The 288,358-nt window shown below is 39.4% G+C and overlaps 1 protein-coding gene across 2 annotated transcripts; it reads left to right on the forward strand.

The window, feature by feature from the left end:
- The first annotated feature begins 5,081 nt into the window (after positions 1-5,081).
- Positions 5,082-201,036, forward strand: RNGTT (RNA guanylyltransferase and 5'-phosphatase). Of its 2 annotated transcripts, XM_032989939.2 has the most exons (16): positions 5,082-5,295; positions 12,710-12,819; positions 19,591-19,694; positions 19,819-19,907; positions 23,956-24,031; positions 27,663-27,912; positions 34,496-34,605; positions 35,432-35,533; positions 54,522-54,657; positions 61,080-61,151; positions 77,464-77,628; positions 98,701-98,769; positions 132,467-132,567; positions 162,343-162,409; positions 195,192-195,315; positions 198,180-201,036. In XM_032989939.2, the coding sequence occupies exons 1-16, from the start codon at positions 5,232-5,234 to the stop codon at positions 198,341-198,343; spliced, it is 1,803 nt and encodes a 600-aa protein (XP_032845830.2). In that variant the 5' UTR covers positions 5,082-5,231; the 3' UTR covers positions 198,344-201,036. The 2 variants fall into 2 exon arrangements, with proteins under 2 accessions (XP_032845830.2, XP_032845827.2); XM_032989936.2 differs by lacking the exon at positions 77,464-77,628.
- The last annotated feature ends 87,322 nt before the right edge of the window (positions 201,037-288,358 follow it).

The following is a 288,358-nucleotide window of genomic DNA, read 5'->3' on the forward strand; positions in this document are numbered from 1 at the left end:
TATCTCACATGGTTATGATTTAATAACAATTTAAGATTTATACATAGCGTGAGGCAGATCACAGGTTAAATTTTAGCAGCACTTAGTGGTTGATTGATTTAAAGATTAACAAAGTGATTCAGTAAAATTTGGTTAAAATAGTGACCTGAGTAAAGATCCAAGAATTACAAGATTCACACTAACTACAGGGTATTCTAAATCAAAATATATATATATGTTTATATATAAAGTCTCAAAACATACACATAGGGACAGCGTGGAAATACTTGCATATCTAGTGAAATGTATAGACATCCACAACCATAAAAGCAATTGTGCATATTTAAGCACCTGGATAAGTGAAGAGGTGGGTGGAAGAGGCTAGCCTATAGTTCAAATTTCCCTCTTCTCGAGTCTGGAACAAGTACTCACAATGTATCAGTATTTCTCAATGGGCGATAATTGAAGGTTGAGAAGTCTGACTTCATCCTGGCCTTCCAGCAGCTTTGTGGGCAGACAATCTTCAAATCTTGAGGATTCTGAGCCTCAGAGGCGTCCCAGCTCAGGGGCGATGCTCGTCACAGCCCGCTGCAATCCAGGAGAGCTCACAGGGTCTCGCTTTGCACTGCTATTTATCGAGTACAAGATAACAGATTTTCATCAGGTAATTTTCCATTTCAGCCCAACTCAGATGACAGAATATTCCGGTATTTTCTACCAGTTGTGCAGGCCCAGAACTTGCTAGATCTTGGGGTTTTGATATCACCCCCTTTGGGCCACAACCAAGTACAGATGTACTAGGCTGTCAGGAAGAATTGATGGTTCTTACTGTTCTTTAAACAGTAAGAGAGGAGTGCAGAGACCAGGTGGGCTAAGAGAATGCCTTAATGCTCCGGTCCCCTGCCTTTGTCATTGTTCTCAAACGGTAGGAGAGGAGGGGGGCAGGAAGCAGGTGGGCTCGGGGGGGCACCTAACGCTCTGGTCTACTGCCTTTCCTGGGCCATTTGAGTTGGCATGTGGTCTCTTCCCAAGCAAGAGGGGAGGTAGGAGGCAGAAGCTTTAAGGGAGTGCCTTTATGCTCTGGATCCTAATTTCCCAATTCATCTTGGGTTGGCATGTGACCCAAGGGGAGGGAAAATTGCACTAACCTCTGAGCAGCCCAAGAGAGGAGGGGTTGCACCACCACAGTATTATAGAACTTAAACAGAAGCAACCATAATATTAACTTTCACTTCTATCTAAAACTATGTTTTCATTGTCCTGATTTTTAGGGTTTAAGAAAATGTATTTACTAGATAGATTCATCTGTTTCACAGAACATCCTGAGGGATGTTTTATTTTCTTATTACAGTCATTATTACTTTATTAACACATGGAAAATAAAGTTATACTGAAACAGAACAGTAACAGGGTTGCTGACCTACATCAATATAAAAGAAGGTGACACCATGTGTTCTTCTTTTGGGCAAAATACCTGATTTATCCACTTTGTGTAGAACAAGTAACTTCAATTATCTAGATACTTACAATATTAACATATGACATTAAAAGTGTAAGACATCAGCAATAATTTGGGTCAATGTGCAGTTTGCAGTTAGGAAAAAGAGTTAATGTGTGTGAGGGTTTGGTGTGTGGGTTTTTTTTATGGTTTTAAGTCAAGGGAGAACACAAGTTCAGCTCTCCATTACCTGAAACAATGTGGCCGAGCCGAAACCAAAGAAGTCAACTTAGCGATGGCACAGAGGATGAACCACATCCTGGGGAAATGACTTCTCAATCGTAGCGCCTGCTCTGCCAGGAAAAGGATTTAAGTTGGTGAGCAGAAACCTGAGTAAGGATACAGGCATCTGAATGCCTCTAGATGAAAGAAAATCAACATACAGAATAGGGGGAATGTTGTATCACAGGCTATCAGAACAGTCGAAGCTGCTTTCTCAAAGCAATCCTGGAAACAACCACTATGGCCACCTACAAGTTTCTTGTTCAAGCACAGCTATGTCGGCTTTTGGACATCACAGGAAGACTCGAGGAAACTGGTGCTCTCTGCTGGTACTTCAGGAAAAAGTCATTTTAACTATTAACATAATGAAGTCAAGCAGGAAAGTACGTCCATTCACAAAGCCTGTTTGATGTCACACGCAAACATCATCCTGTGCCTGTGTAAATTGTTTCAAGGTGTTTAATATGGCCAAGCTCAGTGTAAACTATATACGCACAACACGTAACTGCTGTTAAAACTGTTGTTAAAATCTGTAAATAAACAAGTTCTCTAGACCAGAAGGACACACCTCACCAAGGCAGCACTAGAGCAAGTTATGAGTAAACAGAGTCACTTGAAATCTGTCTGGTATCTGTGGCAGTCAATGCAGCAACATGTTCTCAAACACAGGAGTACTCTATTACTCTGCTGGGCATTACTGGTCTTTTGGGTGATTGGGTTTTCCCAATGTAAAATTCCCTAAGGAATACACTGAACAGTGATGACAGCAACAGGGATTATTTCCTGCTTCTGTATTCCCTGTACTATGCTCCACCTCTCAATGTCCTATTTATTCCATATTTGCTCTTAAAATATAGATGAGAACCACCATTCCCATGTCACCATCAACTGACGAACAGACCGCCATTCATCTTGCTCAACAGCAGCTGTAACACTGTTTTGTTGGGGAAAAAAAAGGCATAACCTGCTTCCTCCTTTCTCATTCAACAACTGGCTTCAAACTGTCATCATTTTTGGTACCTGTCGTGGAGCAAGAGGATATGTGGCAAACAGACCTAAGTGTCACAACTCAGGAAAAGCCCTCCAGTGTGGTGAAGGCGCCGTGCTGAATGTGCTACTCACGTTATGCTGGATTGCCAGAGGGACTTCCTCAGCTCCCCTCAGCCAACCCCAGAACCACCAAAAGGCTAAACTATGGATGAGCTCATTTTGGCTGTATGCTTCATTTTCACTCCCTATCTTATATTTAAAATTTCAAGTATTCGCCTTGTGCATTCCTAAATAAAAAGAGATGCACATATTCTCCCAGTTTAACTATCTTCACACGGTATTTTAGCTTTGTAGCTGTTAAATTTATTTTAAAAGCATATCAGAATCTGAAAGCTAGATGACAAGAACTGAGATTATTCATGATATATTTTTGTACTATTCTTCACATCTGCAAATGGTTTCGTTCCTAATTTTGCCACACTGCTGATGCTACTGTACGTTGCTTCTAATGTACTGAAATCAGAAACTGAATATCTTGCAGTCATTCTTTGCTTCTTGCTCTTTCTGAACAGGCCTTGCACTCCAGTTTCACTTTCTTTTCTGGCTGGTTTTCAGCACCACCTGGTGTCTGACTGTTGCTTGTTTCTTCTGTAAAGGAAAAATCAGCACCTTATTTCAAACATCAGAGTGATGTTTTAATGCAAGTGTATTTAACAGATAGGGAGTCTTTTGCTGTAGCAAGTGCGCTGGTTTTCACTGGGATAGAGTTAATTTTCTTCACAGTAGCTACTATGGGGCTATATTTTGGATTTGTGCTGGAAGCAGTGCTGATGATGCAGTGGTGATTTCATTGTTGCTGAGCAGTGCTTGCACAGGGCCAAGGCCTTTTCTGCCTCTCAGCCCACCTTACCAGCAAGTGGGCTGGGGTTGCACCTGAAGTTGGGAGGGGGCACAGCCAGGGCAGCTGACAGACTGACCAAAGGGATATTCCATACCGTGTACCGGCATGCTCAGCATATAAAGCTGGGGCAAGGAAGGGGGGACATTCAGAGTGATGGCATTTCCCTTCCCCAGTCACCGTTACAAATGACGGTGCCTGGCTGTCCTGGGGATGGCTGCGCCCCTGCCTGCCCATGGGGAGTGGTGAATGAATTACTGTTATCACCTTTGTCTTAACTCATGGGTTTTCTCACTTTTAGCTCTCCAATTCTCTTCCCCATCCCAGTGAGGGAGCGAGTGAGCAGCTGTCTGAGACTTAGTTGCTGGCTGGGGGTTACACCACAACAGTCCTTTTTGGTGACCCAGTGTGGGGCTTGAAGGGTGCGAAATAATGAGATTTGATTGGAAGGTGTTAGATTAAATTTATAGCTGTTATTGCTGTTTAGCTATTAATTGGCAGGCTCCTGTGCTTGCCATGGGGCTTGCTTGCCTTACGGTATATTAGCCTAGCGCTTGTTACTGGCTGCTTTTTGTTTTTGCTGCTTGCTGTAGTGCTGTACTGCTGATCATCTTCCTCAGCTGTGCCTGGGAACATTTTGCTAACAGCAATGGTGATGCATCTGGGCTGGCAGATGGCTGGGGCATCGCTGCTGTTTCTGTGCTGCTGCACTGGTCAGGATGGATCTCCAGCGTGAACTCGAGTCAAAGGGACTGTGACCTGCGGATGAGTCCACGTGGGAGCAGGACACCTTGAAGCGTCTGTGGATAAATCCACACCAGAGCAGGTACGTCTCGAAGTGGCTGTGGTTACGTCTGTGCTGCAGCAGGTACACCTCTGAAGGGACTGTGGGACCTTAAATATCCCTTTCACGCAGGCAAACACTGCCTGGCTATAATTCTTCAACTGAAGCCACCTAATGGTGCTTTAAGCCCATGGAGAATTTTCACTGGGATTCCGTATAGAAACACAGTTTTTGCTACGTGAAGCTATATGCAAGCCTAGTCTTTTTGGCCATGGTTCTACAAAAAGAAAGCCCAGTAGAGGGGCATCTCTGCTACACTGGCAAACTTCCTACGTACAGAGCAGGATAGCTGCGCTCCCAGCTGGCGCAGGCATCCACCCGCTCCCACGTCCACCCGCGGCTAACAGGGAACATCCCGGGAAAACTAGAAGGAGGCCAAGCGCGACCCTCCGAGCCTCCAGCTCTCCGCAGCCCGGGACGCTTCCCAAGCCTGATGCAGCCTGCTACATCGGCACCCTTGGATTGCTTCCCAGTGCCCGCCCCGTCCCCCCCGAAACCCACCTAAACCCTTCCACGGGCGCCGCAGCCTTTGCCACCGGGTCCCGGCAGCTCCGGCTCCTTCCAGCCGAGCTCCCCCCCCCCCCCCCCCCCCGGCGCGGCGCGCGGCGGCCCCCCCGGCCCGGAAGCGGAAGCGGGCGCGGTGCGCTGTGGGCCAGCGGCGGCCGAGGCGGAGCTGGGTCTGAATGAAGGCGCCGCGGGCCGGGCGCCGCTGAGCGCCCCGGGGCCGCCCCGCTCCCCCTCCTCCTTCCCTCCCTTCCCCTCTCCCCCGCGGGCGGGCAGCGGCCGACCCGGGCCCCGCCATGTCCTACAACAAGATCCCGCCGCGCTGGCTCCACTGCCCCAGGAGGGGGCAGCCCGTGGCAGGTGAGCGCCCGGCCCGGCCCGGCCCGGCCCGGCCCGGTCCTGCCCTGCCCCGGGGCGGCTGTGTGGCGGCAGCGGCGACGGGACGGCTCCCTCCTCTCCGCTGCGCTCCCCTGCCCCCCCCCCCCCCCCCCCCCCCCCACGCTTCCCGCTCCTCCTCAGCGCCGTGGGGCGGGCGGAGGCCTCCGTGGGGTGGCCGCGGCCCTTCGCCCTCCGGCCCGGCCGGGGCTCTTTGTCCCGGGGGCGCCAGGCGGCCGCTCCCCCCGCGCCGGTGCTTGTCCCGGAGCTGACTTCCCGCAGGGCGGTTGTTTTCCCTAAAGCCCAGCCCGCAGCAGGGCTTCGTATTCAGCGCGGGAGCTCGCCCTCCCTTCGGCTAGTGCAGCCCCCAAAACCCATTTCCCCCCCCCCCCCCCCCCCCGCTGCCCATGGGAGCCTTCATGCTGGGTTCTCACTTCGCACTGGTTAAGTTTAGGACTCAAAACTTTTCCCGTCCATCATGTCTGATGAGAGAGACAGCAGGCGGGTGTGCAGAAGCTGCCGTACGGGAGCTTACCTCAGCCCTGACAAGTCCCCTGTGCAGCCTCTTCCTTGTCTGTTTGGTTTTTTGCTTTTTTTTTTCCTGAAGGCTCTGATGTTTATCAGTGTTGATCTGCTGCTGGGCCGACTGACAGTGACCTGTCAGTTACTGATGTGTTTCTAAGCCGTTTAGCTGGAGGATGAGTTTAAACACTGTACTCCAAAGTTCCATGTGCATTTCAGGTTTTGTCAGTGATTGCTGTCATCTCGGTAGTTCTTACCCATAACACGCTGGCTGTCGTGATTGTTGCTAGGTTTCTAGTCTTGCTGGCATCTAGTGGCAGTGAATTAGGTATAGTGTGAACACACATTTTTGAATGGTGAGTTGGCTACCATACTGACTTCAGAGGAATGTTCCCCATGCTGCCTGGTATGAGATAGAGTAAATAAGTATTGCTCTTCACAGTTTTCTCAAATTCTTCTTTCGTTTATAAGGTAAGCAATTCCCACCCCCAGGTTTTTTTCCATAGTATTTTCTAGTTTTTACTCCTTTCATCGTCCTATCTGTGATAATTTAAAGGTATTTTTTAAAAGCACAGCACTTACTACTCAGTGTGGTATTCTAAATGGCATTGTGCCATGATTTGCTTAATAGTTACAACTCGTGTTTTCTATCCCATGTTTCCACATTGTCTTACATTTTTTTGATGGTGGTTGGTTGTGGAACTGAAGACACTGATGACTGTTTACAGGTTTATTTAGAAGCTGGTGAGACATCTCGGTAGGCTTAATCTTCCCATCAATATGCACTATTTGGCATTTATCAGTATTTCAGTTGTTCATTTTGTGGGTTACTGGTTTCCTTCAAGTTCCTTATACTTCTCCAAACTTGACTCAGTTAACTAACAGCGTTGTTGTACTGCTCATCTCCGTTATCTCCTTTTTCCCGATCACTGGTAAATGCATTGCTTTTTATCTAATAAGAGATTTGATAACCTAAGTTTTTAGCTTTTGACCACAACTAAAATAGAGTAATGACCCTTTATTCTTTGTTTTTCTTCTCAGCAAGTTCTTGTTCTCTAGAAGTTGTCGCTGTTGTTTGTTTGTCTGTCTTTTAAGCCATGGCTTTCTCAAAAATAGCAACATAGAGTAAGCAAGAATGCAGGTCATCAGCATGTCATCTGCTGTGCCATCACTGCTTGTGTGTTTGTTTATTCAGTAACTGCAAGGTAATTGTTTTCCATTCCGAGCGATCATGCACAAGAAGTTACTGCAAAATAAGAAAAAAAAAACCAAACCAAAAACGGGAAAGTGCTTGGTACAGGTTCATTTCTTTGGCTGCTTTATCATAATATATTCTTATATTAGCTGACCCAATTTTTAGGTTTTTAGTGTGTACAACTTACCAAAAGCCATAGTACACCATCAGTTGTCTCTCCTTTTCTGTTATTTTACATTCAACGACATCTAGCAGTTTTATTGAGAGATAAGTTTTAAGTTTATTGATGTTGGAACTGTCTCCCAGGTGGGTTCTATTTTAGTTTTAATTAGCATTTCTATCAAATTTCTAAGCATCTTTGCATGGCTTTATTCCCATCTGATAGTGTAACAGTAATAATGTTGCTGAGGAAGGTTTGTCTGTCTTCTCTGGACTCATTCATCAAGTTTGGTCATGACCCTCTTGTCTTATGGTTGTGGCATCAAGTATTTCTAGGTGACCTTAAATACAAGTACTAATGAGGCCTGGAACTCTTCTCTTGGTGAGATTGGGTTCTTTCAGGTTAACAGGACCCTTAATTCTGAACAAGGTGAATTGATTTACATCTCCCATTATTTTCCAGTTTACTTCTTTATGTATTGATGCTTTTTGCCACTTTCTGGCTTTATGGTGCATCAGTTCTTCAGAACGGCACATTTTCGTGCTTATTATATTGTGGTAGCACTTCAGTTACGTACTTCTTGAAAAGAGCTTTCTGTGACCACATAGATCTGAAGTGATGGGGTTGCTTCAGCCTTACTGCCTTGGCATAGCCATCTCTGCAGGTACCTGCTTTTTATAACCATTGAAACCCCAGTCCGTTTTGGTTTTGCCATGGAAAGTGCAAGCAAGATACTGAAGAGAAGATATGCGAAGTGCCTCAGCAGTGTCTTTCAGTTTCCTGTTGATTCGTGTTAGTTAATCCTGTTCTAGACATACGTGCATCATGCAGAATGGTGAGATATCATTAAAAACATCCATACTGCATGTTGCTCTAGAGATAGCACCTTAAATAGAAGAGTAATGCCTCTGGTTCAGGAAGTTGACGGGCTATAGCTTGTTGTAGTTGGGGAGAATAATCTGATGATGGATTGTCATTGTCAACATTTCACACTCTTTCTAGGCATCTGTCATTGATCTGTTGATGATGAGTTACTCGGTGAAATGGATGCTTTGACCCAGCATAGTTGTTCTTGAAACAGAAGACTTACTTTTTAGGGTGGTGGTGTTTCTTTTTTTCAATAGCAGATTTTACTATTCAATTTTATTTAAATTTTCATTTCTTAACCTTGGTCACTTTACACAGTCTAGCCTTCCTAATCAGTGTTCAATCCAAATATGTCATGGTCATACATAATTAGTGGCTACTGTCATGTTTTGAGTTGATAACTTCATATCACAGAAAAAGAAGCTAAAATAAGGGTAGCTTTTTCACTGGTATGCTCTAGAATTCACATTTTAAGATAAAAAATGTGCCAGAATTAGAGCATATATATGAAGGAAATGCAGTGTCTTACATTGTTCAGGTATCTCAAATTTATTGACTTCTTGTCTGTGCTGTGACATACCGAGCTCTTATTTTTTGAATTTTTGCCTATTTTTCAACCTAAAGAAATACCAGCTGTTATACAGGTAACTAATTTGGAAAATGGTTCTTATTATCCACCTTCCAAAACTGCTTGTTGAATTTGAACTTAATTGTGGAAGTAAGTAATCATCAAGTGTCAAGGTTCCAGTAAAATTTTGAAGTTAATTTGAAAATTCAGTTGAGTTACAGTTATTATAGTAATTTAGATTAGATACACTAATTACTTGTGATACTTTGATATCCATGTAAAATACCACCTTGTTGCTGTCAGATCACCTAGTTCAACAGAAAGAATTGATTATTTATCTTCAAATGCTTATGCATAGAGGCTTAAGTTGAGCTGTAATCAGTTTTTACTACATAATTTCTTTAGCATAAGATGTAGGGCAAAACTGTAGCAGAGATTGTAGCTACTGTCTCATTCATACTGTCCATATTACTCAGAAAGGTTAGAAATCTTTCTTAGAATTAAACCTTAGATTTTCTGTAGCTTAATGACACTCACCTAAGAGGGGCTTACATGCACACAGGGAAGGAGGATTTTCAAGCTTCTGTACAAAGGTCAATTAGCAAATTTGCCAGGTAGGGAAATTTGGTTTTCTGTTATGAGAGGAACACAATAGGAGGTTGTATTCAAGATATTTAATAAATGTGTAGGAGTCACAATTTAGAAAAAAACCCAGGAATGTAAACTAGGAAGATAATGCTTACTGCATAGTTATAACATAAAATTATATTGCAGAGAAATGTAATTTATTAAAAAAACCCAAAACCAAACCAAAAACCCCCAAAGAAAAAAAACACTAAAACCCAGAGCCATTGTTTTCATAATCTAATTACAAAATTTCCCTAAATTGGAACCAAATTACTGCTCTCATCTGACCTTGGCGGGCAGCTTGTTTGCTGCCATATAATCTCTGTTTCTCAGTAATACCACCAAACTGGAATTTGTAGAAGTTGGGCACCTAAATACTGTCAAAGATCTGGGTTTGATCTTTGGAAGTGACAGTAAATGTGCTCTATTAAAATACTCATCCCTTCCACAGCTGTGTAAAGGTGTTCAAATGCTGCAGGGAATACTGACTAGACTACTTTCCCATTCATCACCAGGAAGACAATGTATTATGGTTGCTCAGAAGGAAATCAGAGTGAAAATCAGACACTAAATCAAGGTCTGCTACTGAGAAGAGAATGAACATGTTAATTCTCTGTTCTGGAAGATGAAGAACAGGAGAATCTTCAGTGTTATTCTACAGTCTCTGAGCAGATGCTACAGGAAACAGTTTTAACCTCCAGGCACTGTTTTCCAACTCTATCCTCTTTTCCCAGCATCTCCTAAAGGATGATAGTTTTCTTTTGTATCCATTGACTCTAGTGCAGCTCCTTTTCTTAATTGAATGTCTTGGCTAAGAAAAGGTTAGTTGCAATCCTCGTGTTCTATAATGGGTGAGTAGATGTATTAGGATGGGAGTGGCAAGTGGCAAAGTTAAAAAACTTTCAAGCATGCCTGGTGTTTTGCAAAATTTATGGTGATGGTAGATTTTGGAATTAAGATAATCTAAAATTAGGATTTGCATAATCAGTCTGTACTGAAGAAGATTACAAGTTAATGTGAAAGAGTTAACAGTGAGTGAGAGAGGCTGAATGATGGTGTTGAAGGCGACAAGGAACACAAAGAAGCAAGAAATTTAAAGTAGATAGGAGAGGTAACCAACCCAACAGCCATGACTAGGGATGAGGGTGTGTAACTGTTGGAATGAAAAGGCGAAGGGAAGTGAAGTTCATAGTTTTTCTAACAGTCAAATAAGTGGAAGTGACTATAATTTTTTTCCTGTTTATTGTGTATGTTGACTATATGAGTGAATAACTTTCCTTCTAGCTGTTAAGTTTCCAGTGGTCTGAGAAGTGTAACAGGGAGGGTGTTTCTCATTTTGCTGATTAACAGCAAACCTGAGCTAACAAGTTGCATAAAGCTTGTCTGTTTCTATAACTGTCTGTCTTCTGTGGTTTATAATGTCTCTCTCCTAGAAGTTAAATGCTTATTTGAGACTACATAAGATGTTTTGATAGAATTTAAGGCTACAGAAAACTCTGTGAACTCTAATTTACTGTACAAACCTCTCAGCAGCATTCATTTAGTAAAAATGGTATGCATTTTTCTATTTTTACAAAGATTAGTGAGCTTCTCTCTCAAAACTCGATTTCTAGCTGAATACAACAGGCATGTTGGTGTCTTTTTATTCCATGTGGTTTTGTTTTGCTGAAAGCAAGAGGATTTTGTTTGTTTTATTATGAAGAAATGTTTTGTCTTGATGAAAGAGCAGTATTTTCATAAGTAATTTAGAAGAATTTTTTAGGATTAGTACTGGGTGTGCTGATTCACTTGAGGATCTGAAAGTGACCATTTAAATACTGAGTTCAGACTAGTGGATGGTGTTTGTTACTCTATATTACGTGGCTGAACAGATGCATCCAGATGGTTTAAGGGATAGTATAGAAAGATGTTATATTATTCTTTAGTTCAAAATATCATGTGAATATTTGTGTTTCTAAATAAGAAAAGCTTTTTAAAAGTTACTAAAGTTTTTTTTAAAAAAGTAATAATATATAGAATGAACTCTTATTTTTTTGTTTTTCCCCTTAAGGAAATAAGGAGGTCAACTGCTATTAGAAGCATTTTAGAAATACTGTTTGACAACATCAGGATCTAGAAGCAACTTTTTTTCCTGGAAGATTTACGTCTGGTGCTCCAATTTGGAGTTCTTCCTGCATTAAAAAAACAATCATGCCGCTTTTCCGTGCCATACGATTATATGGTTGCATTTCATTTGGTTTAAGAAGGGCTGTCTTTTCAACAGCATGGAAACAGTTTTATTAAAAAAAAACAATTGAAAAAGGGAGGAAAGTGCTAGGGCAGTATTTTTTTTTTCTGTGTTTTCTTGGGGTTGAGTTTATTTCAGTCTTAGGATATAATTCATTAAAATATTTTCATATCTATTTAGAAATGCAGAAGTTCTCCCAGCTTTACTCTCTGCCTATATCATTAACCTTGGTGTGGCTGGGCAGCTATGCCAGGTCTCGTTAGTACTAGGAATTTGCATTCATTTCCTGCAACTCACTGCAGTGCAGGGTCCCAGGTGTGCATGGGAGGAGGTGTGCTGCTTCCCAGGCAGACCTGGTGGCAGTGACCTGGGCTCCAAGTTCTTGTCTGTTTGGAAGTGCAGGAAGAGCTGTTGGGTCAGTAAGTGTTGCTCAGATACCTGCTCCTGCTGCACTTGGAGGGAAAGGCATGCCTGTAGCTTGCTGGGGTTTAGAAAGAAAGAGCTAGAGATCTCTAATGAGACGATCTCAGATATTCAGTGGTGGATGTGAGGGATGAAAAATAAATATTAAAAAAAAAAATGTGGGTTTCTAGGGAGTGATGGATGTAGTCTAGTAAGTACTAATTCTGGTCAAGGTTTTGTTGTGGCTTTGAAACTTCCTGATGTCTGAACCACATGTAGGTGGTGTGGTTTGGAGGGAAGGTTGAACGCTGCTGCAGAGCTCTTGCAGCAACCTTAAGGAGGAGCACGTTGGAAAGATCTATGGTGCATAGATGTTCTGGACAAGATGCATATTTTTTTTTCAGTAATCTTTACTGTGTTTTAGGTTTGCAGGTAATCAAAGGATGTTTACATGTTTGGGCAACAGACCGTTATTTTAAATGCTATTTTCATGTGTTTAGCTGTAGCAAGTTTATATTTTCTCTAGTCTGTTATGCGTTGTAGCTCCGCAGCTTAAATCACACTAAAAGCTAGCTAAAAATGTTAAATTACTTTGTTTTAGATGAGCTGACCTGTATTTCCTTTAAGCTTCTAAATGAGTTTGTGAATTCTGAGCACTCGTAACTAAAAAATATTGTAATTCAGCTGTTTTTGATACTTTCCCTGTGATTATTTTTCACTGGAGGTAAACCTCTAAATCTGCTCAGCATGTTGCTTTGAAATCCCTAAGTTGCAAGTGTACATATACGTGAGTATACATAAAATACTGCAAAATTTTATTATCTTTCATAGGGAAGTTTTTACCATTGAAGACAATGTTAGGACCAAGATACGATGAACAGGTTGCTGAAGAAAATCGTTTTCACCCGAGTATGTTATCCAACTACTTAAAGAGTCTGAAGGTAAAGTTAAATTTTCTAGTAATTGAAACATTACTTTCATGTTTAATGTTTATTCAAATGTTGCTTTTCAGATTTAAGAACAACATGGTTGCTGGCTTTCTTTGGGACATCTGTACAGAAAATTTTTTTTTTTGTTTATGTTTTCAGGTTTTCTCTGCAACTCCTAAATTTCTAAAACTACTTTCTTGTAGGCAAGAATTGTGCAAAACCCTCCAGCTGATTCACTGTATTAGCAGCAAGAATCTCATTCTTTTCTGTTACTGCTGTTGCACCTTGGAGAGATGTCACTGTCAAAATTCAGATAGTCTGAGTTTGCATTTTTACAAATGACTCTTGCGTAAGGATATGTTAAGTTGCATTTTTGCTTATAAAAATGAAAGCATTTAAAAGTAAAAAGGAGAATTTTATGCAACCTTTTTGTAGTTTCAGTGCATAGTTTTCTTCTTTTGATGCATAGAATGCTTCATGGTATCTAACCAGTCATACCCAAGTATGGAAGAAAACAGTTTATGGATTTTGTCCAGTAACTTCTCAGTGAAAAAAAAAAAAAAAGCATAAATGGAAAAAAAATTTAGGAGCATGGACTGGTACCCAGGAAGGAGGGTGGATGCCTTTACCATTGGGTTACAGTGTTATGCTTCTGGTTTAATCTTTCATTCACTGTTTCACCCATTTCTGTCTGTCTGCTTCAACTTGCATGTTGTTCTGCACTGTAGCACAACTTTGACAATAAAGATGGGGAACAGGATAAGTGTTGTGCCCAGTCCAGGGTATCTGGAGATGAAGGAAATGAGATTTTGAACCTCCCAGGCAAAAAGATGTCTACAATCCAATTCTTTTAATCTATTAAATAAACTGTTATATAGAAGGTTAACACTGTGGGTTTTTTTTTTTTGACCGTGTTATATAAAACTAATCATGTTAGTGACATTTTTTTCTGTGTTTTTTTTTCCCCCTGTTGATCTAAAGTTAAATTAATTCTGAACTTGTTTAACAATACCAGAGCTCAAACATCATAAGAATCAGGTGACTAAAATATGGGAATTGTAATTTTATGAATCTTTTTTAAGCTTAGGTATGAAGTAGATGGCTACTCAGTGGAGCAGTGATACCAGTGGGATAATGTGATAAGAAAGTACTATCAGTGAAGCACATGTGCCTGTTCTCAGGTGCTTGAACTGGCAGGATTTTTCTTGTTTGAATTCTTGGATCTATTAACCTAAATTCTACTTGAGTACCTCTTTCATGCATTGCGTTGTTTTTGACTCTGACCAGCTTTAATGGGCATACCTAGAAATTTTCCAAAAGCGATCTTATTCATGGTGTGAAGTATTTTAAAATTCTGCATATATTTTGAAGTTGTAGGGAACTTCGGAGACTTACTCAGAATTTCTGACTATTTCCTTGTTAGTGATTTGTCACCAAAAAATAAATTATGGTGGGCCTTCATAGTGTTTCTATTAGGCACATCAATCAGTTCTATTGCAATACTACAAATGTGTAATGTCTTGAGTAATATCAGATGTTTAGAGCCTGATAGTACAATTACTAGCATGAGGATCCCCACTTACATTTTGGTAACTTTCGTTAGCCAACAGAACATGGAATTTCTCTCAAACTCTGTTTCATATCTATTATACTGTCTTGAATCCTATTATTGTTGCTAACTATTTGCTATTTGAAAGCAGATGGTTTTGTATTTGCTGAGATGTGCAGTGGGTTACTGGAGTGTTGTATTTGTGCAACAGCAGTTTACCAACAACCTGGCAATGAGATAAATGTGCAATTGAGGAGACCTTGAAAAGTGGATTTTCCTAAGGCAAAAGTAGCTCACTGTGCACGGTTCTCATAATTTTACTGCAGTGTGTTTTACTAATACTTTGCAGAATGAATCCCTTCTGAAACCTGGCTATTACTTAAGTCCATATAATTTATTTCCCAAAATAGAGACTTCAGCAGAAACTTTTACATCTGGGTTTTGGTAATACTGAGATATTACTGCTACAACCAATTTTTGAAGGTACCAGTTCAGTATTTAAGAGAACATCTGCCTGGGAGGAACATTCTCTAACAAGTTTCCCGTGCCATTCCTTTTTCTCATTAAGCTGGTTGCTCAAAATCTGAATGTTAGAAACTGATTTTGTAACAAATGGCAAAACTGTTTTTCTTCTGATTGCCAGTATTGACATAGTATCTTAACGGTCTCATAAAATTTGCAGGAGCGGTTGGTGACAGTGTGAATAATTGTTAAAAAAATTTATTTCTTGAGTAGTTAGTCTAGTACTGCTTATGCTTTATAAAAAGTAGCTTTATTTCTGTTAGAAAGAGCTAGGACATTAGTTAACCCAAAAGAATGTTTGGGCAATTGGTATGCTCAAGTTACAATATTCCCATTAGTAAAACTAGTTATCAGTTTTCAGCCATGTTATTGTTTTCATAGATAAATTCAATCACTGATTTTAATTTTTTCCTCAAATCAGAAATGCAATGAAAAAATCTCGAGGCTGGAGAGAATTCAGGGTATTGTAGTGTGCTCCCTCCCTCCTGGGGAGGATGTTTTTGGGTTCCAACATCTAATGAGAAACTTCTGGGGTCATACAAGGGGAACCTAGCTAAGCCCAGCACCAGAAGAGCACATGCATGAAGCATTAATAGCTGGAGATAGCTGGAATGTGAGGAAGTGAGAAGGAAGGTTTTTATAACCGTAGGAGGACGTGGAGAGCCTGGCCAAAACAAATGTGAGCAGAATGGAAGCAGTATGAAGATCTTGGTATTATTGTATGTAGGAGATAAGAATTTCAAACTATTGATGAGCTTTTTTTTCCTTCTATCCAGTCATCTTTTACAATTAGAAGCAAGAAAAATAACTAGTTTCAATTGTGTTTCAATGGGGTGTATAAGATTGTAGTGTTGTAACACTTCTAGTAAGAAATAAATGTATGTTTTAGTGAGGAGTTGCTCAACAATTTAAAAATGTTCTTTCTTCTAAAACGGTGTCATTCAGTGGATGTGGTGGACTGAAAGATGTGATTCATGCAAACACTGGCCAGAAAAACAATATTTTCTGGTGGGTGACTATCTATTTTAGCTTAGATAGTCTTTAAAAAATCAGCTCTTACTAAGAACTTTCTAGGTGCAAACTGATGGGAGCATGAGTGATGACTCTGACTGGTGTGATGTCAGGGTTGCAGAGCAGAGCACCTGCGTTGTTAATGTACGTGTGCTAGAATCTCTTCTGTAGATGAGAATTGTGGTCGGTCAGGACAAGCATAGTATAGCCCTGATTCAGTGACGGAAATATTTTGATTCCTGTGGTACCAGTGTTTTTTTTTTTCATGGCTTTCTGGAACATCATAATTGTATACTTTGATATGTTACATAGTCCCCCTGCTTTTTTTTTAATTTCTTTATCCTTTTCTTTTGCCTTGCACTCTCTAAATTGTAGTGTGTTATGTGCAGCTAATGCCATGAACTGAGAGCGCAAATGTTCATGCTTTCTGTAAAGCAAGAAAATTGCTCTCAGGACTTATATGCTCTACGTGCCATATATGCTTTTATAGCTTTGGCTAAATTGTATTGGATGCCTCTTTGGTTTGCTGTTTTGTGAAATGTGTGAGGAACAGTGTCACTTCATGAGAACTTCATTTGTATATGATTGAAATGATTCATAATAATTGCAAAGGAGTAGCAGGCCAGAAGTCCTGAAGTCTGTAGTTCAGAATTTCCTCTCTAGCAGAAGCTTTGCTATATTTCATTCTCCTATTCAAATTAAATAAAATATCCTAAAAGCTTGGTAGCACTTTGTGTCTGAAGTATGTTGTAGTGTTCTCCTGGCTTCTACACGTCAGTCAGGAAACTGAAATTTGTACATACGTTCAGAAGAGTAATTTCTAAAAATTGAGGGAAGAAGCACATAGGTATTCTTTGAGCTTAAAAGCTTTAACATGATTAATTTTTGTGCTTTCAAACATCTTCTCTGATAATTATTCATTGTAGCAGGAGATTGGGAAAGTTAGGGGGCTTTTGGTGGGAACGTTTGAAGCTGCTGGTATTTGGGAACAGTGGGGACGGGGACTGGCTTTGAGTTTTCAACACTAAGATGGAATTGTAGCTCTCCAACTTTTGGATGGGAGGATGTGAAACTATGTTCTGCAAATCACTTGTATTTTTTCTTTTATCTCTCCTTTTAGAATTGGATATATTAAACAGTTTTACTTTTTAATCTGTCGTCATGCTTTTGTTAAAGGTTGTTTTCCTCACAGTTCTTTTTCCCTCTTTCCAGACAGTGAGATGATGCAGCATTTTTTTCAAGGGTAATCCACATTTTGGAATGTCTTCTTTCTTACTAGACTGGAACTGAATGCAAAAACCTTTACTTTAAAATGATGTTTTCATTAAATCTTAATATTTGAAAATATTTTTTTTTCTCCTTAGCTGAGGACATCTTGGAAGCGTTACGTATAACCCCGTACTGTACATAAAAGTTGTCAAGCTGAGCTGTGTAGAAGCCGGGGCGGGGGGTGGTTAGGCAGCCGTTGATGTGGCTTCACAGTCTAGAGTGCTCTGGTGAAAAGGCATCTGATTCTCCTATCAGTCTCCTGCCAACACTAACCCCACTATTGATAAGATGCTGAACACAAAGGGAGATTTGAATGCTTTTTTGGGGGGTGTGGCACGCTAGTGGAAGATACTCTGTGGATTCCCTCCATGGAGCCATTGCTTGTATAGAATGGTAGAAAAGTATGTAAATAGTTTTCATAGAACTAGCTCATTTTAGATGTACTTTTCTATCCTAGCACGTTGTCATGTACAATCACCTAGAAGTACTGATTTGGGAACATGTCATTCTCCTCTGAACTGCTGTTTTGAACTGGTTTATGTTAATGTTGTAGTGTTAGGGACCTGGAAGTTTCGTGTGGTCTTACTTGTGAATTAAGTAGTCTTTGAGATGTTTGCTAAAAGCTGTTGAGAATGGAGGGTGAGGAAAGTAATAATTCAATTAATTGCATTTTGTATACTTCCTACAAAATAAATCACTGGCTAGTATGCTGTCAGTCTGCATGCTTAGCAGCTCAGTTGATATTTGCAGCTTTGGGTGATACAACATTGTTTTCAGGTGAACCTTTACTGAAGCAGCTTATATTTCTGCAAAACAGTAATAAATAAAGCATTCTGAATACAATATACAAAGTTGAAGTAAACAAGAAATTCACAACTGATTTGGTTATTACAGTACAAATACTTAATGCTGCTGACGTAACATTATGATACCTTTTAATATCTGATAAGTAAAAGTATTATGAAAGTATATCATCAGAACTTTAAATACCATGGATAACTGCCTCTGTCAATAATTGGAAATTTATCTTTGAGGTCTACTGAACAATATATCCATGTGATACAGCTGTTTCTGAACTGTATTCCAGTTATAATTGGAATTTATCTTTTCTGAATTGTCTGGAAGCAGTGTTTTAATTTGTAATTCTTCCAACTGCACTGCTCAATTATTGCCAGTCTGTTGACCTCGAGGTAAATAAAACCTGGTCAAAATCCTGTTTATGAGTATGTGCTGGAGTTTTAAATATGTTGAAGATGCAGTGTTTTTATATGTTTTTGCTTGCATAACATGACTCAGTGTTAATGTATTTTAAGTGCACTATTGATGTAAGTTTAAAAAAGACAAAGCTGTGGACCAAAGATTCTGCTAAACTACCACTCTTACAATGCCTTTGAAAAAGTCATCTGGTTTCATGGTGAGGATCCTACTTGAAAGCATGACATTCGGCATTTTGACCAAAAGCAATTACTTGCACTTATAAGGCAGGAAACCATGAATACTTTCAGTATACAGGTGTATGAGTAAGCTGCTTTTGCACAGTAACACTGCGGGGGTTTATGGTTGGTGGAAATTTTGTTTGGACTGAGGAACAGTAGGATGCACTTTGCTAATGTTTCACGGGTGTTGGATGCCACCCAGTGGAATTTCTGATTTCCATCTTGCTTTTAAAAAGAGTAACTTCCACAAGCATACTTGGAAAGACCTATTTTACAGCTATAAAAACCAAACAGTAAAAAAGTAAATTCATGCAAAAGGGGACACATTAGGGTAGGGTGGGCAAGGCAGCCTGAATTCAGGTATGTCCTAACATGTGAGTGGTTGATACTGCCACCTTAATTACAGACAGCATCTTTGAAGATTTCAAGTTGTTTCACAGTTTAGCTTCGAATAAAATGTGTCTGAGAACTTAAGGAATTTTTTTTTTTTAATTGAAAATACAGTCATTTGTTTTGCACTCTAGTTTGATGGATGGGTAAATTGAGTTATCTTTCTTTTCTGAGAGTATACTTATGTGTAAGTCTCAGTTGTTAATTTTTCTTACAGTACTTCCACTGTGCCAGTGTTGAATATTGTTCTACTTAAAGCATAAGAGCACCTGATTTCACCGTATTTGTCTTTTAACATGTTAAAATAATTCTTTATCAGATACTTCCCTGCTGTTAGCAGATCTTTCTTATTTAGAAATGTTTGTGGGAACAAACTGAAGTTTTTGAATTGGTGGCTAGTGCTAATTCAGACACCAGCTTTCATAAAGAAACTCAGATGACTGATGGTGGTAAAATACAGATTTTATGAACAAATGCAATGTTTAAGATTTTTTTAAACTTGCAACTGTAACCTGCTATCGCCTTTAATTTGGATGTAATTAGCCACTTAGTATTTATGCACTGATATTTGAATCACACATGAGTTTACCTTATTTTTTTTTTTAGGTTAAAATGGGTTTACTGGTAGACCTGACCAACACCACTAGATTCTATGATAGGAATGATATAGAGAAAGAGGGGATTAAATATATAAAGCTCCAGTGTAAAGGGTAAGTTGTCTGCATTTTTTTAATACTTAACTTTTAATTTGAAAGTTAACATTGAAGTAATTAATCTTTTTTTTTTTTTTTAACCCCAGCTGTCCCCTGATCTGTGTGTTACTGTGTTTTTCAGGCATGGTGAGTGCCCTACACCTGAGAATACAGAAACATTTATCCGTGTATGTGAACACTTCAGTGATAAGAATCCCTCAGAGCTTATAGGTATGTTTTCTTATATCCATTATATCCATCTTATATCCATCATTAGTTTTTAATGTTAATTTATTTCATATTTACTTATAACTATGGTGTCTCATTTTTGAAAGTCTACGCAAAGGAATTTCCTCAGTACAGTGTTTATGCATATATAGACTTGATTGCTTTTACTCCAGAAACTAGTATGTTTCTGCATCCATCAGTTTGATTACAGCTACGGACTTAATGTGAAAAAATATACAAGCTTAAGAACTGTTCACAAATACATGATAATTGCATTGTGGTTTTGTAACTTCTGGTGATACAAATGCAGGTTATGCATTGCCTGTGTATTGTTTTGGCATTTGATGGTCAGGCTTAGTTGAAGTCATATTTGATAACTGAATGATCAGAGATTCTTTAGCAAATCTCACAAAGCACCTGATTAATTGCTGGTAAGTGGTAGTAGATATTAGGCTGAGTTTTTCTTCTCTGGTGTATTGTCCCACAGTGAATATTTGAATGCTCTTAAGGAGATTTTTTTTTTTTTTTTTTTTTTTTACCCAGAGCAAAATAAGTTCTCAGTGTGATTTAGGAATGCATGAAACAGCTGTTTGCATAGGTGTCATCGGTAAGAGCTTGGTAAATTAAGCTGGAAGGTTCATACAGTTTAGGATTCATGCAGAATCATAGAACTGTACAATAGTTGAGGTTGTTGGAAGGGATCTGTGGAAATCAGCCAGTCAGTTGCCCTTCCTTAGAGCAGGGACAGTTGAAACAGCTTGCTCTGGACTGTGCCCATTTGGGTTTTGACCATTTCAAGCTCGGAGACTCCACAAGATCTTCTGTCAACCTCTTCTAGTGTTTGCTCACCCTTACAGTATACAGGGTTTTTTCCTTACAATTAAACATAATTTATTGTATTTCAATTTGTACCCATTGCTTCTTGTCCTATAACAGGATACCCCCGAGAATCTTACTTTTTTTTTTTGGTGCTTGAGAGATTTAATTTGGGCATACACTTTTTCACATAATTTTCTTTTAGATACTTTCTTATTTCTTTATTTCACATAGAATGCAATTTTAATTTGAGACCTATGTTTTCTTCTCTAAACTGTAAGTATGTGATATGAAAAATGAGGTACTACTAAATGAGAGTGAGTAGGGTCAGTCATCAACAATATTTCAGAACTTGCACTGGAGCTTGAAATATTGTTGATAACTGATCCCATTCTCATTTAACAGTTCCTCGTTTTTCACTCTCCTTTTCAAGTTCCTCCACTTGGTCCTCCAACAATATTTCAGAACTTGAAATATCGTTGTGGTCAGCAATTTATATGGAGCATGATAGCATGGTGATACCCTATATAAATAGCAGACACATTTAACTCATATTTCAACTTCTAAAATGCCATTTTTAGTGTTGAGGCACTAACTTTTTGACTTCTATGTATTTTGGAATGTTCTTCCATTATTTAGATTGTTTCACCTCTAGTAAATTAGAGTCAAGAAGAACATAATGTGTTGACTAAGCTTTTAAATAACTTGTGGTTTAGGCTTTCACAGTAAAAAAAAGTTGGAATTTTCCATTTTCCTTCCATGAATCACTGAAAAGTTGTTTCTGCTTCTGGACACTCGTTTCCTCTGACAGTGTCAGGGGGACTGGTGTGGAGGATATTTTTATCAAAAGCGAAAGCAGTCTGCAGCAGTGATAGTACTGCACCCTGTGTGATCTTTCTCTTCCAAGCTGTTGGTCTCATTGCCAAGATGCTTCTTATCTTTGCCGTGTATAAAATTATTGACTTAACCTTCTTGGTAGCAGTAACAGCTACAGGACTTACTGATAGCAATTGTGTGCAATTTCATTTCCAATGTCAAGATTAGACATGAGAAGAGACTGAAATGTGAATGATAAGGAAACAAAGTTTTCTATTCAGCTAGAACAATATAGGATGGAAACTTTATTTCTGCAACTTGGACTGGAATGTGCCTACCATATGTAAGGAAACAAAATGCAAAAATTTTGCTTAAGCAGAAGGCAAAGGAGAAATAATTGCTGGGAACAAATTCTACAAGGAGGCTAAAATTCGCTTCTCTTGATGCAAGTTACACAGTTTTTAGTATTAAATGGTTAGAATGGATGAATCCAGGTAATTCATAGTAGTTTTTGCCTTGCTTTATTAAGAAGGGAAGCTTGGTGAGGTGACACAAAACCTGACTCTGATACAGTTGATATATATTTCTGTTTACTTAGATAAAGTTTCTGGGTTTTATCCGTCTATCTTTGTAGGTGTTTTTTGGATCTCCAGTAAAAGAAAATAAATATTTGCAGTGTATGGGAGTGTATAGGGGGAAAAAGGTAGATATTCACATTTTGTCTGAATAAGCATCAGATAAATTGTTGCTAAACTTACTTTACTAACTATGGTAGAGAAATAAGGCAATCAATAAAAGCTTAAGTGACTTGCTTCATGGTGTTGGGCCCTGCACTTGAGTCACAACAACCCCACACAATGCTACAGGCTTGGGGAGGAGTGGCTGGAAAGCTGCCCGGCAGGAAAGGACTTGGGGGTGTTGGTTGACAGGCAGCCGTGTGCCCAGGTGGCCAAGAAGGCCAACAGCATCCTGGCCTGTATCAGAACTGGTGTGACCAGCAGGACCAGGGAAGTGATCGTCCCCCTGTACTCAGCGCTGGTGAGGCTGCACCTCGAACACTGTGTTCTGTTCTGGGCCTCTCACTACAGGAAAGACACTGAGGTGCTGAAGTGTGTCCAAAGAAGAGCAACAAAGCTGGTGAAGGGTCTAGAGCACAGGTCTTATGGGGAGCAGCTGAGGGACCTGGGGTTGTTTAGCCTGGAGAACAGGAGGCTGAGGGGAGACCTTACCGCTCTTTACAGCTACCTGCAAGGGGGCTGCAGCGAGGTGGGTGTTGGTCTGTTCTCCCAAGTAGCGAGTGATAGGATGAGAGGAAATGGCCTCAGGTTGACCCAGGAGAGGTTTAGGCTGCATATTAAGAAACATTTCTTCACTGAAAGTGTTGTCAAGCATCGGAACAGGCTGCCCAGGGAAATGGTTGAATCACCATCCCTGGAGGTATTTCAAAGACATGCAGATGTGGCATTTAGGGACATGATTTAGTGGTGGACTTGGCAGTGTTAGGTTAACAGTTGTACTTGATCTTAAAGATCTTTTCCAGCCTAAACAATTCTATGATTCTATGGTCACAACTGAAAACTATGTCAATATTAAGAATAAGTACATTTGTTAGTGGAAACTTTAATACTTTGATATTTATAATTTAAAATGTAGTATGAGGAAGAGGTACTTCATGACATTTTCAGCGGCACAAATTTTCCAACTGGTTTGTTATCACTAGATGGTGCTGTTGCTTTGTGAGGGGAAAAAAAAAGTTGCAGTGGGTTTGATTCTTCCCCTCCTTTCACTGGGGTATGAATTCAGTAAAATAGATGCTGAAGACTTAATTATTTTTTTCATACATTGAAAATATAAGTAATTAAAATGTTTATACTGTTGTATAGTTATCTTTTTTTTTTTTTTTTTTTTCCCAAATTATTATCCAGTCTTAACATGGTAATAGTACATTTGAAATAGATTTGTGGTCTATTGACACGGCTTTCAAGTTTGAGTTGAGGTAATCTGGATATGATTTTTATTCTTGATGGTGTGAAGTGAATGTAAGGCTTGTTGAATCCGCTAAAGGCACAGTTATTGAATTTGATTGTATTTGTCTTCTGATAGCATCTGAGCAGTCATAAAAAAATACTTTTAATCTTATCTGTATCAGCCATATTTTAGTTGCATTAAGTTAGTGCTCTTGAGTTGGGATAAACTGAAGTATCCCATACTCTTGTTGATAATAATTTGCAGAAGTAATGTAATATTGCTTTTTAGGCTTATGTGCCTTATGTGGTCTGGGTTGCCTTGATGGGAAGGGAGAGATAACTCCTTAATGTTACTGATAAAGGTAGAAGGATCCAGAAACACACTTGTGAAACTAAAGCATGTTTGTTAAAACTACTTGCAAATTATTGTACCCTTTTCTTGTCTTGTCTAGGTGTCCATTGCACACATGGTTTCAACAGAACTGGATTTCTAATCTGTGCCTTTTTGGTCGAGAAGTTGGACTGGAGGTAACTTTGAATGTTAATCTCTAGGGATTTGTTGAGAGTGACCAAAGACATCTTCAGTATGTTTTACTCATTGTCCTGACAGTTATCCTAATGTATTCACTATTTGTTATTTTAAAACTACCTACTAATCTTGAGCAGCCAACCTATATTAACATTACTCATATCATCCCTTGGTAGCTTAGCCTGTTTCAGTCAAGCTTTCCAGGTCTGGTAGATCAAAAGTTAGCTGTACTTGCTATGAGGGCTTTTAGGAGTGTATATTTTGCATTGTATCTCTTCCCCGTGACGTGTCCCACATTTTGACTAAAACTGTGGAGTTCAGAGATGCCTGAAAGATAAGATTATTTCTCTTACTTCTTCATCTTTTTCATGTAGGTTTGCATGTAGGGTGTTTTGTTTTGTGTTTGTTTTTTTTTTGTTTGTTTGTTTTGAGTTCTGATGAGAAAAATTTAGCTAGAACAACAGCTATTATGTCACAACAGAGTGACATAATTGTTTTGAAGGGTCAGGGGGAGACAGAGTCCTTGTTTCCAGCTTGTTTGAATAAAGTCTGCAGCATGCTTCTGTATGGACTCACCTGTTTTTTTTTTTTGTGATTTAAAAATGCTGCTGCCTTCATAAAGAGTAGTGATTTTTTTTCAGATAGTATTAGTATAAAAAAAAAAAAATGCCTGTACCATGCTGGTGGTCATGACTTTTGCATGTTTGGGTAGTATTCACGAAACGCTATTTCCTTGCTGGAATGGTCCCGTGAAAGGCATGTTTCTTAACAAGCCCCTTAAGCATTCTGATGATATTTCTTATATGATCCTTTAAGTGAAGAAAATTCTACTTCTGTTGCAGCTTTTCCTTATGACTGGACATACAGTTACTTGGTGCTTAGCACATATGTGCAAGCTGTTTGCAAGGAACTAGGTCATTGTTGTCTGTTAGTAAACCTGGAATAAAGACATTGGAGTAATGGAGACACCATTAGTAGTGGGTGGCTGAATCTTGGCAGAGTCTTAGCTGATTATAGGAAGTAGATACAGATACAAACATCTTCATAGTATGACTCTAGTTGTTCATATGCACTGGCATTTTTTACATGCTTTTAATCTAACAATTTAAAAGCAGTATGTAATAATTAGACTCAGAATTGGTTCTTTGTTCTGAAGAGGAAATGCTCTTCCATCTATTTGAATCTCCTGCTTTTATACAGCCTCTCTTTATTTTCAAACCTCTCTTGGAAAAGCCTTAAAACTTGATGTGGCAAGTGTACCTGCCACGATAAAGACTGAAACCTGTTGACTGGTGAAAGGAAAGAGCTGAAGCTAGAAGCTGCAGTCTGAAGGCTGAGCCCAGCCCTGCTGTGACTAACAGACCTTAGTTGAGGGATAGGAAAGTCAGAGCCCTTCGGTCGACAGGAAAGCCCTCAGCAAATGAAACGCATCGGGCGAGAGAAGTTTCTAGACCACTGACCATAGCATCTGACCACAGATCAGATTCGACTAGGGTATGAATGGAGCCCTGCCAGAGGGTGAATTGAGTCAGTCCTATTCTGAGCAGTGGGTCTGCAGTTGGGGTACTGTCCCCTCAGGTTGGGACACCGTCCAAGGTAACTCCTCCTCAAGGTTGGGAGTCTTCATCTTATAGGTGAGTGGTATGCACATTTTGGGTCATCGTTTTACAGCTTAGGCGTTCTTAAGTCAGCTGTGTAGTATAAGTTCCATTTGACAGACACCCATACTTGTAGTTTACTAATGTTTGTCAGAGTGCTAAACAATTGTTACAGTAAATCTCATTTCGAGTACCTGCCTTGTCTATTTGGAGAGACTTTGTGACATTTAACAGCCATGTCTTATTTTCTGTGCTTAATTCAGGTAGTTAATTGTATCAGGCTTGTTCACCTCTGTCAGATTATTTTTTCTTTTAACAGAACATCCAGATACTATCTGGTAGGGAAAAATGTCCACAGCAAGAGCATGAATTTTGGCAAGATGATGGTTAATGCTAAGATAAATCCAATTTGCTGTATTATTCTTTAAAATAAGGCACTGTTATTTGCTGATGAGGAAATAAGATTTTCTTGATGGGAAAAATTCCATCCTTATTCATTCCTTAAGCATATGATATAGGAGTGCTGCCTGATATATTGTGAACACTGAGATGTGTTTTATAGTTAAAGAAAGGCCATCCAGACTGAAAGCTCTCCAGCTAGTGATCAGAAAGCTTACTTGATTCTCTTTTTCACAACTAATTTTTTCAAAAGACTGCTACATTTCTAGAACTTGCAAAATATGTTTTCTTTTAGCTAGGTTTCTGTGCATGAAATCTGTGTGCTACCTCTTTTGGCTTTCGTTTCCATCTATTCCAGAATAGTATGGAATTCTTCTAATATCATCAGAAATAAATTCGAGCGTCTTTCAGGCCCCAGTCCCTTTTGGTTTGTTTTGTCCTTTCAGTGGCATTGATTACAGAAGATGTGAAACAATTTAAGAAAGATACCAAAATGAAAAATGTCTTGTGTGGAAGAAATTAGGAGTCTTAGAAAACAGGGTGGGGAAGAAGGCTCCTAAATAACTCAGATTCTTAAACTGTGATTTCTGAGATTTGATGACCGACCATCTGATAGTCTCACTCAGTAAAATGGTTTGTTTTCTTTTCTTTTCTTACCAGAGATCAGGAGAGAGAACCAAATTTACTGGTTCTTAGGAAATGTTTATGTCTGTTCTGGGAAATTTGCCTCATAAAGTTCTCAGGCTCTTTCCCATACTGTACAGATCAAACAAGATTTCTCCTCTATTTAGCAAGATTTCTAATTGTTGATCCATGAAGCAGTACTGCTCCACACAGCCATGATGAATTGAAGACAGAATTATGTCCAGTGTTTTCAATTAAATGTTTTCATAGGACCTATGAAAATAGCAACAATAAAACCCTTGTGCTGTGCTCGCTGTTGTGTATTTTGGAATGCTTTCCTGTGGCTAGTAAAGGTGCATGATTATTAGTTCTGGTTTCTAATTTTTTTTTTGTGATCCAGTCTCCAGTTTATTAAAGCACTTAATATTAAGTGCTAGGTGCATAGTAAAAGGCTTATGAATTACAGTTTTTAATGAGAAACTTCTGGAAAGAGAAGTAATTTCAAAAGATTAGGATGCTTTTTCCCAGTGCGATGGCAAAACCTCTAATGAAAGGAAAGCTAATTCTTAGGGGGAAGAATGTAGCCATATTTAAATTTCAGCACCTTAATTTTTCTTCATTAAGTTTGTTCATCTTTTTCTTTGATCTTTTTTGTCTTCATTTAGTCCTTAAGTACTTACCTATGTGTCACTCATTCCTTTGCTGTAGCAATAATAAAAGTTTACTTAAGTGGCCAGCAGACCACTATTAGCTACAATAAGGAGATGAAGCAGTGCAAGGTGCAGTTACTTCTGAAAACATACGCAGTGCCTACATAATTATGCAGAAGCTTGTGCAAGAGGGAATGTTATCAGGCTGATCTAAGCATGATGTTTCAAATATAATGAATGTTTTTGGAATTACCAGTTTGGAATTCAATTCTGAGTCCCAATAAACCTTACCTTTGGTAAGGCATAACTAAGACATGTAAATTAAGCATCTGGAGTAATTTTCAATTTTTATTTGACAGTATCGAGGCTGCTGTGGCTACTTTTGCTCAGGCTAGACCACCAGGTATTTATAAAGGTGACTATTTGAAGGAATTATTTCGTCGTTATGGAGATGAAGATGATGCACCATCACCACCTGAGCTACCAGAATGGTGCTTTGAAGATGATGAAGAGGAGGACGATGATAATGGTAAAACAGGAGGCCAAGAATCAGAACCTGGATCATCAAGCTCTTCCTTTGGCAAGAGGAGAAAAGAACGCCTAAAACTGGTATTTTTTTATTAAGACCTTATTATTCTAATTGCTAAACTTAATTTAATAATCATCATAGTCATCAGTTACTACATAATACATGCTGTACAAATGTCAGTGCTCTTTCAAATGCGGACTGGTAGTATTGTCTCTAACCAGGAAAAACTGGCAGATTCATTGCAGGCTTTCTTATGTTTCCTATATGAACCTTGAAGCTTAACATTCAACACTTCAACTATTCCAGTTGTAAAAATGACTTAACATTTTTCTAATATAACAGATTTTTTTAAAAAAGTTTGAGCGGAAATAGTAAAACTCTTTTTAATTACTCTGTCTTTAGAGGTGAAACATTATGGAGGGGGTGTGTAAGCAGTTTTAACTTTTTTTTTTGTATCTGCGTGGATGAAATTCAGAATTTTTTAAATTCAGTGCTCATTTTGGTAAATATTCTTACTTTTGGAAATTTTGGAGAATTGAGAATTGGATTAGCAAAAAGCAATAAAAGCTTAAAACCACCAGGGCAGCTTTGAAATAGTTTTGTTCAAAGCTCTTCTAACTGTATAATAAGACATATGGCTGATCATATATTGTGATTATTTTGACATACATCTGCATAATTCTGATGAAATAAGTTACTGTAGTTGCCATAGTATGGAACTAACACTCAAGTTACAAAGAATACACTTGTATCATCTGAAGACTAATGACTCAGTTTTCTCCAAATTACTGGCTTTTTTTTTTTATTTGCAGATAGGGGAGAGTGCTGAGTACAAAAATAGATTCAGTTCTTTTTGCATAATACTGAATTATTTTGCTTGTGTGCTGAGGTGTGTTTGTTTGCAAACACTTGGAAATCTTCATATGAAATATGCTGCAAAAATGCGTTTTGTTGTTATTGCAGCTGCTGAATGTGGTTTACATACGGAGTATGGAAGAAATTAGCCTGAAAGGAATACAAAATCTAGTCCAAAGAAGCAAGATGAACATTGAAAACTTTCAAGTAGTCCATCAGCTCGAGTAAAGAATTGTCCACGCTGTAAAAATCCATAGGAAAAAATATATTCAGGGATATGGCCACTACTTTAATTAGCCTTGCAGTAAAACATTGATATCTAAAAAAAATTATTTTGGGCTGGAACCTCAAAACTGTTTTTTGACTTGCCTTTTGATGCATTAGGAAATGAGGTGTGATGATGAGGTCCAGTGACAGCCTCTTTTCAGCAAGTATAAAACTAAACTGCTCTGTTTAACAGGAATCTTTATACTGGCTTCCCAAGCTTTTTCTTATCTGCCACCTTAGTTTTTTTGAAAGCTGGAAGCTAAATTATACGAATAAGCATATTAATAACTAAAAATTAATGATGAGTTAGAGAATTTATGAAAGAATCACCTAGTTAATATGCATATTCGTATAATTCAGTTTTGCAGCTCTGGAGGAACATTCTTTGGCATGAAGAGGAGGAACGGGGAGAATGCTTTACCATGGTTCTTGGCTGGCAGATTGGACTGCTTCTTAACTCAGTAGAGATGGATACAATCTATTTGTGATTCCTTGTAAATATGCGATCTACAGGGGGAATGATTATCAGGTAAATACCTCTTGCTCAGATTCTCTTATTTTACTGTCTAAAGGGCTGTTTTCAGCATTACGTTAATTTCCTGCAGCAGATGTTTTCAGCCTTCTCATTTGACTCTTTCTCTAAACACCTAGGGGTAGACAGTGTCAAACTAGAGGTGACTGGTGGTGGTGTGAAATGTTTTCATATTGACCCATATCTTTTTTGGGGACAGAAGATTTTAGGGGTAGAGGAGGAGATGACTCCCAGGCATCTCACTGGGATAATGATTAGTCAGAAGCAGCTGCCCAGCTAACCCGTGAAGTTAGCATGCTGTCCATTTCAGAAATTCCACCTTGGATGTGAGAAACTTTACTGCAACATCTTTCACTAAAACTTCCGTATTTTTGTGTCAAAAAGTCTTGTCAGCTTTCCTTTTCTACACTACAGAAACTGCGGGAACTGTTAGAGCGTAATGGCATTACAGCTTCCTTTGTCATCAGCCAAATGTAGTTGACAGGTAACAGCAAATCTGTTTACTGTAGTCTCAGATGCTACACAGGAAATCCAAACATGTTTTGACTTTGTCAGTGCATGCCATAAGGATTGTAGCATTGAAGCAACATTATTAACTGATGCTTAGAATCTCACTTCAGGAAAAAAATACCTGATTTTGCAAATAGGACGGAAAGTTATAATTCTGATCCAGAACCTTTGAACTTTTCATGGGTCAACGGGATCTTTTACTGTTTATTAAGGAATGCCATCTATTCTAGTCCCATGTAAGCTATGTATTTCACAGGCATTACAGGGTGTAATACGTAGTGCTTGTAAAATGGATGGTCAAATCTGAAACAGTCTGGAAGAGATGGTAGCTGTTAATGATTTTCTTCATGACTTTTGAGTGTAGGTGTCTTGTGGTCATCTGTGAGACGGGGAGACCATTAAACCTAATGGTTGACATAGTTAAAGGAGATAATTTTTATTAACTGTCAAAGTACATTGATTCTAAATATTAGTGACTATTTTTTTATGCCTAACCTACTTCTTTTTGCCAAAGTTTAACTCATGTAATTTTTGTTCTGCCTATGGATGTCTTGATGGGTATGGGGAAAATACTTTTTTTTTAATCAGCATTTTATGTACTTGAATATGCATGTCATTTCCCTTTAGCCTTCTCTTTCTCCACATTAAATACCAATTTGTTCACTTTTTCCCTATAGTCCATATTTTTTCACACTTCTGACCATTCTTGTAATTTTTTGTGTTTTGTCATGTTGACTCATTTTTCTGAGGCTATGGTGCATATAATTGAACACAAGCCTCTAGTTGAGTCCATCCTAGTGCTTAATAGGGAAGAATTAATTTCACATGTCTTAAGGCTAATGCTTCTGTTTATATATCTCAATAGAATTGACTTTTGCAAGAGAGAATAATATTAATTCAGCTTTTGGTCTTTTGCTGACTCTGTATCTTTTTCTCTAATTATCTCCCAGTGTGTGTTTGTATAACTTCATATTCCTTATTAAGTGTAGAACTTTGTTTATACTGAATTGCACAGTGGTTTTTTTAGTCCATTCTTAATTTTAAGGATAACAATGAATTCTTAAGCCACCATCACAGTCTGTATCCCTGTTACTAAAATTACAGGTGTCACAAAAATAAGAATATGCTAATAGGAAAGGTAGGTAAAATAAATTAATTCTCTTATACCTGAATCAGACCCCACAGATCCTTGTCAATATATTCTTCCACTTTGTTAGTGAAACACTACTCCTCTGAACCTGGTTTTGAAAGAGGTTGCTCTTCTGTTTTATAGAAGTTACATCTACCCTATGTGTTCTGAATTCCAGTATGAGAACAAGACAAGCCATAACAAAAGCCAGCATCAAAATATGTGATATTTCCTGCTTCCCCCAATCCTGTGAAGCCTGTTTCATCACCAAAACCAAATGATCAGTTGAACACTGTTGTTACTGAGCGACATTCATTATGATTTTGTAGTTTTCTTTTTTGTTTGTACATGCCTAGAGGCAGTTCTTGCGATTTGGTCCTGTATTGCTAGGTATTAAATCTAAACTGATGACTGTAACTCCCTGGCTCTCCCTTTCTTTTAGGAGATGGGGACTCTCTTCCTGATATGTTTTGGAATGTTTCTTGTCCTCTGGAAGGCAGTCTCTGAGCATATTGGCACTCGATCAAGTCTGAGTAGCTGAAAATGGCTGTCACGCTGTCTTGGTGATAGCCACTAGGGCCAGGGAGGTGTGTGTTGGGGACTTTTCCACTCACCCACTCCTCCAGATGGTGTTTAGGATCTGAACCAACACAAGGTGATACATATTGCCACTTCTCCTTCAGCTGAAGTGATGGGTGAAGGGATATGGTGGCAAGTGGGGAGAGCCTGGTTAGTGCAGATGGTATGAAGGTTGTGCACAGTGTAGGTACTAAGTGCATGTAGTTACCTTGGATCCATTAGGGCTTCTAACTCTTGACTTAGGAGCAGCACTGAGGACCTGAGGTGCTTCTGCTGATGTGAGTGCTCTGGCATCTCTGCACCCTCTCCAGTGTCCTGTTTCCACAGGAGGTAGTTAGCCCAACAATGGTGCAGAAAGTGCATGGATTTGGCTCAGTTTTCTTATCAGAGAAAATGTGCTCCTGAAACCTGGGGCACCGACTTAGCCAAGCCCAGGTGACTCACCTTGGTTTTGTAGTGCTGTGCCTTAGCTAGTGAGTATACTCGATGCAGATAATCTGCCAGAGACACTTTCAAATGGCAGGCACCAATTTCATGTTTATGACTTTTTCTTGTCTGGAAAATCTTTCCTGTTCCTTGCCTTTTGCTTTAATCTTAGCAGTTGTACTGCTGTTGCACTCTGCCATTATTCTGAGAAGTAAGTCACAACCATCTTTATTTCGTGGTGCTTTTAACCACTTACTCAGAATTCAGACAAGAGGCTGGCCAGGCATGTGTACCTGTCTGCCTCCCTCACCCGGTCACCTTTGTGCTGTTGCACCTGCTGGTGCCCACATAAGTAATATGGGATAAGTGACCTGCAGGAAGTCTGTGTAGCTTAAGGTAATTAAGGTTATGAACTGGTGTATTTCTTTAGGATGTACTGTTCTCAGAATATGATTTGGTGATGCAGCTGAGCCAATCTTAACTAAATGCAGGCCATACTGAAAACTGTGGTCCTGCTTTGCCTGCACTCCTTGTGTTCCTTCTGCTTCCCTTGTGCTGGCACTAGTGCTGACTCATCCTATGGTGAGTTTAGGATACTAATTTGGCAGAAAATTACTAATTTATGATGTTATTTTTGCCAGTTTAGTTACTAGACTTGCTCAAGAGTAGAACAGATGAATGCTGTGTTGTGTGAAAAGAGAAGAGCAAGACTCCTTTCATCAGTAATATGCAGCTAGATTTAAGCCAAGTTTCAAGCATTTTAGAGGACAGGTGTGAAATACTTGTATGTTCATTTTCAGGATTCATAGCTCAACAGGTAAAACTTCATGCTTTGATCTTCTTAGCTTGCATTGAGAATTCATTTGAGATGTTGAAGTAGGTCTGGTCAATTTGGGATCTTGATAGATATCTTTAATTATGTAGCTTTGTAGGCCTGATGGCTTTAATGTGTTCTGTTTTACAGAATTTCTTTTTTTGCCACTCAGTGTCAAACTCTTCATAGAATATAAAAGATATTTTAGAATTTTATTTTCAGTTTTCTTTTATTGATCCGTACTTAGTCTTTTTTTTTTATGGCATTCAGGATAGCATCGCTAATTTAGTAACCTGGTTTAGATTGAGAAGTATATACAATTATATTTTTACTCAAATGTTCTGTTACAGATCAGCTGTTTATGTTTTCTCTTTTGTTAAAAAGTTTGTCCTTGATCAGCCGAGAACCCTTTAAGTTTGCTGCTGCATAAGTACCTTGATTTTTTCAGTTGTTTTCCCTACAGTGTAAGTTTTAAGTTTTGAGACGTACAATGTGGTAGATCACCCAGGTGGAGGTGAAATCCCTGTAATTGAAATTCTTGTGCTGGAATTACCATCTAGGTCTGATAAAATTAACATATTTAATTAAAAGCATGCATCTCAAAGATTTGGAGGGAGTAAAGTAGGACTTAATGTCTTCATCTCCTGAGATTTTTGTTTAAAAAAGCCTACCAAATACCTTGTGTCTAAAGATGTTTCCCTGTGACTTCAGTTCACTAATTACCAAGCTGCTTACGTTTTTCTCATGTTAGATCTCTACTGTTAGTGAGCAGCTCTTGCTTTCCATGAAGCAAGGAAAGCACAGAATTGTTGGTCTAGAAATACTATTTATATATTAAAAAAATTTATTTACCATTTCATAGGTCAATTTTGTCATTAGTTTCCAGTTTACTTATTTTGAGGCCATACTTTTTGACACACTTAAAAGTGGTCCCGGAAAGAGTTTTGTGACCTTTAAGGTACAGTGATTTGCTCCAGGTTTACAGTACTGTTTAGGTTCAGATTATCATGCACAAATAGATGTCTCACACTACCTTATTATTATATAATATTTTACATATTAAGAATTATTAATTTGAATCCCACAACTTTCATGTATGTCCTATTTGCTATTAAATACTTGATACTAGTGTACTTTATTAAAAAAAACAAAAACAAAAACAAAAACAAACCAAACCAACTATTTTAGCTATAAATGAAAAATAATGAGTCAGACTGATGCTGTAGCTTGATTTGGGAACTTTCTTGAGAATACTAGCTGAACAGTGCCTATCGTTTATCATTTACTTCCTTTAAAATTTTTTTTTGGTAATTATTATTTTATTTTTCACCCCATAAATAACTCATTTCAGTTCATAATATGACACCAGTGAGTTTACTGGCAAAGCTCAGCTGATGTATCTTGGTATTTAGAGGTAAATTTTTAAGGAATATTTAAGGTAGTATTGCTTGTGAGGGCCAACTTGTAAAACCAGACTTAATCTTGCATTGACATGTTCTAATCTGTTTTTATGAAGGCTTAAATACTAATTTTTTATTTTTTTTAATTTAGGGTGCAATTTTCTTGGAAGGAATAACAGTTAAGTGTGTGACCCAGGTGACAACACAACCAAAGTTAGGAGGAATACAGCAAAAATGTCAGCAGTTCTGTGGATGGGAAGGGTATGAGAACATTTAGCACTTGTTTATTTATACTGTCTAGAAATAAGTGTTACGTTTCTAGTTTTTCAGAAGGAAACAGCTCATTGTAAAAATGGAAAAAAGGTGACTGTTTCTGGATAGATTGTTTAAAAAAGAAAGCGAGCCTCAAAAACACTCAACAGTGAAACAGATGAGGGCCTTGCATTGATTGTACTGTGAAATGGAATGATTCACGGTTGATACTAAGAAACAAGAATCTAGAACTGCTTTTCCATTGGGATAACAAAATGTTTTCAGATTAATTGTTGCTGTGCAAGTTCTAGATGTAGTATAGTCCAGGTATTTGAGTGAAATTCAGTGCTTGCTCAAGCAGTAGACTTATTTGTCCAACTGCTGTTACATTTCAGGATTGAGGTATAGTATTTGTTTTTATAGCCAGCTTGGATTTGTGTCCAATGTTAACGAGAACATTGATTTTAACATACCAAGTTCTGAACTCCTTTCCAAAGCTGATGGTCCAGGGAGTTGCTTACAGTGCTTCCTAACTTGCTGATGCTTATAGTTCTTCTAGTGCTTGTAATTTTGAACTCAAATATCTCTTCCTCTAAAGTGAAAACTTTGAAGTTCCATATAATTTAGTATTTTGTCATAAACTAATACCCTTGTTCTTACCAGGTAGGCATTTGATTCCTCTTGTAAAATACCTTATTGTGAAGATGTTCTAATTCAAAATTAACCTTGCAGCAAATCTGGCACAAGGTGTGACTTCAGTGTAATGTAAAAAATGCATTATCCTGTGTGACTGTTTATTGCGGAACATTAATAAATAGGGTTCTTTTTGTTTTAGGTCTGGATTCCCTGGAGCACAGCCCGTTTCCATGGACAAGCAAAATATTAAATTTTTGGAGCAGAAGCCATACAAAGTTAGCTGGAAAGCAGACGGTACCCGGTAAGTTCATTTTAAATGAAAAAGAAACATCCAGTAAATTGGGTAGATGGTTTGTATTTTCTCATGAAAGTGAATTCACTTGTACAAAGGACAAAACACATTCTAACAACAAAACTAACTCCAGAGATTAATTTTTTTGTTGTTGTGGTACCCCACGTTTGCTGAAGTATGTGGCCAAGTTTCTTTTTAGCAGCTGTTCTGCAGATGGACTGTTTAGTGTATGTACTTTGATTCTTATCCATAACCCTTGCATGTCTGTCAGCCAAGACTTGCCACCAAGGTCTTGAATAGTCTTAAATAACAGTAAGAGCCTGTTAAGCTAAAGAGTTAGTCTGTAAATGCTAAATTAAAACTTATTCTTGATCCTTCAGAAGCTGGCTAGTTTTAGAAATTTCATGGGGTGTTTTTATATGTACTGTGATCCTTTGTGCAAACCTGTAGTTCTGGTTAGCCAAAGAGTCAATGGTTTCATCTTCCCATACCACTTCTCTTCTGTTCATTGTAGGGGTGACTTTTTTTATAACACACTACAGCCTGATTGGGTTCATGTGCTGCACATCTTCAGTGTTGTTATTTCTGGTTTGAAATGCATCCTTGTATTTAATTTCTCCAGTATTCTCATGTTAACTTTTCAAAATAAGAGAAATGCCATACATCACCAAATACAGAATGGCAAAATACTTTTTTCTCCGATTGTAACTGGCTATAGGTCAGTTTCAACTGCATGAAATTCAGTTGCCGAAACATGTGCATCTGGTATCATTGGGTATCTTTCATTGCTTTGTCTCGTATGAAAGTCATGTCACACAGGGTCTCTTGCTTCTACACCCAGCATCTTGGATGAGGTATAAAAAGTATTTGCTATTCACGTGTGAAATAAAACCCCAAATGTTAGGTGCCCTGTTCCCTTGTACTCTTGCAAAGAGGTATTGTGGCTTTTCATACAAACAAATCTTTCTTGCGTAAAATCCCAAACCTCCAAAATCATACTTATTTTTACGGGACTGATTATTTTTAATAGGTTGGAACATTTGTGAAATTACGACCATTTTCATGAGGTTTTGAAATCATCATCCATGGGGATTGATACTGAAGAAAAATATAAGGTTAGAGTATTTCTGGTTTCAAAACTAAAATCAGGAATCCCAGATATTAGTGGAGATAGTTTTAACCTATACTACCCATAACATTCAGATCACAGTCTTCCTTTTTATTGTGGGTGGTATCTTGAGGTAATTAATAATGTAATTTCTTACATAATAGTCAACAGTGTCTCAGTAACAGGAAGAATTTAAAATGTGTGACACATCTCATTCCTTTCAATAGTTTGATTTTTATTTCCAAAAGATGTTCTTTATATACAGTAGTATTTAAGCAACTAATCTGTGCTAAGTGGAATGGCTTTAGTTTTTATTCACTTAGAGCAAATGATTAGATTTTAAACCTACTTTGATTTGATCAGAAAAAGTGCAATTACAGTGAATGTACGTGCGGTAAGAGGAGGCCTGTTATGCTTACTTGTGCATGGTGCTTTAGACTAGCAAAAGAGTTCAGTGTTCACACGTATACAAGTTAGAAGCCATCAGTTGTGTGGATGAAATGTATGCTTTCAAAAACAGAAGGTAAGAATTTTTCTTTTCAGACTGGTGAATTTAAAATACTGCTTTTGTGTACAGATATGGCAAAAGAAGTTTTCTTTTAGCAGTGCAATGGAAAGCATTCTTGCTTCAGTGTACTGAGACAACCAAGTAAAGTTTTGATACTAAATAAATTTTAGTATATATTAAAGAAAGTTTATGGAAATGTTTTTGTATCATTTAAGCCTATTGCTTCAAGAAATAGTAATAGCAGAAAAAAATTCTGTTTTTAAAATAATTTCTTTACAGGAGGTCAGTTGATATTAAATGAAGAAATGGCTTCATCGGCAGTGTCTCTAGTGTGCATTGCCACTGAAGAGTAATCTGTTCAAAACTGTGGGTCATTAGCTGATACAGATTGGTATGTCTTAGAACAAATACTGAGATGCTGTAAAATTACAATTGGTGCTATTCCATAGGGTTGTAAGCTATTTTTCCACATTTCTTTTTTTGTTTGTATTTTCAATGTGAAGAGTCTTTTTTCATGATATCCTGCGTTATTCATTTGGAAAATTGGAGTCTTATGGAATATTCTTATTTTCTTACTCAAATGTGCAGGATGCATACATTCTGAATACTAGAATAATTATATAGAAAATAGTATTGCACCTGGAAGGCTGCCTTTTGTGAAAGAAATTAAAAGCGCACATGTAATTTCTTGTAGGACTTTTTGGTATGTTGGACATTCTATCCTGTGTTTTTAGAGTTCCAGAATGGTGACGAAACCAAATGGATGAAGAATAAAACTGAGGGAACTAAATAGTTTTTAAATTTTCTCAAAACATAATGACTTGTAGTTGATTATGGAGATACACAGACTGATAGGTATATTCAGAGAAGAAGATGGTGCTACAAAGATCCTACGTTATGAAATTCAGCTGAAGGAATGTTGTGAGAGAGAGATTAAAGATGAAAACTTGAGCTATTGTTTGGACATTTAGACACTGTGCATGATAGCTACCCTAATCAACAATGAAAAATGACTATGGCAGTTTTTACATGGGACATGATTATAATTCTTTTGTTGTTTTCCAATGATCCAGACTCCATATGCAATTAAACAGATTTCATTAATTATTCTGAATGCTTGTGTTGACAGGCGTGACCTTCCTGAATTTAACATTAAGACATCAGTTAGTGGAGATCCATTTATGGATCCCCTGCTCACTTCATCTGGAGGTGAAACCCTGTCATCAAATACCTCTGAAGCTATTTTGTTAAGTCTTTAGATGCAGCAGTTTAGGGCTTGCCTATTACAATGTTATTTGGCTTGTGTATGTTTGGGGTTCTTTGTTTTGTTCTGTTTGCTTCAAAAAGTACTGCTGTTTCATCGGCCTGATTGGATTTAGCGAAAAGCAGATGCTTAACTAATAACTTTTGTATTACACCTTCTCACTTAAAACACTCTCATCTCAGTTAATAGCAATATTTGCTCAACTTGGCCAAATTACTTAAATTTCACCATTGTCAAATACCTGCATTTTATCCCTGAATCAGTAGTTTTCTCCAGGGGTTTCATGGCTGAAGCCTTTATTTGTAGATTGTCTTAACTGACATGTAGTGTCAGTAGTTTCATTGAGGACTTTTACTTTTCTCCAAAGGCATTTGCTATTCCTATATTCGAACTGGAGCTAAACTTTCACCCTTCTGGTTTAAGAGCTGTGTTGTTGTTTTGTTTTGTTTGTTTGTTTTTGAGTGGTAGAACAGTGTATGTTTTCTTGCTCTCTTTGTATCATTACATTTTTTTTTACTCATAATTTTTTTTTTTTAAAAAAAAAAAAGGAAAGTCCCGAAATGAAAGAGCATTACTTACAGTCTTGTGTTGACTAAATAATGTGAAATTGATTAGTTAAATTATTTGACAGTGATCCTATAAAATACTTTGGGGAAAATTACTGGAGTAGTGCCTCATACACTTTTGTAAATGTGTGGGTTCTGAGTCTGGTGTAGGTCAAACTCATCCTCCTCCATTCTCTTGGAGCCCTGAGCTCAAAATCTTTTGACTTACCCTTGCTTAGTCTGTCCTGATTCACAGCATTTGTGCCTACATGGTCTTGCTTGTTCTGTGCCTGGTTTCCAGAGCCCTTGTTCCATGAGCATCAGCAAGGCACACCTCCTCTGGAGCATATTCACTCCAAAGGGAAATGCACTATGAACAGCTACTTCTCCCCTCCTGTTTATAAATCTTTATGTGTAAAGATGTGTACGTGCGTCTCAGGTTTAGACAAATGAACTTTAAAAGAGCTTTGAAGCTCACTTAACATTGGCTCTCTTTGAAAGATATTTCCTTTGTATCATCTGTTTCTGTGTGTGTAAATATTATATGCAACTCACTCTGTTTTGGGGAAAAAATCATATTGCTTTAAATCATTATTATTTAAAAAACCCACTTAAGTCTGCAGCTATTCTGACTGGTTTGGTGTGAATTTTACCCTGTGTATTTATTGGAACAGTCGTCAAACCTCTGGTGTCTTAAAAATAATTTTAATGCTAATCTATTCATAAGGCACAGAAATCCAAAGGGCAAATTTCCCGCCTCTAAAGTCATGCCCTTTGGCTTTGTTGAGATGAAATATATGTTGTATGTTAACAGTAGCTACAAGGTATGTACAGCTTTACAAATGTATCCAATTTTGTGGTGCTGTGTTTCCGAAATAGTAGTTGCTATCTGAGTAAGATAATTGTAAGAGTAGGTTCAAGGCATTCTGTATTATCAACTTTGTACTGTAAAGTGATTAACCCAGGTGGTTAGCGGCTTGCTCTATCCCTTGATATGTATCTCATTAATACTGTTTGTAGCAGATGTTTGTTCTAATGAGTGGAGCTGAATGTTCAGACAGGAGTAGGGTTGATAAAGTAATGACACACCAGTTTTGAAAAAAAGACTGTTACCACTAAGAATAATAAAAAGCTTTAAAATGTCTGTGGAATAATTCAAATTAATACAATCAAACAGGACTAGGTTTTATAATGGTAAAATGTGATCTGAAGTAAATGCAAGCTATTAAGGGGCGTAAATTATTTTCCTACATTTGTATGAGTACCTTTTTATTTTTCACATCTGTACATATGCAGTTTTAGTAAAAAATAATAAATATGATCATATTACTGTGGCTGTTCAATTATGATAAGGCAGCTTTTTAAAAAAGTGTGGAACAGGTAGTTCTTGCCAAAGGCTATTTTATTTGAAAAGTAGTCATGCAGATTTGATGGCTTGCAGATACCTAAATGCGAGCCAGTAGATGCAGAATGTAAATCAGCTCTTTGAGAATTACTGCTAATTGTCTAAAAGGTGTTTGTAACAAAACAGTTAGGAACATCTCTGAAGTTAGTTTTTTCATTATTAGCAAATTACATTTTAGAAAAAAGGCTCATTGCCTAAATCATTCTGATTTTCTTGGTGTCATAATACAAATTAAAAATAGTAAAGCTACGCTTGACTACATGGTAAAGCTGGTGGCCAAATTTTTGGACTGTGTTTATTAACCAAATAATTTTGATTTAGCCAAAGCGTGTAAATTAGTGTATTATCAAACTTGTGATAGCTTCCTATGTTTCTTTAGTTTAGCTTTCTGTACATTTCTAGTTTTGTTAAGAAATTTAGAATTATTGACAGTTGCAGCTTCTTCAGAAACGTATTTGTGACCGTTACTTGAAGGATGTCTACTGGGCATGTTTTAAGGCAACTTTTCATGTATGTTGCTAAAATGTAATGAAGATGAGGTAAAAGTTTCTCCCTGAATTTGCATGGCTAAATACTTTTTTTTCCTTCCCTATTCTTTGATCCTTTACATGATGAGATGAACTGTACATGCATAACTGAGGAATTGCAGATTCCTAATATGAAAAAATTATCCAAAAGTCATTTGTGATAGGAGTAACTTGTGAAAAGGTGATGATTCTAAAGAACAGTTCTAAAAAAAAAAAAAAAATGGAAAAAAACCTGAGAAACAGTTTTTTTTTGTTTTAGAAATTACAAGGTAAAAGAAACTCGCTCAAAATTAGGTGGCAAGGAAGAAAAATGGTAGCCTGTCTGCAAAGGATTAAAGAAGAGATAGTTGAATAGGTTCACGAAAACACTATTATCCCTGAGAGACAGGAGGTTAGAGAGAAAGTTGGGATAATAATGAGAACAAAGGAGGACAGAGAGGATTGGTCAATAGTACTAATCCAATTAAAAAAACACATCTATGCACTTGAGAACTCATTATTAAGAACAAGAGACTGGCTTATCATGAAAGAAGATCTAGAGAATGGAAAGATTGTCTCCTGGGAGCAAAGACAGTAATGTGGAGTTGAACTTGAAGGAGACTCTGCTGGGAATGAGAAAGAAGCCACAGATTAATTTTCAGATTGTTACAAATGACATGTCCAGATTCTCATGGATGTGGAATTCTATTCCCAGTAGTGGGAAATGCCTGAAGTGGAGGTTTACACAACTGATAGTGTATTCTTTCCTAATTTAGAGGGGGACAAAAATGTAGGATAGTGAGATTTGATGGATGGCTTTGGAAATGGTGCTAATGGGAAAGTTTAGGGCTGTTAATCACTGGAAAGCATCTGTGAGTAAAGACCTTTTTCAAGGTATGAATAACCACATTCTGGGCACCTTCCTGTCTGACCCTAGAAGGCTAGTGAATAAGTGAATTATTATATATTGTGTTTTGAGTGTCTTGTCATTTAGTCATGTTTAGGGTTATACATGATTATGGTCTTGGGGTCAGGAAGGAACATTTGCCTCCTAATAATAGGATGGGCTGAAGAACCCACACGAAAATCACGTGGGTGCTTTTAAACCACACTTTCCTTTTCTTTACCTTTCTCTTCTCCCCACTTAAGAATCTATTAAGAAATAGATTTAAATCAGTTTTGCACGACTGGTTGGTAATGGTGTGTATTCCTTCCTCTGTGTTTAGGACACATTTCTGTGGTCTGAAATTTTGAAGGACAGAAATATTCAGGGAGTTGGACATGTACCAAATAGACTTTTCAGGACCAAATTTTTTTTTTTTTTTAAATAGGAGTGACAGGTTTTGTGACCAACAACTGGGCTTAACTCAAGTGGTTTGATTCCAAGTTAAATGAGCTTTATTCAAATGGTGTGCTTATGTAACTACCAGCAATGGGCAAAGCCTCAAAGGTTGGGTACTAATTATACATAGTTCATGTGTATAGGACAGCTGCTTTTCAGACATCTGTTACTATTTTTTATTGAATATCTCAAAGTAGTAGTTTTAAGGGTTTCTCTCTTATTCCCATGAAACGGTCAAAATGGGATGGTATTTAAAGAGAAGGCTTGAAAAAAAAAAAGCTTAAAAGGATAAAGTGACTGTTGTTATTCCACTATTCTGTGTGGAACTTATTTCACTGACTTTATTTTGAATAATACATTTATTTGTAGATAGAATACATTTTGGCTGGGATCGAAGTTGTGAAAGTTATTGAAACAGTTGTAATAAAGCTTTTTTTTTTTCCCCTCCCTCCAGTCAAGATTAAAAGCTATAAATATTTTTTATAGACTACAGTACTACTCAGTTGTTAGGAATCTGCAGTTTAGCTCTTAAGTTTGTAATGATAACATAATGTTAAGTTTCAGCAAAAGTATATAAAGATCACATACATGATTCTGGATTATAGTGTATAAACTGCCTTTCTAATGTTTGCTGAAAAGAGCGACTCATAGCTGTTAAGCCCTCTAAACAGCATTCCTCCTTCTGAAAAAGCAGATGCTTAATTCATCGTTTTCTGTGTTTAGGTAGGAGGGGAAGGGAAGATGGGATGGGGAGGCAGGAATGATGTGTTTGAGCCTAGAACGTTGGGGCTTCAGTAGCCCAGATGTAAGTCTTTGTTCACTCTACATCTTAGTAATTATCCCTTCTGGTTCTGTTAGGCAATAAATTTAGGAATACAAGACTGATATCAACCTGTTTCCCACAGCATTAGAACCTATGAATAGTTTATCCTTACTTGAGTTTTTATATGAGAGTGCAAAAATAAAACTTTGGTAAGTTGAGGTAAGATTAAGGGCACTTTCAGCATGTTTATGTCAAAGTAAAGACATTCTAGCTCAGGGTGAAGAAGCTCTAGCATAAGGTGACCTCATCATCTCCACCTGTTGACATGTTGTCAAAGGACGTGTCATCCTTTTTGCCTTTTTCACCTATTGTATGAGGAATGAGAGTATGCCTAGGCTTTGGCTAGCAGGCTGACTTTGACAGCAGAAAAGGAGTTGTCAGATTTTGGTAGCCAGGCTCACGGGCATCACCAGAAAACTCATTGGTTCTGTTTTAACTATATCATTTATGAACCCTGGGAGGCCTCTCTTGATTGAGAGCCTGTAGGTCAAACCAGGCAGCGCAGAGTGTCATAACGTGTTAGATTAATATCTGGAACTATGGGGTATAAATACTGTTACTCCCAAGAAATGCCCAGAAAGCAGTATTATTTAAATTAGTGATGTATATTATAGACCAGATCTGTTGGGCTGGGTTGAAATTGTTTTTTATTTTAATGCTGTATTTGAAGTGGATGGTTTGGGGTGTTTTTGTGGGGTGGTGGGTGGTGATGATAGTGTATTTATGTATTTATTTTTTTATTGCTAAGGCACGTTCATATCACTTTGCTGCTTCTCCCATCTCCCAAAGTCTTTTTTTTTTTAAATTGACTCAGTGTGGAAGAATGAATGAATAAAGAGGTGTGACAGAATGTGTCATCCCCAGTCTGGATCCAAATTCGACTCGAATGGCCAAAGAAGGCATTGTTACTGAAGGCTGTGGTTTCTCATTTATATGTGCCTTCAACAGTGTCAAGACTGAAAAGTGGTGGAAAGCAACTGTTGTTTTTGTGTTCCTTTTCTTAACTGGTTAAGGAGCACTGCTGATAGGATACCATACAGAAGGTATATTTTGTGAACTAGTAGGCTTGATGCTTCACAGTTCTGAAGCCTTCTGACAGCTCACAAAGTTTTATTGTCACAATTCTGAGCTCTCTGAAAAGTACCACTTAACTGATTATTCATATATAATTATTTGAATATTTGGACAGATTGTCATCTAAGCAAGCTCTTTTGTTTATTTATAAATAGTTAATGCATTAAAATGCTTATTATGTAGTTTGTCCTATGAATACTAATCTGAGAATATTCAAATATAGTCCTAAAATGTTCTGATTAGATCAAGATAAATGGTGTGCCAGCATGTGTACCTGATGTTCAAGTGGCAAGTATCAGTGATTACTGCTTTATTTATTTATTTTCCCTTCTCCCAGACCACTTTTAATAGTGGAACCGCATGTCCTGTGCTTCTGGTTCTCTTGGGGGGATTACAGACACATCCATGAAGTGTAATGACCTAAGCGTATTCAGGGAAGAACGACATTCAGTTTGTAAAGTTTAACTACACAAATACCTAGGGCAGCCCATGCCTTGGAGCTGATCTAATCTGTGAGCACAAATAGCAGTTGTGCTCTTCTGTGGCTTGTGCCTGTGATGAAGACAGAATTGACCTAGCAGACGTTCTGGCATAAATCAGTCCAAAGTTAAGGGAACCTCCTTTTTCAAAGCTGTGATGCTCTTTTCTTGACTGCTGTGTTATGGGCCTCCGTTGAGCGATGTTGTTAGGGTTCTCTTGCTTGGGGAAAGAAGGAATGTAACTACTTGTCATCTCACACTAAATTACTTTGTTTTTCTTTCTTATACCATTGTGTAACTGCTGCTTTGCCTTTTTTTTTTTTTTTTTTTGAGCCCGTTGCTTCAGGCATGAGTTCCCCTCTAAATCTCCAAAATATTTTCAGACTAAAATTTGTGGATGAGGGATGGAGTCAAACAAGTTCAAGCAAGCTTGAAGAGCTCAGTATCTGCAATAGATAATAACAATAATAACAGTAATAAATTATAAGAGAATTCAGTAGTTAAATTAAGCTTCAGATATAATTTGTTCCATTAATCTTATAGCTTTTAAAAAATAGTAACCAGACTGTTATACAGTACAGTTGTTTTCCTATATTCTTCTTCCCTCTAATGTGGAAGTGTACTTTAATATGTATTTGACCACTTAGCGTCATTAAAATTTGGGTGAAACAAAGAAAATCTAGTATTTAAAATCAATCTGTTAGTATACAGATTCTGTTACTGGGTCATATCTTTTCTAGCTAGTTAATAATTCTTCCTTTGTTTTACACCAGAATTGTCATAATGCACTATAAGAACTCTTCAGTATGTAGTAGTTGTAGATTAATTTGTCCTTTGTTGTAGGTCAAATAATAATAACAAGACAACTTCAAATTTAACCCATAAGTTTTAATATCCTTTTAGAAATAAAGAAACAGAACCCTCACAGCACTCTGACTTAATTAAAACCCTGGATGGCAGTCAAGAAAAACACTGTAACTGGATAGTCTTTTTTTAACCTTGCTAAATTCTTGGTTTTACCAGCTCTGTTGTGGAGTTTCACAGTCTGATCATATTTAGATAGAAAATGTAGTTTTACATTGGTTTTGAATTTGCCATCTGTTAAATTAATTAAAGGCATCTTTATCCTTGATTTATTAAACAGGAAAAACTATGGTTTGAACTCAGTCTAAACTATGATACTTTGTTAGGAGACATGATACCAGTTGCCACACTTAGGCATTTTTCCATGCTCCACAGTATTACTGTTATCTCCTTTATTCAGAAACTGACTTCCCTATTAATGCTGGTGCACAGTATTCCAGGTTAGGGGCTACCAGTAAGTTCTATAACGATGCAACATTATTTCTTTATTATACACCATCTTATTAGTTATGTGTGACCTAATGATTTGTTTGCTGGTTTTTTTTTTTGACTGCAGATGCATTTCTGTGCTCTCACTGACCTCTAAAAAGTAGCTGCTATATTAGCTTTCTCAGCTGACAGAGTTAATTTAGAACCTTGTTAGGTGGGGAAGTATAGTCTCTCTTCCTGCTTGTGTCTTGGTACCTTTTTGGATATCGAAACTTGCATTGTTTGTTACTGTAGTTTGGGGCATTCTGAAGATTTCTGTAGTAAATGTTGTCACCTGCAGATACACTGATTCACTTGGATTATTTTTCAGGGTCATAATAGTCCTAATAAAAATTTTCTCAGGACCTTGGGTTGTCAAGGGGAGCAAATGAAAAGGGAAACTTGCATTCAAAGTTTAAAGGAGAGTCGTGGCAGGCAAGAACAAGAAAAAGAATTAGATGTCGAGTGAGATAACAGTGGAGGAGACTGATGAGTAGTAAAGATTAGGAAGACCTGTATAAGCTATGAGATACCTGTTAACCTACAGTGGTAACTTGCACAGTCTGTATATGTGGCGAATACCACCTTAATGAATTTTGTGGAAATGAAGTTCGGTGGTCTCAAATAAGCAGGATCAGTTGATGAATACCTGGAGACTAGATATGTAGATGTGGCAATTAGGGACGTGATTTAGTGGTGGACTTGACAGTGCTAGGTTAACAGCTGGAATCAATGATCTTAAAGGTCTCTTCCAACCTAAATGATTCTGTCATTCTGTGAATATCAAAATTAAACATAGCCCTTTCATTGTGATATGAGTTGATCAATAAGACAAAAAAACTATTTTTTTTTTCTGTTCTAGCTTCAGGTCAGGGCAGCAGTAGCTTGAACAAGTGATTCAGAACATGAAGCTGGATATTGGGAACCTTTAATTTCTCATTAAATTAGACATTGGTGTAGCAGATATGCTAGGATAACTTTCTTGACTGTAACATGAGTATTGGAAAGCATCAATCATTTAGGAAAGATGCAAAATAAAGTTTGAGGGATCATATTTTCATAATAGCTGAAGGATAAAAAGTATTATGGAGTTCAGGGTTTTAAAAAATCACTCTAGGATTATGAAGGTAAACTTCTGGGATACTGCTGAATCTGCTGCAGATACTCAACCTGATCAGAGCTGTCACTGTGAGCACACTTTAATGCAGGTTGAGTGTCTAGAGCTCCCTTGATGTTATAAGAATTTAACCAACACAGTTACTGAAGCCTAGGGAACTGTTCATTTCACCCTAAAATAGATACCTTACAATTATGGAACTTAATCAGAAGCTGAATTCTACCCTCTTTCAAGGGTGGAGAATTGGTGGAGGATTTTGATCAGTGATAAATCCAGGTGCTTCTGAACTTAATAAGGGATACATGGGCTACATTTACTTACTGAACAGCAGCCTAGTAGCACAATATTTTAGTATTGAGGGGAAAAATTAATCTTGATTGTAGAACATAAGTTTGTGTCATTGAAAAGGCTTTGCTTTAAACTTAGAACATTATGATTTTATGATTGTAATGAGAGTTAAAAGTAGATCAATAATGCAGGTTCTCTTTCTAAAATGACAAGTTTGGATAAATTAAGGGAAATAGCTAATGGAACCAGAAGGACTGAGGAACAGTCTTCAGTATAGATGAGGAATGGCATTTGCTCTAAGTTCAGCCATTTTGGTAGGAGTTTGTATGCTATGTAAAGGGAAAATACTTTTTTTTTTTCACACAGGAATAGTGGTAGGTCTCATGCTTCTGGACGTTGGCAAAATTTTGGTTTATTATAGGGACTGAGGCTGATGAAGATTGCTAGAATTATAAGATAGGTAAAGAATGGAATGAAGGAAAATGGCAGTGGATCACTTTGGAAGAAAATATATATAAAGCCACAAGTGAAGATATTGAATATTAATTTTATATTATCATTAAGAATTTTGAAACAGAAACCAAGTATGTTCTGACAAACAAATGAGGGAGACAAGCCACTGAATTCACTGAGGAGCAGAATAATAAAACTGGAAGGATATTTAGTTGTAGAAAATGCAAGGTCATGAATAAGAAATATTGGAGCTGGAGGCTGTTAATTGGAAATGACTGTCAGTCAGAATCTAAGGTTGTTTTTTTTTTTTTTTTTTAAAGTACTGGGGAGACTGATGGCAGAATTTAACCTAGAAGTATGCAAGAGAAATATAAAGTGTTAGTGTATTCAGAGTGGACTAACTTCCAAGGGACTGTGTGTGTCGTTTTTAAAAATTTTATTTAGAATTTGAATTGTGGAGTCAAATACATAATTCTACAGCTGCTTATGTGTAGCAGTGTTTCTTTCTGCCTGATACACTATGTACTTGTGTAAATGAAAACTCATGTACAAGTTTGAAAGTGGTATTTGTGACAGAGCTGTCACTGTGCTGATTAAAAAGGCATTGTTTTCCTTTTGTTTACACACTGGTAATAATGAGTCTTCACATAACTTCCTGTGCTAGTGTCCCTGTATCCAGGCTTTGTCATCCTTCAGGAGACAAGCAGGCAACCATTTGAAGCAGCAATCATTGCCAGCAGCAATTAATATATGAGAAGAAAGCAAGCTGAGCCTCCCCCACTTACTGGGACTTTTGGGTGAATTGCTCCATCTGCCACAGGGCAACTTCAAACTTGTCTAATTTAAACTGTTACTCTAGATCCAGCACAGTCTGGATTCAGGCCAGGACATGGAACTGCAGCGGCTTAGTGACACAGATAGATGATCTCCTACTGTCAGTGGATAGAGGGCAGTCATTAATACTCATTCTCCTGGCCTTTTCTACAGCATTTGATGCGTCTGGCCAGCGGTCGGTGCTGCCTTGCCAGGAGGGAATAGCAGGGTCCAAAGTGAAGCGTTCAAGTGGCTTGGCCTCGTCCTAGGTGATGGATCCACGGAGTGGCAACCTGCTCATGATTTTGAAATGTTGCCAACCATAAAAGGAAATTAAGAAATTGAAAATGATATCCGCAACAAGATTTCGTTGTTGCCTCTGCGTCAGCGAACATATTAGTGATGCTAATTGCTATTCTGAGTTGGGTAATGCTTATTTGTGTGGGAGGGCAGAGCTTTCACAAGACTGAATTCTAGTCTGTGTAATGAACTCTCCTGGGAGTGGAGAGCTGCCATGGATTTTGCACTTAGAGTTGATGATGGAATTTCTTACATTTTGCGTTCTTTAATGTGATAATACAGACACAAGCATATTTAAAAAGGGAAAAAAAAAAGTGATGATGATGATACTGTGTTAAATAATCTTTACTGATACAGACTGTCTGAAGAAATACTGTGCGGCAAATAAAGCTCCTACAGGAGCTGAATTTTTAAGCTTCCTTTGAAAAATATTTCTAATCTATTTGCTACTTGTAGATTTTTTTCAGAAAGTTAAATTTGTGTTGAGCTCGAACTTGGAAGATGAGGTCTCAAAGTTTATGGAAGCTGTGCTAGATTTTTAAATTATACTTAAGGTTTTAAAACTCCTACAAAATACAAAATTGACATACGTAACCTTATTGCTGGGATAGCTACTGGGATTTTGGCTGAGGGAAATAAGTTAAACATAGGTAAGGCACATCATAAAATTGAAGTCAGTGGCAAAACTTCTGTGAACTTCCACGAGATCAATTTCACCAGAAATGTAATTTGGCAAGCACTATGCTGAATTTGAGGCGCTGCGTTGGGGATTATTTTCAAAGCTGGTTTTGTGAATCCTAATAAGCTGGGAAAGAGGATAGAGGTTGTATGCTCTGGTGAGTGCAGTGTTGGATTTGGAGCTTGGGAGACACAGTTCTGTTCTTGTTTCTGACTGAATGACTGTAGGTTGAAGGAGACCAAGTAATTTACCTTATTTTGCCTTAAATAATATTTAACTAAAATGTACTTTCAAATGTATTGATGAAAAACACTAAACATCCACCTCTGTTCTTAACTTGGCATTTTCAGTGTAGCTCCAGTCAGCTTTAAAATTGTGTTAAAAACCAACCACCCAAAAGAAATCAACAAATCCCCACCACTACCAAACAGTCTAAACTGAAAATGGAGGTTTAATAAAATCATTCTTCTAGCCTCTATTTTGGGCCCAACAAATATGGACTGCATGAACAGGATATATGTGGAGGCAAATGAGATTTTGAAACAGTTGCCTTTATTTGGGTATGCTAAAAATAATTCATTTCTGAAGAGAAAAAATTTCAAGATGATATTTGGTGGTTGACATTCTTTAAAGTTTAAAGATTAAAGTTATTAATACTCTAGTAGGTGATTTGGAGATCTTCTTGTCTAATGCCAAGAGCTGTAACTCTTTGCTAATGAAATTTTCACCCTATTTCCTGAATTACTGTGTTAATACTGATGTCCAGTTAGAATTAATAACGGACGTTGCCTCGGGACCAGAAGTGAATGAAAAGTAGCTTCTAATGAAACTTTAGATTTTAACATTTCTATGACTAGGTATTTTATCTGCTTGTGAGACTAATCTGTATGGACACCATGACCCTTTTTCCTTTAACTCGCTTGTTAGAACTTTCGTTGCAATGGAAACTGGCTGTCATGTAGTGGTTGGATTGGCAGTTTGGAGAGATGACGTTTGTTCAGACACAATTCTCAGCTTTCATGTAGAGTTAGCAAAGGTGAATGAGCAGTTCTGTTACTGCTTATTGCTGCACCACTCTTGCTCTTTTATTCACTTGTTTTAAATTCAGATTGAGCCATCTGATACAGGACCATGTCATCTTGTGTACTGGCACAGAATCTAATACAATGGGGCTTGGTTACTAATTAGAGCTTTTGGGTGCTCACACAATAGAGATAATTAGTAATAAATGTACAGCTGTAATAGCAAGTTATGTTCACAGTATGCAATACAATGCATGACAGTTAAGCTCCTGTGTGCTGTTTTACGTCCTGTTGAATGCATTTGAGAAATCATCCTTATGGTGTTGCCGAGAGGCACCCTCTCTCTTCTGGTGTAAGTGCTTACGCTAAGACCTTAATTAACTTCTTAAAATATAACTGGTCAGGGCACATCCAAATAATATTCAGAAGTGTACTGATCAGCAGTCTACAAAACTCTTCAAGCTTTCTTGGAGAAATCATCTGGAGAAAACTTGAAGCCTGATGTTAAGCATGTGAACTTCTGCTTTGTGAGTTAAGCAAGGAAACAAACAAATAAAAAAATCCAACCATCCAGCCAAAACCCCTCATTAATTAATAAATTCAGTTTCACCAAAACCTGGGCATGGTTGCATATCTCTTTTGCTTCTTGCACATTTTATCAGCTGCTCATAGAACACTTCTGATTGTCAGACCATCCTTGACCAGATTTATTCTGTGTTTATGTTGGTAATAATTAGAATTTTGACAAATTCTGTTGTCTGGACCACATTCAGAGGTTTTTTCAATAGTTTATTGAATTGACCCTTTCAAAACAGACACATCTGGGTCAGTCTGATATCTTTCTCATGCAGAGAACTTGTTCAGCTTCTAAGTTAGGCAAATATATTATCATGAGACCCATAACAAATGGGTCTATGTGAAGGTAATTTATTGTCCTGAGACCAAATTTTTTTTTTTTTTTTTTGTCTTCAAAGTAACCACATACTGTTTCTCAGTAGCTCTCTGAAGAAAGATGTTACTGTGATTCCTGGTGATCTTTGATTGGAAGTCTTTTTCATGCAGTCATAAAACTTACCGTTGTACCTGTCATTTAGAATTTATGGTATAAACAGGTAACAGTAACAAATTTTAAAGAGAGAACAACAGAAATCATGGGAGAAAAGATGTGATGTTAGTGCTGTGGTTTGAAAGAGAAGGTATCTTACCACTAGTGGTTGGTGGGCTATCCGGCTACCAACTCTTAAATAAATTTCCATAGATTTTGTTCTGAGTGAAAGACTTAGAGTAAACTGTGGTGTGTTAGGCTCAGTTTTGATGTTTGAGTAATAGATTTTGATGAAGTCTTCTGTGTGTTGTCTGAACCTGTAGCTGAAAACAAAGCAAAAAAACCTGTTTGCATTGTTTTGTTTTGTTGTTTTGGTTTTTTTTTTTTTTTTTTTTTTTTTTGTTATGGGTCTCATGATAATTAATGTTGCCTGTAGATTATTATTGCTTCTGAAGTACTGGCTCCAAGTTATCTAGTTGAATGTATACTGAATTATTTTTTTCATAAAGCATCTCATGTGCAGCTTTCAGCTCTCCTAACGTTGCACTGATTTAATCTAATCTTCTGCCTTCCCTCTCACCTTTTTTTTTTTTTTTTTTTTTTGCAATGGATACGTAACTTCTTGAAGTACTCTTCTTGTGTGTGGAGAAACACCGGTTGAGCTGATCTATAGTGAATTATGGTTGTAGTCATAATGCTGAATGAAAGAAAGCATTTATTTAAGATGCACGGGTGGTACTGTGTTCTTGTAGTCAGATCTACTGATTTCTAGAGGCGAGATCTGACAACAGAACAGCTGCCTGTGTAGACCATTTGCCTGCAGGGTTTCTGGGGGATGCTTGCTTCTTTGCTTTGACAGCAGAGATCCTGTGGGCATTACTTGTAAGAGCAATGGAGAATTTTAGAAAATACTACTGATAGCTTGTTATTTCTTCATAAGCAGGACTTATAGAGGAGAAATGGATGAATTATGAAAAGTACTGTTCCTCCCCCCCCCCATATATCCAAAGACTTTTACAAGTGTAAAAAGTTCTTTGGTGATTGAGTCTTCAAAATATGCGTGCTTTCTTTCAAAATATTCTGGTGTGGATGGCGAAACTCCTATAATCTTTTAATCAAGTGTCTTCTTGTTCTGGGCTGTCAAAGAAACTGTACTGCAATCCAGATAGGTTAGTTGCTTTGGGAGGATTTGCGTCTCTGCCATATTTATATCAGAGGTTATTCAAGGACATTAAATGTTGTGATCTTTTGGAACCACTGAACTATCTTGACAATTAGTAGTACTCCTATTTTCTCTTTTTGTGTTTCTGTCATTTTGACTTTTCTCAGTAGAACTTCTGTAATAACACTTGCTCTTTTTGCACATCTGGGTGCAAAGTGAAATGAAAGGATCAGTGAAAGAAAGCTCAGTTTAGGGTCACGCTCTCAGTTTTGGTGTAGACCACCAATACAGTTACGACATGATCAGGTGTAAGTTCAATTACAGCAGCTCAGGTGGTATTTAGTAAAACTGACATAACTCAAGTTTGACCGAGACACCAAGTTTGGACTTACTTTTGAGTCTTTGTGTCAGCTTTGTCTCTTGTACACTCATTTCTTTCACTGCTGTTAAGCCATGGTGTTTCCTGTCTGATCATTTGATCACATATTGATAATTACATTGTTTGTTTCACTGATCTTACGAAGTGGAATCACATCTTGTTTGTTCCAAAAAGGCACTTTTCTGGTCTGGTTTTTTTTTTTGCTTTGCCAACCTTCTGATCCCCACAACAGTTTCTATCTTTCTTTACCATATCAGATTCAAGGTGCTAGTCTTCACTTTCAGCTGCTCATGGCATATGCTCAGCACCTTTATTAGCTCTCATTCATTGGCAAGCTGTTGAGTTGTTGCATCTGGGCTTTGACACTAGTTTCTGCTGAAATTTTTTCAGTCTATTTTCTCCAGTCAGAAGGTGTACTCTCCTAGGCTGCTGCACAGGTTTGAGAAGACCTTTGTCTGTGCAGCTGCCTTGTTATGCTGCAAAGAACAAAGAAAACTTTACAAAGGTAACCAGGTGTGTTACAGCTATCCTGCTGTTTAGCGTCTCTTGTGGTTTTTGTCCTTTTCACTATTTTTTTCTTTCTCCTTGTTCACTTTTTTTTCTTGTATGTAGAATGTTACCTGTATAGAGCAGTGTTCTGTGGGATTAGCACAGAGGTCTAATTTAACGATTTAGGCTCCCAAGTACTGCCATAATGTAAAGAAATTTTGTAGAAAATTTGAATGCCTGCAACTGAATGAAGCTCACAAGTTGCTGGTGATAGTGTAGTAAGCTTTGGGGTTTTCTTTGTGTGTAATGCAAGAGGAATGTACCTTGGCTAAATTTGTCAGTGTTTTAATGAAAAGTGTCTCAGTAGTTAGCTGGGACTTTGCAGTACTGCAGTGTTAGATAACCAGTGATAGGAAATAGGTTTCTTTTGAATGAAACTCTGCAGATTTATATAAGGTAAAGTTCTGGTCCACTTAATAAAGGAAAAACTGGAGTTAAACCATCTTTTAGCTGAATCTAACTGCATTAGCCTCATGTATTTCTTACTGCAGTAAAAGCTCAGTTATTTTGAATAGATTTTCAGACGTCATTTTATCTGGACACAGCAACATTCTTTTTTATATAAATATATATATATTTTGAACTTTTTGAAATATTTTCTTTGTGATAATTGCATTGAACTAAATTATCTTCTTTCCTGAAGCTATAGGTTTAAACTTTTAACTGTAAAAAATTCCTTCTAAATGCTTTTTTATAATATCTGTTATGATTGCCTTTTTTTTTTTTAGCACTTAATATAAATCAAAATAGTAGAGATTTAGAGGATATACCTTTAAGTATTATATCTTAACATTACCTTTGCAGGTACATGATGCTGATTGATGGGAAGAATGAAGTTTATATGATTGATAGAGACAATTCAATTTTTCATGTATCTAATCTGGAATTTCCATTCCGTAAAGATCTCCGCACACATCTAACAAACACTCTTCTGGATGGGGTAAGGAGCATACTGTATAATTATTGTAACAATTTCAGTGCCGTTTGCTTTCATTCAGAAACAGGGCTAAGTTTTTAGGCCTGCATCAGTGAATCATGGGATTTCAGGAGTAATAACTTCAGTCACTGGCTGAATGTGGGAATCGTGCTTCCTAAATCATTTCCTATCTACAGAATAGCAGTGATGACTGCTCTGGGGGGAGCTGTTTGCTTTTGAAATAAATCAAGGTATTGAGATGATGCTCTCTGAATATGAGAAAAGGCTTGAAGAGTATCTAAAGAAATCATTGCAGAACGTGATCTCTTGTTATAGCTTCATATTTTTATAAAGTAAACATGGTCAATTTGATCCAGTTAATGTCAATATTTCTGAAATTTGATGAAATTTTCATCATCTGTCAATAGATTTGTGAATTGATGATTTTGCTTCTGTCACCTTTACTTTCCGCTGTTCTGAATTACTGATTTAGAAACAGCTTAGTTGTATTTAAGACTAAAACATTACTAAGTTGTGATGCTAATTTAAATTATGTAAACTTGCTAATGAACTTTTAAAGCTAGTTGTAAAACAAAATGTAAACCATCTGTATTTGTTGTTTGAAGGCTGGCCTGGAATATTCTTGGTAAACTTTTCAGAACAGTAGCCACAAGAAGAGATTATTCCTTTCTTGACCTTCCTGTTTTGCATGAGCAGAAGAACTTCATTAGCTCTTCAGTCAGTGTAGATGAATGCAGTTTCCTGTCCTGTTTCAGTAGCACTGGGGGCTCTCTACATTGCTGTAACTCTTGTTTGGTGACGTACTGAATATCTGAGATCATCTTCCATATTGGTCTTCTGAAGCCTAATGCACCTTTCTGATACAGGAGACCATATTGTCGTCGCTAGCTTCCTTTCCTTTCTCAGGCCTTTGTTGTCAGTATCCTTCTTGAAATGTCACTTCTGTGAATGATCTGTCTTGCTGAGCACACATTTACATGAGTAGCATGTATAAATTGAATCGGTGAGGAAAAGTATTGCAAGGAACAATGTACAGTCTTAGGGACACAGAAGCAGATAATGGCATATTTTTTTTATCACCTTTCCCTCACTGAAAAATTGAGAGCATAATGCAACAAATGCCATGCTGTCAGCTCAGAAGTGGTTGCACAAGCTGTCATGTTTGGTAGGAGCCTCTTCAGCCAGGCAGCTTCCTAATGACATACATAATAATATTCTTAATGGCATACATTAAGTTCCATACTGTTGAGATAAAAAGCGCGGTACTATTTCCCCCCCTGTTCTTTCTAAGGCTCTTGAGAAAGTAATGGCTTGACAATGTCTATATGGTGCAGGCCCAGGTGTTCTTCAGGGAAACTGCTTTTTTTTTTTTTTTTTTTTACCTTTCAAAACAGATGATTTGGTAAGGGTGGCTAATATGTACATGGCGGAAGACAGGGGTGCACCTATATTGAGATATGTGCATAAATGGGACTGTGGGGTGTGGGAGAGGAGTTCTGATCCGGTGTGTTGTGTTTTCCCAGATTTATAATTTAAGTTAAGAATAAATTAAGTTCTCTCAGTTGCCCAGTACATGAACTAGAACTTCACTTAATTTGTTGTTCTGTAAAAGTTTGACTATTATAGGGCATTTCAGTATTTCACTTCATTGGCATAAAATTAGTCTTACTATGATTTTTTTCCCCAGAGTTTTTTCATGAAGTGTAAAGCAAAATGATATTAAATGAACAAGTTTTTGATTGAATGATATACCTTGAGATAAATCTAAAACCTTTAAATGGATAAATACTTTTCATAGTACAGATTTTTAAATTTATTTAAGTATGGTCAGTTAAAAAGCTGTTGATGGAATATTTTTCAATTGAAATTCCTTTCAGTGGGTTTGAGAATAAAATTTGCCTGTTATTTGACGCATCACAACATCTTAACTTTGTAATTGAGTATTTCTTTAATGTTGGTGCCACATGATAATTTCCATGACTGTTTCTGTATTCTGAATATGTGCAGATTTTTTTTTTTATTTCTTCTTTGAGAAATTTGGCTTTTTTGTGTTAACATATTTTGCTAATTAATGCTGAAGTACTGTTGAAGTCAATTCTTTACAGGTTGAAGTCTTTCATACTTACTGCCCTTGAAGTAGCTTCCTCTCTTTTTGAGAATGAAAATACAGAATCAGGTGGCCCAGCTGGCATTGTTTTACAGTGATCCTAAAAAGTATGAGAAAGAAGGAAAGACAAAACAGAGTTATCAGTGCCATGCAGCAAAACAACTACTGGTGTTAAGAATACAAAAGATTAGATAATTTCCCCTAACTTTATTTAGAATGACAGTGTTTATAAAACTTTCATAAGGGCAATTTCCATGAATTCAGTGCTCTGTTAACTTGCTTGAAGGCTTCTGGTGTAAGCCTTTCAGGCGGTTGTCTTTGAGAATTTCAAATGCGTTTATAGTTCACTTCAGGCTGCAATTACTTGCAGACAGTTCTTCCTATGATGAGTTACATTTTGGGTGATGAGAGATCTCCTGCAATACTCCATGCTCTTCTCCAGCTCTTCAGTTGTGATTGTTCTCCTGGCATGGAAGAAAGTTTTCTGCAAAGCTCATTAAAGATGATTTGAGTATTACCTACGGGTGACTAGTATAATATGAAGCATTCCTTTAGGAGCCAATTGTTTTGTGTCCATACTGAGAGAACACATAGATTTTTTTGTTCAAGTGTTTTGGCTGTCATGCAAGAAAACTAATTAGTGATTTTTAGGAACTTCCTTGGCATTCTGCTTAGCTTTGGAACAGTTGAGTAGAAAATGCAGAGGCATTCTAAGGCTTGAAATACTCTTTATAATTTTAATACTATTTTGCATATATTTTATTTATATATAAAATATTATTCACACTTGAAGACTGAGGAGGGCCAAGGACTCCAAAAGTGGAGAGCGAGATTGAGATTGATTGATTTATGTTTTTGTATCAGTACAGATCTCATTTATTTGTAAACTCTCTCAGAAATGGCATAACTTAAAACTTTTTGAGTTTGCAAAGGCTGGTACTTTGTGCAAAATAGATTTATTTTTTTTAAGAGAAACAAACAACTCTTTTAATTCCTGAAATACAGCAGTGACTAGAATTCTATAAAGGGTAAACAGACAAAGGAAAGGCAAGGCACTGGAAGAAACGGTACAGTGATAAACAGGTGTGTCACTGGATCTGATTCCATACTCTGTGTCAAGAAAAGATATATTCTGCAGGTGGCTGGTAGAATGAGATCCTTTGCCTTGTGATTAAATTTTAGATAATTTTAAGTGCAAGTTTCTTGCTAGACATGTGATTCAAGGGGAAAAAAAAATTTTTCATGACCTGTCAGTCCAGCGTTGTTCTTTTGGTACTTGCCCAGCTAAAAGCTCTTAGCACGTTTGCTGTTTCTAATATGCTGTAAGGCTGCACTGCAGCACCAGAAGATTAAGAAAAGGAGGTGAACATCAGCACAGTTTTGCCAGATTACATCAACGAAACTGGCCATTGGATCTTGTTCTGCCAGCCCTCAGGTTAAGATAATATCTAAACTAGCAGCTAATGGACAAGTGGTAAAGATCATACTTAGTAGCAGTAGTAATTTTAAAACACACAATAGCGGCTGTAAATTTACATGGGGTGTATAAAAGGAAATGCATGGATGCAGGTGCATCTTATGGGTACTTCTGTGTTCTATTTATCATGTTATGTGAGTGGTTTGGGGTTTAAGTTTTTACTAACCTAAAAATTGGCCTAAATATAGCCTTAGAGTATCAGGTTATTACTCAGAGCAGAAAGAGTGAGTTTGAATGTGATCAGTTCTCAAATGCTATATTTTTCCCAGCAGTCTCTGAACTTGCTTTTGGGCTCTGTTCCCTTAAGTATTATAAAATTCTCATAATTTCATGGAAGATTCTGAAATCGGACTGTTAAAAAATGATGTGTTAGTGTATTTCTAATCTGAATTGTTCTTATGATCACTTTACAGCTTTTCCCTTATGACAGTTGTATTGGCGTAACTAGTGGAGCGGTGAATGTTGTTATGATGGAAATGAGCAGTGCAGAAATTTGTCATCTCTGCTTTTAAGGCATATTGTGCTATTGTTTATTTGCTCTGGTAGCTGGGATTTCGGTCTCAGTGTGAAAAGAGAACAAGAGGCAGGGAGGGAAGAAAAGAAGTGAGGAAGAAGGCTAGTTTGACCAATAATAGGGTAGAAAAGGTTTATACATGTCTGAAGTAAGGAAAAAGTTTCTTTATAAAATTCATTCTGTGTTAAAATTGAATATTCCAGAGAAGGTTTAAAAATCATTCTTGGTCTTCTTGGCTGTATTTTGTAATGCTTCTTAAACTGAATATCCAGAGTTTCAGATTTTGAAAATTAGGCATAAAATCTTGTAATACCAGTCATTAAAATGAAAACTTTAAAGAAATATTGTAGCATTCTTTTGTTTCAGTTTTACTTTGTTATTAATTTCACGTGATTACTATCAGGAATTCTGGGTGGGGGTTTTTTCCCTTTTTTTTTTTTTTTTTTTTTTTCTGAATTAAGTCTTTATATACTCTTCCGAGTTTGAACACATGCCTTCTTTCTCTCTTAGGGTGTACCTACTCTGTCCTTGCAGTTAGTTATAAAATTTATTGTCAAAGAAGGCATTGTAAAATCTGCTGTTCCTTTGACAGCTCACCTGTAGCTTAGCTGAATATTGGAAAGTAACAGAGTGGCATTTTATTATCACTTCTATGTAGACTTTTTGCAAATGTTATTTGGTGGTACCTGTGTCTAAATGATTTTTAGGGTTAAGAATAAGATACTGTAATGTTACAAAGGAGTATTTTTCACTCATTGAATTTTCTTTTTTTTTTTAATTCCTTAATGATGTGGAAAGATGTGTAAGGTCACTTCAGGTTGTCATTCACAACATCTGTGAATGCTGCATTTGTCTGTGAAAGCTCAATCTCCATCTCAGTATTGTGTTCACAGAAGATGAGATTCCAAAATATTAAGTAGGCAATTTACAGTTCTCAGTATTTTTGAGAACCAGTTCATGTCCTGTAGTACAGTTTTAAATGCCTCAAGCTTTGTGTTTGCTTAAAACAAATCTGTGTTTTTACAACTGCTTGCTTATTTTTCAAAGCCAAATGAGATTAAATGCTAGGTACAATTCAAGAATCTTGGTGTGTGTTCAGACTGAAAATCAATCTTAAATTGAGACTCTTGTTTGGGTTTACTTTGTAGAAGTTATGGATTCTATGAGAAGCTAAAAGTTTGTAAAACATAAAAATTCTATTGACCTATCAAGAAACAAACTAAACAAAATTAATTTGAGTTGATGTAAAGTTCTCTTGATCTCACAATTTTGTTTTCATCATGTTACAGTGAAATATTTTCACCTTTTCCAATTGTTTTATTCTTGAGTATGTGAATTTGGAATTTTAACTCGATATTGGCAGCAAAAAGTCCTTAGCTGATACAGCTAACTTATTAACCAAGAATTGGATGGGAGGAAGGGGGCAGAGAGAAGATCAGTTGTGTTTAGAGACGTGAATGTTTCAAAGTTGTCTCTGAAAAAGATCTACCAATTGGTTGACTGTTAACAGTTATCAAACATGACTAATTTATATGAAACTATATATTCTTTATTAGTTTATCAAACTAATAAAATATGTCTAATTCATATCATAGGAAGCCTGAGTTACAGATGTAAGCACCAGCATGTAAGATGTGTACATTTTTGTATGTACCATTAAGTTCAGGAAACACTTGTGTTTGGATGTTGATCGTTAATAGTCTTTCTTCAAGCTGATGTAGCATTCAAGGTGGTTTGCCACTATATATTTAATGTTAACTAATTCCATGTGATAGAAAGAGTATCTGTGATATTTCCAATTGAAGGAACCCTACTGTTCAGTCACAATGCAACATTCAAGCAAATTGCAGTTGTCACTGCTGCCTAGGACTCTGTTAACATGAAAAGGTCCAACCTGAGCATAGAAAATGGATGTTAATGCTTGTTCTTTACTTCCTTGCTGTTGTAACTCTTGTTGTAGGTGAGATTTCCAAAAGTGCTTGGTTGACTTAGACTTGCAGTTCTTACTGAGGTTTCTAAAAACTCATCGTTCACTCAAGAAAGGTAGTGATTTTGAAAGCTGTGGGGAAACTAATGTATAAATGTTGCAGATAAGAATGTGGAGCCTTAGTACAGTTTCCTGGCTTCTTGCAGAATGCTGCATGAGAGACATTTAAGACTGTAATAACACTTTTATGATCTTGACCTGTTGTAACATCTTTTTTATAATAAAGATGGGGCCACTGTTTGATTGCATCACACATACAGGCACATGGACTAAGTATAAATGTGTTGACATTCTTCTACATTCATGAAATAAATGTAAATGTCATCTGTTTTCTTTGAAGGAAATGATCATCGACAAAGTTAATGGACAGGTTGTCCCTCGGTACTTGATATATGACATTATTAAGTTTAATGTAAGTACTTTCAGTTTTATTGCTTTTATCATTAATTTTATTGCTTTTATCATTAATTATTGATTCTCATTTCTATTTTAATCTTATTTGTATAAGTAAGACCTTCAGAGTAAATTTAAACACCAAAAGCATTTGGGTGTTTTGTAACCTGATAACAAGCAAGGCATCAGAATTAAGATTGAAAGCAGTGTTATAATAGATGTTGATTTATTTCTACCTGCTCAAGAAAAGATGTCAGTTTGAAACAGTCTGCTAAACACTGTTGAAAAATTTCCTATTTCTAGAGCATGTTTGATTGCATTAATTTTTTCACTTTTACCCGTTTGAGTCTTTCCCCTATCCGACTCTGTGGTGAGTGACTGACTGTGTGAGGCTTAGCTACCTACTGTAGTTAAACCACAACATGTTAATTTAGTCACTAGACCTGTGAAGAAATAGCTTATGGAAAAACACTCTAGTATCTGTCAGTGCTTCTGGAAAAACAAAATTAGTGTTTCAGTGCTCCTAACAGGACAAACAGTATTAGTAAACCATAGTACATTTCAGACTTCATAAGCTCCTGTTGACTCTTCCAGACTTAAGTAAGGTAATACTCAGCTCGAATAGGCCACTCAGTGTAAGTGGGAATTGCAAATATAGGCATAGTACTTGTCACCAAAAATAACTGGTATTCTTAGAAGTGTAGTCATACAATGACTTAGGACAGCTGCTTTTAAAAGTAATAGTTTGTGGGGAGTACATGTTGGATTAGGAGTAGAAGCTTTTTGTTAACTCATTTTAATTCTGCATCTTGATGATACTTAACTTTCTCTGAAAAGTAGGTGTTAGTTTCCTGGATCCCTTACATGATTAGGACTTTTCAGTAAGCAAAAATTCCTTGTAGACTTCTGAAAAATACCATGTTCTATAACCACTCCTGGTTTTTAATTTTTCCTTTACCTTTTTTTACCTGTTCCTCCACCTGTGATTCCATGTTTATCCAACTTCATGTCTTTCCTTGCATCTGCTCTCACTTTGTGTCTGAGCTGACATTCACTGCTGATACTCTCTCTTTGAAAAATAAATGTGAGCTAAGGAGTGTACAGTCTTCATCTTCCCTCAGTTTGGGACAGGCATATGCTGTATACTGTCCTGATGAAGTAACACTTTTTGAAATTCTTAATTATTTTGGTGAAACATTTTTGGGGTGGAGGAGGGGGAAACCCTCATTTGTAGTGAAGTGTCCAGACTTAACATGAAGAATCCCACTCGGCAAACAGGAAAAATGATCAGAGGGTTTCCAGAGGATTGTTAAAATTTGGGAAAAGTCTGCTTTTGAGCAGGGCTGTAAATGCTTTAAAGCTTGTTGGGGTTTTTTGTTTGTTTTTTAAATACACTGGGAATGAGAGGAGTTAGTTACTACCTAATACTATGTCAAGGACAAATTAAGATAATGTTATCAGTATGAGTATAAGCAGGGCTTCAGCTGCAAGAAGTCATTAACAATGGTCCTACTACAAAGATAAAAAAGCACAGTGGTTTTTAGGTTAATTTTAGAAGCGTAAGTACAGAAATGGGCACCCAAGGATGTTTGGCTCGGCAGGAAATGATCAACAGAGTTTTATCACCAAGAGGGGTAAACATATTAAAAACTTGTAGTTGGCAAGAAAGGATAAGTTCCTTTTTAAGTTGTGTAAGTTGTATTTTTGTAAACTTTCATAGCAGACCTTCAAATCAGATGATGACACAGAGCATCAGCCTGGTTTAAAACCAAAATATTCCCGACCTTCCTTCCAAAACAAACAAACCTCCAGTCCAAAAAAACCACCAGAACAGCCTGACAGACATCTATATGAAGTTCTCTGGAATTCGACATTGCTCCATTTGATCTTGAAAGTGGTATTTTCTTCTGAAGGTGAATGGTGGAGTTACTGTACTCACTGTCCGTCATGCCAGTTACATGATTCCCAGCATGTCCCCCATCTCATCCTCCACAGCGACTCAGCATACTCTGCTGTTAGAGATGTGACATAGCAGCTGGGGAAATGTGGATACAAACCCTGCTGATGAACACCTTTGTTCAGGCAAACCTGGTGTTTTAGTCAGGTCTTGTGAACTGGAGATACTTTCAGCTGACCTCATTCTCAGGTGCTCAACCTTTTCTGCTAGCTAAGTGTTACAAAGTTTTCTGGCTTTGTCAGGCTATTCCTTCTGAAATACTACATTCACAAATCCCACATTAGGTTCCAAAGACTTACGTGCGTTAAGACTGCTGAGAATTTGTGTGTTAGGATGACCGGCATTAACAAAAAAATACAGAAGTTAGTACTGAAATAAGGTTGTATATAGTTTTTCAGAATGCACCGTGTATTTATAGTTAGATATATGTCAACTTGCGCCCCTCAAGATGATTGTAAATAGTACAGTGAAAGCTGTTAACATTTATACAGAAAAATCATGGAATTAAATTTGAGATGACAGCAAAATAATGTCATGTAATTAAAAATTTCCAAATGTAGTTTACTGTAATACCACTTTGAACTATTCTCAGTATCTTTGGCCAGCATTATTGTTGTGTTTCAAAATTGCAGTGCATTCCATTTTTGTATTTATTTTAGTTCTTCAGTGTCTTGCTTTTAGGGGCCTAAACAGTGTTAAAATTTGTGTTTGGAAGTGTAGCAGTTGAGACAGGACAACCTTATCTCTGTTCTATGCCATATTTATCTGGCTTTTAACAACGGGACATGTAGGACTGAAGATTGATACCTGTATGAATCAAAAATGATGCTTAGCCTGGCTTCTCTGTGTCTAAGTTAACTAAATACCATGTCCGCTGTTGCCTTTTATGAGCAGAAATTGTGAGAGGGTATGTTTGTTACTAAAGCTGCATGCTTACAGTTTCAGCCTAAAAACCAAAGATGCCAAACTATAAATAGTTGTGTTCAATTTATCCCTTGCAGCTTTGGCATTTGAAAAGTTAAGTGTTTAAGAGGCCAATGTCAATTTGAGATTTAAGAGAGGCAGCGGTCTGCTAGTGAGGAATCAGCTGTGAGTAAGAGCAATGGTTTTCATTTTATGTACAATACTGTGATTTTTGGGGAGAACATCACAGAGCTGAGTATCTCAGTACATCACAGGATCTTTCTTCAGGCTTAGTCAGGATTTCACCTGAGCATAACCCAGAGGAGGTAAGGAAGTCGCCTTAAACAAGGATGATGTCTTCATCAGGAGAGAATGGTAACAGAAACTTAACAGTGAGTAGAAGCTATAGGAACAAACGAAAGAGAATAATAAGGGAGAAAAATGAGAGAAGGTGAGTGGACAAAGACCAACCTTTTACAAAATGTAATCCACATTGTTATAAGTGAGGCTTATTGTTAGTTACCTTCTTGAGCTTGCTGTGGTGTATCAGGAGTAAATTACAGTGGCCTTCTAGAAAGAACTGAAGGAAACTAAGAGAATAGACTGGCTGAAATACGTAGTGTGTCTTCTTTGGCTCTAGATGTCTACACAGGAAAAATATTCGGAAGAAGGAAAAATGAATACTGAGTTTCAGTATTGAGAGAGACTATACTGGAGTTCTTAGGGAAAACATGGAAATAATCTATTTTGGCTCTGTCTTTCCATGATAAATTTTGTATTGAATTCTGATGCTTATCACCTATAGCTGCTGCTAAAGTCAGTCTTCAGGGATGCTGATGGAACCCTTTGACTGAATTTCTTTTAATCACTGTTTCTGTGACAGCTAGTTTCTAGAGGCTTCTGGTAATGCATCCCATTGTTTTACAAGAGATGCCTCTGTCAGGAAAAACAAGTGCTTATTTTTTTTTTAATTGTAATTTTCTTCAGTGTGAATCATGATGTTCATTATTATTAATAGCAACTCAAAATATGACCTTGCTTTCTCACTGCTTTCATCTCACATGCTAAAATAAAATTTATGGGAAGCTATATGCTAGTGAAATAAGCCCGCCTTTTGACCTCAACTCTTTGAGGAAACGCAGAGCAATCCCTGCTTTTTCTTTTCTGTTTCACTTGGTTCTTTCTATAAAGAGCAACTTGAAGTATATAAAATCTGCATATACATCTACTAATAAATGAAATGGTACAAAGGGCAGGATCCTGCTACTGAAAGTTTATCCTCTTAAAAGAGTTAAAATGGTCCCTGGCACAGCTTTAGCTGTGGCTGGCTACAGTGCTCTTGAGCAGTTCTCAAGAATAGTTTAAAGTTTAGTATTGCTCAAGAACCGTTCTTATCAGATGTTCTGAGATGTCGTCATCCTCTTTTGCAGAGTGAGAATATGAACGTGGTCAGACAGCCAGTGGCTTCAGGGGCAGGGATGAGGTCTGTGTAGATGTACCCAGGGTGTCTTCTAGTTCACAGACTTGGGGCTCACCTCTCTGAAGTTCAGAAAGTGCTCTTTTGTGAAATATCAGGTGTTTTGCTATCGATGTGCCTTTAGGGCCTTAGGGCAGAGGACATGAAGGCTCCTTACATTGAAAAGAAGAGAGGGAATAAGGTAGAATAAAAAATAGTATTATATTGTGAACATACAGCAGAATTCTGTTGTGGAGGGTAAAAGAAGACCCAAGAAGCATGAAAACTAGTATGTCACTTCTGCTTGTCTATAGAGATGGAACCAATGTGGGAAGGATGTCATTGTCATGTCAAGTCCCATTTGGCATGTGAAATGTTTGAAGAAGTAGAAATCAATTACAACACAGTCTATCTTTTCTTACAACCTAAATGATTATTTTTTTTTCTAAGCATAATCTTTTTTCTAATTGAAAAATGACAAAAGTATTTATTAAAAATGCATGTATTTATTTAGCTTCTAATAGGCTGATTTGAGGGGCTTTTGTCTGCATTATATCACTGGTTATGTGCATATACTGCACACATGAAATGTAGATTTTTCCTATTCCCCTGAACATGAAAGGCTGATGGCACCCAACATTTCTCACAGTGTTTGGTTTTAATGAGTGCAGAGCTAAATCCCTGCAATGCCTGTTACTTCTCAGCTTTCTGATTTGTGTCTGTATGTAGTTGAGTTCATTATTACAGTAACTGTAGCTGTATAGCACTATCTCTTTCACCTGAATAGTGAATTAAAAGTTCAAATTCGATGGGTGATTCTAGTGTAAAAAGGAAGCTGACAGTAGACTAATTAACAGTTCCAGAAGCAAATACAACTAAATCCAAATCCCTATTCATCAGAAACAATCCACAGAAGAACATGTCTTCATTCTCCACTCATCTTTGAGACAGCTCTTCATGAGAAATCTTGTTTTGAGAAGTTTTTTCTTAGGTCATATTCAATAGCTATGTGTAGATGTATAGATACTAAACTTAAACAACTATTTTTTTCCTTAGTTAAGTAATAAAAAGGAAGACTGGCATAACATAGGATCTAATTAATGCATTCTTAGCAAAGATGCTGAAAATGAATAGTACTTTCCTTTTCCTTTCTAACCCTGGCCTTTAAATTTTTAAACTCTAGCCAAGTTTTCCTGCAACCAGATTGCAATAGTAAGAATAGACTGAATGATCGAAAAATAATAATTATTTTAACGTTTAGAAAGAAGATAAAATATTGATTAAATTTCCTAATCCTCTGTGCATTAAATTAAGTCAAGATCAAGATTTCTTTGGTTATCATTATGCATAACAATGCTGTAGCTATTAGATAAGATTTGTCATGGTAAACAGAGATATGCTGGTCATAAATCCTGCCCACAGCCAATGTGCTCATAGAATTCATGCATGAAAAATTTTTGTTTTAAATCCCTGTAAAATATTACCATGTCTGACTTTTTCATTACAAACCTAATTTTAAAGTGATGTAAAACTCACAGTACATGCTGTCTCTCATTTATTAGCCTATTAACCTTATCTTAAAAATGTACTGTGAAAATTTTGAGGGCACAATTCAGAAATGCAATTGTTTAATTGGATCTTTTCTGTTTACAAATGCACCTGGCTGCCAGTCACCCTTCTGCTCTTACTTTTAATTCTGAGGTTATTTGTCAAACGGTACCAGCCTCAAAATACAGATTTAAAATGCTTTCGTTACCAATAGTACTCTGGAAAATGAGGATGCTGTGCATGTGTTTACTCTTGCACCATTTCTGTTATTTCTTGTGGAGACGTATCTAACAAGTGCCCAAATGTCTGTAACAGTGCTCTTACTCTGTGTTACGTTCTCGAGATCTGTATGTATCACTTCATTCTATCATGGCTCAGAGGTATCAGGGAAATGAAATACAGAGCATCTACTCAATTGTGTCTCACTTTGCTTTCTGATGTTGCACTGGGAGAGATGCATTAAGAAAGACTGCTTTCTTCTCCTCCTCCTCCTCCTCTTTTTATAATTCAGTTGACTGAGAGCAGGGGCAGCCTGGCCAGGTAATGTGTTTTAATATTCTTTAGGCTATATGGATGGGGTAGCATTACAGAATAGGGAGGCCAACAATTGGTGGGCTAGGAGAGCTTGTAAGATGGAGAATCAACACAATAAGGGAGTGATGCTGCAGAAGCTTTTGGGTCTTTGGAGATGGATGGACAGAAATGCATCTTAGATGTCTTTTTCAAAGTCTTTCTTGCCTTATTCCCCTTCCCAGTTGATCATCTTTTATTCATCATTGAAAACCTGACCTGTATGTCTGAGCAGCAAAATTTGCAAATCTCCTTACCTATTCTGTAAACTTCCAAACAGATAATTCGTGCTTTCTTCCCTGTTGGTCCTTGTGCTTGAGTAAAGTGCACATGGAACTGAAAAGTAGCTTTTTTTATGCATTTTTGCATCCCTCTTTTTTAAAACTCTCTTTTGCTATGATCCCTGCAAAAAGTAAACTATTGCTGAAGACGGATAATTAGTACGTGCTGACCAGGGTATCTTTGGTGTTTTCGTGTTCTTCATTTTATATTTTTTTGTCTAATAAGCTGCTCGTTGTTGGGGAGCATTCTTTAGTGTAATTAGTTTGAAGGTTGACTATTTTACTTGATGGTTAGATTGTGTGAAAAATACATCTCATTTCTGCCTTTCCCTTGCATCTCTGAGTTAGATCCTCCTTTTCTCAACCCAGAGGGCTCTATGGATCGCAGTGAAGGTGGTTTGTTTTTCACATTTTACAAAATAAATAACGCTTAATGGAATGTTATATAAAAGCAAAGGGAGTGTATTAAGTTTTGTCATGTTTTGGTTTATTCCCCAAAAGTAAGTGTTTCCATACCTTAACATGAAGCGTGTCTCATGAGAACCTTATTGAATGGCAGATTATCACTAGTATAATTGTCAGGGGAAGAGGCACAAAGTGTTGCTCCTCGGAGAGAGGTACGGGGACAGGTAGTTTTCGTGGTTTGAGTCCAGAGGGCAACTGAGCACCAAGCAGCTGTTCATTCCCCCTTTCCCCCCCCGCTAGAGGTGGGAAGGTGAAAATAAAGCAAAAGGCTCAGAAATTGAGGTAAGAGCAGGGAGGGGTGACTGATCCTTTGCAGTCACAGACAAAAGACAGACTCGTTAGGGGAAGAAAAGAAAACATAAATTTAATTCAGACACTAACAGCAATACTTAGCGGACAGAGTAGAATAGTGAGAAGCATTACCACATCTTAAAAACTCCTTCCCCCCACCCCTCCTTCTTCCCGGGCTCAGCTTTGCTCCTGATTTCTCTATCTCTTCCCCTCTAGTGGCACAAGGGGAGGGGATTTGGAGGTACAGTCAGTGCTGCTGCTCCTTTCTCTGCAGAGTGAGGGGGATTCTGTGCGTTCTCCCCCTGCTCTAGCGTGGGGTGCCTCTCATGGGAGACAGTTCCTCCACAAGCTTTCCTTGATGCGAGCCCCTTCCCACGGGCCACAGCCACAGCGCTCTCCTGTGTTGCAATCTTCCCAGTGCCGAGCTACAGCAGCGGGGGCAGCTGCTCCCCCCAGAGTCCCAACCTCCTTTAAGCACCCACACCTGTTCCTGTGAGGGGTCCTCCACGGGCTGCAGGTCGGCATCTGACCCACGGGTGACCACAGACTACAGTGGGGCAGCCTGCCCCATCATGGGCTGCAGGGGCGTCTCTGCTCGGGCGCACCTCCCACCCCTTCCTCCTCCTTTCTGCCACCGACTTCAGTGTTTGCAGAGGTGTCCTCGCAGCTCCTTCTCGCAGCTCCCGCTCCTTCTTCCAGGTTTCCCTTCTTAAATACATTCTCACAGAAGCGCAGTCACTGTCACTGATGGGCTCGTCCCTGCGGCGAAGGTGGGTCTGACTCGGAGCCGGGGGGAGCTTGCAGAAGCTTCTCACAAGGGGCAATGCTGGTGGTGGCCCCCTCCCCTGCTACCAAAAACGCCACCACACACAGAAATCCGGGACAGTAGTTCTCCAAAAGCAGCTTTAGAAGTTGCCATGTTATTAAATACTTTATATTTTTCAGGTGCTTGGGTTCTGTAGGTTTTATTGTTATTTCCTTACTCTGATGTCACACTTTTTCAGCAAACCATGAAGCTTGCTACAATAAATACAAAGTGAGACCTGAAAGTTTTAAGTTGCGTTGTAAATTAAAATAACTTAAGATTTTCAAACCTTATACTATTTAGAGACTAAAGTCCACAAACAGATTTTTTTGTTCGTAGAAGCTCTCTTTAAAGAACTTTTTTCAGTATTTTTACTGAACAGTTTTCTGCCTCTCACATTTTTAGCCTTAAAAAACCTCACTTATTATTTGCAACATTTTTTTATCTTGTTGTTGTGCTAGGCACTGTAGCATATGATTAAACAGAAAAACTGTCTCCCTCAGCTTGTAGTTTGCAACAGTCATTCCCATAGGAATTGCCAAGTGGACTTAAACCCAACTTCTGTCTCAGGTAAATACTTGGATCTCTCAAGAATCTGGCAGTGATCACAACTGTAGATGAAAGTGTGAAAAACTTTACAGTGGGGCAGGTTTTCCAGTTGCATTATCATGTCCAACTTCTTAAGTACTGGGAGTGAGGTCTAGCACAGGGCTTTTTTGTCTACTATATTTCAAAATGGGAAAAACTGTAGGTAAAATAGAGGATGGTTGGGGGGATATCGTATGAAAGCAGTGGGAGTGTGTTCTGATGTTGTCACGTCTTATTTCCCTAACAGTTTTAATTCCTCCTTTTATACAATAAATCTATCTGTCATATTTTGTATATTCAGCTTTTTCCCTGTCTCTTGCCTTCCCACCTTTTTCCAATTTCTAGGGGAAAAGAACTAAAGAAAAAAAATAATCCAAGTTCATCAGAAGTATGTACCAAATCAAAAATAACTGTGTCATTCAGTATAGGTTTTATGAACGTGAAAGAAAGACCTCTCTAGTTTCTTTCCATGTCTAATATGTTTGAAAAACCTGAAACTGTTATGTTGTAGAAGAGAATGTGAAGGCCATATTGTCATCCTTTTTAGACTATTTCTCCTATTTAAAAGAAATTTGAAGAAAAATACCACTTTTGTTTTGAAATAAGTATAGTGGTAATTAAACAGTATTTTTTACTCAAGCTAGCCATGCATGCAATGAACTAGGTATCTTAAAGACAGATTGTGTACTTGAAGTTACATTACAGATCTTTTACAAGTCTTCAGGAGTATAACATCTATTACAAGCAGATGCTTGATTTTTAGTTCTATCATGGTTTAGGAAAGGTAGGCGGTTTCTTTTCTAACATAGTATTTGTGCCTCAGTGCTGATTGTTAATACTTTTTTTTTCCTCTTTTCTAGTTTTTAGACTATACTTGCTGTACTATGCAGTCTGATTTTAAATAGTATAAAGTGATTTATAGTCTAAAAAAATCAGTGCCACAGTTTTTTTCAAGTATGAAATGCCATGAATAATGTCTTTAAGATGTAGGAATTTTCTGACGGTTTTTTAATTCACTGGAGTGTATTACACACTTTGTCATAAAGACAGCCCTGTAAAAACCCCAGCAATAGCTATTCTTATCAGCAGTCACTGTGAATGGCTGGTAGAAAGGATGAGAGTGAGGAGAGTAGAAACAGAAAGAGAAGATATTGAGTGGACCATCTAGTATCTGTTGCAGTTAAGGTAAGGATGCCTCCTTACTATGTGCAACAGCAGCACTAAGAAAAATAATTGGAAAAACCAGAAACAGTAAAACCATGTTTTTGATATTTCACTTTGCAGATAGCCTAAATTCAGTGCAAAATGAAGTTTTAAAATTTATATTCCCCTGGGAGAACCACGTGCAGTCTTTCTGTGTGTAAATATCAGATGATGATGGTGAATGTTTTATAGTTATGTGTTATTAGAATTATGACTTTTATATCTGTAATGAAAGTGGGGAAGTTCATATACTCCTCAGATTACTTGAGGGGAGGCAACCAGTCTAGACAGAATATAATTCCTTTTGGTTTTAATCATTTACATCCCAGTAAAATCTCCGTATTGAGTTCTGTTTTTGAAGGCTCAGAAGGATTTATAAGGATTATAAAGATCCTAAATAAAGCCACTGTACATGCAATCAATGAATTGGACTGAGTTGTCTGTGCTCCCAAAATAGCAGCTACTAAGCTTTCAGTGCCTAACTGGAGCTTTGTTTTCAAAAGAAAGGGCTTAAGTGTTCATCCATGGTAGATGCACGTTTCTGTAAGTCTGGCTCTTTATTGCACAACATTAATGGTGAGAATCGTAATTCAGTCACTTCAACTGATTGTAAATACTCCTGCTTTATGTCTGTTACCTTTACATTGGTGAAGCAAACTTCTTATCCACTTCTAGTTATAAGGTTCTTTGATTTTTTTTATCTTGAATTTGTATTCTGTTTTGAGCAATCCAAGGAGGAGAAGAGTGAGGAAGGGAGCAATGTTTGTACTATAATCTACTTTTTCTGGTTTGATCTTATCTGTTTAGTCACAGTTTTGACAGCCCTGCTGTTTCATTCCAGTTATGTTTGCTAATAAAAAAAAAAGTGTGGAGCTATATTTGTATGTTCTGTTAGGCCTTGATGTTTATGCATGGGCTACAAACTTCTTTCCTTTGTTGATTCATACATATCTGAATTTCTTTTCAGTGATTTTTTTTTTCTAAGGAAATACAAATAATTTAATACATGTCTTAAGCAATCTTTTTAATAGGTCTCATTCCCCAAACCATTTTAATTCTGTGGTAAATCAATGCGATATTCCATTGCATAAGGTGACAACATATAAATAGTAATTATATTCCTGCATCATGTTGGTTGAAATGTTACAATTGAAACTGTTTCATGTGTGGAACCTCATTGATGCCAAGATAAATTTTAGAAACCATTTTGAAACTGCTAAATTCCTTGCCATTGCCATATCTATTTTGAATATTTGAGTGATAAAAGTTAGAAGGAAGAAATTTTAAAATATATTTTCGGATTATAATGGTTGTCTTGCCTTTTATCTTTTAGAAATGAAAAATTTGAGAGTCATAATTCTACAGAATTTTTAATTGCTCTAATACTTTACTTTTAATCCTGTTTTAAAAAAGGAAACTTTACTGGAAATGAAAAAAAACTTTTATGTGATCGAATATAATAATAATAATCTTATTTGGAGAATGAAATAGCACCTCCAGATTGTTTTTACATAAAGTTATGTGTATCAAAAAAAAAAGCATTTATAAAACCACGGTCAGAAGAAATACGTGCCAGACCATTAATATAAAATGCAGAATATTAGACTGCACGGTCTTCAGAAGATGGGAGAACTAATAACGGGCTTTCGTTGGAAATGCAGATGTCAGCTGTGGATGCCTTGAATTGTCAATAATAATGTTAAACACAGGGTAGAATATCAGCCTGAGCTTATTCTTCAGTCTTCTCTCAAAATCATTAAAGCTAAGACAGTTGTGACATATGTTCTGCTATGGCTTAGTAAGTGACGACGTGCATGGAACGTATATGCGTGTATGTGCTGAATTATTCGTGTCTAAGGTACTGCTCTGGGGAAGCAAATGGAGTGCTCTTTCCTGGCAAGTAGGCTTCAAACCATATCTCATGGAGGAAGAGAAGAAATATTCTTGGTGGATCCTGGACCAAGCTAGTTTTCAGCAGTGTACACAAGCCCAGGCATTATTTTTTCTTTTTACTATAGCTGCTTTGGGAAAAAAGCCAGATGAATACCAGATTCTAAGAGGGTTTAGCACCTACATACTGCATTTTGTTGTCTGTACTGCATCTATCCAGGTAAAGGACTTTCCATGTGAGGCTTACCAAATTTACTGAGCTGCAGCCACAACGTCAACCTTAGGGGCAGGGGAAGGGAGAGTTAAACCTGGAGGGTGATGGTAGCGCCTGAGGGGTACCTTTCTCCATGCAGGGAGAGAGAGGGGACTGAGCCGGGGTGTGCAGCAGAAATCCTGTTATCCTCTTACACCCACCTCAGTGATTCCTGCTGTCTTCCTGTAGTTAATGACCTGGGGTTTGAGCTACTCACCAGCCCTTGCAGCTGTATCAGCATGGGCTTGTGATTTCAGCATGTGAACCAGGTGGAGGGCAGGAGAACAGTCTGATGCTTGACCAGATTCAGTCTCTTGGCACCTCTCTGGAGGAATGCTACTGGGACTGTGATTTTTTTGGTAGGTTCTTCTGTTTGTTTGTTAGTTTTTTTAACTCCTTTCAGCAAATACATGGCCTTCCTCCACCCCCTCAAGACAATGGATATCAAATGAGCTGCAGACCCTGGGTTTTTTTAGTATTTGTAAGGTTCTTATGTGACTTACTTTGTATGGGTTCTCTTGAGAAGCTAATTTGAAATAATGTAATTTTAAATTTAGCAATGTTCAATCCTGGGTAGATTTCAAAGCTTGGTATAAATCTCACTTTATGTTTTGCGGGTGTGTGGAGAATTGTGTTTAAAATCAAAACAATATTTTGAAGTGTCACATCTATTGCAAGCCCACTTCATGCTGTGACCTCTTGGTGCGGTGCATGAAGTTTCAACAGGTGAAGAGAATTCAGCTGCTGGAGGAAGGGGTGTTGATTCAACAGATGACTCCTCTCTTGAGGCTTGTCTAAATGATACTGTGCTTTAGGATACAGTTTAATTACAGTGAGGGGGAAGTGTAACTTTCTAGCGTAGACAGGAAACACATGTTACTTGTTAATTTTGTTTTACCCTTTGCTAACAAACTTATTTTAGGTTAAAAATGTCTAGAAAAGGAATTACCATTTAATGAACTCCAGTAGCTATGTTGTTAGGAGGTGGTGACCCTCATCCTTCTCAGACAAGTAAAAACTTACGTATTGAAATAAAATCTCAAACATCTGAATGCTTAAATTAATAAAACATCTATATTACCTAAGTACATACTCGTATTTGATGCCTGGGTTTAGATTATACATGCATCAGTGTCTTGGTTTTGGACAACTTTTAAATGTGTGCTTTATACACTAAGTAATCACTTCCCGTTTCTGTCAAGGTCTGCAAGTTATTTATTGCAGCCTACGTTACCCTCCTACTTACTTGCTAAAAGCTAGGATTTTACCACCTGAAGGGTTTGGATCTGTCTGGGTTATATACGTTGTATATTAGCAACATTTTTTGTAATTATGGCAAGTGTCTAATAAAGAAAAAGCCCTCCTCCTCCAATGCTGTTTTTATTCAGTATGTCCTTGATTTAAATTCAATTTTATGTTAATTTTCTTACTGCTAACGTCCTGCGCTTTTGTGAGAATGAAATACTCCTTAACTTCTTAGTTTACTTGACTGATGAAGAAGTTGTTCAGTAGCATTATCTGTGTTTTCCCATCTCATATAATCTTATGTCAACCTAGCTCTGACCTTTATATGATGAAACCTGTGGTAATATACCCTTCTACTTAACAAGCTTTGAAATAAAAATATATGATTGGCAGAGCTGCAGGAAATAATTAGTTCCAAGTAGATGGGAGAACTGAAAGGATTATTTAAAGTAAAAGAAAGTGATTCAGCTGGTTTATGGTGCATATGAAGTTGTCTCTGCTTTTAGTTTAACTATTAAGGGATTGAAATAAATTTAAGTCACCATGCAAAAGTGTTTTTGAATGAAACATTGTAAAGAAGCTCTCTAAATGACTTTACTGCTTGTTGGAAGCTCACATATTTGAATCAGTTAGTTCATTTGCTCTTTCAGACCTACTCATAAAGTGTGGCTGAGTGGAAAAGCTACTGTAGGGAAGAGAGCAAGTGCGCTAGATCTTGCTGAAACGTACATAGAGAACAGTTTGATGTTCTTTGAAATAATCAAAAATATGTATACGCATTTCCCACGAAAGAATTCTTCAGTCAGTTGTTACAGATGTCAAGATGTGTTTTCTGTGTTTCAATTAGATATACAAACCAGGACAAGCTCAATCAGTGCATAGATGAGTTCTCAAGTATGCTACGCATGGGTGAAGAAAGAAAGAACGAATGATTCTCCAGAATTTTGTCTGCAGCACTTAAAAATCTGTAGATAACGCAGCTGCGTCTGCGATGAATGAAGAAAGAGCTGCTCTCCTGCTCCTTGGATTTTTCCATACTCTGATTTTCCATTCATTTGAATGGCTCCTTACTAATCACACCTTCATGTATGAAAGGAAGGCAATGCTGAAGGCAAAGTTAACAGCCAGATGGGCTTTCTTCTTCACAAACATGGATCAATGACCAGAGATTAGGAGACATTTCACCCATGTTATCACTGGCTTTGTGCAGGATGTGCTTTCCCACCCCCCAAGTGATGACGGCTGTGCTGCTTCTCCTCATATAGATTGAAGCTGACTCCTGAAAGAAAGTGATTGTGAATTACTTGTGGTATGGGAGCAGTGCACAGTTGTTAAAGCTGTTGCAATGAACAATTGGGAACTTTTGATAGAGGTCTAGTAAGGATCCAATGCTAAGAAAGAAATGTAAGAGAAGCTTAATGCCCCTCTGGGAGCATGAAATACAGAAGATTCTGGTGAAAGCCAGGATGAGTTCGGAAAGAACTTGATTAAACTCATATTAGTCTAAAATCGGTATTCTGTTTTTCTCCTAATTCAGATACCTCTTCAGATACTACTCATTCTACCTCTTACCATTGTATGCCTCATCAGAAGGTCATTTTGCTATTTATTTACTTTTCATTCCTTCAGATTGACCAGTTCTGATTCTCTTTGATGCACGTTAGAGTGAGGCTTTTTTCCTTTTAGATTCTCTTTCTGTTTCTCTTCTAGCTGTGTTTAGTACAGGAAATATCTGGTTGCTGATTCTCCTGTTCATCTGTATCACTGCTGTTAGTGATTCGAGTCCCATATCTTCCCAGTTTTCTGTGCCCATCGCTTTCAACATTTGAAAAATTCTGGTTTTGTAGCCAAAGCTCTCAGAGCTTTTTCTCTGTGGACCATGAAAGGAATGGTTTATGGAATTTATTTTTTTGTGTGAATGGGGTGACAAAATGAATGATGATCTCATGTAAATAACCTCCAGTGCTGTGTCATGCTTATAACAATGCAAATCTATGTATTTTGTGCCTTATTGCTATGAAAGTGGCACATCTGATTGAAACTTCAGAATTCCTAAGTTGCTAGTTGCTTATTTTCTCTTAGTGATCTCCACACTGTGTTCTTCTTCTCAGAGTCTAATGCTCAAAATATAATAAACTCCATTACGAGCAATTATTAATCTGACAGATGCGTATTTTGAACTGTCATACTGCTCTGGTGCAATGCACCAAATGGATAAAGAGCAGTGTAAAGCTGCTGTTTTATTTCAGATCTTGAAAGGTCAGAGTATGCTACTGAGACTTAGCGAAGGACTTTTACTACCTTTTTGTGACTGAGCCATCACGTATCTTGCAGTTTTTTGCAGCCACTGTTTATTGGCACATTTTCCAACTGCATCTATAATTTTTTCTGTGACAGAAAAGAGAATATTTATGTAATTAATGCTTCTTTCAAGGCATCAATATAAGATATTTAAAGCAATAAGTTTGCTTAACTATGTAGATCACATTGTTGTACTGTCATTAAGAGTATTATGAACAAAATAAGCTAAACGACTTCAGAGGAAAACTGTATGGAAAAGTGTGTAGCTGCTATATCCAAAGCTTTAATTAGGGAATATTTAAATGATTTTGCTTAACTTTAAAGGTATTTAGGTATTTAACTCATATATGCTTGAATATGTATTATAGGTTTTAATCTTTCTATGAACTTTGATTCAATTAAACCTTACAGCCTGAGACAAATGCTTGAAAACAAAGTATTTGGCATAAACATGTAGTGATTTGATAATATTTTAATGTATCTGTATGTTTCTAAATAACGTGTAAGGGAAACTTAGACTGTTCAAAAAATTTGATAAGTGTTTGGTTTTAATACTGATTTTTGTAACTTGGCAGGGACAGCCTGTTGGAGAGTGTGATTTTAATGTTCGGCTTGCATGTATAGAGAAAGAGATTATATTTCCACGACATGAAAAGATGAAAAATGGTCTTATCGACAAAGCACAGGAACCATTCAGTGTTCGAAACAAACCATTTTTTGACATCTACACTTCAAGAAAGGTAAACTTGATTTCAGTTGTTCATGTTGTGGCACTGAAGGCAGCAGAGCAGTATTGGGTATAGGTTTTCCTCTCAGCTTTTTTAGCTTCCAGCAAGTTCCTCTGCTGAGTGTTCAGCAATGCTTGCAGGGAGATTGGCAGTTTGGGATACTGTGAAAAGTGGTTTTAGGCTACCTATTCCTTCTGAATTACTGTTTTCCCACATTTATTTTGCCTGTACATTGGCAAAACCTAATTCTTTAGTTTCATAATGTTGAATGATGATATGGAAGCTAATAGGTTTAGGTCTGAAATGCCGCTGAGCTCAAGGGACTGTCTGAGAGCTATGTTGTTTACACTATCCTCCTCTGTAGGTAAGAATATAATGTGCTTTTTACTTCCAGTCCCCATTTGGCCATAGTCTAAGAATCATGAGTTGTGCTTGAACTCCCACTTCATGTTCAGCAGTGATTACTAAGAGCTCATTCTAGTTAATGTCTACACATTTTACTTATTAAAATACTGCCCTAGGTCTTCTGAAGTAATGCGTATGACTTGCAAATATATGTATGAGTTCCTGTCTTTCATTGTGCACTCTTTTCTTCAGTATAGATGTTTCCTAATGTTCTGTAAAATACTTTTATTCTCTTCTGTGAATTAAATGGCTCCTGGATAATGCTTTCTTCTAGAGGAACTCGTTTTTCTTAGTACTGCTGTTAGAAGTAGTCCCATGTCTCATCAACACAGAGCAATGAACATCAAATTGTCAGCTTCCATTTGCTTTTGTCATTTCCTCGATCCTGTATCAAGTAATGACTCTCACCCCAAGAGGAACAGTAATGGTATTTTGGCTAACCAGGAATGGCTGAAAAGCAAATAAAGGAGATAAGGCATAAACTGGACTTCCAAAAAAATCTGTCAGAGAGTAGCAGTCTTTGGAAAGTTTAAGTCACAAACATTTCTATGAGAAGTTTGTGTGGATAAAGCACTATAAATATTTTGATTGCTTCTCTGTATTTGTGTTGTTGCACTTTCGGGTTGTCTAAAATTAGCATCATACATTGGAAGTAAATCTTTCATGGGGGGAAAAAGGCTGTTTGTCTAGGACACAAAGTTTTGAGCTGGAAATTAAAAGAAACTGGAACAAAAAGAACACATCTTAAAAATGGTTTCTTACGTAAATTTATAGTTTCTTAAAGTGTTATGAAGTTCCAGGTTATTTAACCTCATTTAAAAATCACAGGAAGAACATGGTTGGAAGCATTCGTAGAAAAATTTCTAGGTAAAACACATCTGTAATCAAATTTCATGCTAGTTAAATCTAATTGCCAGCACATGACTGTTGAAATGATCCTCTGCTTCCAAAAATTATGCTCAACAGCTTTCATTTTCCTGTCTGAAGGAGATTTCTGAATTGTCCACAGGCGTTTCAATGTATTGGATTTTAACAATTCTGACTCTGGTGTTTTTTAAAATCAGTAATGAAATGAAGCTGTTTACTGGTCTTATTCTGCCTTTCTCAAAGCTCTGAGCATAAATTCTTTAAGACATTGACTGTCTTGTTACTCAGCAGCAAAGCATCAAATGTGTTGGTGAGGGGAAAAAAATTATACATGACTACAGTTTGTTTCATAATAGACTTTTAATTGCTTTTGCCAGTAATGCTTGGACGATATTTATTTATTTTGTCTTTGCCACAAAGTTTGATTAACTTGCGAATTACAGAATGAAGCTGTTACCTGGCCAATTTTCTTAATTTTTGTGAAAAATATTCCTGTATGCACAGAGAGCAGGAGGGGTGGAGTTACTGAGAGTGCAGAGTGAATAGCCTGTGTTATTTTTCTTTTATTTTAATAATTTCAAACACTTATAATTTATCTACTTTGTGCACGTATTAGATCAAATTGATAGGAAAAAAAAGTAAGGGTAATATCCTGGGTTTTATCAAACCATACATTTTGAGAGTTTTGTTTTTTTTTTTTTTTTTTTCACTAGGCCACTTTTTTTGTCAGTAAACTGTCCCCCCAGTTAGAGTGAGTAAACGTCAATGGCTGGTTTGCACTACAGTTCTAGAGCACATTTTCTTTCTCTGAGGGTTCCTTTTCCTCTCAGAGTTTTTCTGCTTTTATATGAGCGATGAACATACCTTTGGAACAGATACAGAGGTGACCACAGTTTGAGAGAGCAGAGCACCTGGAAGTGTGAAGCATGACTATCTCTTTGTTTTTTGTTACTTATCTCAAGCTTTTAAAAAACAATATTTGAAGATACTGGTAAGTCTGCAGTACCAAGTAAAACTTCAAGGACATTGCAACCTGCATGTGAGGTTATTATGTTGCAAATGCAGTTCAGTCAACAAATTCTCACTGTAATGTATTATTGCCACCTTAAAATCATCTTTGAGATAGGAGTATCTGAATGCTTTTCATTTATTGGTGTATTTTTGTTTGGTGTGGGGTTGGGTTTTTTTGGTTTGTTTTTGGGGGTAGTGTTTCTGAGTGGCAATCAGGACAGACTAAAGCTTTCTACATTCTGGGCTTGAAATAACCATAGGCTTTAAAATTTTCTTTTTGTACAACACACCTTATATGTTTTAAACAATCCTTGTCCTCATTTAAAGCCATTCTTACTTAGTGAAACATAGACTTTACACTACTGTTACAACAGAAAACTTCTAATGAGGAATTAAATCTGATCATTGTTTTCAATAAGTAAGAAGTTTTGTGTCAATATTTAGGAATTGTTTGAATGCCCTATGATAACTATAAGGAGTTTTAGGTAGTACTACCAGTACTGACGTGGAGTTTTATTTAAGGCAACGTTGGTAAATGTTTAAGGGAAATCCTTGTAGATTCAAAATATATTTAAAATCTGTATCTACTCAAAAGAATAGTATTCATAAAAATATATTCTCCAAATAAATCGTTTAGACTAACAATTATTGTTGCTCTTATTTAAATCAAAATTAAATTTTTTATTTAATTAGTTCTGTGAACTTTGAGTGTGATTTGTGTAACCCTTATGATAATGAAACAGGGATTGCATCTTCATCACAACTTCATGAACAGTATTTTTCATTATATATGGTCAGAGTAGACTATTGTTTTGAAACATTGCCCTATGCTGAAAGAGGGCTATTTAAAAATAGCATTGCTTTGCCCAAAAGATCTTTTTCCCATGTTTATTCAGTTATCTCTGCAACTATATCAACAAATGTACTCATAGTGATGAATACATCATTAGTATAGCTGAAAGAGCAAGCTGGGTTTCTTTTGTATCAGTGACAAATATTCTTGACAGGGTTTACCAGCTCTGTGTGCAGCACAGCAGGTCTGCAGGGAGAAAAGGAATTCCTTTTAGCTTCTAAGTCTGCTCATATTCAGATTGACTCAACATATTCCTTAGTCCATTTCCAGAGATGGTGGCAGCTAAGTGGGTGCTAAAGGACCAACAAATGGGACCTTCTTAGGTAGATCTTTTCCTTATGTTTAATTAGCCATTTTTCTTGTTCTTCTCCAAGAACAGCAGGATCCTTTCATCTTTAGAAAGGATCTAACAGAATCCTTCCTTTCTTGACTAGAAGTTGTTAAAGATTTACGCCTTTGAGTCGTCTCAGAAAAGCTGTGCATTTTAAACGTGTTTTTTTTCCCTACCTCCAGTTCTTGTATTTCACTGACAGAAGAGGTAGGTTCTCAAGTACACCCCCAAGGCTTGTTATTTTCAAAGAAAGATCAATGGACATAACATGGATAAGGTGGATCTCTGATTGCACCAGTATATTCAAGACTGAAAAAATGGAAAACCCACACCACTGATCAGAATGTGTTTCATTAAAATTTCTGGAGTATGTCTTAGAGGTTGTGTTTTTGTGGTTTGGTTTTTTTTTTTTTTTAAGCATACCTAGGTTTTGCTTAGGGTTAAGAAAAGAATCAAGTGTACTTCTGAATTACTGCAGCTGTAACCATGCATCACATCTTATTTTTGTTTTGAGAAAATTCAATTTTTCAAATATGTTCTCAGGATGCAGTTTGAACTCAAAAAGTAAATATTGGAGACCTCTCCCTTCACAGCCTCCCTCCATCATTCCTCTCTGTGACCCAAGTTAAGACATAGTGTTCCAAATTGAAAGCCGTTGTTGGCCATTCTTCTTATAAACAATAGCACATATCAGTAAAAGTGTTAGCTTGGGTGGACTGTGGAAAGATTACTCAGAAAGGCCAGGAGTCTCAGCACTATATTTAATAGCAGAGTAAGTGGCTAAAACTTTTAATTATACCAGGAAAAATGAATGTTGTCTACATAGGTTTAGCTATTTTCAGTGAAAATGTGGAAGTAATTATTTGAAACAGCAGTAAACTTTGTACTGTGTTATATAATATGTCCAATCATGAAATTGTTCTTAGAGTTATGGATTTGGAACTTTAATACCAGAGTTAAAGTACTAGCTGTTTTTTTTCTAATCTGAAAATCAATTTATTGTGAAATGAAATGCACTTTTAAAGTTCAATTATAAACACTGGCAACATTTACAGTTGTGCCATGACATTTGCTGTTGGTACTAGATTTTGGAAATAAGGGCTATATCTTTATAATGTTATATCTTTATAATGTTGCCTCGAACATTATTTAGGGGGTTTTGATGAACTTCTATTTGTTTTCTGTAAGACTGAGTTTTGGTGGTAAGAGGAAGAAGAGACAGGGACAGTCACCTGGGAACAGGCTGTATATTCTCAGAATCTCTAAAAATGTTATCTTGTTGAACTTTGATATTGATGGAGAAAGCAGTATCATTAAATTTGTGTGCCTCTGTAATCAAAGAATCATTAAATGCAGTTTAACGCTTTCAGTGTTAGCTGGGAACGCATGTACTCTGTAAGCAATTTTGCCTTTTAATGTAACTTCCAAATTCTTTCAGAAAGATACTTTTGAGCAATATTGAATCTTTGCTGTTTGTCATTACATTTGCATGATTGGTCACTTATGTTGCATAGCTTGCTTTCTTTTAATTTGTTAGTGTACATCAGAATTCAAGGAGATGACATTGTCAAATCTGCCAGATCTCCTACCCCTCATGTAAGGATAGCAACAGTCCATGGAAGAAGATGAGTTTTAGGCTTCCTTGATGCTAAATTACTAAAGACCAGTGAAGTTAATGCTTTATATGCTGCATATTCTTAGTCTTGTATTTATACAAATATTTTCAACAATTGTGTTATCTTCATTATATTGAACAGGAAGTACAGGTACATAGGAATAATTAAACTCTTGGAAATGATGCAAGTCTTGGCTTTCATTGCCTGAACCAACCCACAGTCCTTTTTCAAGGCTTTTTTGTGTAGACAGTCCCAGCCCAGACGTCATCATTAAAGCTTGTTGTCTAGTGAAAATGCTGTCTAGCAGGAGTAGGAAAAAAGTTCCTTTCCGTGCAGTCCATGGTCCCATGGAGAATTGTGCCCATCACTCTCAATGGAACAATAGGGCTAAAGGTTAAACAATGATACAGGTCAAATGAACAACCTTTTTCAAATGTTAGCACGCAGTATGTCAATGACTTGTCAGTTCTTAGACTATTATCAGGTTTTAAAATGACAGCTTGTCCCAGAGGGATTAGAATGAAGGTGAGTAATCTCTGCTAGAAGATTAAATGGTCTAGGATTATCCTGGAAGTTTTCAGTCAAATCTGTGAACTGACAGATGACTTATTTTGTTCTCCTGGTTTATTTGACTATTGGATTTTTATTTGATTTTTTTTTTTTTAAACTGCTTTTGTTATACTTATGAAAGGTAGAATGTTTAAAAGTTTGTACCAGTGAATGTATATATATCTGCTGTTGAGGTGATTTGCTTTGGAAAATTAAGTGGATGTAGACCTCTGATGGTGAATGAGATTGTGTAAATACATGACTTGATGATGTTGGTGACAAGTATTTCGCAACACTGATAAAAGGCAGAATATATGGAGATAGCTCATCCATGTCTGCTGAGAAAGCTGTTAACCAAAAAGTGACTGTAAATGACCACAAAGCCCTGTCTTATGTCTCCAGGTAGCCTACAGACAAAAATGTGGAGGTTTGCAGTCATGGGACAGAAGACAAAATAACTCAGTGGCAGCATCAAAAGTGTCAAATAATCTCTCTCTATTTATTGGAGATTTTGAATTCTGCATCTCAGTGGAGGGGGAATGTTACCATCTGGAGGATTTTTAATGCCAAAAAGACTTGTTTCCTCTGTTTTTATTTTTGTTTCTATTTTCTATGCCTAAGGAGTAGCTGAATCGGCTCACCTTTCAATCCTGCATTTCCTGACCCAAAGTTGGCATTCGCTCTTAGGTGTCTGGCCTACACCATAGTCTTCACTCCATCTGTTCTGTTCCAGGTTTTTGGCCTGTTTATCATTTCATCTACTTTTAATTATCTTCTGTCCTATCTCCCCTCTACCATTTTGTTTCTGTTTGCTTTTATTTCTTTACTTTGTATGTTTCTTCCTCACTTTGTCCTATTCCATCTTCCCAGAAATGGAAAGTCAAATGTTGTAAAAGCAGTATTGCCTTATTCCACCCTCAGATGCTTTTGTGCTGGTGGTTATCTTCATTCAGATCTTTTTGGAGTTCTTTTCCTCCTGTAACTGCAAATAATGGTTAACCTGAGTAACCTAGTAAACAAGTAGTGAATAAGAAGCTGGAAAGATGTTACCTTATTCTTATATTAGAATTTGAAATCTTCACTTGGCAGCTGTCCTGAATCCCAGCATGTAGTACTTCAGCCTGATTTTTCAAAATTATTCTACCATGTGAATTTTAAAGGCAAGGACAGCCAACCAGACCAAGTAGAAGCTTTGTAAATTGTAATATGAAATAGAGGATCAAACTGTGGCTCTTGAGCTGAATGTAGGTTACTAACACTTAAAATTCAATGCCTGAACTGGAATTATTTCATGCAACCAGCTGCAGCACTGCAATGATGTGGATACTGTTTGTTAAACATAATTTCTGGCAGAGGGTAGCAAGGACTTTGTAGGTCAGAGCTGGTGGGGTGTCTAGCTGCCTCTGGGTGTTCCTTTGCTTTCTGTGGGCTAGGGAGGCTGCAGTTACTTTTTGGTTAGATAGGGTTTACACTAAAAGATTTTTCCCTCATGCTAGGGGAAAAAATGACTCAGCTATGGCTGACCTACCCGCCTCCTTGATCTGGTCGAGTCACTTGAGGAGACCCGTTCATGAACAAGAATCTGAGTTCATTTCCTAGAGCTAACAAAAGAGGATTAGGCTACTTGCTTTTGATTATTATTATTTGTGATGTTGAAGGTCAAGTACAATATTTCAGCACAGTATAATTTTGGTTAGGGAAAAGGGGAAATGGTGTTTTGCTTCTGGTTTAAGAAATTATTCACGCATTAGTTACATTTCACATTTTTTTTGAAAAATGGTCTACTGAAGTTAAAACAAACAGTCTCGAATATTTCCATGAAGAATTATTTTCATAACTAGTGGCCCATGCTAGATATTGCTAGTGGTACAAATTAAATTAATGTAGAGTAATTGAGATGTGGAATATATAATTAAATTCTGACTTGCCAAACTGTAGTGTGGGAAAGAAAACAATGAAACTAGTAGAAAAATAAAGGCATATGGATGAAGCATTATACTTGATGCACACTGTAAGTTTAAACATCAGAACAGTACATATTCAGTTCAGCTTTTAACATTAGCTTTGAAAATTCTAACATATTTGTAAGTTATTTCTTCTGTATTTTGTGCAATGGAAATAATATACCTTTCTAAGTAGGAAAAAATGTCTTTAACAGTAATTCTGCTTTCAGTTTTGTGGCATATTACCAAAACAGATAAAATACAGATCTCTTTGGACCTAATTACCAGTTGGTATCCCAGTATGGGCAATTGAATTGGTATATTTGATACCTTCTGAATTAGTTAGAGGACTCAGCTGTGGTGACTAAGTGGGTCACTCCACTCATTAATTGAGGGGCAACTGCTTAATATTGTCTGTTGAGCCACTTCACAGCCTGTCACTTCCCAAACTGCCTCCTGGCAATCCAGCTCCACAGGGAAGCCATCAGCCTTCTCGTATTGGAACGATATTCAAGACATGCACTTAATTTGGATAAAATGAATAAAAGCACAAAGAAAATGGTAAAGGTGGGCGTGAAATTTAAAGCAGTTTATTATGATACAAGATTATAGGCCATCCCTGCTAACTCTTTATTTTCTTGTGATTATGCATAGTTTTGCAAAAAAATACTGTAGAGAATTAATCTTTTTTTTTTTTTTTTTTTTTAAATCAAGAAATAATAAAATCTTAGCATTTTACTGTTATGGCCTTACAGTGGTAAGTTTTAATTTCAACTTTGTAGCAAATAAAGCCCTTGAGTCCCATTGCATAGGAGAAGAACCAGATGTTTTTAAACATCCAGAATATAATGCTAAATCTTAATTTTTGTGTTAAAATCACTGCATTGGTCCCCAGTGGAATACATAAGCCCAGTTTGAGTCGGTCATTGTAACAGTAAATGTCTGAAGACTTTATATTCTTGAATATCCATTTTCTGTCTAATTGGATTATTGTATATACAAATATGTCTTTGTTGATGAGTCTTAGTGGAAATGCCTAATAAAACATGATCCTTGATTATCTGGTTTAATTAAAACAGGCCTGTCCATGTTCTTGACAACCAGAGACAAAATTATGTTGTAGCAGTTCACACAGCGGCTGGATAACAGATAAACCTTATCAAGTTTGTAACATTGGAAGATCATTTAGAGGACAGGTTACAGTACACCTGGTCCCATTGCACTCAATGTCATTTTTTCCTTTGACATCAGAAGAACTTTTGAATGTTGTATTTGATCAGGCCCAGAGTATTAGGGAGCTTCTAAATATTGGTGGGAGAACCTTTTTCAGTTGAGGACATCGGGTAACAGATTTCACTGAGTATCTGCCGTCCATTCAGGAATGTCAGATTGTAGATCATTTGTAAATAGGTCAAAGAATTTACTAGTGTCATCTATTAAACCTCCTTCAGGTCCAACAGGACTCTTGTCTCAGGCAGGTGTGCTCTGCCAGGTAGGAGAGCATGGGGTACGTGATGTGGGCAAAATCCCAATCCCTACAAGAAAAAACTGAAGCTACCTTGCAAGTTGACATAGAGAACTGGCAAGACCACAGTAAATTACACAGCCAAGCTATGAAATATATTGCTCTGTTTCTTCACCAGATAAACTAAATATGAAATATTGTTTCTGTTTGGCAGTGGCATTGCCTTAAAGCCTTGAGGAATCCATGTTTCTCCCATTTTGAAGCTAACTGTCCTGGTTTGGGCTGAAATAAAGTTAATATTCCTTTTCGGGGACTAGAGGAGTGCTGTGTTTTGGATTTAGCTTTGGGTTTGGTATGGGAAAAATGCTGATAGCACACTGATGTTTTCAGCTGCTACCGAGACTTCAAGGACTCTTTGACTCCCCGTGTCCTGCCCGTGCACAAAGGCACACGACAGCCTTTCAGTCAAATGCAGTAGTGGGAAGGGGGGAAGGAGAGAACAAGGAGATCAATCTGTAACTGACTGTGAACCAACGTGGGGCTCGAATACAGAAATCCACCCATAGTCCCTTCACCACACCAGGAAAAAAAAAAAAAACTTCCCCACAATTACAACTACAGACATTGTAAAGACCATTCCACTAATGGAGTTCAGTCTGTACTTTGCTCGTTACCTCTCCCAATTAATATCCTTATCAAATCACAACCCTCTGCCCCACGTTGGGCGCCGAAAAGGCTGTCGTGGTTTGAGCCTGGTCAGCAACCAACCCCCGCAGCTGGTCACCCTCCCTTCCCCCTCTCCACCTGGGAATGGGGGAGGGAATTAGAGGGGTGAAGGGAGACTCACAGGCTGAGATAAGAACAGTTTAATAATGACAATAAAACGAGAACAATGACAATAATAGGAAAAAAAAATATAAACAGGCAATGCACAATGCAGTTGCTGACCACCCGCTGACCAATCCCCAGCCTGTTCCCGGCCAGCGACCCCGAGGTACCAAGACCCCACAATCGCAATCCCCGAAGCGAGAGAGAGAGAGAGAGAGAGCTCTTTCCCGACCACCCCTCCTCTATACAGTGAGCGTGACGTGCCATGATATGGAATATTTCACTGGCCAGTTTGGGCCAGGTGCTGTGGCCGTGCTCCCTCCCTGCTCCCTGTGCCCTGGCGCACGGGCAGGACGTGGGGAGTCGGAGAGTCCTTGAAGGCTCGGTAGCAGCTGAAAACACCAGTGTGCTATCAGCATTCTTCTCATACCAAACCCCATGCTGAATCCAAAACACAGCACTATTCTAGTTACCAAAAAGGAATATTAACTTTATTTCAGCCCAAACCAGGACAGTATCACAGAAGTCAATTAGAATTTCTTGAAGCAGCCTATTTCTCTTATTTGAAAGAAGCATTTGAAAACATCATAGTTAATTGATGTCAATTTCTCAATTGTGTTTTTGAGAAGAGATTGACAGTGAGAAATATCTAATGCTTATTTTGAATTCACGAATGCAGATGTGCTGTCAAATTAAGCATTAACACACATAGCGCTCATGTTATTCTTGGGTATTGTTTTGAATATATTAGGTACATGACCTTTGGAGTTGTTCACTCAGAACCAGCAAGCTGGTGATAGCTCAGTGGGACTCTTACTGGAGCGTGCTCTACATTTATCTAAAACGTCTGTATCCAAATAATTCAGGAACATGGCATATAGCTAGTGTTAATAGCATCTTTAAAGAGTGCGGTTAATGAATTAGCTGCAAAACCAAAAAGAGATTAAAAACCAAAATAGAACCATCAAACTTAATTCCCTGCCACTTCCGCAATGTAATTTATTGTTCACTGTAGCATTTTTTCTCTTGTGGCTAGGTAATGAAATCAGCCTAGTGCAGTTATTCCAACTTCTCAATATAGGACGTTGCATCCCATCACAGACTACAGTGACTTCCAGCTAACCGTATATATCTGCTAATGGCTTTTCTTTAAAGCTTTTAGAAGGGTAGTAGAAAAGATTTAAGAAGCAGGTTGCAGATGATGTATATGTGATTTCTCTTGCTTTAAGTACTCTGTGAAAAAAGTAGGCTGTAACACTCCCTTATGAAACCGGCAGCAGTTCTAGTAGGAGTTGGGAAAGCTCTGAGGCTCCGGTGCGTGGAATAACTTGTTTTTTTTTGGAGGTGCCTCAGCTGTGACATGAGGCAGGTTGCAGATAGAAGGGTTGAGTCTCTCTGGCTTTCTTGATTGGAGGTGTTGCTTGTTCCCCATCGTGTGAGTACAAACAGGAATTTCTATTGCCTTCCTGTTCTGGAAAGATTACTTAGGCTCCGCTAAAGACTTTTCTGCAGAATTGTTCTTCTAAAAGACAGTAGGTGAAGAGTGGTGTCATTAGTTAGAATGCTAATGTCCAGGCACTAGTAGTTTGTGTCCTTGTCAGTCAGCGGCTGTGCAATTATATGGGCAGATGGTTGAGGAAGAAGCTACAGGACTTATGGTTCTTCGAATTACGGTGTTATGCATGGTCTGTGGCCTACTAACATTAAGTCTTCAGAATAGCTGGCTTTTTACATCAAGACATCGAGGAATCTGGGAGCCCTGCACATCATGCTCTTAGCCAGAAAACAGAACGCTTGGAGCTGAAGTACAGACTGCAGGTTATGCTAGTGGCAGCCTGAATCCACAGCCTTTCAGCTTCATCTACTTAGAATGCAAGAGAGCCATCAAATGAGAACATATTTATAATATATCTGAGAGGGCTGTTGTAGCTGTGATGGCTGTGAAGTAAATAAATGTCTATTTCAACGCCCCTCCTGAGTTTCTAACTAGTTTTAGACCAGGGGAGAGTACGTAGGTGCCGGAGCAAACCCAGTTAGAATTAGGTCACCTTCCTTTCTCTCTGTGCACGCACCTGTCTGTTGCCACTTCATGTTATTTCAGCCTTGCTGCTCCCGCTGTTCCTAGTGCAGAGCTCACGGAGGTTCAGTGGAGGTGCCCAGGTGAGCTCTTACAGTAACAGGTGAGTTCCTGTCCTGCTGCAAGAGCTGTGAGTGGGCTATACGTGGGAGAGGTGACCCTTGGTAAAGCTGGCCACCCGCAAAGTGCTGTGAAATACTAGAAAGTGAGCCTACTGCGAAAAGATACCTTCTTGCCATTATCTGTAACTGGAACAAGTGGGAGGCTGTCAGTAAACATTTTCTTGTGGAATATGAATTTCAGGTTCATTGTCTTCTAACAGTGCTTTGCTACATGAGCCATTAGTTAGGGCCATGTGTACCTCAATACCATGCTTTAGAGGGTAAAGCAGTGTATTCTGTACAGGAATGCTTGCCAGAGACGATAGAGCGTAGGGAGGAAGCTACGCATATTCCTCTTAAAAAATAATTTTTGTTACTAGAGACTGGTCAATCTGTGAATCCAAATTCAGTATTACTAAACACGCCTTTGGTCAAGCTTTAAAATGGGAAAAGCCTGCCTTGCATGCTCGCTTTTTTGGGCTCCAAATTTCCTATCTTTAGCAGGTCTTTTCATGCTGCATTCTGGTCTAGTGTGTTTAAAATTATTTGGGTAGCTCCCTTATGGAATTCTTAAAATGTACTTCAGTGACCAGTTGTATCCACTGTGCTTTTGTTGTGGCTGTTGGCTATTCCTACACCTAACAGATGGCACTCGCTTAAACTGACAAGCTGTGGGATAGCCGAGCATTACTAATAAAACCTATCACATGTTAAACTTGACCTGACATTAATCAAGTTTTGAATGCTACAAATGATTCATGGATAATAATTAGTCTCTTGATCATATTAGTGAACATCAGTCTCACGTTGCTGCCATTATCTGCTTTCATTCTTATAGGGAACAAATCCATTGCAGTAATTAGGTGTTTTTAATGTCTTTTGAGCCAAAATGTTCTGTATGATTAACTTGGCAAAGAGGTTATTTTTAGTCTTTCAGTATGATTGGTGTCAGAGCTTCTAGGAAATTCACAAACTTTCCGTAAAATAATATTTTATAAAAAGTATGTGTTTTTTAATTTTATCAACTGAGAAAATTCCCATGTGTCTTCATGCAGTCATTTGATATAATTTTCATCAGTGTATGATTCAGATGTTGTCACAGATTACACAGTTCAAAATAGTGGTGGTTTTGTTAAACATATGAACCTTTGGAGTTTACTTCTACTCTTGTTGTTTAGTACTGAGTTATTGGCTAACATCAAGTGCTTTCAAGATTTATGTATTCATACAGACAAAATAAGGTTTGCAGCTTTTCTCTGTTTATATCTTGAATTAGCATCTTGAGTGTATGGCTGTGTGAAAGCTAGGATTTGAACTTTAAGCATAACTTTTTTTAAAGGTTTTTAATCCAATTTGAATTATACACTGATTTTACAACCCAAGAGCATGGAACTTCTTAAGTAATGAGCAAGTGAGAAGTTTATACTTTGTTCCTTATGCAGTTAGGGCAAAGTAGATAATTTCACTGGCTTACTGAAAATGCAGCAGTTGTTCTTCAATCTGTATTGGTTCTTAATTAGCATATAAAACTTCTTTAAATACTTACTTCTTAGGGAGTTCAGTTTTTAATTTATTTTCTGCAGGTTTTGATCCTACTCTTCCTTTATGCATATTTTAGACCATTGTATGGGCCAGGAAATGTTTTGTAACTTCATGGGGTTTTTTTTAGTATTAGCTTAAAAATATTTAGTATAAGCTGTGGTTTTCTGACTGTACTCTCAGTAATCATGCTGCATTTCCTTTCTTGTCTTTTTGTTGCTTGTTTCCCAGCAAACAAAAAAATCAGAATCTTTAAATAGCCAAATACGATGAATAATTGAGGATGCATTATAGAATTGGACTTTACCCTAATGTAAAGATACCCTTCAGTTGATACTGTTTTTACCTCATTTACTTGACATAAGGTAGCATATCATATTTTGATTAGGAAATGAGAATAATGCAAAGGAAACTGGGTTGTATTAAATTATTAAAAATCTACTCTTCAACATTTTTATAGGTGACTGGAGGAAAACATAAAATCATATAAATGAGAGATGGATTACTTGTGGTTTTGTGAGGAAGGTAAATGTTAGTTTTGAAATGATAGTTACAGCTTTTGGAATCACAGGCTGCAAGCAGTAGTACTTACTTGTATGATCATCTGTGAAGTCAAACTCCTGAGACCATGGGCCATGGTTTCAGGACCTTCACAGTTCCTCGGCAGGAGCCCTTTTGAGTCAGGTAGCCAGTTGTAATGTGCCATTGGCTGGTGAATAGTTGGGCAAGTGCTCATGTATCAAGAGATCTCCCTGGAAGGAGACTCCTATGGAGGAGAACAGGGAGTGTGTTTTTTCCTGCTGCCATGGCCCTTCTGGAATATTCTGTCTAGTCTAGCTGGTATGGTTTCGGCTGATGGAAGAAATAATTGTGAGTGTAGAGGAGACATTATTGAAATATATGAATAGTTACATTTGCTTCTTTGTGAAACATTTGAAATGTGAAGCTTGTTTATTTGTCCAGAAAACCTCTTAAGAAATGTCTTGGTCAGTGTCTAAATAGAGGAACAAGGAATAAAAGTTGAAGAAAAAAAAAAAAAGGTGCTGAGAAATAGACCTTAGTTTTTTAATTGCGCATACAGTACTTCACTGGACCAACTTAATAAAGATTGTGGTTCTCCCTCACAGCATGCTGTAACTTGAAACTGCACAGTTTTCAAAAAAGTTTACTTGGCACTTGAGCATATCACTTGAAGAGGAACTTAAATATGCATGAAAGGAGAGGGTTTCATCCTCGTAGCTGTCTGAAAGTTAGTCTGAACTGGTGATCCAGGCTACGTCTGGTTTTGGGCAGGGAGGGAAGGAAGCAGTGGAACTGCCAGAGGTATGTCTTTGATCCTCTTCCATCTCTCCCAAGCTGTTAATTTAGATGAGATTGTTTAGGTCAGCTGTTTTACTTCAAATGCTAACGCTAGGTGAGGTGAACAGTATCCCAAATATGAAAAAGATCAAAGTCTGAGTGGATTCAGTTTGGGGGTTTGTTGTTTGTTTGTTTGTTTTGTTGTTCCTTTTTTTTTTTTTTCATTTTTTCAGTGTTTTCCATTTTTCAGAATGTATGTACTCCCTTTAATTCCACAAACTGTGTACTTCCTGAAGTCACTAAAGACTGTTTTGAAAGTTTTACCATATATTTGTAGTAATTTCAGTCAAGGAACCAAAATCAAAACTTTTCTTAGTACTTTTTGGGCTCTCATTTCTCTTAAAATGTGAATTAGCCAAGTTTTATTTGTTGAAAGTTTTGAGATTTCGAGTCCTATTTTTAAATAATATATGAAACTTTCCCTCCCCAGTATATAGCTACTCACATGCTATTTGATGCATTTTTGCTTTGAGACTGAAAGCAGCTGTTTGTTCTTTGGTACCTTCTCTGCTTTTAGAACCAAAACGAACCCAAAAAGAAATGCTCAGGACAGGGCAAACTGACAGGATTCTGGGGAGAAGGAAGGTGCAGAGACTACAACTGTAGTTTAGAGGGATCATCTTCTCCCATCTGACATTAAGCTGCATTAGATAATATTTTCAAGCATTACACGGTAGCCTATGTATCACCTGGAAGGAAGCTTATACCCCACCAACAGCATGTTTAATTTTTTTCCAGGAGGCCTCCTTTTCAAAATACAGTGTTTGAAAGGTGGAGCTTAGAATGTTAGTAGTTTGAATGATGGATCCATCATTGCCTGTTACTGGTTGATTTATTTTGGTAAACATGATAGTTGGGATGAATCGGAGCCCAGACTTTTTTTGAATTATTTTAACTTAACGGAATTTAACGTAGACATCATTCTGTAGGATTTCTGATATAATTCAAACCCAGGATTTCTGAAGATACTATGTAGTAGATTATTCTCAATATATCTTTTTTCTACCCATAGCAAGGGAGATCCAGATTTCTAGTCAGATTTTTAAGCAAAATAGTTTTATTAAGCAGGGTTTTAGTTTTTTTTATGTGTTTATTTGGTTTGGGTTTTTTAAACTTAAAACCAGAGAGGCTATGCAATAGAAATACTGGTTTTGTTACACAGATCTTCAACTGGATTTGTGATTCATAGATCCTTTCTTCAGAGAATTCTGTATGTAATAACGGAAATGAATTTTTATATCTTGTGAGTTAGCAAAAATATGATCAAAATACTTTTCTTAGTAGCAGACACATTAAATTCAGGTATGTTTTATTGAATGTTGCTAAACCACTGTACATTTGAAAGCATTTGTACCTCCCGCTTTAGATGTAAAACTTTTTCTGGGATGTCTTCAGTACATCAGCAACCAGTGTTAAATAATTTTTATATTGAACTTGGATGATTAAGATATCATGAAAGAGTGTATACTGAGATGAGACAGGTATTTTGAGGAGGTTGTAATGTAAAAACAGCAAAATACAGAAACTGGCAAGCAAGATGAAACAAAGTCATGTAAAAATAAGCGAGGAGTGATACCCTGTTTTAAAAGCAGAATAGTCCATCTCTTTTAGAGAAGTGCAAGGAAAGAGCCAGAATAATTGTTTTCCTTTTAAAAAGGTGGTTATTGGTGCTGGGAACTTCTGAATCTTTTTCTGAAGACTGCATAATAAAGTTAAAGAATCTGCAGTATCTGTACAGAGATTTATGAGCTCATGTCTGTAAAACTTGACAGTTGCCAGGATGTGAGAATTACTTTGTAGTCTGATGGTAAGGGCTGTCATCATCAGAGGAAGGGATTGCCCTGTAAATTGGGATGAAACCTAAGCCAGTGAAGATGCTGGCTCTGTGAAGCTAGGAATGACAGTGTGCTAATATCTGAAGGTGTTTTACGTTCTAGTAAACTGACAATTCGATCGGTAGTTTATTTGTAGCTAATACTTTTGAGTAAAGTGTGTTCTCTTTTGCAGCTTTTTCTGTGGAGTGAGCAGGTAGATAATCAGTAATTTGAAAGTGGCTCTGGAAAACTTCTTAGGGACTGGTGCAGGCGGAGTTGCTCTAGCTTGACTTGAAACTGATTGGAGCGTATAGCAGTTCTGAAATTGAAAAAGCAAGAAAAATGGACATACGTTTGTCTTTTATTACAAAATTTGAACGGACTTTTTTTTCCTATATCTCCAAGTATTTCAGTAGCCCAACAAGCAGTATCAGTTTTGAATCAGAAATACAGATAAAATGGTTAGGAATGTTTGCATATTGTGACATAGCAGATAGATAACAGTTGTGTGCAAGGATCTTAGCTAAATTATTTTGTAGAAAGTCAGTATGACTTTGTGGAGTTGTCATTATGTTTTGGAATCTACATAACTCTCACGGCATGTTGTGTTCCCATGAGATTTTTTTTTGTTGATGTTAGTAGAGGGAAAAGGCACAGTAGTACCTACTGGACTTACTTATTTTATGATATAAGTAACATATGAAAACTCACCAGAATCGTGTAGCTTGCCTCAGAATTACAGAAACATTAATAAAAATCTACCAGTGTTATGTGGAATCTGCACCAAAACTTCCTCCTCTTCCTGCTGGAGGAGCCAAGTGATTTCTTTATTGGTAAGTCTGGGATGTCTCCAAAGCTTGATTTTTTGATTACCCACTCAAGAACTGCTGACTGGTTCAGTTTTAGCCAAATCAGCCTCAGCAGGTTATTAGTTCTGCTTCAGTGACATACTGCTGCTCCTCATCTCAGTGGTTAAAGAGCAAGGAGAAATCCTGTTGCTTGTGTACCGTTCCACTCATTCCATGCAATTATAGCATTCTTTTCATTAGAGGAATATTACTATATGTAGCAATAATTTTTAGTTTGATTTAGTTACAAAGTAAGAAAGGAAAAAATTTAAATAATAGACTGTAGTATGTGCATGTAGAATGTATGGTTTATTGTAGTATTCATGGAGAAGCAGGAAGCTGCAAGGAGTGAACAAAGTGGGGGTTCACAGGTGGAAATAGATGCCATGAGGCTACAAGGAATAGCATGCCAGAAGATCTGGCTCACATGCATCATTTACCCATCTTCTATAAAATGTCATTGAGATGCACTGCATTTTATCTGATCCCTGGCAGTCAGCCCAGTCAAGCAGGTGTGCTCTTTATCATGGTGCAGATTAAAAAAGACTGTACTGTTGAAGTTAATTAGAAATTTTAACATGCGTGGAAAGTTGAATATCATTTTTTAAAAGGTGAATCACGATATCTGTATTTTAAGTTCATAAACCTGAAAACCTTATGTCAACTATTTTTTTAATGTTAAAAACACTTGCTTATAGGTCAAACATTCCTTTCTGTTCATTCTCCTTTCATTCCAAACTTTCCGTGATATTCAATGGGTATATAGTCTGCTCTTCACAGACAACCTCTAAATAGTTTAATTCTAAAGAAAATGTGTATGGAAAGAAGCTTAGAGAAAATTTCCATTCCTTCCTCCCCACTTAACTCTTCCTATCCCCTAAATTGCTAATCCTTTCTAGTTAAAATTCCTTTCTAGGGTGTTACCATTCAAATAGTTGCAATTGACCTAATAAGAATGAAAGCAACATCACTGAGAATGAAGGCAGAATAACTGAGAGTACAAAGAGGTTTAGTTATCAGTTGAGGATTGCTCTAGTTTTAAAATACTTTTGTCTTTGATATCTAATTAAAAGTTGGGAGGAGATGTCTTAGTGAGAAAACTGTGGACCTCCAAAATGAGAGTGAGTTCAAGTCTGAAACTGGGTGTCAGTTTGATAAGAGGGATTCACTTACATTTTATAATTTTGAAGTAGTGAATGAAAAGGTATATCAGAATGTATTTTTGAAATGGTAAATGTTAAATTTATGTTTTCCTCCCCGTTTATGAAGTTGTAGTAGTACTTCAGTGTAGTTTTCTGAAACTACATGTAGACCAGAGTGGAGAGAGCTATCAGTAAAACAGTGCATGATAATGATTTAACGCTTTGCCCAGGTGAGTCACACACTCCAAATTAAGAGATTGTTCCTATATTCTTAAGTTTTTTTTTTGGTAAGGAGTAAATGATCCAGTTTATATAGGTTCCAACACTAAAGTAACCATGTCCTCAAATTATATTTTCTTTAAAAACTTAAAATGAGCAGAAACAGAGATGACTGGTTTCTCTTTGCCACTTTGGTTAGTGCCTTTTAATGAGCTAGGTAGAAATGTAGATAAAGTACAGTCTCAGATAATTTGAAGTCTGTATTTTATTTTTAAAGTAGTATTATTATTCAGAGAGAGATTTTTTGGTACTTGAATTTAGTGAAATTTTTCCCATGTGTTTTTGTAAGTACGAAGCACATTCTTATTACAGATTTCTCACTGGCCAGTCAGTTTTGGAACTGCACAGTAGCCTTGCAAGTAATCCACAGAAGACTTAGCTGCGTTGAAATTTAAAAAAAAAAAAAAAAGCACTTTAAACCTCTTGACATTTATTTAAATGTTTTTCCAATGTACTCATTGCTCTGATGAAGCAAAGAGTAACAATGAATTTATGAAAGAACTTGGGATTAATTTTTTTTTTTGCTATTTTGTGTAGACATCTGGTAGAGGATGCATTATACTCTGAGCCTCAGCTGTAAATTTCAAAATAATAACAAGTAAATGCAAGCTGCAGCTTCAAGTTCCAAGTATGGGCTTTCTCTACTGAAAAATACCGTTTCTCTAGATGATTTCTTACTCACAATCTAATATTCTTCAAATATTTTCCACTTGAGAGTACTCTCATAGAGTATGTTTTTTCAATTAAATTGAATCTAAATGATATGAATAGTGAAAGCTGTATTTGTTGATGCAGCTATAAGCACAAATATGCTGATGACTGTGGATAAAGAAAAAATCTAGGGTTTTTTATAGCAAAATGGTCAATTATTCTGTGCAAACAGTTACATATTTAAGTGAAATATCATGTTACATAATTATTGTTTGAAATATTTGGACATCAGGCTTTTGATCCATGAAATATACAAATGCATTACTTTGAGTTGTACAGCCTATAGTAAGATACAAATGTTAATTCTCAATGCCTTTCATACTTTTGCCCTTTACTGACTTAATTTGAATAATTTAGTCAGTGGGTCATTGACTTAAATTGAACTATAGAAAGGAAATGGTACAAAATTAACACTCCAGGCCAAAATGTTGCTTTTAAAACTGACAGTGATTTACTGAGTTCTGTATTTGCTGTGCTTTATGACCATGTGGTTACTTATACATCAAAGTGTTTTTTTTCAAATGTTACTAAAAGCACCTACAACTTCAGGACAGATTCTTCCTCTCTACAGGAAAACATGAATTGAAATTAATAAAGAGGTATTTTGGTAATTCTCCTGATTTTTGCTATTACTTGTCAATTGTAGTTCTCATTGGTTATTTGCTTTTCCTTAGGCAAGCCGTAATTTAACATGGAAGTGTATCATCAATTTTTATAACTGTCGAGTATCTGGTTTCATTAGTTTGTTCAGTTAGATGGTTCTTCTCTGGTAAATGCATATTGATGCATGTATTCACCTCTATATGGAATTCACGATCTTTGACAATGTAAAACAGAATATTCAAGGTCCAAATCTATTTGAATAGTTGTTTTACAGTAGTGTCGATGTGTTACCAGGTTATGCCCTAGTTAGGGAGTCTGCCAAATACGAATTTTGAATGATGCCCTGAAATATTTTTCAGTACATAGTTTCTATTTGTGAGTTAAAGTGGCAAATGTGTTTTTTAATTTGACCACAAATGACTGTGGTATCCTGTTTCAGAACTGAATTTTCTTCATCTTTCAGTGTATAGAATCATCTTGGTTTCTCAGTATTTCTTTTTGAACAAAGGCATTTTCCATGAATAGATCTTGAAAGTCGTTTCAGCCTTGAGTGTTCTTTGTAAAAAGTGCTAATTTGTTGAAGCTTTCTTTGTTGATATTTCCCAAGCTCTGATGTTAAACCATAAATTAACAGTTTACTAGCAAATGATTGCAGTAGTGGCATATAATCTGCTTTGATGTGCAGTCTTGTAAGTGAAATAATTCTTTGTGGAAAAAAGATTTCTTCACCTTTTGTTCTACAGCTCCTGGAAGGAAGCTTTGCCAGAGAAGTTAGCCATGAAGTGGATGGACTGATATTTCAACCTACAGGAGTAAGTAGCGTAAAAATGGATTTTTCTCCCTTCATTCTCAAATGAAATTCTCACCCTTGCTCCCCACTCATCCTCCCATCTACTACCTAATATTTATTTCTGTCAGGATGACTTTGCAGTGTTGGTTCCAATTTTTCAAGTTCCTCAGACTACTTAAATTCAGCTGGTTGCAATCTGATTTGTACTTTGTGTGACTTCAGATTAATCATGGTGGTAGTTTTCAGGAATCAGCTTATGTTTTTTTTTTTTTTTTACATGTGTACCATGACACGCTGCTAAATAAGGAAGGATTTTTTCTGACTGCATGAGTTCTGTGAATCTTTCAACCACTGATTTGAACTCTCAGATTATTTTTCTTTCTCAAGGATGTTCACACGTTAGAATTCTTAGTTAAATGTGTGAGTCGTGTTCTTTCAGTGCAATTAAAGCATTATACATTCTTGAGCCATGTCTGCCAATATGAAAGTATATGACTGTGCTGGGGAAAAGTCACCAAAAGAACTGTAGACGACCAGAAAAAATAATGTAAGCAGTTCTCAAGCAAGAAGGGTGACTTTAAAGGAAGTCAGTAGCATGGCCTCTTCCGTCCTGCTGCTGTTCCTGTTAACTCTGATAAAATGGATACACTGCAACGGGTATTGTATATTGGCATAGATAGTGACTGTAACATCATTCATCTGGACTTTTTTCTTAGCTTGTAAAGCAAGGAATAGTTTTTGATTATTTCAGATTTGACAGATATTTCTACCCTACCACATATCTTTTTTTTTTTTTTTTTTCATTTTTAAATATATAGCTATTTCCAATTCAAAACAAAACTACTACCATAAAGAAAATTCAGTTTCATAAGAAGTCCTGGTCATGTCTCAGCATATTGTTAAAATCTAAAGCAATTGTAAAGGCCTCTCAGACCTACTTTTGTGAATATTAGAGGTTAAGCTGTGCAGACTTACTACAGCTAAATTTGAAGTTACCTTTTCTAGTTGAAATGAAATTAGTGAAGAATGTGTCTCTTTGGTGTTATCACAGGAAATTAAAATCTGATTTTTTTTGTGTGTTTCTAGAACTTGTGTTTTCTAATTTAGTGTACTGAGAAATTTATAACCCAACAAAAACTAAATTTCTTGCATAAATGCTTATAAAGGTTTTTCATCTTTAAAATATGGGATATATTTGTTCAGTCTAATTTAATGTTCAACTTCCAGTATTATTTCAGGATTTTTGGAATGTAAGTTTGTTGCATCTGTTATTAAACTGATTTTCCTGCATTAAGCAACGTGCTGTTTTCTCTGGCTTTTGTAGTTGACAAAATATAAATAATATATTTAGAGCAAAATAAATTATTGTAGACCTAGTAACTGGGAAATAATTATTAAAGCAAATGAACTGAAAAGGGTGAAGCTGATATAGATAGCTGATACTGCTTTTTTATTTTATGTGGTACTGAGGGCATAAATTAATAGGCAGCAATACAAGGGCAACAGAGTATAACTGCATAAATGATCCCGTGAGAATACTAACTGAAATAATTTTTGGTTTTGCATTATAGTTGTAGTTATATGTGTGATGTATTACACCTTTTCAGAGACAAAGATACCTAGTGTTGATCAGGGTAGAGGCCTGTATTTTGGTCATTATGAGCCTTAAAGACCTTTGTAAAACCAGTTTGTCATCAGTGAAGAGACCATGCCATGTCCAGAAGAAAACAATTCTTAACAACCATTTTTATTGACAGATTTGATCTTGTAGAAAAAGACAGAAATTACGCTGAGTTTTAGAACATCAGAGAAATTTAAGAACATCATTTGGGAGCTCCTGAAGTCTCATGTGAGTTTTGAGGAGAAGAAAAGAGAAGTAGACAGGAATTGAAACAAAATCACAAAGAAGGATATAGTGGCAGCAGAGGAGGATGAATAGAATGTGTCCATTTACAGACAGGAAAATTTGGGGGGAAAAATACCCACACTTTCGATACTTATAATAGTAAAAGCAGAATGCAGAAGTTAACTATTTAATATAAAGAATGTTGAGCTTATTAGTTCAGTCTGTTTGAAAATCAGTCTTTTCAGTGTTTTCTGGTTTCTCATTTTTTTTTTGTTTGTTTGTTAGTTTTGTTTTGTTTTTGGGTTTTTTTTGGTTTGTTTGTTTTTTTTGTTTTTTTTTTTTTATTTACTCAGAGATGTTCCTCTTGATCTCTGGGCTTAGACACAGACGTCTAGACCTGCACATATGGATATATTCCCCACTAGCTACAGGCAACACTGGTACTGGGATTCAGCACGGATGGAGAAAGACTATTTTGTTGTTTTGAAGTTTGGTTTAATTCTGATATTAGTCAAATCAAAATACCACAAATGATTCGTGAATAGCAATTATTCTTTTAGCCTCTGAGAGCTCTGGGTTTTCTCACTTTTCTCTTGAGTTTGAAGAGATTTGGCATCAAGTGCCTGTGAATTAGTTCAGTTTTGAGAAATTGGCACATTAATGAAAAGGGACTTGTGAAAAACTTTTTACTACTGAATCTAGGGTTTCAGTTAGGTACAATAGGGTTTATTTTCTTCTGTTAGTCTTCCTATCTAAACTCATATTATGAGTAGCAAGGTTCTTGTACTGAAGTAGAAATTACTTTGCACTGAGACTGGTGATGGTAGAAATGTTAAGGAGTAAGGAGATTGTTTTCTGCCTGCACATGTTAGTTTATTTTGCAAAGTCATGCTAACTGAGCAGCATTATTCCTAACTAGTTCACCACTTATTGACAGGTTTAATCTTGTAGAAAAAGAGACAGACAGGAATTATGCTGAGTTTTAGAACATCAGGGAAATTTAAGAACATCATTTGGGAGCTCCTGAAGTCTCATGTGAGTTTTGAGGAGAAGAAGAGAAAAGTAGTTACTTATATTAGTTACTTACAGTAACTAATTAGGTACTTAGAGTAAGTTACTTATATTAGTTATTGCTCAGGGTATACAAGTGTTTTAATTTCATAGTGACAATTGAAAAGCAATGACAGACGCCTCCCTTCTTCCCCCTTCCTCCCTTTCCAGAGACTGAAAGCTTTCACAGATCATGAGAAGAGCATGTTTAGTGGAAGTGATGGAGGTTTTTGCCTCATTTATGATTTAAGAATGCTTTGTAGGTGATGTGATGTGATGTGTGCTTCATAGTACCCCCCTGTGCATCCCCTTCATTAACCTACCATTCTTGTAACAGCTCCATGGTGAGAGACAAATATAAGACAATGTTTTCTTACTATTGTTTCTCTTCTTCCCTTTGTACTCTTTTCCTTTCTTCTTTTCCTTTTCATGCATCCTCTCTATCCAATAGCCTGTTTCCCACATTCATTTTGATTTTGCTTTTATGTTGTTTCTCTCTAACGCTTCTTTTCCCTACATCATTTTCTATTCATTTAAGATGCTACCGATATAACTCCCATATGGCTAAGTCAGCTCCATTCCATCTGATCAGCTTTCTGATCCCTCTACATGTAACAGGTTGGCAGAGCAGGGACCGAAGCTAAATGCTAATTAGGAGGAGTGAAACAGGCCAGCAGGAAACTTCATGGACAGGTATGTCACCCTGGGATCATGTCCCAGACAATGAGTGAATTAGTTTACAGGTAAAAGCCAAACAGCTCATTCACAGATTCTGAATGCTTGTGTAAAGATTGGAAGCTTTCAATCCTTTTTTCTAAAAGGCTACTTCAAAACAGTGAGCAACTTCTTATATTTGTTTTAGAACACTTATGGATTGCCAACCTGTGTGTTTTTAATGGAAATCTCAAAAATGGCCTCTTATCTTCTGATGGCAGAATCAGCTTTCTGACCTATGCCCACTCATCGGTGAAATTACTTTTGTTATCTGCCTTGTAAATGATATCTTTGCTAGATATCTCAGACTGTAATTTTTATGCTAGCAGTCTCTTAATAACGGACTTCCTTGCTGCCTAGAACTATTATTTTCCCTTGCTTGGGAAAAGGATGTAGGAATTATTTTCTGGCTTTAGCCACCTAAGTGATGGCTCACTGGCCATCACTTAGGAAGGCCTAAGGACAGTTTTTGAGCATCAATGGAAATCTTGTATCATAATTTATTGTCTTCTGTTCCTTCTTCTTGCCTCCTGAACTCAGTGATGGTTTTGTGTTGGCTAAGGCTGATTTCTGTTTGGAAGTTCTCTGTCCTCTTATTTTAGATGAGGAATAAAGTCCAGCTGTGTGAGTCTGGGATTTTTCCAGGGAAGGAAGAAGGGCAGCTGCTGAGCTCTGTTTTTCTAAGATAAATGTTATTTTAAAGAATGGCTGAATTATTTAACACATAACTCTCCACACTGAATACTAACAAAAAAGTTTAGCCTTTAAAATGAAAGGACAATAATGAACGGATTTTTATTTCTGATTAACATTGCATGAGTTTTTAATATATCTTCCTTCCCCTCCCTTGGCAGACTTAGTGGATATTTGAAATGCTTGGTTGCCTGTTAATTATTTGTGCTATTCCCATTGTATAATAGGCTGTGTTATTTTCTGTCATTGTAAAATTCATCCAAAATCACTGAAGGTAACTGAATGAAATATCCCTGAAAGATACCACCAAATAGAATATCTCCAAAAGGCCATGCTTTGTTTCATAGAATGAATTATGGAATCGTAGAATGATTTGGGTTGGAAGGGACCCTAAAGGTCATCTAGCTCCAGCCCACCTGCCCCGGGCAGGGCCCCCTTCCCCCAGCCCAGGGGGCTCCCAGCCCCGTCCAGCCTGGCCTTGAACCCTTCCAGGGAGGGGGCAGCCACAGCTTCTCTGGGCACCCCGTGCCAGTGTCTCACCACCCTCACAGGGAAGAATTTCTTCCTTAGATCTAATCTGAATTTACTCTCTTTCAGTTTAAAACCATTACCTCTCATCCTGTCACCACCCTCCCTGATAAAAGAGTCCTTCCTCATCTTTCCTGTAGCCCTCTTTAAGTACTGGAAGGCTGCTGTAAGGTCTCCCCAGAGACTTCTCTTCTCCAGGCTGAAAAACCCCATCTCTTTCAGCCTGTCCTCATAAGGAAGGTGCTGCAGCTCCTCAATCATCTTGGTGGCCTCCTCTGGACCCACTTGAGCAGGTCCTTGTCCTTCTTACATTGAGGGTCCCAGAACTGGACACAACGCTGCAGGTGGGGGTCTCACGAGGGCAGGGTAGATGGGGAGAATCTGCTCTCTTGACGCACTGGCCACAGTTCTCTTGATGCAGGCCAGGGTATGGTTGGCTTTCTGGGCTGTGAGTGCACTTTTCTGGCTCATAGTCAGTTTTCCATCCACTAATACCCCCAGGTCCTTCTCCACAGGGCTGCTCTCAGTCCACTCACTGCCCAGCCTGTATTTGTATTTGGGATTGCTCTGACCCGTGTGCAGGACCTTGCACTTGGCCTTGTTGAACTTCATGAATTTTGCGCAGGCCCGCCTCTCAAGCCTGTCCAGGTCCCTCTGGATGCTATCCCTTCCCTCCAGCCTGGTAACTGCACCACACAGCTTGGCTTCCTTGGCACACTTGCTGAGGGTCTCTCAATCCCACTGTCCATGCCTCCAGCAAAGATGTTAAACAGCACCAGTCCCAGTCCCAACCCCTGAGGAACGCCACTCAGATGCTTTGGGCAAGTTGAGGTGGATGATGTCAGTTGCTCTTCCCTTGTCCACCAGTGCTGTAATCCTGCCATAGAATGCCACCAAATTTGTCAGGCATGATTTGCCCTTAGTGAAGCCATGTTTACTGTCCTGTCATAGTTTTCAGGAGGATCTTCTCCATTATGTCCTTCGGCACAGAGGTGAGACCGACTGGCCTGTAGTTCCCTGGGTCTTGTTTATTTCCCTTTTAAAAAATGGGGGTTATGTTTCCTATTTTCCACTCGGTGGAAACTTCAGTGTTTCCTTAAGCAGTGCCAGTTTCTCCTAAATAATCCTCTACAATTGGTAAGCCTTTTCTTCTACAGTATATGTTTTATTGAATGGTCTGTGAATTTTTAAATATAGGCCAAGTTGCTGGCATATTTCTGAAATTAAGACATCATATTTTCGAGTGATGTGGCATCAATTATTGTTAAATATTTCTGTTGCAGTAGCAAATAGTGGCTTCAGATAGACTCAGATACAGTCTCAATACCAAAACTGATATATGAGGGCTTGGGAAGAATCATATGATAAATTTTTTCTTCCAACAAATATTCAGGTTTCTGGATTTAGCTTTCTAATTTTGTAGTGATTCATATAAGATTTGGAGGCAATGGAATAGAATAGACGATTTCAGTTGGAAGAGATGGACAATGACCATCTAGTCCAACTGCCTGATCAATTCAGGGCTGACCAAAAGTTAAAGCAAATTATTAAGGGCATTGTCCAAATGTCTCTTAAACACAGACAGGCTTGGAGCATCGACCACCTCTCTAGGAATCCTGTTCCAATGTTTGATTTCACCCTCTTGGCAAAGAAATGCTTCCTAATGTCCACTCTAAACCTCCCCTGGCGCAACTTTGAACCACTCCCACACGTCCTATCTCTGGATACCAGGGAGAAGAGAGCAATGCCTCAATTCCTTAATGTGGATGCTAAGACTGCTTGAGTTATTTTCTCTAGTGTTTGCAGCAGAAGGGAAGAGAATCTGGGGAGAATAATTTTCATCAGTCTTTGCATTGACCCATACTACTAAAACCTTTCATGTATCTTTAGTATATCTCTTTGTTAAATGTGACTTCTTCCCTAAGAGGAATGCTCATGACTGAATCTGTTACTAGTCAGGGGATGCTGTTGTCATGTCAGCGTGCACTTTTTGTGCTGTTGTAGGTTTTCCTTTAACAGAGAACTTGCTGTCAATCTCCTGAAATGCCACTGAGCTTTACAACTCATTTCTGCCTATGAATAGTTGTTATATTCAATTTCCATGGCAATGTTCCTCACAATTAGTCTCTCGAATAGCTAGTCATATCTCAAATATACTATTCTATCATATGTTTTATGAACATACTCAAATTCATTAGCAATGTACAGTATTTCTTTGAGTTTTTCTATGGCTATACAAGTGAAATTCTTAATTCAAGTTTGTCTGCTGTCTTGAAACGATTTGCTTTCTACTTTTTTTGGAAAACCAGAAAACTAGAAAATTAAGAAAAAATAATAGCAGAAATACTCACTTGAACATCAATAAGTAAGGTCTAATTCAATTAATTAGAGCTCATTTAATTAAATTGTTGGACTTCTAGTTAAAAGTGACGTGATTTTTGAACATAGTAGATTTTTATAATTTCCACTTACTTCCCAGGAACCTCAGGAAATCTGGACATTTCTTACAGGTACAAACTCCTTGTGTCCACACTTGACAAATATGGCCAAAAAGGAGGTGGGAAGTTAGGAGTCATTTTTAGCTCTGAATGTAGTAAGATAATGGTGTAGCAAAGTTTTTCTTGTTAACACTCTGTTGTTGGTCCTCTAGTACATTTAGAGATGCAAATGTATATGCTATTTGCCAGAATTGTTTAACCTGACTTCCTTTTTATGCCTGTCTGAATAGATGTCAGTGTCTTGAGTCTGATTACCTAAGGAAAGTGTTAGTTATAGTTGGTATGTTACCTCATTTGTCTGCTTATCTGATGTTCTGTGATTTCTCAGGCGATGAATTGCATTTATGGGAGCTACCTGAATGGTTTCTCGAACTTCTGTTGTGCAGTTTAATCATCATGCCTGCCAATGGTATTAGGCTGGAAAGGTCTTTCTTTCATTGTACATTATGTGTACTCGTCATCCTCAGGATTGTCAGTTGACATTAATATAGTGGTGTCTGTCCATTTGTTGTTCAGGAGAAGAAAAAAATGCTTTTTCTGGATGCTGATGTTCTAAGTGTTGGGAAAAAAAAAAGATCTATTTTGTATTTGGATGGGTGGAATCATTGTTCATAAAGGTTTTCAAATATGATTTTTCCATAGCTTCTTTGTCTCAAAGCTAGGTGCCAAGGTGCTTGTTGAGTGCACTTAACTATCATGCTTCCAGCTATGTCAGATTGCACGTAATTTATAGCTAAAATGAAAGTAAACATTCGGAATATATGCTGTAAATGTGATACTCAGGTGAGAATACCAAAGCATCTATTCAGCTTCTGCAAAATATATCTGCTTTTAAAAGAATAAGTCTTTATTCCACAAATTATGTTAATTTATATGTGTGATGATTCAGCTTTGAAAAACAAATCTCTCTTATGGCTGGATAGGGGAGTCTAGGAGAGGTTCTGCTCTGAATCAGTGAGAATTCTTTATTGAATCATCCAAGTAGTTGATTCAGCTCTTGATGCCTAACACAGGCTAATGAAGTGGTCACTTGTCTCCATGGCAGTGTTCCTACTCATCCTGAATTTTACAGCAATCTTTCCAGGATTGAGAAGTTAGTAGGTCAGGAGTAACTTGGGAACATGAAGATATAGTGGAAAGTATTTTGTCAACACTCGCTTTTCTTCATATCCCAGAATAGCTATCAATAAACAGAATGCCTCATGTATGTGTCATCTATACTCTTTCTATCGAACTGAAAAGATTTAGGAAAATACCTGGAAGAACTACCTTACTGTGATTGTTTTCTCCCAGTACTGTTTCCTGTGCATGCCAGAACAAGACAGACAACAGACCTTTTAACTTTCTATGAAGATGCTTCATAAGATGTTCATATTTTTTATTAATCAGGATCATAGCAGTAAAGCAGAAATAGTGGTTTGTATCAGGATAAGGCAGAATATTTAGCTAGATCCTCATCCTGCTGTTGAAATGAGTGTAATCAGTAGCCCAGCATTTCAGGAAAATGACGTATGTACCTAAGATTTGCGAAAGCAGGGTTGCTTTCAGAGGAGTATCTACACTTGCATTGTGGTATATGAATGGTCAAAACAGTTAAAGACACTTTCTTTAAAAAGCAGAATGATTTATTTTACATTACCCTGTTATTCATAGTTTGAAAGGTTTACTGGGTTATTGTTCTTATAAATAGCAAATTTGAAAATGGATGATCGATGTCACAAAAGGGTAACTGAATTTTTGTAATTATAAAAATATGTCAGTTAGGTGCTAGCATGTATTATCAGATAAGTCTGTGAAAGTAACTGTATATATGGTGACAACACATTTAAAGTAATCATATGCTCTGTACTGTGCAGAACAGTATGCTCTACAAGGCGCAGAGGTGCCTGCAGAATAGTATTCTGTATTGAGGAGGTACAGCAGAACACAGCTGTGATAATTTGACCTCATTTTGGCTGCCAGTAACTTTGTTTCAGTTGTAGTTGTACCTCCTGTTCCAGTCATCAGCTCTCCTAGTCCTTGGCATTCCCAAAATGGTGAACCAAGTCCATTAACTTACAATTAACAATGGAAGTCTTGAACTTGATATGAAAGCTATAAATTGCTTTTAAGAAAATTCCATTGTCTTCCACTGACATGCATGATGAATAATTTAGATGTGATTGCATCGTACAGGTTATACTCGTCTAAGTATGGAGTTAGAAGGGCAGTGCTGGACTTCATGCCATAACTGTAGAAGTTGGAGATAAGAAACTCAGTGAAAACTACTTACATAATTACTGTGGATACTCGTAAAGCAAAAGCTTGTTTTCTATTAATGCTGTTAGGTGTGTTTCTGAAATGAAATTATCTTCTTCTCCATATTGCTCTAGAAGCTTTCCACTGAAACAGAGGAATATACAACTGCAACATATCAACTGGTTTGTTCTGAAAGGGAAAAAGGAATAGAAGTTTTAGCTGGAAATATCCCAGATTTCCAAAATGCGGATGTTCTGTGCACTTTGAATTGGTCATTAAAGAAACAATTAGTACACTTGCCGAAACTTTCAGACAGGATTTAACAAGTTTGAAGTGACAAACAGTTGGCTTCTTGTTTCCAAAGAGTGATCACTTAAAATCCCAAGAAGATCTTGTATCTCTATATTCATCCAACCACTGAAACAAAACATGTTTTATGCAACACGGGATTCTCTAGAGAGAACTTTTAACTTATGAGAGCAATTAAAATGTGTGTCTTAGGGACTTGTCAGATTGTGAATTGATGTTGCCATTGTTAAGGGAAAATATGGCTTGTTCTGCTGGTAATGAGGAAAAGGAACAACAGAAGAATAGAAAATAATTTTAGGTAGTTTTGGAAACACTCAACTGTTTAACAAATATAAGTTGATTACAGGATCCAGTGCTCATAGGATGAGCTCAGAACAGGTGAAAAAAAAATGTGGTTAACAAGAGTTTCAAGGTTGTTCCTTTTGTCTTGATTTATAAAATGTGAAGTTCCAATTTTCTACCTAAAGCTGTTCTGCAAGATGTCTCATGCATACTATGGTGAGCAAAGGTGAGGGAAAAGTTAAAGTTTAGTTGGCAAAAAGAATGGCAGAGGTCAGTTTTTGCTAGTTTTTAGGCAGCATATTCCCTTGCTGCAATCTTAGCATCAGCTGAAATCAAGCAAAGCAAATTCAGATTTGGCTTTTGGGAGCTGGTTTCTTTTTTCCCCTTACACAGCTGGCTCAAAGTCCAAATACAAAAGAACAGTAGACACAAGTGTTATTGCTTTGTGTGTTATTTATGGAATATTGTCGTGGTTTGAGCCTGGTCGTCAGCCAACCACCATGTAGTCACTCTCTCCCACTTCTCTTCTGGCAGTGAGAAGGGACAGGTGAGCCAGGCTTGGGGTTCGAGATAGGACTGCGAGCGGTAGATCACCCATTATGGTCACGAGCAAAAGGCAGACTCGTTAGGGGAAGAAAAAAGAACATACAGTTACTACAGACACTAACAACAACACTTAACAGAATAGGACAGTGAGAAGCATTGCCACATCGTGAGAACACCTTCCCCCCACCCCTCCCTTCTTCCCGGGCTCAGCTCTGCTCCCGATATCTCTACCTCCTCCTCCCAGCAGCACAAGGGCAGGGAATGGGGGGTGCAGTCAGTGCTGCTGCTTCTTCCATCTTCAGTGGGGGGAGCTTCTGGAACTTTTTCTCCCTGATCCATTGTGGTCCCCCTTTCACAGGAGACAGTCATCCACAAACTTTTTCCGACATGAGTCCCTCCCACAGGCTGCAGCGTTTCCCACACTGCTCCATCGTGGGTCACCAACTTTCTCTGACTGGATTCCCTCCCACGGCTGCAGCCCTTCCCGAGCTGCTCCAGCGTGGGACACCCCCATGTGCTGCAATCCTCCCAGTGCTGAATTACAGCAGCGGGGCTACCTTTTCCCACAAGACTCCGGCCTTCTTCGGGCACAGCACCTTGATCAGCCAAGTGAAGAACGCAGGCCATAAATCAGCATCTGCTCCACCACAGATCTTCATGGGTGGCAGTGGGGGGCCGCCCTGCCATCTCACCACAGGATACAGGGGGGTCTCTGCTCCGGCACATCTCCCCCCTCCTTTCTTCCTCTATTCCTCCACTGGCCTTGGTGTACACGCAGCTGCCACAACTCCTTCTCACAAGTCTGACGTCTCCTCACCACGTCCCTTCTAAAACACGTTATCGCAGAGGCACAGCTGATGGGCTCAGTTTTGATGCAGAGGTGGAGCTGACTTGGAGCCGGGGGAGCTTCAAGAAGCTCCTCACAGGGGTCACCCCCTATAGCCCCATCCCCTGCTACCACAAAACCCCACTAGTGACTCACACTTAGGACAAATATTAAAAAAAAAAGTATCAGTTTTAGGTCACACAGATTTTTGTTAGATAATCAAACATGTATGTAGGGGACCTTATCAGGTATATAGTATTTCTGAATTCAAGACCTTTTTTCAAAGCACTAACATGCTTTTGGGAGAATGTGTTTGATTTTTTTGTGGAGAATCAACACTACTCTAAAATACAGAGCACAATACTATTTCCATGTACTAAGACTGTAGAAAATTTACCTCTCCCTTCTGTTGATTAGGTATACAAACAAAACTGAGGATTTTCTATGTAATTTTTCAGATGAGGGATACTGGTAAAAGTTTTTTTGCATTTTCAGTCAGCTTCAGTAATATAGTAATGATGCTTTTATCATTGTTAGAGGATTTGGCTCAAACTTTACATTTCATTAAAGTATTTGAACAAGTAAAGAACGTAAGTGTACTTTCTGTAATTTGCATATGAACCAGAACAACCAGGTAGATTATTTTTGTGAATATTTGTTAACATTTTAAAAGACTTCTGCAGGATAGGCTGTATTATCTGTGGTTGCTGTACCTGTTTATGCAAGACCTGGTATTTACTTGCAAAAACATTGTGGGAAATGTATTTTTTTACACATTTGCACTGCTGACCCTTTTCAGTTTCTGGATTGAAGGGGTACGTGCCTTGTATCTAGTAAGTCAGATAAGTGAAACTTAGCATTGGTGATCAGATCAGAAAATAGACCAGCAAGCATTGTTGTAGAATAAATTGGGATAGTAGTTTTTGTCAGTCATGAGCTGCATACATACAGTACACAAACAGGACCTAATTTGTCAAATAAATTATTAATTGAAAATCATTCCCATGGCTCTGATTGTGGTGCACTAAGCTGGTGTGTCTCTGTGGAGATCAACTACAATTCTAGTAAGAGTCTTCAGCTGGTTTTAAGAATTTTGGTTGCTGGGTTGGTTGATAAAAAATTTAAAATTCTCTATAAAGGCAGCTAACAAGGATTGCTTAGCTGCAGTTACGAATTGTGCCTTTTTATTCTGTAGTTCCTTCTGTGTGTTTTGTGCGAGATGCTGTCGCACATCTGACAGTTGTTGCATGCAGTCAGATAGTGTAATGGGAACCAGCTGTAATATAATTATTCTTTATGGTGCCATCAGTCTCTTGGTTTTTTGTTTTGTTTTGGTTTTGTTTTTTTTTTTTTTTTCTGAAAGACACTGTTACTCAGATCCGCTTTATCACAGCTAATCAGTTTGCCCTTATGTTCGGCTTTGGCTTTGATACTGCATGCTTGTGAACTATTAATGTGTTTAATAAATCTTTACAGCTGCTAGATATATGAAATATTATGGAGCAGATACCAAATGAAAACTGGAATTAAGCTCATACCTTTTCTTGGAGTGTGTTAGAAATTAGAGTGGTTAGCTGCCATACTGGGGATGATGTTACCATGGAGAAAGCTTCTGTTTCCATGACATTTGCTTGCATATTTTGCTAGGCCTTCAAACGAAGTAGGGTTTTGTCCTCTATCAGATTTGGTGGGTGTTATTCCATTGCTTCTGAAACTTTGCAGTGTCTCACTGCAAACACACATGAATTAATTTCTTAGGAGTATTAATGACGACTGGACTGGCCAGGAAAAAAAATGGAGGAAAAAAGTTATTAAAACTTTTAGTATCCAGAAGGCAAAGGGTTTTTATAATATTTTTGGCTAGATTAGATATTCCAGCTTGACTTTAACTGGATATATACTGCTCTGCTTGTGTACATTTTGGTTAATTAAAAAACCCCACAGCTATTAAAGAAGTAAAATTGAGTTTTACTGGTATTAGAAAACAATTGTGTTTAGCCGTATAGCTAATGGCTTTATGCTGTGAGATCTGCATTGTACTGGAGTGGAATTTTAGATAGCAGTAAAATTTTAAATCAAGTCATGATGTAGTTCACTGTTTAACAATCGGCTGTTAGCCTAGGGGTAAATTACTGTCGTGGTTTAAACCCGGCAGGCAGCCAAACACCACACAGCTGCTCGCTCCCCGTCCTGGGTGACAGGGGAGAGAAATGGAAGTGTAAAGGGAGATTCATAGGTTGAGGTGAAAACAATTTCGTAATTGAAATAAAATAAAACAATAGTACTTAAAGAAAGTGCAAACAGGTAATGCACATTGTGATTGCTCATCACCTGCCGACTGATTTCCAGCTTGTTCCCGACTAGTGGTCCTGAAGAAAACCAAGATCCTGAAATCGCAATCCCAGAAGTGAGAGAGAAGCCCCTCCTTCCTGGCTGCCCCCCCCTTATATAGTGAGCATGATGTTACCTGATATGGAATATTTCATTGGCCAATTTGGGTCCGGTGCTCTGGCCGTGCTCCCTCCCTGCTTCTTGTACACCTGCACATGGGCAGGACACGGGGAGTTGGAAAGTCCTTGATCTATTAGCAACAGTTGAAAACATCAGTGTATTAACAACATTCTTCTCATACCAAATCCCATACTGAATCAAAAACACAGCACTATTCTAGCTAGTAAGAAGAAAAATTAACTCTATCCCAGCCAAAACCAGGACAATTACAATAGCCATTTTTCCTTAGGATGAAAGAAGTGCTTTTGAGATGTGAAAATCTTTGTAGCTATCCATAAAGGGGAGTTGCTTTCGTAGCTGTTAATGGCATTATCATGGTAATGCGCAGCTTTTGCATTTCTCGTGCATGGGAAATTTCTGACTGCAGTCATGTATAGTCACAGTTCTCTTCTTCAGGACTGCACATACTTAAATACAAGTGGGTATGACCCATAGGTGCTTGAAAGAAGGAGTTAGGGATTCATACTGGTTGTTGAATCCTGTTCTCTCCTGTACAAAGGGTGCTGGGGAGGAAGGATGCAGTGAGTTAAACACCATTCAGTATTCTTATGTCAACCCTAAGACAAAATTGCTTGTCTTTTGTTCCTAATGAACAACTGACTGTTGTTCCCTTTTTATACCACTCTTCTGTTCTAATTAGGTTTTAGTGTCCCAGAGATGTTTTTATAAACGGTCTTTCTTTCTCTCCCCTCCACCCCAGTTGTGAGTGGGAGTCTAGAACTTTGATCCTTTGTGATACCTTCTTGGAGCAGATTATTCTGTAATAAGTCTGTTTGCAACAGTTTTAAACAGTTGTCAGGACTTGAGATGATACCCCTTTTGAAACTCATTTTTTTTCAGGGTTTTTTCTAATTTCACATTTTGAAAGCATAAATACACATATGCAACCAAGGGGGATATATTACCAGAAGTCTAAAAACCTAAGAATTGTCCATTTAATGCAACTAAAATTTTAGTCCCTTTTGGTAAATGAGGAATGGTACTTCATCTAATATCCTCCCTCAGCTTCCATCATAATAATTTTTAATAGCTTTATTTTAACCAAGATGTCTTTGGTTTCCACTTGAACTGAATTTCTAGATCTTTCTGCCAAAAACAGTACCACTGACTCCCCATCTGCTAATTATAAGGTTCATGTTCTTTGTCCAGGCTTTAGAATAATTTTACTTCAAGAAATAGCTTATTAAATGCTTTTGGTTTATAAAAGTCATGTTCTCTTGTTGAGAACGTAATATACACCAGAAAAGGTTTTTACAAGACAGCTCATGAAATGAGCATGGTACTTGCTGTTCTTGGTGTCAAGAGAGTTGAAGCTCAGTGTGAGTTTGATCCTTTTTGGAGTACCTGCTGGATTGAAGACAGGTGGGTTTCTTCACTTTTGCTGCCATCTCTGTACCTCTCCTCTCTCTCACTCAGCTGTAAGAAAATTTTTGAAGGATTCTATTAAAGTTATTACACAAATAGGATGGTACTTCACAGAAATCTAGTTTATTGGCTCAGAGTTCGTAGTAGCATGTTCATTATCTCTCTGCATTTTAGTAGCATTTACATTGGCATGATAAACTCATTTTATCTTGCAGGTGGAAGGATATTTGTAAAGTATCTTCCGAATGTTGTCACAGATTCTTGCTTGAACCATTTTTTTCCCTAAGTTGTGATGGAGATACTAAAGTTTATGTTCTAGCAAAAAGGATGCATGGGAGGTTGAAATGATCAATGGGAAGATGCATGAGTTAGTTGAAAAACCTTTTAAAGAGATATCAGATGTGAAAGGCTTCTTGTGAATTGACTGAGGTTTGTCTGCCTGCCTCTCGAAGAATTGTCCAGTGACTGAACATCAGACACTTCACTGTTCACTTGACAGATGGATGCTAGTGAATTGGCCACATGAGGAACAGTTCTTTTTCTTGAGAAATGCAATTCTGTCTTTTAAATACATTCTACATTTGTTTATGGAGAAGCTGTGCTTAAACACTCTTTCTGTTCCACCATCATTGCTTGTAGCAATGTTAAAAGCTGCTAAACCTGTTGACATTTGCTTTCTCTAATGGTAATTGTCACTTACTCCCTCCCCTAATTCTCTGCATCTTCAGCTGCCTGCTTGCTCAGAGCATAGCTACATGAACAGTTTAGTTTAATGTTTGGTATAATTAAAGGAGAGGAAACATTTAAGAGAAGGGAAAGGAGAAAAAGGGACAGAGACTGGGAACTGTCTGAAACCCTTCTGCCAATAACGGAATGAAAGTTCCGTACCAGCAGCAGAGAAGTTGGAAGAGGTTCTTCATGGCAGTTGCTCAATCCCAGTATTCAAACCAGAGATCTCGTGTTGTGTGTCCAATCAACATTTGTGTGGCATGTTCTGTAGAAGGGGTAAAAAAACCTGATGTGGCCGAAACTATTGTTTTGTTGTGTTTTCAAATTGGTTACAAGGCAAGATTATCAACCAGTATCAGAACCACTGCTTTTAGTGGAAGAATGTTGCTCCTGAAGAAGGGCAGCAAGTGATCTTCATAGTAACTGGAGTTCTTTGAGTGACTATTTTAAAATACAACCTACACTTTTTTTCACTTTACTTGCAGTGCTCAGGAAATAGCTGCCCTATTCAATTTAACCTATTCTTACCCAGAGCCCCTGACTATCTTGTTCCTAAGTCAGAACGACAATGATTAATTTCTCACAGAGTGGGCAGGACCCTTTCATTTTTCTCCTTAGGCATGTTATGTTTTTTCTTCTTAGAGGAGGAGTTTTCCCTTCTCATTATCCAAATTACTCTCCTGAAAGTGCAGTTTAAGTTGTATTACTCTTGTAGCAGACTTGAAAGAGAAAATGCATCAATGTACTTTTTTTTTTTTTTCCACTTTGCTTTTCATCTCCAAGCACATCAGCTTGCTATTTGGAAAGTAAAAGCACTGTGAGGCACATGCTGAGTTCTACTGGTTGGATTTACTCTCATGGTGTATGAATTTTTTTATTGTGAAACTAAGGATGTAAAATAAGGGGTTGGCTATTTTAATTACATAGATAATGATGAATTTAATATGATTAAAACTCATCGATTTATAATTTATGTATTAGAATATGTAGTTGAAAAGGCTAGTTTCTGTTGTTTCTTATAAAATACTGCAGGATTCAGTATTCCAAGCAAGATTCATGAATATTTAATTCAAGGAGATTTGTAGCCCTGTAAAATGTAATAAGCTACCCCTTAATGACAATTTTGTGTAACATACGTTTGGCAACATGCAGAAAAAGTCCTGCTGGCAATTCTGTGCATCATCTTTCATGCATATCTGTTCAGCTCTAGGGGCTTTTTAGCTCTGGAATTAAAAAGAGAAATTAGACTATGTCTGAGACTAGCATGCTGCAATTTCTTACTTTCTACTTATACATTTCCCCTTATGTTCAGGTTAGTTTAAAGGTCTAGCCCACTGTTTGCCTCTTGACGTAAGGCTTCATTCTGTTTTTCAAGATTGGCATTCCTCAATTTTGGTATATATTTTTGCATCTTTCTATTTAGGATCAATAGTTTTCATTAATCTTCCTGAGTTCTAAGGTGATTTGCTGAAATATTATTCCTGATATACTGATTATGATCATAACTTAAGAAAAAATGTCAACAAAACCAGTGTTATGATGAAGCCTTACATTTACGAGTTGTAGCTCCTGCAAATGTGGTCTCTAATACTGATAAATCACCCAACTTCCAAATCAGATTATCGTAGTGAGTCAGCCAAGAGTACTGCTGCTCAGTTCATGGAGATTCTTTTTGTTATACTGGGAATGCTTCTGCTGTCAGACTTCAAGCACTGAATACTTCCTGCTGATCCAACCCAACTTTTGCGAGATTTCTAGGAGCCTTTGATCACAAACTAACCATCCACAAAGAAATAAGTCCTCTGAGAGACTGACTTCCCTCTCTGGTGTAAATTCAAGTGACTACACTTAAGCTTGAGTTGGGACAGAGGTAGTGAAAATGAAAGGACAGAAGGTGAAGAGAGATTGGGGCTGTTGGGCTTTGAGAAATGAGAGGAGGTTTAGGCTAATATACATGAAGCTTTAAACATTGTAAAGAGACATAAACAGTAAGGTTTATAAAACAAATGATGCAATGAAGCAACTGCACTTAGCACTTTATGCAAAGAAAATTAATGTTTTCTCCAACATCAGTGGCTTTATGAAACTAAGGGTTTTTTTCCACAGTAAAAGTGTGAAAGGAAGATTAAGAAGGAAGATGATCTCCCTAAGACTCTTTCAAAGATTTGTTGTTTCACTGGGGGAGTGGAAAAGAATTAGAAGCATTGCTTTAGGACACTAAAAAAAAAAAAAAAAAAAAAAAAAGAAAAAAAAGAAGCAGGGCCAGGAGTGCTTTTGTATTATCTTGGTTGTCTCCACAGTTTACTTCAGACTCATCCCTTCATCCCTTGTCAGCAACTTTTGTAGCTGTGAATTAAGAGGTAATATCTTAAACAACCCTCCAGAGATTAATTTGGATAGTTGTGTTAAATATACAATGGAAAGAGAACATTAACATTTAAAATTTGAAGTGTTACCAACTGTAAAATAGTTTTTCAGAAGGTTATTGTTTGTACACACAGAAAGCATCAGCTGAGCATTTTCATGGTATCTAGCAATACAGGTGTCAAAGATCTATTTTGTTTTCTAAATTTCAAGTAGTGCCAAGTGAAAATAACACAAATCAGTTAATAAATGGAATTAAAACTCTTCCTGCCTTTCACAGTCCATGCTGTGTCTTGTTTCAAACACTGCATTTCTGTTAAGAGTAGTAATACCTAATTATGTCCAAAAGAATAGCAGAAAAAAGTAGAAATTAGTGGTCTAAAATGTTCTTATTTAAGGAATGTTTGAACACTTGAGATATGTAATATGTAATAACTTGAGTAAGAGTGTCTGAGTCTGAAACAGAAGAGAGAAGAATATGATCTAGTACTTGTAAATGAAGTGCCTAAGTACTACATATATTCAGTGAGGAAGAGCAAGTGACAGAGAGACCGTTCCTCCTGAATTAGGTACATAAACATGTGTAAAGATTCAGATACTCATCTTTTTCCATTCTCACATGGGAAACAGATGCTTATTGGAGATCTGGTTTATTAAGGAGCTAAACTCTGATGTTTTGTTGTGCCTAAGTTAGATGGGATTTCACCCACAGTCTTCAATGATGATGGCCTTCTTAAATAATTAAAGGTAAACATAACCTTTGGGCTTAGAGCCAAGCAAACTTCTGTAGTTTTTAGCAATGATTGTATTGAAGTCTTGAGGGAGAAAAGGGTTTCCTCATCACATCAGAGGAAGCCTCTCTCAGGTTGAGACTGCTGGGCTTGTTCAGCCTGGAGAAGAGAAGGTTCTGGGGAGACCTTATAGCGGCCTGCCAGTACCTAAAGGGGGGACAGGAAAGATGGACTGGGGGACTCTTGATCAGAGAGGGTGGTGATAGGACAAATGGTAATGGTTTTAAACTGAAAGAGGGCAGATTTAGATTAGATATAAGGAAGAAATTCTTCCCTGTGCGGGTGGTGAGGCGCTGGCCCAGGGTGCCCAGAGCAGCTGTGGCTGCCCCCTCCCTGGAAGGGTTCAAGGCCAGGTTGGACGGGGCTGGGAGCAACCTGGGCTGGGGGAAGGTGTCCCTGCCCGGGGCAGGGGGGGTGGAAGTAGATGGTCTTAAGGTCCCTTCCAACCCAAACCGTTCTATGAAGTGGCTGATTGTTTTGGGAGAAAGGTGGGTGGAAATGAAAGAAGGTTGATTTCATTCTATATTTTATAAGGTCTTTTGGAGATCAAGGTGAAATTCTAATCTAGCCTAACTCTCATCAGTCTTTCTGGACAGTTGTTTTATGTTTTTTAGCTTCTTACCTTTGGGTTTATCTGTGGTTTTAGAGGGGTGGGGCAGGGGGAGAGGAAGAAATTAACAATGTATAGCTGAAGAAAAATTATGTACACTTGATCTTTTCCATTATATTAATTTCTGCTTAGGGATGTTAGTGAGTTGTGAAGCTTAGTTTGAAAGAAAATTTCATCTGGAGAAGTAAATACAATAGTATTCTGTAGTCACTTTGTTATGCTGGTGACCGCTGACACATGGTTACACACTGAGGCCATCTCAGTTCAAGTTAACGATACAAAGTGAAATAAAGAGAACAAAATAAAGCAACAGAAGGCAAATTGAAGTATCTTGATTGTTTTTATTAATGTGTTAATTTTTTCCTGAAGACTTACACAGCACGTATTTAATGAGGTTATAAATGGTAGATGGTGAAAAATAAGAAAATTACAAAATGATCAATAGCAATATAAATCTAATATCTTAAGTAGCAACTGTGGACCATCAACAGTTCCTTTGACCACAGGGACTATAGCTCTGTTGTCAGGACATTTATTTTGTGACAAAGGTAGGAATATGTTGCTTTTCATCAGTTACTTTAATTTGCCAAAAGCAGAATTGAGAATCGAAGGCAGACATCAGTTAGTCCATTGTGGATCAATATCTATACTAGCCAACAATTTGAAGCTGTTTGCTTCTTTGGTTTTGCTTCAGACCAAGAGTTGGAGTTTCTAGTTCCATATCATAATACTTAGTGAAAGGACGAATACAAACATAAGGGACCAAGAACAGGTTTCTGCTGCTTAAAGTAATGTGCTGGGGGGGGGAAGGGGCAGGCAGGAAAGAGTAATGAGTAATTCTGTGGCTGCTACATTCTGATTGCTATAAACATGGATTTTTGGCTGTGAACTGAACTTCATTTATCAAATATTAATAGGATTAATATGTAAATGACATTAGTTATGAATAAAATATCTCATTTTTCTCCTTTCTTAATGGAATCTTGAGAAAAGCTATTAGTACAGTTGTGAAACAAGATGTTTAATGAAGCTGGAGGTATAAAGCTAAATTAAAGTGCAAAAGTAGAAGACATTTAGCCAAATAATTACCAAAGAAGTCCAATATAAATATTGCATTAACTTGAAGTTCAGAGGCACTTTTGGAAAAAGCAATTGAAAAATACTATTAAAATATTAACAGATTAATTTCTGCATACAGGTTAAACTTCTAAACCTAATTTGCATTCAGATGTTAAGATCCTTAGTATAAAATATAATCTAACATTATTTAAGTGAGTGCATATTAGTAGCATGTTTTGCTTTTCAGTCTGCTATTGCAGTTAAGCTTAATATTTCAGAAGTCATTTTGATGATAACCATTTTCTTTCTACTTCATATAGCTTCCAGTCACATTTTCATAAGAGACAAATTGTGGTGCAGTAGCATTTTCACAATAAAAACTGCTACGTCTGGCTAACCAGTACTAATGTATTTAAAAGTATCATTCCTACTTAGACCTTTAACTTTCTAAAGGAAAAATTTCCAGAATACACCGAAGTTGTTATGTCTTAGAACACGTTAATTTTAATTTTTCCTTATTTTGCTTTTTAAATTGGAGAAATGGAAGAATTGACTTTGTTATCAGGAGCTGACTCTATCATCCTTTTGGCTTAATTCTGGAAACAAAATGATTTGAGCTTAGCCAAGGAACCTGTCTTTTCCCCATTTTTTCAAGTCTCTAAAGTTACTATCTACAGATTTGCTTTTTATGATGTGACAACATTACATTGTATAATGTTCGGGTTTCATTAACAACCTTACTTTCAAGCTGATTGAATATTTATTGAACATCAGTGTGTCTCTATTCTGATCAAATTACTGAACCAGGGAAAAAGTGAGGACTGCAGCTCTTTGATTCTTCAGGAGGTTTGAATCAGTAATTTAGAACACTACACATTAAAAGAAGCATTTTTTATTTCATTTTAGTTTTTCAAAAGGGAGGAATTTGCTTCTTTTTGTCGTCATCTTTTAGTTAGGGCATCATGGCCATCTGTCTAAGGTTAGACACAGGTTTTGCTAGGTGAAAGACTTAATACAAGGTGTGTAAACTGCATGAAGTTGGAAAGTGTTTGGATCATGGTTTGGAGTGGTGAAAACTTTGCAATCATTTTGTATTCTTATGTATTTTCCATTCAGTGTTTAGATTCTTCTGTTTTCTCTCAACTATGAAAATGCCTTTCACAAACGATGGGTGTTTGGAAAGTACTGGTGTTTACCCAGGAGTTTCTTTTAGCCTGATCACTCTTAGGAGTACTTAGAAATCACATTTCCCTGTCTTTCCTTCATAAGTACAGGGACAGTTGATGCATATTTATAAAAATGTTGCTGCTTTAAAATTTCAGGAGTTTATGCAAAAATTATGTCAAACATCTACAGGAAAGAAGTCAATACTGGGTACATTTGATTTGTTTTTCTAAAGATTAAAGAAGTCCTAATCATCTTTAAGACACAGAGCCACTGAAGAGATTTCATTAAAGCATCTTTTCTTAGTGGAATCTATACAGTCAGGTTAAATGCAACACTTTATCTTGCTGACCTGCATTTGTCAAAGTTTCATCTATTGCATTCATTGGTAGACATTTCTTAGATGCTTCTGAATTCTTCTGACTCTCCAAACTTGATTTACCAATATTGTTTATATCCCAACTTTTGCATCTCGTTGTTTTACTGCCTAATTATAATAATTTTGTGCTGTTCCTAAATGCATATTTTAATCACCCAAGCATGTTTCTCAACTTTCAGGAATAATGAGCACTTAAACATTCAGTGCAATCGTAACTACTTAATACAGTTTCATAGGCTTGAAAGCCCTGCATATAAATAATTTTTCCTATGTGGCCAAAAATATGAGTTTTTTTTTTTTATAAAAGACAATCTAGATAAGTTGTCTCAGCTGAGTTCAGACATATCAAACATTTTGTTAATATGACTGAATTTCTCCAAATTATTCGTAGGAAAAATGCTTTCTCTTGGGAGCAGTCACAGTTATATTTCTAATTTGAAACAATTTGAGAAGTTCTCATCCTTAACATGTTATCATGGTTAGCTCACATTAGTCCAATTATCTCTTATAAGGCTGAATAATATTTTCTAAGCTGCAGAACTATGATATAGAACTTTTAATGAGAACTTGATTTTAATTATTTTTCCTCTGTGATTCAGCTGTTTCATTGTGAACCTGGTTCGTAGTCTTTGGATGTACACAATGGATTGCCAGGTGGTACTTTGTGAGCAGTACAATGGTTGTCATAGGAAGGAGATGCTGGACAAGGGCAGGATGGGACAACAGTGATGACAGGGACAGTGACAGTTATTTCCAGCTACTTAAAGAGTGGAGCCAGGTGAAAACTGGTGTGGCCAGTGTCTGTGGGATTCCTAGGGACCCTTCACATGCTCCGACCTCAGTGAGAGACTTTCTAAGAGTTCACTTTCTGACTCCAAAGTATGTGGAATGTATTTGAAACATCCTGACCTCTGTAAAGATTCTGGTGTGAAATAGATAATCAGTTTGTCCAGCTCTGATGTGTTTTAATTAACCAAGTATGATGGTTTAATGCAAGAGTAAACAATATTTTTCTCTTATTGTCTGGTAATATTCGGTCTTAGTAGATAGTAATGTCCTGGTGGTTTTTAACACTGTCCACTCCAGATCAGTGGATTAATTTAATCACTTTTTCAGTGCATCAGTCTTCGTAACCATGCACCCAGTTGTTTGAACATGGAGGACCTCATTTGTCTGTGCCTCCTAGATCATCAGCTTGTGAAGTAGCTCTCCCTATGTGTATGATGGATAATCTTTGAAGCTGATTTGCTGATCACCAGTGATCACCAGCAAACATCAAAAATGCCATAGTGTACAACATAGTTTGCCTTCATCTCCAAGGATGTGAGTTAGGGATGAGTCTATTACTCTCAAAGCAGTCTTCTCAAATAACCTGTTTGCCTCAGGCTTCAATAAGAAAAGATGGACTTTCTGCTGCTCAACCAGGGAGTGTTGTGGGCCTATGATCAGACTATCATATCTATTTCTTCCAGTTCTCAGTGTCCTGCTCAATACAGAGCAAGAACAAGCATTCATCACATTTACCCATCAATGACTAAGACGCTTCTGGAGCTTCATTCCCTTTGCTTAGCTTTTTACAAGACAAAGGAACAAAAGGAGTTGGAACTGAGAATGGAAGCTGGAAGGGACAGAAGGCTAAGCTTTAAGAAGCTAAGAGTCACAGATTAACTGCTGGTTGGATAACTTATTTTCTCAAGAAGATTTTAGTGTTTTTGTGTTTGGGGTTTTTTCTCAATTTTTTTTTTTTTTTGGTGACAGATAAAGTAGGATGTTACAATGAAAGGTTTTAATGATAAGGTTTAGATTTTGTGTGTGTGTGTGTGTTTATGGTCATGCTGTTACTATTTCTAACGTCTTCAGCAAATTTACCTATTCTCCTAAAAGATCAGTCATGTAGGCTGACCTGGATTGTTTGGTCATTCAGTGGTACTTGAATGCAGCCAAATGTGGGCTGTATATCTAGGTGCAAGTATATTAAGTGTATTATTCCCAGCTAAAGGTGTGAATCTGAAAATAATTATTTCAGCTAGTTATCATCAACTTTCAGTGCAATGCAAAAGAATAGAAAATACATATACACTTTCTTTTGTATACTGCTGTATACATAAGCAGTGAAAAGAATATTGGAATAGTAGGTTCAGTTCTGTTGCCTACTCTCCTAAAGGCTTTTGTGAAATTACACCATGAATATGTTCATTAACCAACTGGAAAATTACCCATGCAGTGAGACTCAGACTTAGTCATTTTATCTTAAAAAAGGGAAGTAATTACACAGAGAGCTGGGCTTCAGTTTAAACTAAAGCATTAACAAGATTCAGTGTAGAAATAAGCATATGTTTTTGGGCACAAGTGTAATAAATGGCCATGGTAACTTTCCTAGGTATTTGTTGTGATTTCTTAATCTCTTGGTATCTTTCATAGAGATATGTTGTAATATGAATAGGAGTGAAAAGCTTGATACAAACATTATTATTCGAGTTTCTTTGTCTTATATGCAACAGAGCTGACTCAATGAGCCCAGTAATGGTTTCCAGTCTTAAAATTCTGTGAATATACAATTGAGTCAATGGTTGCCTTTCATCTCGTGGTTTCTTGGTCCATTGATGTGATTTATTCACATAATCTGTCAACAATGTTAGCAACTTCTGTTTCTTCAACTCATCTCTCTATAAGGTCTAGCCTGAAATGATTGATTATAATAGAGTCTTTTGGTTCTTTAAAATTATCCAGGGTCTATAGTGCAAGAAAATAAAAACACACTTTGGGTAATCGTTCTGTCTTTGTTTACACAGCTGAATGCAAACTGTTAGATTGGGTAGGGCAGCAGCTGCCCAATGGATATTAAGAGGCCTCTGAAATAAGTAGAACTCTTCAGAGGAAACATTGAACCATTGTTTTGAGTGGGAAAGAGGAACCAATATTTGTTGTTGTTATAGGTTTACAGTAGTTAACTTTTTCCTTTCAAATGAAAGCTTCCGCAGCATGTTGAATACAAAGTTGCTTGCAAACAATTTAATTAAAACACAGAAGAATATTGGTAATGGAAATGGGTGGACTTTACAGCAGAACAAATATTTCTTACTGTTTGTGAACCTGAAGCATATTAGAATTTTTAAAAATGCTTTTAGTGTCTTCATCCTGGTAAGTAAGTCTAACTAAATATCAGAATATCATTTATGTAATGACAGAAGTTTCTTCTTGATGTTAAAATACAAAATAGCAAGGTAACCTCTTTGAAACTTAAAATTATTAGAGATGTAAAGATTTATATTAAATATTTATATTTTGTATTCAAGGATACTTAATTGCAATTTATTGCATTTTCAATGTGGTTAAATGCTAATGTAATTTTCAGCATGGCAAATTACATTTGATGATTTAAAAGAATTCCAGTAGATTCCCAGTAGCTGTCTTGGTTAATCCCATCCACTCCTACCTCATCTACCCTTGCTCCCCAGTGGTACTCAACCTGCTGTGCCTCTTGGGAAAGCATGGTTATTCAAACAAATCTTCCCTAAGCTTTCTATGACCTTTTTTCAATCTTCTTTCTGAATTGGTGTGTGCCTGCAGCTGCCAGTTTAGCAGCCTTCTGGATACCTTGCAGGGCTAGGTCTGACCAGTTTACTGGGGGGAAACTATAGCTGACAAGTAGCAGCACTGTACTGTTCAGGAGAAAAGAAAGGATTTGCTGGCTTCCTGTCATTTGGAGGTGGAAGGCGGAAGAAGGGAAATGTAAGGTGGCCTGTGTAAACTGCTGCTGCACTTCATGAGGATAGTATTTAATAATGGTTAGGGAGATAGAGCTGGCTGATTAGGCTTTGTAAGATAGTAAGGCACCTTTGATAAGGAAACCTCTTCCTCCTCTTGATGAGGCATGAACTTCTCCCTTGGTCATCCCACCACCTCTTCCTTGTCGGTCGCTAGGAGAAACGAACCATTTGTTTTGTCTAGACTTTCAGCTGAAGTTATTCAGTCTTCCAGGTGGGTGTCTACATGGTGAGTCAACAACACCCCACAGCCCAGACTGTCTGCCCAGAAGGCAGTCCCAGAAACTAACCCCACTCTTCCTCCTACAAAATACTAAGCAGCAGAGTCTATCCGATGTGAAAGCAGCTGTTCCGAGTGAAATTTCATCCTCATTATGGGCCACTTAACATCCACATTGCCCAAGCTTTCAGCTTTCTGCTGAACCACCCTTTGAATGCAAATCTGGAGAAGACACATGGCTTTAGGCAAAACCAAAACCTCTGTGGGAGGAATACCTGCAACTAACAAGAAATGTGTAAGCAAAAGTTTAGATAACAGAACTTTGTTCTATGAGGGCTAGCTTTTCTCTTGACCTGTAGGGAAAGGAAAACAGAGTTGCCCCTTCTGTGGTCAACTATGGAGGAGGGGGGCAACTAGACTTAGTACTTTTGGGACAGGGCAGGGGATTGGGGTTCAACATGATCAGCAACTCATCAGTTTGCCCTGCAGTGTGAAAATAGCCCATCAGGATCTAACAAAAAAACTCTGCCTGTGGCTTGAGTTGACCCACTTGAGCATATGGAGTATGAGGTTAGACATCAATGAGATTCAGCAGCCTGAGAGGGATGCCAGAGGATCTGCTTTCTATTGGGCTGTCTTCAGTGTTGATTCTGCATCCCAGGGTGGTAGATGTGCACCTGAGTTTTAGGTTCATTATTGTGCTTTTGCCTGAAGTTCAAGATCTCCATAATAAGGGTACATTTGCCATGCTACTTCTGACACGTCTGTTGTCCGTGGCCTTCATCATCTTGATCTAAGGCGGTAGGGATTGATAGTGCTCTTGTACACTGCAACCCTCTTGAGGTTAATAACCTCTTGATTCTGCCATTTACTCAGCTGCTGGAGAAGCTCTTGGTCCGCTAGCACAGGCTAACAAGTACTAACTGGTCAAGCTCCATCTTCTAGGAGATTGAGGTGGTTGACACTGCTATTGGGAGAAGCCCTGACTGTAATGGAAGGTTGTGAAAAAGAAAGGAATGATGAAAAGAAACGGGCTGGGGCTCTGCTAGGAGAAAATGGCCACAGAAGGTACGGCATTTATTTTAATAATAATAATACAAAGATAGAAGAAAAGTTGAGTAGATGCTGAGTGAGTATCAGAGTTGTAAAAATTTGAGGGCTGTGGATTCATAGCTGGCCTGAAGGCACTGACATCATTATTTCTTTAAAGTAGCATTTCAGGATGTTGTGGGATTATCTTCACAGCTCAGGTTCATCTGTGCTAGGGAGGTGCTAGGTAGCATTGCAATGGTACAGCCTTTGCCTTGGACTCCAGTGTCCATACTGTGGGGTGAGGTGCATTAGGTGTGTCCCTGAAGGGAAACTTCAAGTCTGGTTTTGTGTAAACAGAATCCAATTTGTGTGTACCATTGCTGCCCAGCTATCTCAACTGATGTGTACAAAGTAGGAACAACTGGGTGATTTTCTTTGAAAGTACATTACTTTTGTAAACTAAAATGCTAGTGTAAGTGCACCCAATATGGCTGCTAAAAGAACAAGTATTGAAAGAAGGATTACTGCTTTGTGGAATAATTTAGGTTGGAAGGGACTTCAAGAGGTCATCTGGTCCAATCCTTTAAAGCTATGTGAGATGGTTTCTGATTTGGCAATGTACATTTTTGGTGTGGAGTTCGAATTTCTGTGGTTAGACTAGGTTGAAAGGTTTCAGACTGAAGCATGAACTTTGTACTTGAGGTGATATGGGATCTGATATGTTTTGGAAGTAGTCGTGTACATGTATATTTGTCGGGGGGTGGTGGTGGTGAAGAAATCATTGCTATGGATGCTATATTTAAAATGCTAGGGAGTAGTTAGATCTCAGACAGATTGCTTCACATTTTGTTTTGGAATTAGAATATAGAATAACTTCAAGCAGAACAGGTCTGCAGCATGCAGTGATTCATATAAGGTGAAGTTTTCACATACTTAACAAGCAGCCTTGTTTGGCTCCAGCTCATGTTTAAAGAAATTGATTTAGCACGTAGCATTCAAACTCAAGAACTTACTACTGCTGTATCAAGTTTATAGACTTGCCCGCTATAAAAATGAATCTCCTTCTCAGGGACTATTAATGTGGCCTTTGGCTGAATTCTCATTTTAAACTAAACTTCTATGAATTTCTGTCTTTCATGGTAACAGAAGAAATCGGGAGGGCTGTATAACTTGTTCTTGATATGAGTTTTGAAGACTGGTTCCTTGTCTAAGCCTTTGTAACAGTTTCAAAAAGCTGTGGGTAAATTACCTGTTACCTGTACCAGCTGCTCATTGTTAACAAATCTGCTGTGAAGTGAGAATGGTGTTACTTGACAATGGTCAAAGCTAAGCGTAATAGTCAAAAGTATATTTTTATTGCCATTGCTTTCTAGGCAAGATCTCTTTGGCTAACTTCAAGTGTGGTAGAGGTGACTTTTCCTCAACTTTTTTATTATTAGGGTGAAGAGTTTAGCTGAGGCTTGTTTTACACTGTGCTGGTTCTAGAGGTAAAGCCAAAAAGGATACCTCCATTGTAGAGAACAAATCCTCCCCCACTCCCCTTCAAGCAAGCCAGCCAGTTAATTTTATAATTAAACTTGAGTCAAAATTGTGGATCAAGCAGCGCAGTTAAAGATATACAGATGTATCCTGTCAAAACATTGCTTTTTACTACTGATCTTGGAGTAATTGTTCTTGTCTGTTGTGAACTTTGTTTATTACTTACTTTTAGGAGAGTGTAACTTGTCAATCTTGGAAAAAAGTTTTGAAAAAATCATATAGTAGATCCTACGTGGAACATATACCTTAGTGCCTAAGGATGTGAGGGTATAAAATACAATGCCAATTAAAAAAACTGAGGGTGAGGGCAGGTATCATGGAAGATCAGGGAAGAAGTAAGGCCTGTAAGCTTGATGTCTGTACTGGATAAAGGAGTAGAAACTATAATAAGGAATACAGTAGTTCATATCTGGGTAAACGTGATATAGTTGGGGAAATTTACGTGCCTTTTTGAAAAGAAGGTTATGCCTCTCCAGCCAAGAGATCAAAAATCATTTGAGTAGGATCATACGGTATTCCTCACTAAGACTTCCAGAAAGCCTGCCAAAGTTTGTAACAAAAAACTCATGAAGAAACTAAAGCTGATGTGAGACTTAAAAGAAAAGGTTATTGCATAGATAAGTAATGTGTTAAAAAGTAGGAGTCAAGGGGTGGGGTACTGTTCAGTCCTCACCAGCGAAGTGAGACACCTGTACTGCACATAAGCAGCTTGGAAAATGGGATGAACTGTGAAGTGTCATCTTCTTGCGGGATCATCGGGGGCTGGTGCTAAATGTGGAGAATTATGGTAAGCCCTTACAAGGTTGGGTGGCTGAGTGATAACACAGCACATAAACTTCTATGTAGATAATTGCAGAGTAATGTACGTGGAGAAAAAAACTGTAACTGCACATGTAGAATAATAGCCTCTGAGTTGTGTGTATTTCCATGCGTATAGAAGCATATGAAACTACGAATATCATAGAAGCAATGGGGTTTGATTGTTCAGCATCTCTCTTAATGTGAGCCCTATGGAGTACAAGTCTTTGAAACCAACAAAAGCTGGTTCCAAATAAAAAAATAAAACAAAAAGGTAGTGCTTTTCTTGCATTGTAGTTGAGCTGTGCGTGAAACATTGTGCTGAGGGGCTTTTATGGCTGTTAGAAGTTTACATGGTCTTAGCGGAGAGCTAGATGACCTCATGCAGGGGAAACTGAAAGTGGCTAAATAAGTCAGAATCACATTTGAATCACATCCATGTCAGGAAGTCTCTGAGCTTAAAAATGGATACTCTCTCAGAGAGGAGTAGTAGAAAGTATCATACATGATTGCTCTGATTTTCACCTTCCCTGAGCACGTGCTGTTGTCAGAGTCGGGACGCTAGAGCTCTAGTGAGGCCATTCTTAGGTTGTTATATAAATCAGATGCAGCTTTTCCTCAGGATTTCAGTGCCATGACTGAGAAAGATGGGTTCATTCTTTTCCTGTCAATAAGAATTCATTTCCCAAAGGAGCATCTAGTGTTTTCAGAATTTATGTTCCAGGCAGAAATAAATAGAAACAGGGCAGAGTCTGCAATCCTGAAAGAAACCTTTGGGGTCCCCCTTAAAGGCTTTTAAATTTTCTCACATTGCTCAGAAGAAATCTTGTGTCCTCAGTTTTCAAGATGAGGTATGTTTCAATCCTGTTATCTATTCCTCCAGAAGGTAAGGCTGCTGTTTACTGTTGGGAGGAAATATTTACTACTCATGAATGCAGAAGCAGTCCAAATTTATCTTTTAGACACAAAATATGGGGTGTTCTTTGGTTGAGACTGGTATTTCTGTACAAAAGAGAAAATTTCCTCTGTCTTGAAGACTATTAGCCTCTCTTTATCTTCTCTTTAAAGGAATTATATGTAAAAGGATGGTTTGGAGCCATGTATTAAAACAGCTGAGATTGTTTTCTAAAGTAATTTAGACTGGGTCTAGTCTTACTAGGTAATAAGGTTTCAAAAATAAGACCTACTGCTTAAAAACAAAATGTTTACTTGAGTATATATTAATAAATCCATCACTGTAAACACTCCAGTAATCTTTCTTGGAAGTTCATTGCAAGTCAGTAAATTAGAAGCTGTGCCACACAGAAGCTTAATCCAAGATTTTAGGGTTTATATATGATTAACAATGTCACTTTTATGGAATGGTTGAAGACCTCTGTCATGCTGAAAGATGGAAGAACAACCATTAAGATGAATCCTCTGTTCTGTATAGCAAAATCCACACCTCTTCCAACAGCTTCAGCTACTCAGCTCTACCCCGTGTTCTTTCATACCTACTGTAGCAGTTGTTTCATAAACTAAATTTTCACTCTCTGTAGAGAAATTTGCCACAAAAAAAAGCGTTCCTCATAGTGTTTCTTTGACCCAAGTACTAAACACCTAGTAGTAGTAATTGTCTTTGGCCAAATCAGAAACTGCAGATGAGAGAGAGCAACAAATAATGTCTTTGCAAACACTGTATTTTGTCCTGTTATTCCTGGGACATATTTTATTAATAAAAGTTATATAGAATTTAATTCCATAGTCTCTCTATATCAGGTATAAGTACAAGAAAATAGCAAGAAAATTAACTGAAAAAGAAATTTCAGTGCCATCTACCTTCACCATAATTGTCATGCTCAATGCACACAATCAATTTAATATATAATAAAATACTATTTAATAAAACAAAAATTTTAAATATATTATTTAATTAATACATGCCTTCTGTAAAATTGTAAATACTTCAGAATACATTGAAATGCATTATATGTATATAAAAATATATTTAAAAATTATCTGAAAAGCTTAAATGCTTTACTGAGCATCATATTTTGTATATTCTATCATTAGTATATATGGCATGAGTCCTTAAATGTTTTTCACACCATACTGCCTGATAGCAGATATTTAGTTTGAGAAAGTAGAGGAAAGAACTAAGGAGCAAGATAAATTTAATTACTATAAGAGTTTAAATATGAGATCATGGACATTTTAAGATATTTCCGGTGAATGGAAAAGAGCCAGAGAAATGAGGGAGGGAATAGCAGGATGGTGGCAACTAAAGGAACATTTCTTTACTGCTGAAAGACTTTCTGGTTTTTGTAAATTTTGTAAAACAATACCTTTCTAAATCCCATTTTGGAAAAGTGCGGAGGCAACCAGTTTCCTTCATATATCTGCTGATATTTCAGCACAGAAATCATATGAAGGTGAAATAGGGTGAGAAGAGAAGAAAGAAACATACTTTCATAACTTTTATCTTTGATTTGAGTGAAATGAGGATGTTTGATTTGATTTGGCAAGAGTTACAGATGTGAGGGACTATCAAAGAAAGTTGATTTTCAAGGGACAATTTTCAACTTGAAGATAGCTGGGAAGGAACAAAATAAAAGAGGTGGAAGGGGAGCAGGCATAGATAAGAGGTTTCAGAAGGAGCTCCTGTATATTGTCGTAAGGACAAGGGTAAATAATTTACATTTTATTCAGAGGTTGAGGAGAAGATTGTGGAGAAAATCAGTGCAGTGCCATGTATGATTAGAATAGTAAGCTGGGCAGGTGACTAATACTGATGTTTGGAACAGGTTTATAATGCCTGAGCGGGAACCAGAACAGAACACCTGGAGCCATCCCTCTCAAACGAGCTAAGGGCCAAGATCAAAAAGTAAAAGAAGATGCATTCTGGCCAGTGATGTTCAAATTCTGGAATGCCAGTGATTGTTGTGTTACCAAAAGGCATTGGACGTTCTTGGGTGTTTTTTTTTTTTTTTTTTTGTAGGTAAAATTGCATAAGTTTTCTCACTGTGCATTAATAAGTATCTAACAACTAAAAATTCTCATTATGTGCATCTCCAAATTATTCTTTTACTTTTCCCCTATTCACCTTATTTCTGATTTTCTCCATTGCCATGAAAGATAGCCTAGTAAGGAAAGGGTTATCCAGTTGGCTCTCAGTATTAGCTGAGGTTGAACAAAATGACAGCTTAGTAAAACTGAAGCAGATGATAGTAGCGACCATGAGAAACCAAAGCTCTAATTTAAGAGAAAATTGCTCCTTGTGACTTTTGGTTCAAGTGTGTACCCTTCCTCATAAGCAACCAATGTTCCCTTATTTATATTCCTGTATGTCATGATGTTCTTTAATCTCTATATAACTTAAATTCCTTTGGTATGAATGAACATGTTTCTGATTGGTCTTTCTGACAGCTGGCAGTATGGTGACTGCTAGCTTTTTCGTGTTGTATCAGCCAATAGCATGCATAACAAAAACGTTGTTCATAAAGTTATTCAAAAATGTTGAGATTATCTTAAATATATCTTTTATGTGTGTCCTATCAGTGTTTTGTTACTGTGCTGTCTTATTTTCTTTCTTGAAATTTCCCACTAGCCATAGAGAGATAATGAAGTATGATAATTTTTATTTCTATTCTCAGCTTTTTATTATATACAGTGGCTTGGCTACAGTGCTAAGCGGTTTTAAAAGGGAGCAGCAAAGAAAGTAGTGAAGCACAACTACCTCCATGGTAATGGGATTCATTGTTTCAGTCACTAAGTATTGTAATTCATTAGAGACAGCTAATATAGTCTGAAATGCTGAATTGTTAGTTTTAAAACCAGTGAAAACCAATAAACATAATTAAACTGCTTTTTCATTTTCTTCAGAAATACAAGCCTGGTCGATGTGATGATATTTTGAAATGGAAGCCACCCAGCCTGAACTCTGTCGATTTTCGTCTAAAGATAACAAGAATTGGTGGAGAAGGGTATGTAATCTCTTCCCTTTTTAAATGTATAACACTCATGTGAATGTCCCTTAGCAGGGACATCTCTCCTCTGATATTTCTTGACATTTCCTAGGGCTAAGCACTTCTATAGTCTGTAGAATTTGTTCATTAAAAATATAGACAGCTGTTGTGATCAGTGCTATATTGAAAACAGTGGCAGATGTTCATAATGTAAATTTACTCATTCTTTAAGTTTCATGAAATTTCTGAAGTCCTGTTTGGATTTGGCACTACTTCTTACGTTTTTAGAAAGTAGACAGGCTGTATTAGCTTACATTCTTACATAAAATATCTATTTTCAGGGTTTTTTTTATGCAAAATAATAACAACCTAAGCTTTCTTCCATTTAGTGACAAATGGGCACTTGTTTTCTTGGAGAAAAACAGAAGTTGGCATTTTTAGGTATTCCTTGGTATTGTCTTTAAAACCATTAAAATCTTAATCATAACCAGTGGGTTCTAATGGCAGAAGACATACATCAGTTCTAGGTACTATTTGCCTAGTTCAGTCACTGTTCATATGTAATAGGGGCAATCTCCATGTTCAGTTGTGCCAGGGAGGGGAAGAGAAAAATTGAATCACAAGATTAAAGATTGCCTTGGAAAAAATTTTGTTTAAAAATTATGTTAATTGATTTTTAGGTTGCTTAATGTTTTAACATCTGGGACTTTTTTCAACTGACAGTTGGAAATACTGACATTCAGCTTTTCTTTTTCTTGGTGCCACAGGCAACTCAATATGATTAAACAATTAATTCATATATTGCTTATATATTCCAGAGTGCTAATAATGGCTCATCTAACTTTTAGACATTTGCATGTCATGTTAATGAATATATTTGGTGAATAGAGAGTATCTTGAGGATATGGGATGTATTCTGCAAAATGTACTCAACTGCTAACTTCTGAGCATTCAGATTTTTATGTTTGAAAATACAATACGAAGTCCTCAGTAACAACATGGCTATTTCAGATAATATGCAGGAATATTTGAAGTTTGTCTTCAGAGAATCATCTCATTACAAACATTTCAGGTTTATTTGATTTTTGTTGAAGTCACAGAACAGTGTAATGGGAGAGAATTCTGTAAAAAACCTAAAATTTTTTAAATTAACCAATATTTGACAGGAAGATTATTTTTATTATGGTATTCTCATGACTTCTGCTGGAGCTTATAAATACAGTAGTAGCCTGTGATTCAGAAGCAAAACACAACAGATTTTTCATTTCACATTTAAAAAGGAATATTTGCTTTATTAGTTAACATTGATTTCAGATACAAAACTGTCAATGCTGTTGTGTAGTGTTTAATATATTGCATCATAGATTATTTGATCAGAACATGAAAACATTACAAAATATTAGCCAGCATAAACTAATTCTAAAAAGTTGGGCATCTGGTAGCAAGTTATTAAGGAATGTCTGTTCCATTGTGGAACTGGAAACACTTTCTAGCATTTAGGAAAGTACTACTATATTCTAGCTACGTGAAAATAAGTGCGTTGATCATATTGTGGAAAAAATTATCTGGATTAGTCTGTAAATACTGTAATACTTAAATATGTTGATGTTTATGTTCCTCTCTCATGCATAAGAAAAAAATAATCTTAGAAATATGACATTTGATAAGTACAATTATTTCAGATATGTTTTAGTGCATCTTACATGACAGTTGACTGCTATTAATAATGCAAATGCATTCATCCAAAAAAAGAAGTTAATGAAGTACGGGGTGGAAAATAATAATTTGCCATTGTTGGAAGAGAAGTATTTATGTTAAGTAATGACCTATGAAACAGTAGCTTCTGCCCAGTTAAACACAAACAATGAATGAAAAACTCCAGGTTTAACTGCTTCAGTTGTTAATTTGAGTATCCAATTTATCGCTTGGTAAAATCTGAACTCATTTGAGGAAGCATCAGAGTTATACCAATTTTGCAGTTGTTGACTACTGTTTAAAAAAAAAAATCTTTAATTTTAGATTGTAAAATGGCAGTTCTGGAGTTCTGAGAACTACCGTAATAAAATGATTGATTTCTGATATAACTAAAACTTCTGGTTTTATGAACTGTATGACTTACCAGTGGCAATTCTAACATGATAACATTAGGCTTCATGCCTCTCTAAACCCCACTGAGATTAAAACCAAGTATTGATACTGGTTTCAGCCTTTTAGGTAAAAACAGTTTCTTCTTTAGTTCTTCTTTTTTTTCCAAAAAGAAATCTACCACGCATTTGACAGCAGAATAATACAGATGTGGTTAATTTGTATGTTGTTTTGGTACAGTTAAGCAATAATATTTATGAAAATATTAGGTATGCCTTTGTATTGATCTCCTGCTGACAAATGAGGAGCCAAAGTCAGAGAATTGATCTCAAATACCTGTCAGCTTGAAACAATGAGAATGGGGATTGTCTGTATTTTCCAAGTCCTCTGTTCTGATTTACAGGCTCGTCTTTAAATTTTTAAATGCAGACATACCTAAACTTGTGCTACAGTTGTGTGTGATCTTATTACAGTTCACAGCCTAACCAGTAGTGATACAGGCTGGCCCTGTATCACAAAACTCCAACCATGCAGCCTCTGTATTTATAGCTGCCTGTTCACTTAAATAGTGAAAAAAGCATATGGGAGCATTATTTTTTTCAGTAGCATGAGATTAGAGCACTGTCAGCTGTTGGACATGTCTTTTGGATGGCATATGTAATTGAGATCCTGAACAATTGTAAACAATCCTGTGAATTTTTCGTATGAATAAAGCAGTTACCTCTAGGGAGTTTGCCAGATTTTAGTCAGTATGATTATTTTCCATCTACCTAAAATTCCCCTGTGCTTTCAGTTGTGCATTTCCATCCATAGATCAGTCTGCAGTAGTAATGTTAACTGCAAAATAGCTGCTGTGTTTCACCCCAGATGTAGTTCAGTTACGGATGAACGGCCAGTTGTTTTTATCAAGGGTTCAGTTATTTCACTATTGATATCGGAGGGAGTTTTGCCATTGAATTAAAAAGAAGGATTGGGTTTATGATGTATAAAATACTTTTAGAATAAACTTCCCTGTAAAGATGAAGACTGCGTAACAAAGAAGAAACACAGAGAAAAAAGATACTACTGCATCCCAAAGAAAGGCAGGGTTTCTGTAACCTCAGTGACCTAATCCTGACACTCCTGTTCAGTGCACATATTTGAAAGAAATTGCATTATTGCACCTTAGTGAATTACAGCGTATCAGCTGAGCCATGGTAATTGTCCCCTGTGTATTGTCATAGTCCAGATTGCCCAAGCATCAGGATGATGGTTAGATTAACTCTTTCTATGTTGTGTTTGCAAGAATTCCAGATTATGTTCTCTCTCAATCTCTTCTCATCACATCAATATAGTTACTTTTATTAAAAAGACAAAACAAAACAAAAAAAACAACCCCAAAAAACCTCAGCACAAAAGCCAAAACAACCAACAATATACTAAATCAGCTAAACAAGAGAGTAGGTCATTGTTTACCTCTGGTGAAACACAGCAGTTGAACTGAAAAGCCCTCATATTAGGTATGCTTTAAAAAGGTAGACCCACTTCCCAGCACTTATGTATCATTTCAAGTTTACTAAGATAGTTGTCTCACATCAGCAATTCGAGGTTGAGTCCTTCGATCATATAACAGTACCTTGTATTTTTCCTAAACTGTGATGATACTCATAGAAAATAAAACAACAGGGACGTAAGCACATCAACTGCATTTCAAATGACCTACGAGTTAAATGACCTTATTAGAAAGAATATGGAGAATATTTAAGTGCTGTGTGCAATATCTCAGTTATATTACAGAGAAGACTGTTTATAAACAGTAGAAATGCTTTTTCCCAAAATGTCTAAGAATATTAAAAAAAATAAATAATAACCCCAAACCAACTCTGAGCTTTATTTAAATGTCACAAATATCGACTGAAAACGTCTACACACTGTCAGATTTGTGGTAGCTTTCAAAACCAGAATTTCTTAAATATCCATGCTTCCTTTTAGAGTTTTATTAATTAGCATGTGCGATTACCTTAATTTTATCTCAATCAGACATGCTAAAATCAAATTACAAGCAAGGCTTTGGTTTTATTGGCTTCAAATGAATATCTTAATGAGTCAATTTGATACCATTTCAAATCACAGAATAATATAAATTTTATATAGAACCTTGTATTTATATAGAACCTAGTATTGGAAAGAATCCAGAATTTTACTCGTCTAAGAGAGAAGTAATAATAAAGGCTTGTTTCTTTAAAAAAAGTAATGTGAAGTAGACATGAACTCTTTGTTAGTAGCAAGTCTATATTGTTTTTTTATTATGTCCATGATTAAGTAGACCACATGGTGAAAAAAAAAAACAAACAGCATTTAGGCAGAGTTCTGTTTAGCTTGGGCATTGTCAAGTAATAAAAAATGGGGGATAAAGTGCAGTACATTCAGGGACAGCAGGGGCTTCAAATCCTGGATACATTGGTAATTACAAATCAACAACCAGATATAGATACCATGACTACAGGCAAGTGAATGTTTTCCTGTTGTTAGACGTGATGTTGTCCTTTTCATTCTGTAAATCAGAAAGGGCTGCAGGGGCAGGGGTGGGGGAAAGCTGCAGCTGGTTCAGAATAACTGATGTTCTTGATCTGCTCTCATATAGCTATGTTGTCTGTCACAGGGTGTCTTATTCTTTTTATAAGCTAGTCTTCCTCACTCTTCTGCTTTGAAAAAAAAATTGGTAACTGGCTGAAAAATCATGAAAGTTAATTGAATCAGCTCAGATCTGTAGAACCGACATGATAGTTTGTTTGGCCCATGTTTTGTTGCTCCCTCCTCTCTTTCCATTCCCCTTTTTATGTGATTCATAAATTGTTGGTTTGGTCTGTGAGCTCTGTGCCTTCTCACCTGTTTTCAGAATGCCTGTTATCAAAGAGCACAAACTTGTTCTTACATGTGCCATATGTCACAGAAAGGGAGCTTTAGAAATAGTACCCTGGCCATAAAAATAAAAATCCCATATTCCTCTAGCCTCCAAAGATCACAGTCAAGATAAGGAATGCATTGCTGTTGAGTACAGTAGAGTTATGAGGCAGAATGGAGATGATGTCGCACAGCAATTACAGAACAAATAAGGGCAAGATGTTGCAAATAGATGCAAAGATGCACGGTGTTGGGCTGACAGCAGGAGGAGTGCAGGTTTGAATATATTAACTGCATTTATGGCTGTACTGTTGTTAGAGGAAGCATATGCTTCTAAGTTGCTTACATTTTATGGAAAGTAAGAGGTGCAAATGAAAGTAAAAGAGTAATTTGTTTAGCTACTACCTTCAGGCATTCAGCTGTTACCACAGTAGGTCTTACTGGTTCTGGAGGAGTGTAGGGGCAGGGTTGTGCAAACTGATGGAGAGAGGATGTTATGTGTAGAAAGAACAGCAAGGTGTCATGGGAAGGGGAAGCACAAATATTACCATGGTAAAAATATGCATGCACAACTGCCACCATGGGCATTGCAGTGGAAACTAGTAGATATACATTTTACCTAGGTACTAATCTGTAAGCATTTATGTGATATTGCTTATGTAAGGATATTTAAAATCTTTTTGTAACATTTCAGTTTTTAAAAACTGTTTTCAAAGCAAGGCTTTGAATCTATCCTCTATTTATACTCTGGTACACTGAACATAATGTTGTACCTTCCACAACTAATACTCAGGATGCTCTTGGAATTTCTAATGTTGGATTTCAAAAATGAACTCAGCCTCATCTTTTTATATGTTCAAGTGGCAGCCTTGGGCAATCTCCATCTGTCAGATAATTATTCTGCTTTAGCTACTCATTTCTCCAGATTTTTAAAAGCTTTGCCTCATATCATCCTAAAATTATCTATATGCTTGCAAAATGGAATGTAAATGTAGCCTTGTATGTTTTATGGACCCTGTTCCTTTTTCTTGAACTAGCTGCCACCTTAAAGCAGTCTTTCCAGTTGCTCGTGTCAGCTCTCGTTAACGATGATCCACTCTGTTAAAGATCCATTTCTGTCTGTAGGCGAGATCAAGAAAAGCTCCCAAAGACCGTATGCCTCAAGTTTTCTTTATCTCCCATGGACTTCTCTGCCCTATTTTATATTTGGATATATATTTTATTCCTATTTGGCCATGTAGCTTAGATTTCTTACTACCTGTGAATGTGAAAATTGAGAGCTGATGCCATCCCCAGCTGAACAACTGAAAGGTGGTAGAATCCGAGAGAGGAGTGAGAGGAGCAGGCAGTGGAAAAGTAATCTTGGGCTTCAGGATAGCTGGCTTTGGATCTTTCAAGGAACAGGTAGGTAGTGTCCCATGGCAGGTCCCCTATAACGCAGAGAGGCCCAGGAGAGCTGATTGATCTTCAGGGGCAGCCTCCTCAGAATGCACAAGGGCATGCACTTTCCCAGTGTGCAGTAAGACAAACAGGTATGGCAGACAGCTGGCTTGCTTGAATGAGGAATTCCTGGGTCAACTCACACAAACAGTGAAGTGTATGGAAGTTGTAAAGAGGGACAGGCCTCTGTGGAGAACATAAAAACAGTATTTGGGTGGAGAGGGAAGGAATTAGGAACGCCAAAACTCAACTGGAGTTGAAGATAAGTGAAGGACTTCTATAGGCACCTTTGTAATGAAAGGAATACTAAGGAAAATGATGTGCTGCTGATGCAGCAGGAGACATAGAGAGAAAAGAAGGGCTGAGGTACACAGTGCTGCTTTTGCTTTGGTCTTGGCTGGCAAGGTCTACTCTCAGGCCTCTGAGGTCTCTGAACCTCATGGCAGAGCACAAGAAAATTAATTACTACCAACAGATGAGGAAGTCCAAGTTAGGGACTACTTAAGTAGACTGGACCTCAGGGTACCGGAGGGCAAAGCTTTGAAATTGGGGCAGCGGTTAGCCCTTGTGGCAAAGACAACCCACTGATAACTGGGCTGCAGGTGGAGCAGATGATTCTTTGCCTCTCTTCAGCATTTGAGAGACTGCAGCTGGAGTGCTGTGTCTAGTTTTGGGCTCCCCAGTATGAGAAGGACATTGGTGCGGTGGAGCAAGAGCAGTGGAGAGCCACCAAGATGGTGAGGGGATTGGAGAACATGACACACAAAGAGAGGCTGGGAGAACTGGGTTTGTTCAAGCTGAGGAAGAAAAGGCTACATAACATTTTATTGCTGTTTACTGCTCCCTTAACATCAGGTTATAGAGAAGGTGGAGCCAAGCTGCTCAGAGAGGAGTGTTGAAAGAGTGAAAAGCAAAGGACACAAACTGTAGAAGGGCAGGAGGAGAAGTTGTGTGAGAAAGGTCAAATACTGCAGTTGGCTGGCAAGTTGTAAAGTCTCCATCTTTGGAGATAATCAGAAGTTGGCTGGATATGTCTGTGAGCAACCTGATATAACTTGGAAGCTGACCCTGTCTTGAGTATGAGGCAGATGACATGTAAAGGTCCTTTCCAATCAGAGTTATTCTATGATTACCTGCAGATCAGATGTTAAGTGTTTTGCAAGTAATATGGAACTGTTAGACATTTCATTACTAAATATTTTAAAATATTTTTGTTTTTTCTTCATGCATTCTTTATATTGAGATTTTTCAGTATACTTACTGTACCTAAATTGATTTACAAATTGTGGGATTGACCTTTTAGAGAAGATTTTTGAGTTGCAAAATAAAATAACATTTTTTTTCTAAAGAGAAATTTGACATTGTTCTTTCTTACATGCTGTAAAGGTTTTTCACATACATAATTTTAAAACTGTCTAATTTAAATAGGGCAAATGTTCATCTTTTTCTATAGCTTTAACAACAGATATGTTGCTCTCAGACTTACTGAAATTCAGTTGTGAACATATATCTCTTTTGCATCAGTACAAATTAACTTTTTTAATGATAGGAATTATTAGAAAGTGTTCTTGAACATCCTGTTCAGAGTGGTTTTAATGGATTTTATAAATTGATATGAGCATCTTTGAAATGCATTTTAGCATGTAGTAACTATTTGGTCTCCTTCAGACAAGGAGTATTTGTTAAATTTTGAGTATGCTGTAAATGATACCTTAATTCAGAATAGTTTTTCCTGAATTAACTGCCTACAGTCTGAAGTCTTTTAGTTTGTTACTTAAGGAGATTTTATTGTCAGTTTCCTTGAGTTTAAAGATTGGTACGTTTAAAACCGTGTTTGGAAAAGAGCATTAGTATATAATTATTAGAGATCTGAATACGAAGGGTTTTTTCCATTGTGCTTGGAATTAAACATGTATTTAAGGAAAAAAACTCAGCTGAGATGGCTTCCCTTGCATGCTGTGGTATGTATCAAAGAGGAATAAAGCAAACTAAGAGGGGAAAAAAATATCACCGTGGTAGAGTAGAACAAACAGACCAAGCAGCCGAAGGTATTGTATGTGTGTTGTATTCTTCATCGATCTTAATCATTTTATTATTTAATTTTCTGATAATACCAAACTCACAAATCATAAAACAACAGATATAAATACTAAATAATGAATATATTAAAGATTAAAATAATTCATGACAGTTGTAAGTCCAAGGGTACCATTGAGTTTGTTTTGATACCATCAGAATGTTTTGAAATTGGTTTAGGATTAGAAGCCCAGCTTCTTGTGTCTTCCTGAATTCACAAGTACTTTGGAATTGGCAAAACGTGTCAACAAAATAAATGACCCTGATGCAGGTTGTTTGCATTTCTGCCATGACAGTGTTATCGATATGGCATGCATACAACTGTGGGCTTCTAAAACACTGGGAGATTATCAGCAATTTCACCTTCCCTGTTTGATAGCCAAAAGAAACTCTCAGTACATGTGCTTATCTTACAACTTCAGAAACATTAGAAAAGAAACCTACGTAATTATTTTTTAGAATAATTATCTATCATCTCTGTTTTTGTAGGGATTCCAGTTGTGATGATTGATAAAAAAAAATTTTAAATTAAATATTTGGGATTTTACAATTAGCATTTTAGTGAACATTTGCATTCTGAGGAAATAAACAGGATTTTTAGCATCTATAGTGATTTAAGATCTGCCATAGGCTTGGTAATTCACACTTGCCATCTTTTTGGCTACCACCCAGCTTGCAGTTTTTTTCTGGGAAAAGATGCTTATTCTGTTGTAGAAACACATTAAAATCAGTGAGGCTATAGGTGCATGTATCTGAGAGACCAATTTGCATAATCAAGGCCTGATGAGTCAATGGTAATGAAGAATCCGTGTTGTTGCTTAGCTGAGCGTTTGGGAAAAGAACAGTAACTGCTGGGTCTGAAGCTCGTGTGCATAGAGCACTCTGACAGGGAATATCTAGTGCTTTGTAAAAAGCCTTTATTAGTTTTCAGTAGAGATTTGGTTTCATCTGACAACAGATGTAAGCATGTCATCCCACTAGAGGATCTTAAAATGGCCAAAATGCCTTATTTTCATACACTTCTTATGCTTCTTGCTTTTTACAAAGCAATCTTATGACAGTGTGAAGTACAAACGCATTTTTTTACTGAATTCTATTCTGAAATCGACTTAAGGGCTTTTACCTTAAACACATGGAAGATATGTTCATTCACAGGACCTACTTCATTTTTAGCATCATTGTATATGTGAGAAACAAGCCTTCATTTCAGCTTTGAAACCCAGGTTTCCAAGGTTGTAAGCTGTTTCAGCTTCATATGAAATGAATCGTATTTTTTTATTTATTTATGAATATATATACCTATATACATGTGTGTCTGTATACTCACACAGGTGACAGCTGCTGCTTTATGATGTAAAATTAAAAACACAAAAATGTGAAATAATTTCTTTGGCTGTTAGGAATCAAAATAAAATTCTCCTCTTTTCCTCTTCATGGTTACATGTGGAAACTCTGTCCTCCTTTTGTCATACTTCTTAATTTTAAAGATTATCCATTTTATTCAATCTGATTTTGCTATTTCTAATTCTCAGATCTTTTCATATATTTCTTAACAAAACATTCTTGACTTCTCCTTTTTGTTATTTTTCCTGCTTAAGAACATGATTTTCAATGCCTTGGTTTCATGGTTTTAAGCTAGATTGCTAACTGGTTCTGCATCTGTACTCTACCAACTAGTGTGCCATCAGTGGCTTATGAATGGTAGAAAAGTTGCATATGACTAATGGAGAAACAAACACCAGTATGTTGTTCTGCTTTATATGTTTAAGCTCAGTAATTTTTAATTACCAAACTGCATATTTATATATGTAGAGTTACAAAAGCATGTGAAATAGTGGAGTGTTTAGAGACAATTCTAATGTTCTTGAAAGGTTAAACGCATCCTTACTCAAATGCTAGTCAAACTATCTATTGTCAGACTTCGCAATCTCTGAGAAATGTGACAGAAGTTTTATGTTACACAGTTTTTAGTGAGGCTGGCATTATATACTCCCCAAAAGCAGTGCATATATCTTTATCAGTTTTCAAGATGGGAAAAATGAAGTCTAAAGCGAAGAGAAAACTTGCTTAGGGCAGCATGGTGTGTTAGTAAGAAAAGGACAGTCCTCAGCTGTACCCAGCAGATGGCATTTTTCCCCCTTATAACAACTAAATATTTTCAAAGCTATAATCTTTGGCTATTTTCATACTTAAAGCCTTTTTTTCACAAAATATTGAAAGATTGTACTGTGAGCAAATATTTATCAGTGGATTATAAATAAAATATAATGTGTATATCTCTAATTACAGGATAGAAAGGATTGGAATGAGGAGGGTGAAACAGGATAGTGGACTTGATTATTTTATTTTTTTTCCCACCTCGAGTCTGCCTATCAAAACCATCATCTCTCACTGATGTTTATAAAAGCACTTCACTCTTTTGGTGAATATTAAAGCATCAAATCTCATATGCTTAAGTTTTTAATCTTTTTACTCAGGAGTGCAAAATTCTGCTTGAAAGTGGATATTTGGTGGTAGGAGGTCACTAGATTTGGGGAGTAGAGCAGGATAGATGGACTCAAAAGGGATTGGATATCTCCTAATGAGGCTCTGAACTATTCTCTCCTCTCCAGAAGGGAAAATTTGCTATGGGCATGGTTAACCCTTCTCAGCTAATGTATTAACAGCATTTTGGACTTAATTTGTGATGATTATGATCTGTACACAGTTCTGATTCCGGACTCACTGTTGTTTGTTTTGCTCTCATTCAAGAAGAGAAGCAGAAATTACTCTCAAGCCTCACTGAGCAAGGTGTTTGTGCTTAGTTTCTGCACAACACTCATTTTGATAAAAGTCTTCACACATTATTTAGGTGTTAAGAAAATTGTGTTTTGAAAGATGAGTTGTGTATCGTGATAAACTAGAATAATGTTTCGGTTTATAGAACTGACAATGGTACGGCATGCAAATGCTTTCTTCCAGCTAAGATCGATCATAAATACAGCTTGTTTTAACAGAAGTATTAAGCTTCAGTTATTTGAATGATGTCACTAAAACTAGATAATAAAAACTGGTCATTTTCCTCTTTTACTCAGCCTTGTAATAGGATATGATGAATTGTTTGTGTACAAACAGTGATAATTTATCTGTTGTTTACCTTAGTTTCTCTTTTACATTAAAAATAAGAGGAAGCTGTTACACAACTTAAAATGTTTTACATGTATGCCAGTTGTTTCTTTGTAATGTGCAGAGATGTGAACTGTGGAGGAATTTTCCAAGTGTCTTCTGAATGTGATATCTTGCCTTTTTTGAAGATAAAATTAAGATTCTTTGATGTTATTTGGCTGGCAAATTTTTGTGGTTTGAAAGAGCCTGTACCAGCAAAAGGCACACCTATATCCACTCTGTGGCAAGAAGAGTGTCCAGTTTCTTTTGAGTAAAGTCATTTTCATGTGAGCAAAAATAAATTGATCCCACTCATTTTAGGCATGGTATAGCCTGTACCAATTACTTAAAAACTTACATTGTTGACAAGTTTACTAAACAAGCATGAGGAAGAGAAATGAACCCTAACTAGTGCAGAAAAGAATTCATATTGAAATTAAACAGCATTGTTTCTTCTGTTGCTTTCTGTTGTATAGGCTGAGGATCATTAATTTCCCAAAGGATTTTATATAGCAATTGGTCCAAATGTTTCTGTGTGTTGCTGAAAGTTGTGTTATGAAACCGGTGATTCTTTTTAAATGAAAATTGAATACAGAAAGATTTTTAAACAATACAGAAATCTGGAACATAAAGATACTATAGATGTAGACTTTGCAGCGTTGCTTCTCTGGTGCAGATTGCCACTGGTTTGTATTTAAACAGTACAGTCTAATTATGTGCTCTTGTTTAATTCAGAAGATATATCTCTATTATTGCTCAACTTAAATTATTCCTTTGATTCACTAAATTTGAATTCGTATTACTTTCTTGAAAGACAAAATGCATAGAAGATTTTTCTGACAGAAAACCAGAGATGGATATGACAAAACGGCAAGAATGTGGTGATAATTTAAAGTTAATTCTTCTGATGTAATAGTTCCAGGATCACAAATAGGTTTTCTTTGACTTAAAATTAACTTTAAAAAAAAAAAAACAATGAATGGGTTTCTGAAACTCTAAAGCTCATCCTGAGGACGCCTGCAAATACAGAAATACAGAAGTAGTGGAACAATATAAGCAGTGAGAAAGGTGAATTGGTGGAAGAAGTAGGGTGGGAGAAACATTAATCCTAGAGAGCTTTTCTCTACCCTGGTTTTAGATAATCCATTATTTATTTACTGGTATCTAGGACAGCTTTCTACTCAAGTTTACTGTACTTAAAAAACCCAAACAACAAAAACACCCTCCCCCACCCCCCAAACTCTGCAGTTCTGTAGATACCAACCAGTCTTCTGTATAAGGAAAAACTGCTGATAAGCTTAGACAAAGGTGGGTTTTATTAAAAACTGATGAATGGCAAAAGAATAATGTATAGTGAGGAGAATAACCATTGTTTGAACCGCAGTGAAAACAGACTCCCTTGAATCTTCAGAACTGTCTGGGATATTGCAACAATTGCAGAAAATCTGTTTGTGCTGTGTGTACACGCTTGAGAAAGTTGGGTAAGAAATCATTTTGCAACTCTCACAAACTCAAGTATGAGGTTGCAACATCTTTCCTCACTCAGACTTTTTTAGCCTGGGTGTCTTCATAACAACTTAATGAACAAGAATTTTCTAGCTTGTCTGAAAACCTTTCTTCCTGCATTTGAGTCCTAACGAAAACAATTATCTTTTCCTTCCTTCTAGTTTTCAAATGTCGAATACAATAATTACATTCTATCTGAGCTTTAAGTGATTTATACCTGAATGAAGTGCCTGTTTGCTGTCTGGTAATAAATTTTCTCTGCCATAAATAACAGGGTGGTGTTCAAAGTTGCTTCAGAGAAAGGAATGGCCTGTTTAATTTTTAAACAGATAAAGGATTTATCTGAAGGAACAACTAAAACTTGATTTTGCAGTTTCTACATTAATTGTTGTCTGATAGATGTTCTTTTAGTGATTCAGGAAAGTTCGTGTGTGTATATAAAGTAAACCTAGAGTTAACTCTTTTTCTGTGCATTATAAATCAATCATGGATAAGTCTTCTTCCACTGTAAGTGCTGGATGTGAAAAATTAAAGCCATATTCTGAATTTGAAAGGAAATATATTAGATAAAAAATGTATAATTGTAGGAACTGTCAAAGTAATCCCATCGTCACTAGTCTGTGCATGTAAAATGTAGCAGAGGAACATTAAGGTTATAGCTTATCATCTAAAAGAAATTTAATTCCTCCAAAAAGAGTGAACCTCAGGGGCTGCGCATTACTTCTGCTGGGACAGGTAGATCCAGAGCACAGATCTGTAATAGTTGAGTAAATTGAATAAATTTGACCACTCCTAATTTGCACTTCTCTTAAGTAACCAGGTATTAAAAGAAGATAGGAGACACTTCGTTTTGGGGTTTCCTAGCTGGTGTAAAATTTTCCAGCAGAGATGTGTTAAAATGTAGGTTTCTCAACATGTACTATGGGAATATGTACTCTACCAGTTTCCCCTTTTCCCTCCTGTGTCTTCTCATCTTCTCTGATACTGTTCCCAGATAGACTTAATTTTGTCTTCCTGCTACAGATTTTATTCGTTTTCCTTTCCTTCTCTCACCCATATTTGCATGTGAGTCTTCAGGGGTAGGTCTTCCAGTAAACATGATTATTTTTTATTTGCTGTCAGTTGCTACTCCAAAGTGATTAAAGCCGTTAAAATGCTTAGGATTTCCATGAAATAGCAGAAATTGCATTCCTGTATGCTCATTGGTAAGTTTCTCTCTCTGATGGTCTGAAGATGTATATAAGACTGTGTATATAGGAAAAGGCAATAACTTATTTTATTATGCTTATCATATATATTTTTAAAATAGCCAAATTTTGAGACATCAGAGTCTTTCTTCATACTTGAGATGAACTTGCATGCTCCAGCTCTTATTTTACCCAGCTATATCACTTAGTCTAAGAAAACACTGCTTTTTTCCTAGAGACTTTATTTAGCCTTAAATTAGACCTGAATTAAAGTCACAGTATTTATAATGAACAATGAGAATTACTTTTTTTTTTTTGCAATACCTGAAATTAATTGCAGTTAACTGTATTACTTTAAAAGGCTTATTGTCCATGCAGGTAGCTTATAGTACTACCACGAGGATCTTCTGCTTGGAAAATCAAAATGTACTGAATCGTGTTGCACTAAGTTTTTTTAGCAGGCTTTTTTTGGCAAGGGTAAATTATACTCCCAAAGGACATGCAAAATTGCTTGCAGTAAAAAATGATGTCTTGGAGGCATATTGAAAAAAGGAAAAAAAAAGCCTGCTTTACTGTACATTTGTTAATTAATCATTTAATAATTTACGTTACATAAATCTTCTCAGAAATAGATGAAAGAAGAGACAGAGCAGGTCATCCTGACAATAGTTAAATCAGTAGTTATCAGCCAGGGACTGGAAGTAACTAATTTTTTGTCCTATGCAATTAGCATTTAATCATAATTGCTTTTTCACTTGTGCCCTACGTAATAAAATTTCCTCAGTCAGGACAGTAAATGAAAAGATGCTTTCTTTCTGTAATAATAATACAGAATTTTTTTTGAAGAATTTGATTATTTTTTCCCACAGTTTATAGGAAAGATACACATTTGCAAGTTGCTCATCACACAGGCCTCAGATTCTTTGACTTTTTAGAGAGTGGGCCACAAAATAGGTTAATAATTTCAAGTGAAGTTTAAAAAGCTGGCATTACAAAAGAAGAGACTAGGAATACTGATAGCATATGAAGAACTTGAAAAATGGTTATGATGAACCAAAAATTTTGTAGAAGCAGCTCCCTAAGATGATGATGCTTCTCCTCTTCCTCTTCCTCAGCCCTTGCCCAGGCAAGAAGGTTGGTCTAGCACTTCGTGGGACTTCTTAGGGTGTTTGTAAACTCGGGTGTGAGAGTACCCCAAGAGCCTGGGGTGTCCCCTGTGTTTTTAGTAGCTGCATCAGGTTTATATTGCCATGAAGATCGTGGCTGCTCAGGAGAAACTGGAACAGTAGTTCTCAACCTGCGAGGTGCTGCTGTGCTGCAAATGCTGGGTGTGGAGCAGAGGCATCTCAGGTATTTTTTTTTTTTTTGTTCCTAGTTTGTTTGCTGGCTGCCCTCTGTTTCTTAGCATCATCCAAGATGCTGTCATCCCAGCGCATTCCCACTCCTCTCCTGATAGCTCAGGCTTCCCCTCTCTAAATTTAGGAATCAGGATAAATAGTGTTAAATTTTGGAGAAAGAAGACGGGGAAAGTAAGGGAATGTTATTAGAGGGAGATACTCACAGGAAAAAGCCTGAACAAAACAAAACAAAACCAAGAGGCAGCTGAGTGTTAAGATCAGAAATAAAGGAAAGAAAGAGGAATGGAGAAAGGAGTTGCTGGAGGAGATGTGGCATTTCTGAAGTGAAGCAGAGCACCCCGATAGAGCAGTGATTTCCCTTACAGAGAAAGGAGTCTGATGGGTAAGGATGCTGATTTTTTTGAGCGGGGTGATAAACCAGAAAGACAGGGCAGCTTTGCCACAAATGCCTTCTAGGTTACAGAGGCAATAATTGGTATTACAGTGTCAGGAGTTGGTATTACAAAGTAATAGTCCTTTCTTTTGTCACTCAGGAAAGTACTTCAGCTGCATTTCTTAATACTTCAGAATGTAAAATACTTCATTCTGTGTTTATTACTACCTCAAGAATTTCTGTAAAAGAAATTTAATTTAAAAGTTCATGTAATGAATACGGTGAGGGACTTAATTTTATAATGAACAGAAGAGCTAAATCTTGAACTATCTGCACTGGTTTCAGAAAGAAGAGTGAAGCATTCAGTAGAATTCATGAAGTCTCTGACAGCCTTCCTACCTTATTTTGGGTGGTAGGTTTGTTTGTAGCAGTCGGGTGTTCATGCGTTCTGCTGGTGTCACTTGTGTCTGGGTGGGTGGCAGCTGGGTGCGTATCGCTCCCAGCGACCATTCCAGACAAACAATTCATTGTTCATTATGGGCTTCGCTTTGGGGTTGTGATCTGCATAGTCCCCCATGAGCCCATACTTAAATGGTTTGTAGGCTGTAATTTGATCATTTCTTTGGTTGTACAATAAAGTATTTGTTTTGAATAAATCAACAAAGTGGTGTGGGGAAACAGGAAGAAAAATCGGTTGGAGTGGTCTGGCAGTGCAAGTGCATATGGCTAAGGGTGCTTTTTCATGATGCCTTCCCATGAAGGATCTTTAATAAGGTGGGAATTTCCATACTGATTATATCTCTGATCCATGTAGACAAGTAAATTTTATTCTTTACTGGTTTATTTTAAAGAAAAATTGTTAGTCTTCCAGATATTTTTATTATGCACCTACGTGTTCAGTCCCTGTTTCTCCTGCACACCAGGACAACATCCGTGAGCTCCAGTCTAATTATGTGTTTTGTGATGAAGTATTTATCAGATTTTAATTCTCCCTCAATTGGCATAATTCAATCACCCCTTGTTCTTTTGTTATGACAAATGAAATATGGATCACCTGCTCAATCTTTGGTTTTACCAGCATTATCAAATGGATACTGGTACCAACTGATTTACTCAGGGTACCTTATGCTGTGCAAAAAAGCAGTTTACAGTATTTTCTCTGAAAAGCTTTTGCATCCATAATTCATCAGATTTTTTATATATGGTAGAGTCACCTCCATGGGATCTAGAAGTGCCTTTTCCATATTGCAGAGGAATTCTCTCTAAATTTTGCCAACCTGCAGAGTGCCATTTTCTTTTACTTGGTAGCGTTAGCTGCCAAAGCCTGGGACTACCACGAGGTCTTGCCACCAGTGGTGCAGCATGTGGGGCACTGGGAAAACCAGAAAACTGTTGGAGCAGCTGTGCTGACAAATGAAGGGCAGAACGGTGGAGACTATAGCCAGATGAGACCACCTCATCACAGCTTTTCTGCCAAGTCTTTGTCATGGCTTTTTCAGCAGTAACAAGCTGTGTTAAACTTGCTGAATATTTCAATTTCTAACTCTGCTCTGATCATTTAGAATAGTTGTGCAGGACAGAGGTTTGGGTTTAATTTTTTTATTTTAAAAATTAAAAGACCAAGAACAAGGGAATGACAAAACCTCATATGGAAAGTAAATTCAGTGAGATTCCAAGTCAAGTCTTTGAATGTTTAGAAAATAGCAGAGTTCTAGTTGTCAGGTTCATATACTTTATGATATATTCCTTAATTATACGGATAAGTGCCTTTCCCTAATTCATACACACAGTAGCACATATTTTTCACCGTAAAAGAAAGTAATGCTATGGTTATAAGGGTGATTGTAAGTATGGCATCAGCTTCCCTTCAAAGTGATGAACTCTGTAATCTAGCTAAAGCTAAAGTTGCCAGCCTTTGCTTCATAACTTGCTTCATCAGCAGAGTTTCTCTGTTCATGACTTTTTCAGATTACTAATAAATATATTAAAGGGTCTCTTACATAAATTGAATAGTCACTTGGCCTTTGCCAAGATGAAAACTGACCATTTATTCTGCCTGTCCTGTCTCTTAATCAGGGTTTGATCCATAACAGTAAGTAGCCTCTTCCATATAAAAGTACTTACTGCCTAGTTTTATTTTTTAAAAAATAAATTACTGTGGAAGACTGTAACAGAAGCCTTCTGGCAGTCTGAATCGATTATGTCAGTGTGGTGCCTATCCTGTCCCCCGTTCCTTTTTAAGCACTCTTTCATTAAAGTGATCAAAGGAGAGGCAGCTGCAGCCACAGTGTGAATGCAGGGGATGTGCAGCCTCCGAAGTAGCACTGCCGTGCGTGGCCAAGGTAGGCATGCTGAACAATGCTGTGCTAAGGGGTAGGACTCCAAGAAGTTTGCAGGAATTACCCTATTTAGGTGTTAAAGATTGATGTGGGGTTTTTTAATAGCAATTCAGACCCTCCATATTAAGAAATGTCAGAAATCCTGAATGCGATGCATCAGGATTTGGTGATTTATTTCACCTTAATTATCAATGTATCCCCAGAGCTTTTCTTTTAGTACCTCTATTTCTTCAGGCATTTCATTTTGGTAACTAAGAGTATTCCTGACTAGGTGCCTTTATTTTTTCAGTGGGTACAAAGAAATCCAGTAGCTTTTCAGCAGTCTCCCTGTCTTCCTTAGTTTCTCCTCATATTTCCACACGATCACGTAAATCTATTGAATTTTTTTTTACCAGTTTTGTTCTTGGATATACTTGAGATTTTTGCCATGATCTCATTTATTTCTTATATATCTTAATTGCTGTTAGAAATCTATTTTTCTTAAGTAGCTTCTGAGACACTTAAAATATTTTTGTTTTGACTTTAAAACATCTGTAATTAGACTTCTTATATTATTGAAGTCTCCTGATATAAAGCTTTGTGTTGTGGTGTCAATTCTTCACTTAATTCTGGATGTTGCATTTACTAGTTTTGTGGTCTCTGTTATACTTTAAAACATGGCCAAGGTGAAAGGACCCTGTGGGGTCCTAGGCTAGGACGTGGATTTACAGTGTGTCCGCTGAAGAGCTGCGTGAGTGCTCTTGCTTTGTGATATGTGGATAAACCTGGGCAGAGTTGCAGCACAGGCTGTGTCAGACAGGTCTTTCAGCAAATTGGGAATAGTTCCTAACTCCTGTCCTATATTTCAGTGAGATGAAAGGCCTGATATTCAGAAAGAAAAATTGACGTTTACTGTCAGAAATAGATCCTAATAGTGAAATCTCTCAGACTACGTAATAATCTCCCAAAGGAAAAGGCAAGCAGCCTCATTTTTCAGATAATTTATGGCCAGCCTGGCCAAATTGCTCATTATACTACAGGGAATAATATTCCATTGGTGGAGGAATGGGCATGATTATTTAATGGGTACTTTTTGTTTCTACTTACTTTTACTTTTTACTTTTTATGGATATGTAAATGTAGTCAAAATGCTTCTTTATGTGATTTGCCTGCAACACAAAGCCTGGACAAACATTAAAATATTATCAGTGGTAGATATAAATGCAGCAAACAAAAGGAAGTGCTTTCGAAAACATCTGATGTTATGGTTTTATTTATAAAGTGCAAGAATGTTTCTTGAAAAATCTCCTTGTCTCTAGGAAAGCATTCTTGTACAAACGCCACCCCACCCTGCCCCCCTGTTCTCCCAAATAAAAAAACCCAGCATCCAACCACTTGTTCAAAAATAATGCAAATTAAACCCTCCTAACTCAAACCTTCCTATCACTCAGTTTATTCTTTTTGACTATGATCTAGAATCGCTTGCAGACCATTACCTCAAATATGAGGTCACTTAATTTTGCAGTCTCAAACTCTCTAAATATAATTTTTATTGGGATTGGTATATAACAGTGGTGACGTTATTCAGTGGAAGTATGTCTTTCAGGGTTCAGTTACTTCCTAGATTCCTATTATCAATAGCCAATGTCAGGCAGTGATTTGCTGTAGGGAGTGATGTAGTTCAGTGAAGCCTTTCAAGTATTATGCATAGGAGCTTTTCCTGTTGTCCTGGTTTGGGGTGGAATAGAGTTAATGTTTCTTTTTGGTAACTAGAATAGTGCTGTGTTTTGGATTCAGCATGGGGTTTGGTATGGGAAGAATGCTGATAGCACACTGGTGTTTTCAGCTGCTACCAAGACTTCAAGGACTCTCCGACTCCCCACGTCCTGCCCGTGCGCCAGGGCACAGGGAGCAGGGAGGGAGCACGGCCACAGCACCTGACCCAAACTGGCCAGTGAAATATTCCATATCATGGCACGTCATGCTCACTGTATAGAGGAGGGGTGGTCGGGAAGGGGCTCTCTCTCTCTCGCTTCTGGGATTGCGATTGTGGGGTCTTGGTACCTCGGGGTCGCTGGCCGGGAACGGGCTGGGGATTGGTCAGCGGGTGGGGAGCAATTGCATTGTGCATTGCCTGTTTATATTTCCTATTGCTGTCATTGTTTTCATTTTATTGCCATTATTAAACTGTTTCTATCTCAACCTGTGAGTCTCCCTTTACCCCTCCAATTCCCTTCCCCATTCCCAGGTTGGGGGGGAGGGTGAGTGAGCAGCTGCGGGGTGTTTGGCTGCTGACCAGGCTCAAACCACGACACCTGTGAAGTGCAGTTAGTACATAAGGTAGATATTTTTGCTTGAGTTGCATGTGTTTCAGAAAGCAGCGTGCTTATTAATACAATTAATAACACACAGTTGGAATACAGTTGTGGGAAGACTGAGGGGGTTAAATTCAAGTCTGTAGTTTGTGCTATCCACTGCATTTTTCCCCATGAATATTACTTAGAATACAGTTTTATGTTAATTGCTGTCACCATTAACTTGGCTTGGGATATTCTGCAAATTCAGAATTCACTGAATGAAAAGGTCATGCTTACAGTTCTGTGCATTTTTTTATTGCAGAGATGAATTCAGCATTGCAAAATTGTTTACAGTCTCTTTTTTAACTTTATTGTATCCCTTACCAACCTTTCTCCCCTCTCGAGTTCAAACCCAGGTTTTTTTGCATCTTTACTATGTAATCAGCTGTGCATAGTATCTCTTCCAGTTCCCTCATAGCTTTTTTCAGTTTGTGCTCTAATTTGAGGAAAACTGTCCTAAATCAGATATAGAGTCTATTTGCCTACTCTTTACCATGGTGATTATACTAGAATAGTTTATATTTGTCCATGAAAAAAGTTTTCTTCCATGACTGATGAGAAAAAAATTTTATTAGAATATTTTCATAGCCTGAAAAAGTGGCTTGATAAATGCACTGTAGAAAGCAGGAGAGCGCTCTTCTGTCTTGCCTGTGAAGCCCCTGCTTTGCCATTGTCAGTATTCTGTGCACAAGGTTCACTACTGCTTCTATGAACTCTCAAGTTGTTTGGCTCTTTATACTTTTAGAATTAAATGCATTTTGTTTGCAGACTGTATATGCATGTCAGTTTGAATTCACAAGATTATCTGTGTACTGCTATTAGCCTTTTCCAGAATTTCTATTGGAACCTTTTATATACTTTTGTATTTCATAGTACCTAGTGTAATGGTTTGAGCTCAGAGGGCAACTGAGAACCACACAGCTGCTCACTCCCCTTTTCTCCCCCAGCACTGGGAAGGAGAAAATAAAGCAAAAGGCTTGGGAGTTGAGATGGGGACAGAGACAGTCACAGGCAAAAGACAGACTCGTTAGGAGAAGAAAAAAAGAAAATAAATTTAATTCAGACACTAACAGACACCTGTCTTAACAGACAGAGTAGGACAGTGAGAAGCATTACCACATCTTAGAAATGCCTTCCCCCTTCCCCTCCCTTCTTCCTGGTCTCAGCTCTGCTCCCCATCTCTCTACCTCCTACACCCAGCAGTGCAAGGGTCAGGGGATGGGGTGTTGCAGTCAGTTCTGCCACTTCTTCCTCCTCAGGGTGGGGGAACTCCTCGCATTCTTCCCCTGCTCCCTTGTTTTTCCCCTCTCACAGGAGACAGTCCTCCGCAAACTTTCTCTAACATGAGTCCCTCCCACAAGTTGCAGTGTTTTCAGTGCTGCTCCAGCGTTGGTCACCTCCACGTGTTGCAGTCCTCCCAGCACTGAACTACAACAGTGGGGTCTGCTTCTTTCCACGGAGTCCTGGCTTCCTTTGGGCACAATCACCTGCTCCTGTGTGGGGTCCTCCGCAGGCTGCAGGTGGGCATCTGCTTCACCACAGGCCTCCATGGGTGGGGGATGAGGGGTGGCTCTGCTGTCTCAACACAGGATACAGGGGGGTCTCTGCTCCAGCTCACCTCCTCCCCTTTCCTCCTCCGTTCTTCCACTGACCTTAGTGTTCATATAGATGTTGCAACTCCTCCTCACAACTCCAACTCCTCCCAGGTTCCCCTTCTTAAATACAGTCTTGCAGAGGTGCAGCTGTTGTTGCTGATTGGCTTGGCCCTGGTGCAGAGGTGGGTCTGGCCTGAAGCCGGGGGACCTTCGAGGAGCTTTTCACAGGGGCCACTGCTGTAGCACACTCCCATGCTACCAAAACCCTGCCACTCACACAAACCCAGCACACCTAGTATAATATTCTCACTATGTTACTGTTACACTAGTCTGTGAAATAAATTAATGAAATAAATAATGATCTCGATAAAAATTAAATATAGGAAGTTAATTCTTTTGACCCTAACATCAGTTTTTATAATTATCTATTTGTGCTTTTCTGATTTTCTTCTTGCTGTTTCTTTCAATTCCACATTCCCAGAAAATACGTAATTAAGGTTGAAAAGAAATGGGGAATGATTATCATAAACAAGAAGCAATATGTAATTGTAATGTCACTGTAGTAGAATCCAAGTTATGGTTTAAGAAACTACTTAAGAAACAGCTTCTCTTTCCATGCTTAAGATATTGCAGTACAGTGCACAGTTTTCCTTCACAGTTTAAGTCAACACAGGATAAATACAGAATATTTGCGTTATTCTTCAGAGGATATCAGCAGCATCATGTGAATATGGTATCTTTTCTGTTGTGCCATGATGCTTTGTCTGTGCTCATGTCATCGTGTGCAATAATGACATATTCCGATAATTTCTTTGCATGATGGAATATGAAATTTCTAAAATTATGTATAGAAGTTACTTTTGTCTTCAAAGGCCTATGTGAAAACTGTTCAAATAATGTTTGAAAATACAGCTACTGAACTTATAAAGATGTTGCTTCTGTTCTCAGGGCTGTTGTTTGTCTGTGTTTGAAACTTACAACAGTAATTTCTGCCTCGAATGTGCAAATGCATTCAGAGCAATTTTTAGACAGTAAAAAGCACATAGAGAGCATAAGAGTAGAATTTTTTATTATATGCTATATATATACTTATCACGCAGAAGGTATATTTTTAAATGAAATGTAAAAACATTCAGACCATAACTAATATTAATCCCTATTACATAGTTATTTTAAACATGGAAGTTTAGAATGTGAGTGTGGTCACAGCAATTTTCAGAAAATTTTTTCTGACTGTCCAATCTATATTTTAAGCAGGTTGTATTCCATTTTTGGCCCTTATCATCCACTAATGCATATGCTGAGATGTTCTTAGCAATAAAGATGCAGAGGTACTGAAGGGTCAGTAGTCTCAGTGAGTATCAGGATTGTTTTTTTCAGTTCTGCTGCATATCTATTCCACTCCTGATACACGTCTTCTCAGGATTGAAATCTTTTCACCAGCAGCCTCTGTGAAGACTGAAAATGTCTTTCCACAGCATGTGAAGGATAAAGTTGTTAGCTCAGATCCCAGCCCCATTGTAGCTAATTGTTGTCGCTTCTGAGTGTAAAGTGAAAGTAGTCCATCCATCTTAATCCAATTGTCTAATTAGTGGAATTGGTATTCCTGTTTAATCACATCTGCTAGGGCAAAATCCCTTCCATGCAGACACCAGAGGTGTTTCAGGTATCAGTCCACTGATCAGACCAACCAGGAAAAACCCCACCCAATCTGGAGAGTCCTTTCAGGTAGGAGAACAGACCACAGCAGGAGCTACTCCTTGTCATTTGCTGAAAGCAGTCAGTTCCATCTGCACCATCATCAGAAGTACAGAGAGATGCACACAGCTGTCAAGCTGCATTTTGGAGGTTTCTGCAGTCTTGCATACACTCCAGTACTTTTCTGGTTATGCGATACAACAATGTCATCTTGTTACATCTGACAGAGCTTTGGTGGGAGGTGTAGCACTTCATGAGCTCTTAACCACAAATTCATCTAGAGTCAGGCTTTTTGGTGGTTGCAAGAGCTAGTGAAAGAAGCAGACAAGTCAAGAATAGAACCAGAAATACAGAATCTAGTGATTTGATTAATGTGGAGTGATGAACAGCCACGATGTATCTCAAGATAAATTTTAGGATACTGCTTGATCTTGCTAAATTGATAAATTGTCATCGGTTATGGGCTTTTGGTGAGTGTTGTTGTGGAAATTTAAGGACGAAGTTACATACTCTGTTTCAGAGGGGCAGTGAATAACTGAAGCATTGCTGTAGGCAGCTCTGCATGTCTCCCACTGCCTGTAAAAACACAGACGACTCAAGCCCATGCGCCTCTTCGTTCATTTTCCTTTGACACGTTCCACCTTTCCAGTGCCATTTTCCTTACCTCTTTTCAGCCCTTCTGCTGCACACATTGCATTTGTCACTCCACACTCCCTGCGTTCTAAGCCTGTCTGACCTCTGTGCTGTTGCCTAGAGCTGCAAGTCTCTGTGTTCCTGCACGATGTGCCACCGGTCTTGCAACAGAGCAAGCGCAGGAGCTGCTGCCTCGCACAGGAGCAAGTTACCGCGTTCAGCTAATCTGCAGTAACTTGCTCCTGTGAGAGGTAGCGGCTCCCGGCTCCACCCTGATCCTTTATTTCTCTGCATGCGCCTTTCTGGAAATCTCCTTCTCTAGTCTGCACAGCAGCACTAGGATCTAGATAGCCCAGAGGGAAATTCCCAACAGCGTTTGTGTAGGAACTGGTCAGAAGTGATGTTTTCAGCTCCACAGTTTGCGTGGCCCTCTGATGGCCTGAGAGGACTTGCAGGGCAGCCCTTGGAGTCTGAAGGGGTCAGCTTTTGGGGTTCAGATCAAGCTGAAGTGGTGTCCTCAAGGTATACCTCCCAACAAGACACGGAGGAACAATTTGATGCCTGCTTTCTGTTTTCACAAAGTACTGCTTAACAGTTGGAGTATTGATGGGTAGGTGAACTGTGCCTGAATCTGTCGAGAATATCTTGAAATAATCACCTTCATCTTAACAGGCAGCTCTTAATGAGTTACTGGGATCAAATCACGTGTGGAGAAGAGGAAATGATCAGGCTTCTTCAGAATGTGCTGGCCTCATAAAGTCCCTAGCCAAGGATTGCTTTACTTCCCATGGCCAAAGGCAGTAGGAAGTGGGCAATGGTACCAGGACCATCCCAGCCCTCAAAACAAGGTCAGCTGTGCTCAGGAGGATTGAGCTCAATGGCAAATCAGTCTCTGCTGCTCCTGCAGCCCTAATCCATCATTCTCCAGTCCAGAGCTCTGCCCCAGCCCTGCTTTCCTGCCCAGAGGGCTGCTTTGTCACTTCCTTACCCCTCTCTCATCCCTCTTGTGTTCCACATTCCCAAGCCGTTAGTCCCATCCTGTATTTATTTGCATTTACCCCCTTCACATCACTGTTGCCACCACATTTTTTGGGTCACTGTGCCTGACTGTGCCCAGTCCTACACTCAGCTTCCCTCACAAGCAGCAGTGCCTGGCTCCTGCAGCTTGAAAACACTGTGTACGTTTTACATCCCAGAAAAGGCAAAATCTGGGATTCTGAAAGCACAAGGTAGGAAATTCGGTAGTAAGTATATGGCAGCATTTGTTTGGTTCTGGAAAGGCCTTGAAGACCTTGACATTATATTTGCAAAAGTCAGAAATGGTTTGTCCTGACACTTTCAGGTTTTTAATGCTGCTTTTTGCATGGAACATAGTGATACAGCCCTAACAGGCATGTTGGGCTAGAAGCCTGATCACTTGGGTGTATAGGACAGGAATGTGGGGAGTGTAATGTCGCATGTGGATAGCACATCATAAAGAAGCACTGCTTTGACTGCAGTGAGAGTGATGCTTCTTTCCTTCTATTTGCAGAAAAAATGAGAATTGTGTTGATAATAAATTTAATGGAAGAGACTACGAATGAAATACACAGCAATCTGTAAGCTAATATGATTAGTTGTGGCAACTTTTTATATTGCTACATGTTTTCAAGTAAAAGTAAATGCATACATTGAAGTGCCAGTAGGCATTTGCATTTTTGACAATTGTTTTTCATAATTTTAAGGTGATTATTTGAATGAAATTCAAAGATGATAATTGCACTGTGAAACTGCCACCACTGTTTCATAGGCTGCTATTGATTTTGGCCAATTACAGGTGATGTTCAGCTCTTAGCAGGGTTAGGTATTGAGTACTGCTGATGGCATTCTGAGAATAGAACTGTGCAAATATAGAATGAGGTAAGAGAGAGAAGACTGACATTTTAAAAGAGCATTGGCATAAGGAAACATAGAAGGACTTATAACCAAACCTGTCTGCCATTGGAAAGTCTTCAAAGGCAAAAGGTAATTAGTTGAGAGCATTAGGAGAGAATATCTGTGTCAGTTTAGAGATGTTCAAATTTATGGTATAAAGTTAATTTTAGGTACTTAAGAATGCAGCCTGGTATTGTGCTAAAGAAAAACTCCAAGAATGGCTACGTATAATTTGAATTATCTGATTGGTGAGGAGTACATCTTAATGGTAGTTTAGAGATCAGTTGTGCTGAGTTCCTGTGGTGAGGTGGAGATTGGCACATACCCCTCTCCTCAGTGCAACGTGGTTTTTTGATCCAACCTCTGGTGGCTGCTGAGGGGGCAGTAACTCTCTTACAATAGCTTGGCTTATCCAGAGCCTCCACAGTGACTCTCGGCACAGTCTGCTAACCTCTACAGACTCTTCCAGGTGAGCTGTCTCTCAAATACGGAGATGATGCTGATAAGAAAGACCCTGAAGTAAAAGAGTTTGTACTAGTCAGGAGATTGAGAATTTTTAATTGCTCAGACCATGTAGGGGTGGAAAAACAGTCTTTCAGGACATGAAATTATGATTATATCGGGGTGCTCATTTCAATCTCATTGAGTGCTTATATGGAAAACTGACTGATTTTGCATGGTGGTGATATAATTTTGAACTTCAGAACTCAAGAGGAATACGAAAACTAGAGAAACAAAGAATGCAACCTTTTATTTAAGAAAGGGAGAGCTAGAAATAAGTTCCTATTCCCTGAAAATTTTGCTAACATTACACTGAATTAATGTTGCCTCTTTTGAAGTGCCATATGAATACAAATAAAAAATTATAAGTAAAATACATCCCAGCTGAGGCAGTGAAAGGTGATTAAATAGTAATAAGCTTGTACTGTGTCAATATCAGTCTTATTAAGGAAGCCAATTCTTGCAGTTCATTTGCAGGTTTTGGGTGTACATCAGCGATAGCACGTTAAACAGTGTAGACAGTTATGTGATATCCTGGAAAGACGAGTCTTAATGTTCCCTATATGTTCATTACTTCTAACTAAAGCCAACCTAAAGACTCAGATCTTTTTAATGGTCCTACGTTTCTATCCAGTAAAGAAAACAATGTGAAGAATAACCACATGGGAGTAATCACACTGTATGTCTTCTTTTTTAAAGTCCCTTACTAGAAATATAGCTAGTGGATTTTTTTTTCTGCCTTACAAAAAATATGTACAGTTCTTAAGAATACATTTTTTTGCTTTAAGGTGCCCCTCTCTCAATTATGGTGACATACCCTGAATCCTTTTTTACAGATTCTCTTTTAACCTTTTTTTTTTCTAATTATTTCCCATATGCTTCTTTTCATTCAGAAAATCCTTAAATATTTTCAGAGTTTGCTTTATAGTCCTAGGAGAAGGTTTGATCAATATGCTGGCTTTTCCAACTCCAGATTCCTGATTTCCGAATAAATTTGACTTACTGGGACTGAAAATGAGTTTGATGTGCTTATCCTGACTTTCATGTGCTGCAGAACCACTGCGAAACAGTACAGGTCTTCCTGACAGAGTCTGGCACGCTGAAGGGCACAGGGAGGAAGCCGCTTGCCTGTCTGTACTGTGGCTGATCTGCTCTGATCCTTACCTGTCTTTCCTTCCTTTGGGTATTTCTGTCAATGCCCAGGAAATTTTTGTATACCATATCTAATTACAGAAGGATTTTTTGAAGATGACGTACAGTTCGACACCACGTCTTTCTTAACTGTTTTACGTATGTGAATGTTTCAACTTGGTCATTTTGCTGAGTTCCGCCAATTCCCACTTCCCACTGTTGGTGAACCAGTTTAAGGTCATATATATCATACTGTTGTCAGAACTGGGAAGAATCAAAATCATACTAACATGTACATTCTGTGGGGTCAAAACAATTTACTGCCATCTAAGTTTCTGTTTTCTTTTTCTGAGAAATTGGTTACAAATTACAGCTGGTTTATATATAGAAAAACAAATGTCACTCAGTAAGAATTAAAAGTGCATATATATATATGCTGAAAAGCATAAGAAAGCGACACCTCAGTGTCAGACATAAGCAGAGTGATGCCTACATTCGTACTTAATTCTGGTTATTTGATTCTTATGTGAGGCCTTATTACTAAAGGGAATGGGATGTAAAATGGAAAGAAAATAAAAAATAGCAAACACTTAATGAAAACTTGGAGCTACTGAAGAGAGTATGATGAGTTTTTAATGTCCTTTTTAATTGAAGCAGAAACTCTTTCAAGGGTTTGTCATTTCTTCTTATTATGGGGTGCCTGCAGTTCAGCGCGATGGACCCTATAAAACATTAGAGCCACCCACAAACAGCCACTCTGTTTGGACCCTCTAAATTGGCAGGAATCGCCTCTATGCCTTTCCTTAGGAAGAGGAAGATTGTGATTGTCCAGATTGATCAGCACAGTGCGTTCATACCCATTTTGCCAGCAGTGATGTTCTTGTCTGCCTCTTCATAGCAGTGGCACCCTAAAGCTCCTCTGGGATTTGGAGTTTGTGTGGTAATGACATTGGCTTGTGCGATATCTGCAGAAACCAAACTATTTTCCAGAAGTACCAACAGTCAGTTGAGTCAACATAGCCGCCTATCCCTCTGGATCTTGATGGTGTATGCAATGACTTTATAAAAGTTGGAGAGAACAGCAGGCACAAGCTGCATCTGGGCCTCTTTTTACTTAGGAAACCATTAGACAATATTGCAGAGAGTCTGTTATTTCTCTACTCGCAGTGACATTGTTTTTGTATTACTGTGTGTACTTTAACTTACCCTAATCTATTTTAACTCTTAGGCCTGCTGCTCTGTGTGTGTGTGGTTACTAGTCTTTTCTCTTGCTGTCTGTTGTCTCAAATAGAAAAGGCACATACCTTCCGTTCTTTGTCTCACCAAGTGACATCCATCACAAAGAAGCCTGTGAAATGATTTTGTTGAAGAGCTGCTTGCATCATAAACATAAATTACTGGTGTGCATCCATCTTCAATGCGCGTCTTTTTTTGTAGTAGTTCAAATAGAATGGTTTAATCATATTTACAAAGGTAGCTCTTGCTATCGGAATGAAGTTTGTTACCCTGCTACGTTTCAGTAAAAACCACTGGAGATGCAAAAAAACTTATGGATGTAAAGTGATATCTTAAAAGATTTTTTTCATTCTTTTAGGCTACTCACCCAGAATGTTGGTCTTCTTTATGTTGGAAACTTTGACAGACCTTTTGCACAAATTAAGGTACGATTAATAAGCTGGGGGGGGGATGTGGCTATTTAAATAATTTCATTTCTGTATCATTTCAGTCTTGCTTTAGAGAACCTCAAGTTATCAATACAACTTCAAATAAGGAAAAATTAATGGAAAATAGTGCTACTTGGTTGATGCTTACCATATTCTGGGTTTGCTTCTAGTTACATCTGTGAACTTGTCAAAGAAGTTTAGCTTTTCCTGTCACCTTCTGATTATTTTTGACTCTGATTTAATTATCAGAAGGAAAATGTTCTTTTTTTTTTTTTTTTTTTTTTTTTAGCTATCTTGTCAGTGACATTTCAAAACAAAGTCACTTTTGGAACTTCATAATTCTTTAAGTGATCTTTGACAGGGAAGACACTGCAGGAAAAAGCAGAGATTGTTTTCCCAGTACTATTAGATTTATTATGAAAGACTCATTATGTCGTTTATGACTTATTCGATTTCTATTATATTCTTATTTTCTTTCTGTTATGTCATTTATGTCTTTTATGACTTATTTCTTCTTTTCCTTCAGTTGTAATGTAATAGTTTCACATTTCTAATTGCCAGTTTCTAATTAGTTATTGTCATGTCACTTGCAAACAAAAGTGTTTTAAAAGAATATATGGACTGATTTTAATGAGTTTCATTGGGACTTTTCTTAGGACAAAGAGAGGGAGGCATTAGCATGTCAATCATTACACTGGGATGTGGAAATTTGGTATCTGTTTCAGAATGCTGTAATGTTCCCATTTCCCAGATGATACCTGTAATTACTGATATTCTGCACTCTTGGCAGCATTGTTCCCTCCATTGTGTGCACATGCTTGTGCCTCTCAGAATTTTAAAAGCCTTGGTTTTGTTCTATGTCAAAATGAAACTTAATTTCCAGAACTCAGATGTGTTCCTTTGCCATCCCTGATTACATTACTAAGGAACAGTATTCCCAACTGTATCTAGCAAATACTTGCTTTTTATAGCTTAAACCTTAGTACTGTTTTAAAAATACTTTAAAATAACAGATGCATGCTTTTCATCTTCCCTGTTCCTTTTCTCTCATCTCCCCAGTTCCTACATGTATGTTATTCAGTTTAGCTAATGATCAAATAATTTAAATGTTTCTTGCATGAAACGTCTTGCCAGAAGTTCCGTCACAAATTAGCCTGTATATTTTTGGTGATAACTCTTCAGAATAGTGCTTGTTTAAATGCTCTATAAAAGTTCTCTCATACTGTTCCCCCCTTCCAGATGAGGCCCCATTCCTGCCCTCACCTGCCCTATCTATTTCTAATAATAAGCAGCAAAATGGGAGAGGTTTTCCCCATGTCTGGGAAGAGTTTGTAAGTTCACTGGGTGGATTTGAGAGAGGAGGGATGTATACTGCACTTGTTTTCAGCCACTTGCAGCCAGCAGCAGTACTCTTCCCATCACTTGTGGCCCTTCTGCTCACAGGAGAGCTGCAAAGCAGGTGCTGTGCAGAATCAAACTGCAGGACCGAGTATCGTATCACTAGCAAATACTTAGAGAAAGAGTGTAAAATCAGGAGAAATACAATGTACGCAGCCAGTTTCATGCAATTTGCATGCAGGGCCTTCTCTGCTGGAAGTTGCATCTTCATCCTGGTGCTTAATAGACTCTGTTGGACCTTCCTCCCTGAATGGGCCTAAGGGATTTTCCACTAAATTTTCAACATACAAAGCTGTACTATCCCTGTGAGTTAAGGTATCATTTTATTTCTTTTAAACCTGTTGCCTAATAATTAATCTTGGTTCAACCTAGGCCTTATGTCAGTAGAAATGGTGAATAGTCATTCTCTATCTCTGACTTTATCTTCTCTTCCACCCCAATCTTTCATCTTCCAAGCTACAAAAACTTAATCTATTTAATTGTTCCCTGTATCAAATGATTCAGTATCTCCAATCAACACTGGTTTTGTTCTTTGTACCTTTCTGTATTTCTACTGTTGCCTTTTTGAAGGTAGAGAATGGCACAGTGTTCAAGATATGGGCACAATAATCCTTTCTGTTCTGTTTGCTATTCTTACCTTATATATGGTATAGTGCTTGATAAGTGTCTGACCTATGATTAATATGAGTAGGTTACTGTTAGACTTTCTGGTAATATATCACTGGTGTAGTCTCATCCTAAATGTTGTGTTTGCCACAGAATAGGTAATGTGGATATTCCAAAATAATTTTCAGTTACAACCTAGGAAAAACAAAGATTATTATCCACTAAATTACTGTAGATTACATAAACATGTTTGAATAAGGTAATTCCACCAGATGGACTCTCTAAAATGTAACTTTTGATTTTTGGAGCGTATGTATATATATATATGGGTGTATATATATATATATGGGCATATATTATTTGCACACTGCTGCTTTGGTTTGTTTCTAATGCTCAAGGTAATCTTGAAATGGTAAGCTAATTTGTCTCAAGGTCATCTCTTTTGTGACTTGTATTATTAGCTGCGACTGGGAAATGGCATTCAGTTAACAAAAATAATAAGCTTTTTTAACTGAGGCTCCTATCTGATTGCTTGGAAATTCTAGAAGGAAGTTGGCTACATGACAGCAGGAGGAATTGCTGTAGAGTGATGGGGTTGCACCCTCTTAGAGATCTTCAGCACCAAAAATGAGGAGTAATAATTCCCATTAAGAATTGGTGCTGTGAAAAGAAATGTATATACTCTGGAGATGTACAACGGTCTTTTGTAACTGTTGATACAAGTTTCGTGCTTCCCCCAGCAGTTCTTCAGGTCTTTCCTATGCAGTTGCTAATGATTCCAGCAGTTAAAAGACCTGTGAATCGCACTCGGTCCAGGAATAAGGCAGAGTCTTTGTAACCTCTTAGTTCAGATATGCTTTTGCTCGCTGTGTAATGGATTGGTCTCTCTCGTTATATAAATTACCCACTCATGTTCATTTGCAAATATACCAACTATTATGTATTCTATTAGGATAGGGCATTTCTTGCCAAATGTGTGCATTAAGGAACACCCCAAACTACTACACTCCTCTGTCAGCGTAGATACATTACTCAAAGTGAATCATTGTTATACAGCAGTACTTCCAATGCATTTCAGTGCACTTTCAGTTGAACAAATAGGAATGTTACCAGGCCTTTGAAATATTCATAGTAAACATATAAACTGCCATGCTAGTACTCATAAATTAATGTTTCAGTTTATGTACATTTACAAAACTGCAGAGAGAGGAAGTCCTTATCAAAGTATCCCTTCCCAAAAGCAAACAAGTTTGAGTTTCCAGAACTGTGCAGGAAGATAATTGCAACAGTGTCTTTGATGATGAAGACTGTAGACAGCAAGTCTGGGAAGAGATTTTGAAATATTAATGTCTCTTCTAGGATTCTATGTCTTTCTTTCTGATATGCAATAATTCATTCATATTTATATATATTAATATTTATAATGTTTCTGAGACATACATGAACTGGTAAGATTAACAGAAATTACCTGATCTTCTTCCTCCTGACTTGCTTTCAGTGATACCAGTGGTAGTGCTTGATAGATGTTTGATCTCTGTACTTCATTATACAGAAGGGTTGTGAAGCATTCACTTCTCAAGTTTTTGTATCCTGTATCTGGTAGCAGGTAGATTAGAAGAAATTGAAGAAAGTATGTTTTACAGTCTAGAGGAATCTGCCTGAATCTTTTATTTTCCGATAATGTGCCAGTTCATAGATACTGCAAGATTTTATATGTTGCTACTTTGAACAGTGTTCATGATACAGAACTTTTAGGTTATTGCATAATGCTTGGGATTGGTCTTGTCCTAGAGTAATATTCAGTGAGTTTCAATAAGTTCAATGGATGATAAAAATGATCGCTATTTTGGTTAGCTCATGAGAGTACTAAATGAATTAATGATTTGAAAGTCAAATTCACTGTGGCAATGGAGTCTTTATTTTCAGGGAATTGTTCTTTACGGTTATATTGAAGAAATCTATTTCATATAGGGTAGTTCCTCTTATAATTTTATTTTATTTAAAAATGAAATGATTCTAATTTATTGTTTAATTCTAGCATCTCTTCAGAGGTGGTGTAGAACAGTTTCACCACAAGTGCTCACATTTTGTACCTTTTCCCATTTAAGTAGCTATGTTATAGTAGTAGTAGTTACTGTCATATAGTTCTGCATTCATTCAAGAACTTCAGAGCAGTTCAGTGATTTGCAGCTTTCTTTGGATCTCAAGTGGTTGTATTTATTAAATATATCTTGAAAACTAGATGAAATGACAAAGGTTTCTCTTAAGGGACAATTCTGAGCCTCAAGGTAAAGTATTTACATCAGCTGGAATTAACTGGCAAACTTTCTTAAATCTATTTACATTAAATATTTTGTGTATTCTTTTACTAACATTGAAGCTATTCAAGCAAACATTTTATCATAGAAATATTGGCTTTATCGTAAGTAACTAATTTAATTGTCCCAGCATACATAGTAGTCACCTGGTGGAAGGGTGTGTTACAGGAGTTTTAACCTGTTTACAGAACAAGAAGACTTCATAACATATATGACCCGTTGTTCCTAAAATAGATACTTGTTCAACGTAGATCAAAATGAAAACCTAGCCTATGCTATATCCAGTAATAATAACTATAAAACAAATTATATTGCTTAATCAATTTATTAGGATTGAAAATTTTTGCAGTTCAGTTCCTAGATGCTTCTGGGATTAGGGGAAACTGTTCAGTACACTGTGTTCTCCATTATTAATCAGTAATGAAGCTTCTGGCAGTCTTTACTATTGAGTTAATGACTAGCTTCATTTTGGGCACTTAACACATTAAATTACCATTTAAATAAAGATTAATTACTGCTATTTTATTTTTAGTATTTTAAGAGTAGTTATTAAAAAGTTTCATAATAAATACTACTTTGTTCAAAATAGAATTGTTCGATTTAATAGAATATGAGGACAGTTATGGTGAAAAGAGTATTTTGGAAATAGTGATGTGTTCTTACTATTTTGTTTCTATGGTAGGAGCCCAGTAGAAAGATTCTTAAGTTTTAAGTTTGCTTCTGGGGAATTTGCTGCTGTAGTTACAGCAACCTTGCTGTCAAGGTCTAGCAAGGAATCTAGCTCTGCGCTGACCTGAAGCTCTGTAGCCGTTATCTGTGGTTTTATTAAACTTGAAAACAGTATTGCTGATTGCTGAGACAGCTAAGCCTACTGCCTACACTCCAGGACTGCAGTTTGGTTCTAAGCTATTATTTGCCCAACTGCCTCATTTTCCCTCAGCAAATACACTTAAAACATGATGAAGCATAGTGGAGTTCTGCAAGGGAGATTGTACCTGGTAATCACCTCCAGATAAAAATCCATCCACCTTGACTTTAAGATCCACAGGCAGCTTCTCAGCACCTCAGAGAATTAACTGTAATGTTCCCAAGAGCTGAAACATCTTCAGCACAGCTGCTTCACCTTTGTCCAGACATAGAGAGGCTGAACTGATGTCTGAGAACCAGGCTAGACTTCATTCATGACTCCTCCAGCAATATAATCTGTAGATGATTACTGAAGTGACTGGCCACAATTGACCAAATAATTTTTTCCTGAAAGAAGAGGGCAAAGGCATGAATTGGTGAACTTGCTGCTTTCAAGAGCATATTTCATAAGCTAGGATAAGCTGCTGACTTCTTGACTGAAGCTGGCATGTTTTTCTTCCCTGGGTGACAATGACTTGTATGACCAATTAGTGATCCCACAGCTGGGTAGGCTGCCACTGTCTTATCACAGAGGACAAATATGGAGCACCTTGTTAGAGTACAGGTCTTCAGACTACTCCAGATTTAGGAGGAGAATTAGTCCAACTTTCACCTACACTCAGGTGCTGTCCTGTCCGAGCTCCACAACAACGTGGTCTGCACAGTCGTTTAGCAAAATACATGTAAAAGTTTCCCCTCTGTGCCTGTTGACAGCCATAGGTACACTAATTATTTGTACATTGGTGCACTAATTATTTGACGCTTTGCTTACTGGGCTTTCATTCATATTGACAGAGTTTTTTGCATTCACTACCCTAACAGGAAAGGATTTCTCATTTATCATGGGGGAAGTCATAATCTGAGTTTTGTTTCTGCTGCCTATCTCCCATTCTTATTATTTCATGCTGTTAGTGTATTGTCTGTGATGTGAAATGCCACAGAATAAAACATGAAGATATCATACCTTCAGCTTAAAGACAATGACAAATTCAGCCCTCGAATCTCTGGAGCAAAATGTTCCTGAGAAAAAGGAAATACAGATTTATCTGTAGGTGTTTGATTCTGGATGTTCACGTTGAAGACAAGTGATTTCAAGCAGAAAGAGACATCACTGGGTTGAACAGAGGCCTGTCAAATTAAAGAAAAATAGTGGTAACTTGCTTGGTTAGCTTAGCAAGAAGTGACAGAGAAAGATTATTTCATCTTCATATTAGCACAGTTAACACAGGCAGTGAGGGGAAGAAGGGGAGAAGATTATTTTAAACTAGGAAAGTAATGATGGGAGAATCATAGAATGGTTTGGGTTGGAAGGGACCTTAAAGATCATCTAGTTCCAAGCCTCCTTCCCCCAGCCCAGGTTGCTCCCAGCCCCGTCCAGCCTGGCCTTGAACCCTTCCAGGGAGGGGGCAGCCACAGCTGCTCTGGGCAACCTGGGCCAGTGTCTCACCACCCTCACAGGGAAGAATTTATTCTTTATATCTAATGTAAATCTAACCTATTTCAGTTTAAAACATTACCCCTAGTCCTATCACCACCCTCCCTGACCAAGAGTCCCTCCCCATCTTCCCTGTAGCCCCCTTTAAGCACTGTCAGGCCGCTATAGGGTCTCCCCGGAGCCTTCTCTTCTCCAGGCTGAACAACCCCAACTCTCTAAGTCTTTCCTCACAAGGGAAGTGCTCCAGCCCCATGATCATCTTTGTGGCCTCCTCTGGACCCACTCAAGCAGGTCCATGTCCTTCTTATGTTGGGGGCCCCAGAGCTGGACCCAGCACTGCAGGGGGGGTCTCACCAGAGCAGAGTAGAGGGGGAGAATCCCCTCCCTTGACCTGTTGGTCGCACTTCTCCTGATGCAGCCCAGGACACAGTTGGCTTTTTGGGCTGTGAGTGCACATTGCTGGCTCACTGTCAGTTTTCCATCCACCAATACCCCCAGGTCCACTTCCACCGGGCTGCTCTCAATCCACTCATGGCCCAGCCTGTATTTGTGCTTGGGATTGCCCCGACCCATGTGCAGGACCGTGCACTTGGAAATGTTGAACTCCATGACTTTTGCACAGGCCCCCCTCTCAAGCCAGTCCAGGTCCCTCGGGATGGCAGCCCTGCCCTCCAGCCTGTTGACTGCACCACACAGCTTGGTGTCATCAGCATAACAAATGGGTCATGCTGGACAGAAATAATTGTATTCCGACAGCTGAAGTATACTTTTGAGAGCTACAGATCTGGATCCAGCTTCCACTAGGAACAAACACCTTTACAGTGTTGAGAAGGAATATGATAATTATATGATTTGATGACTGTGAAAGAAGAAGATAAACTCAGATAATCTCAGTCCTTACGTTTCATTAAACACAGTCATTCTGAATTAAAACACACAAACAGGGGATAAGTCGTATAATAATATACCTCTCCTGCAGTTCAAGCTGTGTCTTTGGGATAAAGTAATCAACATTGGTAACATATATTTATTCTTGTTAAGAGTGTCCAAACAGAGCTTGCGGGTGGCTCTAACATTTTATAGGGTTTTGTGGGATATTACAGCAGGATTTTCATATCCTTTTGTTAGATGTGGATGCTGCACTGGACATTGTTGGAATTCCTAGTAATTCCTAGTATTGGGCTGCTGTGAAGCTGCATACGGAAATCCTTCTCCTCTTTTTTCATTCTGTTTTCCTTTTGTGGAAACCACGTATATATGTGTGTCATGCAACAGTCAACACATGGAAACAGTTTCAGCACTGATACTTAAGAAGTGGGGCTGATTGCCAGGTAATCTTTCAAAATAAATTTCTCAGAGTGGAAATTTAAGCTTTGTTCCTAATGTTTATTGTTACAAGATGACGATGTACAGTCTTCTCAATGGAAGTCATACAATGCTGAGATAAAGCCTTCTGGTGCCTGAACCTGTCCTCCTTTTACACTCATTCCTTACTTCTGCACTGGTTTCACATAAAAGACTGCGTCAAATTCAGTGTCTTAGTTTTTATCTTCGGGGTGCTTGCATGGTCTGGCTTATGGGCTGTGTTTGCCTTCCTCAGGAGTGCAGGATGGTTTTACATGAAAAATAAAGTTAATTCTCAGCAGTTGAGAGGGTTTTCAGGAGGTCAGCGTAGGGCTTGAAGCGAACCTGATGGAACCTGGCGTTGTTAAACATCTTGAAATCTTCTGTCCCAAGTTCAAGGTGCCTTTCTTTGACTTTGTTATCCTAAGCGATACTCAAAATTCTGAATTTGTGACAGCAGTAACAGACACTCTGAGAGGTAAAAAACTGCCCAACCCACACAGTTTGTATCTTGTAAAGAAAATGAGGGAGGTACTAGAGATAACTTACTGAACAAACTGTGTGTTACAAAATGTTGCAAGATGCTAGCAAGAAATCACCCACTGCTCATTCTTAAGTTACATGCATGTTAAAGGTAGCTCATTTTGGAAAATAGGATACTTTTGAATCATTACTTTGAGAATTAATTAGGAAAGAAAAATTAGTATATGGTTTAATTCTTTATCCCTTGACTCCTTTTAATTTCTAGACATTTTGATATTCTTTGCAGCTTTTCTCAAAAACAATTGCTAATTCTTAAGGTCAAGGGGTCCTGACTGCCTGTGTGTTTGCATAGTTCCTGCAATATTAGAGTCCTCGGTACTGCCTGGGAATGATAGACTCCAATAGTATAAATGAATAGTAATATATTTTATGTGTGCGTTTATATTACAGTAAATGCCAGCATACAGTGGGCATATTTACTCTCTGTAGACACATTGAGGGGAAAAAAAAAATACTTAAAAAAAATAAATTATCTAGCCTTGGGAACTGGTGATGTAAACAGAAAAGGAATAACAACCAGAAGATCTACATGAGCAATGCAAAAACTGAAGCAGTGATTTTGTATGCTGTCAGAATTGCTGCCCCTAAGAACAAAATGTTAATGAGCTATAATTTATAAATTCACTCTGTTCTGATGGATCAGATAGTCCCCATTTTGCTTTTTGTCATGATTATGCCTATGAATTCAGTTAAAAAATTTGTTCTTTGTAAAGCATGTGGTGTTCCATAGAAATACACAGAATTAGGAAGATTACCTCTGCAGTTTTCTGTTGTTGCTGCCAATAAGATAGAATAATTGGTGCTTGGTTTTGGACTATGATTGGGGGGAGAAGCTTTTGTTATTTCAGCTCCTAGTAGTTTTTTTTTGAAAATCAATCCAAGTTCATTCTTGCTAAGCATAGGGTAAATTAAGCTTTCTGGAAAGGTTAAAATAATAGCTAATTGATTGTAGATCTTAATTTATTGGTGTGTTGGTTTTTTTTTTTTTTTTTTTTAGTTTTCTATTTACTTCTGTATTAACTTTTTAAGAAAAAAAAATCTTCAAATGCTTTTAATGAGTTCATTTAAAAATGAACAGATTGTGGTTTTTTAAGCCTTCCATTTCCTGGGTTTTGAAATACAAATACATTCTAGCAATAGAAAACCAGTATGATAATACCTCATTTCTCAAAAAGCTTAGAAAAACAAGTGCTAACAGAGGAACCTCGTGAAGTTCAAGAGAAGCAAATGCAGGGTTGTACATCGGGGACAGAGCAAGCAGGAGCCTTAACTGGCCGCGCAAGAGAAGTCATCTCACTGGGGCAGTTCCTGTGGGGGTCATGACAAAGGGTAGAGCATGTGGCCTGTGAGGAGAGGTTAAGGAAACTGGGTTTGTTTAGAAAAGAAGGGAAGAGAGGGGACTAATTGCAATCTTCCATCACCTAAGATGAGATTGAAGAAAAAAGAGAGCCAGACACTTCCCAGAGATGCTCGGGGAAGAAGAGGGAAAATTCCAGTTGGATGTAAGGCAAAAATTTGCATGGTGAGGTTGGCTGGACAAGGCAGCAGGTTGCCTGGCAAGGCTGTTAAATCTCTGTCCGTGGGGATTTTCAAAGTTTAACTGGAGAAGGCCCTGAGCAACCTGACTCATCCTTGAAGTTAAGCCAGCCTAGAGCAGGAGGTTGGATTGGATGATGGCTGAAAGTCCCTTCTAACCTGAATTTTTCAGGTTCTGTGACATTCTAGAATATAAGCAATCACTACTGTGAAATACAACGAATTCTTAAGGATATATAAAACTGCATTATTTATTGTGTTTATTGGGAAATTGTACAGCTGTATGTTTCTGAGTCTCCACTGTTACTCATTGAATAGAGCTGAATTTCAGTCCATAATATTAAGATAGAGTATATCAGTCAGTTTTTCCTCCTTATCTTTTCCTATGGCTGCAACCATAGCTTGCTTTATGCAAGGCTTTCAATACTTCCTTTCTTAGTATTTCATTTTTTTCTTGTTAAATGTTTGCCTTGGTAAGTGGCTGATTTTCTCATAGTATCAAAAATATGAAAAGCTGCATTTTTTTTTTCCATTAAGAGGTAGAATTGCATTACCTTCCACAGATCCTATGGTCCTCTTTCAAAGAACATGCTGTGTTTTCGTCACTAAAATGCTTATTTAGAAGAAGAAAGGTTTGGGTTTTTTCCTTTGAAGTCATTCTGTAGCTATTTTCACACAATAAGACTATGGATTTTTTAATGGAGCGTGTGGTTATGCTGAGAATAAAGCATCTTTGGCTCAAACTAAAAATCTGTGAGCGTAACTGGAACTGAGAAGAAGCTGATGTTCTCAGGAATGTCTCTAAAACTTCAGGGGTTTATACTTTACTCTGAGCCATATAACTAATTTTAAAAGAAGGATAGCAAAGAAGAAAAGGGATTGGAAGTGGCAACACTGGCTAGATGAGTACCAAGGCTCAGGAGTAACAGGCTGGAATAAGAGGAGCCAGTGGATAGCTGTTGGATGTAAACACGCCAAGGAGACGGTACATGCATGGAATAGGGTGTAACCGTTGTACATAATGGGTATTAGCAAGGGAAGATGAGTGTGTAACAGCATACAACACAGGACACTTGTGTCCTGGGAGACAAAACTTCCATATATGCTGGGAAGATACGGTCATGTTATCTAGCACTCATACCTTCCCTTCTCCTCCAGTCTTGTCTGCTGCCTCTGTCCCAGCAGTGACACTGACCTACAGCGACTCTTAGGAAAAGCCTCCAAAACTGATCCCTAAGACCATTTATATTTTCTTCTTCAGTTCTTTTGGTTGGAGTACTTATGTCATAATACATATGCGATAAGCCAACCAGCATTTTCTTATCTCATTAGGGATGATTGATTAGGAGTTTCCTGTTTTGTTTATCTGATAAATAATGAGATTTGAAACCAGCAGTAGCTAATATATGTGCTATCAGACTTTAGTTTTCATGATTTTATTATTTTGTCTCAGCATTCCTTCTTCTTGAATTCATTTGCTTTCTTACCTTCCTGATAGTTTTCCAAATATTTACTGTTGACCCCATACAGATACTATTCTGAGAAGTACAGTCATACAAAAAACTGAATTTTCAAAGCAATAAGCATTTTGTGCCTACAGTAGCTTTCCTATGCCCAGTGGTATGAAAACATACTATGATAAATGTGAGCATTAAGACATGCAGATTATGTCTCATTAAAATATCACATTAATAGGCAGATAGTTTATATTCCATATTGAAGAGGTAGCAAAACAAAAGGGCTAAGCTGTGTCTCTGAACCATAAAGTTATTGCTCACTACCAACTAAAATTTGCTGAGAAAGATAGCGGGAATGAGAGGTTTGTTTTAGCAATAAATGAGCATAGATATTGCAGATATTTCTCATCTGCATTGCATTGAGCCCTCATACTTGTCACAGTGGAATAACTGATCAGGTCATTGTAAAACTGCCAGATTTCTCATGCTGTAGTGCAACTTGTGTTTTGCTATTGTCCTCATCCTCTTTGTCACATTGTTCTTTCCCAGGCTTCAGTGTTTGAGAGTATTCTGGCTCCCGTACATGAGTGATTTGGGGCTGGCACCATCTTTTGTTTTGCTTACTTATGTTTTACAAAAATCATCTTGCAGAAGAGGATGATTTGTCCATGATGATTTTAATTTGTTGCTGCAGCTGTTCTCGTGTTATAACTGCATTGTCAAACCTGTTTTGGGTGTGCCTCTGCACATAGAGAGCATAATTTGTTCTGAGTAATTGAGAATACCTTGATAAGAACAGCTGTTTACGGGGCCAGCTCCTGTGCTTGACTGAGCGGCGGCAGGGACTGCTTTTTCCATTGATGTAGACATCCCCATGCTTAGTTACCATACATGCAATTGCATTTGCATTTTCTTTTGACTAGAACACAATACTCAAATGGTATAGCAGTGTGCTCAAGCTTCTCAGACTTTGAGGTAATTTAGGAAACTTGTTGTAGATAATTGTCTTCTCAGAGAAAGCAGTGTCCTAAATTTGTGTGTCCTTATTGTTTCCTTCAGAAATTATTATTTTCATGTCATATTTGTTATTATAATTGTTCTTTAATAATTTGTTTTGCTTTTTGAAGTCAGTTCTTTGACTTTTCTTTCTGCATTAGACCTTTCTGCAGTAGAGGCTTTTGTGGGTACTGTAGGCAAGTGAAATAAAGGCAATAGAGTCAATGATAGTCAAAGAGAAAGAGTAGATACAGGAAAAAGTTTCTAAATCAAATTATAAAAATTGGACCCTACTAGAAATTTATTCTAATCAAATGAGACAATAGAAAGGTATTTGGGAAGAGTCTTTTAGGTGTTGTTTTAACCATTTCTTAAACTATCATGAAAACATCAGCCAAGATCAGAGGAAGAGAGAAGGCAAATTGTTGTTGCAAACAGTTTATAGACAGAGTATATCTAAATTTGTCAAGCTTTTTAGAGGTGAGTTATTTTGAGTTTAAATTGAACAAATTAGGTTGAATGTGATAAATGAGGTTGAACTTGTAGTACCTTTGCAAAATACAGATGATAATGTCTTTAAAATAAATTACTCATGAATAAATCAAGATGTTGAAGTTGAAAAGGGTGAGAGATGGTATAACAGGGAAATTCTTTGTGACTAGGAAATTGTTTCTGAGACCTTTCTATATAGTGTATATAAAATGCATAGTGAACATCGTGAATAAGAAATATTTTAAATGTCAGATACTGATAAGATTGAAGAAAAACAGTTGATGGCAAAAATGGTCATATTGAGAGGTACTGTGCTGGTTTAGGACTAGTAAAAGGCAAATGCAGATTAAATTTAGATAAATGAAAAAGAATAGGCCTGCAAACAATAACACAGAAGGTGGAAGAAATATCAAACGAGATAATTATGCAGTCTATCAGGTTACAAAGGAAAAGGGGTTGTGGATAATATCCTGTCTAATTATAATACCTATAAAGGAGGCTAGTCACACAAACTAATTTCAGCCACTGTACACCCCACAGGCTCCCCGTGTAGACAGTGGAAAACAGTTGAATCCAAGGGTGAATCTGGGAACCTCTAAGAAAAGCACCTGACAATTGCCCTGGTGGGTCTTTTAAATTGCTTTCTAGAGGTGCCAGGCTCTCTCAGTGGATTACATATTGAAACTAGCTCCTAAATTTTAAGTACCTAAAGTAATGGTGCAAATACTCATCTTGCTTGTCTCTCTGGAGTTTTCTAATTATGAGATTAAGGCTGGAGTAAAACCAAATTCTTACTGTACAGCTGTTTCAACTGCAAGTGAGCATTTCCAGTATATTATTCCCCACAGACAGGCATTGTGGCTTAAATGTCACTTTAGCTACTGCTAATAGATTTTCAGAGATCCATTTTTTTCACCGTTTCTATCCTCAAATATAATCTGTAAAACCAGATAAGTCCTTCAAGTTTAGGTTCTGTTAGACCTCTGATGAGAAAGTTGGTTGCTCTTACAGAAGGTTAGCAAATAAGGAGGAAGGTGGAATTAAAGTAGACTGTGCCCATGAAAGGCTGACCTGTAGGCAAAAAGATGAGATTTCATATTAATAAAAGTAGAAGGATGCTTATCTTCTACACAAGGAAATGATAAATAGCACCTGTACAGTTTGAAGATGGCCTTTGAACCCTAGAAAACTGTAATCCTAGGGGAAATGAACCTGTACATAGACAGTAAATCAGTAAGATTATTTCTTTTTGCGTTCTTAATTTGTCCCTCTGTATGATTTACAGTGAAATACTTAATTCAATTATTTTTTTCATTCAAATTGGCTTTCACAATTTACATTGCAAGGGTCACATATACCTCTGCTTGACAATATTCCAGAATGATTATAGTATTTGTAAAATTTCACATTTGAGAAAGAAATATATACTAAAGCTCAGTTGAATAATAGTGGTGCAGTATCTTGTTACATAATAGTCAACAAAACCATTATTTATTTACCTTTTGGTTGACAGTAGTAAAACCACTGCAGTTTTATCTTTCTAGCATAAAGTGAGAATAAAAGTGAAGAACAGTGGAGCTCAGTGGTGCTATTATATTTCAGCAAATTGAAGTTTTCAAAATGCCACTTCTGCTTCTTCTCTCTGAAGGAAAAAAAGGTTGATTGTAGAGAAAATAGCATGTTATATCTTTGGGAAAAACAGTGGAGAAAGATTTGAAAAGGAAAGATCAGAGATGTGGCAGCATTGTTAGGTCTGTTGTGCAGACACTTTATTTGTGTTGCTGAGAACCGTACATGTTTTCATTTACTGGGGAGAAAAGTATGCAATATTGCTTTTTATGTTACTAACTTCGGTGAGTTACTGTTTAATTGGTATACAGAAGAATTCTGCCAGTAACTTTACAACCAAATGCTGTAATGAAATGTCACTTCTTTTCAGAAAAATGTTACTTTCCCTTGATTAGCTGAAGTACTAAATCTGTTTTGGTAAATGAATCTATTGATTTTGGTTTAATGTGTTGTAATAAAAAATATTTGACTATGTTCTCGGTTGGTAAGTTCATGAGATGCTGTGCTGGATTCTGTACCAGCATTGATGCGAGATTTGTATCTGTTTTCCGTGTGTGAAGCAGGGGAGTCAGCACTGGTAGAGAAAGGAAGCAAAGACCTGGGTTCTGCTGGAGGACAGTTCTCTCACCTAAGCTCTGCACAAGTCATCCACAGGCTTTCTTTCACTGGGTCAGCCAAGCCCCTGACAGTGCTTTAAGTGGATGGGAATGAGGCTATAGCAAAATAGAGCTGTAAAGCCTCTTGATCCAGCTGCTCAGTCTGCTAAGACTCCGGCAATCTTCCAGAGATGGTTAACATCAACCATGGTCCCCACTGCCTTGGGGAGCCGCCCGTTGCCTCTGTATTAATGCTGCACTACACAAGAAATAAAATGACCAATTAGTGTCATATGTTCACCTACCCAGTTGCAATTTAATAGTGATACAGACGAGTGCAACCCAGCTTCTGCTTCATTTCATTAGTGGGTCATGGTTAGCCACGCTTGATTGCTGACCATTGCAGGAGCAGATGAACTAAGTGTTGTAGCATTTCTTTTATACAAACACAACCTCTGAAGAAACCTGTGTGGGATGTAGGGAAGAGGCTGGTCTGTTGCAGAAGCAATGTAAATGAATACGCAAAAGCTGAATTAGAGACAAGAATGTTTTTGTTCTTTTAAATGCAAGATACAATGACTGTATTTTCCTACATCATTTCATTCTCTTTCCACATGTTACACTTCAGATACCATTAATGCATAGAAAAAGGTTTCAGAGTAACTTAATTTCAATAGAAGGAAAACAAAGGACATCTCTGAATAATTTAGAAGGATGTTTATAGATCAGTGAGTCAGAGGTTTTGGACTTACAATACTGAAGCTAACACTAAAGCAAACAGACCCTGGATTACTTAATTACTAGCTTGTTAATATTTAATTCAGAACTTTAAGGAAAAAATCTGTAATTAGTAATTAGTGCTAGTAGTTACAGCAGGAAACTACAAACCAAGGCTTTCCGTTTCAGTTCGTAGCTTTCCCACTGTGTGCAATCTTGCCTGACAAGTCAACTCCCTTTTACCTTGGGCTTTTCAACTATAGAATTATGTAAAATATAAAAATATAAAACTCTTTTATATAAAGCAAACTAATGAAGTTGGGTTAACATATAAAAATACACTTTGAGATTATTGGGCAACAGTTTACAGAGTCGCTATTGCCATTACATGTTTTTTCTTTATCCTTTCTTATTTCTTTCCAGCACTGCCTTTCTTCTAGAGAAGAGCCTTTAAGAATTTATTTTTTTCTGGCTGCAATTGGTAGTGACATTGGCTGGCTCTAGAATGGGTTTATGATGTTACTTGTAATGCTATTACATCATGTGAAAAGTGAAACAGATGTTTTCAGCTGAATTTGTTAGAGAACTAATGCTGTTTCAGTCCTGGGCTTCCAGCGTGGGAGGATGACTGCTCAAACACAACTGTAGCACTTGAACAGAGTGCTCAAATTAGGCTTTGAATTCTGGATAATTTAAGAATCAGCCCGTGTAGAGGTCTTTGCAGGCCTCAGCTTTATGATGAGGGGTTTTTTGAAGAGGTCATCTGGTTAGAGAACTCAAGAGACTTTTCTTGGCTTTGCTTGCCTTAGCTCTTGCAGGCTAACTGGGTGAAATCATTTTGTGAAATGAGAATGGAGACTAAATATTGATGCTCACTTATTTTGTTATTGATCAACCATACAATAGCAAAGTGTATGAGTAAAGCCATGAAAAGTGTGTTCCTGTAGAGTGGGCTTTCCCAGATTTCCTGTCTTTCAGGGCTTTGGCCGGACCAACTATCAAACCATTAATTATCTTCTCTTGTCATCACTCATCATTCGAAGTTGTAACCCTGTTGAGTTGATAGTAAAACAGAAACTCGGATAAAATGCTTATTGATTTGTCTAGAAACACTACTGCTGAAACAGACCAAGAAGTTCATAGGTTTCTCAGACCACATCTCACAAAATCCATAAAATCCTCTGAAGCCAGTGTGACTCTTCCAAGTCTGTGAATATTGTCCATTCCTCTGCCTTGTGATTACTTGCAGTCTATCCCCCCCACACCACATCCATTACAGTGGTGTCCTGGGAAATCTGGCTTCCTAACTCTGCAGATTCATTAATAACAAGGAATGGAAAGGAGGAAGGGCCTTGCAATGAAAGGTAAAGCACTAAGAACCCCTTTCTAGCTTCATTTATGAACAAATTTGTGTCATTGATAGATTAGCCCTTTCTTACCTTTCTTTTAGAGTAGTGACCTCATCAACTAGCAGGTTCCATAAAATCATTTGCAGTGTCTGAGCCTCGATTAACTTCCCTGTCTAGCCCCTTCCGTTCTGTAACCCCACAATGATCAAGAAGACCTGCATGCTTAGGTTTTAGATTATATGTCAGATTATACTGAACGTCTTTAATTGCTTTTGAAGAAGGAGGAAAAAAAGCTTTCCATGATTTAAGTCTCAAAGCCAGTTATACTTTGAAGTTTAAGACAAACTTCAAAAAAGGGAGGGAGTTCAAGCCAGCTCAATGCTATAAAGGCAGCTGAGAAGTGAATTAGGGCAGTTGACATTCACTACAGCAGTTGCTTTGATCAAAGCTAATGTTTGAAAGTCTGCGTTAAGTCAACAGCCATTAATCTTTTTGTTGTGATGTATTATCAGTAATGGGGAAAAAAGATTATTTTCCTTCTAATTGAAACCGTAGAAGGATGAAAAATCCAATGAAAAATCCCTACCATGGCTTTTGCAGCTTTTTTCCCAACACATCTTTGCTTTATTACTTGGATTTTATAGCACTACTGAATAGATTTATTTTTTTTGGTGGTGGTTGTTGTTTGGCTCTTGGCTTTGTGTTTTAAACTATGTCAGAGTTTCATCATCTCCCTCACTTAAGTGGTTCTAGCAGTCACCTGAAACTCATCCTCTGTCATTTGCTACAAAAATGAAGGTTGAGGCGGCAGGGTTGTGAACTTCAATCTCAGCAGTCTGGTGTAGGAATGGCCCCTCAAAATGGTGAGGCTTTAAAAATCATTGTAGTTTGACTGGTTTTTGTCATCCTGTATTTGAAAATTCAAAGTTCTTGCTTTCTTATATAATACAAATACAAAACCTGAAAATTTTCTTTAAAAAATAAAATGTTATGCTGCTGTAAGAGATTTGTGTGATTTCAAGATCTGGTGTTCTTTTAAAAATACTATTACACAGACCATATAAAAGCTACAGTGAGCAAGACTGAGCTCTCCTCTCTGGGTCGACCCTTTGGTTTGTCGGAGACTGGGTTGATGACAGATCATTCAGTCTAGTCAAGTGGGTGGAGGTTGTCTGAATTTTTATTTCCTATAAGTCCTGTAAGCCTCTGTATGTTCTAGTATCAGATTTATGAGTGACTAGGAATTGCCTCTGAAATAGATGAATAAAAACAAATTTACTACTTTTTGTAAATATGTCCCAGGCAAAAACTAAACCACGTGTTAAATATAGGAGATTAAAAGCAAGTTTGCTTAGTTCTGATCTTAGTTTATGCACACAGTCTTGTCTGTACAATCTCAACATTTTCAAGTATTAATAGGATTTCTAGATGTTGCAAACATTTATAAATTTATAATCTTTCTCCCTACCCCCCACCTTTCTAATAATGCTTGCATAGCATGTTTAATAATTTACATATCACTTAGATAGCAGTATTTGATACAGCCAGCATGCCAAATTCAACTTCCAATGTTAGGTATTTCTTTGTTTGCCTACTATAGTGAAGAATATGAAGTAAAATTTTGATTATATCTTTCTTAATGTTGTTATTCAGTAACGTTCTGAGGCAAAGAAATTTGAACCATGGGGAAAGCAGAGCTGTTAACAAACCAGTTTGGGCTTTGTTAGGCAGTGGAGTAGACATATGAATATATTACATATGATTATCATAAAATTATGGCCTGGAAATTGAACAGTCATGCTGCTGCATTTTAGACAGTACATTTATAATAAGCTGTAATAAAGTAAACATTTTGAATGGATATAAGAAGAGGCATTACTTGCGATCACAAATGTACGTTCAATTCATGCTTTTGAAGCTCAATTTAATAAAGCAAATTTCCTTGTAGTGTTAACACAGTTGTTCTCAGTGGTGAACTTTGATTTATGGGGGAAAAAACTTCAAGCATATACAACTGGCTGTTTGGGATCTAAATGGAAGAAAAGAATATGATTCATAATGGCTGTAATTTGAAAGCTGCGTGTTGTTACAAGTAGAAGTAGATTTAAAAGACTCTCTTGCAATTACTTGCTCCTTTGGATTCTGGTTTAAATTTCTTTTGGTTTATTCTGGTATCATTTGACACTTTTCTGAAAGAGTATAAAACCAAGGTTTCTAAGAACATTTCAGAAGCCAGATAAGCAATGACTGGAATTAAGTTTATGGACCAATCCTGATAACACTAGTGCAGGCTAATTGATCTTACAAAGCTGCTCAGAGGTATATAACTTACAAGGATAAGAGTTTGTAGAGCCAGGGCCCGCATAAATAGTGATCAGATTCTATCTGACTCATAAAAGTAGTTTTTTCCTCAGATGACATAGAAAGGCTGCTGGGAAGCTCCTGGTAGCCCAGCCCTGGTGGTGTGACAAGTGACAGAACCCCATATATGGTGTAAGAAGTACAGATAAAATAAGGTTAATTTCAACTCATACAATAGCAATAGCTTGGGTGTGTAGAAAAGATGAAAAACAGTCACATGAGAAAGTACACTGTAAAATATAGGTGTGATAAACACAAACATTTGTCAAGAGAGCCATCATTATAGAGGTGAAGTCCAACATGTGAAAGGCAGAAAATGTCAGAAAAGCTCTAAATCCTGTTCCAACACAGTCATCTAGGTTAAGTTTCATTTATTTTGAGGTATAGAAATAGCATTGCTAAAGGTTGTAAAATAGTGATAGTATTGCTTTGTCTCCAGAAGATTTGTTTGGGTTTCTACTGATAAATTATTAAAGAGATCTCAGCTGCCCTGTATCACGAGATTTCTTGGTAGCATGAGTGTAAGTACCTGAGGGGTAATTAAGATCGGGTTTAGAGAACCTAATGGGGGGAAAATGCTTTCCCTGTTGTGTGACCACAAACCATTTCTCTCTGTTTCCCCATTTGCAAACAGAGAATAATAAGCCTTCTGAAATTCATAATTTACGAATGAGCTAAGTGGTATTTTCAAAGTATGTTCTTTACTATTGGTGCGTAACTCCTGTCTCCTGGATCTTTGTGTCTTAGCATGCAGTGTTCTCGGTTTGGGGCTGACTTCCTCTTGCAAAAGCAGTCTGAATGAATAAAACACAAATGAGGGTTAAGACTGGCTTTCACAAGCTAGCTCCTGTCAAATAGAAATACAGTCCTCAAATTATATCAGGATGTGGGTGAATTGTTTCCTCCCGGAATCATTTCTATGTTATGATTTTGGCTTTTTCTTTCAACTTGCATCTTATATCCTTGCTCCATCTTCCCCACCTGTACAGCTGCTTACCTTCCTGGTGGGGGATGGCTTTTTTCAGAAACCTCCAGTGGATTCCTTATCCTTCACTGAAAGGATTTCTTTGCTTATTTTTTTCACATAACCTGCTGAACAGTTCTGTGGTTTTCTGTGGCACTTCATTACTTTGCTTGCATCTGCCTGTTTTTCTTTAGTACTTTGACAAACACCCTCAAATTTCAGTACTGACCCCAAGGATTATTAGTTGCACAATTATTCTTGGTGTGCCAAATCAAAGGTAGATTTCTTTGGCCTCTGCAGAGTTGCCCCAGGTGCTTGCAGTGAAACATTGTTCTTACCTCTTCCTACAAATTCATGCTCTGTAGAGAAGGTAAAAGGTCTCTTTGCACCAAATACGCATCCTCTCTACAGCAAGTTCACACTGACGCTTGCTTTGAAAGCTCTGTTAGTGCTCTCTTACTGCCTGGGTGTTTACTGCAGTTTCCCCATCCCCTGGAGTTTCTTCTTATTTCATCAGCACATGCTGAGGGTCAGAATTATCATAGAAGAACTGTAGAACCTCAGAACGGCTTGGGTTGGAAGGGGCCTTAAAGATCATCTAGTTCCACCCCCCTGCCACAGGCAGGGCCCCCTTCCCCCAGCCCAGGGTGCTCCCAGCCCCGTCCAGCCTGGCCTTGAACCCTTCCAGGGAGGGGGCAGCCACAGCTGCTCTGGGCAACCTGTTCCAGTGCCCCACCATCCTCACAATAAATAATTTATTCTTTATATCTAATCTAAATCTACCCTGTTTCAGTTTAAAACATTATCCCTCCTTCTATTGCTACACTCCTTGATAAAGACTACCCTCCCATCTTTCCTGTGGCCCCCTTTAGGTACTGGCAGGCTGCTATAAGGTCTCCCCAGAGCCTTCTCTTCTCCAGGCTGAACAACCCCAACTCTCTAATCTTGTCTTCATAAGGGAGGTGCTCCAGTCCTCAATCATATTCACTGCCCTCCTCTGGACCTTCTCGAGCAGGTCCATGTCTTTCTTGTGTTGGGGGCCCCGGAGCTGGACCCAGCACTGCAGGTGGGGTCTCACAAGAGCAGAGTAGACGGGGAGAATCCCCTCCCTCGACCTGCTGGTCACATTTCTCTTGATGCAGCCCAGGGTACAGTTGGCTTTCTAGGCTGTGAGTGCACATTGCTGGCTCATAGTCAGTTTTCCATCTACCAATACCCCCAAGTCCTTCTCCACAGGGCTGCTCTCAATCCACTCATGGCCCAGCCTGTATTTGTGCTTGGGATTGCCCCAGCCCAGGTGGAGGGCCTTGCACTTGGCCTTGTTGAACTTCATGAAGTTTGCACGGGCTCATCTCAAGGTCCCTCGAGATGATATCAGTTCCCTACAGCATGTCAACTGCACCACACAGCTTGATGTCATCAGCAAACTTGCGGAAGGTGCACTCAATCCCACTGTCCTTGTCACCAACAAAGATGATAAACAGCACTGATCCCAACATCGACCCCTGAGGAACAGCTTGTCACTGCTCTCCACTTGGACATCAAGCCATTGACTGCAACTCTTTGAGTGCGACCATCCAGCCAATTCCTTATCCACCATATGGTCCCTCTGTCAAATCCATGTTTCTCCAATTTAGAGAGAAGGATGTTGTGCGGGACAGTGTCAGATGCTTTGCACAAGTCCAGGTAGATAACAGCAGTTGCTCTTTTCTTGCCCACCAACACTGTAACCCCGCCATAGAAGGCCACCAAATTTGTCAGGCACAATTTGCCCTTAGTGAAGCCATGTTGGCTGTCACCAATCATCTCCCTATTTTCTATGTGCCCTAGCATAGTTTCCAGGTGGACCCACTCCATGGTCTTGCCAGGCACAGATATGAGACTGATTGGCCTGTATTTCCCTGTGTCTTACTTTTTTCCCTTTTTAAAAAGTAGGGTTACATTTCCCCTATTCCAGTCAGTGGGAACTTCACCAGATTTGCCACGACTTCTCAAATATGATAAATAGCAGCTTAGCCACTTCATCTGCCAGTTCCCTCACAACCTGTGGATGCATCTCATCAGGTCCTACGGACCTATGCACCTTCAGCTTCCTTACATGGGCTTGAACCCTATCTCCTACAGCGGGTGGTTCTTCATTCTCACAGTCCATGCCTTTGCCTTCTGTGACTTGGGTGGTGTGCCTGGAGCTCTTGTCAGTGAAGACTAAGGCAAAAATGTAATTGAGTACCTCAGCCTTCTCCCCGTCCCAGGTAACCAGGTCTCCCATTTCCTTCTGAGGAGGGCCCACATTTTCCCTATTCTTTTTTTCCCTGATGTACCTATAGAAGATTTTCTTGCTGCCTTCAATGTCCCTGGTGAGATTTAATTCTATCAGGCCTTTGGCCTTCCTAAGATGATCCTTGGCTGCACAGACAATTTCTCTGTATTCCTCCCAGTCTATCTGTCCTTGTTTTCACCCTCTGTGTAGGCTTCCTTTTTGTGTTTAAGTTTGTCCAGGAGATCCTTGTTCATCCATGCAGGTCTCCTGGTGTTTTTGCCTGACTTCCTCTTTGTCAGGATGCATTGCTCCTGAGCTTGGAGGTGATGGTCCTTGAATATTAACCATCTTTCTTGGGCCCCTCTTCCTTCCAGGGCTTTATCCCATGGCACTCTACCAAGCAGATCCCTGGAGAGTCAAAGTCTTCTCTCCTAAAGTCCACAGTAGTGAGGTTGTTGTGCGCTGTCCTTGCTGCTCTCAGGATCTTGAACTCCACCATTTCATGGTCACTAAAGCCAATGCTGCCCTTGAGCTTCACGTTCCCCACCAGCCCCTCCTTTTTGGTGAGAACAAGCTCTAGCATGGCACCTCTTCTTGTTGGCTTCACTGTCGCTTGGAGAAGGAAGTCATCATCAGTGCATTCCAGGAACCTCCTGGATTGCTTATGCCCTGCTGTGTTGTTCCCCCAGCAGGTATCAGGGTGGTTGAAGTCCCTATGAGGACCAGGGCTTGTGAATGTGAGTCTGATTATATGAGCTTTTTTTTTTAATACGACTTTATTCAATAACTCATCACAGTGGTGGTATGCCAGGTTCAGGAGTCCTCTGCACATAATTTTTCTACTTCTCAGTTTTTACAGAAGATACACAGTGAGATCTTTTTTCTTGAATCCATAGACCTGTGATGATTAAAGTGACTGGAGAAGGGATATCAGTCTAGGAGGACGAGCATTTATTAGTTTAACTTACCTGTTCAAGATGTGTATGAACCTCAGATCTCTTCTTCCCATTCCTGATGCTGATTAAAAGAGAGTAGGTTTCTGAAAAGCTTTAAAGTTCCCTCAGGAGTTAGATGGAGATGGCAAAGTCTATCAGGAAGGTCAGCTGTTCATTGAGTACTGTAGGTGTCTGAGTTATAATGCCCAAAATTGTTCAAAGAGTTTGTTTGTTTGGTGTGGCTGACAGGTTTTCCCCATTGAGTAAAATGAAAAGTATAGAACAAGAATACCTTGAAGAGTGTGGCATCACCAAGAAAAGCATTTGTGTAAACACAAATATATTTTCACATCATGGTCTTAGCAGTTACCAGTTGTCTGCTTTGTTGTACATACCAGTGTTCCTCTGAGATTCCCAAACAAAGCTCAGAAAAACATCGGTTTCTTACAGATAGTTTAAGTGGTGTTGCAAGGTCAGGTGGACAGGAGATCTTCCAGGATACATTAAGAAATCTATTCCCAGCTGGCACTGAAAGTCATTAAACTTCTAATATCGCTGATAAGAGGAAGGCTTTTTATTTCTGATGTTTCCATCAGTCAGTTGTCAGGAAAACCCCAAGACTCCAACCCATTCTGTGTATCAGAAAACAGTATCCATGTTTGAAATTACTATATGTAAGAATGAGAGATTCTCTGAAAAAATATTATATGTTAATAAGACTGAATAAATCATGAACCCTGAGTGCTATATACTGGAAGTCAAAACCAAAAAAAATTTCCACAATTTAAAATAGCTTCAGTCTTGTGATTTTGAAATGTGATTTTTCTTTTTGGCTTTTTCCATGCTTTTCCAGCTCTTGGTGTTAACATTGTGGTTTAATTTGGCATGAACATAAATGTTAAAATTTTTATATTTCTTAATGTTGCTTTCCAGGAATGAGATCTCAAAATTGGAGCATTTCCATTTCCTGTGTACACAAGAAACGGCTTTGTTACACTTAGAAGGCTTCTTTAATGTTAAATAAACACATCAACTGCATTGTGTTTACCCAAGCTGATAACCATTTGTTGGGTAATATATTACTTAAAAGGAAACACAATCAGTATGTTTAATTTAGCAACAGAATTGGTTATCAGTGCTCTTATTTTACTTTTTACAAATCTATGTTTTTGATAAAATAGTCTCTTGAATCGTATTAAGAGATGGATATTAAGCTACATTACAAAATCTGTTTTGTCTTGAACAAAAATGTGAAGCAGATTACTTAACTGATTAATTTTTGCCTATTGACAGTATTCATATTTGTTTTCCTGTATACACTAGTGGTATGAACAGGCATTTAATAACCCCTCGTAAATTTTTATAGTTCTTTGAGAAGTTTTACTGTGGTAAACATGAGATATGGAGAAATAAGTTCTTCAAAAGCACCTGAACAAGCTGTCTGAGAATTAGGAAGAAGCACTGAAGGAAGAACTTGGGATCTGTATTAAGGGCTGCACCGTGGCCTATAAATGTTGGGGACTCTAATAACTACATGGCTACTGACTCTCTAGGGTGTTCTTAGTCAAATCATTAGGATTTCTTATGTTCATGTCCTCACCTGTAAGCGTGTGTAAGTGTTTTCCCAGTATAGTCCTTGCCCATACGCACATTCCTCTGGAAAGCTGGGAGTGCACTAAAATCAGGCACTTTGAAGCTTTGTTTAGGTGTATTCTCAAAATAAATGGGAGCCCTGTTTCTCACACATCATTGCCTCTCAGTTGTCCTGGTGTGACATGAAGGTCCTTGGAGTTTACTTGTCACCTTTAAGTTTTCAGTCTTTGAGAAGATCTCATTTTGAGTTTGACTTATATTTTCAGAAGCTGTTTATTTGGTTACTGCTGCTTTTTTATTTGTTCTGTCTCTATCCTATTTCTTCAGGAAGTCTTGACCCCTCTTCTTTTCCTCAAATTCCCATGTAATTGTTCTTTTTGTTCCCTGTCTGTTGTCACTGCTTTTCACTGGTCTTCAGATGATGCCCTTACTGCTATGGAGTCAGAGTACCAGTGGGCAAGTTAATTCTCTCTGTCATCTAGGACATTCCATATTGCTTAAGAAGTTTAGAAATAAAGTCTATAGTACCTTGCAGTTCTGGACAGTCACAGCATTTGAGAGTAATGAAGAAATCGGGATTTGCGATATGCTATTTTGCTATAGTGTTTAGTTTCCTAAACTGTCATTTGTGGCTGAATATATCCCAATACCCTCAGTACCAGGAGTTCAAAAATGTCATATTTTTTGGACAGTTCTTAGAAAAATATGGTTTAATTTTTGCAGGATGGCTGACTAAGGAAGTTGTGGGATCCAGTTCTCCTGCAGTAGGAGACTGGGAAACAACCAAAAGATTTCTCCCTCATGAATGCACACCTGATCATTTATTTTGGGCTTTGACTTGTTTGTTTGCTTTGGATGTGGGAATGGATCCTGACAGAGAACAGTTAGTTATGATATCAGAGGGAGGAAGAATTACTTTCCAGGCCTGATGTGACAGCTCTAAACTTTTCTCCACTCCAGGCACTGGATCTTGTGTTTAAAAAACAAATACAAACTGTGTGCTTACAAGCGTAGAATGGTTTGGGTTGGAAGGGACCTTGAAGATCATTTGGTTCCAACCCCCCTGCCACGGGCAGGGACACCTCCCACCAGACCAGGTTGCTCCCAGCCCCGTCCAACCTGGCCTTGAACCCTTCCAGGGAGGGGGCAGCCACAGCTGCTCTGGGCACCCTGGGCCAGCGCCTCACCCCCCGCACAGGGAAGGATTTCTGCCTTAGATCTAATCTAGATCTACCCTCTTTCACTTTAAAGCCATTACCCCTTGTCTTATCACTACCCTCCCTGATAAAGAGTCCCTCCCCATCTTTCCTGTAGCCCCCTTTAGGTACTGGCAGGCCACTATAAGGTCCCTGGAGCCTTCTCCAGGCTGAACAACCCCAACTCTCTCAGCCTGTCTTCCTAAGGGAGGTGCTCCAGCCCCCTGATCATCTTTGTGGCTTCCTCTGGACTCACTTGAGCAGGTCCATGTCCTTCTTATGTTGGAGGCCCCAGAGCTGGACCCAGCACTGCAGGTAGGGTCTCACAAGAGCAGAGTAGAGGGGGAGAATCCCCTCCCTCGACCTGTTGGTCGCACTTCTGATACAGCCCAGGATACAGTTGGCTTTTTTTGAGAGCAGCCCTGTGGAGGACCTGGGGGTATTGGTGGATGGAAAACTGACTGTGAGCCAGAAAAGTGCACTTATGGCCTAGCCTGTATTTGTGCTTGGGATTGCCCTGACCCATGTGCAGGACCGTGCACTTGGCCTTGTTGAACTTCATGAGGGGTTTTTGATAAAGGGCTTTTGATACTTGAATGTATCAAAAAGGAATGCCTACATTGCACATGCCAGCTGTAAAAAGAAAAGGCAGATTCTTCTTAGAAAACAGAAAGCCATTACATTTAAAATCTCTCTTGCCTGTGTGTTGTGGTTCCTTTTTCTAATTCTGTGTTTAGAAGTAAAGATCTTTTTAATTTCATAAGATTTCGACTGCTGCTTTTGCTTATTTGTTCTCTCATGGAAGTTAACATCTTCTGCATTACTATTACTATCATTTCTTCTGGGATCATAGAAATAGGCTTATGACTAGGGATGTGGAATAAGCAGTAGAAAAAGGTGAATTGAAGAATTATTTTCTTTCTATAAATGTTTGGTAATAGAGGGGAAAGTGCAACAAAAAGGCATTTAAAGAGAGAAAGGATTTGAAATAGAAGGCATTAAGATTTTGTTTACAAACATCACTTTTTTAAAGGGGGATTATTTACTGAGCTAAAATAATTTCAGTTGCTCTGAAAAAATATGCATATGGAAACAGGGCTTCTTTCAGTCAAGTCTCCATTTATCTAAAACCTTACCTCCTTTTTTCTTTCTAAAGAACTTGAATATGGGGAAGGTAGATACATTTGTAAAGATTAAGCTTGTCCATTGTAGACATGCTTTCTGAAATATTAACTTAATTACCTTAAAATCTAAATTTTCATTGTTGAAACCTCTTACGTAAAGTAGCAGCTTGCCCAGGAATTTCATTCTCCTTCGGGATTAAGGGTGATGAGCCTAATGTTTGAGTGAAGTCTTCACAAAAAATATGTATGCTTCAATTAAATGAAAGAATGACTCAACAGGTGGCACGGTGGACCAGTCTGATGATCAAGTGCACTGTGGAGATACACAGAAAAGCCTTGGCCACTGATAGTCAGCAGAGATATTGCAGGCATGATCATGGTACTAGAGCTAACTATATTCAGTGTAAATGGTTTCTTCACTTTTTCAGATGGATATATTGTTTCTTTACATTTTGCTGTAAATTAACATAAAATATGGCTGCATATAAACATGCTGTTGTGATTCATCTCAAATGGATCCATTATTCTGCCAGGCAAGATAATTTGGCATGGGTTAGATATTTCACTTTTTTTAATGTATATTGAATTTCTTTCAGAACACAGGGGATGGAAGGAGACTGGAAAATGGGACATTTCATAAACCTTAACTGTCATCATTCTTAGAAAAGGGAATAAACTTAACGCACTGAAGTTTTTCCTAGTGAATATCTCAGATGATGATGGCACTAGGAAGCCTTTCTCAGCAGGGAGAGGAAGATAGCTGTCATCTTCATGTAATCTAACATTCTTAGACAATGGCCTTGTATTACATCCTGTCTGATTTGATACTACTGAGTTATTGCTGAAATGGGGATGCAGCTCTTAGCCACTTTTTCCCTATCGCATCTTGCAATCTAGCAGTAATGTAGTGAATCAGCTTCCAAGAGGAAGCTCATCTATACTTTTGGGAAGTGATTTCTGTTAGGCACGTAGACTGGTTCCTGATAACTAGGCTGAATGCAGTCAGGAACAGTGGGTGTTTCTGCTGAGGAACAATTTCCTTCCTCTAGAAAGGAAAGCAGTGTACAGGTTGGTGTTAACCCTTTTGTAGGACACAGTTGTGTCCCAGACCAGAGATACTTTTTTGATGCACTCCACTTCTGACAGCCCCATGTTTGAAAATAGGCTAGGGAATAAATATGTAATTAAGGGAGGCTCCATGGAGTCCTTAGTGTAGTGGGAATTTCTGTCTTGAAATTGCTGAATGCTGGTTCAAGGTGTTTCATCAACAGTGTGGCAGAAGCATTGGCACTGTACAAAAGATTTTGCTGCTGCTGAGGTGTCATGGTTTGAGTTCAGAGGGCAACTGACCACCACACAGCTGCTTACTCCCCCCCTTCCCTCCCAGCACTGAGAAGAAGAAAATAAAGCAGAAAGCTCAGTGGTTTGAGCTCAGAGGGCAACTGAGCACCATGCAGCCGCTCACTCCACCCTCCACCCTGGTGTTGGGAAGGAGAAAATAAAGCAAAAGGCTCGGGAATCAAGGTAAGGACAGGGAGGGATGACTCACACATTATGGTCATGGGCAAAAGACAGACTCGTTAGGGGAAGAAAGAAGATAAATTTGATTCAGACAGAGAAGCATTACCACATTTTAGAAACACCTTCTCCCCACTTCTCCCTTCTTCCCGGTCTCCTTGCTCCTGATTTCTCTACCTTCTCCCCCACGGCAGTGCAGGGGACAGGGGATGGGGACTTACCACCAGTCCTGCTACTTCTTCCTCCTCAGGGTGGGGGGAGCTCCTCACATTCTTCCCCTGCTCCCTCGTGGTTCCCTTCTCACAGGAGACAGTCCTACGGGTTGCAGCGTTTGCAGTGCTGCTTCAGCATGGATCACCCCCATGTGTTGCAACCCTCCCAGCGCCAAACTACAACAGCAGGGGCTGCTTCTTCCCACAGAGTCCCAATCTTCTTCAGGCACAGCCACCGGCTCCTCTCTGGGCTCCTCCGTAGGCCTCAGGTCAGCATCTGCCCCGCCGCAGGCCTCCATGGCTGGGGGATGGCCCTGCTGTCTCACCACAGGATACAGGGGGGGTCTGCACCGGTGCACCTCTCCCCCTTTCCTCCTCCATTCCTCCACTGACCTTGGTGTTCACATAGAAGTTGCAACTCCTCCTCACAACTCCAACTCCTCCTCCCAGTTCCCCTTCTGAAATACGTTCCCACCAAGGCGCAGCCACCGTCACTAATTGTCTCAGCCCTGGCCAGAGGCGGGTCTGACTTGGAGCTGGGGGAGCTTCGAGAAGCTGCTCACAGGGAACATCACTGTAGCCCCCTCCTCTGCTACCAAAACCCCACCACTCACTCAAACCCAGGACAGGATAAGGATTTTGGCTGAGAACTGCCATCATTCCTGTTACACTTCTCCCATTTCTGTAAAACATAAACTGAAAGAAGTACCTCTCACAAAGAGAAATGATGGTGCATTATTCAGATACTCCCATGGTCTGTAGTGCTTAAGGGGGAGAAGGAGGCATGAACCCCATGCTGCAAAGGGAGAATCAAGAAGACACAGCTCTGAGCACCTGAGAATGAATTCCCAAAGGGAAGAAAATTCAAGCTGTTTTTTCCCTGTCCTGCTTTGGAGCTGAAATACCAGAAAAATAGCATGAAATGATAGGTAGATGTAAGGTGTGAATTATGGATACAAGGATTGCTATGGGCTTGTTCAGTCCTGTGCATAAACAGTATTCATTTAGAAGTCTACTAAGATGCAATAGTAGAATAATATTTTTAATGCTGAAAAGCGTGTTTTGCTCACAGTACTTGTAGTCTTGATCAAATGCCCAGAAGTTCCTAAAATGTTCATTAATATTACAGTAAGTACATTTACAAGGCTGAGGTCACTTAAAGTATAGGGAAGAGTTGGTGCTGTCTTTGTTCCTTTCTGAAGTAATTACTACATTGTTAAAGACTATGATCACCAGTTTTCTAATGGGAAGATTCATTTAAGTCAGTGCTTTGGCAGGTGTTCATATTTTGTGGAAAGATCTATCTTCCAGATTGCTAAAGAATGTCCAAATAAGTATCTAGATAGTTAATAATGCTGCTTAATTGCCACAGTCAGTTAAAGCTGCCTTCTAGTTTATTGCTATTCTGAGCATGTGAACACTAGAAGATAAACCATGAGAAAGCCTTCTGAGTTGATTGGTTAGTTGAAGTCATTGCCTATGTTTTTATACATTTCTCTCTCTAGCAGGTGATCCTTCTAACATTTCCCTGCTTTGGCAGAAAATCAGACACATGGTCATACCCCCTGCTGCCTCCGCTTCCACTAGGCAGCTGTTTTCAAAGTAATATACCTTCCCAAGGCACTGCACAGCCAAGAGTTCCTTCCTGGGTTTATGTATCCATAGTGCACTAGAAAAGGATATTGTGTTTTCTGCATATACCTGATGGAACATAAATACGTCCACAAATGTGTGTCAGTCAAGCATCTGGACTGTATATAGCTTTTCAGTACGGGTGGAAAGAAGTGATGTGCTGTGCAGAACATGCTGCAAGGGAAAAGATCGCTAATCTGGGCGATGGGTTGATTTCATGCAAGTGATCATCAGCAGATGTAAACTTCAGTTAAGGATTAAATGATTTTAGGAAAAAAGCTCTTTGCAGGTAACGAAATGGATGAGGGAATAGTGTGTGACATGGAAAACTGACTGTTACTCTGTCAGTCCTGCAGCAGGACAGGCCTCGGTTGTAAGCGTGTTTAACAAAATTGTCTTACAGTGCCATGTTCACTTGACAAGTAAAATCCCAGGACTCCCTATCCAAGAATGAACACAAGTATCCAGGGTAAATACCAAGAGGAATGCTAGGATTCTGCTTATAAAATTAAGGATAAATCCCGTACCATGCAGTATAGGAGGACTCGGTCCATGCTCAGGACCTTTTCTTGAATTAATTGCCTTTTTCTGGAAATTAATGGAAGAAAGGTCCACGGGCTTTTCCACTGTATGTGCTATTAAGCTGTCTGGAGACAGTTATGGCCTTTTTCAAATCTGCATCCCTCTGACAGTAGTAAATTCCCATGTCACCGCTCAGGAGCAAGTAGACAACAGAGGTGAAAAATTATGCTAATGAACTGCAATAACCAGTCCCTTTTTATGAGAGCGCTTATGCATAAGATCTTGAATCCAAAGCATTACATTATCTTGTACAGCTTTTCACTGGTAAACTATAGTAAACTAAACACAGTCAGCAGTTAAATACAGCTTTATACTTCTGAAGAGGCCCTTTGGAACAAAGTGAAGTATATGGGTAAAATTGTTAAAGCGTTAGATAAGGTTCTCAGGTTACCATGGTTACTTGAAAATTTTGCATTGTATCGTAGATTAGGATGCATAGGATGAAGTAGCCAAAACAACTAGGAAGTCCAATGCATATAAACTACATTTTCAAACCACACAGCATTGCCAAATAGAAAGACAAATAGCTCAGGATATTGGCTGTTGACAAATCTATGAATCAATAAAGAGAGGCCTGAAGGAGATTTGGAACATATGTGATTTGAAATCCTGCATTATTTTGGAGTTACAATCTCAATTTTTACAGACAAATGAAGAAACAAAATAAAATAAAAATCCTCAGTAATGTAAAGAGTGGAGTGATTTTCCATAAGCTCTTTCTGGTATTGAAATCTGACATTTGGCTTTGAGACCTTCAACAAAGCAGATTGATGAAACATGGCTGATATATTTTGTGAACTTAGACTGGCAGTAGCACTTACACTGGAAGCAGTTTATTCCCATGGAAACCTATTTGCATTTGGGCCAGAAGTGACTTTTTTCCCCCTCCGTTAGAGCTGCTGATGTTTTAGCATAATATAATTGCTGTATATTGACAGTAGATTTGAAAAGTATTTTTAAAATGTTGAGCGGCTGAGCATATGTATAATGGAGATGTAGTCTGTGCAGTTTTTCTGTGTAGGTTGGAGGCATGTTGCTGAAAAATGCAAGACAGCTTTTGATCTTCTTTTATTTATCCCTAAAAGAAAGAAAAAAATGTGAATTAAAATGTATTTATCCCAAACAATTGTTTTTAAACAGGTGACAAAAGAACTAAAACAGTATGACAATAAAATTATAGAGTGCAAGTTTGAGAACAACAGCTGGGTCTTCATGAGACAGAGAATAGACAAAAGCTTTCCAAATGCCTACAGCACTGCCATGGGTGAGTAGAATAATTTGCTTTAAAAGTTTTTCAGGTTCAAATTTTATTTTTTTTAATTCTGTTTAATTTAAGGAAAAAAGGCACTCTGTGTTCTCATTTCTAGTTTGAGTCCTAGTTTCTCTAACTTTCTATAATAATACCTCATCTTGCAAATGCTTATGTCATGTTTAGTTTTTATATAGCATGAACCCTTTGGCTTTAGGGTTATTTGATTAAGTCAGTTAAACAAATACTCTGATGCAGTATTTAACAGATAATGCAGAAGCAAGTGCTTAAGTCTTTGTAGAACTGCAAACACTTGCTCAAATAGACTTTAAATGGCAGATCATGCCTTTTAACAGAGACCCAAGAAAGTTTTTATTTATGATAACATTGCAACAGCAGTTAACTAACTAACATCAGTTCCTTGTGTTGTGTTGGCTTGTGGGATGTCATGCAAACTGGCACACTGTGAGTCGAATTTGTTGTACAAAAAAATCCATTATAATTTCACCTCTATTCAAAACACCAAAATCGTTATTTGGCAGATGGGCCGGAAAATTAATATGGGAAAATGTCATCTTAAGTTTCTACAGTAGTCATACAAACAATGAAGAGGCAAACAAATGAAAGGTGGGGGTATATCCCTGCAGAATTGTGGGACTTATGTTCTTCTACCAAAAAACATTTTGCCAAGTATTGTAAATTAAATGATGTTGTTTATTTTCAAGTGAAGTATAAGAGTTTGAATAGAAGTATGTAAGACTGAGTAACAACAGTCATGCTGATACTGACTTTTGTTAAGTGCCAAAATGAAGTTTAATCGTATTTAAGACCATGCTATTTACTGGAACATGCATAGATGATGTAGGATTTTCTCTGAACTATTCTAGTTTTATTCCTGCCTGAGCAGTGAGTAGATTTTCTTGAATAATGAAAACATGGTCATTTTGCCAGGAGATAATAAATCTGTTGCCACCTTAGGGAGCCAGCACAGGATGTAGCTGAAATACTTGCCTGAACAGTCCTGTCAGGAAAGAGGAATGGGCCACAAAAGTCATACAAGTACAACGGCATCTCTTTGTCACCATGACCTATATTTCTCATCTCTGTTTCACATTATTGTTTCAATAGTTAATTTTCCTTGGAGTTTTCTCTTCTTTGAGGAGTAGCATATACTTCTTTCCTTCGTTCTTAAGCGCATATGTAGCTGCCCTTTTTCTCTTCCCATTTTTTCCATTTGTAGAGCAGTTATGTTATTCCTGACCTTTTTTTTTTACACCAAAACATAATGAACTTCATAAAAATAAAAATTAAAAGAAAAGTAAGTGCTACAGGAAGAACTGTTTTGTAAGAAATATTTAAAATTTTCCATGGGAGTTTTCAGAACAGAAAGTTTTCTTTTTGGCTTTAAATTTTCACTTTTGGCCATTTTTCAAAATCTCTGTAAGTTGTATTTTTTCATTTGAGACTTCCATTGTACCATTCTCTAAATCCTTTCTCTTCTAATTGCTTTCTTTTGATGAAAAATACTATTTATTTTTCCCCATGGTTGAAATAGCAACAAAATAAGTACCTGTCTCCATCTTGCTTTTGGACCTTGATACCTTTCAAATTGAAAAGAGAAGGGCTTTTTGAGTTAAAATAGGACATCCCTCAAAAATTGATATAGAGTTATACCAGCTGCCTTGTGGCTCAAATTCTATTCCTAAACTACTGATAATCATAATGCTTTCCAACTCCTAAAGTCACATACAGTACAACTTTTAAAGCACCTTTTCACCAAAAATAAATGAGAGAATAAAAAAATAATGCTAGGAAGGTGGTTTATTAATTGTAAAGTAATGCTTTGAATGGTTCTGGAATTCTGCAGGAAATAAAGTGTTTTTAAGAGTCATTGTTATTTGTAGCAAAGCTATATTGCAAGAACATTTTAAGGAGTCTCAATGTTGTCTAGTACTCTAGGGGTTCAGTAGTTTGTTTTGCATGGAAATTGCATCCATACTGTGGCCAGTCCTTACCTGCTATAAATTATCCTCTTATCATTTTATACTTTCTTCCAAGATAGTCGTAGGATTCCTACTTGATTTCTTGCCTTTTATTTTTTCCATCCTCCCTAGGTCTCTCAGGAGGATTAATTAGAGGAGTATAAAGTTACATAGGAAAAATACTCAAAATATTCCATTTGTTTTAAGAGAAGTAAGCCTTCTTATTTGTTCCATTAAATCCTGTGGGCCATTACTTAAAAACTATGACCTGGGGAGTCACATTAAGTAATCCAGGTGTGCTTGTACGTGCATGCCTTGGCTACCATGCAGCACTATGGCCTTTTATCCATCATGTGCTTTGGTGTGCTAGACATGTAGCTTGCTTGGTGTCAAGTTTTTCTGCCACATGAAGGTATGTGGGTTAAAAAAAACGTACTGTGCATTGTGGATTTATCGTATTTATAGTACTTAGTGCTGAAAAAAAAAAGGTTACCTTAATTCAGAGGTTTTCAATATTAGCCAATCTTGTTTCTAGCTATTTGGATTTGATGAGTGTTAAAAAGCCATGTCTCACAAGGTCTTCATTGCTGTGCTTGCATAGATACAATGCCAGTTCTTAGCATTTTTATAGTTGCCCCATGGCGCCTACACCCACATGCCTTTTTGCTTAAAAAGAGAGATTCCCATGGGGTAGGGGCCCACTACGCTGCTTTGCTCTCTGGAGGGCAAAGCAGAGATACGTGACTTCTGACACCACCATCTTGTGAAAGTCTGCGGTTAAGGCTGTATACTTGAGCCAAATTATGATATTTATTTTGTAAAGAGGGGATGAAATTCTTGAAGTGTCGACTACAACAAATTGGTTTAGTAACTTGAGAATATATTCTTTGTTCCCAGCTGTATGCAACAGCATCCAGAATCCAGTCACGAAGGAGATGCTGTTTGAGTTCATTGACAGATGTACAGCAGCTTCTCAAGGACAGACGCGGAAACACCACCTCGATCCTGACACTGAACTCATGCCACCCCCGCCGCCCAAAAGGCCACGTACCATCACATAAGGCCTTGGTCTCAGCAGATAGAGTGTTTACAGTTCTGCAGAAGGTGAAACACAAGCGTGAAGGCTGGAAAAAAAGAAATACGAATTGCTGTAAATACTTGGGTGTGGGGTTTTGAGTTTGTTTTGGTTTTGGTTTTTTTTTTTTAATTCCACATACGAATGGACATTGTTTTGTAACTGATAAATTCAACCTTACCTTATGGTGTTTGAAGATGAAATTTCCAAAGGTTTAGACAAGAACAGTACAATGAAGTCAATGGAAAGCTGCCTTGTTTATATACAGATCTCTTTTCACCTTTAATTTATAATGTCATCAATCTGGAACTGAGAAAACCTTGGGATGCTGTACTTTTTAGAGGCTGTGTTTAAAAAAAGCAGAAATGTTTTTTTTATTATTGTTATTCAACTGGTTGCAATATGTCTCCCATAGTGTAACTGATCATAGTTTCGCTGAATTTCCAAGACTTGTGTTTAACAGCAAACAGCAATGTTGTTTGTGCTCTGTGTTGGTTAAAAGCTGCCTTAGATTACACTAATTTCAAAATTAGCTGCGTTTTTGTTGTTGAAATATTAAAAAAACAAATCCTTCTTGTAAATAGCGTCCCTTTGAAAGGAAACTTGCTGGGTGTTTGTTTTTTCCCCCTGTTTGATCCTAACACACCAGTTGTATAGTGGGCTGATTTTAGCTTTGCCTTTTTAAGTTTATCTGTAGATAAGGAATACACCAAATCCTTAGTATTAAGGTCTCTTGTTAAGAGACTGTTCCTAGTACAGGGCTTAGTTCTCCACAGTGATACCATTGTAAATATTACTAAAACATACACATCACTGTGATATGCAAGAGTAATAAGCAGTGCTAATTGTGATGTCTTAGGTCCAGGCACAAAATGGCAAAAGAATTGCCAGACAACTCCCATGTAAAAGAGAAGGTAGTTTCAGTGAAAGAGAGCCCCATCAGACAAAAAGTCTCCCGGTCTAGGTAACCACAGGGCAAAAATAAACCATTTAGGGGAGTGGATGTGTGTCCCAGGGAACAGGACGCTCATTTTCGAAGGTGGGGTTGGCTGCCCTGCAGCACCGTGCTTAGCCACTGGCTGACTTTTTTTCATACCAAATGAAGAAGCACACGAAAACCCTGATGGCTCCTGTTGCAGCGCACAGGCAGATGTTCATAATGCTAGTTTTGAGAAGCTGTGTTCTAGTTGTCTAAGGGAGAAGTTGTTCTGAGCTGTGATTAATTGGAAACCAAATGCAGATTTTAAAGTTTACTGTACATTTATCAAGCAGGGATCGAATTAGCTCTTTCTATAGTTTACTTAGTGGGTGAGTCATCCATTCGTTCAGCAATCTGATTAGTAAAGCTTATTGATTTGTTCTAACTAAAATGCATTTCTGTTTAAATGACTTAATGTTTGTAAGGAAAATTAATTCCTGCCTTTTTTTTTTTTTTTTTTTTTTATGTAAACTTTAGGACTATGCTTTGTGGTGGCTTCTCTAGTTGTTTCAACCTGTTGTATAAATGCACATTGCATCATTTAGATGGCATTTCTAGCATCTCTTTCTGGGATATTCTGTATGTGATTTAGAGAATTGAAGGAGTTACATAAGTTACTTTTTATACTATGATAAAACTTGAGGGGAAAAAAAGGCGTTCATCAAAGTTCTTTTTTTCAACTGTACATAGTTTCTGCATATTATCTATAGAAAAGATACAATATCACCTATGCAAGGTTGCAAAATTATCTCCTGAAAAGAGCCTTATGAATTTGATGTGAAAACCTATGCAGCCTCTGTGCATCTTGCATTGAAACACACAGTTAATTATTTCTTCTCTCAGTATAAATAATATCCCCAGATTATACTTGTCATTGAGATTGTCATAACTTACACTTTGTCACTGAATTTCATGGTTCTGTGGCAGTGGCAGTGTGTGTGATGATTATAGCCTTCTCCATGAGGTTAGGACATTTCATTCTTGTAAGGATGCGTCCAGGTTATTTCCATCTTTCTCCTTCCCAACCCTTGCATCTTGTATTTCAACAAGACGTAGCTTCTGGTTTACCTTTTACTTTAGAGCTGTAGCACCCCAGGCTGTCTTCCACGTGCATTGCACCAAGTGCACAAATGTGTTGTGGCCCTTGTATTTTGACAGTGTCTTTTTTCCCACTCTCAGCTTGAAATTTGTATTTTGTCAGAGTAATGACTCTGAGAAGGTTTAGAGCTTCATGGTTGCATTTGATTGCCGAACTCTTCTTGCACTATGACCTGTAGCTTTTTAGAGAGGTCAGTCACCTTTGCTTTTCTGGAAAAGGAAGCTACTGGGGAAGGGTTGAATGAAGAACCTGAGGAAAACAAATGGAATTTCGCTTGGACCGGATGAGTTTAATGCTGTGAGAAATGCAAACCTCCTTTATCTGCTACTAGATACTGAAGAGGTTGAACCTAAGAAGCAAAGAAGAGGTGGTTGGTTGCCGACCAGGCCCAAACCACGACAAGTCTGTGCCAGGAAAATAATGATGATAAAAAGACCCTAACTTGTCTATTCTTTGGTGTACAGCATGAAGTCATCCACTGTTTTGTCATTTGTTAAATATATAATTCAAATTTTGTTTCAGTGGAGTTTCCAGAAAATGTAAGTACATTCCTCTACAAACCGTGTATTAAGTATTTTAATAAAGTCAATGGTTTAAAATACTTTTCTGAAGGATGTGTTTTCTTTTTATGCCTGTGCTTTCCTAGTACCAGTGCAAGCACGAGAGGATACTGTGGTGCTATTGCTGTTCAGTCCTTCAAGAAAATTACCCGCGTTTTTCAGATGTCAGTGGCTTTTCTCTCAGGTAGGAGCCCCCGAGCCCAGCAGTGGCCGTGGTCCATTATGCCATTTTTAAGTCCAATTTGCTCTTCCTGCGACTAGAACCAGAAAGAAACCAAATGGTGTGAGAAGTACATATTTTATGACAGGCTAACATTATGTAGTTTATCCATTCAGGGTTAAGTGCAATTGCATGAAAAGTTGCAAGAGGTCTGCATGGGTCTTCCCTACTGGTTTATCATCCAGCATGACCCTGAAGCTGGTAGCCCAACTACATGGACCCAACTTTTGGACTGGTTTTATAATAGGGCAGTTTCCTTTTTCAGGTTGCAGCTGTTCAGAGTGCATCTCTCAGGAACTAAAAAACCTATATTGATTTTTGAAATTTTCTTCTAATTAAGATCCTACCTTCACTGCTGGTATGTTCTTCTTAGGTATGCAATTCCTGTGGTGCTTTTCTCAACCATTTCTGATTTTCTGGTCTTTGAGTGTGAATGCCAAACCAGATCTGGCATTTGAGCACACCTGGGGAGGTATAATAACTTCTTGAACCCCTGCTCAGTACTCCCCTCTGTATGCATTAAAGAAGCAGGTCGATGTGCCTGACCAGCACGTTGCACTGTGTAGTTTGCGTTGGCTTGCTTGTTCACTGGAGCAGTCTTTCAGGATCCCTGCTTCTCAGCATAGCAGCTCTTTGGTTTTGTGCCTAAGAGGTGTGACTTTATATTTGCATAATGTGTAATGCATAATTGTATCTTAATGACCTCAGAATATTCACAAAGATATTGGCACAGCAAGCTAATTTCCTAGGATTCATCTGTGGTCAGCAGAGAGAGAATGAGAGTAGAAGTCCAGTTCATTTCTCCTGCAGATGTCTGTCTGTCTCTTCAGTATTTCCTCTCTATTTTTCAGCCAATACGATGTGTGTCATTTTATGTTACACTCCGGTGTTAGGCTTTTATGAGCACAGGGTTAAATATTTTTATTGAGGGTAATTTTCATAGTATTAAAATTCTTGCAGTGGTCAATTAAATTAATAATATTTTTAAAGTATTCAATTAGTTTATTATTAGTTATTACTTATTAGTTGGCTATTAATTTTTCATAGATTACATTGCTTTCCTTTGGACCTCTAATCAAATCCTAAATCCAAGCATTTCTGTTAACTTGCATGAGAGTAACATTTGGCTGAAACGCCTTAAGTAGCCAGATCACTTCTGTCCTCCTACACAATGGCACGAGGTTTGCTCTCGCCTTGCCTGGGGACCACTGCACATTTCAAGGTTCACAAACCCTACAGGGTTTAGGTTTCACTTGTATTCCTTTGTTTCCAGTGTCAAATTTCTACGACCTATGCTTATGGCATAGATCCTCAAGTTTGCATTTCTCTGTTAACACCTACCTACTTGCTGTTTGACTTGTCCGGCCATCAGGTGTGAGACTGACAGCCTGTGCCCCACGGCTGGCCCTCCGCTCATATTTCTGGAGGGCAGTGCTCCACTCCAAGCCCATATGCTCATCCGCGTATGACACCAGCTTTGATGACTGACGGATAGGGCAGTACTGCCCCTGTAAGTCTTGCTTGCACAGGGAAATCCAAGCAGCACCTACCAGCTGTGACGGTATTCATCATATGGACAAGGAGCCTTTTCCCCTTCCCTCCCTCATTGTGGTGACTGAGGCACGGACTCAGATCATGAGTGATGCTGAGACACTTTATTCAGCATGGAGGCTACTTGTATACCTTTTGAAAGTTACAGTACTTTTCCATCAAGTTACAGTACTTTCCTACCAGCTTAACAACACCAGGTGTTTACACGCTAATCATGCAGTCCTGGCAGTCGTCTTGCTTCCTTCTTTCCCAGCAGCAGCCAAAAACATCAGTGTGCTTATCAGCATCTTTCTCATAACAAACCCCATGTTAAAAGCAAAACACAGCACTCTTCCAGCTACCAAAAAGAAACATTAACTCCACTTTTCCCAGGGTCGACTTCGCAGGAGCCTCTCAGTACTTGTGTTCAGGCTGAGGGGCCTGCTCCAAGGCCTAGCATACATTTCCATTTTGTCTCCCCCGACACTCATGACCCCATCTCCCTTTTTCATGCACAAACAAAGGTAAGTAAGTCGTACTCTTTGCACTGACATCTGGATCAGTTAGTTAATGTTTGCAGTGGGAATGAATATAGGTTAGTGCTCTTTCTGCTTCCCGTGTGAGAGCCGCTGAGCTTCCCAACAAGCTGCAATCTCTGCTCAGCTGCAGAGATCTATAGGGCTGAGGCTGAATGTTGATTGAGACATTTACAAAGGAGTTTTCCTTCAGTTGGGCCTCATTTTCATCTGGTTTATTTCAATCCATAGTCAGCAGTAGGGGGGTACAGGAGCATGTTGTAACCAGGACTAGTATGAGAACCTTGCAGTGATGTTGGTGCATCCAGAAGTGTGAATATGTGGGAGACACTCAATTAACTTGATGAGGAAAAAATAATCGTTTTTTCCAGTGTTGAAAAAAAAAAAAAAAAAAACAAAATAAAATCTAAGTGTAACCCATTTCCACTTCTCTTAGACAACACTGGATGTAAAAATAGTAAACATTTTTTAATGAAATCAAGTTATAGTGAAATAGACTCCCAAGATAGGAATTTATTTAATCAGAAATATTGTTCATGTCCTCTTTCTCCCTCCTCCTCCTCCTCTCTCAGTATCTTTACGTCTATTTGACTGGCAGATAGCACACAAATTGGGTTCAGAAGCATTCGTCTATGATGCTTTGAGAAAATTAAATTTTGATTAACTCTTCTACTCAGAACCTCGTCTAATGTGAGGAGGCGATAAGGTTATCATATTAAATAGATCTGTGTAATCGCCAAGTATGTAACATTGGAGGAACAGTATTTTGTTATTATTAAAACATGCTTCAAAGAGTTTTTGAACTAATTTGATCATCAAGGGATGGGAAACTTTAATCCAAAGGGTAAAAAATTCCATTCAAAAAGGTAGGATGGTTCAACAGAAAAAAATTGGAGTACAGATTTCCATAGTCAGACTGTGCCGTGGGTGTGGGAGGGGATGCTGAGTGTTTCTGTGGCCCACAGATCAGTTGTGTGTTACAGTGAGAGCAACTGAAGGCCGGGCAAGAGTACAGAGGACACTGTACAGATGCTACAAGTTTGGTCTTGTGGAGGAAAGGGCATGAAAGGTAGCCAGAACTGGTATCATCTCGTGTGCCACAGAGGAAGGGCAAGAGGTAAAACGATGGCGAGGTGGCTCTCGAAATGGGGAACTCCAGTGGAAAGATCAGGGGAGAGCAGACATCAGTGACGCCAAGAGAAGAGATGGCTTTTTACGTAGAAAAAGATGATGGTGACCCAGAGGAGGCAGAACAAGGGAAAGCTAGCATGGGGAGCAAGGACCTACCCTTCAGCCAGGAGACTCGGATGGGCTGCCTCTCAGCAGGGCCAGTAACAATAGTACCAAGAGCCAAGGTGTAAGGGATAAGGTCCTAAAGGAGCAGAGTAACAGGTAAGCCAGTTCTCATTTCCTAGCAGTTAGGCTATTCCTGAGCTCTGAAAGCTCTGGGGTACAATTACACACTCAACAACGTGTATGCTCCCAGATCACTGGGAGTAGCATCTACGTGAGACACATCCCTGCATCACAGCACAGAGGCGTGGGGACACTTTTGAGCCCTTTTTAGGGAAATCAGTGCTGTATAAACCCATGTGCAGTGCTGGATTGCCAAGAGAGCTCCCGGGTACAAATTTTACTATTGCAGCAGCCGGCTCTACCCTTGGCCTTCCTGCTGCCCACCCTGTCAGCAAGCTGCATGGGTAGGGCAAATCAACCTCTGAATAGGGTGCCACGTGGGGCCAGGGCATCACACACTCCACTTTCCTCTTGCCTCATATCCTGTCAAGAGAATTACACACATTTTACCAGTGTTAATTTAAGCTGAAAGACTGAGCAGACTCCATGACTGAGGAGGTAAAATAATAAATTCCAGGCAGCTGCCTCTGTCAGACACTGTTCTGATGAACTCCAGAGTAAGAAGCCCCAGAAACAGGCCACAAACATGGCTATGCAATATTTCCGTTCAAGTGGACCGTGAGAGAAGCAAGTCTGCTGAGAGCCCTGGCAGTACAGGAAAGAGGGGACAGATTTGGAGGAGCACAGCAGGCGTGCAAAACCAGAAACATGTCTCTCTCTAGGGTAAACAAAAACTCTGACTTGTAATGAGGTAAGATAAAAATAGAAAAACAATCTTAGTCTGAATTCCCCCTGTCAGTTTGCTTGGCAGTCAGTGCTATTTCATTGTGTATTTTAGTACTTACAATCTTCTCCTTTGGTTCAGTTTATAGACAATCTTATGCAAGATCTTTTTAATGAAGAATTCTGGTTTGACAATATGGAGGTTTGAGACCCATAAAATAACTGCTCAGAAAGTACTAAGGAGTAAAAAGGTCCCTTTTCTCCATCAGGCAGTGAAAACCTCACATCTCCGAAAGGTTTTCTGGTCTTTAAAGCAGTGGGCTCCAGGAATAATTTACTTTCTCCTGCCATGGCAGTTTGTTCTTTTAAAAGAGAATATATACTATGCTACTGTTGGGCTGAGAAATCAATCGTATGAAATCAATGAAAATTCTGCTGCCAGGTAATACCTACCATGTGAGTGAGTGACCCGCTGGTATTCTGCAAAAATAATCCATGGCAGGCAAATGCTGAAGTTTGAAGCAGTCATGTTTGGCTTTGCGATTTTCACCATTTGCTGCTTGGATCAAAGCTGTGTGTTTTATCCCTGAAACCAAGAGGAGCCTGTGCAAGCCGGTTTGACTAATGGCTGATCATTCTTTTTCTCTTACAAACATGAAGCAAAAAACCACAACTTCCTTTTGTCCTGGTATCATACCTAAGTAATTTTTCAAAAGGAGGATGGCGATTTCCAGTTGCTGAGCCTGGTGCAGCCATTAGATGTTGTGCTGGACTTTCCTTCTGTGAGGTGTGAGCTGCCTGGTACAGCTTTCTAGGCACAGCAAAAGGAGTGTGGCTGTGTTAAGGAAAATGCTGGTGTTGCACCCTCCTTTCATCAAATATTTGAAATGGGCCTTTTGACATCTTTATCCAGGCCAATCAGCTGCAGCATTAGTAGCAGAAAAAGTAAAAAATGGCTTGAAACTGTTACCAACCCACCATTCCTGTGGCTTGTCTTGTACTGCTGGCTCTGCAGGATAGGTCTTACTCTATGTTCCCTAAATCCCTGGCCCCAGCGGGGAGGATGGAGAAGGCATGCGCTGCTACTGCTGCAGCACTATGGCTGCACGTGGGCAGGCTCACCATCTCCCTTTTCCTGAGAGGCTTCCAGTTAAACCATGCAATCGTGCTGGGGATGGCAAAGAACCTGGGCCAGTGCAAGGGCTGGGGAGCCTGGATACAGCCTTTCCCCCCAAGCATTGCCCCCTCCCTAAGCGTGACCGTCTCCAGCGTGGCCTTACAAGAGCATTGCCCCATGGAAATGAGCTGAGACATTCAGACACTGATGGGCTTGTGTGTATTTCCCCACTGCACAGCTTTTGACCACACGGCTTGGTAATGCTCTTCACTCCCCCAGACCAGGGCTCAAGGCTTTACGGAAAGACAGACATCGGTGTCTGAAAGGGATGCTTGGGTCTGATGGGGTGGTAAGACACCCCTTTTTCTTTCCCCCCGGGGGCACCACTTTATCAGCAGGGGAGGCAGGTTGATCCCAGGGCAGCAAGAGTGAGAGGCAACATGCATGACTGAGATGTCCTGACTAGTGGAAATGGGCCAACAGTCCATCAGTTACAAGCATTCAGGTACACAGCTCTGAAGCAAATGGAGGTCACTATTCGCTGTAGCTTTGTAGTTATTAACTCCTGTAACTCTTGTATCCAATTTACAGGAGCCACAAAATCCTGGACACAGAGTAGCTGCGCAAGTACTAAAGCCTTGTGTATTTGTGTGTGATAACTGCTGTCCTTTTGGAGCCTGGCTGTGCCACCGAGGCTTCCTGATGCTTTACAGAAAATTACAGACAGGCACATTAAGGCTTGGCCATGCTGACCCAGAACTACAGAGGAGCAGGGAGTGATGATGAGGCTTGCAGAAATGGAATGAGAACAGCAGCCTGCAACACTGAGACTCCTCATCGTATTGACAAAGAGTTTAGCCTGTATGCCTGTGTCTCTGCTGAGGACTGTGAGGCAGATATCAAAATCCCGGAACATTTGCTAAGGACAGCTTCAAAGAGGAGAAAGGAACAGCTCTTGCTAAGTATATATTGCAAACTTTACTGTGTTATGTAGCAGCCTCTGTTAAATTGGTAAGCAAAATATTTTCTGAGTTTGTGGAGATATGCCAAAACTACCCATTCCCTAAAGCCAGTTGTGAGTGCAGAACATTTCTGCTTTCACACACAGTTTCAGGAGGGAAAACAGAACAATTCCTGTATAGGCAGCTGGGTTATGAAAACTGACAGAGTACTGCATGTGTGGAGAGAGCTTAAATGACGCCCAAGGGACTGGTTAGTGTGTAATATGCAAATGCAAATCTATCCGTGAGGCATTACAACTACAAAATGTCTCACAATTATGCTCATTTCTCGAAAAGTCATTTCTTACTATGGATCTCTCCCCCTCAAAGCAGCAGGGCTTCATTCCTAGAGTGAACTGGTCTTAGGCCTTTACCCCCTCTCCTGTGCACTTAACTCTTTTGCTAAAGCCAATGGACTGGCAACTGAAGAGTATGTCACCTCTTGTGATGTGCCATAGAATCATAAAATCTTTTAGTTTGGAAAGGACCTTTAAGATCATTGAGTCCAACCATTAACCTTACATGGACAAGTCCACCACTAAGCCTTGTCCCTGAGTGCCACACCTACATCTCTTTTAAATACCTCCAGGGATGGTGACTCAACCACTTCCCTGGGCAGCCTGTTCCCGTGCTTGACAACACTTTCAGTGAAGAAATTTTTCTTAATATCCAATCTAAACCTCCCCTGGTGCAACTTGAGGCCATTTCCTCTTGTCCTATTGCTTGTTACTTGGGAGAAGAGACCAACACCCACCTCGCTACAACCTCCTTGCAGGTAGTTGTAGAGAGCGATAAGGTCTCCCCAGAGCCTCCTTTTCTCCTGGTTAAACAACCCCAGTTCCCTCAGCTGCCCCTCATCAGACTTGTGCTCTGGCCCTTCACCAGCTTCATTGCCCTTCTTTGGATGTGCTCCAGCACCTCAATGTCTTTCTCATAGTGAGGGGCCCAAAACTGGCCACGGTATTCAAGGTGCGGCCTCACCAGTACTGAGTACAGGGGGATGATCACTTCCCTGGTCCTGCTGGCCACACTATTTTTGACGCCTTGGTTGTACATTTCCCACTCTGCAGAGTAGAGGTTGAAAGATAATGGACCATCATAGTGAAAAGCTTGCTTGCTTTTTGCTAAGCTTACATTCCCACCATCATTTTGAGCATAGCTGCTTTCTGGAGAGGTTAGAAGCCACATGGCTTTGCCCGCCTTTACAGAAAATGACTGGTTATATGTCATTCCATAACCCCAAGAAGGTGAATGTTTTCAGCTCATTTATAGCAATGGACACGTTCATGGCCAGTCTATCAAATCTGAAAGTGCACAAGTCAAGTGCAAATGTAGGATGTTTGTCATGTCTGCCATTTGGTATGTCCTATAGACCTCCTGCCAGGGACATGCCATGGCATGGGGCAAAGCTCACAATGGAATGAGTACTGTGGCAATGGGTGGGTAGAGCCATGCACCTAAACAATTCTTTCCAGCTTCCCTGATTTGAAAAGAACTAGTAACTTAACTTTCAAAATTGCCTAACATGCTCACGGAATGTTTTTCCTTTCAAAACCCAGGTCATTCGCGCTGCAAAAAGCCTGTGAGGACTGTTGGCAAACTAAATGCTGGCCAGGTAGTCTGTGGGGTAAATGGTGGTTGATAATGACAATGCCATGTCAATATTACCCACAAACACTGTCTACTCTTCCGTGGCGACAGTCAGCTACCTCATAGCAGGTAGAATCCAGAAAACCTTTCCTGTACATTTCATAGGTTGTATTTTTTCAGCTTTGGTAGATGTGCCTTGAAAATGTCTTGCAATATTCTGTGTAAATTACTTTAACGCAGATACTAGAAGTGTTAAGACTCTCGTTTTCAAGTTTCTGGACAGATTCTAAATGACAATGGAACTCAATTCACATCCAAAGAGTGCCTGTTGTTCGTTAAAAGAAATGGTATCAGACATGTCACATCACATCTCTGCTACCCAGCTGCAAGTAGTTTAGTGGATTCATTCTGACATTCAGAGAAGCAGTCAGTGCTACGACCCCACTAAAGGTGACTTACAACACAAGCTTGCACATATTCTATTAGGCTATGGGATGCCGGCTAAACCATTTTGAATTGGACACCAGCAATTTTGTTTAACAAATATAATGGAAGGTTTTATTTGGACTTCTTATTCAGAAGAAAATGAACTCCATGAAACCCAGATGATCATGCTGACATAAAGCTACAGCACAGCAGAAGTTTAGTAAGAAACAACCAAGATAACTTGCAATAAACTGAAGCGTGCCATGTCACAGACTGGTCTTCTCTTATCTAACACAAGTGGTCCTGGTGAAACAACAGGGAAGAGGGGATTTTTTTTTTTTTTTTTTGAGCAGGATGTCAGGCATCAGCCATGCCATCTGAAACACCAAACCTAGACTTACGATGTACAACTTGTACCACCACCAGTGCTGTGGCAACTGATCTGACACTGGTCCAAGGGCTCAAGAAGGCAGCCAGCAGCGGGAGCGTACACTTCCCCAGGGCTGTTCCAGCAGCAGAGAGGCACATACATCAATGCTGGCCTCGTGCACCCTTTGATGGCGATGTGGAATTTCCTTTCAGTGCTTTACAGAGAAGCCCATTCCGTGTGCTGGTGTGGAGTAACGCTCAGAAAGACTGGGGACCAGCTGAAATGTAGGGAGGTAGTGGCTTTTGATACCTGTTTTTCAGGAGAAATTTTAACAAGTTACATGAAACAAACATCTGTCTGAAATAGCACTCAGTGAGATCTGACATTCACATTTTGTAACAAAGTGGAGGCATTTCTGCTACAGTGTGAGACAAAAGCAACTCATTACAGTCTTGTTTGTGTTACTGGTCGTGTTGGTGACTCAGCTAGCTGTTCGTGCACAGGTGATAATAATCCCCCCTAATGCTGTTTAAAGACTCCATGATATTTTCAGAAAGCCACAGAATAGCTGAGGTTGGAAGAGACCTCTAGAGATTGTCTAGTCCAACCCCTTTCGAGGGTTGCATTTGTCATTTTTTAATTGCATATTAAAAATGAAAAAATGGCAGAAGAGGAACGTTAAAGAATTCTGCTCCTCATTAAAACTGGACAGCTAACGTATATACAGTATGTTCAGTGACAGCCATTAACCAGTCAACAAATCATCGTCCAGAATACCACAATTACTTTCTAACATAAATGAACGGCTGTTGTGCAGTGTCAGGGACAGCATCACATACAGCAGCACATACCACATTTGCTCATAGACCACCTACAGACTAAATCTGACAGATAACATCTACACAAGCTTATTGTGAATGCCCATCACAGCTCAAAGTAGTCCAAGCTGATGATTTTTTAGAGATTTTTAGTTGGTGTCACAGCTGTATTCATTGGCAATAATAGCTAAAATAAAATTCTGTGCTTCTGGCGTACCCTCCATCCTGTGGTCGGGAAGGTACTCACAGCTGCTGGCATTGGATTATGCTCCCATGAGATGGTTCTTGTCCTGTTTTGCAAATGGAGATAAAAGACCAGAGGAGTTACTATATATAATGCCATTCCCATGGCAAAACCTCTATCTCCTCTCTGCTGAACCATGCTCCTGTGATACAGTCCAAGACTACCTTCCATGACAACCCAAAATCTTCTCCTGCATTTTCCCAAGGACACAAGGGCTGAAGGACACGCAAATGCATAGAGCCTGGAGTAATTAGAAGATGATTTTACTAAAAATATCTCCATTTAAAATGCTGTAATTTCCCAAATAGGAACCCAGCCTCATTTCTTCCTATCTGTGATGCCTAGACCATTGCCATGTCTGACTTTCCCTAAACAGGAACTCAGAGCTTCTGGTGGCTCACAAAGACTGCCTGTTTCTGTTTTGGCCAATGTTGAGAAAAATTTGGTTTCTCCAGATTTAAAAAACTATTCAAAATCAAAACACAGTGAAGTGAAGGTGAGACCTTCTATCACCATGTTTTGGGCTAGGACTTTGACAAGCTGAAGTAAGGAAGGCTGTCACAAACAAGGTGTCTGTGAAGGGTCTTGTTGAAAGGAAGATCTTTCAGGTTCTAGCTGTGATATATCCCGAACAGGATTAGAGGGACCTCATGGACATCCAGTTGAGCCGACCTAGCTTTGTTTGCTTCCTCCTCTACTCCTCTGGATAAACAGGAATTCAGCTTCATGACATCCACGTGACTCGATATAAGGGCTAGCATTTTCTATTGCTCCAACTTTCACAGCACATAGATATTTTTTTGTTCCAAAACACTGGTGAGTAGATAGAATGATGTGTAAACTGAGATCCAGATAATAAGTCTTCATGCTATAACTAGGAGAACTGCAGGCTAACCTACCTGAATAAATGTTTGCCAATACCATTGTTAATTCCCTAAACTTGCTGAAAATGAAAGAGAGTATCAGCCCTGGCAAAATGTGATTGAAGTTAACCACTTTGATGTTTCTTAAACAAATCTTAGGGTAATTTTTCAACCACATCTGTGCATGCTGCATAATTTAATATTTTTGACAACTTTACTGAGTTGCAAATTTCTGTGGTACTTGGGTTATAAATTTCACTGGCATGGTTTTGTCACTCTTTAAAAACAGCATAATTAAATTCCCTTTTGACATATTCCATGTGTCTGGTTCTACCTCCATTTTGCAAGAAAATCCTATTTATATTCTGTTCTCTGATGTACTTGGGCAGCTAATCATTCAAATAGCACTTCTATCTCCTTCAAAAAATAAATAATAGAAAAAAAAGATACCTGCTGTCAAGAGATTTAGTTTGAGTTGGTAAATTTGGTTATTGCAGATTGAGACAGGAAGGTGATCTCTGGGTAAGGAAGTTTTTTGCTTGGCACTCTGTGCTGTAAACAGAACGGGTAATAAGTCACACCTGTGAAGTGGATTAAATTTTGTTATATTGGAAGAAGCTGTCAGAAGCTGATAGGAGTAAGTCCTAAACTGACTGAAGATCTGAACGGACTGTTTTCTCCCTCCTGTTCTCCCACAAAAGTATTGCATGTGAAAAGAGGCTGTTTTGAAGTCCCTGAACCCTCTTGCAAAGCCTTTGATTTGATGAATTTCTCACTGTCCTTCCTTTTCATTTGATAATGTCGTGGTTTAGGCCAGATTGGCAACCAACCACAAGGCAGCAGCTCTCTCTCCCATCCCCTCCGGCAATGAGAAGGGACAGAGAGCCAGGCTTGGGGTTCGAGATAGGACTGGGATGGGGGAAAATCCCCCTTTTATGATCACGAGCAAAAGGCAGACTCGTTAGGGGAAGAAAAAAAGAACATACATTTATTACAGACACTAACAACACATAACAGAGTAGGACAGTGAGAAGCATTGCCACATCTTGAGAACACCTTCCCCCCACCCCTCCCTTCTTCCCGGGCTCAGCTCTGCTCCCGATATCTCTACCTCCTCCCCCAGTGGCGCAGGGGCAGGGAATGGGGGGTGCAGTCAGCGCTGCCACTTCCTTCATCTTCGGTGAGGGGAGTGTCCGGAACTTGTTCCTCCTGCTCCATCGTGGTCCCCCTCTCACAGGAGACAGTCCTCCACAAACTTTCTCCGACATGAGTTCCTCCCACGGGCCGCAGCGTTCCCCACACTGCTCCGTCATGGGTCACTAACTTCCTCCGACTGGATTCTCTCCCACGGCTGCAGCCCTTCCCGAGCTGCTCCGGCGTGGGACTCCCCCGCATGCTGCAATCCTCCCACCACTGAATTACAGCAGCAGGGCTACCTTTTCCCATGAGACCCCGGCCTTCTTCGGGCACAGAACCTTGATTATGCCGAGCAGGAGCAACAGGCCATAAATCAATGTCTGCTCCACCGTAGATCTTCATGGGTGGCAGTGGGGGGCCACCCTGCCGTCTCACCACAGGATACAGGGGGGTCTCTGCTCCGGCACACCTCCCCCCTCCTTTCTTCCTCTGTTCCCCCACTGACCTTGGTGTTCACGCAGCTGCAGCAACTCCTCCTCACAAGTCCCACTGCCCGTCACCACGTCCCTTCTTAAATACGTTATCGCAGAGGCACAGCTGATGGGCTCAATTTCCCAAACAGAAGTGGAGCTGACGTGGAGCTGGGGGAGCTTCAAGAAGCTTCTCACAGGGGGCCACCCCGATAGCCCCCTCCCCTGCCACCAAAAAAACTCCACCATTCACTCAACCCAGAACAGATAACCATGTAAGAGGTTAAACTAGGACATTTAGTTGCCTCTGTGTAGCAGTCTGCATTTCAAAGGTATATGGAAATAGACATTAGAAGCCTTTACTGTACCTGAGCTGTATCTTAATCATCTTAATGGCTGATTTTTCTTTCAAAGTGATCACTAGCAAGAGGAGATTTTATTGTTCTAGACATGAGTGTTCATTAGAGATGAGAGGAAAATGGTAGTACCCACAGTTTCCTGTATAAGCTGCTCTGCAAAACTCTAGTATGATATCTAACACCTCCTCTGCTGTAATACAACTGTCACTGGATAGGGAGGATTTGAATAGCAACTTGCTGAGAGTCCAGCCAGCGTGCCTTAGAGAGTGAGCTGGATGGATTTTTCACAAATGAGGAATAGAAGGACCTAACAAAGAGTTTGAGATACATTTTTTTTTCCCCTAAGCTGTATAATATCCTACTCTGTAGCTTCCTGTAATAGGAGGAGGTTTGCATGGAATCAAAATCCTTTTCTGACTCTGTGTGGTCTCTAATTAAATGATTCATTTAGACTTTTTGGCATCAAATGACTTGGCTTTTTCAGAAAATATAAGTCATCTCCCTTCAGCCTCACTCTATAGGACTTCAGCTGTCCAGAACCTTTAGAAAACTCTACTTGATCAATGTTTGTATGGTCATCAAGATTTTTCAACTTTTTCGTATTGACCAAGGATAGTGCTGCATTGTTAAAATCACCTTTCCTTGCTGTTTTGCCACAGGACTCACTTTCTGGAAATGACATTGTTGGCAACGGGACAGTGGGACTTTGGAAAAGCCATTATCACTGCATGCCCTTCCTGAACAAGTATCCCCTTGCAAGCCATCTGCTCAGCTTGGAAAAGCTTTGTTCTTCTCATAGGTCATCTGAGGATTTGGGAGGAAAGAACAAGATCAAAATCACCCAGGCACGGCACTTTCTGCAAGGCTAACAACCAGCCCGGACCTGCCACCGAAGATGCAGGAGCAGAGACTTTTCAGAATTGGAGTCAAACTGAGACCTAATGTGGGATGGAAATAATGTCTGCTGTGCACGCAAACTTTGTAGGGAGGCTCGATTGTTCAGTCAGTTCACAGGGAAACACCAGCCACCCTGAGAAGAAGAGCCAGGCCCTGCAACAGGCAGATACATTAGATAATATAAGAAGCAGAGAAAAATGGGTTTAGTTTTTTAAGATATGAAAGTTGGATTTGATACTGGGATTAAAAATAATCGTCGCAGTTATGTGTTTGCAAATAAGGGATCATTTCTTCACAGATTTTTGGTGGTGCAGCTCGGAGAGGTGATGTTGAGTGTGCAGGAAGCTGAGAGTACAGCTAGTGTTGCTGTTCATGAATACTGAGGACTCAGCCCTCGATGGGGCTCATTTATCCTCTTGTACAGAGTGGTGGGATTCCTCATTAGCTGGGTCATTTCTGGTTGACCTTGTCCTATCCCTCCCCAACTCCTGAAATATTTATTGTCCTGCTTCTCCTCCTAAATATATACCAGACTGGAATATAGACCTTGTTTGAACTCTTCTGAGAGTAATGCAAAGTATTCCAACACCTTTATCATTGTCTGTTTTTTGACGAGCAATGTACTTGTTCCCACCTTGTCTGATATTTGAGCTTAGCTTGTGCTGCTGGTTAGTAATTCCAGACATTGCAGGAAGAAATGCTCAGCCATAGACGTATTCCTGAGTCTGAAATTAAAGCTCAATTTAGTTTAATTGTCCTTGATTTTATCAAGCATAGAAAATGACTGATTCCATATGCAGAAAATAAATACATAGACAGCAGCTCAGAAATGTCTTCCTCTTTATGGTAGTGATTTTATATGGATTTCTGGTCTGCTAAATGACCTTTCATTTGTTCTGAACCTGGTTAATCTCTTTAACAAAGGCTATTTTGGTAGTGTAAGAAGCCAGCATATTTAGTGCAAAGGCATGGAATAGTTTCCCAGCAGTGGCTTGGGGTGATGATAGTTTTTGTATTAGTTTGATATTATTTCAGTGTTCCCAGAAGAGGCAGGAGATTTGGAGACTTGTGTAGGTCAGACAGTGTTAATGGATCCAGCCCAACATTTGGTCTTGGCCTTTGAGTGAAGGTGACATCCTCACACTTTATCTAAAATCATGTGGCCACTTCAGACGGTTCAGGGAAGATTTTCCAGAGATAACCTGAACTTTGCAGTATTATTCTGTTCACTCTTCAATTCTGCTGCTGTAGTTATTGCTGCAGAACCCAAGAGTGAGGGGGATGAGAAAACAAGAAGCTGGAGGAGGTAATTTTGAGAACTGTTGTTGTTTTTTTAATATTTAATTAATTTCTGATCTTGTATTTAGGAGCCTCCATCATGGTCCAGGATCCATGGACAGAAGCTATGCTGCAAAGAGCTCTCAGTCTGCTCTGAGAAGGGAAGGGGGTGAGGTAAAAACCACTGGTGCCACTGAAATGATACTACCTGCCTCTTTGGCAGCTGTTCTCATCTTCCATCACACTGTGTCAAGAGAAATGAGTGGATTCACCCTGATTTGCAGTAATGGAGGGAGAGATTGCAGGTCCTGTCTCAGGTACTAATGCGACTACCAAGCAGGTAGCAGGGATTCTACTATTGTTTGGATGGAGGTGGCTCCCTGCTGGAGCCTCCAGCCTCCAATGGGCACTCTGTAATATCAGTGGGAGGTTTGTGTCCTACAGGATCCTAATTTATGCACTCTAAATACTCTCTGGACCAGACATCATTCTTCTGGTGTATCAGTGTCTAAAGTCATTTACCTGAATATAGCTTCAAGGCTACTGGAAGCTTTACAGTTTGATTAAAGATTTTTAGGCCTTTTATCTTCCTTGTGTCCTAGCCCAGTCTCACACGCAATTGTGTGGTCTCTGATTGTCCTGGCTATGCAGACCCCAAGCATCTTTTCAGTGTCAGGGAAGAGCAGGAAGCATCTCCTGCCCCACTGCTTGATACATGTTGAGCCCACGTAGACAGTATGTGCATGCAGAGTGTGTTGTACTTCCCAGAACTGCCTGGCTCGCTCCACTTTTGCAGAGCAAAGTCTGGTGTATAGCTCATGCTCTGGCAGGATCTGAGGACCCTGTGAAGAATGGAGGGAGAAAGCAGGTTCTTGGCATCTAAGGACTTCACGCAGCCCAGTTCTGGACACCGTCCTTCCCCCAAGCTCCCCAGACCTGAGGAGGGAGCAGTATAATAAGTATCCGTGGTGGCAGCAGACTGCCATCTGGGAGCCCTCCTTCTCCAGGGCCTCCCGGTCGGTTGACCAGATCTGGGCCGTTATGTAAGAGCAGAGGTGGCCAAGGGGACAGATGGCGGCCGCTGCCAGCTGAACAACTCATCCGCCCCGCACGCGGCTCTGCTGGGGCTCGGGGAAAAGGGCCAGGGGCTGCCGCACTTCTCCCGCCGGGCGGTAAACGGTGGCGGCCTTACACTCAGGATCAACTGATCTCCTTTACAGAACACTGGAAGTATTTTATTAGCTGTCTCCGGAGAAGCTTCCTCTCCCAAATAGTTTCAGACAGGATGCTTTTTCACTTACTGAAGATCTGAGGATCATGTCCTCCATTGTTGGAAACTGTCCTAGTTCCTTTGAATGCTGAGTAGCTGTAACAGACTACACCAGAAGAGGATGCGTCTCCTTAGTTTCTTCTTAATGGTAGGAAAGAGCTGAAATGATCTTGCTAGGAATTGATACTTTTTTTTTTTGTTGTTTCTTTTGTGTAAAGAGAAGGAAATAACTTAATACAAGATCTTTGAAAAAGTTTGGAATACAAGAATTACCTCTTTTACCTTCCCTCTTTTTTATAGCTTTGACATAAGACATATGATTCAGTTTGGATTAAAACAGAAATAAGCTTGTTTTGCTCCTACACATTTCTTTAAAAGCCTGCACATTCTGCTTTTGAAATTTTCCTACCAGATGATTTCTGAAGGGAATATGGCCACCACTGACTTGTAAAAAGCATAACTGCTGTTGTCAAAAGCTTCGGAATGAATCTAATCCATTTTATGTGTGTTTATGTATGTGCGCATGCACGCAAGTGTGTATTCATATATAAAAAGCAAACTGGAATGTCAATATAGCAGTATATCTGTAATAAGTCAGTTACTCTCAATTTCCTATTTCCACTTGTATTTTGTGCACTATTTTCAGTCTCTTCTATTTGAAACTTCTGAAAAATGTTACAAAGAAAAATATATTGAGGTTTCTTCCAAGCAGGGGGTCAGTGAGTATGGGATGCAATGGTCACAATTCTTACAGAGCAGCTTTTCTTACAGATGCATTTATTTGGATTTGTGCATACACCAGGAATACCCTCTGGTACGTTTTGAAGTATGTGTCCTACTTTGGATATCTCCAATTTAATTTGAAAAAGAAAGCCAAACTGATTCCTCAACATATGCAAACAGCAGCCGTGCAGAATTCAGTGACAGCCCAGCCCAAAGAAATTCACCTTGGAGCTCATCCTCTGCTGTTCTCCACCTTCACACTCTCCTTTGACTCTGCAGTCACTCCACATCCAAGGAGAAGGAACAACCAGCCCTGTATCTTGGTTTGTGAATTGTGAGCAAACACCCCAGCGATTCCGTGTGTCACCAGAGATTAAAAGCAAGGAAAACTGAGCAGTGCAAATGTCTTCTGAGGCACAGTGGGCCACCCACGTACCTCTGCGGTGCTTTTCAGCCATGGGCAGAGGCACAGGAGGGTAGAGAGGGGACTTGGGGCTGCCTGGCCCTGCACTGTCTCCAGGACTCTGGACCATGGCAGCACCTTGGCACTGGTCTGTTACTCTCATATCTCACCACCCCTGTTAACCTTTTGTGGCAACATCCCACTTACTATTCTTGTTCATGGAGATTTGACTGGCTGCTTGAATTACCCCAATGGCCTGAAAAGTGATTATTTCAATTGATTGCACCCCAAGATGTTCTGGCAAATGGGACGCTACTGTTACCTGAATATGCAGCAAATTCAATTCCCCCCAGCGCACACGCGAGGAAGCTTGTGAAGCACAGACAGTGATCAAATGCCAGCCTCCTTCAGACACGCCACCAGGCATGGGTGCAAAGCGGAGTCAGCTACAGCATGAAGCCTGAGGTGAGATTGCCGCTGTTGTGAACGCTGGAGGTGCCCATGAGCAGCCACAAGACTTTTCTCCAGAACCTGTGGAGTATTTCCCTGAAAATAAGTCAGCGCTGTTTATGGTAGGGCAGAGCAACGTGCAGACAGGAGCTCTCCTGATCTGCCAGGAGATCAAATGCACCCAGTTTGCCTGAGAGCATCCCAGGGTGAAATCTAGCCCTTGCTGCCAGGCTGAAAACTGCCCAGTGAAGTGGGAGGGACACACGACCCCACTAGTGCCAGTGGTGGCCACTCTCAGCCTGCCATGAGGTGACCTGCCAGAGGCTTCTGCCCACAGCCATCATATCCTGGGGACCCCAGGGGAGCTGGCCTTTTACAGAAGGTTGTGTGGGCTTCCTCAGACAAAGAAACAGAAATGCTAGACGACTTCTCTCCCCTCGCTGTGGCCAGCTGCCATTGCAAGGACACTCCTCCCTCTATGGCCATGGCCTTTCTGACAATGGCGGCTTGGCTGGCTCTCCTGGGGAGCAGTGGGCCCAAGCTGGCAGCAGCAACAGGGCACAGCGGAGCCATAACCTTTTAAGGCCAAGGTGGCTTTCATAGTGTTCAAAGGGCTTGGAAAATGTTCCATTAGGGAGAAATGACTTTCCTGTTGCCCCTCCCCACCAGCCCCCCTTGCATTCGATGAGCAGTTTCACATGGCCGCTGCACGCTTAACCCGAGACCCTGGGCTGCCACTCAGAAACACCTTCCCCGAGCTGCTGCTGACGTGGGCACAGACCTGCGTGAGCTAATGCGATGCAGAAGAGCAATGAAGCTCTCATCTGTCAGCCCTAGGTAAGAATTTAAATTAAACCTCATTTAGCTGGGCGCTCCCTTTTGATTTATTGGCAGATGCTTCTCACTGTTTGAGCCTTGTTAAATTTCTAGCAAGCACTTCACTGACCAGCTGTTACTATTAAGTCGAAAGAGTGCCACGGAGCGAGGTCACTGCTGCCTCACTTCTGGTGGTTCTCACACGTGGTCCCCACAGAACTCTCCTGGGGATGGAATTATACTCATCGCACTGTGAGACACCTGGCTAATGCCAGTGAAACCTTTTAGGTTTTGCGCCTCTTTCTGCCCTGGTTCTCACATTTTGTGTGCTATGAATCAACAAAACACCTCATAAGCTTCTTGTCAATGGATGGGCTAGGATTGTTTTCCATTTCATGCCTTTCTTCTAGTTATTAAATACTGTTTACTAAGAATCAGTCAGTCATTTTCAGGTGAGTGAGGACTGAACTTCTCAGGCCTGCAGTGCAGTCACATGCATTAGTCATTTAGAAGTCAGATTTTGTTTCTGTACTTCCAGATCTCGGTGGAAAAACTACAAGGTAGTAGTGCTTTACATGCAAAAGAGGACAGCTTTTAGCATCCAAGCACATCTCATACATACAGTAAAGGTGCCAGAGTTTTGTATTCTCTTTATTTATCATAGTAATGCTATTTTACATTTGGATTGTGTCTCCCTACTGAAGGGTACCAGGGTAGCTCACAAACAACATACTTTAATAAAACATCATGGAAATACAGCTTCCCCTGGGGTGGAGGGAAAAAGCGAGGAAAGCTCAGTGCATAGCATTGTGGGGGCATGGAAAGAAACTTGGCTCAAAGTAGCAAGAGAAATCATGATGCTTATATAGCACCGTCAGAACTGTACTGCTGTGGAGAGCAAAAAGAGCCCTGGTTTATAAAGTTTTTGTCAGAAAACCATTACACAGTGAACTTTGTGAAACTCAATTTATCGAGCTCTCAGGATCATGAGTTAGGTCAGCCTTGCTAGGAACTGATCCAGTTTGTAAGTAATCTAAACTTCTCTGATCTCCTGCCTTGCTTTATTGTTTATTCATACAGCATGATGTAGCTGTGCATGGGGTAGGAAAGACATTGCTTCTACCCCCTGTAGTAACAATTTGATCTAAGACTGAGAAGGCTTAAGGGTCTCTGAGGACCCTCCTTCACACTCCAGGTGTGGAATTAGCAACTAAACCTACATGTTTCTTTTAAAATGTGCGTTGTGTTGGTGTTAAGAAGGAGCTTTGCCCTTCCTTCACCGCTGAATTGAGTATGTCATGCAGGTAACACGCCAGTGTTGACTCTGGGCCAGGACTTTTGGGAAATCAAGTGCACATCTGTCATTCAGTGCTGAGAACAATGGAAGAGCTGTTCCTGACTCACACTTGGAAAGGGTCCTTCCACCAAAGGAGGTGAGACTGTTCTGCTCTTCATTCAGCAAACTCTTCTTACCAATTTGTTTTGAGTGAGATGTTGGAAGATTCTCTTGAGTCCACATCAAAACCAGGGCTTTTCCTAGAATACACTTTCTGCTGTTACAAATGCTAGTTGCATTGAAAGAGTAGCTGGGAACAGTTTGTCTTGCCTTTTACTCGTTGACTGAAAAATGGACTAGAATGGATTCTTGCAACTCTGTCACATAAATCTGTATGCAAACATTAAAATGTCAGGCAGTAAACATTATTTAAAATTTAGACTCAAAAGATCATGACAGAAAATCCTATGTGTGGTAGGGAAGACATCTTCCCCCTCTGCCCTGTCGGCCATAGTTTGTTAGTTCCCATTAAGCTCTTTGCAGATCTGGACTTGTCATCCTCCTTTTAATTCTAGGCAAGTAGCAAATTGGCTTTAAAATGTAGAAGCTGTCCTGATGTGTATGCATGCTTGCTCCTGCCTTCAGCTTTCAAGCATCTGAACGCATCCATTAGATTAGTTATCACATTAATAAGTAGATTTAAGAAATGCAGCATGTTCTCAGCTCTCACTTGGACAAAAACTTAAGTGATTATAGGCTTCTGTCTAGATGTATCAGGGAACTGACCTCCACTCCTGAAAGCTTAACTTTGAGCTCATTTTATCTGCCACAGAAATAGATGGGAGTCTTAGTGCCCTAGTAGCAAACAGATTGAAAAGCACTCAAGAGATTAGAGATGGCTCTACTGATACTGAATTTCCATGCCTGATGAAGAAAAGTGAGGCTGTTTATCAGAGAAGCTGCATTTTTCTGGGAGGGGGTGTGTGTGGGGGTGAGTACAGAGGGGTGGGGTGGGGGGGGTGGGGAGCAGAAAGAAAACAGCCTTTTGGGATCCTTTTCAAAGTAGCAGGGGATTCCTGCCACTGTTATTTCACACCTCCAGCCCATGTCATGAGCAAGGTTGGCCGAGCACTACGTGGAAGCAAAGAGGACTGTCTGTCAGTCATGTACAGTGGGGCCCTTTGTGATGGTAAGGGGAGTCCTAGTTAAAGAAATCAGCCACCAAACTGAAGGAACGGTGATTTCCCTGCTTTGGTGTCTAATCAGCCCCTCTCTGCATCCTGTTAAATCTCTGCCAGAGATGACTCATCCCTGAGGTTCATAAAAATACTTCTGAAGACCTGATTTTTTTTCCCTTTTCCTTTCTCTTTTTTTTTTTCTTTTTTACCTTTGAAGTAGACTCATAGCACTGCATACATACATATTTACAAAATAATTCCCTCAGGATATTCCAGAATCCTTCTCTTCAATTCCATAATACTTTTAGCACAAATATAAGTATCCCCGTGACACAAAGAACGCCATGTCAGGAATGTGGGGAAAGAATACACTTGCATAACCTGAAATCATCTTCCTTATTTTTTGAAAAAATGTCATTTTCTGCTGTGATATCTTGGTAGACATTGGCTTATGCAGGATGCTTGGTTATTGCCAAAGAGAGATTTGAGAGAAAGGTCTGAGAACTGATCAGTTGCCCACTGTCTCGTTTTGATATTATGCTATGCAAAGAGGTTGGAAGTGTCACCTGATGTTTTAGTTCTGGAATCCTTACTGGCTTAAGCAAGGAGACCATGATTTATATAAAAAAAATACCAGAAATCAAAGCTTTGGTAAATACCAGTGTTTTTCCTCGTATGTAGAAATAAACTTGAAGGCTTTTAAAAAATATGTTATTAATATCAAGAAGTTTATAAGGCACAAAATAGACAGAAGATACAACATAAAACATCCTGGAAAAAAAGTGCTGCATATTTTATAGTGCCTGACTTCAGGAATCATGTTGCAGTGTGTTAGCAGGATGCTGGAGACTTTTAGACCTTTTTTGGGGGATATGAAAGAAAACCGAGTAGAGACATTGACAGGTTCTGGTGCCAGTTCCCAGACCCTGTGACACAATGAGCCTGCCCTCATGTTCTTCAAGCATGAGAGTAAGGTTGCCACATGGCTGGTTTCTTATACAAGGCTGTGCTGTCTGGGAGATGTACGGGGGCTCCAGCTTCCTGCCAGAATATGGCAATAGAGAAGGCAGGCTCTTCCTTGTTCAGGTTTCCCCTATGCTCCTGATCTTCATCTGGGATTGAACAAAATTTTTTTTATCTCTGTATCCCTGGGAAGGGAAGGGGTTGGGAGGGAAGGGGAGGGAAGGAAAGGGAAAGGAAAATTAGTCTAGCTTGACTTTTTTTCCCCAAAAAAGAAACGAGCTAGAATTTTATATAATGCTATCACTTCAGTGGAAAAGGGAGAAACAAAGAGATAAAAGGAACAGAGGGAAGACAGTTTGCCATTTTGTGGTGCAGCCTAATGCATGTAGCTATTTGGTGCCCTGCAGAGGAAGTTGTACTCCACTGACAGACCAAGGTAGCTAGACATACCTATCAGGTGTCACCTTCTTGGGCATCTGTAACAGCTCAAAGCGCTGTAGCCTGTCACATGGGCAGGCAGGGAGGAAGACAGGAGAGAGGCCACTGCTGAGGTGTGGGGTCCTAAGATACAACAGCAAAATGGGGAGCATCTTCCTTTTGAGTATGGGGTCTTAGTAGGGGGAGTATTGCCTGGCTGCAGCCCAGCATGGTGAGCACTCCCCCTGGACACTGGGATAGTCTGTCAGTGCTGCAAGGTGTTGTATGTTGTGTGTACACCAGAGAGAGGAGAGATTTGCTCCCCAAGCATTTTCTGTATTGCATTATCCAGCAGAGCTGTGGTATGGGAGCTGACTGTGAGTTTTGTGTGCAGGCTGAGTCAGCCTGCTGCAGATGGGAGTATTCAAGCAGCCCTGGACCCTAAGGGGTTCTACCTGGAAGCACAGGTGATGATCTTAACTATTTTCTTCCCCGTGGAAGTGAACAGCAACCAGTCAAGTGACATCTTAGGAATGAGTCATCTCTGTACCAAGCAGCATTGTTATTTTGGGAATTAACCAATGGAGCACTTATATGTGCATTTTAAAGGGCATAACAATAAAATGTACACCAAAGAGTTTCTTACACACCATTATAACCAGACTTCACAGAGCTTGGCAGAGGTCAGGCAAACTGGGAAGTTTCTATTTGCAGATGCCTTATTGATGTTATTCTAGTGCTACTACCATTATATCTTGCACACTCTCTATCCTTCCTCGCCACACATTTAGAAAGTAAATAAGCTCATCAGACACATGTTCCATTTTATGAGAGCAGAGATGCGTACAAGAGCGTGAATGAATATGAATAGCCCATTTTTGGCACAACCCAAGCTTTGGAGCTGATTTGTATGAGTCAGAAATAAGTACTATGCTAAAAGGGCTCCCATAAAAATATGGACGGTGAAAGAAATGGGGAAAGGAAGAAACATTTCTCTCAGAAAATGGCTCCTTCCTGAGAGCTCCTCAAGACATGTGGCAACTTTTCATGTGGGGCCTCGTTTGTGTGGCAGCTCTTTGGCTTTGGTGACAGCTCTCTGCCCACTGAGCCATGCCACTACTTTACATTGAACAAATGTCTTCAAAATGCAATAAAAAACTTATCTAGCCCTTGAAAGGGAAAGAAGATGAAAAAGAATCCAAAAACCCCTCAACAACACCCCCCCCCCCAAAAAAAAAAAAAAAAAAGCCATACAGAGCTTTAATTTTGCTTCTATTTTGGGTTCATTTGTTTTGTTTTCCTTAGCACTTTCTCCATTTCAGACTTTCAATCTTAAATAAAAAGGTGGTTTTGAATACTGCATTTTTATACTTGACAATGAAAATTATTAGACTAGTTAGCATTTTACATGAGCTGGGAATGACTGTAATCCTAGCAAGGCTAGGAGTGGCCCTAATATCTAGGATTTCACCTGCATCTGTTTTTTTAGGAATGGCTTAAAAAGGGACCACTTAGGCCATAAGCTTGCTTAATTGCTGCCTGACCACGGGAATGCTCCATGGCATCCAGAAAGTCATCAGTCTTGCTGGCCTCTCATCTCAAATACATATGGGAAAAACGGATTTTTCACTTCAGGATATTGGTGTGCCATGCTCTTTGGTAGAAGGGCTGTTAACTCTGTGCCGAGGCCAGTAGGTGTATCTCTAGCACAGATACTCACCACCTCTCCCAACATCCAGTCAACTGTGGAGATCAGCCTGTTTTTATTAATGCTTGGATTTCACTAAAGGGTAAAGAAATAAAACAGTCCATTTGTGACATATTTCTCTGCTGGACAGTGAATGCCATTTTGATAGCAATGTGCAGTTTGCAAGGCTGCCTCTGTCTAGGTGTTAGGACTAGATGGTATCAATTTATTCTGTCCACTGTATACTCAAACTAAGGTGTAGGATGCCCCAAAGAGATCTCAGAGTGAGCATGGTATCACAGGTCATTGCCTTTGAATGTGTGCTAGTGACCTTTCCAGCACTGTAGGAGGGTAGATCCAAGTGTGCCAAGCTAAGAGAGCCTGGAGTTCCTTGATTTGAAAGGCAGATGTAGAACAAGTTTCTTTTAAAATAGTATTTAGTAAATCACTGTAAAGTGTTTCTGAAGTGGCCTGGAGAGAAGAGAAGTCTTGAGCACTGCCTGGACTGGCCCTGTCCAAGCAGGGAAAAGACGATGGATTTGGATCAGCTCTTTTCCCACCATTGGTTGATAACGCTTTCTACTATTGAAGATTAATCTGGCAAGGTTAAGAGTTTTATTTAGTAAGCCTTTATTCCTTACCTCATTTTGTTTTTCCTAGAAGATTAAACTAGAAAGCAATGTTCCTACAGGGAATAAATATATCATAGGAACGAGAGACTAGAAAAACTTCAGAACTGTGCTGTGGTCAGCCTTTGGAGTCCTGATGCACAAATAAAATGAGCCTTTGAGAGAAATAGTGTTCATTTAGCATCCATCTGCCAGACAGTGGGGAGCTGAGAAGTGGGCCTGGGCCTGTGAACCTGTCATATCAAAGTCCTGGGTGGGCAGGTAGACACCTCACCAATTCCCAGTGCAGATCAGCTCTTCTTAGTGGTGGGGGGATGCCTGATCCTGGGGAGCATGCTGGCCTCCAAAGATCATAAACAGGGAGGAAAGGGACAATCTGTTCTCAGGTAGGACTGTTAAAAATAGATTTCCAGAACCTGACTACTAAGCTACTGCTTGATATTAAGTGGATTAAGCCAGAGGCTCATGAGGTTTTAGAGAGCCCTTGCTCCATAGAGGAAAATACTCACAGTATGGGACTATACTTTCCCATTTTGACACTGTGACCAGGAGGGTGAATAAAAGACACAGAGTGAGTTTTCTGTAGCAAACAGTGGGGAATTGATGTACGTGTCCCCCTTTAAACATGGGGTTTATTTAGGAAGTAATTTATCTTTTCCACAGGGGTATCTATAGTTGCTCAAGGGGGAAGGCTTTCTATATCTGCAGATATCTGTGTGCACACAGTAAAACATCAAAAAATTCCCTTCCTTATGAAGGGAAAAGAGCCTTTGTTTGAGAAAAGTCCTGCTGCCAGACACTGGGAAACAGTGAACACACTGAATGGGCAGCCCAGGCACAGGGTGATCCTGCTACTTTCTGTCAGCACAGTTCTGGTGGGGTGAAGTGTCCCTAGTCAGGGGAAGAAATACCTGGTTAGGTAGCTGAGGGAACACTATCATCTGTTAAACATTCAGCAGAAGACTTTTCTCTGAGAGAAGGTTTATAATTTGAGACAAGTTCTTAATGAGATGCATGTATATGCCCTCATCCAACTATCTTGGACCATTCTGTACCCTTGAATGAGTTGCTCCAGCATCCTGGAAGGCTGTATGCTGGTGTTTTGTGGTTTGAGCATACTGGGCTTGAACTACCAGAGCAGCATCATTGCCACATCTGTTTCATCTGGAGTTGTATGATACCAAATCACTTTTGTTTTCCCCCTACAGCTTCAGTCACTGGAAATAAGAAGGTGTAAAGAATGTCATTCCTTGTCATTGTGATTACAGAAAAAGCTGGAAGTGTGACTGTGAGTACATCTTCTAGCTTTAAAAATCAGGAACCAAAGCAAACAAAAAAATGTAACATTTATTAATAAATTTCAAGTAAGCCTCCCTGGTTTCAAACCCAGTTACACGATTTCTCAGAGGGGAAGCAGGAGGAAAGTGGATTTATGACTGTTGAATGTTTGAGCCTGGCGGAATTATATTGGGCACTACAAAAAATGGATGACTAGAAATAAATTTGGGTGTGAATAAGCTGTTTCCTCCACTGGTCTGGTTTACACTGGCAGGGTGCACTTAACGGTTGGCTGGAGGTAAAAAAGTGACAGACAGGATGGTTTCTTACATCGTCCTCAGGGAATATAAATGTGAGCTCTGTTATTCTTCCCTTTAACTCACCCTCTGGTCACTGGCAAAATAATTTAGATTCAAGCTTCAGGTTTAGAGGAATTGCTGGTAGGAGGGGAAGGGTTAATTTGTTTACTTGGGGTGCTTTTGTGTTTGTTTTGTTTTACTTTTTTAAGCCCTGATGTGAATTATCCATTTTGGCAAGTGAAAGGGAACAGTTGCATGTACTTGGTATTTTCTGTCACATACACTATTATTAGTAAGAAACACATTTCCTTTTGGGGTGAACTCTAAGGACAAAAATAAGGCTGTTCAGATTACCACCCCCTTTATTAACTCTGCTAAAGCAATTGTGCTGGCATTTAAGAGAACTGGCAAATGCATTTGTTCAGTGGCAAATGTGATGCATTCAATGTTCTTGTCACATGGAGAAGAAAACAGGGGGTTTTAAGCAAAGGGAATGTAATAGCCAAGCTTTGGTAATGGTTTCTAATATTTTCAAAAGAGAACAGGGGAAAAAGATCCTATTCACTTGTTTCAGTATGAAGGAAGTGGAATAGCTCTATTACCAAAAATCTCTTCCAGAGCTTTCAGTGCTACTTGGTGCACATTTTCTCTCCACGTGCAGACAGATTTTCCTTCAGTGACAAATGATTGGCTTGGATTTTGCATCCAATATGCACGGTATGTCTTAATTCCTGGAAGAAATTACCTCATAATTAAGCACAAAGACAGGACGTGTCAGTAGCACAAAGTTTTTCCACTTGAAGAGCACAATACCTTTTCTAAGAATGAGTGGTTTCATGGTGCCCAGATGCTGTTGGGCTCTCTTCTTTTGTTAACAGTGCTATCAGCATTCATAACAGGTCATCAAGTTGAGTATCCAAGCAACTCAGATCATGGTGTACAGAAAGGCATTTGTTTCCTTTCAAGGTGTTGGGATCACTGGTATCAACTTTGCATTTGGCCTCAGTTAGGTTGGTTTGAAACTATTGAGGTATTTTCCCACGGTACCTCACATCCTTTTCCACTGATTCTGATTAAATGGAGTTATTTGATTCTCCAGAAAAGATTTTTGTGCTCATCACACAGTGCTTATCACTTCTCTACTTGCTTCCATTTGTTGTAGAGAAAATGGGTGGCTCTAAATCCAAGTAGGGGCTTAATGTCACCTCTCAACATTGAGAGAAATGAAAGTCAGTGGTGGAAAGTGCTATGGTAACTGATCTGCAGGACACTTGTTTGCATTTTTTTTTTTAAACCAAAATGCCCAAGCAGTTGGCAGTGATAGAAAGCAAAATGCCTTTTCATGGCTGATGGAAAAAAAGTCATACAGATAAGACAAACAGGGAAATTTAATCTTAGCTGTGAGGTATTTTTCCTGTGTCTGCTTCAAGGACTTTGGTCTTCAGCCATCAGTCTTTATATATATACTAAATAGCGTTTAACAAGTGGCTTTTAAAATAGGGTGAACTTTTGAAAAGAGGGTATTTATAGAAGTAGCTATTTAGTTTGCTAGTAATTTTCAGTATTCATTTTGCTATTGCTGAATATACAGAACAGGATTATTCACCCACATTACCCAGCTGCTTCTGTTTGATAGCGCAACAAAGATTGTGAGGTAAGTGTCTTTCCATGGAAATGGCTGTGATGTCACGATTCATGGCTATGAAAAAGAGGGATCTGTGAGGAGGAGTTGTTTTTGAGACAGAAAATCCCAAAATATAAATGTCTTGCATTATTGGTTAAATGGTCGATTAAAATGCAATTCAATTAGGGGAATATGGCAAGAAATCAATTGTCTGTGACACACTTGAAGAATACTTCCTGATACTGCAGTTCACTAAAAACACAAGAGTAACTTATTAGAAAAAGCTGTGGTACTTTTCCAACTATATTTTTCCTATAGATGAGATCTGGAAATGTCAGAAATTTACAGGAAGAAGTGATATATTACAGTGCATAAAGAATATGTGGGGGTCTGGGATTTTTTCATTTACCTTGCCATCAGTTGCCACCTGAACTGGATATGTAATTGCATTTGGAAACACTCTGACCTCTTCAACAGCTGGACTTGGAGAAGATTTTTAAACCCGTCCCACACTTGCATAAGATCTTCCTGATGCTTCATCTCCCTGGAACAGCAGTGAAGATATTCAAGTGAATATTCAGAAATTTATCTTATAAACCAGGTATACAACCATTCTCACTAGATGCCTCAGTGGATGTTTTGTGTAGAAGTCCTATTACAATTGACTGAGTTGACCTAACCCAAAATGCTTTTGGTTCTTCTCCTCAGAAGTCTGCTGAGATAATGTACTGATTCTCTATCTCAGTCATGAGGCAGATCTCTTGAGCTGGACATGGGCATCACACAGCTGGCTCTCAGCTCCGTGCTGGGTGGTAGGCAAACCTGCTTCTCATTCGTTTGCAGCCGAAGACTGAGGCTTTTCACTGCTCTGTGACAATGTGCATCAGGTCAGTCTCCTTGGTCATTCATACACCAGTCTCAGCTGGCAATTGGGATCCAGAACAAGACAAAGCCTATGGCAGGACCTTGCTAGTGGGGAGCTTAACAGCTAGCAGACGGCTCTGTTCAGAGGCACACTTCCAGGACACAGCCTTCACCATATGCCCCAGCATAGCCACTGTCTATTTCAAGACCCAGCTTTTTGATTGTTTCAAGCAGGGGGAAACCTGATACTTGAAAGTCTGATTCTTACTTAGGAAGGTTGCTGTAATGGTCCACATCTTCTGTGCAGCACTGTGAAATGTGTATGTACTATGAACAGGTAATGAGCTAAATGGTCTCAAATTTCTTCAATGTCAGTAACATTTACTTATGGCTTTCGCCCTTTGGTTCAGCAGTGCTTCAGCCACTATACAAGAGAGTGCCATTTCACAATAAGGGAAAATCCATTTGGGGTTTACATTTGGTATATCCACAGATGTCTGTTCAGGTTGTCTATTTCATAAACTTTTGTAGCCAGGATGAAAATGTGACTGACTGAAGCTGGTGTCAATGGACAAACACATAGATATTCTATCACTTGGATCAAAGAGTATGGACAGGGCAAAAAAAATACCAGGAAATTTTTAACAGCAAAACTCAGATGCAGGAAGACAGGCAGCAGCTTTCGAATGACATAGACAACAGTCCCATAGGGACTGATGATCTTCTTCTGCAAGATCTTCGTGATCTCCTCCAGTGCCACCGATCAGCCAACTTGCTCCACCAGGGAGAGCTGACTTCCCTTACTGTGACAAAACTATGAATGTAAATACCTGAGAGCTACCCTGGAGGCCGATACCAGAAAAGCATGTCTGGAGGCAGCAGCATGTGATCAAACTGACCAGCGAATCATCCCAAGAAGCAAAAAGAAATGATAGCTTTGAGGGACTCTGCCGAGAACCAGCTGGAACAAGCTGTGGTGTTTCAGAGGCTCAGGCTAACCCCATGCTGACCAGCTAGAGCTTGGGATGCCAGAGGGAGCCTGCCTCTGGGACACTCCATGGCTCTGAGCACTGGCCAGGCAGCACACTCCTCCATGGATAAGCTGCATGGGGCCAGTGCTTCTGGAATTACAAGGCAGGGGGAAGCACTGCCAGCACTGAGTTTTCTGGGAAAACAGCAGATAACTGAAGAAAGTACAAAGACAGCTTTAGGTCATCTCTGCAAAGGAAAAAGAAGACAGTAGGCAGTTTTATTTTTGACAATAGGTGGTCCTGAGGAACTTGATGTTTTTAATCATTTTCTATGCACTCAGAGACAGTTATCTATGAAACTGTTACAGATATTTGAAAAGTGTTGCACTGCCCTTGAAATGAGCAGTATGTTTCTAAACTGATAGTGTAAAGAGAAGGTGAAGACCTAACACAGCCTGTGATAGATCTAAGGTTTCTGAGTCAATCTTGCAATTTCAGAGCTTGTAAAACAGTAACCAAAAAAAAAAAAAAAAAAAAAAAACCCAAAAACCAACTTAAATTTCCAAGACAGTGAGAATGGGAAACAAAGAAGGAGTACAGTAAAGCTAATTAACCCTTGACAGCAAAATAAAAATTTCTTGTGCAAAGGACAGCTGCCTAGCTCATATTTAAGCTTAGGGCAAATATTAATACTCCCATAATGTTGACTTACAGATTATCTGAAATATCTTAGGGATGAAGTCTGGAAGCAGAAAAGGAGAAAGCAGGCCACAAAACCAGAGACCATAACAACAAATCTTGGAGCTGCCTGAAGTATGGAAAAAGCACAAACCATGATAATAGCCAGTGACTGAAAATAAATATCCAGGAACTGTAATGGTTTTCCTGTCTTGCCAAATATGCAGGCATAACCAGTCATGACAACAGAAAGAGCATTTTGATGCCTTCAGTGGGATCCTTTTCTGCTTTGTCCTTTCCTTTCTCCTTCACATATGTGAGGAAAGTTTCTGGTGAACATGTTTTCTTTTTCTCTGGTGCCAGAAACAAAACCTAGTATCCTGCATGGTGAAATGCAACAGGATGGAGACATTTACATTGCTAGAGGGACTGATGGACATTTCTTGCCCTGGTTTCATCCCTTCTAAGTCCCAGTGGCCACAAAAGTTGCCTGGGTTGATGCCGCTGGGCAGTGGTGTCAGACATTGTTCTGCATTGTTCGGTGGTTACCCAACACTGTCACTGCCCAAAGAGTGAATGAAAACGATGTCACTGCAGAGTGGCATCAGGTCCATGTGCTCAGAGGTGATCTTCTTAAGAGTGATGGGGGAGATGCTGAATGGGCTGACCTGAAAGTAAGCACTGTACTAGGATTGTCCTCTGTCCTCACTGGCCTGTTGTGAACAGGATCACAGCCTGCCAGAGATGGTGCTATTGGCACAGAAAGACATTTTCAGAAGCACTGTCTGGAAGAGGATCATTTTTGTCCCCGCTGAAGGTTTATCTGAGATGGATGTAAGAGTAAGTTATGTATGAGATGCACTGATGATAGTTGTTGGATGTAAAACGTATCAAGTGTTGAGACCCTTTCAAGAGACAGCATTACAGGAGTAGCTAGGGATCAAAACTAGTGAGATGAGTTTGAGGACATCTTCCAGGACATAAAGTGACATTTATCCAACTGCTCAGTACTAGATAAAGTGGTGAGAATCCCCTGGAATTCCACTACAGCAAAAGTTATCTACACCTTTACACAAAAAAAGGAGGTGGAAGGAAGGTACATTGGTCTAGAAATCACTGATGGAACAAGAACAGGAGAAATAAGCCTTTCAGAAGAAGGAGAAAAAAACCCAGCAACAAAAAAACCCAACAAAAATAAGAAAACCCAAACAAACAAACAAATAAAACCCCCCCAAAACAAGGAAACTTTTGATAGCACAATCAAGAGATGCTGAGATCTACCTGTGTTACCAACCTCCAGAAACAAAGAAGGGTGGTCAGGTTCATAGAACCTGTTGACTGAACAGGGACATTTGCCTCAAATATGCTGTAACCTGAGAATGCTAGAAGTCCCTGTTTCCTCCAGTCCAATGGTTTAGGTGGAGCAAAGTAATTAACTGCTGACTGAAGAATACTGGAGAACAACACTATTAAAATCAGAGTTTATAATTTGCGAATGTATGATTGGCATACAAAGCCAAGCACACATAATGATTTATAGCTCCCATCTTATCCAAGTCTGTCTTGAGCAGGTGACATCCACACCAAGGACCAAAATTAGAGTGCTAGTTGCTGCATCCCTGCGTATATATTGGACTACCGTCAGAAAGAAATTAAAAAAAAACAACCCAGGGCATTTGTATCTCCCCCATCTGAGGTCACTATCTCAACAACTAGGCTGACCAAAGTATTTTCTGCATGCCCTTCTTTCTCACTCTGTTGTGGCTGTATTCCTGGCTGTGCGATGGCTCGGTGTCATGAGAAGTTGTGGGAAGATTTCCTGCCCAGGGTGTGCAAGGGCTTGGTCATGGGATCCCTGTCCAGGGATGACAAAAAAGGTGGTTTCAGAACCCTCAAGTCCTAGAGCACCTCTCCAGAGCAACAATCGATATCTGTCCTTGAGGGAAGTCTAGGGCCAAAGGTACCTACCAGTTCTAGGGGAGCACTTAGGTTTGCCACCTAGATTAAGTGAGCTGGAAATTATAAGCAGTCGGAACTCAGATTCTGAGAAAGAAACTTTTGTCTGAGGCTTAGCGTAAGGGGTTTTCTTGGTGTTTTGACACACTGAGACATCCCTCTGTAGGAAGATGAACTCTGTCATACATGCAGCATGACTGGTGGCCAAAAGAAGAGTGTGGAAAATGAGGTATGAGTATTTTTGTGTGCAGTGGGGGTGTAAACATTAGTTATTTCTGGGATTTACTGAAATACCTGGAAAAGAAACAATTTCTAATACAAGACAGGAATGGAAGCTTTAGAAAAAAACCAAAACCCTGTTTGTTATTCTTTCTAAGAAAAGTCTGTTGTTTAAGGACAGTAACTCTAAACATATGAAAGAGGAAATAGCATTCAGAAAGCAGTTGTGTGCTCAAAATCTCATTGCTTAAAAATGTAATTATTTCATATACTGTTTCAGTTTGGATAATTTGACAGAAGCATAAAGTTAGATTTGCTGGGTCCTTAAATTGCTCTTATCAATATTTTATTTTCATGTACAATTAAGCACCCAAATATATTTTAAGAATACACTGTTTTGAGTTTGGGCCAAGATCTTGAATGCAAGACAGATTTGGAATAACATACATTGACTTCATAAGACATGTAGGACACTGGGTTAATCACGAAGTGAGATGTGCCCATTTTGAAGGACTTTGATCTTTTGAATTTTATCCATGTTCATTGTAACGTTTTGACATGCATGAGTCCAAGAATGCAAAAGGAAAGTGGGATGTGAAATGAACCTCATCCAGCATCTTTATCAATGCAGTACATTTCTCCCAGCAGGCCAGAGTGTGCCTAATAAGACAATGAAAGGCCAAGAGACCCACCAGGAGACTATAAACCCATTAATTTGGTATCACTTGTGGGAAAATGCTGGAAGCTTTTGCAGGATTTGTTAAGCAAAAGGCTTGGCGAAGTCAATTGATGAGGGAGATTTCAGAGAAAGCTGTTCTTGCTGATCTGCCAAGGTAGAAGGGGTTATTATGTTCAGGAAATTTTTAAGTGTCTTGTTGGCACCATGTAAAACAGAATGGGTGCTGCCATGAAAGAAAAACTGAAGAACTAAATGAGTTTTCTGGTTTTAGGAGACTACAAGTATTTAATCTTTCACCAGGAATTTAGTCAATCGTCTCCTTTCGCTACATTAAAGCTCTACAATGCCCAGTACATACTAGGGACTGAGAATTGCAACTACTGTAATAAATGCTCATTAAAAATATTAGAGTAAAGCATCTCTATCAAGCGCAAGATTTTTACAAAGATGGAACTCTCTCTAAATAGGAGAGAGGCTCAGTCAGCAAGCATGTAACTCAATGTTTATGCATTTTGTTTGCCCCTGAACCCTGCATCTGCTGAAAAATCAGAACCAGGAGAGAACCAAGGCTCTCTGCAGCCCTCCAAATTAAAAGCTATCCTCAAACACTGATTTCAGAAGGAATGATGATGCATCTCTGAATAAGGTGGAATTTTGTCCAGATTTGTTAAAAATTGTATGGGTAGAAAGTTTGCATCAAGAGTTTCCACACAGTCAGTAATCAGATATAAGAAAAATGTGTCATAGGTGGCCTCTATTCCACTGATAATGAGGTCAAGAGACCCAGGTTAGGTGTCTGGAGAGAAGGAGCTGCTCCACAGCATCTTTCCAGCTTAGGAGCTTTTCAGTGACAGGAGCTGACTAAAACCTAACTGCTGTGCTCCATGAAGCTCTTAGGCAGCCAAGGAAAGAAAGTCTGTGTTACAGTAATGAGACAACTCAGTGAGGTGGTTTTGAATATTTTTGGCTGGTGTAAACTATATTTATGCTCAAGCTCATGGCAGACCTGTGCTTCAGTGACGGTCATCCTTTCCCAATGTGAGGGGAGCCAAGGATGAACCCCACAGGGTGGAGTTAGGTAAGGGTTGTCCATCTTGCAAAATACTACCTGGGGAGAAACGGGCAGGCCCAGCGATGACCAGAACCTGAGCCAGAGGTGACACCCCGTGCGTATCCCTACGAGGGAGCCGGGTGGCCAAGGGGAACAACTGGCTGGGTTCAGAGGTGAAAGGAGCAATGTACAGGGGATCCACACCTGCGTGCAGAGCCACTGCTGTGTCAGCATACATGCCGGGGAGGCCGTCAATGTACGGTGTCAGGGCAAGCGTGCACACGGGAGACCAGAGCGTGGCACTCTGCTCATGCAAGACTGCTGGGCTGCCCAGCTGAGCGCGCAGGGCTGAGGAGCAGATGAGCAGCTCATGGGATATCAGTGCTCTCCAGTGAAGCGTGGGGTGGCAGCCACAAAACAGCAGGAGCACACACTTAGAAAAGCTGTTGCAAAGAGTCCAAACATGTTGGGCTTTTTTTTTTTTTTTTTTTTCTCTGCAGTGAACTGGCCAAGACCCAAAGACCTGAAGGGACAGTGTCAGCTCTAAGTTGCCATGCTGCTGGTTGTAAAAGACCACTTAGGGAAATGAACTTTTCTTTTCTGCTGTGTGATTCTTCCCCCATTCCATTTTAAAAGGGAAATGAAATGAGGGCTTTTTATTTTTTATGCTCTTTTAAGAAGTGCCTACATAAAAAGGCAGGTTCCAAGCAAAAGGTTTCTGACACGCTTGTTCTTCATTGCAAGAATATGAAAATAGTTTAATGTGGTTGTTTGCTTCTTCAGGATTCTTTGTATTTTGCTTTGTATATACAGAACAAAGGGGCAATGACTGGGCTACTGAAGAAACAAATTTTGCATCTCCCTATGGCAGAGAATAAAGAAACTGAACTAAGTTTGAGCTCCCTTTGATGAAAAAGGACACTGTATCTAATATTCTGATCTGTGGGATTCGTGGTTTTGATAAGGGCTAGGCCAGCATTACAAAATTTCCTAAAATAAGCCAAATAATTAGCATCTTCCCTCAGGGGCATGTGTGAAACCATCACAAACATCTCAGTGGGAACAAAACTTGGGACACCTCTATTCAGGCTAAGGTGGCAACTTAGCAGCCAACTTCAGATGCTGGTGGTGGACTTCTGGCAAGCTGTAGGGATTGGTGATACTGCATGTGGGAAATGAAAGTGAGGAGAGGAGGTGCCTTCATGCTGAAGGTGGCCTGTCTAGTGTGTGAGGGGCAGGTGAAGTTCTCTGCTGGCTTCTAGCTGCCAGCCCAGATGCAGGTAAAGGGAGAGGGCACGTAACCTCAAGGAAGGTAGCCTGTGCAAGGATTGTGATCGCTTGACCCTCCGTGGCCCACCTAAAGGGAAGGATTGGTTAAGGCTGTCCACTCTCAAAGCCTGAAAAAAATGTCTCTGGGGCCGCCTCTCTGTCCTGGAGGAGTGTGTCCTGTCCTTTTCCCCTCACAGGCATGATTATTTATCTTTCTGCCAGTTTAATGAGCTGAATCAGTTCACCAAGGACAGATGGAGAGTCAGAGCTGGCTTAAGGGAAGCAGTCAGACATATATCCACATGCAAGCAGTGAAGGGAGGAGTGGGAAGAAGGGCTGCCCTTTAGCCATGCCAGCAAGCAGGTAGGGTCAGCTCAGCCCACCTTGGTAAGCCTCACCCAAAGCAGTGGATAAGCACTGCTTCAGCCCAGCTTGTTGCTGTGGCTGTCCCAGACTGAGCTGAGGGATCCCCACCTTCTCGCACTTGAAAGTAGCTACCTTCTCTGGAATATACTCTGCTGCCTATGTGCCAGGCCAGGTCAGCAGAGAAACAAACCCTGAAATCCCATGTCTCAGGAAGCTAGACCAGTTTAGTCCATGTATCTACAGACACGGGCTGCCCCGTGCCCACCTCAACCAGGAATACCCAAAGTGCTGCCTGTGCATTGGCATCTGTCTTTGAGTGCAGCTTGCTTCCCTGAGGAAATCCACTTAGGTTTCCTCAAGAAACAAAAACATCACAACCACATTCTAATTCCTGAGAAAAGATGTTTTGAATATACCAAAAAAGATGTAGCCATCATGGCCTACTTACAGAGTTGGGAGGAGGGTTTGGCAGGGATAAAATCTCTACAAAACTTCTCTTGGAAGCAGCCCCTCCTCTCTGTGCTGCTTGCCGTCTTGGCACTGTCCAGATCACGACTCTTGGCTGTATCCCAAGTTTCTCTTAGATGCACTTATTGAATCTCCTCCTCCTATTTTCCCCAGTGTGTTCGGAAGACAAAGCCACACAATGGGGTTTAGTGAGAGTTTCATTTTCCACCCTGAGTGCTAGTTCCCAGGGGAAGGCAAAAAAACCCCACTCTTTAATTACAATTAGTTACTGTATTTCAGTTCTGACGACTAAGCCTTGACACCACACTTTCTAGAGCAAGTGGTTGGCTGTAACCAATTCTGGCCAGGCCTCTTGGCAAACGCATCAGTGCAGTATTTCTTTGGAAGGTTTTTTTTCTCTTTGCCATTTGTCAGGAGCTGTGGACATGCTTCCAAGTCTTCTGTTGGCTGAGTGGTGCGTATGTTTATTACGAAGTATGTTTATGTGATTATACTAAAATAATGTATACCTAAAAACCAAAGGTGGAATAAAATTAGTAAATTTTAAGGTGGAGTATCTCTGGTGTAAGGAGAACATATTCCCTGGGAAACTGTAAGGGCCTAGCATGCTTAATAAAGTACCTTCAAAATAGGTAAATGAAATGGTGTCTGTATCTTGGACAACAGAATATTTTGAGACGAGGTGCTATTACATTCTCTCTGCACATCAGTGCTTTGTAGTTCCTGAAGAGAAACTCATCAATCTGTGGTGACAATTATATGCTAAACCTCACTGGAAGCAAATTTTAAGAAAAGGGTATATGGATTAGTGATTTGAGAGGCAGTAAAGCATAGGGGAAGCAGCTAGGCTGGATCCTCAAAGGGTATGAATTATTTATGTATCAGTTAACTGGATCACAGAGAGAAAATCCAGGATGATACTGCTTAGCAAAGGCTACCTGAATATATCCCACCAGTGCATGTTTGACACTGGCCAAGGGAAAGCTGTGAATGAAAAGACTTGTTATGCAGCTGGCTCAATGCAAAGCCTTTGTGGAGAAGAGAGACATATAGCCAAGCAGTGCTGTTAGACAAAGACACCTTGTCAAAGCACATTGTATTTTCAACTTCATAAGACCGTTATATCCAGATGTTCCTGTCAAAAAATAAATAAAAATCAATAAATCCCAGATCCATGCAAGCTATTCTTAAAATGCAATGGGACTTCGTAAGTGATGTCTTACCCTACACTGGTAATTTCCTATCAGTTTGATCAAGGGCAGTCAAATTACTTGATAACACATAACAGCTATTCTGTAAAGACAGGAAAACCACAGATAAACGTAACTAACCCCCTTTTATTTGTTTCCTGCAAACAAAAGCCTAAGGGTTTCTGGAGAAAAAAAAAAAAAAAAAAAAAAAACCAAACCAGCTGTCCAATTAACATAATTAGAGATGGATGTCACTAAAATCTTCACCACAGCCCACAGACTGGATATTTTGATTGTGTATTTAAGTCATGACCAGATACAACTTTTTCAAGGATGGTGTCCAAGGCCGGTTTCATTGCCTGCTCTTGCAATGCTGCCTTGCTGCCACTGGATGGCATCTTCTGCAGGCGCCTGGAGCGCCACCAAAATGGTCGGGGTCTTAAGGAGCTTGTGGCATTTCTGAGTGGGTCAGACACCAGGAGCTGTGCACCTCTGTGAGCAACACCTTCCCATGTTTTCATGTGCGGGGGTGTCCTATTTGTAACACAGTCATGTTAATGGGAATTTAGAAGGGAAGAGTAAAATGACAACTCTGACAACCTCATGTTCTTATTTGTAGCAGATGCAAGGAAGGGCCCTGGTGTCCTCCCATTGCTCCTGGCCTCTCCAGCTGGCTGGCTGGCTGGCTGGGTACAGGGAGGGAGGATGGGACTCAGCCAGTTCCCATAGCTCTGTCCAGCTCCAGGTGTGCCTGCTGGAAATATCTCCATTTGGGAAGCATCTGTGTACTGGGGCTTCCTTGAACATGGTCTCAGAGTCTCATATCCACAATAGGCAGATGCTGAATAGCCACTGCTTCCTAGCTCCATTGCCACAGCAGATTCGCTTTACTTGAGAATAAAATATAATTGCAATCAGGAGAGACAAGGCTTCTGATGACTTGGCACTTTTCTTCCTTCAGTGATTACATTGCTCCAGGTGATGCCTTTCCTTTTAAAGAAAGTCATCACAACAGCAATTTGTGGGAGATAGGATCTGTGCTCTTCACATCAAAACAAGAAGAGTTTTCATCGAACTACTACCTGATTAGCATTAAAAGACTGTACCAGTGTAATACAACACAAAACTGCCTGCACTTCATCCTGCAGCCTTCCCTGATCTGCATTTGATCTCACCTTTCCACCTGGGACAGAGTCTAAGACCCCTGAAGTTACAACAGGTGACCCATGCTTCACATCATGCTTTCTTCATGGAAGAGTGTCTTATGAGCAATGGGTGGTGATTTTTGATGCCATTTACCATCCAAATGCTGAAAGGATCTTTGGGTTGAAGGGAGGCTTGTGGAGTGCCAAAGAAAGCCATATCTGTGCAGTGAGTGAGGGAAAGCTCCCAGCTCTCAGTCCTCTTCCTACTGAGGTGTGGAGGGGTGATGATGAACACAGGTAACTCCTCCTTCAAGGACACACTCTTACATACCCTTTAAAGCCTGCAGAAACTGGAAAAAAACACAGAACAATGAGTGTTCTGGGTGCTAAATGTTAGAAAAGCATTAAGATAATCATGGCAAAAAAACCCAAGGAAACTCAAAGCAGACCCTCTGGAGAAAAAGGAATCAAATGAGAAACTATAATAAATTCTGACCAAAAGATAAAAAAAATTCCCTCCCTAACTCACACACACACAAAAGATGAAGAAAAAGGCAGCCTGATTCTATTAACCAAGTATTAACACCCCTGGCTAAAGAAACATTGCAAAAAGGAAGGATTAACATTTTCAATAAAGGAGACCAGATATTGCAGTGCTAATCACCAGCACTCTCCACTGACAGGAGAATGGAAAATAATGTTCTTAATAGTGTGAAACAGAGCAGGAGGTTCACAGGCAAAGAATCAGGGGTTGCTTCTGGCAAATGACAAATAACCTGGTTAGAAAAAGGCATCTCAAATTAGGGGAAGTCTCTGCAGGAAATAGAAACTATGCAAATTGTCCCAGTATCCATGTGTCTGGCTGAGCTGCAGCTCTACCAGAGGGTGTTGTGACAAGGGCTTTAGTATTAAACATTGAGGCCACGTTTTGCATCACGATTTCCTAGTCACCATTTTTGGAAAAATAGACCCTTCAATGTGCTGTGCATTGCATAATCTTAAGGAGTCTGAGAAAAACATATTCATTTACTGATTAGCCTTGTCTTCTTGTGTTACCTGCCATTACAGTAAGGAGCCTGCCTGTTATGTTAAGGTGCACATGAAAAGATGGGAAATCATGTTGTGTGATTTAGTGTAACAAGTCATAGTCTCTTTACAACAGGGTCTGGTTGAATCAGATATTCAGCACCAAACTCTAGAAGACAAGCAGGACGGGGCTGTGCCTATCCCTAAGGAGCAGCTTGCCAGGTGTTATAGGTAATGAAATACTGGACAGGGATCTCTACTAGGGAGGAGGGCTGAGGGAGATGGGAAGAGAGGCTGAAGGTTTTAGGCTTACTCCTCCTTCTGCCCTTGTTACTGTTGCATTTGTCTGTGATATCCAGTGGCACAGGGCAGTTGCTTTGGATATCCAGAGCGATGCGTGTGGGTTGCTTTGTGTTGCTTGGATGCTATGGAGATGATGCAGCTGTGTGTATGCATTAAGTCTGTTGTCCTACCTAGTGTGAGCAAACCTGTTTCACCTTCCAAAAGCCTCCCCAGAGAACTGTAGTTCTTATACATCCAATGATGAGAAAGCTTGGGTTCAGATAAAATGCATCATGTCTAGGTGTCACAGAACTGGAGCTCTTGGTTATTTTTTAAGCTGTTTCATTAGATTACAAGGTACTGGGGACAAGAATTTGCTCTTTCCCTGTTTTCATGCAACATTCCAGTACAATGAAAGCCACTTCTTACTGGGACCTCTGTGTGCTATTACTATATAACATGATTTAATATAACCAAGAATCGTCTTGCTCCCTGCCCTAAAGCACCTGCAGAGCCAATTAACATTCATGTTGTACACAGGTACCATTTTGCCCATTCCTGAAAGACAGCTTTTTGGAGAACATTGCAGATACATAGTATTAGCTTCCCCCACACTTACAGGCTTGAGGAGAAAATCTATCCCCTCTTGAGACTTCTAGGGCATTTAAGCAGGCAGAATTTAATTACTGACAGTGTATTAGGATGTTCTCTGAGCTTCTTGGAACAAGAACGAAGCAGTAGCAGGACCAGGAGCGCAGACAACCCACATGTTTACTCAGAGGGCTCCTTCCCAAGTTTGCTGAATCATGAACAACTCTGATGCAGGGAATTCTCTCCTTGGTGCTTGTTTCACTCTGTGCTGTGTTAGGATACAGCACTCTGATTTGCTGTGTGTTTTGATTTTGCTGGGGGTGAAAGGTACTCAGGTTTAATTGTTTTTTCTTTCCCCATTAACCCATACAGTTGCACGGAGTCCACTCTATCCACAAAATCTCATCCCTGGATCCAGTGAAAGATGCTAGTCTGAGGTTTCTCTGAAGCTTCTTCAGGGGCCCTTCAGTTCACAAGAACACTGTTACCAAGAGATTAAATGAATTAAAAATTGATGACTGTTCTGTACTGAATGTCTTGCAGTCAAGGATATTTAAACAGATAGCAGGGAGGGTGAAGGGAAGATTGTTTGCCAGAGTATTTTTTCCTGTTTTTGAATAGTAGTTTTATGGGGGCAGGGAGGAGGATAGAGAAGGGTGGAGTGGGGGGAGTATCTGCTGCTTCAGGGTAAGGAAATTCCTCTTATAATTGCACTATTGAGAAAGAATAGAGTGCTCTGAGAGAAGCACTTTGCCTAAACAATACAGAAGGTACCCAGAGAGAAATTAGAGGATTTTACAGATTAATGTAATTTGAACCCAAAGCCTGTCCTGACAGGGTTAGGCACTGGTGGATGCAACCAAGGGACGTCCCCTGTGTCAGTTCCCAGCAGCTTCTGGGCGTGGAGGGGAAGGTAGCCCAGTAACATGATGGTGACCTGCTGTGGCTGCCTCCCAGAAGGGCAGAGTGAAAGGCAGAGCGAGCAGAAAGGCAAAAAAGGCAAAGAGCCATTTGTCCAAATATACCCAGCTTTAGAGTCAGCCGAGATTCAGCACTGCTTTAGTCTCTGTTGGCCCAGGGCTCTTGCCCGGGCTGTCTAATGTTTTTTTATACCATCTGGTGTGCTGGTTTCTGGGATGGGAGTGTGTGCATGTTGTGCCAGTCATTCTGTGCCCCTGCTTTCACCAGTGCTGCTGCTGGAAGTGGGTGAAGTGACTGGCCTCGCATCTCTGGCTGTTTGGTAGGTATATTGCAGGTCCAGGTCTGCTTTAAGTTTATGAGGCTGTTATGGTTCACACGGCACCATGTTCTCAGTTCAGCTCTTTAAACCAAGATTGAAGTATTTAAAAATGGTGGTGACTACGGTTCCTTTTTCTTTTGGTCCCCAGTTGGAGACAATTTTAAAAGAGCCGGTTTTTACAGTGTCTGCTCTGAACTTGCTGGGCACCTTTAAAAGTATCATGAGCTGAGTATTCCAAAGCACCTCTAAGACTGATATTTGAACTCCATCTGCATTCCTAACTTCACCTTGGAAGGTGCTGTACTGCACAGAAGGTATAATGTGCAATGTTCACAGAGGAGAACAATTTAATCCTGCTGGATTGGGTCTGTTAGCAAATAGGGGTCTAAGCTGGTTTATGTGCATAGTCTTTGTGCCTTTATCGTGGATGAAACATCAGGGTTTTTTGGCATTATTCCAGCCTGGAGTGATGACTGACTTGGCCTTCTCCCCTGTCCTTACCTGCATAAATATAAAGTCTCTGTGTCAGTGTCAGTAGTAACAAAGACCAGTGGAGCAGAAGAGGACATTTTGTCTGCTGTGAATTTCCGTGCTTCAGATTGCATCAGTTATACACGTGAAATTGGAGTTCAAGTTCTGAAATATAGATCCACTGAGCAAACTCCACAGATGCACTGAGCAAACTACTACAGGTTTTCCATATATGTTTGTGGGGGAGGGAGGGACAGGAAAAAGAGGAAAACACTGAAGAGCAGATTGTTTATTGTGTTTTGAATTTAAGTTCAAGCAAACAACAAAACCTGTGACATCCAGTCTTGATTGAGAGATGAATAAATACCTCAGTAGCTCCTCAGGATAAAACAGCACTAGGTCCTTCCTTGTATGAATCACTATATTGGCTAACTCATTAAAATTAATGGCCTCAGTGACCACCCAAGTTGTATTTTCCTTGTTTCTTTAGAAACTATTAATTTCCTCAGAATTTAAAAACATTTCATTCTGAAAAATAGCTATTATACCTGCATGTAAGCTAATATTAAGTATGCACCAATTTAGTTGCATTAAAAACACTGTCAATCAAAAACCAAAGTGTAATTGCCACAGTTAAAGAACAACAGTTGTGAATTTATTTTTCATTCTAGTTTTCCTCCACGAAATCAGCCTGTTTTCTTTGGAGAAGAATGAAGAAAGGAAGCCTCAAATATATGGATGTAATTACCTTCATTAAAAGCTGACTGAATAGACATTATCCTGTGGGGTCTACTCTCTGTCTCTCTGAGGTAAGTTCCCATGTATTTTTAATGGGAAACTTATTACCAATCAAACCTGTATTCTTGCACTGGTACATGAAGGTGGATGTTCTGTACTTTTTCATCATGTTGGGTCTCCTGGGAAGAGCAGCTCATTACAGTGTCAACTGTCCCTGCCCTTTGCAAAAAGCCCCACCAAGGTCAGATCAAGTGGTGATGGATAAAGGCGAGCTTTAACCCTTGACCTTGACTTTCCTGGTGCTGAGTGCTAATAAATCTACATTTAGGGGTAGAGTTTTTCTCCCAGCTGCTCTTTGTTTGGGAAAGAGGGTGACATGCTGTCAGACAACAGGTTGCATTTCCTAGGGCAGTGCTTGGGAAAGGAGGCCTTTCCCCTGCCCCCAGCACAGAGCCCTGTGCTCATTGCGAGAGGATGGCTGTGAATAGGATTTAGGCATCTGGCAGGGCTCAAGTCACGCAATGGGCTGAGATGTTTTGGGTATACGGGCTCCACAGAAAATGGCAGGGTTTGCTGTGTTCTCTGCTGGAGCCCGTGAGTGAGGCTGAAACAATTACCTGTGTCGTCTTCAGAATGGTGCTTGAGGTGACCTTCAAGAGGTTAAGACCTTCTAAAAAGGGGTTACCTCCCTGTCACACCCAGTGGGAACTGGCATTGTCGAGTACTAGGAGGAAACAAGACCTTTGAAAGGCTTCAGAAACCATAAGGATATACTTCAAGAGCAACCTTCAGCTTCCCCCTTGCTCAGCAGCCTCTTGCCAGGTGACCAGAAAGCCCTTCCCAAAGTTGTTCAGTGCCATTGCTCTACGTGTCCAGGAAGGAGCAACACCAGTGGAGGAAAGGCCTCTTCTCTTGTCTGCCTTTCTTCCTCCATTCTTCTGCTTAGTTTTCTCAAAATGCTCAGTCTTTCCTTTTTATCCATTCCCATCCTCTTTTCCTCGGCTGTCTTCAGAGAACGGCAGTGGACTCACTCCATCCCCTGCATCATTTTTCTTAGGAGCTGTAATTCTGCTGGCTCCTAGGTTTCCCAATGGTGAAAAGGGCCATTTGGGGCACACCTCCATAGAGATTGGAGAATGAACAAATTAATATCCTGGGCTGGTGCAGTGTGCTTCCAAATACTTTGTTGCTTTTCTGATGAAAAGTGTTGCACTAAAATTTCCAGTGAATGAAGGCTGCCTGTGGTAAGTGAGGTGGAAAAATTAGCTCCTGCATATCGCTACTCTCAATGGCTCTGGGCATTTCAGTGCTGTCATCTTCTAGGGAAGTTAAATTGCTTTGTTCCCTGTGTCCAATTAGTTCTATAATCAACTTAGCAGAATGTGGAGCGGGAGTGTGCTGAGATCTGGTATAGTCATTTTGTCGGAGGATAGGTTCAGATTGATATCAAACTGGGGCAAGGACCCATGAGGGGATCCCAGAACAGAGGGCAGAGATTATACTGAGCTGATCAGACTTGGAGCCTTTACAGAACGTGGGGCGGGGATTTCTGCACACTGGAGGAGAAATACCAAGCCCAGAAATTAATGATACAAACATTTGGGTTTTATTAATTTTATGTAAACATTCAAGCTTGACGTCAAAAAAGTCGTCAGTAGTAACACTGAGAGGTGAGCTTTAGAAGTGCTAGGGTTAGCAGGTTAAGTGCAATGGGCTTCAGTATTGTCCCCTTTGGGCTTTCTGTGAATCAAGGCTTTGTCCTGTATCTGCAATTTGTTTAAACTGATTTATTGTCAGAAACACATTTAGCTCTTTCTTTCTGGGTTGCTGGTTCTACATAGGATAAATAGCTGAAATGAAACCCTTACCCCTTCTAAATCTCAGTTTGTGCAAACATATTAGAGGAAGAGTTCACAGCCCTGCAGCCTATCGGCCAGCACTTTGGAAAAGTGAGACCTTTCTTTACAGCTTCTCAGTGGGCAACAGTTCAACATTTGCTTGCATGATCAGCCAAGGCTACAACTGATGTCAGAGCAGTTCAATGTGGCACAACACTTTTGCATCCAGAGCAGGCTCTCTGAGGCATCATTGGCTTCATCCTGCTCTGTCTTTGCATAGATATTCCTGACAAATTCCCATTTGCTCCTTAGATGAGTTCTCTCAAGCCCTGGCATATAGTACAGAGATCAAAACAAAGGCCACATGAGCAGGTCATCAATCCATAAACCAGAGAAGCAAGAAAGGCCAAGAAGGAAATGGAAATATAATGACCTTCTTCCAATTACACATCTGAAACTGCAGTGTGTTTTTCTCAACTTTCAGAGTAATCTGTAGAGCAAGGACACATAAAACAAGATGGAGTGTGAATGAATAGAACAAAAGTGTCCTTCTAATGGCAAATGAAATAAAACTATGCCATCATGTCGAGGCATGATTGGCCCAGCTGAGCACTGTGACAGCTGTGTAGTATTGTCATCAAAAGCTTATCCAACTCAAGTATGAAGTCTTACACTTTTGGCTGAGAAGTAATCTTTTATCTTGCATTCTTCTTCTTTGTGATCTCTTCCTTTGAATTCTGGTTGGTTTGCAAGGAAGATATTTTTTCTTCATGCCCCTTCACATCCGTCTCATGTTTCCCCTTCTCCTCATTTATGACTGTGTTGTGGGTGCTCAAATTTTGGTGCATTGGGTCTTATGACAGTGCTGGCCTGTTACTGTATAGTATGTCAGGCTTCTCTGGGGCCATGGGACCCACACCATTGCACATCCCCCATCTCTCTTCTGCTGTGATGGGAAATGGAAATAAGAAACTTGTGGCTCTACAATTGCACATACAACCTTAGGATCAGGGTGTGATTCAGAGCATTATGTCCAAAGCATGAGACTTGATGGATTTGTCTAAATTCAGGAACTTTCTGTCATCCTCAGGTTCATCCAGTGTGATACAGGTATTGTGGTGAGTGACAAGTGGTGTGAGCCTACTGCAGCAAAAGAAGGCGAGGGGAATAGTTATTTTTTAATGCCCTAGGGGCACCCATTGTCCAGATTACTCCTTTGCCCTCACCCCATATCTCTGCCCTTTAAGGTTCAAGAACTGGTGTGTGTCCTCAGCATGGCTACAGGAGGGGAAAAATAAACAGGTTTGCTTGTCTCGGCCAGCCATGCTGAAGGCAGACAAACTTTGCACCTTTTGCAGGCAGAATTTAATAGTTTCCTCCTTGTAGTCTTCCAAGCAGAAACCTTTACAGAAAAAAGCACGATGATAAGCCAGAGCAGGAGCTCTCTCTGTCTCCCAGGTCAGGGAAAGGTCACTGCACATTAAATGAATATTGTTGGTGCTTCTGTTACAACAAGGCCTAAACCGTTCAAAGCCAGGCTGCATCATCTGTGGCTGAAAATCATTTGCAGTGCTGCTTCCTGAGCGGCAGATTGGCTTTCCATTACACAGGCTAATGAGAAAGTGTCACGAGTGGTCTCAGTAAGAAAGAAAGGAAAGAAAGAAAGGAAAGAAATAAATGAAGAAAGGAAAGGAAGACAGGAAGAAAGGAAGAAAAGAAGAAAGAAAAAAAGGAAGAAAGAGAGAAAGAGAGAAAGAGAGAAAGAAAGAGAGAAAGAGAAAAAGAGAGAAAGAAAGAGAGAAAGAGAGAAAGAGAAAGAAAGAGAGAAAGAGAAAGAAAGAGAGAAAGAGAGAGAGAGAGAAAGAGAGAAAGCAAGAAAGAAAGCAAGAAAGAAAGCAAGAAAGAAAGCAAGAAAACAAGAAAGCAAGAAAGCAAGCAAGAAAGCAAGAAAGCAAGAAAGCAAGAAAGCAAGAAAGACATTCTCACAACTTGTTCTTTTCTATCTTCAGCCTCAAAGTACTGAACCTGGAAATCAAAGCAATAGGATCAAGAGAACTGGAAGCGAGACATGCTTGTGCTTACATCACTTTCTGACCGCTGTTTGACTAAAGCCCTCAGCTTTAGCTGTTGCCTCCCAAGGGCTGTGTATTGCATGTCCCTGGCACCATCAGATAGCGGTTTAGATTTCCCAAGTAAGGGTATAAGTTTTTGAGACTTGCCTTTTTTGCAACACCTCCACCCCACCTCTCCCTGGACAGTCTTGCACATAGCCGCCAACAGTAGAGCAAAGTGGCCTCTGATCCCTCCCATCTCATGCCAGTCTGGAGCAAGATTCAGTTCTGGGTCAGAGCAGAAATGAAAAGATGCTGACCACAAATCAGAGCTCACCACAGAGCCTCCTTTAAGAAACAGTGAGGGAAGGTATCTGACCTTCTGAACGCAACAGCATGGGGAGTCTTACTGGGCTAGTGTGTCAACAACAGTGCTAAGCTGTTACTTTGCAAACTCTTCTTGGCCATGCAGTGTATCTCTTTTTGCATTTGGATAGCTGAGGGGGCAATACAGTGCCCTCTGCCCCTTAACCCGCTCTTGTCTCCAATGCAGCTCCACGGAGGAACGGCAGCAGCCTTTGTTATATACTACCACAATGCTGACAGGTCAAAAAGCATCATGATCATAAACCATTTATTTCCAGGCTAAGGCCACAGTTTGCAAAGATCGATTTTCCTGCCTTGCATGCTTCCAGGACCCTTCACTAATTGCACTCCATTTCCCATGAATGATTGCATTAACTCTGGCTTTCTAAAGACCCCCACTAAAAACACCACACACATAAACGCAGCAGAGTATACCAAAACCTTGGAACACGAGCATTCCTCATCTAATTTATTTATTGCCCACTACTGTATATTTTACATTATGTTACAGAGGTTATGGGAGTGAGAAGTTCCTCACTGCTTCCTTCTGGGTCCAGCCAAACCCAAATGAAGGAAGGACAGCTGCTTTTTCCCTAATGAGAGGTGGGCATGGTAAAGACTTCCCAAATGAAGAATGGGGTGGACAATGGGCAAAAGGGGCAGCAAGCAGGGAGCATACAGAAGCACGTGAAAGAAGAAGGAAACCTGTCTGTGACGGGGGATCAGGCTTAATGCCAAATCTTGGTGGGATTTGTTTGGCTCAGGAAGCCACTGAAAGTTGGACATGGACTGGAGGAATAGGCCTACCTTTGGGAGGGTTGTTTACCAACCTTTCTATTTAATGTTTCACCCACACAACCTGAATTTTCCCTACTGAAACAATTTACCTATCTTTGAGTTACTATTTCGGTGTTTTATTAAGACTTGATTTGAGAGTCTGCGATACTCTGGTGTCTTCTGTGTGATGGATTCAACTGGGAGAGAGAGGACATCAGAAGGTCTGCTTCAAGGGTCTGATCTCTTTTGGGCACACACAACCTGGAAAACGGGGCGTGTTCTTTAGAGGAGGTGGTTGCTATTATCAGCATCACTGAATGAAGAAAATACCCACAGGCACTCTGCCCTACATGTGCTCTCAGGGCTCCTTGGCTGCCTGTAGGCTCAGGTCCCCAGTTCCCTGAATATTCTTCTGGACCACCACTGCAGTGCCATCTAAATGTCTCACCTGGGCGTCTTTTCGGTGGTGTTGCAGACCAGTGGCTCACTGGTTCCCAGCCAGATCTCAACCTGGTGAGGAGCCAGAAGATTTCCAGCCCAGACTGAAGGAAGCTCTGGGCCCATGCACCAATTTTACTGCAACCATGAAATAAGACACACATTCTGAGCCCAGACAGCTAAACTAGATCATTCTTTATGTTTAATCCTCACCAGAGGTCACAGTATATCCAGTACATGCGATGATAAATTACAGACTTCAGATGGAAGAATGAAAGTGTCAGAGACCAAAAAGGTGCGCTCTTATCACTGTGCACCTGCCCTTTTCAGCATATGCCCGATTTTGACTCCCAATCTCATATTTCTTCCAAAAAGCAGCTTTTACCCTAAGGTATCACATAGCTCAGGCTCTGTTCTCCAGAGGAAGTGATTACTATTATAAAGTTGGAGGATTATTAAAGAAGGAAGTGTGGAGAATTTCTGTGAAAATGTTCTTGGTCATTGGTAAAAAGTTTGCCTTAATTGGCTGTGAGTGCTGTTTCAGAAACAGGCTGGTCTAGCAGCGTAAGACTAGCTACAGTCACCTCTCCTTTCTGCAGCAGATACTTGTACTGCAGCATTATGAAAACTGTTAAAGAAGTAAAAAGGGACAGGGAGGAAACAAGTCAGATATTTAAAGAGAGACCAGAATGAAGTGAGTGACATTGGTGACCCATCTGGTCATCTGAGATTGTGCTGATGTTGGATTTAAAAGACATTAATACATAGGAATTCTGCACATTAATACACGTTCTACATCTAATTCTAATTAGAGCAGGAATGTTTTCCCCTTTCTATTGCACTGCAAGAAGACATAGCCAGACTCTGAGTGCTGTGCCTGACTTCTCACAGGATTTTATAAGGCTGGGTTAACCTGGACACCCATGAAATTGGGGCCTAGAATTTGGGAGGCAGCCCCTCAACTAATCTTGGCTACCGTGTTACTTAACTTCAAATCTAGAAGAGGCATTGCAACCCATAATAAAGCCCCAGGACTAACAGTCAGAACAAGTCACAGAGAGGAACATCAATGTGGTTTAAGCTGTCAAAATACTAAACATGAATAATAAGAAGGGATGGTTGAAGGGAGGAAAGCTAGTAACTTTCAGGGCATAACAACATTTATGGGTTAGTCCATCTCTGTGGGTTAATCCATCTCTGCGGTCTTGTTGGCATTTAAAGCTCCCCTGCCTTTGCCATAGCATAAGAATGGGGAGGCATGACTGCTCAGAAATAGAAAATATTTCAGCCCCTGGGTTTTGCCTGGTCTGTGTCATTGTCATTAAATAGAAACTGTTCTTAACAGGCATCTTCAAGAAAAAACTACTGAGTGGGAGAGAGGGAGCTGAGACCTCAGTGGCTTGCCTTCTGGTGCTTCCTCTCTTTCAAGAGTGCAGATGTTACTTTCCAGTCGGGTTTAAGAGAGAATTCCTACTGTTTGAGGATGTTGAGAAGATTAAGGGATTAAACAGAAAGGGCTGCATTGCAAGAATTTCTCTTCCAGCTGGTGCTCAGTTGGGGTAGAAAGTTTTCTGAGATAGAGAGATGCAGATATGTTGTGCATACAGATATATTTGGTCCTCTGATTAATTTAATGTTAATACAGTGTCATATTTTTCCTTTGGAGAAAATCAGAGTAAGATAATGCCACATGCTGTCAGTCTTAAAAGGAAATCAGTAGAGACAGAGTTGAAGTCCTCAAATTATTTTTTTCAGGCTTTTGGTTCAGACTCATGACCCTCCTCCCTTCCCCATATAATTCTAACTTTTTTCTTTTAGTTTTATCACAAGTGGCACAATTACAAATCTATGGCTGGATGGAGTAGGTGGACTGTGAATTTTCTCTCCCTTTTGCTGGGTTAAGCCCTGCCTTTCAAGTTATTTTACACATAAAGACGTTCAGCTGCTCTGATCTTCATGCGCTTTCTCTTGGTTTCTTTAGAATACAAAAGTGAACGGCTCAAGCAATCCAAAGCCCATTGAAGTCAGTGGTCCATAAAGATTAGAATGCTTCTTTCTTACTATGTATTTTTGGGAGCAGAGAGTAAGGTGCAGAAGACTGGGTGTATTGGGGAGGAAGAACTGCAGCTGGCCTTTCCTTTTTGTCAGAAGTTAAAGGATTGCTATTGCACTTTAAAGGTGGTTTGAACTTTAAAAAAACACCTAAAATAAAGAAACATGTAATATTTTTTAATACATTGAACAGGCACCCTGTGCAGTTAAGAAGGGTAGAAGAACAAACCACGAGCTGAATTGACCGATTCCTGTTACATGGGAAACTGTGCAGCTTTTTGCCTGCTTTTTGGTACAGTATTTTCTCTTCCTTCATTCTGTTCCTATATTTCTTTCTCTGCCTACATTGCCCTGCACTATTTCCACCATGTTCCTTCTTTGGATTTATCTTTTCCCCTTCCTTCCACTTTCTGTCTACAGGGAGTGACCAAGGAAGCCTGGTAAGGACATTACCCTGTTCCCTGGCCTCAGTTTAAACATTGCTTAACACTGTGGACACACCATTAACCTAATCAGCCTTCACTCCCTTCTTCCATCAGAATCACATTCCTCCTATGGTCGTTTTATTTTATAAATCTGATTTTCTGGGATAGGAACCTTCAGAATTGTAAAATTTGTCTGCCAATGAAACAAAATGAGTTCTTATCCCTTCTAAGTGCCTTGAAGAGGGATTGTAAGGGCTGGTTCAGTCTCTGCTCAATTACTTATACAATTACAGAAGCAGTAGTCAGGAAAAGGAGAAAAAATATCACATATTCTCTGTACAAGTCACTCATCTTTTATAGTCATTTACCCTTTTTTTCTTAATCGAAAAAAAATCACCAGCACAGTCATTCTTTTCTGTTATCTTGGTAACCACAACAAAGCCCTTACAGATCCATGTGATCATGTAACTTGAACTGGGGATGACTTAAACCAAGAAAATGAAGGAAATTCACAGTTATCCCACCATGCCTTTTTCAACTAGTATTTTTGGGGGGTTGGGTGTTTTTAATGAAAATTGCCAGAGTTGCAAAGCCATTAATACTTTTATGTTTATTGATATCATCCATGCTGTTGTGGACAGTAGCAGTGCAAGTTCTTCAGGGACCCATAGATGCCTTCTTCTCCAACCCCACCCATTACAGCAGTCAAGTAATAAATGAACTGGCTCCTCACGTTAATTTAGCGTTGGTTTGTGACTTACATTTTCAAGGATGCTTTATCAGCCTCCCAGCCTCCTTACCAGCACTCAGACCCCCCCAGTCCTGCTCCTGTGCCTCCCTGCTCGCAGCCCCTGGGGCTGCAGCAGCCCCCCGGCCAGCTGGAGGGTCCCAGCTGGTGTGCTGCCTCGCTGCAGTCGCTCAGAGCATCACAGCCTCTGCTCCGCCTGCCCCAGAGCACAAGGGTTGTCACTCAGGGAGGATTGACACGAGCTATTAGTTGTGATGGACGCACACTTGACTAGTTCTGATAGTGGTATTTTCTTTCAGGCTGTGACATTATTTGAACAGATCATCTTTGTTTAGCACTTACCGTACTCTCATTTGTCAAACAGTTCTCTCAAAATAACGTGACTGTAAGAAGTTCCCAAATATGCCTGTGTTTGAAGCAAGTTCTCTGCTTTTCAGTCCTTCACGTGCCACTATTAAGAATCCAAACACTTTTGTGGAAATGAAGTTTGGAAAAAGTTACTTCCCTGCTTGAGTGTGGATACTCAATAGGATTTTCCTTATTGCTCTTACCTGCTGGTGTCATGTACAGGAACTGAAGCTTAGTCAGAGCTCTGACTGTTGCCTAGATTTTATGTCAGCTCCTTTGGGTGAATGAGGTTCCTGGAGGAGACATAACAACCTGGGGAAAAAGGGATTATCTATGTAGATCCCTCTGTGGACCATGCTCTAGGTCTCTGAAAAATCACCCACATTTTCTTCTTTCTGCAAGCATGGTGGGATGAGCATAGCCCAAGCAAACTTCGGAGCCATGTGGTATCAATGGACAGAGCAAGGAAGTTGGAGCCATGTAGAAGTGCAGTCTTCTATATGTAGGGCTCAGTACTTACCAGTGCATGCATATTCTGTGCTGAAATACAGATATAAGACAATAGTGCTACTGTAAGCTGGAAGCAGTGGAAGATCAGAGAAGTGACTGCCTGTGAGTACAATATATATCTTGTGGTGCCACAGTTCAGGAAAGAAACAACTAACAACCCTTTTAGGAGCAGAAAAACAAGTTAACATATTGCTGCTGTTCACTGTGTATATCCGTAATCACAAACTCACAGGAGTTATGTGGATATACAGAATGGAAACCAGCTAAAGGTAGCATAATTCTTTTTCATGCCCAGACAGGTAATTATCCTCTCACTTTTTAGATAAATAATGCTTTTGAACATGTCAGAGAGCTGGAAATGAAAAATATTTTCAAGATTAAAGGGAGTTAGAAATGTTTATGCATTTTTTTTTTAATCTTAAACCCCTTCCCCAACCCCCTCCCCAAATACCTCCAGTTCATTTCAAGTCCCAAAGAATTTCTTTTTCCTGTTGGCTGATGGAGGACTGCTAGAGGACACCTACAGCAATTCAAAGCAGGACTGTCACCAGCAATATATAAGATCAGCTGTGGTTTTGTTTAGGTGAGTTTAGAGATGATTTGTGGCTTTGTTGTTAACTTGTGGCTTTGATGTCTCTGTGCTGTGCTGGGGAGGGGTTCCCACAGAGGTGTGCTCACTTCTTACAGATATGGAAAATAGCACATTTTTCTTGATTTTACTATGCCTGTTCAGTATCTCTCTGTCTAATGTTAACAGTACCTGTGTACACATCAGCAAAGAAACTGTCAATTAAGATATCTCACCATAGTATAAAGCTATTGGACACTAAGAATATTTGTATTTGTGGTTCCACACCGTGCCTGAGGGCAGTACTTTATGGAATTATCAAAGGAGCTGATTAGTGATTAATGAATTTTGATCCTGTCCAGAAGCTGTAACAAATCAGTTTGCTGAGCCGATATCACCTGATGAGTATGCATCAAGCCCATTGTAATTCCTGGCAAAATTAGAGAAGGAGGCAAACTGTCATTTTCAGGAAAAAAAACGTGTGTGCTGGAATGTACACTGCGTGTGCATGGAGAAACCGAGCTTTGTTATTGTGCGCAGCAGGATCATGTAGTGGTAAAGTAGGATCACTCTGGCATTTAAGAATTGCTGTGTGTGTCGTAGCACGGTCCTCAAAATGTCAGAGCCTCGAGGAAGTGATGGACTGGTTTCTTAGCAGGTGCAAATCCCCAGATCTGCCCTGGGTGCACTGAATTCCACCATGTGGAGATCCTGGCACAAATTTAGACCACAAAGAAAATAACTTTTAGTGGAACTAAGCTTATCAAATTTTAAATGAAAACTCTGGTTTTGTAAAACTTACATACTTGCTTATCTTTACTTTTAAAAGGGTGTGTTTATGTAGAGAAAGGTTGGACTTTTCTAACTCCCTTTGCACAAAACAGCACAAGCCCCTACATGGCTGTGTGTGATTATTACATTAACACATCTCTATGGTTACACCACAGAAACCTTTAAGTGTGAATGCATTTTTTTCCCTTAAGTACCAAGATGTTCCTGATGGAAAAAAAAATGACCTCTTCTTGGCTCCTGTGATAGAGTCAGGGATGTGATTAATGCTGACTGTATTCCACTGTTTTTCCCTGAAGACTAGCTATTAATATTTTCCAGTGATGTATGTCCTTTCACTTAAGCGCAAATGGGTGGTCAGCAAGGTATCTAAGCCCATATTTTGTCTTAAGAAATCACTTTCACTGTACCACCCCTCATAGGACCTTTGACTTAATACCCAGGGACTGTCTCTTCCAAGAATGCATGAATGGACACTTCATCCCATCTTACTTTTTTTCCAGTTATCTGCCATTTAAAGCAGATCCAACAGCCTGTGAAATGGAGGGTGTTTCTAGATTTAGTGGATTACCTGGTTAACTCACAGTGGCGAGCTAATGAAAAGCCTTACATATCAGTTGCTATATGCTCTTTAATGTACAGCCTTGCAAAATCTGTTTGATTTGGCTTTATTTTTGGTTCCATCAGTTGTATCATTAGGCTAGCCCAACAAATTACCTTACACTTTCAGAAGGATCCACCTCTCATTTTCTTTTAAGTGAGCATGTTAAGAGAGAGGAAAGGTATCTGAGGTTGAAAGTGGTGCTTTATTACACAAATGTGCACAACTAATTAAAAAATACCTGCAACAAATTAAACCACAACAGCAAAAGTGCAGAAGAACAAACCAAGATACTGATGGGTAAAACAGATTAAATAAGAAGCTTGAAATCAAAGCGGGTTGCTACAAGGGTGCTCAATCTTTGCTCCTGTCAAGCAACTTTCAGATGCTTCTCAAAATCTATGAATTCCTTATGGTCATCTGTAGATTCTTAGGAAAGTCTCCTTTCTTCTGAAACTCCAAACCCCCGATTTAGACTTTGCTTTCTGCTACAGGTAGACCTCACCTCATTATCCTCCCAGAGATTTCTTCACTTGCACTTTGGCACTGGCCAGTCTGTGCCCAGGGTCTCTGCCATGCTGCATTGCTGCTGGGAAGGAGCAGTGTTTCCCTGTTGTTGCTTCTCCAGGGGTTTCACCTCACCTGGCAGCCAGGACAAGCTCCCTCTGTGCTGCTGCCCACTGTCACAGCCTTTTTAGCAGAATATCCTGTCCTCAGCCTGGGTGCCAGCCTGCTCAATGCTGTAGAAACATGCAATGGGAATAAATTTTTGGCACGAAGGTCTTTATTTGGCACTAAAAGCACTGGATTTATTGCAATTTACCTTTACTCTCTCCTCACTATTGTTCATTGTAGCAACCTTGATTTCTTTTTAAATTAGATTGTAAGATGTACAGGATTGGGGAAGCCAGCAGCTGAACAACACCCTGCACAGACAAGGAGCTGCTCTTTGCCAGACATCCCGGGGATGTTCTCACAAGAGATCAGGACAATAAGGGGATGATGGAGGCAGCTGTGAAGCAGGTTTTGTGTGCAAATGGTTCTAAAGGAGTGGGACCTGTGGTGTTGGCACAAGTAGGCTTGTGGCTTCACAAGTTAATTTCTGCCAGGGGATTTTCCTTCTCAGCTTTCGCTCTTTACATTGAAGCATTTATATGACTCCAGAACTGGATTACAAGTTTTCCAGATGCACTGTCACATAATTTTGTCTTGTTACTGATCTTCTCTGTTTCCTTTCTGCCCATTAATTCCTCATTCTATGTCCTGCTGCCAGCAACGGAGGTGTCCCGTTAGTGTCAGTTTTGCAATGTATATTCTTAAAAAAAATAATTTTGTAATTCATACAGTTATGTGAATGTGTTTGTTCAGCACTGAAATGATTGCAACATTTTGTCACTAACAGATTCAAATCAAGAACATGCTTGTCTATGAATTAGTGCCTAGTCCTTTAATAAGGTCTCAAACACCCCAGTTCAGTTCTTTAAAATAATTGGCAAGACTAAATTTTCTGTTTTCCTCCATGTAAACAAGGTATGTAAAAACTAGTGAGCATGCCCCTGGTATCTTGGGGGTCCTGGCTGCATTAGGGCTTCAAGCAGATGTCATGACCAGAACTGCAAGGTATCAAAGGTATAATTTTCCCCTTCAACAGATTTTTTGCTCTGAAAAAACAGGACACAACTGTTGTACATGTCTGATTTAAAACTGGCTCTTCATCCCTCTGTGAGTGACCATTTTGACAGAAAATATAGTGTTTGAATAATTTTGATAAAAGAAAGGGTAAATAGTGTCCTCCTCTCTAAAGAGCTAACAGCAAGTGGCATACCTCACTCAGAAAATTTTATTGAAAATGCCTGTCCCCCAAAGATATATAATGTTCCTGTTGCCAGGAGGCAATTGGTACCTTCACAGGGAGGGCTTAATAAATTGAAGCACAGTGGTCAGCTTCCCAGAAAAATGTCAAAGAAGAGTAGGTGTCAGGGAGAAACCGTAGTAACGTGGGAGGCAGATACAGAGAACTAGCAAGGTATAAGTCCAGACAAATCAATTCCTGCCACAGTTTACCATCCTAAAATTGCATGAAAATGAAGATGAGCATAAAACCTGAAAAGCTTTTAGAATAAAGAAATAAATTAGATTTTTGGAAGAACTATGTAATTTAAGAGATATGGTCTGAGTAGGTGAGGCCCCAAATTGCATTTAGTTGTGGGTTGGTTTTGTGTGTTGCAAGATTTGGGAGTCATGAAAACAATCTAATTAATTTGTATTTATTTTTTGCCTGTGATTTTTTCCTTGCAGTGTTTGCAACCTCCAATTGCATGGTAGTCCGCATGAGCCAGGAAAGTGAAAGCAGTTATTCTGAGTGAGTTCTCCTGGACACTATGGTGATACAAATGACCATATAAATCAGCCAGCTCACTCACTGATGTGAAATGGTGAAAAATAAATAAAATTTATTTTGAGTTTAGTTCACTTCAGATGGTATAAATTGAATGAGTTATAAATATTAGAGATGTGGATATTTTTTCCAAACACTTCCCAGATCATGATATTGATTTCAAAGCATGACTCTACTAAAATCAGTAATTCTGCCTAACAAATGACTGTTGACTTGATATACCAGCACTGTTTACCTTGAATTCCTTTAATCAGGGAACAGGCTCCAAATCAGAGACAGCATCAAGGAGCAATGATGATATTTGGAATTATATGTTCAAAGAAGCCTATATTTAGGGTTTCCATATATCTTATTATATTTTATGAATATTTACAAACTACAGCTTCAGATAGCTAAAGTTGCAGTGGTCAGATTTAGGCCCTTTAAGACTGCTGTTTGTAATTCTAAACTGGTGTGTTAAGAGCTTTTTGATCTCTTTTACCTGCAAAGACCCAGCAGAGATGATTGAATCTCTAATGGCAAAAGCAAGGCAGAGAGGTATGCTCCTTCTGTTGCTTTCAAAATCAATAATGTCAGCCACCGCATCAGGAGAAACGCAGATCCTTAAATTTAGATGTCTAGAATACAGGTTAGTTGTTCCTGCCTGTCTGACTGATTATTTGAAATACTTTGCAATGTGAGCACCCAGGGCTGATGCTTGCTTCCTAATGTACCTGATGTTAGAGGCCCTGTGCTCTCTATGTTAGCAAGCCTTTTTTAGCTTTTTTGGATAGTACATGGTGCCCTTTAAGCAGGCAAGGATGTATGTAAGACCACAGAAAGTAGATTTGAGCAAAGTTTGTATAAAAAATACACATATTTTGGGGTTGTTGAGTAACATTTGATGTCTCAGAATGAAAAAGACAAGCTATTTTTACCCTTTAGGAAAAACTGTTGGTTATTGTAGGGTGTGGGGAGAACAAACACAGAGGAATGGGTTGTTTACAATGGGGATTTTAGCATGTATGAAAATCAGAAATATGTGGGGATGAAGGTGAAAAAATAAGTGCTTAGAAGGCAATATGGTCACACATGTCATATTATCCACACAAATTTTCAGTTTGGAGCCATGTTCATTCAGATTTTCTTTTAAACACCAACCTGGACTTCCAAACTGAGATGCACGGAGACATGGCAGCATCATGTCTTCAGTGTCTTTAGATGCCAAATTACATTCCAGAAAGGTTAAACTACCTTAAGGATAATCTTCAGTATAAACTTTCCTGGGAAAGGAGTTGCAGTGATAGCTATGGGGCTATTCTGTGGAGATAGATGACTGACTTGTTGGGAAAAGAAGAAGGATGAGACACCAGCAAATTTCCTGAGGTATCATTCACTAGAGGAAACATAGAAGCATAGAATCACACAATCATAGAATGGGTTGGGTTGGAAAGGACCTTAAAGATCATCTAGTTCCACCCACCATGGGCAGGGACAGCTTCCATTAGACCAGGTTGCTCAAAGCCCCGTCCAGCCTGGCCTTGAACCCTTCCAGGGAGGGGGCAGCCACAGCTGCTCTGGGCAACCTGTGCCAGTGTCTCACCATCCTCACAGTAAAGAACTTCTTCATTAAATCTAACCTAAATCTACCCTCTTTCAGTTTAAAATCGTTATCCTTCATCCTATCACTGCACTCCCTGATCAAGAGTCCCTCCCCATCTTTCCTGTAGCCCCCTTTAAGCCCTGGCAGGCCGCTATCAGGTCTCCCCGGAGCCTTCTCTTCTCCAGGCTGAACCACCCCAACTCTCTCAACCTGGCCTCACAGGGGAGGGGCTCCAGCCCCATGGAAAGCTTGGGAATCTGTTCAGAGGTTTAGGCCTACCATCTAATAATTAGGAAAATCTCATTAATACAGGCAAGTTCTTTATTAATAGCTTGATTCTTAACTCATGGAGATGTCAAGATTTTCAGATCTCAAACCACTATCTCCATCAGGAGGAGGGCTTCCTTGTTCTGCTTGCTCATAGCAGAGGTGATGTCGGGCTGGGTCACTGCTGGGGAAAGCAAGCTCTCAGGGAGTCCAAACCTGGTGCAGGCACAATCCTAATGGCTACAGGGTGTATTTCAGGATACAGGAAATAGGGCCCATTTCTTCTGCTCACTCAAGCATTAATTCTCTTCAATGAGAAATTAAAAGAATAGAACCTATGTGAACAAGGGAATACAAGTTGAAATAGGGTCGACCCACTTACTTTCTTTTCTTATGTGGCACCTCCTAAATCATGCCAGGGAAGATGGATTATACTTTCAGTCATGAGATAAACCTGTAAACTAGTTCTTGTCTGCAGCAGTTGTGTATTATAGATCTTGTGTCTCCTGAAAGATGAATAATTGCAGTCCCTGGGGAGATACTCTTTTGAAAATGCAGTCATCATGGATTCTGCAGTGTGGGATAACTGTATGGACAACGATGATAAAACGAAGAGCCTTCTTGTCCCCAACAGGCATGAAAGTGAAATGGAAATAAAGAACAGCTCTCATTAGATTAATGAGTGGGGCTTCCAATTTCTGGACAAGTTTCTGTTTCCTTTGCTTTGATGAAATAAATATCATTTGATGAGGACTGCTAAGTACCGTCAAATCAAACTGTGACATAAACCAATTGCATACACCTTGATTAAAAGCAGGCTTGCCCCAACATAATGTCATATGGAAAGAATGGATCCTTCAGAATAAATTGACTGGATTTTCTTTGCCTCTTTTCCTGTTTGTCAATCTGTCTTCATGGAAACCTTGGTGAATCAGATAACAAAACCTAATGAGCTGTGCATCATAAATCTGTAGCATATCTCATGAATGAATTCTTCCCTGTGCATTCGACATTTACTCTATATTTGGAATTTCAGCCATACTCATTATCCAAGTGCTACATAAAGAAGAGTTTATAAGAATTCTCTTCAGACATATGCTCCAAATATAACATACAGAGATGCTACATAGGCCCTCTTTTCCAGGAGCCTTTTTTGCGTAAATATTTGAAGTGTGTATTGTAAAGAAAGTAGTGCATAAGATACAGCTATGGTTATGAAGCAAATGAGCTTTTCAGGTCAAGGCATCTTTTGAGGTAGATAGATAGTTCCTTGTTCCCATATACTTGTCTGCAGTAGCTTGCATGCAAAGTGATACTAAGTGATACTTCTCTCTCTGCCTCTGTTCAGTGCCACTGAACCAGGCAATTATCATAATTGGTACAGTTGTGCTCTTATTGCTACTCTGCATTAATAGTAACAGGCATAATGGTCATGGAGACCTAGCTATCCACTCACCATGAGATGTCATGCACTCAAAAGGGAGTGGAATATAGTCAAGCTTATATTGCCTTTGTCTTCCAACAATTTTCACCATCATACTCCGTTTTACAAAGATGTGTTTCTCAGCAGATATTGCTCCTTCAATGCATTGGCCTAGGATTGATCTGGGTAGAACAAAGGAGACAGGATTTAATAACTATTCAAGTCAAAATGACCCTTCTAGAAAGGTGACAACAGCTGTAAGTGCACAGAGACACGGAGTTTGAAATCTTCGCACACATGCAAGGAAAGCTCACCATTTTGCCTCTGGCGTTTGGGCTCAAAGTGGGAAAAGGACCAGAGATGTCTTCAGCTACCTCGTTAAGTGAATGCACAGCTACTCTCCCAGGAGTAGGGTAGGGTGTTTGTCACTCTCCATCTTAAATGATATATTTCAAAGCCACTGTTGTTAGCTTCCAACAATGCCTCAACCTTGAAAGGAGTTTCTGTGAAGAAAAACTTGAAAGTAAAGCATCTTCTAGCTCTAGGAAGACAAAAGATGATCAGCATTTACAAAAATTAGAGTGCAGACACAATAGGATGCTATTCAGGACAAGTATTCAGATTTTTATTACTGCTTGTACTATTGCTACCACCAGTACTTTTGTTATTGTTATTATTATTATTATGAAGGCAAACACAAAAGGCCTGTGAATATGTTCCTCAATATACAATACCTAATCTCTCCAGAATGACAGTGATTATACAGAAATGGAAGGGAAAACAGCAGTGTGAAGTAAAGTCCCAGCATTTAAGCTTCATCAGTCCTTAGGCAGTGACTCTGTGACCAATCCGAAAAAAAAAAGATATATTGATTAGACATGAGAACATAAAAAGCACATACCTGCTAGAGCCTCACACACAGGAACCAAGTAAGGTCTTATTCAATTTTTATCATGTTATACAATACAAAATTGCCTGGACTAGCATTAATAGACTGTATTTGATCTGATCATTGCACCCTTTCTGTCTACACACAGCATTTAAAATTCATATCAATATCACATTAGGTCAGAATCAATAACAAAACTCAAAGCTCTTTCAGCTTGTCCTAGTATAAAGACTAGATGTAAAAAAAATCTAACCCTTTACGTTATATCTCTTAGGACTCATAATCCTGTTTTAAGACACTTAGACCCCTAAGACCTGATGTTATACTGAGTGCTAGCATTGACTTGAGATGGTGATGGTGTTTCTCCCAGCATCTCTGGACATGGCCTATTTTCTGGTGTTGAACTGTCCCATATTGTTTTAGAAAATATCATTTAACCACTCAATATTTTGCTTGTCAGCATTGTGTCATGAAGCAGTGTTCTGTCAAGCAGTTTGAAAAGGGCAATAGCTTGCAGAGTGGACAAAAAAAAAAAAAAAAAAAAAAAAAAAGCTCCAGCAAACAATAAAAGAAGATTAATCCCAGGGTAAAAAAGAAGGGGGATTTGCACAATCCCTGAAATTCTGGAGCTTTTGGCTTGTTTTTCACAGTGAGTCATAAAAGAAGTCCAAGAATGGACAGATCCTGACAGCTTCACAGCCTGGCAGCAGGCTGTGCATCCTGCTGCACACTCATTCTGGAAAAAACCCTACCCAGATGCATGCAGCCTGCTGTAGTCCAAGTCAAGAGTGAAGACAACTCCCATCCCACTCTGCTTCCTGCAGCCCCTCCATGTTCCCAGGACAGGGATCCGGCCGCAGGAGCGACCCTCAGCTGGTGACAGGTGGAGGGAAGGAAGCAGAAATGTCAAGAACCTATCCTGAAGTCTGGTTGTTTTGCATATGTTTGAGAGGCATTTCTGCTACAAAGGGAGTAATAACATTAAGTGGAGAAAAACTGGCAGGTGGAATAGCATACCGAAATCTAGTCCAGCTAACTCAAAATGTGCCTGGGTTCACTGAATCAACAGCAATACTTCCCAGCATCAGGGGTGTGAAGACTAGAGCCCAGGTAAAAAGAGGAGAAGATTTTGTGTAAGTTTCCTGTGAGGTGTGTGAGACAGGAGAAATGGCTTCAAAAACTCCTGTGAGCTGAGAAACAGTGTTCAGTTCTCACCATGATGGGTACTCTTTCAAGAGCTGGAGTAACAAAAGCTGTTAGCAGAGCCATGGGAGTTAGCCAGTGGCCATCAGAGAGGCGAGCAGCAGGAGGAGCGAGGGAGCAGGTAATAGAAATAGGTCACTCCATCAGATCAGATCAGTCTAAATCGGACCTTGCAACTCATCAAAAATTAATAATCTCAGACTGAGAGGGAAGGTTACAACATGATGGGAAAAGTAACCTACCAGGCTCCTCCAGAAGACTGAAATTGTTTGAACTGTAGTTATATTTTAACAATTAGGTATTGCTACCTTACCTTGTCAGAGTGGGATTTTTCCTCTGTTTAGTAAGAACATTGCTTAGGAGCAATTCGATCCCTGTTTGCAATGGATTCAGGTCTTCAAATATGAAAAAGTGCACTACAGTTTTCCTAGATTTTCTGAGAAGAAGTTTCCTAAAATTTGGACCTTGTGTCTGCAGCTGCCAACTGAGTCTTGGTAAGAGGGATACACATCCCTACTTTTGAAAGCTAACAGCTTTGCTTGCACTTATCTGTTATTAGCAGAAAATTTTGACCCAAGGTTTATAAAATCTGAGAAGAATTGTAACCACTCACAAGTCAGGAAATACCATTGCCCTTCTCCGTGTACCATGGGTTGATAAGGTCACCAGGGAATAGACCGGTGAAGGTGGTCTCACCAGGGCCATTCCTCCATTGACCATGTCCAAAGGAAGAGGCTTAATATGGTCCAGGAATACCTTCCTCTTCACCAAAATCTCAAGATCATGGTGTAGTATCACCAACATAAACAACATCCCGTCCTAAGTATTTAGTCTCTAGATTTCACCTATAGCTGACTACCTTCCTTGCTTAGTAGGATGCAGTGTGGGGGGTGGTGATTGTGCCTTGCAAGGGAGACTGTGAGAGGACACTTTTGTGGAAGGCTGGCTGTCAGCCACAGGACTTCTATTCCAGCCATGGTGTTCCTACAGTTTCAGCACACCGCTTTCTTTTTTTGGAGAGCTCATATTTAAGGAAACAAGAAGCTGGGGAATATCTATGTGATCTTGCATGCTTTATCAATATATAATAATCATCATGCCAGGTGTAACATGCCCTGCATTATAGGTGATTAATTTTTACATAGAGCGATGGAGAGAGAGGAAAAAAGGAGGAGGAAGATTACTTTTGCTAGACTGGTGGATTCAGGAATTTTTGGGGTGAGAATGAGAGTCCTGGACTCACGAAAACTGAATGTTCCCAGGAACGGATGTTCTCACATTCCTATGTCCTGCTGTTCAGAGAAAGATGTTTTGTTTTGCTCTGTTTTGTTTTGTTCTTAAGAAAGTACTGGTCTCTGTTGTTGATGTGGCTGTTGTTGAACTCCATCCTACCCTGCAGGCGTTCCCTTCATCTCCGAAACAAACATGCCTGAGTCCACCTGGGTTTGGGAGAACGCTAGTCTCCTAACAGATTCTACCAAAATCAGCTACTGACCTGTAGAAATAAACCAGGAATGCACATATTACCTTTTTATGCATGGTCTTTGCCTTGTCATGCTGCACCTCCTTGCCCTCCTTCTCGTATGTAAGGTAGGGAAGTGATTGTATAGTCTGTAATATTTAAAAAGCTGTCAGAGGTATTACATAGAGATAGAAGAATTTTAGGGACCAGCTGGTGCATATGCGCGTGTGAGTGTGCACACGCAAACCCAGCACCCTTGCCTACCAGATGAAGTACACGAGAGCTGCTCAAAAGTTTATCAATTCTTTCCACTAGCTGAGCCTGCAGAAGTGATCTTATAGATTACTGAGCAGAGATGTGTCCTTTGGAGGTAAAGGGCATAAATACTTTGAGTGTATTCTGCATGTATATAGGTATCTTGAGTATAGTTAATAAATGCTTTGACAGTGTTCTTCATGCATATAGTTGTCCTGAGTATAGTTACACCAATTATTTTAACATCTGAAACCATTCAGCTGAAGAGTTCTATCTGACTGAGCATCTAGTATAGGGAATAGAATTTCTTTGACTTTAGTTTGATACAGTCCACTAAAGGAAGAGGTTAAGGTGGTACACATGGCACAAACCATGTATGGTTTGCAGAAAGATGTGTAGAAAAACGAGTGAATAACACCACCCCAGGGAGCTGCAGGGAGCATTAATTCATGTGCTCTTCTGCCGCCTGCTGCCTACCATATCCCCAGTGGAAATACTCCAGGTCACTGAAGAGGTGAGCCCTCATCACTTCCCCAGAGCACGGCAATCACTTTGCATCTCCCTGCTCCAGCTGGGGCAAGTCAGAAAAGTCTTGGTAGGGATGTAACTGTCAGGAGCACCAACCTGGTGGCAGTTGAGTTATTACAGGAAAATGGAGTACAAGTCTTGCTATGAGCCCTGTAAAAGGCAAAGGGGAGCATCATTAAAAGGTACAATGTTACGGACACTTTACAGCTAACAAGAGTGATGCTCCCTAGGGGGGAGCAGAGCCCTGACCAAAGGGCTGTCTTTCTTGCTTAAGATGGATCAGCAAGGAGATTTACTCTAGAAAAAGTTAGAGCCAAGATTAATAGCACAAGTACAGTTAGCAGCTTCACAGGGAGCATCCACAATATAATTTATGACAGCTAAGGAAGGAAGGGTATGTACCATGGTGCTTGTACAAAAGAAAGGCAGTTCTGCAAAACAGTCTTATTAATATGAAAAATGAAAGATTAGGTGATTTTTACATTTCCATAGTTGAGGAGACTTGAAGGCACAACTCATTCTTTATTTTTTACAGTAACATCTTTCTCCATTAACTCTTCACAATGATTTGGTTGCTCCTACAACTCTTCTGATTATTTTCTCTGTTGCTTCCTTAGAAAGACAGCCACTCACACCTGAGTGGCATCTGGTTGATGTTTGACATGTGTAAGTAATTGGGAGCCAAAAGTAGCCCTATGCCACATTGCTTTTTCTCTTGGGCTGGTTGAGAAACTAACTGACATTGTCAGAGTACAGAATCATTCCCAGACCAGGGAATTTAGAGCCGGAAGGTTTATATATTGATAAAATTACAGATCACTTCTTCACTATTCAGTTCCTGCTTTTCCTTTGATGGCAGCAAGTTAACCTGGAACAGCCTGATAAGTAAGAGACACTAGGTGGTTTTGGATTCAGCCTTCTAGGTTTGCTTGAAACAAGCCTAGTGGCTTTCTCTTGATGGATCAGGATTACTTAGTACACGTTCCCTGTTGACCAGAACAGCCACAGGCGAGCTTCTCCTGCTCATCTTCATTCAGCCCTGCAGCTCTGAGTGGGGAAGAGAGAAGCAATTTCCCTTGCCAGCTTGCTAACACCCGTCCTGTTACATAGGAGGAGCAGAGGATATGTCATTCTCCCACCCAGGATTTTCATGGCTCTGTCTGCCACTTCCTAAGCCTTCAGGTTTAACCCTCAAGCATGATGGTCCATGGCTTTGGCAATGGAGGTGGCTGACCCTGAGCCCCACAGCCTGCTAATGCAGATGACAAGCTAGCTGCAAGCTGTACAAAACTCTGCCCTCTCCCCACTGAGGTCTGTAGGAGATGGAAATGAACTGGTGTCACCTACAGATACCCATACACAAATTCAGCTGTACATAAACCTTACTTTATAAAAAGTTTGTGCCTGACCTTGGCTATTCATGTGGCTTCCCTCCATGTCCATGAAAAGACAAATGCAATTTATGTCATTCTGAGATATGGGTTTAAGATAAATCATCCACTGTGGCTATCTGTTCCTCATGACTGTAGGAGGCATAATTCATTGAGGGGACCTCAGATTTACATGGCCAACATTACACGAGGTGAATCCCACCTCAAGAATGTGGGGTCATGCAGGGAGGCAGTGACGGACCTGAAAAGAGGAAACAAGTCTTGTGGCCTTCAAGTGGTGGTCACCACCACTGAACCACTTTGTGGAGGATGGAGGGCTCTGTAAGTTTCTAAGAATAAGGTATGTGATGCAGTGGCAGTGGAGATTACTCTATATAAATGTTGGTTTAGGTTAATAACAGAACTCTTAGGGAACTAGCTGAACGGCTTCACGGTGCCTCAGATTAGCAATTAGCATGACAGGGGTCATGACAAGTCAGCCAGAGCTGGGAGGATGCTATTTCCAGAGTCCAGCTGCAGATTTCTTTTGCCAAAGCAAGGAGTCAAAAGATCCCAAGGATGGCAGACATTAAAAAGCGAATTCCCTGAAAGAGAGGTTCACTAAGCTGTCAGGGAGCTGTTTGTGGGGAAGGGACAGGCAAATAGATTCCCACCAGGGGCCTAAAGAAGCGAAGCCTGCCTCTCTACTAGAAAGAGGTCAGAGGAGCAGCTAACCCTGGATCTGTGACAAATCCTATGTCTCAATCTCTTTTACACACTGGCTTTCCCATCCTTCTAATCCTCTTTGTCACCTGTCCCCAGGCCCCTGCTATTTTTACTGTATCTCTTTTTGGATCTGAAATGACCAGAATGGAACAAAGGCCTTCAATTTATATAATGGCACAAAAATAATACTAAAAAATATACCCCACAGTGTCTAAGACAATGACCAGCATAAAACAGCAGAGGTTTCTAGTGGGCTGCCTGGGCCTTTTTTGTAAATGGCTACAGTTAATTCGAACCCAGCAATACATATGAGTAGTTCAAATGGTTTCTCTCAGTGTGCATTATCTTGCATTTGTTATCTGACATCTCAGTGCCAACTCTTCTCATTGTTTTTCAGAATACGTACCAGTGCGGCAGCAGATTTTTTTCAACAGGGTATGAAGAAATGGCCATTTTTAGAGTATTGAGGAAGATGCCCAGAGAGATGGGCGTATCGGACTCTTAGGAAAGCACTAGGTGCAGGTTATTTAGGAAATCTTAAACATATTTACATTTCGTAGTGTTGACATATTTGCTCTGTTCACCACCCTCTCCTATTCCCACTCCTGGCAGGCTCACTGTGACCAAGGCACAACAGTGTGCATAAAGAGTGGTAATGCCACTGCCAAGGCATTTGTCCTATTTGGACAAGTGGCACCTACTGCAATTCCTTAGTTCCCAGTCCTGGAAGGCCTCAATTCCTCAGCTCCCACTCCTGGAAGCTCTCTAAGGCATTGAGAGTGGCAGCTGCCATCTGACAGAATTCACCCTGATCCTGGGATGTCTGTGGGAATGCCAGGGCAATGCAGCCGCGACAAGTTACTTGCTGCTCTTGGAACCAGGAGGACAATGGGACAGATCTCCTCTCTGCTGCCACCCTGCGTAAGCATCTGATGGTTTTCCTTCCTTCTGTGTCTGATGCAGTCTCCACTGGGAACAGGAAAACTAATTTTCCTTTTTTTTCATCTCCTCTCATCTCCTTTCTTCCTCTGATGTTGCAAAAGTGTTGCATGGCACTGCAAGGCACGCTTCTGCCAGTGGTGCCCACAGTTTGAGGCTGGTGTGCCTGTGCCCCCGATTCATGGAGAGTTGGCTCCTCTCTAATAGCAGGGCTCTTGCCAAAAATGACAACACTGGAGAGGTCCAGCATGAGTGCAGGCAATACAGAAATTTGCCTGCCAGGGAGTCTTAAGAAACATCTGGCTCCTGAATGTCTCCCTCCTAAACCTGACCTTGGATAACAAGAGTAACAAGGGACCTATACTTCTCCCCTGTCTCCTTTGCCCCACCCTCAGACCTCTCCTCTGCTTCTAACTCCTTTTTAAAGCCCACTCTTCTTCCTATGCTCTTCTTCCCAGTGATGTCAGAAAAAGGGAAAAATGTGTAATATGCAGAAAAATCAAAACTATTGACATCACTGCTGATTTCAGCAGTGACTGATCTGCAGCCTCACATGGTGAGAGCTAACTTTCATTGCTCATTACAAAACAGTATCTGCTAATAGGAGGGGTGCAGTGCTCTATGCTGCCAATAAGAGGACATTTAGCCTGGAAATTTGTGAGTGTAATTTATAGGCAAGCACGCCCGCGTGCACACACACACAGGTAATGATGGTGTTAGCCGTCTGACAAATTGCAGGGCCTTGCACGTTTGACCTCCTCCCCTGCCCTGTGTGCAGTATCACATCTCCCAGGGGGTTCATCCTGACATCCCACCTCAGAGCAGCTTCCAGCTGCTGCCATTTTGGATATCCTGCCTATTTATTTCTTTCCAAAGATCCTCCCTGCTCTCACCCCTGGGGTTACTCCGTCTTGACTACCAACGCATGCAGGGCTCAGTTTTGTGCCAAGCCTTGCTTGAGGATCAAATATCTTATAATTTTTCTGACTAGAAAAGTGAAAGGAGAGCTTCAAAGCCTTCTGTTGAGATACTTAACTTTTGCCTCTAGCCCTGAATATTCTCCATATAGTGGACTTCAAAGCTGAGACCTTTTCCGATGTACAGTAAAGTTATTTTGGACATCTTCTGAATCACTTTGGATTGATTAACTTTAATCTTTCTTTCCTTCTGAGATGTCTGCAGTTCACCTTACAGTAACTAGGGCTTGAGAAGCAGAGAGATCTCAAAGTGGTCCCAATAAAATTTTTAAAGTGTTTTCAAGCATTGCCAAAATAGTTTTGCTGTAAAATATGCAGTATATAGTCTCTGATTCAGCGTGTCTTTATCTTCTCCTGGATTTTAGTACAAGTATTTCACTGCTGAATAGTAATAGATTAAAGCACACTTTGCTGAATACAGTCCATACAAAACACATGGTGTTGTCCTACATCGTTTTTTCTTCACTCATTCAGGGCTGAAAGGACACAGCCACTGCTGGCTTTGGCCCTGGTGATTAAAGAAGGCATCTCACATTCAGCCAGGTAAACAACTTCATATCACACTATCCGGTGTCCTTATGCTCTCTTTCTAGTCTGTTTGTTTGTACCTCTTTATCACAGCATTCAGACAAAATACTTAATCCGGTATGTTTTTATCATAGCATGGTAGTAAATGACCTCAAATTACAGTGCTATGTTTTGAAAATTTCTGATATAAAGATACTCCCATTTCTAGAACAGATTAGTAGGAGTTAATACTTGATATATTCTAATTGGTGTATTGTGATTTTTAATTGCTAAACTTTGATAAATGTCAGTGTTGGCCCTGCTTCTCTCCCTCTGATTGTTTGAGTTTGATTTCTGATGATTTGCAAGCTTTCTTTTACTCCCTCCAGCTTCCTTCATTTCTATTTGGTTCACGAAGAGCTGCTTCCCATTTTCCTCCATCCATAAAGCAAAGGCTTCCCTTTGCTCTTCTGAACCTGTACATTGCAATTATAATCAGTAATGAAAAGTCAGCAAATGGCAATTTAAACAGTTGCTTTTCAGTAGAAATAAATGCTGGATCCTCTTGAACAGGCATGGCAGGCGATGAGCCTGTCAGTCAGGAACTCTCATGCTTGGCAGGGCGATTTACCTGTCTGATGTTCCTGCTCGTTCTCCATCATAAAATAAAAACACTTCACTTGTCAAACATCTTCCTTTTTTTGGAATGTGTCTTGCACGCACACTGCTCGTCCATTTGAAACTCAGCTGCGCCTCTAGCAGTCAATCTGACAGCTCAGCCAGACAGACTCTATCCTAAAGAGATTTCCCAGTAGCCCATTGAAGCATCTCAAAAGCTTGGGGCCTGCACAATAGAAAGATTTTTTTACTGCATTATTTTTCTTAACAGAAAATTAACTCTTTGCAGGAACAGAACAGGACTTTTGAGTTCTTTAGAACAAGAAAAAAAACCACCAAACCCTCTAGACATTGAAATGTTCAGGCTAACACATAAGCTCTCCCTCCTAAGACACCTTGTGTTGAGTAAGCAGATCCAGAGCTGTGCTAATAGCAGATCTGGCCACCCAGGCTCAGTTGGGTGGGTTGCTCCTCATACCACCTTCCTGGCTCCTGACCACAGCCATCAGCACATTTCCTCAGCTTGGCTCTGAACCTGATAGCCAAACAGGGCTGTATGGCCAGGATGGTCAGTCCAGGCTCCTGCCCTCAACAGAGGTGCCTTGGTGGTTCTCTCATCTGTGCTTTAGGGCAGCAAGGAGGGAAATGAAGGCAAAGGGGCTCAGCTTATTCCTGTTCTTTCTAATTCAGGGATAGAGGACTTTGGACACCATCGGACACAGAACTCTCACATACCTTACTCAGTTATCTGGGTAAGACAGGTATCTAGTGCCTCAAGGGTAGCTCCCAGTCTGGGGACTAACTGTTTATTAATATTCCAACCCTGAGTTGTTAATGATTGGCTTCTGCTCTGAAGCCTCAGAGCTTTTACCAGCACCATTAGGATTTTGGGGAAACACAGTCCATGGGGCCAGCTCTGTGAGACTAGAGGTTGCCCAGTTTGATCCATCTGCAAGGGCAGGATCACAGCCAAGAAGCTCGGGGGATGTTAATTGTGATTCCAATTGCAAACATTTACATCTTTCTCTGCTGGCATCAGGAAGGATAAAGAGTTACCAGATTGCAGTATGGTCACTGTTTCTAGCGTGCACCATCATTTTCCCTAGCAGGTTGGACTTCTGTCATCCCTGACACCATGCAGTTCCTCCCACTGTTCCCTCCTTGCAGCTGTCCCAACTGCAGCCCTCAGAGAGAAGCATGCTTTGCTCAGGAACCTGGAAACTATTTTAAGGCCTGAGGTTTCTGCCATGCAAATAACGGTAGTGTTACACATCTTGTTCTGAAAAATCAGCCAGTTATTCTGAATTAATCAGCCAGTTATTCATCTCACACTGTAATTGTAGCCTGTATGCCACTCGTCATCTCTAGGTGCGTTGAATGAACTGATCTCATATTTAAGAATTTGCCAACAGTATAACTGGATGAAATTCTTTTGACAAAGATTTTCTAGCATGGCATTTTACAACACATGTTTTTTCCTACGTCCTGAAGTGAGGGGACAACCTTAGTAATTTAAACATCAGTATTTCTCCTCTTGTAGTTTACACCTGGGTAACAGAAGCACAAGGTAGATTAAGTGATTTTCCTATGTTCACCTGGGAGGACAGTTGCCAAACTGAATTAAAATCCAGAGCTCAATCCACCAGCTTGCACCCCAGGCAATATTGCCCACAATGAAGAGTCCTGATGTACATAAACTGGGATGAAAAAGGGAGCACAAAACTGATTTCAGGACATGCCAAAATGCTCCTCAAGCTCAAGGCTGACAGAAGCAGAGTAGCAGGATAAGCTAGCTGAAGAGCAAAGTACTGAGACATCAGAAGAGTGAAACAGGCTACTGACAATATGAAGCCACATCTTTCCTTGGTCGAATGATGCACCAATTATCAGGTGGTTAATATTTAATATAACATATGTTTTAGCATTAGAGTAATGTGCCAGGACAAAGGGCATCACTATTTTGATAAGTGATTGAACTTTCAGCAGTAGAGAGGAAAGGGAAAGGGAGATTTTTATTTTCAAAGCAAATAAAGGGATTGGCACACACCATGGCCTAAAAATTTAATTTCATATCTTTTCCAATTGTATTAGAGGCAAACCAAATGACTTTTATGTTGGCTGAAGATCTTAGGGTATGAATACTCAATTGAAAGCTTTTGCATTATAGCAGCTTAACAAATTACCACCCATCTGGTAAGCCATCATATTTAGCCCCATGTGTGCTCTTAGCCATCCTTATATCATGAGTTAAGGCATATTAGCATCGGTGGGTTGGCCTGTCCCTCAGAGGTGCTAATGCCATTTGTTTGGAAAGGCAACAGCACCCTTTGGCCAGGTGGTAGGAGCACACAGCCATCTGCTGAGCCTCTGAAACATGTGGCAATAACGACTGGGAGCTATTGTCAAATCTCTACCTTCTGCGAGACAGATCCTGTGGGGTAAAGAAATGACAGGAGCTGCAGATGCAAAGCTTTTCAGGATCTGACCCAGCAATACCTCTGGCAGACATCTAGAGTCTCTCCCACATGTCCAAGGCTGATAAATGACACCGAAGGCAAATAATAACGGCCAGCTGTTTGATTCACTGGACAAGGATCACTATTCTTACCAATTTGAATGACTTAATTGTTTTGAGAAGGCCTTGAATTTGCAGATTGTACCTTGAATTAACCTGTATGAATGGTGCCTGATGAGATCCATTACCTGCATTAATAAGAAGGGGCAGTGCCTTGACGTTCTTGTAGTATGCACTTTCAGAGTAGCAAATATCAGAGTATGGCAGGACAAGAGGAGACAGTGGCATTGAAGACATTGATCTGAGCTACATGTCTCTCCCAGAACTGTGCATTTCTTCTCTAGACACAATCAAATATGTCAAATGGCTGCTAAAATGTAAATGTTAGCAGTCAAGGTCACCTTCCAAGGGATACCGAACAGCGTGCCCCAGGCAGGCCCCATTAGTGGCAGCACTGACAGTGTTCCTATCACCTTCTCCTCCCCCAGCTCTTTACTCTGTGCTGAGAAATATTCCAGAGGCAAAAGTCTTTTCCATCTGATGCTAAAAAGCTGTTCCCTCCTCCCAGCCGGCCGAGGCTCAAGTTTAATAAAAATCCTCATTAGTTGTCATCTAAACATGCAGGAGGTCCATGCTAAGTATTGCAGCTGAGTTAGGGAAAGACAAAGCAGGTTCTAATTAAAGATGGGGCCAAGACAAAACCTTGGGTCACAAGCCTATACCTTGTGGAAATTTGGATCCAAGCTCTGAATGCCATTGATCAGGGTGATCTCTTCACTCAGAGCCCTGGCTACTATCTGGCAGTGCAGTTGTAAACCCCTCAGAGAGACCCTTTCCTTCAGTCACCCTGCGTAACACGGTGGAGATTCTGTGGCTGCTTCACTTTAATTAAGGGATGGGAAGCTTTAATTAATACAACATGACAGTGAAAATATAATCAGTAGAGTGGCCCCTGTTGTTTGTTCGCATGTTTTGCATTTTGCATGCTTTTTTTTTTTTAACACGCTTGTTTTTTAATTTTGTGCAGTTATGCTTGAAAACCAGTAGCAGCAGCAACAAAGTGTTCCACAAGGAGCCCGGGGGAACAGGGTGTTAATAAGTGCTGGGTTTGGCACCTGAGGAACCATGGAGGTGCTTGGGGCTTATATAAAACAAACAAGGTAGCTGGGGTTTTCTGTTAACATGATCATTAAGGAAGAACTGAAAATCAATGATATCTTCTATTTCTGTCTTTATGTTTCAGGGTCAACAACGTACTGAGATATGTGGAATCAACAAGACAGATTTCTCATATTAGTTTCCCATGGTTTAGCCTTAGCAAAAGTGAGGATTTAAAAAAAAAAAAACAAACCCTCAGTTCTGCAACAAAGATAGATTGTCATATGGCTCTGAGGTCTAGAACACAAAAGAGAAATCCTGAATCTGAAACTGCGTGGCCAGCTACTCTCACCTTCCCTTGTAACTTAAAATGCAGAGTTGCTCCCTGTTTAAACTTCTTGTTTCCTGGTATCCTAACGTCAGGCAGGAGCTGAGTTCCCCTCCAGCTGAGTGGAAATGCTGTTTTCATCCTGTAGTATTTACTGTACATTTGTAATGGAGTGTTCCCCCTGCAGCTTAATTTCTGTCCAGGAGGGCTCTTGGGTTGCAAAACCCTGTGACTGAGTAATGGAGATACTTTGCTATTGACAGAGAGGCCTCAGCTGGAAGACAGATATGAATATGGTCTTTATGGTCATTGGGAATACCAGCATTCTCCTGATTGTCCATGACTGGAACAGCTCAGCTGCTCTAACCGAATGCAAATACCTACAACTGAACTAAACACCTCCATTTCCTTTAGCACTAATAATGATCTGGAGTAGATATTTCATCTCACCCTAAATGCTTCAGAAATAAATCAGACCCTCAGAGTGCTCGTATCTCTCCTGAACACAAGGAGTTTCTTAGGTGACTTGCTTATACACACATTTTGCATGGTGGGCATTGAATGTTAAATGAGTTCCACTTGGCACATACATGACCCAGTAACCTTGAAGCCAGAATCCTGCCTTAAGATTTTCAAGGAGTTCTAGCAAATGATACTTAAAGTAATAGTTTGTGGATATAGAACTTAAAAACTGAGGCATTTTTGCTCTGCTTATTCACTTAGGGCTAGACTTTACAAAACACCTTCTCACCAAAACATTTTTCCATTCAGCCTAGCTTTGGACACGGTGAAAATAATTGCATTAAACTTCATGAAACCTTTAGCAAAATAAATACTTCTCAACAGATTCTGCTTGCCAGCAGCACATAAGAAACTCTAAGAAGTCCATGCTAGACTTAAAAGTTGTTTTTCTAAGTGGCATCTGTGTTACACAGTGAAAAAGTAGTCCAAAAATCTTGCAGTGTTCCAATGACCTTGAAGATTCAGGGTCTTTTACTCTTCACGAAGCAGTATTTTCCATTAATCACCTGGCAACTCACGATCATAGAATGAAGAGCAGGTTATAGTTGATGTGACCTCAGCCAGCTCCTGACCTGCTATGTCTGTAGATCCAGACAGTGTTTGCCTGAAACACCATTATATGCTCTAGTTGACCACGTGCACACAGAAATGTTAGCTACTTGCATCAAAAAGCATTGTGACTATTGTTAACAGCAATTGTGTGATGTTGATAGCAGACTAGAACTCAAACAACCTTTAGGAACTAACTGAGAAAAGAAATCAGAGCTGATGAACAAGCATTAATATTTCCTTCAGTTGTGTGAGACTTCTGTGAAGATTTACATAATTAATCTTCAGCAGCAAAACATTTATAATGCAGTTTAATAATCTGGGTGATAGACAGGTCATGTTAATTACCATCTTGCTTCCTGGTTTTAAAAGCCATTGTTTCCAAGGTCTTAGCTTAGAAGTGAATAGCTTGTATCAGCTTGAAGACAGCCAGCAAGTTTGCAGATGATTAATGCCTGAGTCCTTAGCACTAAGGACCTGTGAGATGGATCCAAGCCCTTGTCTTGCCACAGGTTTCACACATGACTGGGGGGAGAAAATGGCTGTGGGCACAGTTCTGCATTGCTGATACCCTAGTCGCCTATACCCCAGCAACTGACATCTGATACCCCAGTTGCAGGTCCAGTCACATCCTTCCTCTCCCTCCTACAAACACAAACTAATTGTGGGGCTCTGTTCTAAGATGTATGTGTAAACCTCTGTGTGTGGCTTGTAGTTTTTCATAGGGTTTTTTTTTGTTTGTTGGTTGGTTCATGTTTTTGGTTTTTTTTTTTAAAGATACCTCTTTGAAATATTTTTTTGTTGTTAAATCCTATTCTGTCACAATCTGCTGAAGAGATGCTAACTTCTTGTGAGAGGAAGGAAGAGGGAAATGAACAGCTAGAGAGGGACTCGGTCACAATGCAGAACTTGTTGACAGCCTAACTACGTAACTCTTTAATAACTCTCTGTACAAGGTGAGTATAGAGGAAGGATTTAAAGGACAACAATAAGGTGGTTTTGATACCTGTTTCGGGAGGTGCTGTCTGAAACTCTAATGGGTATAATGGAAGAAAACATGGTATGAAAGAAAAGGGGCTTGTTTGAGATTCAAAGCGGGTAGCAGAGACTAGGATCATGGGCAAACAGGAGACAGAAATCACCTTTCAAATGCTGAAAAGAAGGTGACAGCACAGGGACAAGCAAGGTCTTTACACAAAAGAGAAAGGGCAGCCAGTGAAGGGGTTGACCATGAGAGATGAGATGAAAATAATCTATGAAAATAATCTTTGCAGAGGTGCTGTAGAGGAATACCAGCAAGGCAAAATCATGTTAGCGCTAAAGAAAAGGATACTGAAAGAACTGAGACCGAAGATAATGAGCTTCTGGTTGAGAGTTTTACTTGTGTAACTGGATAAGCAAGTCTGGATTTTACTTTTATGTTTTTTAAAAAAGGTGAGACTTTTAAGCTAGAGGCTGCATGTGAGAAGCCAAAGAGAAGCTCACACCCAGACTGTGAGTTTGATGCAAGGTAACAGCATTATCCAATTGCTCAAGAAAGAACCAGCAGGAAAGGCTGGGCTTTGACAGGAAGAGCTCTGTTGCAGCCTGGCATAGCTCGCTGACACCTCCTAAAGAATTGCTAACCAAAGAGAGATTTTAGTTTGGATAGGAAGAGACCTTTCCTGTACAGAGAGCAGATCCTTTAGTCAGGAAAAAAGTGGGCCAGTGAGTGGTGTTTGCAGAGTAGAATATCCAAAATTAGAAGATTGCAGGAAAGAGGAGGGCAGACCCATGGAAGTAAAGGGAAGGAGCAGATCTGGTCATGATGCAGGTGGCTGAAGAGCCAGGAGGGCTGGGTCTGCCCTGGGCAGAGATGTGCCAGTGTTACCTGATGCCAGCTGGGCTGGGACTAAAGCCAAAGAGACTGCCTGGAGCTCAGGATGGTTTCTTAAAATGTGAACTACTGCTTTTGAGAAAGGACCCCCAAAAATCAAGGTGAAGTGGACTGTAGGGCAGGACAGAAGATATGGAGCAAACCAGGGAAATACCACTTAAAATTATTATATCTTATAAGCTATTAGAGAGAAAAGTATACTTGCTCTCTTAACTCTCATATCCTGGTATTCTTTATTTCCTAGGTGTGTGTAAGCCAAGTTTCCCATCATAGTGGCTCAAGAAGTCTCTTATCTTGAAACAATCACTGTCTAAGAAGACTAGGAGATAAAACCTATTTATAGTAGTGCCCTCTCCCACCAGGCTCTACAACCAGGGCTTTCAAGGGGAAAAAAGGTGGCTGGGCTTCTGTGAGTCAAAGCCTGTTTGATCTTACCTGAGTAACCCTGCAGAGTGCATACTGTAGGTATGCTTGTATATCTTTGTATCCTGTGCTATCTTAGCATCTCTGCATCAGCACAAAGTCAGAAGAGCAGATTTTCACCCTATAAGAACTGGTATCCTGGCATCAGGCTGAGTATTGTATAATGCTCTTGGGAATAGGTTTTACTGCAGTCATTTGAGACTCTGGTGACTGAAGAGGATTAAAAAAAAAAAAAAAAAATCAAATAGGGATTTCGATAAATAGAATTTCAGATCTTGCATAATATCATTCAATGGCAACAGCAGGTGTTTGACAGTACTGTGAACTTCCTCAGAATGGGATCCTGCCAACATGGCTGTGATTCAGTGCAATGATTCAATGACTGCAGGACGGTATCCTGCCAACCAGCCTTCCAGCAGAAAACTGTTCACCCCACTGCAAACACTGCCAGTCCATTAGCATTTCAGATTTAGTCTATCTGCATGTCAGTAGAAGGCGTGCATCCCCTTCAGGTAACGGAAAGAGGAAGGAGGGAGAAAAATTCCCCTTTCTCCTAGGGAATAAAAGGCAAAACTATTAGCTGCAATGTTATCTCCAAGGACAAGCATGGGATGTGTTTTCTTAAAAGCTCAGAGTTTGAAAAAAAATGGCTTCCTTTTACTCTTCAGCCCTGCTTTTCCTTCCACCTCCAACCAGGAACCTTGTTAAAATAAGACAAGAGATTCTCATCAGCTTTTGCTTCTGCCTTCTAAACTGTGCAGAAACACCACCAACATCCTGAGATAAGCAAAGAAACTCAAGGAACTGTTATTGGCAGTCCCTGTTACAGAGATTTTTTCAGCTGCTACCCCGCAGCTGGGCAAGCGCCTATGCCCTCCCCACCATCCTCCCCAGTGCCCACACATGGAGCCCCCTGCGCTCCTGGAGACACTTGGAACAGGTACAGAAGAGGACAAGCCTTGCTCAGCCATCACCCTCCAGCTGCCTGCAGCCGAGCTGTGTGAAATGGAACCTCCTTCAAGTAAACACGATTAGGGGTGCAAACACAGCGGGAGCAAGCACAATTTAGCTCAGCTCTCCTCTTGCTCCATTTTTCCATTGTGCAGCAGAAGGAAAACAGAGACTGGAGCTGAGAAGCAATTCACAGCGCTGCTACTGTAATCTTTGTTACAGCACAATGTTCTCATCCTTGCCCAGCTCTTTTAAACCTGCTGTAATATGAATAAAAGTATACTCCACTTATGGAGACTTTGTTAAATACTTTGCCTTTATCACAGGTGCTGCGTAACCTTCTAGGATCAAAAGGGACTCTTTGAGAGGTGATTGGAGCAGGAGGGAAGGGTTTAGTGGTCTAAGCGCCACATTTGCAGTAATTAGGCTCCCTGGAGTGATAGGTTCAAATCTTAGCAGGGTTGACTCAGCCCTTCATCCCTCTAAGGTAGATTAAATGTTTTTTCTGTAGTAGGGTCTTTTGGACAAGACCTTAAAAAATACACAGGCACATGATTTTCTTCCTTCTACTGCAAGGATGAATTTTACAAATTTATAAACCAGAGATGCAGGGCATTTCACATAAACCTAGCTGTTTGCCCAAGTGCTGCTTGCCAAAACCTGTCTTCACCACTGCAGTGACCGTGCAGCTCTCCTACTCACCAGCCTCCTTCCCAAAGGGGCTCTTTGGTAGTGAAGCATATAGTGTAGTGAGGGTCACAGTTTGGGATAAAGCAATGCAGTTTGGATATATCCTGTTAATATGCACAACCATCAGCCTCTAGTTTTTAGATTACTCTTTAAAATTTAGTATTTTCTACTACACATTGATATTCCCTCACTTAAGGGTGACTAACCCAGTCATGAGTCAAATCAGAGCATGGGCTTATGTAGCACCATAGGCTGAAAGGGGAGTTGATTCTGTTTTGTCTTTAAAAAAATAGCAAAAAAAAAGCTTTCCTAAGATGATTCCTGCTTCAGGGAGGTTGAGAGGAGGCATGTCTTTTCCTCATGCCTATTTGGTTGGCTTAGGAAGCCAAGCTCATTGTCACTGGGGAGCAGTTCAAGAGAAACGCCCAGAGCAAGCCTTTGGGAGCCCCCTTCGCAGTAACAGAAAAGAAGATAAAGAAAAGGCCATTTCAGCCTCGTGTCCTAAGGCTTTTCTTAGTGCAGACAAAATCTCGTAACTGAAGAAGATGACTGTGAAGAGAGGGATCGTGAACAAAACACACTGGGAAGTTTCTCTTGGTGGAAATAGAAGCAGGGGCAGGGGGCACAGGTAGGGGCCTGGGTCAGGGAGCAGGGAGGTGAGGAAAGGTGCTGAGAGGTTTCCAGGACTGTGCACGGAGCTGAAGGTATCTGAGGGATGAACTGGCTGAGGGAAGAAAATGATGTGAGGTAACAGAAAATAACCATGCAGAAGTGGAAAAAAGGTGAAGGAGAGGAACTGACAGGGACTAAAGACACAGAAATGGCTAGAAAAAAGGTCATTGAATCTGAAGGATAGGGAATGTTGCATTTATTCCTCTTTGATTTTGTTTTCCTGGTAGAGTAGGAGTGCAGTGGAGAAGCAGGCTGTACTGGGTGATGGGCTTTCCTGAGATCCTGTCCTCTTGCGTTTCTTCACGGCCTGGAGATGCAGAGACCATAGACCAGGCTGTCGCTTTATTTGCCCAATCCAAGTGTTGTGTACATAACTCTCCTCCTACAAAGATAACTGTCTTCTCCATGCAATCAATACTGGGAAAAAGGAGGAGAGAGATACAAGTATGACTGAATAGAAGTCGAGTACAGCTAGCTAATTGCAGCTTCATGTAATCGCTTTCATAGCCGTTACCATAACTGTATATATTTCCAGCCCAATTCGTCTATCTTTTCCGGCCTCCTGTCTTTGCAGCTGCCTCCTCTTCTCTCCTTCCTGATGGCTGTAAATCTCTGCTTATCACCCGTTTTCATGCTGTGTTTCGTCTGTCTCTTTGTGTTCACCCCTGTATCAGCTTCTTGGCTGCATGTGGCAGTTTCTTATTTCCTGGACGTTGTGAAAGACTTTAGTATGAACTACTTGCTTCAGTTAGCATGTGTGACCTTTTGCCTTATTTTGTTTTTCTGGATGATTTAATTTTACACATGTTTACACTAAGGACTAGTTTTGCAAACTAAAGTGGTCAATATGGATGTGCAATTGCTATGTGAGGCAGTAAGAATTAAGACAATTATTTATTTATCAAATTTCTTTTTGTATGTATGTATCCATCCACTGCATTAATTTTTCATGCAAGCTCATCTTGAAAAAAACATTCCCTCCTCCCGGGAAGGATTGAACTCTTCAGGGAATTCCCCCAAATTCTCGTGTTTTTTTTCTTTAATTGAACCTCTCCATGTAAGAAGAGCTCTGTCTACAATATTGATTGTGGAAAAACATGCAGACCTGTCAGTCTCTCTTTTCCCAAGGCAAAACTCTCCTATTGTCCTTTTCTGCCAGGGTATAATCTCCACAAAGACAGACTTCAAACAGTTAAGCTTCTTCCCATTGTATTGGGACTATATGTAGTGCTCCACTTTACATTCACATTTAACAGGTTTCAAGCTTCAGTGATAAACTAGCAACATTTTTCCTTCATGACAACTGTTTGACAGCTTTTGAAAATGGATAAAAAATGGAAAATTATCCTACAGAGGAAACATCCCCTTCTCTTCATAACTCAGGCTGAGACATGGCATGAATGGAATAACACACTTATTACATTCTGGGCACTGAACATAAAATGCATTGCCTCCCTCTATTCCACTTGATTTGATAATCTAGTACAATTTAGGCCCCTAATAAATTAAATTGTTCGGAAACTTGGTTCACTGCCTAAACTCTGTGCAAGGCTGTGCTGTTTAATGATGCCTTTTCTATTTTTCAGTGTTTTATCTTTGGGATAAATAATTCAGTCTAATAAACCCTGTGATCTGCAAGGTTAATTGACACCCACAGTAATTCCCAGCTTGTGCACAGCACCCATATTTGTCTGTCTTTCACAGAGTCCTGTAGCATCACCTAATCTCTGTGGCTCACTGGTCAGGTTGCCTGTGTTGCCAGAAGCCTTAATCATTGCAAATGCCACTTCTGCTCCTGAATGGGGCAAGGGCATGATGTCCATGAGCTCATTCTCTTTCTCCCAAGTGGTTATCTGGTTGATTTCAGGGAAAATCCTAGGGCAATAGGAACTACACCAAAAAAAAAAAAAAAAAATCTGTGAAAAAAGTGGAATGAAAAAATTACTATGAAGATCCACAAATATATTATCTGGGGGATTTATTCATAGGTGATGCGTCCAGCTGTACAGCGGGATGAATCCATTCTTATTAATTATTAAATTGCTCAGATGGTCCTCCTCCCCAAACCTGACATTTATTGAAAAAAAGTAATTGAAAAGGATTTGGCCAGTTCCACTCCCTGTGTTTGAGTGTTACATAACAGATATCTCTACCAGCCCGCTTGCTCTGTCTCTCTCTGCTTTCAGGCTAACACACAGTTTATTGGGTATCAATAAAACATAAGAATTACTCCTGGTATAACAATAGCACCTCTCTGCAACCTTCAGCATGCTTGGCTCCCAAGAATAGCGTGCTAATGAGGGTGCACAGCGTTTTGGACAGATGCTAGAGTGTTATGCTGGGCTGCTAACTGCATCTCTGGGATCAAACACTGCGCTGGGATGACTCATGCCTTTTACTAATTTATAAGAGCAGTCTTCCTTGAAATCCCAATGTAAATACTATCGTCCCGTTCTCTGTGAGTGACTACAGCCTTGAAGCCAACAAAAGTAACGGGCACTCTGCGTGGAATAACGAGTCACCAGACTACTCCTTTTTATCCCCTGGATGATATATTTGAATTTTGTGTTGTTTTGTTTTAAATTTGTAATTTTTTCCCAGGGACTGTAGGAACACAAAGTCCACATAGCCTGAAGAGAACCACAGGACAGTGCAAGGCAGCACAAAAAGGCTGAGCCTTAGTTTTGTAAAGAGAGAGGTTGGAGCTCTAGCACAAGCCTGATGGTTTGGATGCGTGTAAATCTCAAACTTAAAATCCGGGTTCACTTACCTCATGCATTATAGTTTCCTTTACAGGAAGGTCACTAAACAGGACTGTGTCCTATCCACATTTGTCAGGAGTGACCTGCTGTGGGAAACAAGTCTTCCTAATTCAGACAGAGCTCAATACATTTTCTTTTCCATTTTGACTGAAAAGGTGTTTGCAAGTGTTTCTAACTTCCTGGCTTGTACTAATTTTTTATATCCATGTGATTACTCTCTGCAAGCAAGAGTGTTCGTGCACTGGCATGCCTAGACAAAAAATACCAGATAGCCCATTGTAATTTCTAAATACAGTGGGCAAACCTGTGAGTGAAGACATGGTTCACATCTTCCCTCACTGGTGGATTGTGTGGCAGGTGTACCCGCACGATGAAAATGTGGCTTCCTGGCTGTTGAACTTTCCCTGGGTCCTTGTTCTCAGGGCTTTACAGTAGTTGGGGTCCTCGGACAATAGGGGCTGGTATTGACCACAGGTCACACTTGGCTCAGGTATAAACGGAGTCCCTGGGGGAGACTAGTCCTGCCTGCAGCCGCGTGCTGCAGGTAAGGACTCTCCCCTTGGGTTGGGATGCCACCAAGGTTGAGACGCTTCCCTAAGATGTTCCTTGAGGTTGAGAGTCCTTACCTTTTATTAGGTGAGTGATTGAGCATTTTGGGTTGTCGTCAAACCCCTGGAGAGTGTTTTGGGTTGTCATTAAACCCCAGAAGTTTGTGTGGTGATAGTTTGTTCTCATCTCACGGACACTTGAACCTGCTGCTTGTATGTTTGTGGAGTGTTGATTAATTGTGCATAAATTTTATTGTTTATTTGTTTATTTGAGAGTTTCCACAACCCATACACTGCTTTATCTGAGCACAAAAGCAGATTCCCAAATTGCCTGAGCAAAGCCACTTTCGCAGTCTATTTCAATCACCTGCCACCTTTGCTTGCAAATCAATGAGTGTTTCTGTCCCTAGTGTGACATCCTCACCCAACCCCAGAGTTCTCCAGGAAAGAATGGGATAACTCACCGGTCATATCTCTCTCCACTGACTCTAAAGGGGAGGCAAATGACGAGCTCAAACTGTACACCAGATCTTTAGGTAACTAAATATAGGTGAGAAGATCTTCTAGACTGGAACAGAACCAGCTGGTTTGTGAGCAGTGAACTATCGGTAAGGTGCTGATGTGAAGTTGAGATGTAAAATCTAGCAGTCCTATGTCCCATTGTTATCATTAATATCACAAACTGTGACAAATCTGTACATGCTGCCATTAGTTTTCCAAGGTAAATAGGAATCTCTTTTCCTCCACGTCTTGTAAGACAGCCATTTCAGGCAGATTCCCTTCCCACAGACACTCTAGGCATCTCTTTGACCACAAGCTTGGCCCCAAAGGAGGCCCCACTCTTCCACAGCCCATTCTCAGTGCGTCTGTAGGCAACTTCAGGGTTCAGCTTGATATTAATCCTCTTTTTTTTAACAAGTTATGAGCTTAAGTGGGGCTGGCACCAGCTCCAGATGTTTAGCTGTTAAAGGACTGAAGTAGGTCGGGAAGGACTGACCAATGGCAAAGGGAAGAAGAACAAAACTGGGGACAAAAGCAGTCTCAGACCTCCCACCACTCAACACCACCTCTGCTGGGTTTGCTGATCTTCTGAAAACTAGCCATGTGCTGCTGGACATTTTTCTAGGAACTGGCTGGTCCTGACAAGATAACTAACCCAGCCTGTGCTTGGCAATTTGAGGCAGAAGCTCTAGGATCCTGATAATCTCACTGGGGTGAATAGCTCCCTTCTCACTGTGCGAGTACAGCCTTGCTCTGTGGTAAATCACAGCTGCTCAGATGAAACTGGCTGCAGTCTGTTGACAGATAAAGTAGTTCTTGTCAAATCATGAGTGCGATTTGCTTCTACTTCTTGTTAAAATAGAAAAAGTATTTCTCTACATAAAAGGTCCACCCAATTTAAAGGTATTCTCATGACCAAAACCACAGTTAGGTGATTATTGCTATCTAAAAGTGTTTTTTGAGGGGGTAATACTATGAGTCTGACTCTAGGAAATGTTGCTAGAGCTTCCACTTTGGGAAACCCTTTATGTCATATGCAATTACAAACCACTGTCTTATATTTACTACCCCTCCTGCTCATTCTCTCCAAAAATTCCTGGCAACCAAACCTCGGCAAAGAAGGCCCCTGAACAGGCAGCATTCTGAAAAAGTGCCTGAAGGTTTCACTGCCCCTGTTGATCTCATGTGGATGGTGCCTTGGTGTTAGAAAGGGACAGCACGCTGCACAAAAACACCCCAGGGAAGGGTGAGGTAATGGGCAGCAGCACATATTCTTATGTTACATATCTATCTATCTGACATGATTGTATGTCAAAGCTGCCATGACTTGTGAAAATCAGTATATTATTCCCTTTGAAAGTGCATTTGCTTGTCATCAGGATCTAAATAGTGATCAAGATTTCAAAGTTACCATAAGTCTCACGGTTCCCACTAATGATGAATGGGATGAGTCTGAACACGCATTGAAAAATCTGAACTACTGTCCCTGTTTTTCAGATGTCCTGTTCACACACAATCCTAACGGAAGGTAGTATGGACTTGTGCATGTTCGGCTTCCACAAAAACCAGCCTTGTGTACACACAGAAAAACACCGTTAATAGTAGTTTATTTCTTCCCAATGTGTTAGAGGCTTCCAAAAGAGCCTCTTGAGAACATGAAAAAGGAAGAGGTTTGTTCCAGAGTTTATAGTAAGTTTCCTAGAACTTATAATAAATGTTCAAACATGAAAAAGGCAAAGGGTTTTTTCAGTGTTTCTAGTAAGTTTCTTACTACTTATAATAAATACGCGAACAGACATTTAAAGAGGGAAAAAAAAAAAGTCATCTGGTAACTGTTTTCCAGGCATTCAAACCCATTTTATTATTTTACGTGTAGACAAGCTAGCAGGAATCCAATGGAGGGTCCATGATGATGGTCAGTAGCTGGAGCACGCGATGTACATGGAGAGCAGGTTTGCCTAGTCCAGCAAAGAACAGGGGGGCCTTACCACAGCAAGGGAAATTATGACTGGATTAAAGGAAAAATATTTTCTTGATGAGGATGGCAAAGCCCTGGAGCAGGCTGCCTGGAGGAGATGTTGTTGAATCCCCATCCTTGGAGATGCAGCTAAAATTTTAGTAAAACAATTGTCCCAGCTACACAAGGCCCTGAGCAACCTGCTCTATCTATAAAGGTGGCTTGTCGGGGGTCTAGACCAGAAGATATTTAAAGGTCACTTTCAACCTACAACACCCTGTGATTCTATAAATGGCCTAACCATACTCAGCTAATTAGTACTTTGCTAAGAAAAAAGTAGGTTTTCGAGAAATGCCTGAATGCAGATCAAAGAGTCAAAGGCCACTAGACCAGCTTGGGAAAAGGTGTTTTGGCTGCAGGAGGCAGCATGTGCCAAAGAGCAGAGTACTTGTGTGAGACCTTGGTGAACAAAATGGTAAAATGAGAGTCTGTACTGGAATGGAGGTGAAGGCAGTGCGGGGAGGGAGCAGGGCTGATAGGCCGGCGCATATACTGTGATGCATGTACTTGCTTGGGGCTTGCTTTAAAAAGAAATCTGTTCCCAAAGAAAACAATGAGGCTTTTATGTTTTGACTGACCAAAGCCTTGATGCTGTTCCACAGCATGAGAGCAGCATCCTTCCTCAGAAAGACATCAGCAGTCCCAAGTGGCTATTTCTGCTTTTGTAGCGAGAGAGAAAATGGTGAGAGAAAGAGAAAATGAAGTGCCTCTGACAAGAAAACAGTGTGCCAGAAGCAACTTCTTTAAATACAGAAAGGAAAGAGGACAGAACTCCATTCATTCTCCAGCTTGTGTGTTTTTTTTTTACCCATCTAATATTTTACCTTCAATTTATTTCTTTTTGCTCTTGAAATATTGTGCTTTACAGTAAGAAATCATAGAACTGTAGAGGTTAGAGGTGCAAGAATCCTATTAGATCATCTGCTCCACTGCTCTTTGCCGGTGGAGAATTGCTCCCTATGGTACATTTTCTAGTGTTTTGTCCAGCCTCGTTGTTAAAATCCTGAGTGACCAGGCTTCCACCAGGTCCCCCAACAGCTTTTCTACAGCTGGATACATCTTGAAAGATTTTCCTGCTAGTCAGCTTGTGGTTTCACATTGCTAATTTCACCCCATTTGGCACTTGTGTGCTTATGTAGCAGTCTAAATTGTTTCCTTCACTTTGGCACTCATATCTTCTGACTCTATGTATGCTTAGCATAGAGTCATAGAAAAACAGGGCTGAAAGGACCTTTACTGTTCATACACACAGTTTTTAAATCTGCTTTGCAATACAGCCTGTCTAGATTCCTGATAATTTTTATTATTTCCGCTCTCCTTGTTCCAATTTGTCCATGCACAGCAACTCCCCCAATTGAGAGTATTATTCCAGATACATTTGCATTAAAATGATGTAGAAAATAGATCTCTATTGCCTTTGATTCAAATATCAAGGGAACTACACCCTAAAATTGCATCAGCATTTTTGCAGCCAAACTGTAATATGCACTTATGTTCAATTGGCCACCCACTCTCCTTGAAAAGTGTTTCAGTATTCCTGGTAGAGGTTTGCTGTTGACTACAAGTGTTTTGGAGGATTTTGCCTCAGGTATGTTTTCATACTCACAAGTGAGAACTCGTGTTGTTATTTTTTCTAGTAATGTCCGCAGTCTCAGTAGGTCACCTTGTGTTATTTCCATGTCCTTACTTACCTTTCAGTTCCTCACAAGCCAGGGTCATCTGTGAGAGCCCTTTGTGTGCAGCTCACATTCCCTATAGATTATTAATAAGGACACTAAATCACAACATTTCTGACACCAATGATGAGGGGTTTTTTTTTTCTAGATGACTCTGTTGTGTTGCCTAGTGCTTTCTTCCTTCCTTATGCATCTTTTTCTTTCCAGCTCAGATTCTCCTTTCTCCTGGGACCATGACGCTGCCCTTTGCACCTACTTTTTATTTTATACATTATGTTTTTTTCAGAGGACTTTTTTTTGTGGACTTTCATGTTTTCTGGGTGTATTTACAGCTGTATCCTAGTAAGATAGGATTAGAAGCAATCTTCTGGATCACTGAATCCAGATCCCTATTATTTCAAACAGCTGTGCCATGGAATCTCTTTAAA

This window comes from Tyto alba, unplaced genomic scaffold (genome assembly GCF_018691265.1).
Source record: "Tyto alba isolate M040663 unplaced genomic scaffold, T.alba_DEE_v4.0 Super-Scaffold_40, whole genome shotgun sequence".
NCBI classification, from domain to species: domain Eukaryota; kingdom Metazoa; phylum Chordata; class Aves; order Strigiformes; family Tytonidae; genus Tyto; species Tyto alba.

Bases quoted from the DNA above. Each gene is read 5' to 3' on its own strand.
- RNGTT (XM_032989939.2), top strand. From the start codon at position 5,232: ATGTCCTACAACAAGATCCCGCCGCGCTGGCTCCACTGCCCCAGGAGG. The intron at 61,152-77,463 runs GTAAGTACTTTC...GTAACTTGGCAG, and splicing joins ATGACATTATTAAGTTTAAT to GGACAGCCTGTTGGAGAGTG. The intron at 98,770-132,466 runs GTAAGTAGCGTA...CATTTTCTTCAG, and splicing joins TGATATTTCAACCTACAGGA to AAATACAAGCCTGGTCGATG.